The sequence below is a fragment of the Ranitomeya variabilis genome, chromosome 8, assembly GCF_051348905.1.
Source record: "Ranitomeya variabilis isolate aRanVar5 chromosome 8, aRanVar5.hap1, whole genome shotgun sequence".
NCBI lineage: Eukaryota > Metazoa > Chordata > Amphibia > Anura > Dendrobatidae > Ranitomeya > Ranitomeya variabilis.
Window position 1 is genome coordinate 145311603 of NC_135239.1, and position 288358 is coordinate 145599960.

The following is a 288358-nucleotide window of genomic DNA, read 5'->3' on the forward strand; positions in this document are numbered from 1 at the left end:
GAGGGGGACCTATTATAGTTTTACCGGTGACTGGGGCATGATCAGACATTGTTCTATCCCCGATTGAAACTTCTTTAATTTTGGTCAAGGAATAAATATCGGTAAGAATCAAGTCGATTCGCGAGGCTGTCTGGTGTGCATCTGAGAAGTGAGTGTACTCTCTGGAATTTGAATTTAGGCACCTGAAGGTGTCAAATACCTCATTCTTATCCAACCAAGCATTGAGGTAATCCGCATTAGGCCTAGTTTTTGAAGATGAATCCAATTTGTTGTCTGGGGTGATATTAAAATCACCCAGCAGAAACAAATACCCTCTCCTGACTTCCTCAATTTTCTTCATGACCTTATTCAAGAAAGGTATTTGACCTGTGTTCGGTGCGTAGATGTTGGCTAGTGTGCATTCCTGGTCATTAATTTTGCATGTCAGGATGTGAAAACGACCCTTATTATCCTTATATTCATCTAATGCTTCGAATGGGGTGGAGCTCTCTATTATTGTTAGTACCCCTGCTTTTTTCTTTGTATTGCATGCCTCAAAAATATGAGGGAATTTGTGGTGTGAGAAGTATGGATGATTACCTTCGAGAAATTTAGATTCCTGGATGCATATGATGTTAGCCTTGGACCTGATCAGCTCTTTCCAGAGGGCGTGTCTTTTCCTCGGATTGTTAAGACCCCTGACGTTATATGAAACTACGTTCAGCTCCATTATCTTATCTGTGAAATAACTGAAAAATAAGCAGTGGTAAAGTTGCTTAGATTAGTAGGTTAATAAAAACAGTTACAACTGTCCTGGTGCTCAGAATATAACGATATAATCTATATCCTGCAAAGAAAAAATAATTAGCAATGTATAGTAATATAAAACAGATGCTCAGGTAGACCCAAAGAGATACTACCACCTCTAAGCAAGGAGCTCCTGTGGAAGGAAAACAGAGACAACATCCAAATAGCTGAAAATCAAAGCCAGCATATCCCCATTTGTAGCGATATAAACAGCTTTTTCATTCTTTGGCTCTGGTGAAAGTTTCTTTAATCGAATGAATGAAGTCCATTCCATCACCTGGAGAATGGATTGGGATGGTCCGTCCTCTAAAGTTCACCAACAGTTTTAGGGGGAAGCCCCACTTGTAGGGTATCTTTTCTTCCCTGAGGATCGAGGTAACTCTATTGAATTCCTTTCGGCCCTCTAACGTATCTTTAGACAGGTCCGGGAAAACTTTTAAGTCCTTGTACGGTTCAGGGAAGAATTTATTTATTCTCAGGTAGTTAAGGATTTTCTCCTTAGTATGGTAAAAGTGGATTCTCAAGATGGTATCCCTTGGGACGTCCGATGCTATTCTAGGGGGTCGAGGAAGTCTGTGTGCCCTATCAATGATGAGGTCAGAAGGAGTCAGGTCCGGAATTGCAGTTTTGAAGATATCTTGGATATGGTTTGAAAGATCTTCCTGTGTTATTGTCTCCGGAAGCCCTCTGATCTTTATATTATTCCGGCGCCCCCTATCCTCGATGTCTGCCATTTTTATTCTCAATTTATGGACTTCTGCTGAAATATATTCTAAGTCAACTGATGATTCAGCAGCTCCTTTTTCTAATTTTTGAATCCTTTTTTCATGACTTTCCAATTGTTTATCGACTTTCTCACAAAACTTCACAAATTGTTCATTAATTTCTTGCTTCTGTATTTGAAATTTTTTATCTAACATTATACTGAACCTGTCGATGAGATCTGTTGGGGTGTCTTGGTTCTGCGGATTCGTAGCAGGCTGAGTTCTTACAGGGCTCTCTCTTCTGTCTCTATGTTTGTCTGGGCTCCTATTAGGGCTATAGTCGTTTGAGGAGTCCTCTGACTCACTAAGATCTTTTAGGTCCTCATATTTTTCACTAGTTGCTCCCGGCATGCTTCTTTTAGAAGAAAAGGATGAATCCATTTTATCTGATGAGAGGGGATTTCCGTCCATTTTAGTTTTCCTATTAATTTCTGGACGATGATTTAAGTCTCTTGGAGGAGACCTAGATTTAAGAGGACTGATAAGGTTTGCTTGGTCCCTGTGTGGCTTATAACTGCTATAGAGTTTATTCTGCTTAACAGTGTTTTGCGATTTTGGTGAGTATTGGGGTTGGGAACCTCCTTTTGCTTTAGAGGAACTCATAGTGATTGTCGTCGACAGTAGGTTTCTTCTTGTGTTATAGGAATGAGCTTAAGGGCAGTCCTGCCGCAGTTATTGTATTTTCTCTGCTACAAACGTTGTGAAATAACAAGTTGATACCGGATGACCCGGTGTGGGAGCCGCCGCTATTGCTGCAGTCTTGGCAGTTGTAATATGGCTCAATGACACTTATATGTGCCTATAGAGAGAGGGAAGGGAGACCTCCAATTGAACTGTAGTAGCATACTAAGTATAGCGCTGGAGTGGAGTAGTGCGCTGGTGCGTTTTAGGAAAATCGCTGGAGCGTCATGGATAAGTCGCTGATGCGTTGTAAAATAAGTCGCAGGAGCGTCGTAAAGCGCTGGAGCGTTGTAAATTGCTGGGGCGTCGTTAAGCGCTGGGGCGTCGTGGATGTTAGCTGCGGGCGCGACGCTGCAGCTATCTGTCTGAGGAGGGTGTATTAGCCGAGTGCCAGGACCGGGAGGAGGGGCTCTTACCTCCGGTTCCAAGGGCTCCGGTGATGTCTCTGCCTGGTTGCGGACCTCTTATGGTGGGTGTCTTCCGGTGAGTACCTTCGCCGATGTTTATACAGCCTCTGCACTTCAGCCACTTCACCGTGCTTAGGTACTGCATGTGCTGGTAGGCTCTTTGGTCCCCGCGCAGCTCCGCCGGTCACAGCGGGGGGAAGAGGAGACGCCGCTCTCTGCAGCTCCTGCTTCTAGCTCCAGCCGGCGCTCCAGTGTTGTGCTGCCTCGCTGTGCCTGGCCGCGGCAGCGAGGATCTGTGACCGCCACGCTGTCTGTCACAGCGAGTGGAGGGAAGGAGGAGGCGGCGTTCCCCGCAGCGGTTGTCTCCTTTTTGGGTCGGGGACTCTGGCGTGGCAGGGGTCCAGCAGGGCTTCTTGCTCCGGTCAGGAGGCTCAGCGCTCACTATGTCTAGCTGCGGCGCGGGCTGGGGGCCTTTGATCTCGCCGCTGCCAAGCGCTGTGAAGGAGGGAGGAAGACGCTTCTGCAGCGGCTGTCTCACCTCAGTCTCGGCGGTCCCGATGTCAGGGGGACCCGGTTAGGCCACTTGCTACGATGTACCTTCTCAGTACTAAAAGCGCCTCACTGTGTGTGAGGAGGCGTGGTTACACTACAGCCGGCAAGCTGGGGAAATCTAGGTCCCGGCCTCAGTGTTGCACCAGCGTTGTAGGCCTCAGCTTCTAAAGTCCTCAGATTTGGAAAATAAACGTCCAAAAAGGGGCTAGACTGTGTCCTGGACCATTCCCAAACACTTTTGGGGCTGGATGGCTTGATTAATGTCGCTTTTTTAGTCGGATTGGGATGATTGTCTCTGGAGCTCCTGAAACTACATCCTCATGCTTCAGGCTCAAGCCACGCCCCGTAATGTGAGATTTTGAGTGCAAACCTCCTTCCATCAGTAAGGGCATTGAAGATGAAACGTGGATGGGTCTTTCAGCATGATAATGATCCCAAGCACACAGCCAGGGCAATGAAGGAGTGGCTTCGTAAGAAGCATATGAAGGTCCTGGAGTGGCCTAGCCAGTCTCCAGATCTCAAACTCATAGAAAATCTTTTGAGGGAGATGAAAGTCCATGTTGCCCAGTGACAGGCCCAAAGCATCACTGCTCTTGAGGTCTGCATGGATGAATGGGCCAACATACCAAAAATAGTGTGTGCCAACCTTGTGAAGACTTACAGAAACCGTTTGACCTCTGTCATTGCCAACAAAGGATATATAACAAAATATTGAGATGAATTTTAGTTAATAATCAAATACTTATTTTCCACCATAATTTGCAAAATAAATCTTGCAAAATCAGACAAGGTGCTTTTCTGGTTCCAACACATTTTCAACATGGTAATTACCATACGAAAAAAGGAAGTGAGGAGAAAGTAGTAGTAAAAACAATATATTTATTAATGAAATTTGTTCTAAAAGGTATATAGACATAACATAGTGAACAATATTTTAAACAAAAAACGGGGAACGGAAAAACCTCCAAATACCAAGGAGGCTTACCCAGCACTATATCATATCTTATTTAAGCACAATAGTGTGCGGTGCGCCAGGAAGACTATCCCTATTGCAGTGTATATGTTATAGGGAGAAGGGCGCGGGAGGCCCTCACAGCACTAAGATCGGAGCGCACAGAACAAAGACTCACATTGCAGGTAATTGATTTTATGGTAACTTTGACTGCCATACTTTTTCCGGTATACATAGTGCCTTTGTCACTCTCCAGGGTTTAGGGCAAATTGCTGCCACCTCCCTGGATATATCCGGTCCGGCATTACAATATACATAGGAGATATACATACCTTCTCCCTATAACATATACACTGCAATAGGGATAGTCTTCTTGGCGCACCGCACACTATTGTGCTTAAATAAGATATGATATAGTGCTGGGTAAGCCTCCTTGGTATTTGGAGGTTTTTCCGTTCCCCGTTTTTTGTTTAAAATATTGTTCACTATGTTATGTCTATATACCTTTTAGAACAAATTTCATTAATAAATATATTGTTTTTACTACTACTTTCTCCTCACTTCCTTTTTTCGTATGGTAATTACCATGTTGAAAATGTGTTGGAATTCTATGATGAAGTGACCCCAGCCATACTATATATAGGACTATGGGATTAAGGTGCTTTTCTGGATTTGTTTTCTCATTTTGACTCTCATAGTTGTGGTCTACCTATGATGTCAATCACAGGCCTCTCTCATTTTTTTAAGTGGGAGAACTTGCACCCCCCACTTTTCCCCACTGTATATTTAAGCACCTTAAAGTGAACCTGTCAGCAGGATTGTGCACAGTAACCTACAGAGTCAGGTCGGCGCCGTTATACTGATTAAAATGATACCTCAACCATTTTAATTATAAACACAGTTCACATGCGATTATGCTGCAGCACAGGTGCCACGGCTGGCACCTGCCTGCAGAAGCGGTTTTCTTTTTTTTCAGTATGTGTATATATCATTTTTATTATGTTAACTAGAAGGCAGGTCACTGATGGACCAGTGACCTGTCAGCAGTCTGCTGTCATACCGCTGCGATGCAGTACAGCGCAACCTTCACCAGGGGGAGCTTTATCGGGAAGCGAGACTGCACACACTGAGCAGCTGAACAGATGCCACCAAGTGGCAAGAGAGTAGTCAGAAAAAGCCGAGTCAGAGCACAAGATAACACGTCAGTACAAAAAGGATTAAAACAGAAAGGATAGTCAAGACGCAGCAAGAGATCAGTAAACCGGGACGAGCAAAATACGGTACAAATCCAAACAGAGTCTATAGCCAAGCCAGGAGATCAGAATCAGGGAATCAAGCAGAACAGACAAACGCAGGGAAAGGGCAGACAGAGGGAGATAACAGACACAGGACAAGTCAGGGTTCACAGCAGGACAAACCAAGGGTTTCCAGAGTCAGGTTCACAAGCCGAAGACAGAACTATAGCTGACACTGCCAGCAAGATTCCTGGGAGCTAAATAGCCAACCTGAACCCAGAACGAGGCAGAGCAAAGTTAACCCTTGACATGATCCGTCCAAAAAGGGCAGACACTAATAAACCCTGGAACGGATCATGACATCTGCATTATGAATAGCTAATCAGACCACAGGCCGCTCCGCAGCACGAGCATATCATTAACTCAAAAATGAAAATAAAGATTAAACAACAACCATAAGACGGAATTTATCAACCAAGGTAACATTTAATCAGTATAATGGCGCTGACCTGACACTGTGTGTAGGTTACTGTACACAATCCTGCTGACAGGTTCCCTTTAAAGGCTGAGTCACACATAACGATATCGTTAACGATATCGTTGCAACGTCACGCTTTTGGTGACGTAAGCAACGATCCCGCTAACGATCTCGTTATGTGTGACAGCGACCAACGATCAGGCCCCTGCTGGGAGATCGTTGGTCGATGGGAATGATCAGGACCTTTTTTTGGTCGCTGATCACCCGCTGTCATCGCTGGATCGGCGTGTGTGACGCCGTTCCAGCGATGTGTTCACTTGTAACCAGGGTAAATATCGGGTTACTAAGCGCAGGGCCGCGCTTAGTAACCTGATATTTACCCTGGTTACCATTGTAAAAGTTAAAAAAAAAAACACTACATACTCACATTCTGATGTCTCTCACGTCCCCCGGCGTCCACAGGGTTGACTGTGTCAGCGCCGGCCGTAAAGCAGAGCACAGCGGTGACGTCACCGCTGTTACTGCCGGCGCTGACACATTCAGTGCAGGGAAGCTCTCGGCAGCAGCGCGTGCATTACCAGCGCTCCTGCCGAAAGCAGTTTTAACCCTGTGGACACCGGCAGGGGACGTGACAGACATCAGAATGTGAGTATGTACTGTTTTTTTTTTTAACTTTTACAATGGTAACCAGGGTAAATATCGGGTTACTAAGCGCGGCCCTGCACTTAGTAACCCGATGTTTACCCTGGTTACCCGGGTGCTGCAGGGGGACTTCGGCATCGTTGAAGACAGTTTCAACGATGCCAAAGTCGTTCCCCTGATCGTTGGTTGCTGGAGAGAGCTGTCTGTGTGACAGCTCCCCAGCGACCACACAACGACTTACCAATGATCACAGCCAGGTCATATCGTTAGTCGTGATCATTGGTAAGTCGGTTAGTGTAACGGTACCTTAAGGGCACACTAGATAAAACACTATATACACAATGGTTATACATAGACAATGATCAGATATGCAAATACAGATAGTGGTAGGACAAAAGATATAAGCAAATGGATCATGTCAATTACCGGGTTGATGTTCGACTATGTGTGCGCCATGCCGCAGGGGGCATGGGTCACCAGCTGGTTGCTAGGTCCTTCACAGAACATTAGTTGGAGTGACACCCTTTTGAAGTGGACCACATGCATAACAGAGAAAGGGACCACATGGCCTTACACTAGCCTTTATCCCCTTTGGGTCAATCCCTTCTGGCCTGAACCTAAATCCCCTCCCCTTGCCGGAGCAGCTAAAAACTCCCAAACCCAAGATGGGACTAACTCCTTAATAGACAGTCCTAGGGAGGCAAATTTGGCCTAGCCCCGTTACACGTTGAGATTAAACACATCTTTACTATCTGGTTCCTGCTAGCCATTCTATGTATCTCCCCAACCTGTGGTGCTAGAATGGATCAAGACCCTGGAAGGCGTTATGGTCTGTTCCTGAGATCTTGAAAATGTAACCAGTGTGTGGCCAGGATGCATAAGTTTATATTCTCCTTATGGAATTCTAGCTGTCGTAACAAAGAAGTTAGACCGCATGGTACCCACATGACAAGCAAGCCTTTTGTTCTGAGCTTTGCTGGCTCAAGGTGTGAGATTCTTCACTCACAGCCTTTTGCGGCATGACCCCCTGCTGTGATAAGTGTTTTCATATAGCTGCACACTGAAGCCAGTTTTATAATCCCACGCCAGATAGGATACAAATGATTGACATGAAATTATATCTCACATATTTTTCACACTGACCAAATACTCAGTGTGTGCACGCGGTTTGTATGGACATGCTCCTCCTTCAGCAACCATTGTATGGACAGGTCACATGCTCCTCCATCAGCAGCCATTGTTTGGACAGGTCACATGATCCTCCATCAGCAGCCATTGGATGGACAAGCTCCTCCATCAGCAGCCATTGTACGGGCAGGTCACATGCTCCCCCATCAGCAGCCGTTGTTTGGACAGGTCACATGACCCTCCTTCAGCAGCCATTGTATGGACATGTTCCTCCATCAGCAGCCACTGTTTGGACAGGTCACATGCTCCTCCATCATCAGCCATTGTTTGCACAGGTCACATGTTCCTCCATCAGCAGCCATTGTATGGACATGCTCCTCCATCAGCAGCCACTGTATGAACAGGTCACATGCTCCCCCATCAGCAGCCGTTGTTTGGACAGGTCACATGACCCTCCTTCAGCAGCCATTGTATAAACATGCTCCTCCATCAGCAGCCACTGTTTGGACAGGTCACATGCTCCTCCATCATCAGCCATTGTTTGCACAGGTCACATGTTCCTCCATCAGCAGCCATTGTATGGACATGCTCCTCCACCAGCAGCCATTGTATGGACAGGTCACATGCTCCTCCATCAGCAGCCGTTGTTTGCACAGGTCACATGACCCTCCTTCAGCAGCCATTGTATAAACATGCTCCTCCATCATCAGCAATTGTATGGACATGCTCCATCAGCAGCCATAGTATGGACAGGTCATATGCTCCTCTATCGGCAGCCGTTGTATGGACAAGCTCCTCCATCAGCAGCCATTGTATGGACATGCTCCTCCGTCAGCAGCCATTGTATGGACAGGTCACATTCTCCTTCATCAGCAGCCACTGTTTTGCCAGGTCACATGCTCCTTCATCAGCAGCCATTGTATGGACAGGTCACATGCACCTCCATCATCAGCCATTGTATGGACATGCTCATCCTTCAGCAGCCAATGTAGGGACAGGTCACATGCTTCTTCATCAGAAGCTATTGTATGGACAGGTCACATGCACCTCCATCATCATCAGCCATTGTATGAACATGCTCCTCCTTCAGCAGCCAATGTAGGGACAGGTCACATGCTTCTTCATCAGAAGCTATTGTATGGACAGGTCACATGCACCTCCATCATCACCAGCCATTGTATGGACATGCTTCTACTTTAGCAGCCATTGAATGGGCAAGCTCCACCTTCAGCAGCCATTGTATGGACATGCTGCCCCATTAGCAGCCACTAGATGGACAGGGTAACTGTGAAGTCTGTGAGGAAAGTTGCACTAACAAGTACCACAGGAGAAGAACTTGTGGCACTTATACAATAGTAAGTGCTGTAAAATCCTGTCCATATCATATCTGTTAAAATAAAGATGAAGTGACCATAAGAACATTGTTATTATTACATTCTGTTCAAGACTCATGCACCAACACCTTGAAAGTCACATTTTAATATTTATAGATAACTTATTGGTATCAAAAGCATAGTTATCAGCAGCTACACTGTACAAACTGAAAACTAAGCATGTAATTGGAAAAATAATTACAAGTTCAATGGAAAGCCGGTGACCACCATTGAGCAACATTTTACAGTTCACACATAAAACATTGACAACTTAAAGGGGAGTGATCAACAAAAAATGGTCTATTGCTTAAATCAGGTTTTGTGTGAATTGTTGTTCTTAACTATTTTTGACAATGATTTCTGTATCCCTGACATACCACCATCTAATTAGATAATACAGAAAGATGTTGTAGAAATTTAGCAATTTTCACATTGGTCCCTGGGGCTTTTATAGACTCTAATTTAGGGTTCGTTCACACTTGCACATAAATCAGTCCCCTTTTCATCCAGGAGGGTAGAACAATTGTTTTCTCGCTTGTTGTCCGCGCTGTCCGTATGCAGTCTGTTTTTTTACTCAGCAGCTATTAAACATTTACAGGACCATTTACGGTTTCCTATGATACAAAATTGCAATGTATCCATAAAAATCGGATGTCATACTGGTAGCCCAAATGGCATGCAATTTTTTTTGTTGCACTGTCTGATTTCGGAGTGTCACCGCAGCATTCTGCAATTTTTTTATAATGCCGAATACAGCTGAGAAAAAATACGCAGATCTGCACTGCCTCATTGAATAACATTGGTTGAAGGGAAATCTGATTTTTTAATTAAATGAACTTGTCTGATTTATACACATGTGTGAGCCAGCCCTTACTGTCGTTTCAGGGAAATAACACTTTTGTACTAAAGCATTTAATGAATATGTGGAAAGATGATTGTGAAGGGAGGAGAACAAGGTGAGCTGTGACATGGCCTATTGTGATGGGTGGATCCTGTGTTATCAGCTGTGTATGGAGGTGCTACCTGGCATTGGAAAACGGAGTCTGATCAGAGCCTGCTGAAAACTCTCTCCAAAAAGAAAGGAAGGAATTACGAGTTTAATAAAGCCTGACTGGCAAGCGTAAAAATTGCAAGATTACTAATGGTTTTTAATGGGTGCAGGGAAGGTTGACAAAAAAAATGTAAAAAAATAAATAAAATAAAAATACATGTAATGCAAAAACTTGATTTAGACAATAGGTCAGCTTCGAATGACAGCTTCCTTTTACAAGAACATTGGTACATATTTATCAAGCTAAATGCAGAATTCTGGCATTATTTCAGGCACCCCCATCTCTAATGGCTTGTAGCATATTTGTGAGATGTTTTACACAATTTTTACAATTTGTCCAGCTAGAGAGTGTGGCCCTGCTGAAAGGGGCGTGATTTACTGGGAAATGGGCATGGCTCATCATGCCACAAATTGCGCCAAAACCCAAAAACTTCTGGTGCACATTTATAACACAAAGTAAGCCAAATAATACGTGGTGGAAACTTGCATTAGCTAGTCATTAAATGAAACAGATTTATCAAACAGCATGAACCAGATCAAATGTGGCAATTGTATTAAAGACTAAGCTGAGGCTAAGCCTGCACTGTCTACGAATTGCACAGCTTTGATATAAATGACTCAATATTTCACATTACATGGAATGAGACGCGTAAGGTGGAAAATGACCATTGTGGATGCGGCCACCAACATGCAACTAACCTTACGTGAATCAGTGAGAAGATTCCTGTGTTACTTGGATTGTGCTGCACATTGCTGCTGATCTGTGGTGCGTTAGCTGTAGCTCAAATCCACAGAAAGCATGAGAACTTAGCCTTTCCCTCCCGTAGGATCAGAGTTTGGCTTTGGCTCAAAACCGCATATAAAAGGCATGTTACTGAGCTTTTAAAATCTGTGCATATCTGTACTATATAGTGACAAGTACATGACCATCTCTCCTAATGACTTAGCTGGAGCGTAACAGGCACAGCTATTGTAACAAAGTGAAGAAAATAATTCACTTAGCCACGTCATCCCCATAGGCAAACACTGGTATTCGTGCGGGTCATACTGATGAGCTCAGCGCGTATATCTACATCAATTTACGGTAAAACCGTTGAGAGATGAACATGTGCTTTACTGAGTAACTTGTGAGCATTACTTTTCTTCAGTGGGCACTCTTTGCACGACTGGAATGACCTCTGCTGTTCCCGGAGCCCCTATTCATGGCTGTAGGAGGTACAGAAACAGTGAATGGTTCCGGCTCTAGACTGCTTTTGTTTCCAGTACCACTCGGACATTTTTTATTTTATTTCCTCATTCCTTCGCTATCAGTATCACCATCTTCGGTCGTTTGCAGCGCCACTTGGGTCCTCTTCTGGATCATGTGATTTTCCCAGACAGCTCCCACAGCTTTTTAACTGTAGATTGAAAGTGTAAGGCTATGTGCACACGGAGGAAATCAGGTGCAGAATTTTCTGCACTAAATCTGCATCTGCAGATTTGATGCAGTTTCTGTGCAGTTTCTATGCAGTTTCTGCGCAGATTCTATGCAGTTTCTGTGCAGTTTCTATGCAGATTCTGTGCAGTTTCTGCGCAGTTTCTGTGCAGTTTCTGTGCAGTACAATGTAAATCAATGTGAAAAAAAAAGCTGTGCACATGGTGCAGAAAAATCTGCAGCAGAAACGCTGCAGAACTGCACAAAAGAAGCGACGTGCACTTCTTTGAAATCTGCAGCGTTTCTGCGCAGATTTTCCTGCACCATGTGCACAGCTTTTTTTTTTTCCCATTAATTTACATTGTACTGTAAATCACAGTGCAGTTCTGCAGCGTTTCTGCAGCAGAAAAATCTGCTGCAGTTCTGCACCAATTCTGCACTAAATCTGCATCGTGTGCACATACCCTAAGTGTATGAGACTCAGAATGATTCTCTCATAGACTTACATTAAGGGCATGCTCACACAAGCGATGCTTCTCTTTTCGGAGAGTATTGGATCCATTATGGCAATGACACTCGGCTCAACCTGTGATCAGATTCTGAGCCGAGGGCTAGTTTACTGTGATCTGATTCTCTCACATAAGAACTTAATTTCTTCATCTTCTCCACGAAAATTGGACTGCACTTGTATGATGAGTGCAGTCCGAGGTTTTACACACAACCATAGCCTTGAATGGGTGCGTGTGATCCAATTTTTGGAGCCACTCGCAGCATGGTTAATCAGCATCAGAAAAAAACGCTGATCAGCACCGCCCCATAGAATAACATTAGTACGATAACAGATCGGAGAGCACTTGGCCGAGTTACACGCTTATGTGAGCGAGCCCTAAGAAAGGACCTAGGATAAAAACAACAGGTTCTGTCTGCTAATGGCCACAGCGACAACATACACATTACATTTATACCAGTATGTGTCTCGGCTCATTTCTTTGATGTTGCTTACATTACAAAAAGGAAGTAACGATGTGAGCCGGCAACAAGGATGATGCAGAAGAGGAATCGGAGCAGCTGCCCACTTGGAGTTTCAATTTCTTACCTTTTAACAAAATGTTTACATTTACAGACAGCAAAGTGTCACATACCTAGTGCGGGAAATGCCAGAATCCACGATCGACAAGTCTTATAATGCAGACAATGAACATAAATTATTGAGAGCCAACAGATGAGGAGAAAACGCCGGAGTGGTAGCTTCAGTGGTCGGAGCCTGGATGGAGATACTTCCACACCAGCCATGAAAGGATGAGATAGGACCGGCTTAGTAACCTGACATAACATTTTACTACATCTAAGGTTTGGGTACATTTAAATGGCGTTCTGTCAGACTGGTACGCGATTTTCTTTGCCCCACTTCTTCATAATCCGGATGATGTATTCAACTTGTGTACTGCCAGTACTCCTCAGCAAATGAAGCACTTCTCTCAGCGTTTCTCTGTATTAGGAAAATAATCACTATATTAGATATAAACAGGTGGAATCCATTAGTACTCTAACTAATGGCATTGTGGTGTCATTTGCCAAGGACCCCTGACATACAAAGGTTTTCTTCTTCTATGGATAGAGGAAAATTATTTACAATGGACTGTGAACTGAAATAGGTTTAGCCTTATTTATTTTTGGTAATACATTGATAGATATGGGGGACACATCATAAGTTAATATTTTAATGAGTGATTAATAAAAGTTACATTTTATTGTAGAGATTTATTCATCTTTTTTAGAGGTTACAATTTGGATACAGTTATTAAGATAAACCATGTATGGTGGAAATAGCCATGTACTATATTTGATGCAAAATGTTGCGAAAAATTGTGACTTTTTATACATGTTATTGGTATATTTCCCAATGTTATAAAATATGCAACTTTTACGTAGAAAGGCAATCTTAAATATGTTGCATTTCATGCCAAAATTTCAACACCACTTTCCCCATTATTTTAAAGGGATTGTCCAGGGGGCATTGAGGACTAGAGTTCAGAAATACTGCTTTAGAGTCTAGAGCATGAAATAAAAATGAAAATGCTGGAAAATAAAACACAAAGAGGGAGATTTCTTAGAGTGACTTGTGCCCATGTCATCTGGTGCTGTGCTGGGTGTAGTTAGACATAGCGGCTTCCTCCGTGTGCCGGGATCACGTGGTCAGTTACATGACCATATTACAGATAGCGGCCATTCTGCAGTAAATTCTGCATCTGTCTTGTCTCCTGGGTGCTAAGCAGCGTCTGACAACTGAGCGCAGGACATGCAGCTGCCCAATCGCCGTGGCGGCTGGATTAAACCTGGGCCATTGACGCTTGTAAGTTCCAACACCCATAGCACACTTACTTGGGTTCACGTCCTGCCAAAATCATTTGAAAGATTCCAACACAGGCTCCACGCTTTCCTTCCCAGTATTCAGGACTTGGATCAAGTCTTTCTAACACATCAAATGCCTTGGCAGCATAGTAAAACTGACCCATCTATAAACGAATAGGTAGAGTTAAAACAAAAACAAAACACAAGCTTAGTAGACTTAAACTAAACATGAAAGACTTAAAGAGCACCTGTCACCTGTCTGCAGTAAGGTAGGCATGGCAGGATCCAACATACCTTTAAAAAGGCATTAGGGCTCTTATAAGCATGCTTAATAATGAGTGCTAATTAGAAAATCATCAGTATGAGGCTGCCCTCTGTTCTCTTACATATGAAGTACAGCCGCAGACTGGTATCAGCACTGTGTCCTTATGAGTATTACACAGAACTGACAATGGCCTATGTGTCTGGATGGATAAACAAGGCAATCAAAAAGCAAATTCACAACCTGTCACTATGGAAAAGCTTCTGTAACTACTGTACAGATCCGTTAGGAGAGACAGGAACTAATATGCAGGAGCGGACACACCACTGGTGCAACCCGTGCGGGTAGAAGAGCTGAACTGGCAGAAGTACATGTCAGGGCTGTCCCACACGTCCAGATAATTCCGGTACCGGAATAAATCGGTACCGGAGTTATCCGTGTCCGTGTGCCTGGGAACTCACGGAGGCCATACGTGCGGCACACGTGTGCCGCCCGTATGGCGAGTGGGTACCACACGGAGCGTGTGGTACCCACTCTGCATCATGCTGAAGCCGCGATTCATATCCTCTCTGCAGTAGCGTTTGCTGCAGAGAAAATATGAATAATAGTGTTTAAAATAAAGATCTATGTGTCCGCCGCCCTCCCACCCCCTGTGCGCCCCCCCGCTGGTCAGAAAATACTTACCCGGGTCCCCCGTCGGCTGTTGCTCCTTCCTGGTCTGGCCGCGGCTTCTCCTGCATGCGGTCACGTGGGGCCGATCATTTACAGTCATGAATATGTGGCTCCACCTCCCATAGGGGCGGAGCCGACTATTCATGATTGTAAATGATCGGCCCCACGTGACCGCATACAGTAGAAGCCGCGGCCAGACCAGGAAGGAGCGACAGCCGACGGGGGACCCGGGTAAGTATTTTCTGACCAGCGGGGGGGCGCACAGGGGGTGGGAGGGCGGCGGACACATAGATCTTTATTTTAAACACTATTATTCATATTTTCTCTGCAGCAAACGCTACTGCAGAGAGGATATGAATACCGGCTTCAGCACCATGTGGGGGGGACAGCGCTTACTGTAGCGCTGTCTCCTGCACGCACACGGACCCCAGACGGAGAATGTCCGTGTGAGGTCCGTGTTTTACGCGGACCCATTGACTCTATTGGGTCCGTGTAATACGTGCGCTCCCACGAACACTGACATGTCTCCGTGTTTGGCACACGGACACACGGTCCGCAAAAAATCAATGACATCTGAACAGATGCATTGATTTTTATGGGTCTACGTGTGTCAGTGTCTCCGGTACGGGAGGAAACTGTCACCTCACGTACCGGAGCCACTGACGTGTGAAACCGGCCTCAGCTGTAGGTGCTAGCACCGATCCTGACTGCTTAATCCACTAAGTGCTGAGGTTATTATTGACTGCGGCAACTAGATGGTTGACAAAGGGGGGGGCTCCATCTGTACCCCTATCGCTTCCCCGAGTACACATTAGTGGAAGGGGGACTGAATGTCTACCAAAGGCCTCTGGGCTTGCCCCATGTGCAGACATGCCAGTATCAAGGCCTAAGTGTGTGTCAGGGTTAAACCGACCAGTTTAACCAGGGAACTTTTCTTTTGGCACTGCAATTTTTTCCACTTCTTGTTCTAAGAGCCATAGCCACATTACGGCTTATTTTTGCATGACAAGTTGTGGCTTTGAATGACCCCATTTACTTTACCATAAATATATACATACAAGCTGGAAAACAGGGAAAAAAAATAAGTGCGGTGAAACTGCAAAGAAACTCAAAACCAAAACACCACAATTCTGACAGATGTCCGGGGTTTGTTTTTACAGCATTGTTTGTATGGTAAGAGTAACCCAACAACATGATCCTCCAGGTCAGTGATTGTGGCAGTCCCAAAGTGGTTTTTATTATTAATTTGTAAAAAATAAAATGTTTTGTGCTACCATTTTCTGAGACTTGTAACTTTTTTTTATTTTTCTGCCGATAGAGATGAGTGAGGTCTTGTTTTCTGCCCCTTAAGCTGATATTTTTAATTACACTATGGTGTACATATTGATCACTTTTTATTGCATTTTTTTTTGAGGGGGGGTGAAGCACTGATAAAATGTTTCTGAAAAAATCACGGATTTCTTTCTGAGCCTGCAGTAATGTACAACATCATGTAGGGTATTACTGTACTGTACAGAGGTTTAGGAGCATACACTTTGTAAGCAGTTGAGCACATGTTGAAGCCCACTTCACCCCACTATGTCTGACAGAGCACACAGTAATTCCGTCTGTGTCTTTACAGTCAATGGTCCTGGCAGTGGATTCGCCCGAATCCCATCTTCCAAGATGTAAGTCCTGACGTGAGGGTAAAACGCAAAGTGAAGGTAGCGTACGTCAGCTGGTGATACAGTTCCCGCACCCATACATCAGGATACGCAGCGTGGCAAGGCTTTTGTTGTGCCGAAATCCAAGACAAAACACTACGCGATGGAGAAGAGGGTCTTACTTTGTAACAGTCATTGGCAATCAGCTGCAGGAGGCTGAACGATTCTCCAGACGTTTCCATTTTCAAGTACAGCTCCCATGCCAGTTTTGGCTTCTTGTTCATGATATCTGAAAATGAAAAATAAATGATTTTAAAAATATTATTCTCCACCCAGCTGTCATGTTCTGGAACGGCCCATTTCATCAACGTGTTTTTGCCAGTTTCCTTGAGTATAAAACTGAAACGTTGCAAACTCTATGCGGACATTTTTTTGCGACTTTTTAAGACAGCACAGAGCACCTCTGCCAAAGCGAGCAGAGCTCAGTCAGGGCAGGGATGGAAGCCGTCCAGCAAACTCGGCAACATTTACACCAGAAATGTATCTGAGGTGTTAAATCTGGCAGCGGTGCCCATCAGTTGTCAGATGGCGGGCTCCCCTTACAGAAATAGGCTCGCTGCACTTCTGCGCTGCTTTCATTAAAGGCCACCATACTCATGAGACAATGGAACGATAAAACGGCTACACTATATATATATATACACACACTAACTATACACAAGTCCAATTACACTACGGTACAAATATCTTTCAGATAAAGCCATACAATATTGTACAGCGAACAATGTGCAATTCTAATCAGTGGGATTGGGTAAGGGTAAGTTCACACTAAGCATTTTTCAGCTTTTTTTTCATGTGTTTTTTTCATACAAATTTTCAGCTGCGTTTTACAGTACCAGCACAGTCTATGAGATTTCAGAAATCTCACGCACACAGCTTGGTAGTTTTGTCACTTTGTGGTTTGCTTGGTTTTTGCACAATAGAATATGTCACTTCTTTCAGTGTTTTTCACCCATTGAAAGTAATGGAAGATGAAAATACGCTGAAAATCTGCATTAAAACATGCAGGTATCGGGTTTTGCAGTGTTTTTTTGTGCCAAAACCTGATTCTATAGTATTAGATTTTTTTTGGCACTATACTTTATCAGTGTGCACAAGAGACACATTTTACATGACAAAAATGAAGGAAAAAAACACATGTAAAACCAAACAAATCCTGCTTTTTTTCTGCAGCTTCTTTCCTCTCAAGAGATCAGGCTTTGCTGCAGAAAAAAAAAACTCTGGAAAGCACCTAGTGTGAACTTACCCTAAGGGAAATAATAGGTTTCATTTTGTGAATGGTTAGCACATACACATTATGCCAGACTTTAGTCGTATGGAATTAACAGACAACTGCGGACATTGATGCCCCAAAGTCGCCCACTCGCCATGTAAAGCACCGAACAAAGAAACAGCAGTTTAGTGGAAATCGTCCATGTAGTCCAACTTTGGTCTCATGTGTATGGGGGCCTGCAGATTGGCATGCACTCCTGAGAACTACGTCATGACCTGAGTTGGAGATAAACTCTAGAGACTGCTGACAGTAGTTTATCTATGGGGAGAAAAGAGAACAGACAAGATGAATTCATTACTGAATCCAATTTATCCAGACATGTGTCCTTCATGGGCAGTGGGCAACAGTAATCTAATGTGTATGGTCCGCCGCAGTGCTAAGCGTGAGATACAACGGAGGCAATAATCAACTGGCCGACATGTTATTGTACCATTAAAGGGACGGTCAGAACTGAATGACTGCTCAGACCAAGTACAGGTGCATCATGGCGGGGCCAAACATTCAAGTGCACCTTCCCCCTACTTGTTTTCCATCTATCCGTCCTCTCTTCTTTGATTGACAGCTTTGGCTTTATACAGATAGAAAAGGGTGGAGACAGATGGAAAACAAGTAGGTGGGAAGGTGCACTTGAATGTTTGGCCCCGCCATGATGCACCGAGCTCCTGTGCTTGATTTGAGCAGTCATTTTGTGATAACAGTCTCTCTAAAGGCGTTTTCTAATGAATACAGCTTGTTTCGACATGGTCTGAGATTGCTGACCAAAATCACAGGTTTGCTTTGTTCTGAATAATAATAAAGTGAGTGTATTCTCTGGACACTGGAGTGTCAGGGTTTTCTGTGATTAATAAACATATACAGACGGTTTTGGGAAAGAAACCTTCCCCTATATCCGTGTACTTACAGCATCGGGCAAGCCAGCTCAGGTACACATAATCATTTTTTATCTTCTCACTCTGAATTAGTAAAAATACCTAAAATGAAAATGATCAGAATTAACATGAACAATACACTGAGGACATTATGGAGGTGCAGTACGTCTATGATACATTGCAATAATGGACAACATAGTGAATAACTTCTCTGGTGATCTCCAGGAGTGAGGTGGTGGCTGCACCTCCATGACGTGCACTGTGGATCAGTATTACTTTTGGGGATTGCTATAGGTCACGGTGTATAAAATATGCCATGGGGCACTGTACCATTACTGTAATGTCATTCCTTATTACTGTCTGAAGGGACCGGTCACCAGTTTTTCCCAATATCTTTAACGTCCCTGTTACAAAAGTCCAGCAACCTGTGTACAAGCCCCCAAGGTCTTCTGCAAATCCCAGAAATACCTTTCCATAATTGCACCATATTGGCACAGTCCGGTGTGATGGGCGCCACTGGTCTGGCTCGGCCTCCTCTATCCCCATGATCATGGTCCTCCTTCCTGGAGGTGGATGATGTGTCCTTCATCCTAACGCTGCTAGTCTTGCTCCGGGACAGTGGAAGCACCGGCGTGCCCTGCTGGGGACAGAGCACAGTCCTGTACAGTGCATGTGCTGCGACAGAAGCGATGACATACAGCCAGCGCCTGCGCATTATATACTTTGCTCTGTTCTCCGCAGGGCAGAATGACGCACACCTCTGCAGGTCTCTGCTTCACCTGCGCAGGAGACCGGTGGCGTTGTGGTGATGACGTAGGACACGTCATCCACATCAATCAAGGCAGCAGAATAGCAAATATGGGGATAGACGAGGCACCAAGCAAGACCAGCGATGCCCACTGAACCACACTGTGCCATATGGTGGGATTATACAAAGCTAGTTTTGGATTTACCTGGTGACAGGTGCCTTTAAAAAAAAAAAATCTGCCAGAAAGCTCCAACCCCCTGCCCAACACGGTCATGGTGCTCTCTGAAAAATAATGTCTTATGCAATCAGTTGCTCCCTGTGTGAAAAATCACTGTTTGAAAAGGAACCTCTCACCTCAAGAAACACTATTTACCTGCAGATACAAGAGTAACCTGCAGGGAAACAAAATGTAAAAAGAATCTGTCAGCAGGTTTGTGATATGAAATCTGACAGCAGCATGATGTAGGTGCAGAGACCCTGATTCCAGCGATGTGTCACTTAGTTTACTGGGTGCTTCAGTTTTGATAAAATCAGTTTTCTCTGCTGCAGATATAGCAGAGCTCTGAATGCTGACCCCTGTATAATCCTGCCCACACCGCTGATTGGCAGCTTTCTGTGCATACTGTATATTGACAGAAAGCTGCTAATCAATGGTGGGGCTGGGTTACACAGAGCAGTTGACTAGTAGACAGAGACACCTAGTCATGTAGTAATAATTTCATGCTGATAAAACACTAATTTTATTGAAACCACAAAACACAAGCCTAGTAAGTGACATCACTAGAATCAGGATTGCTTTCCCTAAATCATGGTGCTCTCAGATTAAATAGAAAAAAACTTTCTGACAGATTCTATTTAACCTCTGTATACATAAGGAGAAACAAGAGCTTTTAGGTATGCCATATAAAAAGCCATTTTTTATTGAAAGTTTACAAAAAATCTTTAAAGGTACAAATAGTCAAAGAAAACACAGATAAAATGAAGCATATGCAGGAAAGAACCGAGGGTACCAAGACAAACGCCAATTGCAACTGCCTGATTGTGCCAAAAAATCAGTCTCTAAAGTGCTTGTGCAGTAAAATCTAGCACTGACTGGCTTGCCTCCCTCATAGAGTATGTATAGTAAGGTAATTTCAGTCAGAGATTCAAGCACCATGTGGGAAAGCAAGCACTTACCACGGGCAGAGATTGGAGGGCCCTGGGCCGGGTGTTAGGAACCTTGTTACGACTTTTACTTCCTCTAGATAGTCAAGTTCGATCGTCTTCTCGGCTCTCCTCCAGGGTCTTGGCGGACCTCGGTGGGGCCGATCCAAGGACCTCACTAAACCATCCAATCGGTAGTAGCGACGGGCGGTGTGTACAAAGGACAGGGACTTAATCAACGCGAGCTTATGACCCGCACTTACTGGGAATTCCTCGTTCACGGGGAAGAATTGCAATCCCCGATCCCCATCACGAACAGGGTTCAGCGGGTTACCCGCACCTGTCGGCGAAGGGTAGACACACACTGGTCCGTTCAGTGTAGCGCGCGTGCAGCCCCAGACATCTAAGGGCAGTTGCAATTGGCTTTGTCTTGGTACCCTCGGTTCTTTCCTGCATATGCTTCATTTTATCTGTGTTTTCTTTGACTATTTGTACCTTTAAAGATTTTTTTGTAACCTTTCAATAAAAAATGGCTTTTTATATGGCATACCTAAAAGCTCTTGTTTCTCCTTATGTATATAAATTCTAGAGTGGGTAAATTCTTTTCTATGTATGGGCTGACTACAGCCCTGTTTGTGCTGACAACAATATGTTAGTGGGGTTTTTGTGGTTATTTAACCTCTGTGTAGTCTACATAGTAAGCATGGCTGTAATCACTCCCCAACTTGGCACTTTGATTGCCAGTCTGCTCTGCGAACACATGCTACATACATACACTGCAGAGCAGGCTGTCAATCAAAGTGCTGGGAAATTATTACAGCCGAGGTATAGTGAGCGGTAGCTGTTTCATGAAGTACCCCGATGACTGGAAGAGGTCGGCCGAATGTAGGATATAACTTCATTTTCTTGATGTACAGTTGTGCTCAAAAGTTTACATACATTCGCTTTCTTGGCATTTTTTCAGAGAATATGAATGATAACACCAAAACTTTTTCTCCACTCATGGTTAGTGGTTGGGTGAAGCCATTTATTGTCAAACTACTGTGTTTTCTCTTTTTAAATCATAATGACAACCCAAAACATCCAAATGACCCAGATAAAAAGTTTACATACTCTGGTGATTTTGGCCTGATAACATGCACAGAAATTGACACAAATGGGTTTGAATGACTACTAAAGATAACATCCTCACCTGTGACCTGTTTGCTTGTAATCAGTATGTGTGCATAAAAGCTGAGTAAGATTCTGGGATCCAGACAGACCCTTGCATCTTTCATCCAGCCACTGACGTTTTTGGATTGTAAGTTATGGGGAAAGCAAAAGAACTTTCAATGGATCTACGGGAAAAGGTAGTTGAACTGTATAAAACAAGGAATTGATAATGCCAGTCAGCAGCGTTCAAACTGTGATTAACAAATGGAAAATCAGGGGCTCTGTAAAAACAAAACCACCGTCAGATAGACCAACGCAAATGTCATCCACAACTGCCAGGAAAATTGTGCGGGATGCAAAGAAAAACCCACAAATAACATCAGCTAAAATGCATGACTCTCTGAAAACTAGCGGTGTGGCTGTTTCAAGATGCACAATATGGAGGCACTTGAAGAAAAATGGGCTGCATGGTCGAGTCTCCAGAAGAAAGACATTACTGTGCAAATGCCACAAAATATCTCACCTACAATACACAAAACAACACAGAGACAAGCCTCAAAAATTCTGGAACAAGGTAATTTGGAATGATGAGATAAAAATTGAACTTTTTGGCCATAACCATAAATGTTACATTTGAAGAGAGGTCAACAAGGCCTATAATGAAAGGAACACCATTTCTACTGTAAAGCATGGAGGTGGATCGCTGATGTTTTTGGGAAGTGTAAGCTACAAAGGCACAGTTGAAGAAAAGATGAATGCAGCACATTATCGGCAAAAACTGGAGGCAAATTTGCAATCATTAGCCTGGAAGCAGTGCATGGGACGTACTTGGACGCTCCTACATGACAACGATTCAAAAGACAATGCCAAGCTGACCTGTCATTGGCTACAGGAGAACAAAATGAAGGTTCTGGAGTGGCCATCTTAGTCTCCTGACCTCAATATCATTGATCCACTCTGGGGAGATCTCAAGTGAGCAGTTCATGCTAGACAGCCCAGGAATTTACAGGAACTGGAGGCTTTTTGTCAAGAAGAGTCTGCAGCTTTACCATCTGAGAAAATAAAGAACCTTATCCACAACTACCACAAAAGACTTCAAGCTGTCATTGATGTTAGAGGTGGCAATACACGGTATTAAGAAATGGGGTATGTAAACTTTTGATCAGGGTCATTTGGATGTTTTGGGTTGTAATTATGATTTAAAAAGAGAAAACTCAGTAGTTTGACAATAAATGGCTTCACCCAACCATTAACCATGATTGGAGAAAACGTTTTAGTGTTATCATTCATATTCTCTGAAAAAAGGTTAAGAAACCAAAAATTCAGCTGGGGTATGTAAACTTTTGAGCACAACTGTAGCTGATCCAGTAAAGCAGGTAAACAGGGTTTGAATGGCTTTTTCCTGCATAATTTCCCTAAATCTGCAGGAAAATAGTGTTTCTCAAGGTGATGGGTTACCTTTAATTTATATCTAAATTAGATTTAATTGTCAAGTCTCTGCCTCCCTGGTTGTATTCCCATCCAGCCCACCTTCCCCTGCTGGACTGACAATGCACTGATTTGTCTGCAGTCAGTGAGCTGTCAGGAAGAGGAAGGCGGCAGCAACAGATTGCGTCAGTAAAGGTGTGGATGGCATTATCTTTCAGAGAGCAGCAGGACCATATAAATTGATAAGGGGTGGGGGTTTGTACCGTTCTGACAGGTTATTTGTTAAATGACGCTTATTGTGATCTTTCCCCAATTATGCAGTCCAAAATTCTGTTTATTATTAATTATGTATATTGGGTGATCGGTGAGGACCCTCATGGATCTGACATTGATGGCCTATCCTAAAGAAAGCTATCAGGATTGTATTCACAGAAAAAATCTTTATCTTGTAGTTTAGGGTATGTGCACACGTTCAGGAATTTTCGCATTTTTTCCCACGTTTTTTTTTTTTCGTGATAAAAACGCTATAAAAACCCATAAAAACGCATACATATGCATCCTATCATTTAGAATGCATTCCACAATTTTTGTGCACATGATGCGCTTTTCCCGCGAAAAAAAACGCATCGCAGTAAAAAAACCAGCATCTTCATTAATTTTGCGGATTTTTCGCGTTTTTTCCGCTATTTAATGCATTGAGAAAAACCGCTAAAACACACGCAAAAAACGCGAAAAAACCGCATGCGGATTTCTGGCAGAAATGTCCGGTTTTTGTCAGGAAATTTCTGCAAGAAATCCTGACGTGTGCACATAGCCTTAATGTACTATTTCTCACCCTTACTAACGTACCTATTAAAAAATAATCAGGTGAATAATAATTATTCTACAGAGTCCCATAAAGGTCTATACTCGCCATACTGTACACAGTCCTCAGCTCACCTCCTCGGCCTCTTTGTAGTTTCCCGCTGCAGCCTTGGCTTGTGCGTAGTCAAAGTTAAAGGTATCATCATTGTAGAAGTAACTCTGAATGGAAGCACAACAGGCAGCAGTTAGCAGTCCCCTAGTGACTTCTAAGCACTCGAGAACAATTCCTGGAATAGAAGCTTTGTGTTCCTCTAGAATAACTGAAGAAGTGCGTTTTTGAGCCTTTAGGACCACTTTTTTTTCCTTCCTATCAATGTATTCTAAGAGCTATGGCTTTTTGATTTTTCTGTTGGTGTAGATGTACAAGTTTTTATTTGTCATTGTCACCATATTAGGGTACTTAAAATGTTTTGATTAATTATTAACACTTTCTAGGGAAGAATGAATAAAAATTCGCAGCTTAACTATTGATTTTGCTTTTTTTTTTTGCTGTGCACAGTGCAGGATGAAATGGGGCACATAACATTCATTACCTGGCTTATTAATTTTCATTGGGGGAATGCTAAAAAAACAACACTACGTTTGTGTGCTGCTTTTGCTTTTAAGTCATGCGTCATCTGAAATAACTGTACCAAATATAAACATACATGGCCGAATTAGCATATACAGTGTATTGCGGAAGTATTCGGCTCCCTGGAACTTTTCAACCTTATCATGCTTCAAACATAAAGATACCAATTGTAAATTTTTGGTGAAGAATCAACAACAAGTGGAGCACAATTGTGAAGTTGAACAACATTTATTGGCTATTTTAAATTTTTGTGGAAATTCAAAAACTGAAAAGTGGGGCGTGCAATAATATTCGGCCCCTTTACTTTCAGTGCAGCAAACTCAGTCCAGAACCATCCCAAGGAGCACTGTGCAAGCGATCATATTGAAATGGAAGGAGTATCATACCACTGCAAATCTACCAAGACCCGGCCGTCCCTCTAAACTTTCATCTCAAACAAGGAGAAGACTGATCAGAGAAGCAGCCAAGAGGCCCATGATCACTCTGGATGAACTGCAGAGATCTACAGCTGAAGTGGGACAGTTTGTCCATAGGACAACAATGGAAGAGTGGCAAGAAGAAAGCCATTTCTCAAAGATATGCATAAAAAGTGTTGTTTAAAGTTTGCAACAAGCCACCTGGGAGACACAGCAAACATGCGGAAGAAGGTGCTCTGGTCAGATGAAAATCAAACTTTTTGGCAACAATGCCAAACGATATGTTTGGCGTAAAGGCAACACAGCTCATCACCCTGAACACACCATCCCCATAGTCAAACATGGTGGTGGCAGCATCATGGTTTGGGCCTGCTTTTCTTCAGCAGGGACAGGGAAGATGGTTAAAATTGATGGGGAGATGGATGGAGCCAAATACAGGACTATTCTTGAAGAAAACCTGTTGGAGTCTGCAAAACACCTGAGACTGGGACGGAGATTTGTCTTCCAACAAGACAATGATTCCAAACATAAAACAAAATCTACAATGGAATGGTTCACAAATAAACGTATCCAGGTGTTAGAAAGGCCAAGTCAAAGTCCAGACCTCAATCCAATCGAGAATCTGTGGAAAGAGCAGCTGAAAACTGCTGTTCACAAACGATCTCCATCAAACCTCACTGAGCTCGAGCTGTTTGCCAAAGAAGAATGGGCAAGAATTTCAGTCTCTCGATGTACAAAACTGATAGAGACATACCCCAAGCGACTTGCAGCTGTAATCGCAGCAAAAGGTGGTGCGACAAAGTATTACGTTAAAGGGGCCGAATAATATTGCACGCCCCACTTTTCAGTTTTTGAATTTCCACAAAAATATAAAATAACCAATAAATTTCATTCAACTTCACAATTGTGTTCCACTTGTTGTTGATTCTTCACCAAAAATTAACATTTGGTATCTTTATGTTTGAAGCATGATATGTGGGAAAATGTTGAAAAGTTCCAGGGGGCTGAATACTTTCGCACGGCACTGTACCTTTGCTAGGTCTGTCTTCATCCAGCTTGGCAATGCATAGGTACCCCACTATCAGATCATGCAGGGATCCCTCACACTCTCATTGGTGGTATAACAGATAAAGAAGCTATCTATAGTGGGATTCCGTTAGATCTTCCTCAGCAGTGGCGGCTGCCAATCTATCAGTTGTCCTGCTATTGATAGAACAGGCACAGGGCACCAGTGTCCACACAATGAGGACCCTATTAGAATGGCACAGGTTCTCGGAGGACGCCTGTGTGCTCTGTACTTGTCTGTCCCCAAATGGTTATCATTACTATGGTGTGCTCCAGGCACATTCATCAGTAACATTTTATAGGAAGCCGTGAGTAAATACAACTGAACTGACCTTGATGGAGTTAAGGTAAATGAGGACATCATCAAACTGACGAAGTAGAAAAAAGCAAGACGCCATGCACTGCCTTCCTGGTATCGTATCTAGTTATGAAAGAATGTTATTGTAGTAGAGATATTTCCAAGTCACGTAATCAGTTCAGAAATGTAATATCTAAAACCCCTTCCTCTCAGCTCATTTACACAATGCAACAGATACCAAACCACAAAGAAAAGAGAAGGAAAGAGAACAGCACAAGGAGCATCACCATCTTCTAACGACAAACCAGGTGGGAATGTCGCTGTCAGATCACTCATAGTAAAGGTGTTTGTATGTGATCTGAGAGTAGCATGATGTAGGAGCAGAGACCCTTATTCCAGAGATGTATTACTTACCAGGCTGTGTTTCTGTATCAATAAATTCAGTGTTTAATCAGCAGGAGATTATCACTATGTGACTAGCTGCCTCGTGCCTCCTGGTCCAATCACGGCCCCTCAACTGATTAGCAGCTCTCTGTCAATACATACTGCAGAGAGAAAGCTGTCAATCACTGGTGTGGGGGTGGGGTTATACAGGGCTCAATGTTCCAGGCTCGGCTAAATCTGCAACTGAGAAACTGTGATTCTGTCACAACTGCTGCATCCAGTAAACTAAGTGATACATTGTTGGAATCAGGGTCTCAGCTCCTACATCATACTGCTGCCAGAGTACATAGCAAAATTCAGACAGATTCCCTTTAACTGCTCAGTGATGCCAGTAATTGTTACAGCCGCACAACCAAGCAAGATCAACAACAGCGACATTTATCAATGATCATCACATGGTCGCTGAGGATCATAGGACTGTATGTTAGGTTCACATCTGTGCTAGAGACTCCATTAAGCACCTTTGTCACAGATTCGGTCAGATAAGCCAGAAACAACAGAACAACATGCTACACTACATATTCTAGTAGTAGCCAATAGTGTCCATTAGGCACCAGTGAGATCTGTCATGTGATGGATCAGGCATTGTCATTATTGTCCTGGGTTCTTCTTATGATCTGCTTTAACTCTTAGAAACCAACTTCCACTTTCCAGGGCACTTTGTAGGAAAAGATATTTGTCAAACCACTTCCTAGCTAGTATAACACATGGTACATCTGGAAAACTCCCTTTAAAGTGAACCTGTCAGGCCAAAACCGCGGGCGACATAAATCACAGCTTGGCTGAACAACTGCAGCCAGACACACAATACTATGAAACACTAAGGAGATTCTGAGACCATATTCTTGGGAGAGAGCAGACTGGTCCAGCTCTGCCCCGGCCGGCTCATCCCAGCGCTGCCGCAGGTGATTGACAAGTCTGTCCCTAAGTACAGGAGGGAGCAGTGCCAAGGAAAGCCCGCCCGGCACCAGACCAGTCTGCTCTCTCCCAATGCTTCTTGAAGATCTATATTCTCTGAGCGCCGGAGTGTTTCAGAGACTAATGTCGCAGCCCTGCAGTTTGGGCAGCATGAATCACCTGGCAGGTTCCCTATTTAAAGGGCAGCTGGAGTCCATTTTTTATGAGGGGTAAATCTTTATAGATACAGAAATTCTCTCTTTTCTAGGAAACCGTTCCCAATAGTGTCACCTATGGGAGGTAGTGTCTGTATATCCAATAGGTGGCCCTCAGAGAGGAATTCCCTTATTTTTGGAGGAGATCTAATTTGCATTCTTTTTTGCAGGGCCTGTATGGACACCAGCTGGAAGACTCGCTGAGGAGAAACAGTACATCAGAGGCTGTCATTGTTCTAGAGATGCTGCCCCCGGTATGATACACTCCAGTATGTCCAATTACAGACAGCCTGCTTTTATTCCACATGTCCAGCAGCGACTATGTCATAGAAAACACAGGAGTGCTCGGCAGAGTGAGCACTCCAATGTACGGGCGAGAGAGCTGCTGTCCGAATGTGCAGCTCACAGCTATAGAAGGTGTATGGGGGATGAAGGAAGAGGACGAAGGGAAGGTGACAAACTTCAATCACAGAAGCATTGTTTATAATGCTATGTCTGCAGTGTTACAATCCTGAGACTGCCTGCATGGTGCTACTATGTGCTCACAAAAAGTATGTCAGTAATATTTACACAATACAGGGTGAAACGGTTTATATACTACCACGTTTCTCTGCAAATGAGACAGGGTCTCATTTTTTGCTCTGAAAGACGTCCTATGGCTTATTTTCAGGGGATGCCTTATTTTTTTCCGTGACCAAGAATCCACATTCATTCTTGATAAAAAAAAATCAACATTTATTCAAATACAATCATGTCATCAGATTCTGGAAAATCAGCATATCTCTACAAACCCTCAATTCCATCATGAATTTCTGGAGATTCTATTTCATTTTTCCATGTAGAACAGTCTACTCTTTACAAACGCTGACAAAGAACAATGGGTTAACACTGGACAATGTGCTATCGAGAACAATGCCCAATTCATGAAGACTAGCTTTGTGCAGGCCAGTCTTAAGGCCCCGTCTCACTTAGCGATTTACCAACGATCACGACCAGCGATATGACCTGGCCGTGATCGTTGGTAAGTCGTTGTGTGGTCGCTGGGGAGCTGTCACACAGACCGCTCTCCCCAGCGACCAACGATCAGGGGAACGAGTTCGGCATCGTTGAAACTGTCTTCAACGATGCCGAAGCCCCCCTGCAGCACCCGGGTAACCAGGGTAAACATCGGGTTACTAAGCGCAGGGCCGCGCTTAGTAACCCGATGTTTACCCTGGTTACCAAAAAAAACAAACAGTACATACTCGCCTTTCGGTGTCCAGGTCCCTTGCCGTCTGCTTCCTGCTCTGACTGACTGAGCCGCCGTACACTGAGAGCAGAGCGCAGCGGTGACGTCACTGCTGTGCTCTCACTTCTCACTGTACGGCCGGCAGACAGTGAGAGCAGGAAGCAGACGGCAAGGGACCTGACGGACATCAGAAGGCGAGTATGTATTGTTTGTTTTTTTTTACATTTACGCTGGTAACCAGGGTAAACATCGGGTTACTAAGCGCGGCCCTGCGCTTAGTAACCCGATGTTTACCCTGGTTACCAGTGAAGACATCGCTGGATCGGTGTCACACACACCGATTCAGCAATGTCAGCGGGGCCTCAACGACCAAAAAAAGGTCCAGGCCATTCCGACACGACCAGCGATCTCGCAGCAGGGGCCTGATCGCTGGTACGTGTCACACATAGCGAGATCGCTATGGAGGTCGCTGTTGCGTCACAAAACTTGTGACTCAGCAGCGATCTCGCTAGCGATCTCGCTATGTGAGACGGGGCCTTTAATGAAGAGAGAATTCATTAAAAGGCGCACACCACTTAATAAAGTACGAATTTTACAAGTGCCGTGTGTCTCTGGCAGAAATGTACATACACACGAAAACGAGTGGTCATCATTACTTTAAGAAATGAAGGTCAGTCAGTCCGAAAAATTGGGAAAACTCTGAAAGTGCCCCAAGTTCAGTGGCAAAAACCATCAAGAGCTACAAAGAAACTGGCTCACATGAGGACCGCCCCAGGAAAGGAAGACCATGAGTCACCTCTGCTTCTGAGGATAAGTTTATCCGAGTCACCAGCCTCAGAAATCGCAGGTTAACAACAGCTCAGCTTAGAGACCAGGTCAATGCCACACAGAGTTCTAGCAGCAAACACATCTATACAACAACTGTTAAGAGGAGAATTTGTGCAGCAGGCCTTCATGGTAAAATAGCTGCTAGGAAACCACTGCTAACGACAGGCAACAAGCAGAAGAGACTTGTTTGGGCTAAAGAACACAAGGAATGGACATTAGACCAGTGGATGGAAATCTGTGCTTTGGTCTGATGAGTCCAAATTCGAGATCTTTGGTTCCAACCACCGTGTCTTTGTGCGAGGCAGAAAAGGTGAACGGATTGACTCTACATGCCTGGTTCTCACCGTGAAGCATGGAAGAGGAGGTGTGATGGTGTGGGGGTGCTTTGCTGGTGACACTGTTGGGGATTTATTCAAAATTGAAGGCATACTGAACCAGCATGGCTACCACAGCATCTTGCAGTGGCATGCTATTCCATCCGGTTTGCGTTTAGTTGGACCATTATTTATTTTTCAACAGGACAATGACCCCAAACACACCTCCAGGCTGTGTAAGGGCTATTTGACCAAGAAGGAGAGTGATGGGGTGCTACGCCAGATGACCTGGCCTCCACAGTCACCAGACCTGAACCCAATCGAGATGGTTTGGGGTGAGCTGGACCGCAGAGTGAAGGCAAAAGGGCCAACAAGTGCTAAGCATCTCTGGGAACTCCTTCAAGATTGTTGGAAGACCATTCCCGGTGACTACCTCTTGAAGCTCATCAAGAGAATGCCAAGAGTGCGCAAAGCAGTCATCAAAGCAAAAGGTGGCTACTTTGAAGAACCTAGAATATAAGACATAATTTCACTTGTTTCACACTTTTTTGTTAAGTATATAATTCCACATGTGTTAATTCACAGTTTTGATGCCTTCAGTGTGAATGTACAATTTTTATAGTCATGAAAATACAGAAAAATCTTTAAATGAGAAGGTGTGTCCAAACTTTTGGTCTGTACTGTATATATATATATATATATATATATATATATATATATATAGATAGATAGATATATATATAGTATGTGACAGTATGTGTATATATAGTTGAAATTAGAAGTTTCCATACGCTATATAAAATGACACATATTCATGTTTTTCTCAATATTTGACATGAAATTAAAATAAACCTTTGCCGTTTAAGGTCAATTAGGATTACCATAATTATTAATATTTGCCAATTGCCAGAATAATGAAAGATAGAAATAATGTTTTAAGGCATTTTTATTACTTACTGCAAAGTCAAAGGTTTACTACATTTCATTAGTATTTGGTACCATTGCCCTTAAACTGAATAACGTCAAACGTTTGGGATATCCTTCCACAAGCTTCTGACAATAGTTGGTCAGCATTTGGTCTCATTCCTCCTGAAAAAAACGGTGTTACTGATCCAGGTTTGTAGGTCGCCTTGCTCGCACCTGACTTTTCAGCTTTGCCCATAGATTTTCAATAGGATTGAGATCAGTGCTTTGTGATGGCCACTCCAAAACATTGACTCTGTTGTCCTTAAGCCACTTTGTTACCATTTTGGTAGTATGCTTTGGGTCATTGTCCATTTGGAAGACCCATTTCCACCCAAGGTTTAACTTCCTGGCTTGAGATGTTGCTTCAGTATTGCCACATAATCTTCTTTTCTCATTATGCCATCAATTTTGTGAAGTGCACCAGTCCCTCCTGCAGCAAAACATCCCCACAACATGATGCCACCACAGTTGGGATGGTGTTCTTAGGCTTCCAAGCTTCTCCCTTTTTCCTCCAAACGTAATGATGGTCATTATGCCCAAAAAGTTAATTTTTAGTTTCATCAGACCACAGGACATGTCTCCAAAAATCAAGGTCTTTGTTCCTGTGCATTAGCAAACATTAATCTGGCTTTTTTATGTTTCTTTTGGAGTAATGGCTTCTTCCAGTCAGTCTTACCGGCTTGAGCCATCATCTTCACAAGATCTTTTGCTTTGGGTTGATATGCACATGTCGGAAACAAAGCATGTTCATCTCTGGAACACAGAACCCGTCTCCTTCCTGAGCAGTATGATGGCTGGACATTCCCATCTCGTTTGTACTTGCGTGTAATTATTTGTACAGATGAACAAGGCACCTTCAGGGATCTTGAAATTGTACCCAAGGATGAGCCAGACTCGTGCAAGTCCACAATTCTCTTCCTGATATCTTGGCTGATTTCTTGAGACTTTCCCATGATGCTACAGAAAGAAGCAGTGTGTTTCAGGTGAGCATTAAAATATATCCACAGGTGTGTCGCTAATTAACTCAGATGTTGCCAAACACATATCATCATCATATGGGCAGTCCAGAACTGTTAAAAAACATAGTAATCTTAGTGTATGTAAACTTTTGACTGTGCAGTAAGTTATAAAAATACCTGAAAACATTCTCTATATCTCATTATTCTGGCATTTGGCAAATATTTATAATTACGGTAATCCTTATTGACCTAAAACAGGAAAGGTTTATTCTGATTTCATGTCAGATATGGAGAAAAACATGCATATGTGTCTTTTTATATAGTGTATGTAAACTTTTGGAGATAGATTAGATAGATAGTTTAGATAGATTAGATAGATATGATAGACAGACAGACAGACAGACAGACAGACAGACAGATAGATAGATAGATAGATAGATTCACTAATTGGCTGGGGATGGGGGATGATGGGAATTTATCCCTATATATACGCTGTAATGAGGTTTGTGCACTGCTTGAGAAAGGCTCAGTTAGAGCCGAAACGTTGCATGAAGATGTGGGCACAATAAACACCTGCATATTTACCTAAAGACTATGGAGTGCTGCCTGTTTTTGCGAAGTAGATAGATAGATAGATTAGATATCGTAGTAGGGCCAAATTCAGTGAGTGGCAGAGAGGTGGATCTTACATTTAACAATACTCGCATTCTGTTTTACATTCTATGTTTTGATCTTGAATATAAGCTATCATTTACAACACTTACCACATTCACTGGCCGATCCACCAACAAGCTGAAAGAACTGCTGAGCAATTTTCAGGTGGTCTCTCTAGGTGTGAACAAGAAACAATCACATATTGTCAGTAATTTATACAAAACTGCTCCATACTCATGCTTGTGATTCATAAATCACTAAAATATTTTATCAGTAGGTCTAAACAGCATTCATTAATAAAATAATAACATTAAATAGGGTGTCTACTTTATTTTTCTTTTAATAATGTATTGAGGACATGATTTTGTGGGACCTACTATTCTGTAAGTATTAAAGGGAAACAGTCAGCAGGTTTTTGTTATGTAATCTGACAGCAGCATTAGGTAGGGGCCAAGACATTGATTTCAATATTGTGTCACTTATTAGACTGTGTGCAGTCTCAATACAGTAAGTGTTTTATTAGCAGGAGATTATCACTCCAGGCCACAGCCGCCAAGTGGTTTAACCCCACCCCCAGCACGGAATAGCATCAATATACAATGTACACAGAAATCTGTGGTGTGGACAGGGTTAGCTTTCTGAGCACTGCTACATTCTGAGAGTAGGAAAAGGGTTTTGGTGTGCACTCAGCCCAAAATGAGGCGAGGTGCTGGTGTAATGGACTAATGGCCCTGAATAATACCAAAATATCAAAATTCACCACACTCTCTATAGATTAGTTATGCAAAGTTTGGTGTCAATTTATTATATACAAACTGGGAGCGTAACAGAATATTACAGCATATGCGATCTTTATACAACGTTTCGGCTCAACCAGAGCCTTTGTCACGTAATCGCTTATTCCAGTTAAAAGGTAGTGTGCAGAGAGGGGAAAATCCCAGTGGTGAAATACAGGCTCTATTGCAATTTTAGAGTCTCTGCACACGCAGTACTGGAGCAAGGCGCGGGAGCGCCACTGTACATGCAGACACCACAGGTCCACATTACTGGACGGAAGTTTCCACAGGCAAACAGATAAAATTGCAATTCTGTTACGCTCCCAGTTTGTATATAATAAATTGACACCAAACTTTGCATAACTAATCTACATTCTGAGAGTAGGACAGTTGTGCATTCTGTGAGGAAGGAAGCACTAACAATATTTCTAAATTAAAAAGTATCACTTAATCCTGTCTCCAACACTAAATAATGATAAAGTGGCAAACCCCTTAAATCAGTGACTTCCTAACTTTCTAGTGGCGCTGTATAGGATAAAATAGCCCAAGGGTTTTACAACTATCACCGTAAGATTTATAATTACAAAGTCATTTATGGCACCTTCAAATTTCTAGCAGCCAGAAAAAACTGTAATGTGTACAAAAGCAAGACGGTCCATAGACTGAACTCACCGAGCCCAAGTCTTGACCTAGTGCGGCATTGACCACACCCTTGAGGATGTATTCCTGTATAATACAAACAGCAGGGTTACTAAAGCATCATTGTAAGAATGAAAGAGAAAAATAATCATGTTCCCCTGGTAAAATAATGCGAGCCACAGCAGACACTTTTTGAAAGTGGCACGAAGACGGCTTAAACCTTAGGAATGACCATGAAAGTTTAACTAGAGGAGCCTTGACAGCACACACCTTAAAGGGGTTGCGAGGCATAGGTATTTGATAACCCATCTGCAGGATAGGTCATCAGCAGCAGACTGGTGGGGGTCTGGCAGCTGCTGACCCAACTGATAAGCTGTTTTTTTTGCTCCAGCTGGATGCAAACACTTTGATCAAGCTGCTGAGCACAGCTCTGACCAAAATGAATGGCCGCTGCCAGCTGTTTCTGGCTATTGCAGTTCAGCTAGCTTCTACTCAGAAGAACATAAGCCGTGCTGCAGTAAATGGCAGTGGTCGCTTCAATTCGAATTATATCCGGCTGCTGCAAAAACAGCTTATCAATGGGGGCAGCAGCTGTCAGACCACATCAATCTGCTACTGATGACTTATGCTGTAGATAGGCTATCAGATACCTATACCCAGACACCCCCATCCTGTAGATAGGCTATCAGATACCTATACCCAGACACCCCCATCCTGTAGATAGGCTATCAGATACCTATACCCAGACACCCCCATCCTGTAGATAGGCTATCAGATACCTATACCCAGACACCCCCATCCTGTAGATGGGCTATCAGATACCTATACCCAGACACCCCATCCTGTAGAGATGTCATCAAATACCTATACCTGGACACCCCATCCTGTAGATAGGTCATCAAATACCTATACCTGGACACCCCCATCATGTAGATAGGTCATCAAATACCTAAACCTGGACACCCCCATCCTGTAGATAGGTCATCAAATACCAGTACCTGGACACCCCCATCATGTAGATAGCTCATCAAATACCTATACCTGGACACCCCCATCCTGTAGATAGGTCATCAAATACCTATACCTGGACACCCCATCCTGTAGATAGGTCATCAAATACCTATACTTGGACACCCCCATCCGGTAGAGAGGTCATCAAATACCTATACCTGGACACCCCATCCTGTAGATCATCAAATACCTATACCTGGACACCCCCATCCTGTAGAGAGGTCATCAAATACCTATACCTGGACACCCCCATCCTGTAGAGAGGTCATCAAATACCTATACCTGGACACCCCCATCCTGTAGAGAGGTCATCAAATACCTATACCTGGACACCCCCATCCTGATGACCTGATACCTCCATCCTGTAGACAGTTCATCAAATGCCTATGTCCGGACAACTCCTTATGGCTGTGCACACGTTGCGGATTGGGCTTAGGAATTTCTGGTGCGGATTCTGCATGTCTTGGCAGAAAACGCAGCTGCGGATTTGTCGCGTTTTTTGTGGGGATACAAAAACGCTGCAGATCCGCAAAAAAGAAGTGACGTGCTCCTTCTTTTAATCCGCAGCGTTTCCGCACGGAATTTTCCGCACCGTCAGCACAGCTTTTTTTTCACATTGATTTACATAGTACTGTAAATCACTTGCGGATCTGCAGCGTTTTTGCCCGGTAAAAAATGCTACGGATACGCAGGAAATCCGCAACGTGTGCACATACCCTAAGTCAGCACAAAAGGAGTAGTACATGACAGTGTGGCTGTGATGCTATTGTAGCTCAGTCACAAAGTAAAGGAGTGAGTGCAGCAGTGTGGATGAGCGTGTCAACCATTGTTAGATACCATGGTTAAAACTGGAAACCTCTTATAACAATTCAACCTTGTGATATTACATTCAGTGTGCTGGTAATTAGGAAATAACCTTTTTGATATCAGCAGGTCAGATGCAAAGTCAGTTGATAGGAAAAGAACAAGAGACTTTTTCAATCTACTCTTCAAAGAATCTTCCATTCACTTGCATATACCTGTGGGGTAGTTGGTTCCAGGTCTTTAATTAAATTAAAAGCTTCTTGGACATCATCTAAAAATGAAGAAAATGATGCAATTGAATGCCAGTTATCTACCTAGTTGTATAGATATTGGTGAGAAAAATGGTTCCTTCTTTACACAAGAGTCCACAAATCCTTACCCACCACACTTGTTGAAAAGGAATATGCTCAATCATGAGGCTCAAGCATACTCTTCTCTGAAACTGAACACTACACTTAAATATAAACCAGACTAAAATGAAAATAAACCCTACTATGTTTACACATTTTTACCTTGCTTGAGATAATAAATAACCAAGTTTAATCGTGCCTCTGGAATAACATCAACCAAGGGTGGAAGTACCTGTAGGGCGCCCTCTCCGGCACGAAACACCACCTGACAAAACATTGCTGGTTAGTTTTTTTGTTAAAATGATGTAATTAACAGAAAGACTCCACGTGAAAACTACTTACAAGGTTGTGTTTAATCAGCTCTTTGGCAAATTCAAAGGAAGATAATGTATTGTCCATTAAACTTTTTAATTCTGCCTGTAACAGAAAAAAGAAGGAAATATTCTCTGTGAAAAGGTGCACTATTTGACTATTTACAGTTTCCTTAGAGATTGTGTTGATATGTTAACCCCTACCTGATGTTTACTGTACATGTACAGCGCAAATCAGGAGTGGGTGTATGGAGCGGGCTCACAGCGTGACACCACCCCATACTTGGCAGATAATGGCTACGCGTCACAACCAGGATCTGTGTCTAACATTCGCGGGTGGAGCAGAGGTCTGTCCCTGACTTTCAAACTGATAAATGCCACTGTCAATCTCTGACAGCGGCACTAACAACACGCCGGTATGTGGGTATTCATTCTATGTGCCCTTCGGCTGCCCCTTGACATGCCCACGGGGCGCTGATGGGTTGCTATGACAGCCGAGGGTCTGTTGAAGACCTCCACACCTGCCATCACAGAATTCCACTGAAAAACAGCCTTTGTCTGGGCTTCAAAGTAGACCAGGATATTTACTAATTTTTCCTCCAATAAAAATAAAGATATAAAAAACACATGTTGTATTGCCATGTCCATAAAAGTAAGATCAAAATGTAAAACTAGTTAGCCCAATCAGAATACGCTGTAAACAGAAAAAATGAAAAACGTCAAAATTGCTTTTTTGTTTGCAATAACATGACGAAACTTGTAGTAAGAAGCGATGAATACATCATATCTACTTGAGCATTATATCAATAGAAGCGTTAGCTCGCTCTGCAAAAAACAAGCCCTCATACAGCTCCATATACTGAAAAATAAAAACACAGGTCTTAGAAAATGGCAACACAATCAAAAATTTAGTGTCATGACTCATTTTGTGGAAGTCGTGATAAAGCGGAACCACCAGAGCCTAATTTAAACATGGTTTTTCCTTTTGGGCCAGCAAGGGTTAATGTCAGTTTCCTTGCTGGCAGCTGGTGAGCTAATGTAGATGGAGACCACTCCCACTATCCTTTAAATAGTCACCTAACATATCAGCTGACTGTTGGTGATAATTTTTCTCTGGAGACCAGCCGAGGAGTTGGGAGATCTCTGGTGCCAGAGTGTATCAGCTGATTGAGGTCCTGATCCTCTGCTGTGTGAAGCTTGCAGCAGAAGCTTGAGCTAAACTTTCTTGATCCCTGTCTTTGTCTGCCTCGTGCTTGTGACTACCCCATGTTTACACCATCTGCAGTGGTGAGGCTAGAGTCCTTGCTGTCCAGGCACTAGCCAGGGTATAGTGAGGTGACAGCTAGGGACTAGGCACATGACGGCGGCAGGGGGAAGGACCTGCATAGGGTGTTAAGGGAGCTTAGGGATAGGCACAGGCTGTGTTAGGAAGTGCCCAATCCCTCATTCCCTACTGGTAAGGCCTTCCTCTCCCTTTTTCCATCCGCGTTGTTGGTTGCGCCGTCCGCTGGACTAACCCTAGTAGGTTATGACATTTAGGTTTTGCATCACTAAAATGATAAAAAACAAAACAAGTTTGGTATCTCTGTAAGGCTACTTTCACACTAGCGTTAACTGCATTACATCGCAAATCGTCTTTTTTCAGAAAAAACGCATCCTGCAAAAGTGTTTGCAGGATGCGTTTTTTCCCCATAGACTTGTATTGGCGACGTATTGCGACGGATTGGCATACGTCGTGTCCGTCGTACGACGTATGCGTAGAAATTTGGCGACACGTCATCGGCAAAAAACGTTGATTGTAACGTTTTTTGTCTCCGCCTAAAAAACGTGTCGCGACGCATCCTGCGGCATGCGTCGTTGGCTACAATGAAAGCCTATGAGCGACGGATGCGTTGGGACACGTCGTACGACGCAATGCAGCGCTGCAATACGTTTTTTTACACTGAGCATGCTCAGAAGCTGGATTTTGTTGCCAATTGGCCAGACACCCCCAAATCTATATAAACCTGGCCTGGGCCTTCAACCCCACATATGCCAGCAAGACCCAGAGAGAAGACTGCCAGCAAGACCCCAGCCAGCCACAAGACCCCAGCCGGCCACAAGACCCCAGCCGGCCACAAGACCCCAGCCGGCCACAAGACCCCAGCGTGCCAGAGGAGCCTGCCAGAGGAGCCTGCCACAGGAGCCTGCCACAGGAGCCAGCCACAAGACTCCAGCAAGCCTGCCACAAGACTCCAGCCACCATAGAGCCAGTGTGAGTATTGCAATTTTTGTGTGCATCTGTGTGCCTGTGCATTTGTGTGTGTATGAGGTACTGACTACAGCAAGAGCTTAAAACCTGAAGAGAACCAGAGGCCTGCCATCGCCCTGCAACAGCCAGTGCCATGCTAGAGTCCAGATCCACCCTGATGCCAGCCACTGTGAAGACATGCAGCTCCAGCCAAAGGATTGTCAGCCTTTTTTACGTGTGTGTATGTGTGTGCGTATGCGTCTTCTGATTGGGTCCACCTTTCTGCCTTTGTTGTACATATGTGTATTTGCATAAAGCTTATGTGCTTGTGTGTGTGTGTGTGTGTGTGTGTGTGTGTGTGTGTGTGTGTGTGTGTGTATTTTTGTACGGCTGTGTGCTTTTGTAAGTATGTCTTCATGTGCCTGCACCTTATTATGCCTTCACCAATCTTATGCCTGTTCATGTGGGAGGGTATGTGTCCACGTTCAGGATTGCATCAGGATTTGGTCAGGATTTTTCATTAGTATTTGTGTATGTTTCTATTATACTTTTCCTCTAATTGTTACACTCCTGGTTTTGGATTACAAATACTGATGGAAAATCCTGACCAAATCCTGATGCAATCCTGAACGTGGACACATACCAGGCATGTTTGTGCGCATCATGTTGATTGCATGTGCATTTGTCCATGCCTAATTGGTTAATTGCCTTTTTCGGATGGATTTACTAAGTATAGTGGTCTGTGCAGCATGTGGTTTAAATGTGTGTATTTTTTTTTTCTTATTTTTATTTTGTTTTATTTTTTTTTAAATCTGATGTATTTTTGCAAAGTGTAGTCTGCAGCTTGTGGTTTGAATGTGTGAGTGTTTTTTTTTTTTCTATTTCAAAGTGTTGATTTTCTGTTGAAACCATTTGCAGTTGATGTACCGTACTTGTATTTAAAATAAAGAGCATTTCAGCTCCCAATTGTGATGTGAAGAAAAAAAAAAAAAAAAAAAAAAGGATAATAAAATGTTTGTTAATAAAAATGTCCGTAGTATCATTTCAGAAAGGTAAATTTAAAACTGGTGTATGTACCAAAGGTTACACATGCAATAAAGAGTTGGCTGACATCTCATTTTTTAATAAAGGTTATACTTTAAAGGTTTTTTGGGGGAGGTGATTTTTGAAAATAAAATGTGGTAAATATATTTTTACATGGTGGGTTCACATTTAAAAATATTTTTTTGGGGACATGGAAATGAATGGTCTAACGTGCACCTGTTTTTGGGTTTTGGTGTTCACCATTAATGAACATTTCTCACATCAATTCAGCAGGGTGTTTATCTTAAACATTACCTAGTTCAGGGGGTGGTCTAACTATAAATCCATTATACTTATTACAGATACACCAGGGACCAGGACCACATCCGCCGCCGTCTGTCTTGCAAACCTGGAACAGCCAACCAGGACCTGCCCACCAGGACCACAGCCACCAATCTTTTAAAGTAAGTTTTGAAGACCCCAAATCTGCTACTTCAATGTGTAGAGCAGATTGCAAGTGTCTTTTAACTTACAGATACACCAGGACCACAGCCGCAGCAAGCCGCCGCCGCCTCTAGTCCCAACCAGGACCACAGCCACAGCAAGCTGCCGCCTCTAGTCCCAACCAGGACCACAGCCGCAGCAAGCCGCCGCCGCCTCTAGTCCCAACCAGGACCACAGCAGCAGCAAGCCGCCGCCTCTAGTCCCAACCAGGACCACAGCCGCAGCAAGCCGCCGCCTCTAGTCCCAACTAGGACCACAGTCACCAATCTTTTAAAGTAAGTTTTGAAGACCCCAAATCTGCTACTTCAATGTGTAGAGCAGATTGCAAGTGTCTTTTAACTTACAGATACACCAGGACCACAGCCGCAGCAAGCCGCCGCCGCCTGTAGTCCCAACCAAGACCACAGCCGCAGCAAGCCGCCGCCTCTAGTCCCAACCAGGACCACAGCCACCAATCATTTAAAGTAAGTTTTGAAGACCCCAAATCTGCTACTTCAATGTGTAGAGCAGATTGCAAGTGTCTTTTAACTTACAGAGACACCAGGACCACAGCCGCCGTCCTTGCGACCGCAACAATGTCCTCTTCTGACAGCCCTCCTCCACAGCAACAGCGTGTATCGGTAAGTTAACACAAAAAATGGTTTTTGTTTTTTTTGTTTGTTTTTTTAATTTACATTTTTGTTGATCACTACATGCATAAATTATGTTTAAACAGGAAGCTGAATCAGATGAGGAGCTGTCAGAAGGGGGCGAGACGGGTGGAGAGATGCAAGTGTAAGTAGTGGTGAAACAGTTGCTTCACACATCACACTGCACCATACACAAAACAGATTTTCATACATAACTAAACACCGAAAACATGCCTACATTACAGAGAATTTGTTTCCTTTTTATTTCAGTCTCCTGCTGCTGCTGCTGCTGACCAGTCAGCAAATCGTGAAGGTTCTCCCAGCCGCTCCCAGAGTCGGCGGAATTGTCACCGCGGTCGGCCATCAGTGAGTTTTTTTTTTGGAGGGTGATTCTATTGGTACTTAAGTGTTTCAGTGTACTAATTTGTTTGTTTTTCTTCTTCTTTTTTTTGCACAGGCTTCACAGCGTGCTCCCGCAGAGGAGTTTGATGATGACATAGACATCGACAGTCTCATCGAGGAGGTTCGCGAGCGGGAGCCGCTGTGGAACATGGCTGACCGCTGGCATGCCGATACCGGTGTCACCCGTCGGCTCTGGGACGAAGTGTGTCATAACATCTTTCCAAGGTGGGAGGACCTTCAGCCACAGCAGCAGAGCAAACTATGTAAGTATTCACTTTTCAGTGATGTTTTGAGCTGACTGTAATGTATTGCATTTACCAATTTTTTTTTTTTTTCTTTTTATTCTTGTCTTCACAGGTGGAAAGGTTAGGAAGCGGTGGCGGTCACTGAGGGATCGCTTTAAGAGGGAATTTAATGCGGAGATGCAGGCCCCGAGTGGCTCAGCAGGAAGGAAGAGGAGCAGATATAAATATGGCATGGCCCTCTCCTTCCTGAGGCGAACCATGCTGAGCAGAGTGTAAGTATTCTACAGCCCACTAATAACCATGTTAACCTGTCTAACTTAGTTTGGTTTCAGTCAGGGCTTTTTCATATCAATATATTAATTTCTTTTGTTTTTTCTTTCACAGCACCTTCTCCAGCCACCGGGCGCCTGCATCTTCCTCTGCACCCTCTGGAGCGATCCCTCCTGAGTCCGCCACTGAGGGCCACGTCGGTAGGCCCCACACCACTGACCCCTCCTCTGACCCCTCTGTTCCCTCCACTTCATCCGCCCCAAGCAGTGGAGCATTATTGCAGCCTTCATTGCTCGCATCTGATGCTGAACAGATAGCGTTCCCTTTACCCCACCCCTCTGATCCTGCCACCTCTAGACCACCATTAGGTTCGTGGCGGCAGCGACAGAGGGGTCAGGAAAGGAGCTATGCTCCTGAATTCTTACATCTGAATGCATCCTTCCAAAGCTCTTTCAAGATTTTGGGAGAGCAAGTGACTGCTGGTTTCAACATGGTGCAATCCCGCATCAGTGAAACAAGCCATGAAACCAGCAGTCGCTTGGATAGGCTGCATTCAGATGTAAGTCAGTCTCCGGCCAATCTTTTTTTTCAATCCATGCTCAGGAGCATGGAAAAGCTGTCTTTTGAGCAACAGATGCGGGTAATGAATACCTGCCATAATGCTCTACTGAAGGCCCTTAACGAACCACAATCTACCCACACATCCACTACAATTCCACCCCAGGCCCCATTTCCACACCATGCCCCACCCCAGGCCCCATTTCCACACCATGCCCCACCCCAGGCCCCATTTCCACACCATACCCCACATTACCAAACCCAGCCCCAATACCCACACCAGCCCCAATACCAAACCCAGCCCCAATCCCCACACCAGCCCCATTACCAAACCCAGCCCCAAACCCCACACCAGCCCCATTACCAAACCCAGCCCCAAACCCCACGCCAGCCCCATTACCAAACCCAGTCCCAATACCCACGCCAGTCCCAATACCCAACCCAGTCCCAATACCCAAACCAGTCCCCATACCCATCCCGGCCCCCAAACCAAATTTCTTCCCCAATGTTTTCTTCCTTGCCCAGCTTATCTTCCCCAGTAAGTATTCCCCCTACCCCAACACCACCCCCCTCTGGTCAGCCTCCTGGTTTTACTCCCCCTTCCACTGCACCCCAAACAAGTAGGGTTTCCCCACCTATCGACGTGGTCCAACCTTCCTGCCCCTCCTCCCCTCGTATCTCCACCCCACACTTTGAAGATTTGTAATGTTATGTAAATGTTATTAAAAAAAATTTGCAAAGTTTTAGAAAAAAAAAATTGAAAATAAAAAATATCTACTTTTTTTGCAAAGAAAATTTTTTTTTTTTTTTTTAAAAAAGTTAAAATAAAATTCTGATTTAAATTCTAGTCTTTGTGTGTGTGTGGATATATTAAGGTAATATGGCAACTAATAAAAAAGGTAAAATAAAAATAAACACCAGACGTGTGAAAGGTATAACATATTGGTTTTACTAGCAAGAAAACCACGCTTTTGGGCTTTTTTTTTTTTTTTTTGGGGAGAAACACATTTTTTACATAAACAAAACACATGGAAAACAGGTTACACAATCATGTCTTGCCATGGGATCCGCCCGACAGGTGACACAAAATAATCCGCAAACTGGTCCCTCATCCTTGTAACAGAACCTGTAGAGCGAACCGAGCTGCTGCGGTAGTCCCACAAGGTTGTCTCCAACTCTTCGTCATCCAAGGAAACGGGCTCCTTTGAAAGGACAAAGTTGTGGAGCACCACACAGGCTTTAACAACCTCGTCTATAGTTGTGGTTTTCAGTTTAATTGCCGTCAGCAGAACTCGCCACTTCGCCGTCAATATACCAAAAGAACACTCTACTACTCTTCGTGCTCTAGTAAGCCGGTAATTAAATACCCGCTTGGTACGGGTTAAGTTCCGGCTACTATACGGTTTCAGTAGGTGCGGCGACAGTTGAAAGGCTTCATCACCTACACAGACATATTCCATGGCTGGTTCACTTGTTCCTGGCAGTGGTCTGGCTGACAGGAAATCGTAGGTCTCTCCATAAAGGCAATGACCCATTGGAGAGTTTTTAAAAACTTGCGAATCGTTGGACCGTCCATATGCCCCTATGTCCACGGCAAGGAACTTGCAGTTGGCGTCTGCAATAGCCATAAGAACGATGGAGAAATACTTCTTGTAATTATAGTACTCCGATCCTGTTCCTGCCGGCTTCGCAATCCTTATGTGTTTCCCGCCAACTGCACCCACACAATTTGGGAAATTGCAAATTTGCTGAAACTGTTCTGCACTTCTCAACCAGATGTCCATGGATGGTTGGGGGATATACTCTGGCTGTAAAGTGGTCCAAATAGCCCGACATGTCTCCTTCACTATTCCTGAAATAGTGGAAATGCCCAGCCGGAATTGGTAATGGAGCGAAGTCATCGATTCACCAGTAGCTATGAAACTTAAAAAAAAAAAAAAAAATGTTAGAAAAAAATTGCACAGACCAAAAAGTTTCAATAAATGGCACTGTGAAATTTTTTTTTAGGACGGGACACACAATAAAACCTGCATGAAACCGGTGTAAAAAAGCAGTGGAATGGCCGCAAACAAAACAAAAATTACATGCTGCAGAAAATAGTGCGCAATATGTCAGCGCAGTATTGTCTGCAGCATGTAATATAACATTAAAAATGACAAATGACAGAAAAAAAAGCAGTTGCATGTCAACAAACCCCCCCCCCCCAAAAAAAAAAAAATCTGCAGAAAATGCAACGCAATATTTCAGCGCAGTATTTTCTGCAGTCTGTTATAGGACATTCAATATGAGCAATGACATTAAAAAAAAAGCAGTGGAATGGCCGCAAACAAAACAAAAATTACATGCTGCAGAAAATAGTGCGCAATATGTCTGTAGCATGTAATATAACATTCAATATGAGCAATGAAATGAAAAAAAGAGGCTTACCGCAGGGTCACCATCAGCCGCTCCGCCGGTGTGATGGCAAGCCTCATCCTTGTGTCCTGCCTTCGGATGACATCCTCCAGTTTTTCAAGCAAAAAGTCAAAATGTTCCATCCTCATCCGCACGTAATTGTAGAATTTGTGTGGATTGTGCCGCAACTCCATGTGGACTGGACACCCTGGGTCATCCGTAGTTCATTAATCGGATGAATCCACAGTCGTCTCCGTCTCCGTTGCTGCAGAAGCATCCTACGCCTTTCCGCTGCCGCCTCCTTCTCCCGCACTATGATATCCAGGCGATTTGTCTCAAAGATAACGTCGGTAACCAAACTAGCAATCCTCACAAGAACACCTTCCATCGCTGCCACAAAACTAAAACCCACAAAGATGGGCTGTAAAAACAGTAACTATATAGTTTTCCATATTTTCCAGTAGCCAATCAAATTTGGCAGCCTCCCATTTTAAAAACGGATCCGTCGTAAAAACGGATGCAACGGATGGTAAAAACGGATGCAACGTATGCAACGCATCCAGTATTTCGACGGAAACGTTTAGCGGATTTGCGACGGATCCGTCGAAATGCTGTATGCGTTGAATACGTTTTTCACTTTTTTGACGCATACGTTTTTTTTGCAAAAAAGACGATTTGCGACGTAATGCAGTTAACGCTAGTGTGAAAGTAGCCTTATTGTACTGACCTGGATAATCATGTTGTCAGGTCAATTTAACCACATAATGTACACCACAAAAATGATTCCCAAAAATGTCAGAATTACATATTTTGGGGGCAATTTAACCACACTTGTTTTTTTCTGTTTTGCAGTACATTATGTGTCAAAATGTATGAAAATACAATTTGTCCCGCAATAAAAAAATAAAAAAGGTATGGCTCTTGGAAGAAGGGGAGGAAAAAATGAAAACGCATAAATGGAAACTGGCTAAGTTGGGAAGGTCTTAAGATGAGCAAGCCCGCTACTCTGTCTCAGTTGTAATAATTAAATATAAAATTCTTAAGCAATTTGCTTCTGTGCGTAAAGAGGACCTTTCACCAAATTTTTCATGTTGAAGTGGATGCAGAATGTAATAATGGCTGCAAAGTGGAACAAAATGTTTTTGGTTTTTTTTTCGCACCGCCACTGCAGAGATATTAGCAATTAAAGTATTTGGCCTCTAATGAGTTAATTTTCTTTAAGTCTAAGTGGGTGTTATCAGACAGTTTTCACTGGGGCGTGTACTTCTCACTGTATGATGCTAAAAATCATAAGGAAGCAGCAACCCTCAGAAGAAAGAAGAGCAAACTCCCACCATAGCTTCGAGCAGGCTTTCTCACTGTAGATGTAATGATACAGCACTGGCCTCCTGGCTAACCTTGTGCATGATTAGAAAGCACAGATGACCACCACCTCGCAAAAAAAACAGCACTCATTCAGCTCAGTTGATAAAAAATAAGAAAATTATAGTTGTTAGTGTGTGTGATTGCAAAAACAAAATATTTGCTGTAAAAAACAGTTTTTAGAGTGCAAAAGTTGAAAAATGTAAACAATTGAATTGGTGACAACCGATTTGCAAGTTCCACTCCATCAGGCATTACAGTGGTCTGTGGCTGGTGGAATGGGAGCAGGAGTACAGCCTACTACCTGACGGCGGCCCTGGTCCTTTTGATTAGCTAGCCTAGTGCAACTTCATGTGTCTGTCACAATGTCGTCTTGCCAGTCCAGCTAATCAAAAGAAGAGCAGTGGTCTCCATCAGGTAAGGGGCGGCACTCCCTCTCCTATTTCAGTGGCCACAGACCTCTGTCGTGGTCGATGGAAATGATCGTGCAAACAAATTTGTACCAAATCTAATGAAAAACCTACAGAAATCTGGTAGTAACGTAATCAAATTGACCGAAAAACAAAGTTGTCTTATCACTTACACTACTGGTGTCACAAAAAAAATAGAAATAATAATTATTATTATATTCATTAATAATTGTATTATTAAAATAATAATTATTGTCTTCCAAAAATCAGAATCAAAAGCAATTTTAATGTTATGTACCCCAAATAAAACCAATAAAAGCTTCAAGTTATCACACAAAGGAAATAAGCCTCCAATCTAAATTGACATCTGTCAATAGAAAAATAGAAGATTTCCAGATTACTGGTATTTATCTTACTTTTACAGCACCAATAACTCCACAGCGCTTTACAGACACTATCGTCGCTACCCCCATAGGGGCTCACAATCTAGATTCCCCATCAGAATGTCTTTGGACTTTGGTCATACACCAAAGAATCTGGAGGAAACCCATGCAAACACGGGGAGAACATACACATTCCTTGCAGGTGTTGTACTTGGTGGGACCTGAACGAAGGCAGCACCCCAGCGATGCAAAGCTATGGTGCGCACCACTCAGCCACCATGCTGCTTTAATAACTCAAATATGCTAGAAAAGTGACATGGCTTCCAAAACACAATCCAGTAAAACTATGATCACAATGCTAAATGCTCCCCCCCACCACCACCTCTTTCTGTGCCCTGCAGATCGTGTCCAAGCCACAGCTAATGACAACTTATGGTATTGCTCCAGTGGGGAGAACCCACTTACAGTTGTGGCCAAAAGTATTGACACCCCTGCAATTCTGTCAGATAATACTCAGTTTCTTCCTGAAAATGATTGCAATCACAAATTCTTTGGTATTATTATCTTCATTTAATTTGTCTTAACCCCTTAATGACCACCAATACGTCTTTTAACTGACCTGAGATATAAGAGAATAGCCTCCCCATACAGATGACAATCCAGCAGCTGTTGGCTGTACACTATAGCTGACAACTTACTGCATCATCCACGATCAGTGTTGGCACCGTCCAAATCTGTTTAACCCCATAGATGCTGCTGTAAATAGTGACTACATCATTATAAATGGTTAACAGAGTGTGAGGGCTTCCTCTTTATCCAAATTGGTGCCCTCAGATCATGATTGTGTGGTCCTGATGTTTGCCATGGCACTTCACAACCAAATAGCAGCCTTACAGTCTGACTGCTGTAGTAATCTGTTCAGAAGAAGGGACTCTGTCACCCCCTCCAGTCGTTAGAAACTAAAAGAGCCACCTTGTGCAGTAGTAATGCTGCATTCTGACAAGGTGGCTCTTTTAGTTATTGGTGCAGTCAAAGCAGAAATAAAGCGTTTTATAATTTCGCAAAAATACCTGTCTTTAGTCCTGGAGGCAGATCTTAACCCCCCTGCTGCACACGCCACACTGCTGTCAATCAAGGCTTCTTCGGCGCCGGGCGCCGCCCCCTCCGCGCTGTTTTCAAATCAAATCCGGCGCCTGCGCTGTTTTGCTCTGTGTTATGCATTATGCAGTGTGTTATGCATTATACCAGACAAAACACACACACCAGCTAGCAGGAATTTGCAAGGTTCGTTCCCGGCGACTGCAAGGATGATCGATCAGCTGAAGATACACACGCTGTAAGGCGGGGGACCTGGGTGAGTGGCTGACACACGCAGTGCGCATGCCCAGGAATCCCAGCCCCGCACTGTGCATAATGCATAACACACTGTGGGGCTGGGATTCACAAGCTGGGTGGCCGCACAGGCGCAGTCTGCGAGACTGCATCTGAGGTCAGACGGGCAGCGCTCACTGCGCCTGCCCCAGGCAGAACAAAACAGCGCAGGCGCCGGATTTGATTTGAAAAGAGCGCGGAGGCGGCGGCGCCCGGCGCAGAAGAAGCCTTGATTGACAGCAGTGTGGCGTGTGCAGCAGGGGGGTTAAGATCTGCCTCCAGGACTAAAGACAGGTATTTTTGCGAAATTATAAAACGCTTTATTTCTACTTTGACTGCACCAATAACTAAAAGAGCCACCTTGTCAGAATGCAGCATTACTGCTGCACAAGGTGGCTCTTTTAGTTTCTAACGGCTGGAGGGGGTGACAGAGTCCCTTTAAATGAAAAAAACACAAAAGATAATGAAGCAAAAAGCAAAACATTGATCATTTCACACAAAACTCCAAAAATGGGCCAGACAAAAGTATTGGCACCCTCAGCCTAATACTTGGTTGCACAACCTTTAGCCAAGTTCTCCCAGAAAATTATTGCTATTACACATGTTTTGTTATACACGTTTATTTCCTTTGTGTGATTTGGAACACAAAAAATACCCAGAAAAACAGGCAAATTGGATATAATTTCACACAAAACCCCAAACATGGGCTGGACAAAATTGATGGCACTTTTACAAAATTGTGGGTAAACAACTTTGTTTCAAGCATGTGATACTCGTTCAAACTCGCCCGTGGCAAGTACCAGGTGTGGGCTATATGTAAGTCACACCCGAAACCAGACAAAAAGGGAGAAACTGACTCAATTTTTGCATTGTGTGTCTGCATGTGCCACAATAAGCATGGAGAACCAAAATTGTTGAACAATATCAACAATTTCAATGTTAACAGTCCACAGTCCATTTCCAGAGATCTTGATGTTCCTTTGTCCGTGGTGTACAACATAATCAAGAAGTTTACAACTCATGGCACTGTATCTAATCTAGCTGGACGTTGACAGCAATTAAAAATTGATGAAAGGTTGCAACCTGGGATAGTCCGTATAATAGATAAGAAGCCCCAATCAAATTCCAAAGAAATTCAAGTTGTCGGCATAAAAAAAACTAGATGGAAGTTTGCCAAAATGTAAGCGAGTAAGTCAAAATCCTCCTGGGAAAGCGTCTTCTAGACAGAGGAGACCAATGTACAGCTTTTTGGTAAAGCATTCCATTCTACTGTTTACTGAAAATGATGTCTACAAAGAAAATAACACAGTACCTACAATCAAACATGGTGAAGGTTCAAAGATGTTTTGGGCTGGTTTTGCTGCCTCTGGCACTGGGTGTCTTGACCGTGTGCAAGGCATCAAGAAATCTGAAGATCACCAAAGGATTTTGAGTTCTGATGTAGTGCTCAGTGTCAGAAAGCTGGGTTTGCATCTTGGGTCATGGGTCTCCCAGCACAACAATGACAACAAACATACTTCAATAAGGATCCAGACATGGGTGGAAACAAAGGGTTGGAGAGTTCTGAAGTGGACAGTAATGAATTAGATATAAATCCCATTGAACATCTGGAGAGATCTTAACCCATTCACGCCATAGCCAATTTCCGTTTTTTTGCGTTTCTAGGTTTTCCTCCCCTTCTTCCCAGAGCAATAAAGCTTTTACTTTTCTGTTGATATAGATTATATATATATATATGGGTTTATTTTTTGTGGGACCAGTGGTACTTTTGAACACCATTCATTTTACAAGAGAGAGAAAGTGGAGCGGAGACAAAGCACAAATAGGGTCTTATCTGGGTAACAATATATAAGGATATGCACGACTGTGCTCACTTGGTTATTGTTTGTCCTGATGAAGAAGTTATATACTTCAAAATGTGTTGATGAATAAAACCAACTAAAATTGGATTCGCACCCTTCATTTTTTGTCCATGGCAGCGCAGAATAACCCATTTGCTTCTCCAGTTCTTTCTAAACATTTTATCAGGTAGTGTAGTTGAAAACAGGCAAAAAATTCAAAGTACAGTGAAATTGTGAAAAAAACCCACAATTCTTACATTGTTTTTTTGCAAAAAAAATTTTACGGTGTACATTTTGTGTAAAAAATTATCATGAAATATGAGCCTCTTCAATACGATTACGGCGATACCAAACATCTCCAGTTGGTGAAAAAAAATCAGAAGTTTGCAAAAAAAAAGTTTTAGAGTTGTGTCGCCATTTTTCGATACCTGTAACATATTTATCTGTCGTTGATGGAGCTGTGTGATAACTAATTTTTTGCAGGGCGAGACATTGTTTTTATTAGTACTATTTTGGGATAGATGTGACTTTTTGATCGCTTGTTACAGCATTTTTTGTGGAAATGTGATTGTCGTTTTTTCTGTTTACAGGTTAATTGTTTTTATATTTTGATAGATAGGACTTTTCTGAACACGGCAATACCTCATAAGTATATTTTTAGATTTTTAATATCTTTATTTTCAATGTTGGAAAAGGGGGTGATTCAAACTTTTTTTTTTAAGTTTTTTTTTTTTAACCCCTTTACGACATCAGGTGTAATAGTACGCCAATGTCGGACACCCTCCCTTTGATGTGGGCTTCGGCGGTGAGCCCATATCTTTTCCGGCATATGTCAGCTGTTTTGAACAGCTGACACGTGCAGTTAACAGCCGTGGGAGGAATTGCGATCCACCCATGGCTGTTAACCCTTTAAAATGCTGTCAAACTCTGACAGCGGCATTTAACACATGCTCCCAGCAAGCATGGCCATGGGAAAACGATGGGTGGGTATGACAACCAGAGGTCTCCAGGAGACCTCTACTGTTGATCTGGTGGTCGGCGCTCATAACAAGTCAGCAATTCTGCTACATACAGGAGATCTCTCATCCCATGTATGTAGCAGAGCCGATCGGGTTATGGCAGCTTCTAGTCTCCCCATGGAGACTATTGAAGAATGCGAAAAAAATAAAAAAGTTTTTAAAAATATAAAAGTAATATAAAAAGTTCAAATCACCCCACTTTTGCTCCATTCAAAATAAAACAATTAAAAAAAAATCAAACATACACATATTTGATATCGCTGCGTTCAGAATTGCCCAATCTATCAATATAAAAAAATAATTAACCCAATCGCTAAGTGGCGTAACGAGAAAAAAGTCAAAACGACAGAATTATGATTTTTTTGGTCGCTGCAACATTGAATTAAAATGCAAGAATGGGCGATCAAAAGATCGTATCTGCACCAAAAAGGTATCTTTAAATACTTCAGCTCAGCATGCAAAAAATAAGCCCTCATTCAACCCGAGATCATGAAAAATGGAGACGCTACGAGTATTGGAAAATGGCGCTTTTTTTTTTTTTTTTAACAAATTTTGGAATTTTTTTCACCACTTAGATAAAAAAAGAACCAATACATGTTTGGTGTTTATGAACTCGTAATGACCTGGAGATACATAATGGCCGGTCAGTTTTAGCATTTAGTAAACATAGTTAAAAAGTAAAACAAAATACAATTGTGGAATTGCATTTATTTTTGCAATTTCACCGCACTTTGAATTTGTTTCCTGTTTTCCAGCACATGATATGTTAAAACTAATGGTGTCGTTCAAAAGTACAACTCGGCCAGCAAAAAACAAGCCTTCACATGGCCATATTGACGGAAAAATAAAAAAGTTATGGCTCTGGGAAGAAGGGGAGCAAAAAACGAAAATGCAAAAACGAAAATACCTCCGGTGATGAAGGGGTTATGAAGATGCGCTCATCAGATCACTTGTGCTATATGTAACGATGCCACAGCATTGCTGCATATAGCAGTAATCACAGTCTCCTTTAAAGCCCGGCAACAGGCAGGGTTTCAAAGGAGCTTTGTAATGACAAGCACAGGGGTCATCAGCTGACCCCTGGCTGTCATGGCAACCCAGAGATGAACCGTAATCACGTCACAGGGGCGACGATGGGCGGAGTTAATGACGCGCGCTCATGTCGGCGCATATTAAATGCTGCTTTCAGAGATTAACAGCGGCATTTAACAAGTTAACAATCATGGCCGGACAACACAGCTCCACCCACGATTGTCAGCAGCAGCAGTCAGATAAAACTAGTAGTGACCAGACCTAAGAGTCGTGCAGGCAGAACACAGCAGCCCCATACACTGATTAGTGGCCGAAGACGAGTACTGCGCATTATCTTCCCATGCAGTCAATGTACTGTAGCACTTGGCAGTGGCCACCAAGCAATGGGCGGAGATGCTGTGTTTGATTTTGTTCTAGTTGCTGTGTTGGATCCACACTGAGCAAATATGAGACGGGTCATCAACTGATAAGCTTTGGAAAACCTGTTTAACAATTTACAGTGTCGGTGGTTCCAGAGGTTGCAAAATGTCCTCACTTTTTTAGTCACTGGGGTAGGAGAAAGGATTCCTAAGTTATTACCACATAAGGCAACATGTCTGATGTGAAAAATGGGGCTCTGCCAGGAAGGTCAAAAACTGCAACTTAAAGGACTATTCCAATTCACTTTTTTATTGCACAAGTAAGGACTATCCAATTGTCGGGGGTGCCGGCTGCTACAGGGCTGTTACCAACAGACCAGGGCAGCAGCGGACATGCTCAGCCACACCATATTCCAACTCCTCCTTGATGCATTTGTAGACCGCCGGGGAGTGAGAGACCAGATTCTCCATTTCTAGGGATTGATGGGGTCCCCAGTGGTTGGACTTCTACTGAGCTAACATTACTCTTCTATCTAGCGGAATGTTATTGGCTTGAACAGCCCGCGGTAATTGTATACGTTAGTAGACTAAAATATTATTTAGCCTTACTTCAGCTGCTTTTCCGTTGTAGAGGCGGAAGTGGTTACATGCTTTCAGGTTGAGCGCGATAGTGCTGTCCGGAACCTGTTGTAAATATACTGCTAGGACTTCCTGCGACACATCATAGTAATCAAGCTTGTAGTAGCAAAGAGCTACATAGACATTCAATGCGAGGAAATCCCTGCAAATGAAAGAACAATTAAATGCTTAGCATATTACAGCAAGCAAATAAACTAGTTTTCAGATTTCCAGGAATATCCCATAGTTTTATGCTCCTCTAAGAACTACTGTTTGCCCTGATTGTCCCTGCCAGCGATTCTCCTGCTTCCCTTGACCTCATGTTGACAGCACAAGCCGGCTCACCGCTACCTAAGGGCTTATTCATGCATCAGTATTTGGATGCCAAAATCAGGAATGGAACGTATGGAGAAAAGCTACAAATTGAAAGATTGACACCTGTTCTGGTTTTCGGAGACGCCCTGGTTTTGGCATTGAGATACTGATCCAATAGTGATGTGTAAATAAAGCTGAGCTGTATATCTGTCAATCAGCGAGGTGTCAACAGAGCAGATGGGAAGGGAAAGAATTGCTCCCTTGATGTGAGGTCAAAGGAAGCAGATGAATCGCCGCCTCAGCCAGGAGATGGTCTCAGGGCAGAACAGGTGGGTAGATAGCAACTACCTGCAGATAAATTGTAGGTGAACATCCCCAAAGTCTGGGATAACCCCTTTAACTATGTTTAATAAGGATAATCGAGTCCTAGATGAATTCCAAGCGCACTATTTCAGCTATCTTGGAAGACCAACCTGCTTGTCACCCATTTGCAGGAAAATATACAGTACTGTGCAAAATTTTTAGTTTATTTTTGTCAAAATGCAAAATGAAAACCAAATAGAAAATCTAAATCCAAATCAGTTATTAGTGTGACCATAATTGGCTTCAAAATGGCATCAATTTTTCTAGGTACCCTTGTGCAAAGATAGGGATTTTGTATGATTATAGCCAGATGTACGATATGAATAACCAATTGCACTAAACAAGGGACAATGATCATCATTTCCATATGTAGATTGAATCACAGTCGTTACCTGAAACAGAAACAGCTCTGTTGGAGGCTTAATGGGAACCTGCCCAGCTCCTCCTAAACCCATAAAATACCTTTATGGAGCCCACAACTTGATCCTAAGAAGGTTCTATGAGTGCCATACCCTTTTTCTAAGTCTGAAAAAATCCAGTTATGAATCTGGCTTAATGGTCAAGACTAGTTCAGCTACTTTGCTATTTTTGATACACTCACCTGAACCCAAAGCCTGGTTCAGATGATCGTATTAAAAATCATCTAATTCTCATCACCCCCAAAATTCCCATTACATTGTCAACTGTATTCTATCAGTATGCCCGAATTTTCACATTTATATGCATCCAATTTTAGATATCATCATTAACCCCTTCCTGACCGGAGCTTTTTTCGATTTTGAGTTTTCGTTTTCCCCTGCTTCCCAGAGCCATAACTTTTTTATTTTTTGGTCAATATGGTCATGTGAGGGCCTGTTTTTTGCACGACGAGTTGTACTTTTGAACAACACCATTGGTTTTATCATATCGTGTACTGAAAAACAGGAAAAAAATAAATTCCAAGTGCGGTGAAATTGCAAAAAAGTGCAATCCAACACTTGTTTTTTGTTTGACTTTTTTTTACCATGTTCACTAAATGCTAAAACTGACCTGCCATTATGATTCTCCAGGTCAAGTTCATAGACACCAAACATGTCTAGGTTCTGTTTTATCTAAGTGGTGAAAAAAAAAATCCAAACTTTTGCTATAAAACAAAAAAAAAATTGCGCCATTTTCCGCTACCCGTAGCGTCTCCATTTTTCGTGACCTCAAATTGGGTGAGAGCATATTTCTTGCGCGCCGAGCTGATGTTTTTAATGATACCATTTTGGTGCAGATACGTTCTTTTGATCACCCGTTATTGCATTTTAATGCAATGTTGTGGCAACCAAAAAAATATAATTCTGGCGTTTTGACTTTTATTCTCATTACGCCATTTAGCAATCAAGTTAATCCTTTTTTATCTTGATAGATCGGGCGATTCTGAACGCGGCGATACCAAATATGTGTATGTTTGATTTTATTTTTATTGTATTATTTTGAATGGGGCAAAAGGGGGTGATTTGTACTCTTATATTTTTTTTATATTTTTTAAAAATTTATTTTTTACATTTGGCATGCTTCAATAGTCTCCATTGGAGACTAGAAGCTGCCATAACCGATCGCCTCTGCTACATGCAAGCAATGATCAGATCGCCTGTATGTAGCAGAATTACTCACTTGCTATGAGTGTCGCCCACCAGGCGGTGCTCATAGCAATCCCTCAGTGACAACTATAGAGGTCTGGGGGAGACCTCTGGTTGTTATGCCAACCCATTGGCGATCCGCGGTCATGTGATTTATTCTGACAGAATATAGGTTGAACTGGATGGACAATGTCTTTTTTTGGCCTTGTAACTATGTTACTATGTTGCTATGATACGGGCGCCAGTGGCCAGGAGACACTACGGGTATCGGAAAATGGCGTAATGCAATTTTTTAGTTTTTTTTTTTAACAAAGCTTGGAATTTTTTTCTCCACTTAGATATAAAAGAACCTAGACATGTTTGGTGTCAATGAACTCGTAATGGCCTGGAGAATCATAATGGCAGGTCAGTTTTAGAATTTATTAGATATAGTAAAAAAGCAAAATAAAAAACAACTGTGGGATTACAGTTGGGATTGCAAAAATGAAAATACCTAAGGCCAAAAAGGGGATAAGGACCTTAGGGGCCCTGCTAATGTGACTTGGTGCCCGCAATCTATTTCAGACAATTTGGCTGCATGTCCACGTTCAGGATGGCCGGCGGTATCGCCGGAGCGGCGAAGCTGCTCAGCGCTAAGCCCCGCCCCCTTTTTGGACGCGATGATGCCGGATGTGTTAACTGTACACATCCGGGATCATCGCCCCCCTCCCATAGGGCCCTGTGTAATGCCTTGCGGGGACGCTGCGTCCCCGCAAGGTGTACGGACATGCTGCGATCTGAAAAGACGCGCAGCATGTCCGGAGTCGCAGGCCCGCCGCGTGCGGGTTTCCACGCATAGTGGACACGGGATTTCAAAAAATCCCCTCCACTATGCTGGAACATCTGGACGCTGCGTGTTTGACGCTGCAGCTCTGCGCAGCGTCAAACAAGCAGAGTTTACTGACCGTGGACACACACCCTTTGTGTTCCAAAATTCAAATATTGCTCCTTCCGTTCCGATCCTGGCCGTTTGTCCAAACAGAACTTTTTGACTACATGTGGGGTTATCACTGCACTTGAAAGAAAGTGGGTAAAAATCTCTTGGAAAAGTGAAAAAGTTGGGGCTATAGCAACATTTTAGAGGTAAATTTTTTTATTTATTTTTTTCATTCCACTTTGCATTAAAGGGTTTGTCCACTACTAGGAAAACCCCTCCTTAAACTAAATGTTATGCTTAGATACCATAATAAAGCCTATACTCACCTCCCATGCCAGTGCTATTCCAGCAGCGTCGGCATTTGCGGTCCCAGGACTGTGATGCAGTGGCAGGACACGTGACGCCCAGCACCCAATCAGCACTGGTGTCAATGTACCCGCCTTCGGACAAACTGAACATGAAGAGAAAGTCCGGGCAGCAGCTGATCTTTGACTTCCTCTTCATATTCAGTTTGTCCGAAGGCGGAGACAGAGGCACCAGTGCTGATTGGGCGCTGAGCGTCACGTGTCATTCCACCACATCACAGCCCCGGGACTACGAGTGCTGACACCGCTGGAACGGCGCCGGCACACGAGGTGAGTATAGGCTTTATTATGTTATCGGGGCATAACATTTAGTTTAAGAATGGGTTGTCCTAGTAGTGGACAACCACCTTAATTCCTGCGTAGCATCTGAAGGGTTAAAAAATTTCCTGACAAAAGTTTTGAAGTATTTGAGGGGTGCGGTTTTTAAAATGGTATCGTTTTTGGGGAGTTTCCAATATATAGGCCCCTCAAGGTCCAGTGAAATATGAATAGGTTCCTAAAGACACAGGTTTTGTAAATTTGTTGAAAAAAGAAAAGAGAAATTGCTGCTAAACTTTTAACCCCTCTAACATCCTAACAAAATAAAATGACATTGGAAAAATGATGCAGATGTAAAGTAGAGACATGGGAAATGTTATTTATTAATCATTGTGTACAGCGTGACTGACTGGTTTAAGGGTATAAAGATTGAAAGCTTGAAACGCAAGTCATAACAAACAAATGTTACCACTACCACGAAGTACAATATGTTATAAAAAAAACAACCTCGGCATCAGTGGGATCCATTGAAGCATTCCAGGGTTATTACCACGTGAGGGGTCACTGGTCAGATTTCCAAAATGTGGCCTGGTCATTAAGGTCAAAATTGGGTTGGTCACTAAGGGGTTAAATTACGTTATATTTTGGTAGAGCCAACTATGGGTATTACTTGTATGTGTATGACATAAGTGTGCTCCAGTTGTTACCTGTTTTCTAATAATATTCTCTTGTAGATATCTATTGCTTCCTGGTAATGGGATCGCATGTAGTGTATGGATGCCAGGCTCAGCTGGTCCTCAATAATATCCTGCAGGTTCTGATGAAAGACCATCAGCCTCTTCTCATCGCTGAACTATTGTAAGAGACAAAATGTTTAGTTCAAAGACATGGAAACAACTTATAACAACTCTATCTTTATTTTGCAATACTGGAATAAAACATTGTGTTCAATGTACATAAGTGTGGAGCGACAGACACTTTCTATTGTGTAGAGCAACAGTTCATAAAAACAACATGGTGAAACAGATTGGGACTTGGGAACAGCTTGTTCAGGGCCCGTTCACACTAGTGTAGATTGTCAGATGGGAGAGAATCGGACTGATTATAGGAATGACACTCAGATCAAACTCTGCGAGTGTTTGATCCGAGTATCCTCTTAGGCTACGTTCACATTAGCGTCTTTGGGCGCAGCGTCGTAGACGGATACCGACGCCTGCGTCATGCGCCCCTATCTTTAACATGGGTATGCGTTGTCAAGCGTTGTACGACGCATGCGTCATTTGGGTGCACCAGACAGGGCGCGGCCGACGCTACATGTTGCATTTTTCCTGCGCCAAATTTCCCGTAAACAACGCATGCAACGCACTTGCGTCGTAAATGCGCCAAAAAAACACATTACTGTCTATGTAAAACGCATAGGGTGCAGGTGCCTGCGTTGACCCGTGTTGTTCGATGCATGCGCCTTTTGAGTAAAAAGGCGCATTTGACATGCGGCTATCGGTTTGACATGCGTTTTGGGTTGCGTCGACGACGCTGCGCCCAAAGACGCTAATGTGAATGTAGCCTTACTATGATCCGATTCTTTCGCATGAGAGAATCACAGCACATGTGCGGACAAGATGGAGAACTTCATTTCTCCATCTTTTCCATGGTCTCTGGAAGCACTCGCTGAATACCGTGATTGTTTTCACATGCCATAGTATAACATCGGGCTGAGTCCTATCCGATAAAACCTCTCATAGCACTTGGCCGTGTGTATACGCAAGTGTGAGACAGCCCAAACTCTGATAGTCTAGTGGTGTTAAGCCATAAACCTTACATCCTGACGCTGTGATGTGTAGCTAGTGGAAAGCTGCCAAAGATTTTATTCTGCACCGTGATCTATCTTGTTTTGTAATGTGCATCAGAGCATGCTCAGTTAAAAAAAAAGGAATCCATCGCCATAGGCTTCCATTCTAGCAAACGACAGACGGCGATGGATCCGTCACTGTCTGCTTTTTCAACATAGACAAAAAAGTTACTATGTCTGTCGTCTCCGGCCGCCGGGCAAACAATTTTCGACGGATCCGGCGAACGACGGATGAAACGTGAGGCTAATACAAGTCTATGAGAAAAAAACGGATCTGGCGGCATCAGTTGCCGGATCCGATTTTTTCAAAATTCTACAGATTGCGACTGATGGCAAAAAACTGATGTGTGAAAGGGGCCTAACTGCAAATGTTCTGGATGGGAATAAAATTTCTTTATGGGCCAGCCATCTGAGGCCAACAAAGATCTGAGGATGGCTCTGGGCACAAAAATTCTGAGATTAAAAGTTGTGAAATGCAGGATCAAGGTCCATAAAACAGAAGCCCTATAACTGACATGCCCACCCCAACCCACATGGTCTGACTTTCCTCTTAAGGGGGAACAATAGACCTTTTCCTACTGGGGAGTGCTGATTACTCGTACCCCGTCTAAATGATTATATTCTACCAATCGGAAATCTTTTATTACTTCCTACTACAAACTGGGACAAATACATTGGTGTAATTCCAACTTATCTTTTATGGAAGGGCAAAACCTTGCTAGCGTATGTGCACACAGGATATTTTTCAGCCGGATTCCGCACAAAATCCACCAGAAATAGTGCTACAAAAGAGCCCCATAAAATGAACAAAGTACACAGCAATATCAAAACCACATTGCTGTGCCCATATTCTGTCTTTTATCACTTTACTGCTTCAGGGTATGGAAACCACAAAGGAGGTAAAAGAAGCGACGTGCACATTCCCCTGGCATGCCACCCTCTCTCTATATTTATAGAGTGAAAGCCTCCAGCGCAAGAACAACGGCAAAGATGCCAAAGAAGCATCTTCAGGAAAATCTGCGCTGGCATCTAAAGGACACTGTGTGTACATAGCTTTAAGACAACATCCTATCTCTAATTTAACTGTTTCACCTCACCTGTTTCACTGTTACCCCTAAAACCAAAACCTAGGGATGAAAAAGATAAAAACATACTATTTTGCTCCTTCATTTGGAAGGGCAAGTAGGGTTCACAGCAACATAAAAGTGAATGGCGGCAGAAACTTTCCGGATAATTGTAAACCATACATCTGATGCCTATATCACCCAAGATTGGTTTAAAAAGTCCTCATAATTTACATCCACCCTATTAGGCTCGGTTCACATTAGCGTTTCTGTGCGCAGCATTTCATCTGCATGCACAAACGCATGCCAAAATGCATGCTTACGCTGCGGTTTTACTCCGCATCTTACGCATGACGCAAAAAAACCCCGCAGCGTGTGCATGCGTTTAAATGCGTTTTGGCATACAGTTGCGTTGTTTATGAGCATGGTTGAGGTGGTGAAATGGTGACATGCGCAGTCTGAAGTGGTGAATAATGAAACACTAGCGCACTACCTATACTAGAAAAATAAAGACAGAGGGGTGCAGCAAAGTGGACACAATTGAACTATAAAAAACCAAGAAAAGAAACCACTGAAGCATGCTGCACACCACAATATATATCAATAATATAAAAGGTAAACTTTATTGACACAAATAAAAACATTAAAAACACATAATACACCACAAGAACCCACAATGATCCATGATAATAATAATGATAATAATAATGGTAATGATCAACTACGGGCAAGTATCCTATGAACCATGTGAGTGTCTGTGAGATGAAGAGTCATATATCTCAACAATAACCACATGAAACAACATAGGAAAACAACCCATGGATGTGCTACTCATGAGATAAAGTATAGCCCAGATGAAATGCACATATGATGACTACCACAAGTGGCCCTGCTGCCTCTGGATGAGAATATAAAGCCAGAAAGCTGGACACAATAAATAACGGCTATGCTGAAATAGCCACATACCACAATGAAGAGGAAAATCCTGAATCCAGCCAAATGGGCAAAAAATAAAATGGTAACATCAAGGGTATGAGCGTACCAGAAAGCAGGTGCCCGGGATCAGAGTGGGTGCGGACCCCACGCGTATCGCCGTTACAAGGACGGCTTCGTCAGGGGAAGGGTGTCACACTGTGGTCAAACTCCGTTTAAATACCTTGTAATCACAGGCAAATGTGAGTGAGGACGCCGGAGACCGAAACCGGAAGTGGCGCACAAGGAGGGCGGAAGTATGAGAACGGTAAACGTCTTTGCCCATAGTCAGCAATGCGCATGCGCCGAGGATTAACAGCGCAGCGCATTGCGCAAGAAGAGAAGAAATCATTAGGGATATGCACCAGTATAAAAAATAATAATAAATAATATATATAAATATATCAAAGGGCGCAATATCCCCATTGTAACCACCTGCAGGAAAGCCTGATGTTATACAAATAGACAAACAGACACATACGGACACAAGAGGAATATGACAAGACAGGGAACACACATGTTAGAAGGAGATTATGACCATAAATAATGCTGGTAGCAAATGAGTCAATATGGCAAGTAAGGTATGGTGAACAAACGTGCCACATACCGTATTGATTGAGCATAGCTGAACAGTGAATTGAGCAGCTCCAAACATATGAATGTTTATCAAAAAAAGTGTAGGGCCATACGAAAATATACTGAAAAAGGGTAATATAATGGAGATTTAGGGAAGAAACTAAGTCTAATAATTAGAGGCAACTCATACCAGAAAAGTGTCACCATACAACGAGAGTGAGCATAGAATTAATGAAAATATAGTTCCTAATTTTTGACCCCCTATGATAAAATACATGTAAGGGTCAATCTAGGCCTCTATGCATCAGGTTGAGGCCTGAAAGCTGAGTCAGAAAATCCCAAGAATACCACTCCATACTCCAGACTAAAATAAAGGCATATTAGAGAACATCTTGAAGGACAACATAATATAGACTACGTGGTCCGATGGATTTATAGTTCACAACATGAGGATATAAAAATGTCATTCCAATGCTCAGACAGTCTTGATGATAATCAGTCATCTGCTGTTGCAGATTAAGTGCCGTATAGTGTCCATGTGTAGAAAAGGACAAAAAAGACATAATGATGACATACTGATGTTCAGACAGTCTTGATGATAATCAGTCCTCTGTTTAGATGCCATGGAATGTCCATAAATAGGGACCATATAGTGATAAATCGTGGTCCTATTAATCCATCCGACAAGAAATGTTGGTATATCAATGTTGTCCCCATAATTGGCATTTCATCTTCATGTCCAATGTTCGTCCATTCCGGCAGGTATGAGCGTTGGATCAGATGAGAAGAATTAAATCATGCTGATGTCCCAGTTGTTTAAACTGCCATGGAGTGTCCAGGAGGCATAATATCTCTGACAGAGATGACCAAATAATGCTGGCTTGGCCTAGGGGGGGACATGAGATAACACAAAAAGTCACAGTTAATCAACCCAAAAATCCTGAAAAAAGGAGATCTTCATTTATGCCTTGAGGTGCAGTAGAGTTTCTTAGACCTTAACATCATGTGTCGTAATGGCAATTTAACAACTTGCCTGTACCGTAAACCCACAGCCACTAACAGTTTGTTGGAATTTCGCAGCTTCCACCCTTCCCACACCAAGAAGGGTATACCCATTGGACAATTCCTGAGATCCAGGAGAAATTGTACACTCGATGTGGACTTTAAGAAGGAAGCACAAGATCTAACCAGGAGATTCCAAAAAAGAACCTACCCCAAAAAATATATCTCCCAAGCATACCAGAGAGCTAGAAGCCAGTCACAGATTTCCCTATTGGAGCCCAGGACAAAACCATCGGATAAATTTGTCCGTTTCATTACTGGATACAACACCCATTGGTCCAAGGTAAGAGAAATTTTGCAAAAACACTGGGACATTCTCACCACGGACCTAGCAACTTCACAAGTCGTCAGTGGCCGACCATTGATTACGGCAAGAAGGGCACCAAATCTGAGAGACATTCTCACGAGGAGCCATTATACCAGACCTACTGTGAGGTTAAATCATGGTATCACGTTGAGGGGCTCCTTCCCATGTGGCGACTGTAACATCTGCCAGTATATGCATCCAGTCAGAGATTGTTTTTGCAATCCTACTGATGGTAGTAAGCATGGACTCAAGTCATACATTAATTGCAAAACTACTAATGTAATTTACGCTATTATCTGCCCATGCCCACTCATTTATGTGGGACAAACATCTCAGGAATTGCGTCGTCGCATGCAGAAACATCTGTCTACCATTAGTACCGCGACGGCGGATGCCCGCAGGGAGAAGCCTCTTACTTCAGTGGCTTCCCATTTCTTGTCACATCATGCAGGCCGCTGTACTGGTAGCAGGTTTGTAGGTCTGGAGCACATCAAGACCTCGGGTAGAGGCGAGTCTCTTGAGCGCAAGCTTCTGCAAGTTGAGGCCCGCTGGATCTTCTCATTACATTCTACTGCACCTCAAGGCATAAATGAAGATCTCCTTTTTTCAGGATTTTTGGGTTGATTAACTGTGACTTTTTGTGTTATCTCATGTCCCCCCCTAGGCCAAGCCAGCATTATTTGGTCATCTCTGTCAGAGATATTATGCCTCCTGGACACTCCATGGCAGTTTAAACAACTGGGACATCAGCATGATTTAATTCTTCTCATCTGATCCAACGCTCATACCTGCCGGAATGGACGAACATTGGACATGAAGATGAAATGCCAATTATGGGGACAACATTGATATACCAACATTTCTTGTCGGATGGATTAATAGGACCACGATTTATCACTATATGGTCCCTATTTATGGACATTCCATGGCATCTAAACAGAGGACTGATTATCATCAAGACTGTCTGAACATCAGTATGTCATCATTATGTCTTTTTTGTCCTTTTCTACACATGGACACTATACGGCACTTAATCTGCAACAGCAGATGACTGATTATCATCAAGACTGTCTGAGCATTGGAATGACATTTTTATATCCTCATGTTGTGAACTATAAATCCATCGGACCACGTAGTCTATATTATGTTGTCCTTCAAGATGTTCTCTAATATGCCTTTATTTTAGTCTGGAGTATGGAGTGGTATTCTTGGGATTTTCTGACTCAGCTTTCAGGCCTCAACCTGATGCATAGAGGCCTAGATTGACCCTTACATGTATTTTATCATAGGGGGTCAAAAATTAGGAACTATATTTTCATTAATTCTATGCTCACTCTCGTTGTATGGTGACACTTTTCTGGTATGAGTTGCCTCTAATTATTAGACTTAGTTTCTTCCCTAAATCTCCATTATATTACCCTTTTTCAGTGTATTTTCGTATGGCCCTACACTTTTTTTGATAAACATTCATATGTTTGGAGCTGCTCAATTCACTGTTCAGCTATGCTCAATCAATACGGTATGTGGCACGTTTGTTCACCATACCTTACTTGCCATATTGACTCATTTGCTACCAGCATCATTTATGGTCATAATCTCCTTCTAACATGTGTGTTCCCTGTCTTGTCATATTCCTCTTGTGTCCGTATGTGTCTGTTTGTCTATTTGTATAACATCAGGCTTTCCTGCAGGTGGTTACAATGGGGATATTGCGCCCTTTGATATATTTATATATATTATTTATTATTATTTTTTATACTGGTGCATATCCCTAATGATTTCTTCTCTTCTTGCGCAATGCGCTGCGCTGTTAATCCTCGGCGCATGCGCATTGCTGACTATGGGCAAAGACGTTTACCGTTCTCATACTTCCGCCCTCCTTGTGCGCCACTTCCGGTTTCGGTCTCCGGCGTCCTCACTCACATTTGCCTGTGATTACAAGGTATTTAAACGGAGTTTGACCACAGTGTGACACCCTTCCCCTGACGAAGCCGTCCTTGTAACGGCGATACGCGTGGGGTCCGCACCCACTCTGATCCCGGGCACCTGCTTTCTGGTACGCTCATACCCTTGATGTTACCATTTTATTTTTTGCCCATTTGGCTGGATTCAGGATTTTCCTCTTCATTGTGGTATGTGGCTATTTCAGCATAGCCGTTATTTATTGTGTCCAGCTTTCTGGCTTTATATTCTCATCCAGAGGCAGCAGGGCCACTTGTGGTAGTCATCATATGTGCATTTCATCTGGGCTATACTTTATCTCATGAGTAGCACATCCATGGGTTGTTTTCCTATGTTGTTTCATGTGGTTATTGTTGAGATATATGACTCTTCATCTCACAGACACTCACATGGTTCATAGGATACTTGCCCGTAGTTGATCATTACCATTATTATTATCATTATTATTATCATGGATCATTGTGGGTTCTTGTGGTGTATTATGTGTTTTTAATGTTTTTATTTGTGTCAATAAAGTTTACCTTTTATATTATTGATATATATTGTGGTGTGCAGCATGCTTCAGTGGTTTCTTTTCTTGGTTTTTTATAGTTCAATTGTGTCCACTTTGCTGCACCCCTCTGTCTTTATTTTTCTAGTATAGGTAGTGCGCTAGTGTTTCATTATTCACCAGTTCTGCTTTTCAGGCATTCTGTCTTGTGCCTCTTTCTCAGCTAGCAGCACACAGCTTATTAGAGCTTTTTTTTCATTTTGATATTATTACTATTTCAGGTATTGTGTGAGGCACGCCTGGGCCCATGGATTGGGACGCACGGGAGACGGCATGGAGGGCTGCTTCCTCTCAGGCCTTTGTGGAGTCTAATATTGCTTCATGTGTGGACTCGGATTTTTCGGGTCTGACTACAGAGTTAATTGCCTCACAAAAACATGGCATCAGGCTACTCTGGAACATTCGGTGCTTGGAGGAATATTTGAAATTAAACATTGTGCCCAGGGGACTCAGAGTATCTATCTTCCCCGCTTGGGAACCATCTCCTACTTTTCGTATAGCTTGGGAGCAAGGTCTGTTACGTTGTTCAAGCATTCTAATCAATCTGTTGATCACACATGACAGAGACCTATTGACTACTGTCAAAGCGGATATTAAAAATCTAGAGTCTAAACTAAACAAATTTGACGAAGTGTCACAAGTACAGCCTTTTAAAGTGACACTTAAGGACATATTAGACAAATATGACAAAGAGATTATGGCCAAGAAACGTTCCAAATTTATGAGAGATAAAAGGGATTTTGAGGACAAAACTGCATTTTCCTGGACACATCAGGGTAATAGACGCCGAGGCTTGAGTCATAGAGTCCGAACCACTAATGCCGAGAGACCAACATCATCAGTAGAGACATATACATCGAGCGATTTTTTATCCTCAGCCGAAAGCGATATCGACCCAGGACCAGGCGGGGACGTAGGAAACGGATTCGCTCAGACCATCAGGAACTACAATCACAGACCGCCACGCCGCAATCCCCCACGGAGGCAACCCCGCAAATAATTCCATCCGGCATGAGAGGTAGTTGTGAGTATGATCATGAAGACACTCTGCAGATTGTCAATCTGTCAAACCATACGTTGACCACAGATGAGATATCTGTACTGTCTAGGGGTTTAACATTTTCACCAGTTCAGCAGGTGGATAAATTTATGCTCATTAAAGATTTATTTCTATTCTGCAGGAAAATCATTCTGCAAGTCCTGCATAATAAACCACAAGCTACGCCATTTTTGGATCAAACTGAGCAAAATGTATTTCAGGACTTGATGGATTTGCTGAATGAAGGACAGGATACCGCAGGTAGGTCGAAATTCCCGTATAGAAATAAGTCTTTGGTTTCACCACCATTTTCCATTATCCCTGCGGTCAGGATCTTTTTTGAAATGGCCAAAAGAGATATTGAGGCATTATCCACAAAAATCCCTGTGATTGAAAATCTGACACTCTCTGAGAAGCGTGCCTTATCAGACCTTAAACTTAACAATGAGTTCTTGATTCGTGAGGCTGATAAGGGGGGCAATATTGTCCTCTGGCCCCACAACCTCTATGTGGGAGAAGCACATAGACAATTGGACAACCCTAAATATTACCACAAACTGCCATCGGACCCCACGGGTGTCTACTCGGTCAAATTAAGATCATTACTGGATAGAGCCCTTGATTTGGGCATCATTAATAAAGGAGAACGGGATTTCATTTGGGTTAAACATCCCACCACTTCAACATTCTATATGTTGCCCAAATTGCATAAGAATATCAGTGTACCACCCGGACGTCCCATTGTCTCCAGTATAGGGAGTTTGTGTGAAAAGGCTTGCACCTATATTGACTTCTTCCTACAGCCTCTGGTTTTGGAGCTCCCCTCGTATATTAGGGACACGTCACACTTCATCACCTCAATACAGGGGATCACCATGGCACAAGATGAGATTATGGTCACATGTGACGTTGAATCTTTATACTCAAATATTGACCATAATCACGGCCTACAAGCTGTGCTGTTCTTTTTGGATCAACAACAACACTCAGACAGGTTACATGATTCGTTCATTGTAGATCTACTTGGCTTCATTCTTAAACACAACTTCTTTTTATTCGACAGGAATTTTTACCTTCAAGTCTCTGGTGTGGCAATGGGGGCCCGTTGCGCCCCGGCCCTAGCTAATCTTTTTCTAGGGTGGTGGGAGTTGACGAGGGTTTTTGTTTCCACGTGGTTTAAATCCAAGGTGCGTTGTTGGTTCAGATTCATTGACGACGTGTTTTTTATCTGGTCAGGCACCCAGGAGGAACTTCAGATCTTTATTGACTTCCTGAATGACAATGTGTTTAACATTTTTCTGACGTTCTCGTGCTCTTCCTCCTCGGTGAGTTTCTTAGACCTTAACATCATGTGTCGTAATGGCAATTTAACAACTTGCCTGTACCGTAAACCCACAGCCACTAACAGTTTGTTGGAATTTCGCAGCTTCCACCCTTCCCACACCAAGAAGGGTATACCCATTGGACAATTCCTGAGATCCAGGAGAAATTGTACACTCGATGTGGACTTTAAGAAGGAAGCACAAGATCTAACCAGGAGATTCCAAAAAAGAACCTACCCCAAAAAATATATCTCCCAAGCATACCAGAGAGCTAGAAGCCAGTCACAGATTTCCCTATTGGAGCCCAGGACAAAACCATCGGATAAATTTGTCCGTTTCATTACTGGATACAACACCCATTGGTCCAAGGTAAGAGAAATTTTGCAAAAACACTGGGACATTCTCACCACGGACCTAGCGACTTCACAAGTCGTCAGTGGCCGACCATTGATTACGGCAAGAAGGGCACCAAATCTGAGAGACATTCTCACGAGGAGCCATTATACCAGACCTACTGTGAGGTTAAATCATGGTATCACGTTGAGGGGCTCCTTCCCATGTGGCGACTGTAACATCTGCCAGTATATGCATCCAGTCAGAGATTGTTTTTGCAATCCTACTGATGGTAGTAAGCATGGACTCAAGTCATACATTAATTGCAAAACTACTAATGTAATTTACGCTATTATCTGCCCATGCCCACTCATTTATGTGGGACAAACATCTCAGGAATTGCGTCGTCGCATGCAGAAACATCTGTCTACCATTAGTACCGCGACGGCGGATGCCCGCAGGGAGAAGCCTCTTACTTCAGTGGCTTCCCATTTCTTGTCACATCATGCAGGCCGCTGTACTGGTAGCAGGTTTGTAGGTCTGGAGCACATCAAGACCTCGGGTAGAGGCGAGTCTCTTGAGCGCAAGCTTCTGCAAGTTGAGGCCCGCTGGATCTTCTCATTACATTCTACTGCACCTCAAGGCATAAATGAAGATCTCCTTTTTTCAGGATTTTTGGGTTGATTAACTGTGACTTTTTGTGTTATCTCATGTCCCCCCCTAGGCCAAGCCAGCATTATTTGGTCATCTCTGTCAGAGATATTATGCCTCCTGGACACTCCATGGCAGTTTAAACAACTGGGACATCAGCATGATTTAATTCTTCTCATCTGATCCAACGCTCATACCTGCCGGAATGGACGAACATTGGACATGAAGATGAAATGCCAATTATGGGGACAACATTGATATACCAACATTTCTTGTCGGATGGATTAATAGGACCACGATTTATCACTATATGGTCCCTATTTATGGACATTCCATGGCATCTAAACAGAGGACTGATTATCATCAAGACTGTCTGAACATCAGTATGTCATCATTATGTCTTTTTTGTCCTTTTCTACACATGGACACTATACGGCACTTAATCTGCAACAGCAGATGACTGATTATCATCAAGACTGTCTGAGCATTGGAATGACATTTTTATATCCTCATGTTGTGAACTATAAATCCATCGGACCACGTAGTCTATATTATGTTGTCCTTCAAGATGTTCTCTAATATGCCTTTATTTTAGTCTGGAGTATGGAGTGGTATTCTTGGGATTTTCTGACTCAGCTTTCAGGCCTCAACCTGATGCATAGAGGCCTAGATTGACCCTTACATGTATTTTATCATAGGGGGTCAAAAATTAGGAACTATATTTTCATTAATTCTATGCTCACTCTCGTTGTATGGTGACACTTTTCTGGTATGAGTTGCCTCTAATTATTAGACTTAGTTTCTTCCCTAAATCTCCATTATATTACCCTTTTTCAGTGTATTTTCGTATGGCCCTACACTTTTTTTGATAAACATTCATATGTTTGGAGCTGCTCAATTCACTGTTCAGCTATGCTCAATCAATACGGTATGTGGCACGTTTGTTCACCATACCTTACTTGCCATATTGACTCATTTGCTACCAGCATCATTTATGGTCATAATCTCCTTCTAACATGTGTGTTCCCTGTCTTGTCATATTCCTCTTGTGTCCGTATGTGTCTGTTTGTCTATTTGTATAACATCAGGCTTTCCTGCAGGTGGTTACAATGGGGATATTGCGCCCTTTGATATATTTATATATATTATTTATTATTATTTTTTATACTGGTGCATATCCCTAATGATTTCTTCTCTTCTTGCGCAATGCGCTGCGCTGTTAATCCTCGGCGCATGCGCATTGCTGACTATGGGCAAAGACGTTTACCGTTCTCATACTTCCGCCCTCCTTGTGCGCCACTTCCGGTTTCGGTCTCCGGCGTCCTCACTCACATTTGCCTGTGATTACAAGGTATTTAAACGGAGTTTGACCACAGTGTGACACCCTTCCCCTGACGAAGCCGTCCTTGTAACGGCGATACGCGTGGGGTCCGCACCCACTCTGATCCCGGGCACCTGCTTTCTGGTACGCTCATACCCTTGATGTTACCATTTTATTTTTTGCCCATTTGGCTGGATTCAGGATTTTCCTCTTCATTGTGGTATGTGGCTATTTCAGCATAGCCGTTATTTATTGTGTCCAGCTTTCTGGCTTTATATTCTCATCCAGAGGCAGCAGGGCCACTTGTGGTAGTCATCATATGTGCATTTCATCTGGGCTATACTTTATCTCATGAGTAGCACATCCATGGGTTGTTTTCCTATGTTGTTTCATGTGGTTATTGTTGAGATATATGACTCTTCATCTCACATACACTCACATGGTTCATAGGATACTTGCCCGTAGTTGATCATTACCATTATTATTATCATTATTATTATCATGGATCATTGTGGGTTCTTGTGGTGTATTATGTGTTTTTAATGTTTTTATTTGTGTCAATAAAGTTTACCTTTTATATTATTGATATATATTGTGGTGTGCAGCATGCTTCAGTGGTTTCTTTTCTTGGTTTTTTAATGCGCAGTCTGAAGTACACATGCGTATTGAACACATGCGCACACATGTCCTTGCGTACCAATGGGTTTCCATAAACAGTAATGCCTTGTTTTGACGCACTCATCCGCATGCGCATGAATGTGCAGTATTTGACGCCTCAAAAATGCAACATGTTGCATTCGAAGAACACCCGCGCACACCGCGAAACGACGCATGTGTAAGCATCCGCATGCGAACGCATGTCCCTGCATACACCATATCAAAGATATGTACGCATGACGCATGCGGATCTATGCGGATCATACGCTGTGCACAGATACGCTAATGTGAAACCAGCCTTAGAGAGGTTAATTTGCTCTCCTTACTGCAACATCAGCCACCATCAGTTAAAGAGAAACCTCTTTTCATGTCAACCTGTATTTGTGGATATTAATATAAAAAGAATGCTTTCTTATCCAGCATCCAGGGAGCTTTTCATGAAACATCCAGCTTTACTCAAACCACAATCAAATCCACATGGAGCCTGTGTATGTGGTCTAGCCATGTTTCGGACTGCATCAGTCCTTGCTCATGGCATACTTATAACATGATGCAAGAACTGATGCAGTCTGAAACATGTCAGCCAGACAACATACACGGGCTCCAAGTGGATTTCAATATGGTTTGAGAAAATCTGGAGGTTTCCATGAAAAGCTCCATGTTATGGTGGAAGAATTGTTTTTTCAGTATGTTCTCTCCCTGTTTCGAGGATTCTGAGCACAGGAATGATAGCTGTTATGTATTACAAAAACTTTCCAGTAGCAGCCTGTATCCTGTGCTTTGCCTCAGGCTCAAGGCCTTCTTGGGACATGTCATCATCCAGCAGGGATATGTACTCATCCAGCAGGGATATGTACTTATCCAGCAGGAATATGTGCTCATCCAGCAGGGATATGTACTTATCCAGCAGGAATATGTGCTCATCCAAGAGGGATATGTACTCATCCGACAGGGATATGTACTCATCCAGGAGGGATACGTACTCATCCGGCAGAGATATGTACTCATCCGACAGGGATATGTACTCATCCAGCAGGGATATGTACTTATCCAGCAGGAATATGTGCTCATCCAGCATGGATATGTGCTCATCCAAGAGGGATATGTACTCATCCAGGAGGGATATGTACACATCCGGCAGAGATATGTACTCATCCGGCAGGGATATGTACTCATCCAGCAGGGATATGTACTCATCCAGCAGGGATATGTACTCATCCAGCAGGGATATGTACTCATCCACAGGAATGATATGTATTACAAAACCTGTCCAGTAGCAGCCTGTATCCGGTGCCTTGCCTCAGGCTCAAGCCCTTCTTGGCACGCGTAATCATCCAGTAGGGATATGTACGCATCCAGCAGGGATATGTGCTCATCCAAGAGGGATATGTACTCATCCGGAAGGGACACGTACTTATCCGGAAGGGACACGTACTCACCCGGAAGGGACATGTACTCATCCAGCAGAGACATGTACTCATCCGGCAGAGACATGTACTCATCCGGCAAGGACATGTACTCATCCGGAAGGGACATGTACTCATCCGGAAGGCACATGTACTCATCCAGCAGAGACATGTACTCATCAGGCAGAGACATGTACTCATCCAGCAGAGACATGTACTCATCCAGCAAGGACATGTACTCATCCGGAAGGGACATGTACTCATCCGGAAGGGACATGTACTCATCCGGAAGGGACATGCACTCATCCGGAAGGGACATGCACTCATCCGGAAGGGACATGCACTCATCCGGAAGGGACATGCACTCATCCGGAAGGGACATGCACTCATCCGGAAGGGACATGCACTCATCCGGAAGGGACATGCACTCATCCGGAAGGGACATGCACTCATCCGGAAGGGACATGCACTCATCCGGAAGGGACATGCACTCATCCGGAAGGGACATGCACTCATCCGGAAGGGACATGCACTCATCCGGAAGGGACATGCACTCATGCAGAAGGGACATGTACTCATCCGGAAGGGACATGCACTCATCCGGAAGGGACATGCACTCATCCGGCAGGGATATGTGCTCATCCAGCAGGGATATGTACTCATCAGGCAGGGATAAGCACTCATCCGGCAGGGATTTGCACTCATCCAGCAGGGATATGTACTCATCCAGCAGGGATATGTACTCAGCCAGAAGGGATATGTAATCATCCAGCAGGGATATGTAATCATCCAGCAGGGATATGTAATCATCCAGCAGGGATATGTACTCATCCAGCAGGGATATGTGCTCATCCAAGAGGGATATGTACTCATCCGGAAGGGACATGTACTCATCCGGAAGGGACATGTACTCATCCGGAAGGGACATGTACTCATCCGGAAGGGACATGTAGTCACCCGGAAGTGATGTTATCATCCAGCAGTGATATGTACTCATTCAGAAGCGATATGTGCTCATCTAGTAGGGATATGTACTCATCTAGTAGGGATATGTACTCATGCAGCAGGGATATGCACTCATCCGGCAGGGATATGTGCTCATTCAGCAGGGATATGTGCTCATCTAGTACGGATATGTGCTTATTCAGCAGGGATATGCACTCATCTAGCAGGGATATGTACTCACCTAGTAAGGATATGTGCTCATCCAGCAGAGATATGTACTCATTCAGCAGGGATATCTACTCATCCAGCAGAGATATATATTCATCCGGCAGGGATATGTACTCATCTGGCAGGGATATGTACTCATCCGGCAGGGATATGTACTCATTTGGCAGGGATATGTACTCATCCGGCAGGGATATGTACTCATCCAGCAGGGATATGTACTCATCCAGCAGGGATATGTACTCATTCAGCATAGATATGTATTCATCCAGCAGGGATATGTACTAATCCAGCAGGGATATGTACTCATTCAGCATAGATATGTATTCATCCAGCAGCGATATGTACTCATCCAGCAGGGATATGTACTCATTCAGCATAGATATGTATTCATCCAGCAGGGATATGTACTAATCCAGCAGGGATATGTACTCATTCAGCATAGATATGTATTCATCCAGCAGGGATATGTACTAATCCAGCAGGGATATGTACTCATTCAGCATAGATATGTATTCATCCAGCAGGGATATGTACTAATCCAGCAGGGATATGTACTCATCCGGCAGGGATATGTACTCATCCGGCAGGGATATGTACTCATCTGGCAGGGATATGTACTCATCCGGCAGGGATATGTACTCATCCAGCAGGGATATGTACTCATCCAGCAGGGATATGTACTCATTCAGCATAGATATGTATTCATCCAGCAGGGATATGTACTAATCCAGCAGGGATATGTACTCATCCGGCAGGGATATGTACTCATCCGGCAGGGATATGTACTCATCTGGCAGGGATATGTACTCATCCGGCAGGGATATGTACTCATCCAGCAGGGATATGTACTCATCCAGCAGGGATATGTACTCATTCAGCATAGATATGTATTCATCCAGCAGGGATATGTACTAATCCAGCAGGGATATGTACTCATTCAGCATAGATATGTATTCATCCAGCAGCGATATGTACTCATCCAGCAGGGATATGTACTCATTCAGCATAGATATGTATTCATCCAGCAGGGATATGTACTAATCCAGCAGGGATATGTACTCATTCAGCATAGATATGTATTCATCCAGCAGGGATATGTACTAATCCAGCAGGGATATGTACTCATTCAGCATAGATATGTATTCATCCAGCAGGGATATGTACTAATCCAGCAGGGATATGTACTCATCCGGCAGGGATATGTACTCATCTGGCAGGGATATGTACTCATCCGGCAGAGATACAAACTCATCCAGCAGAGATATGTATTCATCCAGCAGGGATATGTACTCATTCAGCAGAGATACAGTATGTATTCATCCAGCAGGGATATGTACTGATGCAGTGAGAGGCAGAATCTTTAGTTCCCTTCTGCACATGAATCAGTCTCCATTTAAGTACCACAAGGTGACCTACCCGTGTGCACAAGGGAATTTAAGTCTCTGACCTGAACAAGCAGTTACTGATGCTGATACCCCGAGATGTCTGTAGATGAAGCAGGAGTTGTTATCCATTTCAATCAGGAGAGAACAAGCTGGGATATTGTTGGCATTTCAGGCTTTGTAAATTACACCTATATCTTACATGATAATTTCACTGCAACCAATTCAGCAATCAAGGCTGGTCATATAAAAAATGCAACCAGCAACACTGCATTCCTTTTTAGCATTAAAAGAATAGATAGCCAGTAATCCAAATTGATTGGTTGCTTCAGGCTTTAGATTAAAAGTTGCAAACATATATACTATAAAAAAGAGGATTACTGCTGCACTCCAGCAGATAAAAAATTACTTCTTTATTCCATCAAAAAACAGTAAACAGCTTGAGAAAGGCTCATAAAAAACTGAAGGTCTGAACTGGGAGACAGACTGGTGTGCACGCAGAATGTAAGCCCGCAGGGCAGGGTCCTCTCCCCTCTGTACCAGTCTGTCATTGTTAGTTTTGTTTACTGTAAGTGATATTTGTATTTTGATGTAACCCCGTCTACTGTACAGCACCATGGAATTAATGGTGCTATATAAATAAACAAATAATAATAATAACAAGCGCATGTTCACACTGGCCACTGAACAGAAAAAAAACAAAAAGAGGGATTTTTGGTACTTACCGTAAAATCTCTTTCTTGGAGCCTTCATTGGGGAACACAGGACAACCATGGGTGTATGCTGCTGCTGCTAGGAGGCTGACACTATGCAAAAAAGGAAAAGGCGTAGCTCCTCCCTGGCAGTATACACCCACCGACAGGCACCAAGCACCTCAGTTAGTGCAAAAGGCAGTAGGAGAAGCGACAGAACTCATAATAGTAAAGTACCAACTCAACTAGGGCCTCCAGGCCCCAAATACGGTACCAGAACAAACAAGTAGGGAGGGTGCTGTGTCCCCCAATGAAGGCTCCAAGAAAGAGATTTTACGGTAAGTACCAAAAATCCCTCTTTCTTTATCGCTTCATTGGGGGACACAGGACAACCATGGGACGTCCAAAAGCAGTCCCGGAGAAGGGGGGGTAAAAAGGAAAAGAGAAAAGGTCTTAGGTCGGCCGGTGTGCGACCGCCGCCTGCAGTACCTTCCTACCAAGACCTGCATCGGACGAGGCTTGGGTATGAACCCGATAGAACCTCTTAAACGTGTGCAAAGACGACCAGGTTGCGGCCTTGCAAACTTGCAAGGTGGAAGCCTGGTGGCGAACAGCCCAAGAAGCTCCGGCAGCTCTGGTGGAGTGAGCTCGCACCCCCAGAGGAGTACGTGCCTCATGAACACGGTACGATTTTGAAATTGCCGAGTGAATCTAGCGCGAAATAGTGGATTTAGACGCTTGAAAGCCCTTCCGACGACCCTCGGAAACGACAAGGAGACAATCGTATTGATGGAAGGGAGCGGTTCTAGAAAGATAGACCCGAATGGCTCTAACCACGTGGCAATGAGGAAGGCGACCTTCCAAGAGAGAAGGGAAAAAGGCACGTCATGAAGAGGCTCAAAGGGAGCAGCCTGAAGAGCACCAATGACCAGGTTAAGGTCCCAAGGTTCCAAAGGAGGACGGAAAGGAGGGGCGATATGCGCAACTCCCTGTAGAAAAGTCCGAACCTGGTGTATGGAGGAAAGGTCACTCTGGAAGAGGATCGACAGAGCGGACACTTGTCCCTTGAGTGTGCTGAGAAGCTCCAGAAGAGAAAAAGACATTGGAAAAACCTCATTAGTTTCACACCACCGGAAGAATGCTTTCCAGTACCTATGGTAGATACGGGAAGACGCCGGTTTTCTGGCTCTGATCATGGTCTGTATGACCTGGCAAGAGAGACCCGAGTTCTTCAAGACTGCGGCCTCAACAGCCATGCCATTAAACGCAGTGACTGAGAACTCTGGTGGTAGAGAGGTCCCTGCGAGAGGAGGTCTGGGCGATCCGGGATTCTCCAAGGAGTGTCCGCGAGCATGTTTACAAGCTCGGCGTACCACGGCCGCCTTGGCCAGTCCGGCGCTATCAGTATGACTGGAATCCCTTCCAACTTGATCTTCTTTACCACCCTTGGAATCAAGGGGAGGGGTGGGAACAGGTAGGGAAACTGAAACTGGGACCATGGAATTACCAGAGCGTCGTGGCCGACGGCAAGAGGGTCCCGGGACCTAGCGACAAACTGAGGGACCTTGTGGTTCATCCGGGACGCCATAAGGTCGACGTCTGGCGTACCCCAGCGGAGGCAAATTTGATCAAAGACTGCGGGGTGGAGAGACCACTCGCCCACTGCTAGGCCCTGGCGACTGAGAAAGTCGGCTGCCCAGTTTTCGACCCCGGGGATATGAACGGCTGATATGGCCGGAACGTGGCGTTCCGCCCACCGAAGAATCTTTGCCACTTCTGCTATTACTTGGCCGCTGCGAGTCCCGCCCTGGTGGTTTAAGTACGCAACGGCTGTGGCGTTGTCCGACTGGATGCGGATGGGAAGATTCATCAGGAGAGACTGCCAGTGGATTAACGCAAGGAAGATTGCCCTGATCTCCAGAAGGTTGATGAGAAGGAGAGCTTCCTGGGTGGTCCAACGGCCCTGAGCCGTGTGCTGTCGGAAGACTGCTCCCCACCCGAGAAGGCTGGCATCGGTGGTGATGACCTGCCACTGAAGGGGAAGAAATGATCTTCCTCTCAGGAGAGAGGAGGACAGCGTCCACCAGGTTAGGGACTGACGGACCTGGAGAGGAAGGTGGACGGGACGGTCCAGGGAGTCCAAGGACCTGTTCCAGGTGGATAGGAGGAATAGCTGGAGGGGGCGGAACTGGGCGAAAGGAACAGCCTCCATGGAAGCCACCATCTTTCCCAGGACTCCCATGCAGAAACGAAGTGACTGGGGAGCTGGGTGTTTGAGAAGGCGGACCGCCTTGAGGAGTACTGAGAACTTGTCCTCTGGGAGGAAGACCTTAGCTAAGTTCGTGTCGAACACCATGCCCAGGAAGGACAGTCGTTGGGACGGAATCAGAGACCCGTCCTTCTTTGGGACTACAAAAAGGTTCAAGTAGAATCCGGAAAAACGTTCTCCGGAAGGAACGGGAACTACGACCCCGGCGGCGACCAGAGACGTTACGGCTTGAAGCAAGCCGGGTAAATGGGACGGTTGCTTTGGGGAACGAGAGAGAAAGAAGCGATTTTCCGGGAGGGTAGAAAATTCGATTTTGTACCCGGAGGTAATAATCTCTCTGACCCAGGCGTCGCTGATCACTGACAGCCAGGTGTCTTTGAAGAGAAGAAGCCTGCCTCCCACCCTGGAAAGACTCCCAGGTGGGGGGCGACCTGTAACATGGAACGGTATCTATTGGAACGAGGTCCGGAAGACCTGGGAGGTGGAGCCCTGGATCTCCACATCGGAGCTGGCTAGTAAGAGGGTTTTCTACGTTCGCCCGTGGCAGCGGGTCGCTCTTGTTGCGATGAGGAATCTGAGGTTGCAAACGGACAAAAGGTGCGAAAAGTTCGAGGACCCCTTGGGTTAAAGAAGCGTTTTGGCTTGGACTGGGGGAGAGAGGTACTCTTGCCCCCAGTCGCGTCTGAGATAATTTGATCCAGACGAGCACCAAAAAGCCTGGAACCTTGAAATGCCAAGTTGGTGAGAGACTTTTTTGGAAGTAGCATCTGCATTCCATGCTTTGAGGCAAAGAATGCGTCGAATAGCGACAATGTTGCTGCTTGCCCTGGCCGAACAGGCTGCTGCATCTAGGGAGGCAGTGAGAATGTATTTCCCTGTGTGGTTAATCTGGTCTGCGAGGTCAGCCAGCTCGGAAGGAGAGGCCGAAGCCAAAATGCCCCGACGGAGAATCTTGGCCCAGGCCAAGATGGCCTTAGCCACCCAGTTGGAAGCGAAGCTGGGGCAGAGGGAAGCACCCGTTGCCTCGAAAGCTGATTTGGCCAGTGCCTCAATTTGTCTGTCCGATGCGTCCTTAAGCGACGCGCCATCCGGTAAGGTGAGAACCGTCTTGGAGGAAAGACAGGAGATCGGTGGATCGACCTTGGGAGATTCAGCCCACTTGGAGAGAAGATCGGCGCTAAAGGGATAGAGCACGCCCAGATGTTTTCTACCCAAAAAACGTTTTTCAGGATGTTCCCAGTGTTTAGACAGGGTAGACTCAAACTCCTCATGGGTAGGAAAGGAGCGAGAGGGACTAGTCACCCGCTTAAAAGAGACAGAGGAATCCTGGGGGGAAGCCTCGTCTTGTTTTAGTTTGAGGGTTTGCGAAATAGCCGAAATAAGACTATCTACGACAGCCTGCATGCTAGAAGCCTGGTCTGAATCGGAGTCAGAACCGGACTGGGAATCCACATCAGACCCAATGTCCTCCTCCGAAGAGGGGAACTGGGAGGAGGAGAGCAGTTTGAGCGCTGCGGAGGAACCCGGAGACCCAGACGAAGAGCCAGACAGAGTCCTCTTTCTGGAGCGGCTGGCTGATTTGTCTCCCTGTGGTTCAGGGTCAGGTGCGGCCGACTCACCACGGGAGACGGTCGGAGCACTGGTGGCTGAAGGAAGCTGTGGAAGACGTTCAAGAGCCTGGACCAGGGACTGAGATACCTTAGTCAAATCAGAGACCGACTGCGAGATAGCAACGGCCCACTCAGGGGGAGAGGGAGCGCCCCCATCCCGAGAGTCAGAAGCTTCCTGCGGGGCAGACATGGCAGGAGGACTGCAGGACTGGCAGAGAGGCGATGATTGGCCTACTGACCACTTTATCTTACAACGAGCACAGGCGTAGTGAGTTATGGTAGGTTTGGTAGGGAAGGCTCCAGAAGAGTTGGACATAAGGATATTCTGCTGCACTATACTACAGAAAAGACTAAAGGACCTACCTATGGATAATACCGAGGGGGGGGGCAATATAGCGTCGCAATCCTACCGCACTGCAGAGCAGAGTTGTCTGTGTCCCCCAACGCACAATTCTCCTGTGTACGGAGCTGCTGAGGCAGGAAGTGCCAGCGGTGAAGAAGGGGCGGTGCTGTGCTGTGAGGAATAAGCCAAGGCTCCTGATAGGGCCGCACCGAAAGGGAAGGGCGTGCTCGAGATGTAAGAGCCCTCCTGAGTGGAGGAAGAAAAGAGCGCCGAAAAAGCGCGCCCGAGGAGGGGGCGTGGCCCGCCGCAGCGGTGACAGTGAAAGTAAAACGGCCGGGACTCTGTGTGAGAGCGCTGCACATCTAGACAAGGGGGATGGCTGCTGAAGCGCTGTACCTGCATATTCCGTTGTAGAGGGAGAGAGGATCGTCCAGGGGCCCAATGAGAGAGGGGTCGCTGGAAACGGAATCCTTCGTCCAGAAGACGGCCTCGACCCCAAAGACAAGGGGGAGAGTCACCGCTGGTGACCACCGTCTTCCTCTCAGCCCTCTCCGAGGAGAGGGGTGAGGGGGACTGTTTGGCAAGGACCGCCACCATATAGACCCTGGAGCACCTGGGAGGGTGACAGGGGCTAATGTCCTGCCGGCGGTCTGAGAGCTGCGATGCGGACGACACCACACTGCTCGCTCAGCCGCCCTCCTGGGGAGGCAGGGTGGAAGATTACACCCTGAATCCCTGAATGCTGTGATCTGAAAAAGAAAGACAAAAGGTTAATAAAAACAACAAAACCTGTAAAGGAATCAAGATTAGCAGCGGATCTGAAGATCCAGGTCCGCCTCCTACAGACACTAAGCACAAACTGAGGTGCTTGGTGCCTGTCGGTGGGTGTATACTGCCAGGGAGGAGCTACGCCTTTTCCTTTTTTTGCATAGTGTCAGCCTCCTAGCAGCAGAAGCATACACCCATGGTTGTCCTGTGTCCCCCAATGAAGCAATAAAGAAATAGAAACAATTATTAAATACCCTGAAGTAAATAAATAAATAGCACAAAATACCGTTTGTAAGGTTATTAATATTAGCGTTAGGACTGACCCACTTATGGTTACCGTGAAGTGGTGGGATGTCTTTTGCATTTTTTTTTAAATAAAAAAACATGTTAACTAAGTGCTGTATATTATTTTCATGCACTATGCTATTTAATTATTTACTGCAGGGTATTTAATAATTACCATATGTTTCTGTCTTTGAGAAAGACTCATGTAGAGTCAAAACGTTGCCGCTTGTTACTTTAGCGATGCAATAAGAAAATTTTCATCCTTAGAGTGCTGTGGTAATCCTCTTTTCTACTAATCTAAACTGATTGTCATACCAAAAGTAAGTTATTAAAAATTGAATATATTTACGCTTCAGATAAATACTGTGTGTATTTTGTATATTGATAAACAAAGCTTTTTAATACGTTAATGATAAAAATAAAAGCACAGTACGTCCAGGAGCTTATATAACATCACCAGAAACCTTCCTCAAGATTTGTAAATCAGGCTTTGTGTACCCATTAGCATTTCCCACTGCAAAATAAGTAAAGCTTGTTTGGCCAAGGAGGATGCAATAAAAATACCCCCCCTCCCCGAGGAGCGCCGCTCCTCTGCTCTCACACCTCTGTCCCCCCCGCTGAACTGGCAGCATCAACATCTGGCTGAAGATTGACTCAGATGGACTGAGAAGGCCGATTTTCTGCAGCCGTCACATAATGCCCCCCACTGGATGCTGATGCCAGGTGAGTACAGTTTTGCTGTTTTTTTCATTTGATTTCACCCCCTGGGTAATCAAGCTTTAGTTAAAACATAATGGACACCCCCTTTAAAGCAAAACAATATTAGCTTGTTAATTTTGTACCTTATGAGCCAAGTGGAAAAGCAATCGATTCTGCAGGTGGCTTTTAGGAGCTGAAAAATCATTGAACACAAACATGAAAATGAAGACAATGAACAAATGATATGATTAAACATTGAAAGAAATGACAATAATACCTCATTCTTGATTGGATTTCTAATTAGTAAAAAAACAAACAAAACCAAGAATCTATGAATTAAATGGTGTATTATGTCATGTTCTACTGTAGGGCTTCTCAATCTATTTCTGCAAGCCAGACCAAGATGGCACCTGGGCTTCACCAACAGTGGAGGAAACAGATGCCAAAATAAAATATATGTTTGTTTGTTTTTTAGTTTTGTGAACTCTATGTAACATTAAAATCAGTAAAACAGTTAATAATATTGCTAGGCTACATATCTCTGCAGCCAACTACGGAGGCAGCATGTAGTAGAATTGCTGAAATGGGAACAGTTAATTACATATTCTTTAATGAAAAAGACTAAAGAGGTTTCCAAAAGCTTTTCAGCTATGGAGTCATAAAACAGGTTTAGACAATTACCACACACAACACAAATTTCTCATACAAGTAAATCTAATAAACGCAGACCTGAAAATAATGACTTAAAGAGGACCTTTCTCCAGTTTGAGCATGTTAAAGTTGACTACAACATGGAGTAGTAGCTGCAGAGCTGAGTAAAACGTATTTTGTATTCTTTCACCAAAGGTTTCAATGCTCTCTGCGATGACTCAGAACTGAGGCATTTCACTTGGTCCAGTGGACACCCCGCAGACACCAATATACGCACCTCGAGGCACACAAGTGTCCCACCCTACCACAAAACTGCCTTCTCACATCAAGTATGCTGATCTGCAAATCACGCTGCTTAATCACACCTAACTAGTCTGTGGAACGGACGATGCCTTGATTACCTTGCTCTTGCTATCACAATATGCAAATTATACCCCCTAGGCTATTTCGTCAGACTCTAAGGGTACTGTCACACAGTGCAATTTTGATCGCTACGACGGTACGATTCGTGACGTTCTAGCGATATCGTTACGATATCGCAGTGTCTGACACGCAGCAGCGATCAGGGACCCTGCTGAGAATCGTACGTCGTAGCAGATCGTTTGGAACTTTCTTTCGTCGCTTGATCACCCGCTGACATCGCTGGATCGTTGTGTGTGACACCGATCCAGCGATGTGTTCGCTTGTAACCAGGGTAAACATCGGGTAACTAAGTGCAGGGCCGCGCTTAGTAACCCGATGTTTACCCTGGTTACCAGCGTAAACGTAAAAAAAACAAACAGTACATACTCACATTCCGGTGTCTGTCCTCCGGCGTCTCAGCTTCTCTGCACTGTGAGCGCCTGCCGGCCGGAAAGCGAGCACAGCGGTGACGCGGTGACGTCACCGCTGTGCTTTCCGGCTATGGTGCTTACACAGTGGAGAGAAGCAGAACGCCGGGGGACAGACACCGGAATGTAAGTATGTACTGTTTTTTTTTTTACGTTTACGCTGGTAACCAGGGTAAACATCGGGTTACTAAGCGCGGCCCTGCGCTTAGTAACCCGATGTTTACCCTGGTTACCCGGGGACTTCGGCATCGCTCCAGCGCCGTGATTGCAACGTGTGACCGCAGTCTACGACGCTGGAGCGATAATCATACGACGCTGCGACGTCACGGATCGTGCCGTCGTAGCAATCAAAATTGCACTGTGACAGTACCCTAAGGGTACCGTCTCACAGTGGCACTTTGGTCGCTACGACGGCACGATCCGTGACGTCCCAGCGATATACTTACGATCTCGCTGTGTCTGACACGCTACTGCGATCAGGGACTCCGCTGAGAATCGTACGTCGTAGCAGATTGTTTGAAACTTTCTTTCGTCGCCAAGTGTCCCGCTGTGGCGGCATGATCGCATCGTGTAACAAAGGTGTGCACGATATTCTCCACCTCCTCTGCTGATTCTACATCGCAAATACGTCATGAAATTATCGCTCCAACGCCGTGCATTGCGAAGTGTGACCGCAGTCTACGACGCTGGAGCGATAATGGAGCGAAGCTGGAGCGTCACGGATCGTGTCGTCGTAACAACCAAAGTGCCACTGTGAGACGGTACCTTAAGTTTGAACCTCAAATCCCCAACTAGCCACACTCTGTCAGACTGGGTGAAACACATTCATCACCTCCTGACAAAAAATATTAAAGAACGAATCTCAGAGGTCAAATAGGGCTGGTGGTGAGCAGGGACATTCAACACATAACTTCTACAGTGGAAACGCTGTGGAGTGAGCACGATACTACAAGATCATATATCGTGGAGTTGAAAAATACAGTTGAGACTTAATCCTCTAACCTGTGAAAAATGCACTGTCAATCTCAATAACAGGGGCCAAAGGAATAACATAAGGTTAGAGATCTGCAGGAGGTCACCAAAGAGGACGTTCTTTTCATATTGGAAACTATCTTCAACCTCATCCTTGGGGAACCTCCGACCTACAAAATCAAGTTGAACAGAGCCTATAAAGCTAAGGGTGTTTCTAACTAATCTAGGTATGTAATTTTCTGCATCCACAACTACGCAACTAAAAGAGCATGTTCCCTCCAAGAGAAGTGACTTTGAATTCCAAGGACCACAAATACAACTGTTACTTGACCTCTCCTGGGTTATGCTCCAGAAGAGACTACACCTTTGTCAAACTCATGATCACTGGGTCTCCTACAGATGGTACCTTCCCGTTGCCCTCACAGCCCACAAGGATGGCCACTCTGCTGCGCTCTGAGCCCACCTTTACTTATGCCAGTTTTGCAAAAACCTGGACATGGTTTTCCCCAACATACTGGATTTGGTTCCCCTTCCTCCTCCATTGCTACAAGTATGGCAACAACTACATTTCAGAAAGAGATAGCTGCACAATTTGCCTTCCGGCTTTGTAGACACCAGATCAAACCCCATCTTGGCTAATCCTATACAGAATACTTGTCAAACTCTGGCCCGAGGAGATTACATTCGGCTGACCTGCCCCTATCAATCCACCCACCATCACAGCAGGGAAGATCTTTATAACACTTGCTGCTGAGACTGGAGAAGCAGGGAAATGAGGAGAGGTATTTACTTATTTTTTTAAATGTGGGGCCCATTATACTGTATGGGGGACTATGTGGGGCCATTACTCTGTATGGATGACTATGTGGTTTCACCTCCTTGCACCCCTTATGCCCAATCATGCCAAGGCATATTTTTGTGTTGCCATATCTATTTTAATAATGAAATAAATTATTTGACTTTATGGATTGAAGCTGCACTCACTTCCTTCACAAGCAATACCAAAATCTGGCAGAGACGAGATTCTTGGGCTTCTCCACACCAGAAACTTACCTGGTTTTCATCAAGGGTTAACTGAATTTTTGCTTTAGGACTATGTGGTGCCCATTACTCTGTATGGAGGACTATTTGGGGCCATTCTGTATAGAGGACAATGTGGAGGTCATTATAATATAAGGAACGCAATGCGCACGCCATTATTCTGTATGGAGGACTAAGTGGGGCCCATTATGCTGGACGGAACGCAATGTGGAGCCCATTATATTGTATGGAGGACTATGTGGGGCCATTATTCTTTCTGCAGGGCTACGTAGGGCCATTATTCTGTATGAAGGGCTACATGGGGCCCATTATACTGTATGAAAGGCAATGTTAACCTTATTTTGTATGGAGGACTATGTGAGGCCATTATTCTGCATGTAGGACTATGTGGGGCCAATATTCTGTATGGAGGATGATGTGGGGCCATTATTCTGTATGGAGGATGATGTGGGGCCGTTATTCTGTCTAGAGAACCATGTGGGGCATCATTCTGTATGGAGGACTATGTGGGCCATTATTCTGCATGGAGGCCTATGTGGGGCCCATTGTTCTGTATGGAGGACTATGTGAGGCCTATTATTCTGTATGGAGGAGTATGTGAGGCCTATTATTCTGTATGGAGGATGATGTGGGGCCCATTATTCCATATGGAAGACTATGTTGGATGCATTACACTGTATGGAGAACTATGTGGGGCATTCTTCTGTATGGAGGACTATGTGGGGCATTATTCTGTATGGAGGACTATGTGGGGCCATTATTCTGTGTGGAGGACTATGTGAGGCTCATTATTCTGTATGAGAACTATGCTTGGCACATTATACTGTATGAAGGACTATATGGGGCCATTATTTTGCATGGAGGATTTTGTAGGGCCATTAATATGTTTGGAGAGCTATGTGGGGGGCATTATTTTGCATGCAGGACTATGTGGGGCCATTATACTCTATGGAAGACTATGTGGGGCCAATTATACTGTATGGAAGGCAATGTGGAGCCCTTTATTCTGTCTGAAGAACTATGTAGGGCCATTATTATGTTTGGAGAACTACGTGGGGCCCATTATTGTGTATGGAGGACTATGTGGGGCCATTATTCTGTAAGGAGGTCTATGTGGGGCCCATTATACTATGTGGAGGGATGTGTGGGGATCACAGTTGGAGCATCATACTGTGTTAGGGTCACCATACTTTGTCGGGGTGGTTGAGGGGGGCACAGTAGGGTCATCAAACCCTCCATGCATGTGGAGGAATTCACTGTGGTGCTCTCACACTGAGTTTGTGGGGCACTTTTGTTGGCATCATACTTTTTTGGGGGGCAATGAAAAGGCAATATATGGGCCTTAGTAGGAGGAAAATGGAAAAATACTTTGTAAGGGCTGCAAAGCTGTGAGATATGCTCCTCTGTGACGCCACCAAATATTAAAGTGTTTTTATTGGGGGGGTGGTCCCATTAGAACTTCTGCTATGGGGCCCCATACACCCCTTGCCAGCGAGGAAATATTCTGGTCATGAGATCTGACTCTTAAGATCTATTACGGTAATTAAAATGTACTTTGCTCATGGGACAACCTCTTAAGTTTGTTTTCATATGAAAAAGGTGCATCATTACATTTGATGATATGGAAAAACTTCCCAGGTAGACATTTTTTTAAATAAATATCAAGGTTGGCCCATGACTTTGTACAAGCTTTTAATTTTGGCCCTCTGTTTGAGTTTGACATCCCTGCTCTATGGTAAGCTCTCCCCTTTCCCAACTTAAATAATTACTCCAGTGTTTTTTTTTTATTTCACTGCTTGAGTGGTGATTTAAATGTACATAGTTACATAGTTATTAAGGTTGAAGGAAGACTTTAAGTCCATCTAGTTCAACCCATAGCCTAACCTAACATGCCCTAACATGTTGATCCAGAGGAAGGCAAAAAAAAACCCATGTGGCAAAGAGTAAGCTCCACATTGGGGAAAAAAATTCCTTCCCGACTCCACATACGGCAGTCAGACTAGTTCCCATACCCTGTGACATTATACTTTTCCAGAAAGGTATCCAGTCCCCTCTTAAATTTAATTAATGAATCACTCATTACAACATCATACGGCAGAGAGTTCCATAGTCTCACTGCTCTTACTGTAAAGAATCCGCATCTATTGTTATGCTTAAACCTTTTTTCCTCCAGACGTAGAGGATGCCCCCTTGTCCCTGTCTCAGGTCTATGATTAAAAAGATCATCAGAAAGGTCTTTGTACTGTCCCCTCATATATTTATACATTAAAATAAGATCACCCCTTAGTCTTCGTTTTTCCAAACTAAACAGCCCCAAGTGTAATAACCTATCTTGGTATTGCAGACCCCCCATTCCTCTAATAACCTTGGTCGCTCTTCTCTGCACCTGCTCTAGTTCAGCTATGTCTTTCTTATACACCGGAGACCAGAACTGTGCACAGTATTCTAAGTGTGGTCGAACTAGTGACTTGTATAGAGGTAAAATTATGTTCTCCTCATGAGCATCTATGCCTCTATTAATACATCCCATTATTTTATTTGCCTTTGTAGCAGCTGCCTGACACTGGCCACTGAATATGAGTTTGTCATCCACCCATACACCCAGGTCTTTTTCATTGACGGTTTTGCCCAGAGTTTTAGAATTAAGCACATAGTTATACATCTTATTACTTCTACCCAAGTGCATGACCTTACATTTATCCCCATTAAAGCTCATTTGCCATTTATCAGCCCAAGCTTCTAGTTTACATAAATCATCCTGTAATATAAAATTGTCTTCCCCTGTATTGATTACCCTGCAGAGTTTAGTGTCATCTGCAAATATTGAAATTCTACTCTGAATGCCCCCAACAAGGTCATTAATAAATATGTTAAAAAGAAGAGGGAACAATACTGACCCTTGTGGTACCCCACTGCTAACCGCGACCCAGTCCGAGTGTGCTCCATTAATAACCACCCTTTGTTTCCTATCCCTGAGCCAGCTCTCAACCCACTTACACATATTTTCCCCTATCCCCATTATTCTCATTTTATGTATCAACCTTTTGTGTGGCACTGTATCAAAAGCTTTTGAAAAGTCCATATACACTACGTCCACTGGGTTCCCTTGGTCCAGTACGGAACTTACCTCTTCATAGAAGCTGATCAAATTAGGCTACTTTCACACTAGCATTTTTTTGCATACGTCGCAATGCGTCGTTTTGGCGAAAAAACGCATCCTGCAAAGTCGTCTGCAGGATGCGTTTTTTCCCCATAGACTAATATTAGCGACGCATTGCGACGTATTGACACACGTCGCAACCGTCGTGCGACGGTTGCGTCATGTTGTGGCGGACCGCCGGCAGCAAAAAACTTTACATGTAACGTTTTTTGGTGCCGACGGTCCACCATTTCCGACCATGCGCGTCCGGAACTCCGCCCCCACCTCCCCGCACCTCACAATGGGCAAAAACAGCATCCGCTGCCCCCGTTGTGCGGCGCTTGCACAGTATGCGTCGGTACGTCGGGCCGACGCAGCGCGACGGCCCCGTACCGACGCTAGTGTGAAAGCCTTAGTCTGACATGAACGGTCCCTAGTAAACCCGTGCTGATACTGGGTCATGAGGTTATTCCTCTTCAGATACTCCAGTATAGCATCCCTTAGAGTGCCCTCCAGGATTTTACCCAGAGTAAAGGTTAAGCTTACTGGCCTATAATTTCCGAGTTCAGTTTTTGTCCCCTTTTTGAATATTGGCACCACATTTGCTATACGCTAGTCCTGTGGTACAGACCCTGTTATTATGGAGTCTTTAAAGATTAAAAATAATGGTCTATCAATGACTGTACTTACCGTATATACTCGAGTATAAGCCGAGATTTTCAGCCCAAATTTTTGGGCTGAAAGTGCCCCTCTCGGCTTATACTTGAGTCAAGGTCGGCGGGTGAGGGGGAGAGGGCGCTGAGGCATACTTACCTGCTTCCGGGGCTCCTGGCGCTCCCCCTGCCCGTCCCACGGTCTCCGGGTGCCGCAGCTCTTCCCCTGTTCAGCGGTCACGTGGGACCGCTCATTAGAGAAATGAATATGGACTCCACTCCCATAGGGGCGGAGCCGCCTATTCATTTCTCTAATCAGCGGTAACGGTGACCGCTGACAGAGGAAGAGGCTGCGGCACCAAAGACCAGCTGTCCGGGGGAAGGAGCGGGACGCCGGGAGCAGGTAAGTATGTCATATTCACCTGTCCGCGTTCCACACGCCGAGCGCCGCTCTGTCTTCCCAGCGTCTCTCTCTCCGCACTGACTGTGCAGGTCAGAGGGCGCGATAACGCATATAGTGTGCGCGCCGCCCTCTGCCTGATCAGTCAGTGCAGAGAGACGCCGGGACGGGACGCTGAGGAGCTGCAAGCAAGAGAGGTGAGTATGTGTTTTATTATTTTTATTGCAGCAGCAATGGCACAGCTTTCTATGGCACAGCTATGGGGCAATTCTGAACGGTGCAGAGCACTATATGGCACAGCTATGGGGCAATAATGAACGGTGCAGAGCACTATATGGCACAGCCTATGGGGGCAATAATGAACGGTGCAGAGCACTATATGGCACAGCTTTCTATGGCACATCCTATGGGGCAATAATGAACGGTGCAGAGCACTATATGGCACAGCTATGGGGGCAATAATGAACGGTGCAGAGCACTATATGGCACAGCTATGGGGGCAATAATGAACGGTGCAGAGCACTATATGGCACAGCTATGGGGGCAATAATGAACGGTGCAGAGCACTATATGGCACAGCTTTCTATGGCACATCCTATGGGGCAATAATGAACGGTGCAGAGCACTATATGGCACAGCTATGGGGCAATTATGAACGGTGCAGAGCACTATATGGTACAGCTATCGGGCAATAATAAACGGTGCAGAGCACTATATGGCACAGCTATGGGGAAATAATGAACGGCGCAGAGCACTATATGGCACAGCTATGGGGAAATAATGAACGGCGCAGAGCACTATATGGCACAGCTATGGGGAAATAATGAATGGTGCAGAGCACTATATGGCACAGCTATGGGGCAATTATGAACGGTGCAGAGCACTATATGGCACAGCTATGGGGCAATAATGAACGGTGCAGAGCACTATATGGCACAGCTTTCTATGGTACAGCTATGGGGCAATAATGAATGGTGCAGAGCACTATATGGCACAGCTATGGGGCAATAATGAACGGTATGGAGCATCTATTTTTATTTTTGAAATTCACCGGTAGCTGCTGCATTTTCCACCCTAGGCTTATACTCGAGTCAATAAGTTTTCCCAGTTTTTTGTGGCAAAATTAGGGGGGGTCGGCTTATACTCGGGTCAGCTTATACTCGAGTATATACGGTAATTCCTGCAGTACTCTGAGGTGTATCCCATCCGGGCCCGGAGATTTATCAATTTTAGTGATTTTTAGACGCCGCCGTACTTCCTGCTGGTTTAAGCAGGTGACATTTAATTTTTGTTATCACTGATCAGATTGTCTGCCATGGGATTTTCTTGTGTAAATACTGATGAAAAAAAGTCATTTAACATATTGGCTTTTTCCTCATCCTCACCCATCATTTCACCCAGACTATTTTTAAGGGGGCCAACACTATCATTTTTTAGTTTCTTACTATTTATGTAGTTAAAGAATATTTTGGGATTATTTTTACTCTCTCTGGCAATGAGTCTCTCTGTCTCAATTTTTGCTGCCTTGATTTGCTTTTTACAGAATTTATTTAATTTTCTGTATTTATTTAATGCCTCATCACTACCTACTTCCTTTAATTCTCTAAATGCTTTCTTTTTGTCACTTATTGCGCCCCTTACAGCTTTATTTAGCCATATTGGTTTCCTCCTATTTCTAGTATGTTTATTCCCATACGGTATATACTATGCACTGGTCCTATCCAGGATGCTAATAAACGTCTCCCATTTTCTTTGTGTATTTTTATGTCTCAGGATATCGTCCAAGTTAATTGCACCAAGATCATCTCTCGTCCGTTGGAAATTTGCCCTCCTGAAGTTTAGTGTCCATGTAACCCCTCTACTACACATCTTATTAAAGGATACATGAAAACTTATTATTTTGTGATCTGATCACTATTCCCCAAGTGACCCCCAACCCTTATATTTGTTATGCGGTCTGGCCTGTTGGTTAATATTAGGTCTAGCAGTGCCCCCCTCCTTGTTGGGTCCTGAACCAGTTGTGAAAGGTAATTGTCTCTCATAGTTGTCAAAAACCGATTACCTTTACTGGAACTGCAGGTTTCTGTTCCCCAATCTATTTCAGGGTAGTTGAAGTCCCCCATAATAATGACTTCTCCTTGAGTCGCAGCTTCATCTATTTGCTTTACGAGGATATTCTCCATTGATTCCATTATTTTTGGAGATTTATAACAAACCCTTATCAGTAATTTATTATTTTTCCCCCTCCCCTTATCTCCACCCACAGGCACTCTACATTTTCATGTAATTCCCCGGCCCATCTCATACTCACCTGCATCCGCCTTAACCCTTTTCCAGCGTTGCTTCTGTTGGTCTCCAGCAAAAAGTGACCTGCTGGCAGCTGCAGTGTTTCTTGAAGCGCTGTGGAGGTCACTTTTCAATACAAGTTTATGAGAGCCTCGTTCTGGCCTTCATAGACTCGCACTGAGCTCTTGTCACTAATGTCTTTTAATGGTCTACAAAATGATGCACATTCCCCTCTTTCCAAAACACAGGGATGCCCCCATTTACCTCCCCCAATAAGGCGGTTTCCTAGGCTCTGGTCTTCAGTTCCCAACCCTTTTGTTCTTTTTCTGGTAGGACTGAAGTCCCAATGTCGCTGTTAACTTTCATTTTCTCCATTTTTTTCATTTATTTTATTTTCTACATTTGTCTTCTTTTGTTTGTCACTTCCCTTTCCCCTTCCTAGCCACACTCCTTCGCTGAAACGGACGTATGGACACTGGATCGCCCTCACTGACCTGACCTATACACTGTCTACCAATGGATCCTTCTCTCCTCTCAGCCTGGTATAGGTAAGCGTTACACTAGCACGCACACTTCCTTTTAGGCTAAAAATTATTACGTGTGTTACCCTTAATGTAAAAGGCTTTCAGTCTAAAGCTAGAAAGCAGATACAAAATCTCAGATACAGATACCATATTATCCAGAATAGTCCTATGCTAGTAAACCAGGACTAATATGGGCTATAACCCTATGGAGCTCCCAAACGACATTAGAACATAAGAACATGCAGCATATCCACCACAAAAAAGATGCGTAATTATTAAAAAAGTATATTTTCAATAATAATACAATAGATCATGACCAACAATACAGTACATACATTTCAAAACACTAATGATCAACAACAGAGTTATTCAAATCCAGTCAAAAGGTACACCAAAAAAATGGTGTCACCCCATAGGCATAAATATGGGAAAGAGTCCTATAAGTAAAACACATCATATAGCAGTGCAATTGATTGTACGCGTCGCAAAGTAATTTTAGGAGATAACATGCTCACAACCACCACACAGGAAGAAATAAAGTATCATTCATTTACTAAGGTCAGTGACCACACATGTCTAACAACCAAAGCAGTGGTGTAGCATGTGCTCCTATCATTGGTTCTTACCCGCGGTCATGAATATGGGTAAGAACTAGTGATGAGCGAGCATACTGGTTGTTCGGGTCTCCCTGAGCACACTCGGTTGACCTCCGAGTGTTTGGATGTGCTCTGAGAATTAGTTTTCATGGCCTCAGCTGCATGATTTATGGCTGCTAGACAGACTGAATACATGCGAGGAATGCCTGTTTGTTAGGGAATTCCCACATGTATTCAGGCTGGCCAGAAGCACGGTACCAAGATATATATCTTTCATGTATCTAAATCTCCGAGCACAGCCAAATACTCGGAGATCACCCGAGTGTGGAATTCAAATGACACCTTCTTACTCTACAATACTCTCGTAACTTCCCCCTTGAACAATGCTGCCTTCGAAAAATATAGATTTTTAAAACTTAACATGGACAAAACAGAATTCATCGTCTTTCCCCCATCTCACGCGACCCCCCCAATGAACCTATCCATTACAGTAAACGGCTGCCCACTCTCCCCAGTCCCACAAGCTCGCTGTCTCGGGGTAATCCTTGACACTGATCTCTCTTTCAAACCACATATCCAAACACTTTCCACTTCCTGCCACCTTCAACTCAAAAATATTTCATGGATCCGTACATTCCTAAACCAAGAATCTGTAAAAACCGTAGTCCATGCCCTCATCATCTCCCGCCTCGACTACTGTAACCTTCTGCTCTGTGGCCTCCCCTCTAACACTCTCGCACCCCTCCAATTTATTCTAAACTCAGCTGCCAGACTAGTCCACCTGTCCTCCCGCTATTCCCCGGCCTCTCCCCTCCGTCAATCCCTTCACTACCCAGAGACTCCAGTACAAACACCTAACCATGACATACAAAGCCATCCACACACAACCTGTCTCCTCCATACATCTGTGACCTCGTCTCCCGGTACTTACCTGAACGCAACCTCTGATCCTCACAAGATCTCCTTCTCTACTCTCCTCTTATCTCCTCTTCCCACAATCGCATACAAGATTTCTCTCACGCATCCTAGTCTGGAACTGTCTACCACAACATATCAGACTCTCACCTACCATCGAAACCTTCAAAAAGAACCTTAAGACCCACCTCTTCCGACAAGCCTACATCCTACAGTAACCACCGATCGACCAAACCGATGCACGACCAGCTCTATCCTCACCCATCCCTTGTAGATTGTGAGCCCTCGCGGCAGGGTCCTCTCTCCTCCTGTACCAGTTGTGACTTGTATTGTTCAAGATTGTTGTACTTGTTTTTATTATGTATACCCCTCCTCACATGTAAAACACCATGGAATAAATGGCGCTATAATAATAATTAATAATAATAATAGTATGGAAATCCTATCATATTTACCACTTAGGATGTAAAACTGCTGTTAAAAAGACTATGTTATCGAAATGACTTCACTACTTTGAGACCCTGCAGCTAAAATCCCTACAGACTAGCATCATACTTGATTTCATGTGGAATTCTAAACACAAAAGAAGTCCGAAATGAGTGATGGTCACTGGAAAGACAGAGGGCCCAGATTTACAAAAATGCTATTAGGCTGCTGTTTTTTTTCTGCATATGTGAAAAACTTAATAAAAAGTACAGTTTAAAAAAAATAAAAAGAGGAAAAGGCTAGTTAGATAAGTATGCGCCCTGCACTGATTACTACTTGGTAGAATCACAAGTCCACAAAAATGATCAACTATCCCCAGCACTGTGCTTAGCTATCACCGTCATGTCACTGGTCACTCCATTCAACTTCTTAAAGAAGCACTCCTCCCATCTAAGTTTTTATCCTCTTAATACATTGCAATCATCATATTATATATAAATTTGTACTTACAATTGCTCATGTAGTCCTTTCTAACCAGTTAATTCTTCTCTTTTCTTTGCGCTATGTAGAAACAGGAAGTCTCTTTCCCTCCATTTATCATTCCCCTCTTCAACTCCTGTCTCAGCTGCTCTGCTCCTACCCCTGCCAGGGACTTTTGCAGTGACTTATAACTCATGTAAAGGAAAAAGAGCCTTCCTATCTCTACATAGAGCTTAGAAGGATTAATCTAATCAGTTTTTAATCATATGATGTCATAGACCTAATGGAAAATAGGATTAGCTAGGTAGAAATGCAAAATTAGCAACAATAAGGTTGTGAAGGTCTTGAGACAGCTCACTGGTTTTACCCATCATGAGTTGTTTCTTGTGCAGCACCTTGGTAATGAGACACATTTTTGTAGGCCATCAATTGAACCAAAGCCCTTCTGTGTCACTCGGTGATCAGCTTCAATCTAGTTTTCTACAACAATACAGGGGATTGAACCAGCTGATATTATTTTTCACTAAGTGACAGGATTGCCTTCTAAATACTGATAGATTTCACCTGGTGTCATGACTTTCCATATTTATTGCACCTTTCTTACTTCTTGTGTTCCAAACTTTTTCCCTTTGTCATTTCTCATTGTTACATAACATTTAGTTTATGGACACCTAAGGTCTAATTTTTGCACCTGTGCGGATTGGATGGGTTGTGACTGACATATGCTGAGAATTTCATGTCAATATCACATTTAGAAATATATTTATTTAGAAAATTGGTGACGTGTTCGATAATTATTTCACCCGTTGTATTAACAGGATGAAAACTTTGCTGGGAGTGCTTTGTTAAAATGGTCTGAGCCAGGAGAGATTATTTATTTTACTATGGCAGAAAGATTAGAAAGTAACACTTAGTGATATTTTGATCATGTAGTAAAATCCATTCAATTTGGTAGCAGATTTTCATGATGATACGCAAACCACTAAACTTTCATATACAACCTAACCCAAGTATTGCCATACTGTTTTTGGGGATAGACTCCATCCCACTTGATTTTTGAATAACAGTATGCCATATGCTCACTTTCACAAGATATGAAGTAGCTAAGAAATGGAAGTCTCATGAATTCACTCCACTAGCAGACATTACTAACGGGATTAATTTCAACCTAACCTACAAGTATATGATAGCCATTCACAACAAGATCAGATCCTTTCACAAGGTCTGGCATAACAGCTCCTCTTCCTCATATACAACTGAAACATGATGCAACAGGACTATGAGTAACAGCGGATATCTTCTTACAGAATATGACCCAAAACCCTGATCAGGATAACTTCCATTTTCTAGGTTTGTCCTCTTTTCTTCTTTTTTACCAATGTTTATTTCAGGTAATTTAGTTTTTGCTAACCTAAATGTTGCATACACGGAGCATATACAAATTGCTTTTCATGTTTTTCAAGTTATTGCCTTGTTTATTTTTGTTAAAAAACCCTAACAATGAAATCTTTACCATGTACACATATAAAAAAAATTGAAATATGCAACGGTTTGTTTTATTTCACTACACATGTCATAAATCACCCGTAAGAATACACTATGTTCCAAATTATTATGCAAATTACATTTTTCTCGTATTTTCCTAAATGGTCGGTGCAAATGACAGTCAGTCTAATAAAAGTCATCACCCGTTAGAGTATACATCGAATTTTATTGAAGAAACCTCCCAATGATAACAGTATAATCTCCAAAATGAATAAAAACTCAAAATGCACTGTTCCAAATTATTAGGCACAGTAGTATTTCTAAACATTTGGTGTGTTTTAAAGAAATGAAAATGCTCATTTGTGGAATTTGCAGCATTAAGAGGTCACATTCACTGAACAAAAAAGCTATTTAACTTCAAAACATCCTAACAGGCCAAGTTACATGTTAACATAGGAACCCTTCATTGATATCACCTTCAGAATTCTTGCATCCATTGAACTTGTGAGTTTATGGAGAGTTTCTGTTTGTATTTCTTTGCATGAAGTCAGAACAGCCTCCCAGAGCTGCTGTTTTGATGTGAACTACCTCCCACCCTCATAGATCTTTTGTTTGATGATACTCCAAAGGTTCTCTATAGGGTTGAGGTCAGGGGAAGATGGTGGCCACACCATGAGTTTATCTCCTTTTATGCCCATAGCAGCCAATTACTCAGAGGTATTCATTGTCATGCATGTAGATGATTTTGTTCCTGAAGGCACGTTTCTGCTTTTTAGACCATGGAAGAAAGTTGTCAGTCAGAAACTCTATTTACTTTGCTGAGGTCATTTTCACACCTTCAGGAACCTTAAAGGGCCCTACCAGCTGGTTCCCCATGACTCCAGCCCAAAACATGACTTCTCCACATCCTTGCTGACGTCGCAGCCTTGTTGGGACATGGTGGCCATTCACCAACCATCCACTGCTCCATCCATCTGGACCGTCCAGAGTTGCTCGACACTCATCAGTAAACAAGACTATTTGAAAATTAGTCTTCATGTATGTCTGGGCCCACTGCAACCGTTTCTGCTTGTGAACACTGTTTAGTAGCGGCCGAATAGTAGGTTTATGCACCACAGCAAGCCTTTGAAGGATCCTACACCTTGAGGTTCGAGGGACTACAGACACACCAGCAGCTTCAAATAACTGTTTGCTGCTTTGTAATGGTATTTTGGCAGCTGCTCTCTTAATCCAATGAATTTGTCTGCCAGAAAACTTCCTCATTATGCCTTTATTTGCATGAACTCTGTCTGTGCTCTGTTTCAGTCACAAATCTCATCAGAGTATGATGATCACTCTTAAGTTTTCGTGAAATATCTAATTTTTTCATACCTTGTCCAAGGCATTGCACTATTTAACGCTCTTCAGCAGCAGAGAGATCCTTTTTATTTCCCATATTGCTTGAAACCTGTGACCTGCATAATAATGTGGAACATCATTTTTGAGTAGTTTTCCTTTAATTAGAATCACCTGGGAAACTAATTATCACATGTGTTTAAGATTGATTTCAGTGATTCATTGAGCCCCGAGACACAATACCATCCACGAGTTTATTTGAAAAACAAAACAATTAAATCTTTAAGACACTAAAATCCAATTTGCATAATAATGTGGAACACAGTGTATATACAGTGAGTACGGAAAGTATTCAGACCCCTTTAAATTTTTCACTCTTTGTTTCATTGCAGCCATTTGGTAAATTCAAAAAAAGTTCATTTTTTTGACATTAATGTTCACTCTGCACTCCATCTTGACTGGAAAAAAAACAGAAATGTAGAAAGCTTTGCAAATTTATAAAAAAATTGGTCATGGCTCCAATTCCTTTCAGACAAGATACATGATGAAAACAACATGATGTCCTTCTCTTTCAGAGATTTAAAGACATGGTCAGATATACTAGTGAAACAGGTCATGTACGTCAGGGGTGCACAACTTGAGACCCGGGGACTACAGGCGAGACGCGGTGCCATACTGTGGGGTCGCCAGCCATCTCTGACTTCTGAGTTCAGCACCTGTCATACACTATAGGGATAGCTGCCCTGTATGAGTTCTTTACCTGGAATGCTTAATAGAGGAGCAAAGGACCATCTATGTCTACAATAGTGCAAGCTAAAGAAAAGGAAACCCCACTTATCAGATTATGGCATATTTAGTACTGTCGAGATATATATATATATGTATGTATATATATATGTTCACACTTCGGATCATAATACCCCTTCAGATTTTTTATGCGACTTTTGAGAGCAGTGCAAACACAAAATTTGGCACTGGGAGCATTTCTTCATCTAAGGAAACTGAAAATACAGCTGTGAAAGGAAAGACTTTCACGTTCCTGCTTAGCACCCCCAAACCTCCTTACTCTGCACCCTATCAGGTAACTGATACTGTATAGCCTTCTACCAATATTCATGAGGAGCTTGGCAACCTTACCTTTATTAGCAGCCTCCTCAGCTTCTTTATACATTCCCAAAAAAAAGTATGTACAAGCCAAGTTCACCCAAACATCAGGATTACATCCTCCCTGTTCACTTGCATGCTTGAACACCTAATAAAGGACCAAATATCACTGTCAGTATTCTTCTCCACATTATTAAGTGATACAGGTTTATGCACTGTATTGAAGTAGTTTTTAGGTTTTTGCATATACTTACAGGTTTGTCACATTTATCCCTGATATGGAACTTTTAACCCCATTACAAAATGCCTGCCCACTGCCCCATTTATTCTCTAAAACGGGCAGGAAAACAAAAATTAAGCACGGCTGATAATCAGTAATGTGCATCATTAATCAGCTCTCAACGGCTGCAGGAAAAACACACGGAGGTGTTGGAAAAAAAACAATCAAGTAAAAGATGCTCTACTCCAAAAATTGAGCACAAATGGTGATAAGTGATTTGCGTCACTGATCAGCGCATGATGGCTGCAGGACGCACACCGAAGGAGGGGAACAGGACAGAGATTAAGAGATTGGGCTGAAGTCTGGGGATGCTACTGTAGTGATCACAACACTGAGGGGGAATAAAACATGGCAGTACAAGGTCCTTCACAGCCACACAGGGGAGCAGTGACAGAGAAGACGAGGGGCACTACAAGTTCCAGCAGAACATAGCACAGCATGGAGACTCTCACAACCACTATACACACTGACACTGAATGGAGGCGTGCAGAGCAGTAATCAATATTTTACTTTTCACTGTTTGTTTACAATTAGTTGATCTGCTTAGACTGACCAATCAAAGCGAAGGCTGGGCGATTGTTCCAGCTCACTAGGTTCTGTTCTAGAAAGACCCAATCAGCACTAACCACCAATATATGGTGCCATTTTTGGACTTTGCTTTTGATTGTACTATAGCAGCGATTGCCGATGCAGTGGGATGAAGGGTCGGACGAGCCCCTGGGTGATGAGGAAAGATGGCCCGCTGGTGATTAGACAAACAATATGTGTATTTTCAGTAACAAACTAGGATGTAAAAATACATCCGATGTATGGAAGGGGACAATAATTCAGATTTAACTGGACTCAACAGCAAAAGGGTTCTCTCAGATGATGACATGGAAATTTGAAAAAACAAATGGAAAACCTATTTAAAGAAGCACTTCCATTAATGTTTTTATCCTTTTACTACATTGCACTTATTATATAGCACTGTGTACTTACAATTGCTTATTTTGCCTTTCTATCCAATTAATTCCTCTATTTTCTCTGCTCTATGTAAAAACAGAAAGTCTCTTTTCCCTGCAGGAGTTATTTCCCTTTTCACATCCTGTCCCAGCTGCTCCCGCCTCGCCTGCCAGGGACTTTTGCAGTGACTCATGACTCATGCAGGGGAAATTGACCTCCTGTTTCTACATAGAGTTCAGAAGGATTCAGCTAATCTGTTATTAAATCATGTGATGTCATCTACCTAATGGAAAAGAGAACAACTAACTGGGTGGTAAGGCAAAATGCTAAATTGTAAGTACACAGTGCTGTATAATATGATGATTACAATATATTAAGAGGATAAAACATTTGATGGGTGGAGTGCTTCTTTAAAGGAGTACTCCCATCTCCAAGATCCTATCCCAATATGTAGTAGGTATAATAATAATATTAGCAAATACCTCCAATCAGAAATGTAGTATAGTTTTTCTGATTCACTATGTCACTTACCCAATGTGCAGGCATTTCAGGACTTTATGTATCCATGGTTAAGTCCACTGATATAGTGACAGCTAGTTGCTAGTGGTCGTAACCATGGATACCTAAGGTAATGCAATGCCTGCACACTGCGTAGTGACATAGTGAATCAGAAAAACTATACTACACTTCCAATAGGAGGTATTTGCTAATATTATTATTATTACACCTACTTCATATTGGGATAGGATCTTGGAGATGGGAAGACCCCTTTAACAAGAAAAAGTTGATATGTTTAGTAACTCATTTTCTAACCATTCAAAGTTTGGTTAAATCAGTTTGTCTATCAGCTGACTGACTGTACATGCATTACCTCCAGAGCTTTTTTGTAGTCACCAAGATGAAATGAACAATACCCGATCCATAAATCAGAGTCATCTTCACTCTCTCCAACTTGACGTTTAAACTATAAAGAAAAGTCCATAAAGTCATTTCAGAAATGTAGAGCAGGACAACAGTGACCAGCTATATAATAATTATATACAACATATTCAGGTATTATACATAATAATAATTTACTCACAGGAATACTATTTATGTCATAATACTAAGATGTCCAACAACAAGTGGCTCCAAATGTGGCCAGCCTTTGCATTTGTAACTCCTTTTTGCCAAGACCAGGTCACATTTTTCGATTCTGACCAGTGTAACTTTTTGTGATAACTCTGGAACACTTCTACATATCATAGAGATTCTCAAAATATTTTTATGACAACATTTTATATTAATCCCTTAAAGGGAACCTATCACCCCCCTCAGGCGTTTGTAACTAAAAGAGCCACCTTGTGCAGCACAAATGCTGCATTCTGACAAGGTGGCTCTTTTAGTTATGTTCCCTGCACACGCTGAAATAAACGCTTATAAAATGTGCCAGCACATACCGTGAAATAGTCCCGGGGGCGGGTCTTTCCCCCCTAATCAGACGCAGCACAGCCGTCACTCCGGGCCTCTGCGTGCCGGGCGCGGCCTCCTCTTGCTTCATTACGGTCCCCGGCGCCTGCGCTGTAAGTATTTTTTTCCGGGCATGCGCAGCTGCGCTGCTCTTCGAACTTACAGCACAGGCGCCAGAACGATAATGCAACAAGAGGAGGCAGCACCCGGCGCGCACAGCTCCGTAGTGACAGCTGTGCTGCGTCTGATTAGGGGGGAAAGAACCGCCTCCGGGACCATTTCAGGCTATGAGGGGGCACATTTTATAAGCGTTCATTTCAGCGTGTGCAGGCATCATAACTAAAAGAGCCACCTTGTCAGAATGCAGCATTTGTGCTGCACAAGGTGGCTCTTTTAGTTACAAACGCCTGAGGGGGTGACAGGTTCCCTTTAACCCCTTAGTAACAGAGCCAATTTGGTACTTAATGACCGAGCCAATTTTTACAATTCTGACCACTGTCACTTTATGAGGTTATAACTCTGGAACGCTTTAACGAATCCCGCTGATTTTCGCCATATTTCCATTTTTTCGTGACATATTGTACTTCATGTTAGTGGTAACATTTCTTTGATATTACTTGCGATTATTTATGAAAAAAAACGGAAATATGGTGAAAATTTTAAAAATTTAGCAATTTTCAAAATTTGTATTTTTATGCCCTTAAATCAGAGATATATGTCACGAAAAATAGTTAATAAATAACATTTCCCACATGTCTACTTTACATCAGCACAATTTTGGAAACAAAATTTTTTTTTGTTAGGGAGTTATAAGGGTTAAAAGTCGACCAGCAATTTCTCATTTTTACAACACCATTTTTTTTTAGGGACCACATCACATTTGAAGTCATTTTGAGGGGTCTATATGATAGAAAATACCCAAGTGTGACACCATTCTAAAAACTGCACCCCTCAAGGTGCTCAAAACCACAAGAAGTTTATTAACCCTTTACATGCTTCACAGGAACTGAAACAATGTGGAAGGAAAAAATTAACATTTAACTTTTTTTTGCAAACATTTTACTTCAGAACCATTTTTTTTATTTTCACAAGTGTAAAAACAGAAATTTAACCATAAATTTTGTTGTGCAATTTCTCCTGAATACGCCGATACCCTATATGTGGGGGTAAACCACTGTTTGGGTGCACCGCAGAGCTTGGAAGTGAAGGAGCGCCGTTTGACTTTTTCAATGCAGAATTGGCTGGAATTGAGATTGGATGACATGTCACATTTAGAGAGCCCCTGATGTGCCTAAACAGTGGAAACCCCCCACAAGTGATACCATTTTGGAAACTAGACCCCTTAAGGAACTTATCTAGATGTGTGGTGAGCACTTTGAACTCCCAAGTGGTTCACAGAAGTTTATAACGTAGAGCCGTGAAAATAAAAAATCGCATTTGTTTACACAAAAATGATCTTTTTGCCCACAAATTCTTATTTTCACAAGGGTAACAGGAGAAATTAGACCACAAAAGTTGTTGTCCAATTTCTCCTGAGTACGTCAATACCACATATGTGGGGGTAAACCACTGTTTGGGCGCACCGCAGAGCTTGGAAGAGAAGGAGTGCCGTTTTACTTTTTCAATGTAGAATTGGCTGGAATTGAGAACGGACGTCATGTCGCATTTGGAGAGCCCCTGATGTGCCTAAACAGTGGAAACCCCCCACAAGTGACACCATTTTGGAAACTAGACCCCTTAAGGAACTTATCTAGATGTGTGGTGAGCACTTTGAACCCCCAAGTGCTTCACAGAAGTTTATAACGTAGAGCCGTGAAAATAAAAAAATCACATTTTTTCTACAAAAATGATCTTTTTGTCCCCAAATTTTTATTTTCACAAGGGTAACAGGAGAAATTAGACCACAAAAGTTGTTGGGCAATTTCTCCTGAGTACGTCGATAACCCATATGTGGGGGTAAACCACTGTTTGGACGCACCGCAGAGCTTGGAAGAGAAGGAGCGCCGTTTTACTTTTTCAATGTAGAATTGGCTGGAATTGAGATCGGACGCCATGTCGCGTTTGGAGAGCCCCTGATGTGCCTAAACAGTAGAAACCCCCCACAAGTGACCCCATTTTGGAAACTAGACCCCCCAAGGAACTTATCTAGATGTGTAGTGAGAACTTTGAATGCCCAAGAGTTTCACAGAAGTTTATAATGCAGAGTCGTGAAAATAAAAAATATTTTTTTTTTTCCACAAAAAAGATTTTTTAGCCCCCGAGTTTTTATTTTCACAAGGGTAACAGGAGAAATTGGACCCCAAAAGTTGTTGTCCAATTTATCCCGAGTACGCTGATGCCCCATATGTGGGGGTAGACCACTGTTTGGGCGCACGGCAGAGCTCAGAAGGGAGGGAGCACCATTTGACTTTTTGAGCGCAAAATTGGCTGTCGTGTTTGGAGACCCCCTGATGTACCTAAACAGTGGAAACCCCCCAATTCTAACTCCAACCCTAAGCCCAACACACCCCTAACCCTAATCCCAACCCGATCCATAATCCTAATCACAACCCTAACGATAATCACAACCCTAACCCCAAAACAACCCTAATCTCAACCCTAACCATAACCCTAATCAAAACCCTAAATCCAACACACCCCTAATCCTAATCTCAACCCTAACCTCAAACCTAACCCTAATCCCAATACACCCCTAACCCTAATGCCAACCCTAACCTTAACCCTAATCCCAAACCTAACCCTAATCCCAAACCTAACCCTAATCCCAAATGTAACCCTAATGCCAACCCTAACCCTAATACCAATCCTAATCCAAACCCTAATCCCAACTCTAACCCTAACTTTAGCCCCAACCCTAACCCCAGCCCTAACTTTAGCCCCAACCCTAGCCCTAACTTTAGCCCCAGCCCTAACCCTAATTTTAGCCCCAACCCTAGCCCTAACCCTAACTTTAGCCCTAACCCTAAATTTAGCCCCAACCCTAACCCTAAATTTAACCCTAACCCTAGCTTTAGCCCCAACCCTAACCCTAAAGCTACTTTCACACTTGCGTCGTGTGGCATCCGTCACAATCCGTCGTTTTGGACAAAAAACGGATTCTGCAAATGTGCCCGCAGGATGCCTTTTTTGCCCATAGACTTGTATTGCCGATGGATGGCCACACGTCGCGTCCGTCGTGCACTGGATCCGTTGTGTTTTGGCGGACCGTCGTCACAAAAAAAAGTTCAATGTAACCTTTTTTTTGTACGTCGCGTATGCCATTTCCACTCATGCGTGGCCGTAACTCTGCCCCCTCATCCCCACGACATAGACTGGGCAGCGGATGCGTTGAAAAACTGCATCCGCTGCCCACGTAGTGCACAATTTTCACAACGTGCGTCGGTACGTCGGGCCGATGCATTGCGACGGCCCCGTACCGACGCAAGTGTGAAAGAAGCCTAACCCTAGCCCTAACTTTAGCCCCAACCTTAACCCTAAATTTAGCCCCAGCCCTAACCCTAATTTTAGCCCCAACTCCTCTCTCCTGCCGGCCGGTAGATGGCAGCAGAGAGCGGGCGCACTAAACCTGCCATTTTCTTTCCATAGGAAGAAGCCGGCGGGCAGGAGGGGATGCAGGAGGACCCAGGGACACCGGTAAGTATAGCAGGGTCCCCGAATCCCCCTATTTCTCTGTCCTCTGATGTGCGATCACATCAGAGGACAGAGAATGACCGATCGCTTTTTTTTTTTTTTCCGACCGCCGATAAACAGTTAATTACCGGCGATCGCAAAACAGGGGTCGGTAAGAACCGACCCCGATCATGTTCTTTGGGGTCTTGGCTACCCCCGGCAGCCGAGACCCCAAAGATCCTCCGGGTGCCGGCCGGCGGGAGAACTGCGCATGCGTCCGCCATTTTTTTGCCGGAAGAAGATGGCGGCGCCCATCGGGAGCCACGAGGAGCACCGGGGGAGACAGGTGAGTATCGGGGGGCTATCGAGGACCCCATTTCTCTGTCCTCTGATGTGCGATCACATCGGAGGACAGAGAAATTAAAAGGGAGATTGCGTTTTTTTTATTGTTTTTTTTTTCGATCGCCGGTAAACGGTTAATTACCGGCGATCGCAACTCGGGGGTCGGTAAAAAACCCCCGAATCATGTTCTCTGGGGTCTCGGCTACCCCCGGCAACCAAGACCCCAGAGAAAATCCGACTCTGGGGGGCGCTATTCACTTTTTCCACCCTTAACTGCCGCCGTTGAAAGGCGTATCAGCGGTCGTTGAGGGGTTAATGACCAAAGCTTTTTTCGGTTTTGCTTTTTCGCTCCCCTCCTTCCCAGACCAATAAGTTTTTTATTTTTCCATCAATATGGTCATGTGAGGGCTTATTTTTTGGGGGACAAATGGTACTTTTGAACGACACCATTGGTTTTACCATGTCGTGTACTATAAAATGGGGAAAAAAATCCAAGTGCGGTGAAATTGTTTTTGTTTGGCTTTTTTGCTAGGTGCACCAAATGCTAAAACTCAGTATCAACAAAAAAGCGTGTGCACAGCTCTATATGAAGGTGCCCAGGTAGGTTCCAAAACCTTAGTGATATAAAAAATAATAAAAAGTGGCACTCAACTTTTATAAAGGTGCTTTTATTCCAAGCGGAAGTGCAGTAACAGCAATGCAGTAACAGCAAAACGTTTCGGTCATAAACACATGACCTTCATCAGTTACTGTAAATTACAAATTATGAAAATAATATATAAATTGATGAGAAATAAAGTATATACAAAAAATCATGGCACTACATTGATGAATCATGGTATGGAGAAACATAGACACATCATGACACAATCACATGGAGAATCAAGAGAAATTAGCGAAAGTACATACCGTATGGTGATTGATGGTGAGATAAGTGTTTGCTCTGTTTTAATAAACTGTAATGCTTAATGCTGAAAAGATGGATAAGGGTGAGTGTGTTAGAAAATAGGGAATGGGGAACGTGATTTTGATGCAATGGGCTGGTGTGGAAAGAGAAATTCTGCATACCCCTTTAAGGCTATGTGCACACGTTCAGGATTTCTTGCAGAAAATTCTGGAGAATTCCGGACATTTTCTGCAAGAAATCCGCAAGAAAACCGCGTGCGTTTTTGCCGCGATTTTGCCGCGGTTTTGCCACGGTTCTGATTCGTTTTTGCCGCGGTTTTTTCCAGACACTTCCCAATGCATTTTAAGTGGGAAATCCGCAAAAAAAACGCAAAATTAATGAACATGCTGCGTTTTTTACCGCGATGCGTTTTTACCGCGGAAAAAAACGCATCATGTGTACAAAAAGTGCAGAATTCATTAAAAATGATAGGATGCATAATATAAGCAGATTATTTGCGGTTTTATAGCGTTTTTATAGGGAAAAAACGCGAAAAAACCGCGAATAATCTGCAACGTGTGAACACAGCCTAAAAGGAAGGCACTGATCAGAATGCTCAGGTATGGGCGCAGCCTGTAGTGAGGGAAAGCTATTGTTAGACTGTTAACCCGACGGGGAATGGTCAGGGTGGTGAAAGGAAAATAGATACAAAGTCCTACCCTGCTGTAACGCTGCAGACACGGTGTCCACCGCTTGTCTGAAGTGTGCCGTCCGAGTGCTGCATATTATGTGCATGAAGGGGGACGTGCAGACGTCCTGGACCGGAAGTGGGCGGGAGCCGGCGAGTGCTGCTGTATGCTGGGAGCGGATGTGACCTAACCAGAATGGAGGTGCGCTCCAGTGACGTGCTGTATGTGTTAATGTTAATGCTAAAACTGACCTGCCATTATGATTCTCCAGGTCATTGCGAGTTCATAGACACCAACCATGTCTAGGTTCTTTTTTATCTAAGTGGTGACAAAAAATTCCAAACTTTGGTAAGAAAAAAAAAATTTGTAGCGTCTCCATTTTTCGTGATCTCAGGTTTGGTGAGGACTTTTGTGTGCCGAGCTGATGTTTTTAATTATACCATTCTAGTGCAGATACGTACTTTTGATCGCCCATTATTGCATTTTAATGCAATGTCGCGGCGACCAAAAAAACGTAATTCTAGCGTTTAATTTTTTTATCGCTATGCCGTGTAGTGATCAGGTTAATCCTTTTTTTATTGATAGATCGGGCGATTCTGAAAGCGGCAATACCAAATATGTGTAAATTTGATTTTTTTAAATTGTTTTATTTTGAATGGGGTGAAAGGGGGGTGATTTGAACTTCTATATTTTTCTCATTTTTAAAAACATTTTTTTTTTTTTTTTTACTTTTTCCATGCTTCAATAGCCTCCATGGGTTTTCAAAAGCCTCCACAACTCGATTGCCTCTGCTACATAGAGGTGATGATCAGATCGCCTCTATGTAGGAGAATTACAGCATTGCTATGAGCGCCGACCACAGGGTGGCGCTCACAGCAATCTGGCATCAACAACCATAGAGTTGGTTGTTATGCCGATCCACCGACGACCCCCGATCATGTGACGGGGGTCACCGATGTGCGCATTTCCGGTCGGATGAGCTTGTTAAATGCCACTGTCAGAGTTTGACAGCGGCATTTAACTAGTTAATAGGTGTGGGTGGATCGCACTTGATGCGGGCTCACCGCCGAAGCCTGCATCAAAGTGGGAGTTCTGCCATTGGACGTACTATTCCGTCCGATGGCAGAAAAGGGTTAAAGAGGTTATCCAGTACTGGGGCAGCCCCCTTCTCAATCACCAGAATCCCCCTATACTCACCTCTGGCTCTCACCTGGCTTGTGTGATATTGTTATGTCACGCTATCCCTGTGGCCAACCAACATTCGCGCCAGTCTTCTCTGCTTCAGATGTAAGTGACATGTGGAGGAAAAGAGAGCGCAGCCACAGCTCTCGCTTCTTCCAGATATCTGAATTGTCCGAAGAAGGGGAGGGTGAAGCCAGCGCTGATTATGTCATGCAGTCCCTGAGACCAATGTCAAGCAAGCCTCGTGAGAGACAAGGAAACTGCACTGGCACTGAGTATAGACAGGTGTTATTATTTTTACTGGTTGGGAACATATGGACTGAGTAGGGGTTGTCCGAGTGGTGGACAACCCCTTTATTCATTTTATTTTTTTCCAATTATGATAAATACTGTGTTCCACATAAAGTCATAAAATACCTCTGGGAGAGCAGTCCAATATTTAATTACATTTTTATATTGCTTAAATTCCCTCTACCTAGGGCTGGCATATTAGCTTGATATTATTGCTTGATATTATTGCAAAGCTTGATCACTTAAGACCCAGCTCCCTCCAGGAACCTGTGATCACATGATCCGCAAAATGGGAGGAGGACACGATGTCAGTGCTTCCTAAACTGTATAATCATCGCTGTGCATACTGCGATCAAGAAGGCAGAGATGGTGAAAAACCATCCCTGCCTTCTCTATAGGAAGTCTGGCTGTGCCTGATGGCCGCTCCCTGTTCCTGCAGCTGTACAATCTCCCTGCAGCTACTTAAATAGCATTGATGTTGTAAACCATTATTGTAGAGTAATATGAAACAAATCACAGGCAATTCAGGTTGTTGGGCGTAATGCAAATAGTTGCCTAATTGGCCATACAATTTTGAAGGTAATTCCAGAATTAAATCATGTTAAAATATCCCTAGGATAAGAGAGTTAACGAAGTATAAGCGCCTACCTCCAACAGGGTTATTGATCCAGTGAAGTCCCTTTGGGAGAGTAACTCATCCAGTTTGGGAACTTTCTTTCCCTTTTTTTGGTTTTTATCCGCCTGTTGTACATTACTGCCTACAGCAGGCTTGGCTCTTGATAACATCTGAAAACAAAAAAATGACTGTATTTGGTCCTTGTACACAAGATAACATGTTGATGCAATGACATCTTGAACAATCACACAAATAGTATTCTCACAAAGACAATCCTCGTCCACAGAGAGCTTCTACCAAACTGAGTCCCACTGTGCCTGAGTGTGAGACCTCTCACTGATAGACGTTAACCATCCATGTAACGCAGGGCCCGTTTATCCCTGCAGTGGCATCTGACAGTAACTTCCCTCCTCAAAGTTTAACATTTGGAAAAATCGGTACAAGACAACTGCCATCCTTGTGTATGGGATAATGCAGGGCTACCAATCTGCCACAATGGGCATACAGGACCTGAGCAATGAAGCTTATAGCTCTGGGACTCAGCAGCTCCCGCTGGTGTTATGTAGACAGGACGACAGCCATGTACACTACATAGTGGCTTGCTCCCTGGGCTCCTGATAAGAATGCATCCTCAGCCCAAAGGGGTTATTCAGTTAGAAAACTAGATCTGTAGATGTGTTTAAAATAAAATTATATTCCACTTACTCATATACTTCCATTACGGTCAGCACTGGAACCGGCTGCTCAGCTTCAGCAGAGAGTTTCCTGTGCTGGAGCAATACTAGTATTGTGTGAAGGGGGCTGGCCGACTGCTTATTTTAATTGCTATGCCAGCCACCTTCTCAGAATAGAGAAAAAAAGGAACTGGCATGGCGACTGAAACAAGAAGTCAGGCCCATTCACACACATATCTGGTTATGTGCAAACATAGGCCTCTCTCTTCTGCCAAAGCTTTGGTAATGAAAGAAGATACGTTTATATATATTTTTACACATCTGCCTGCACAACTCTTTTAATGACAGCAATACATGACACTGAAGTTGGTCAAATTTAGGGGTTATTGGACAAACTATCTTATATGAATGTGGCAGCAATATTCCCTTTGGTCCCTGGGAGATAATTGTCTGGCCTGAGCTTACACAGTGACGTATGCATGTATATGGGCATGCTAAACACTGGGCTATCCGGTATGTACATACTCTCAGCCCCCTATGTGAAAATCAAAGTGCAACAGTCTGGTTATATTAGCTCTGATCATCGTTTTTGTTCTCAGGCCCCTCCACATCACATTCCCTACATCCACTTTCCTGTATGTCCTTTTTGATAGAAAGGGAATTTGGACACCTGGGAGAGGGACAACATTTCTGCTCCTTTCTCCTTTGTACAGGGACCTGATCATCCATTTAAGGCTACTTTCACACTAGCGTCATAAGACGCACGACGAATTGCGTTGTTGCGACGTACCGACGCTAGCAGTGAATGCGCCGCACAACGGGGGCAGCAGATGCTGTTTTTCAACGCATCCGCTGCCCCATTGCGAGGTGCGGGGAGGAGGGGGCGGAGTTCCGGCCGTGCATGCGCGGTCGGAAATGCTGGACACGACGCACCAAAAAACGTTACATGCAACATTTTTTGGTGGCGACGGTCCAACGCAACACGACGCAACCGTCGCACGACGGTTGCAACGTGTGGCAATGCGTCGATAATGCTAGTCTATGGAGAAAAAACGCATCCTGCAAGCACTTTTGCAGGATGCGTTTTTTCTACAAAACGACGCATAGCGACGTGCAGTGCACGACGCTAGTGTGAAAGTAGCCTAAAGTGAACTTCTCAGCAGGATTTTGCAGAGTAAAATACAGACACCACCAGGTTGGCACTGTTACACTGATTAAAATGATACAAGGGGTGATGAAATCCATCTTGTGGTTCTTGTGTAATCAGTGAAGAAGTTTTCAGTTAATGATATACTCGTGCTCTTGTCCGGGACTGTAAGCAGGGTCTTATCTTCCTGCTCTAAGCCAGAGAAACCAAGAAAAGAGCTGCCCACAGGCCGCCCCAAAACATAAACATGTTCCTCATCATAGAGACAGACTGTTTGTGCTTCGGGACGGCCTATGAGTAGGGCTTTCCTTGGTTTCTCTGGCTTAGAGCAGGAAGATAAGACCCTGCTTACAGTCCAGCCCCAGAGCATCTCATTAACTGAAAACTTCTAACACTGATAACAAGAACCACAAGATGGATTTCTTCACCCAGGTATCATTTTAATCAGTGTTTAATTATAGTCTTGTTAGCAGTCAGGTCTTTACATTATGACATATCAATTTAGCAACAAGACACTTTCTTTCCTGCCAATCCTTATCAGCTACCCATAGGGAATTTTAGGGATAGCCGACGTGGAGTGGGGGCGCCAGTTCCGCTGAACAGTAGGGTGCCAACCCTCGCGGCAAGGCAGGCTTTGTCATTATAGGGAGCAGTCTAGGAAGGACTTTCTGTTCACTACAGCACTTTAGTTTTGCACTGTTTTGCACTTTGTATGTTTGTGTCTCTCACCCTGTCATAGCAATTCTTTGCCCAATATTCTTGTGGGCCATATCGGCTGTTAATCTATCTTTACCCAATTATTTCCTGTTGTATTATTGGGGGCCCGAATGTGACACATATAACAGGGCATTAACAGGAGAATCAGGGCTAGCTGACGTTGATTGGGGGCGCCAATCTCGATTGTGTATAGGTTAGGTCTGCTGTTAAACAGTAGGCATCCAGGGCGCCTTGATCGGGTATAAACATAGAGAGCACGGTTGTTTGTAGTGTTATGTCTGTGGTTGTGTTTTATGGATTCATTTAATTAATAAAATAGGTATTGTTATATATATATATGTTTTATGAGTATAGGTTAATAGTGATACAATATTAATTCTTGGACCTATAACTAGTATAGTTTTTGGTTTAATCAGTGTAACAGCAGCAAATTGATGCTTGCAGTTTACTTTGCAAAATGCTGCTGACAGATACACTTTATTGAAAAAGAATGTAAGAAAGATTGGATCTTAAGAATATGATATGAAAATGGACTAACTACTGATCTGCCTGCCATACTAAGGTGAATCTGAAACATTTGTGTTTGGATGTGACGGTCAGTTTTTTGAAGTTTGTATTCATTAGCCTTCTGACTGAGCACTCCGTCTTTTAGCCACAGGTGTTTTTAATCACAGTAAGACCATTACCCCTCCATAGAGATATAGGTTTTAGTTAAAACAGAGGATTTATGTTCCCATACAGATGAAGACTTTATTCTAAATGAGAAAAGGCATTGCTAGGTCCTGGAAACGAGAAATGCCTTATTGTGGCTTCCAGGTACAGATGAATTGGCCAATTTATGCGCTAACCTTTCTCAATTTTTCATATTTAATATTTCTAATGCAGTAATGCAATTCTATTTTCATATTTCATATTTACATGCTATGGCGCTACAGTGTACTGATCCCTCACTGACCTGCCCCCTATTTCACATAATGAATATTATATAAATATTAGGGGAAAAAAATCACCAAAATAGCAGGCAGGCAGGCACCAGCGCTACAGCATGATCGCATCAACCAAGGTATCATTGTAATCAGCATAACGGCGCCAACCTGACACTGTCTGTAGGTTACTGTGCACAATCCTGCCAACAGGTTCCCTTTAAGGGCCATCCAATAGTCTTCTTGGAATTTAAATATGCAAAGTAGCCTTTTCAGAGAGGAAGAGAACGCAACCTCTATTGCCACCTATTTCAATGCTAAAAGTCAATACTGACTGTGTAAAAGGAACCTGTCACCATGAAAATGCCAAATCTGCAGGCCCCATGTAACAGAGCAGGGACAGCGGAGCAGGCGGATGTATAGATTGTGGGTGAGGACTTGGGGTAACCTGTGTTACACCTAAACCTCTGCTCTGAGGTTTTGGGTCTGGTGGGCGGGGCTATCAGTGACTGACAGCTTTCTATGTACTCTTGCACACAGAGCTGTCAGTCACTGATAGCACCGCCCACTGGACCCACAATCTCAGAGCAGAGGTTTATAGGTAACACAGGTTACCCCGAGTCCACAAACTAGACATCCGCCTGCTCCGCTGCCCCTGCTCTGTTACATGGGCCTGCAGATTTGGCGCTTTCATGGTGCCAGGTCCCCTGTAGTCTCCTTACGCCGAGTGCGGCTCTCCCCCTCAGGCTGCCGTCACACTAGCAGTATTTGGTCAGTATTTTACATCAGTATTTGTAAGCCAAAACCAGGAGTGGGTGATAAATGCAGAAGTGGTGCATATGTTTCTGTTATACTTTTCCTCTAATTGCTCCACTCCTGGTTTTGGCTTACAGATACTGAGGTAAAATACTGACCAAATACTGCTAGTGTGACGGCAGCCTTAGAAGTCCTTACAATGACCGAGACCTGGGTAGTCACAGTGCTGCAGTAAGAGCTCCACTGCCGGGGAGGGCCGTGCCCAGTACACACTGGGAGGTGCTGGCGGCATTACACGCCTGGAGCAAACCCTCCAATGTCACCAGGCTCCGGGAGAGCGGGGAGACTGCGCCCCAGAACAGCATGTCTGATCCCCACAGGTTACACTGCATGCTGGTCGCACCATGGCCACCGCCAGTCCTCACCATCTTCGCCGCTCCCGGAGAACTGGCCGCTGCTTGTGTTTCAGACAACGCGTCGGACACCAGAAACGACTCCGTTGCCCTGGCAACAGTCACCGACCAACAGCGCATGCGCCGGGTGTGTTCATTGCTCTTGACGGGCGCCTAAGGAAACGGCTTACAGCATTAACACTGAGATGATTGGTGGGGGGGGGGTTAAATTCCGTTGTAACCAGACCTCCAATAATATAAATGTCGATATTACTAATGGAAAACCTTCCCCCAGTGACTATAGCAAAATACCACTTCCGGTTTTCTTGAGTACTTCCGGTTCGGCTTTATAGCGAGGCTTGGCACGCACAGATGCCGGAAGTTGTGTTTGCGTGGAGTGTTTGGAAGTTCTGCACTGCAGGAAACATGTGCGATAGAGGTGTCATTCACGTCTTTATCGGGGCTCCCATCATAATACCGCCACCTGTGCCCTATGCTCCGCCCAGAGCAGGCTCAGAATGGCGCACAGCCGTGTGGGAACACAGCCGGGCTCCTTCTACTACACAGGCTGCATCATTACAAGGTGGTGGAAACGATCGGATACCTGCGAGTGAGGGACTGGATGGCAAGACAAAGCCTGGAGAATCCGTATGTGATGGGGACCGAGGAGCTTGTGAGCAGGGCGATGGTTCTGGGCAGATGATGGCCTCTCAGGAAGATGGTTTGAGGCAGATGATGGCCTCACAGGAAGATGGTTCTGGGCAGATGATGGCCTCTCAGAAAGATTGTTCTGGGCAGATGATGACCTCTCAGGAAGATGGTTTGGGGCAGATGATGGACTTCCAGGGAGACAATTCACGGCAGAATATGGCCTCTTATACCATGGGAGTTGTTTCTGGATCGGCACTGGATCTCCAGAGACCCCCAGTCAAGGAGTTGAATGGCCATAGTGACCACACCAGAGAAGTCCTTGGAAGTGATGACTGCTCTATGATCTCCGCTGAGACAGAGTTCCTTACTGTTCTGGCATGTAGTCAGCTGGCAGTAAAAAGTCCAGAAAATGCCGACGTCGTCATTCATCATGCAGCTGAAGAATCCGAATTCACAATACAGGATATTCTAGCTGAAAACCTCACGGCCCGATCTGCCTCCCAGCAGGGCGTCACTTGTTCTTCTGAGCTTTTCACAGACACATCTGATGAAGAGCTTGAAGAAAAGTCAGTAAATTCCCCCCAAAGTGAAAATGATTTCTCAGATATCAAAGGGGAATCATCTGCAGAACTAATTCATGTGGATTATTTTAGTAATGCAAGCAGCAAAAGGAAGCAAGTGTTGTGTGCTTCCTCCCCGTCTTCTGAGCAATGTAAAAAATCTAAGCCATCCGTATCCCCAGTACAGCATACTATAAAGCCCCATCAGCAAATACCTGTGAAGACATTGACTCTCCTGAAGCATTGCTCAGACAAAAACACAGAGTATAATATTATGGTAGTTGTGTTACAACCCTGTCATATCAAAGAAATAAAGGTGAAAAGTGGGCCAAGTATTGGGTCAGCTCTTCCCTTAGCGACTATTGTTGTTATGGACCAATCAAGGGTTAAACATAACGTGCTGATGTGGAGGACAGCTGCATTTTGGAGTCTAGCTTTACTTCCTGGTGAAATAATTGTGCTGACACACTTGTCCATTTGTGAGGATCGGTGGAGGGAAGACATTTTGCTTCAGTCCAGCTTTAGAAGTAAACTTGTTAATATTGGTAGCTGTTCTACTCTCCTATCTGGTACAAGATCTCCAATGGTAGGGAATGCTGCTCTAAAGGAGTTACTGGACTACATTCGGAAAAATCATTATTATTTAAGGGAACTTTCGCCACGACAGCCCCAGCTGCTAGACCACATCCAGTACGTAACCCTTGCCGAGCTCCGACCAGAATTATTGGTGCATTCATTTCTGAAGGTGACTACCATTGCCGTTCTTAAGGAATCCACATACCATTTTAAGGGATTGAAGCAAAATAAAATCATTCTGGCAGTTGAACAAATGAAAGGACAAACAAGAACATTAGTGTTGTGGGGAACCTGTGTTTCATGGTGTGATCAGATCCGACGTAAAAGAGACCATGTCTGGGTCTTTAAATACTTATTTTGTAAGAAGAACATCTTGTCAGAAGACCTGGAGTTACACACTACTCCATGGTCATCCTGTGAATGCTTATTTGATGATGACCAAAGGGCTGTAGATTTTCAGAGAAGATATAATGTATCTTTAACAAAGCAGATGAGTCTATTGGCCTTGTTTGAAGATAGGTATTCAGGTGAAATCCAAGTTAAAGGTAGTATATCGCAGATAAGGTTTCATATTCCAGGCAAGAGCAAAATATTCATAGGCCATGAAACTTCAATTTCTGAAATTCTAAAGTTTCTACCTGATATTGTTTACCCAGGTTGTGGAAAATGCAAACGAGAGCTAACAATTGATGACAACAATGTGTATGAGCAATGTTATGTGTGTCTACCCTTTAATCAAGTAAGAATATTTTATAGGTCAGCGGAAATGAATATTATAAGTGACAACTGTTGTGTCTGCGTCCAGGTGCCTCCGGATATTCTTGAGGTTGTGTTTTTGAATATTACTCCCGACCTATTACCCAAATGTTTTCCCAGCAGTTCAGATGTAACATATGCTGTGATTGTGGCAGATCTGCTCCAATCCCTGGTTGCACAGATGGGAGAATCTTTTGTGTTCACCATAAGAAGCCAGTTTACGCTTGACGAAAATAGCATACCAATGGAAAAGGACTTTCACCTTTTAGATTTTCATCTTAACTTTGAGATGTAAACTGTATTAGATTATATATGCGTTTTATGTACAAATACTATGGAAATATGATATTTTTACAATTATCAGCAATAAGTGTATTACAAATAATTGTCCTCCATACAACAGTTCATGCAATGCTTTTAAGGTACAGAATTCTGTACTATTTACAACAGACAATGCACTTAAGAATTTTTAAGTGGTCCCTTGAATTTCAGTTTGATTTTATTTAATAGATAATGCTCTGAATATGCAATCTGCAAGTCACTTTTGTATAAATTATGTTGTCCTGTCCAGAAAAATCATTCCAAGGTGCTATCCTTAAGTATCTCCTTTGTGTCTACCTGTTGTCAAGTGTAATCCATCTATAGCAACAAAGGCGCTGAGATGGGTACAGAAAGTGAGGATTAGTCCTTGCTCTAATGGCCTGGGTGGTAGAACCACTGTGCCATGATCCGAGGAGAGATTAGAAGGGCGTGACTAGGTGGCTAACCAAGTCCGACCTCAGGTGCTCGGCTGCTGATTCCGTGATACAAGGAAGTATTAGGGAGGCGGGACAAGGTGCTACACCAGGATGGCAGCTGACTCCCAGGATGACAGGAAGAGGAGGCAGGAACTGCCAGTTATGATGGTCTCTGCAAGTACAGGCTGATATAGTACCTAGCATAACAGACACAGGCAGGTGCAGGAGGGCACGGCTGGTATTTTGGCATACAGATTTAGGCAGGCACGGTTGTTATCTTGGCAGGCAGGTAGGCATGGCTGATACACAGGCAGGCACAGCTGAAGTTTAGGACAGTTAGAATCATAGAATGTTAGTTGGAAAGGACCTAAGGGGTCATCGTCTCCAACCCCATGCTCAATGCATAAGTCACTAAACTATCTCGGACAGATGTCTTTCCAGCCTCTGTTTGAAGACTTCCATTGAAGGAGAACTCGCCGCCTTTTTGTGGCAGCCTGGTCCACTGTTGTACTGCGATATGAGCATTGGGACCTGAGAACTATCAAGCTTCTTTTAGAAACAACGTTGCACAGGCATCTCCCATCAGGTGGAGATTACTTAAATACTTAATGTCTCCCAGCCATTGGCTGGGGACACTTTATGACTGTCCCTGTTTAGAAGGTGGGACCGTGTGCATGCCCTAAGCACAATGCCCGGGGATCTGCGAGCTGTGTACAGACTCTGGGCAGCAGGAGGAGGGAGTGCGGAGCTGCAGCAGTAAGTCGGCATTCCTGTGGGAGTAAGGGGGGCAGCATGCAGAGACTCCGCCGTTATATGCTCATGCCTGTAAAACGACATTCCGACATATAAGAGAGTCATAGTAAATATAGAAAAACTGACTGAACAGCAATCTAGTCTGAACTGGTGCATAACCAAAAAAGTCTTACATAGCAAATAGATAATGGCTGCACTCAATTTTACTGTGCTAAAGCAAGGCAGACAGGTTATTTACCCATTCGATCTGAGATTACCTTGATGTTTGGTGGATGGGCTCACAATTTTTGGCCAAATCTTGTGCTAAGCATCTCATGTGTTTTTTCATAGATTTCACAAGCCAGTATGCTATTCACATTTCATGTATCACACATTTCCTTGCTTTAGCACAGTAAAATTGAGTGCAGCCATTATGTATTTGCTATATAAGAGAGTCAGACTTTCAGTTCTGGGTCTGTAAGCCTCTGGACAATGATAGGAGCATTCATATTGTGAAATGAAAGTAAGGAAGTTCCAGTTTATATAGTGCTGTCAGAATCCTGAATAAGATGAACTACCTACGCAAAGTGTATGATGCTATAGCTTATGAGAAATGTGACAGTTCCTGGATATATTAAACTTGCACATGCGCCAACAGCAATTTTAACTTTTGTCCGGTAAGAGCAGCAAAAACACGCTTTTATATAGGATCTTTATAAAGGATAGGCATACTGTTTCTGCATGAAAACCTTTTTTGTATGTGACTATGTATGCAAACCATGGACAGCATGAATCAGATCTGTGCTGAATGATTTCAGGCAGGTATATGTCATGATTCCGCCACTCAGTGTGTCTTGGACACAGTGAGTGACAGCTCAGTCGTCCAATCTAATGCAGGGATGTGCTGAACTGTTGGTATTTTGATAGAAAGCTCATCCGTCCAATCTGAGTGGGAGGTGCTGAGCTACCGTCAGGTGTTCTCTGTTCTAAGTGATTACCCAGCTGCTTAGCTAAGCTGTCAGCCACAGATCTCTGCCAGTTGTAGCATTTGCTCTGTGGTGCCAGTTTGCCTTGTATTCCTGTGCTCTGTTAGATCTATTGCTGCCTGACATTAGACCTCACTCTGACCATCCATTGGCCCAACCCCTTTCCTCTGATCCGCTGTCTTCCTGGTATTCTGACTTCGGACAGTGACCCGATTTTGCCTTTCCCTTGTACTTCACGATGTGCTCTCTTAGTGTCTGTTCCCGGAACATTTGATTATCCTGCTTCACGGCTAGTGTCTCACAGTATGTTTCTTGGAAACACTTTGGTAATTTAGAGAAAGCATAGTTTGAAGAATCTGTTCAGCTCCAGATGATTGACAGGTCTCTTCATGTGAACATATATGGAAGAGACCTGTCAATCAACTAAAGGGGAAAGAGGAGAGTGGGAGCAAAAAAAAAAACCCAAAACAAGCCGCAATCATGCAGTCAGGCTCTGATTTATGCTGCACATGGTTTGGGCATTGCCTGCCAGGTTCTTCTTAATCAGCAATTCCATATGCCACAGTCGCAACACATAGGCGTTTAACTCAATACAGATGCTTTTACTCACATTCAATGAAATAAACCCTGTTTCTTGAACCCCTTTTCCCACCAAGATGGTTTTCTCCTTCCTGACCAGGCCAAATTTTACAATTCTGACCAGTGTCACTTTGTGGTAATAACTCTGGAAGGCTTCAATGGATCCCACTGATTCTGAGACAGGTTTTTTTTGTGACATATTGTACTTCATGATAGTAGTAACATTTGTTCGATAGGAATTTTTTGCAATTTTCACATTTTTATACCCTTAAACCAGAGAGTTATGTCACACAAAATAGATAATAAATATCATTTCCCACATGTCTACTTTACATCAGCTCAATTTTGAAAACATATTTTTTTTGTTAGAAGGGTTAAAATTTGATCAGCGATTTCTCATTTTTCCAACAAAATGTATGTTTTGTAGGGACCAAATCACATTTGATGTGACTGATGGGCCTATATGACAGAAAATACCAAAAAGTGACACCATTCTAAAAACTGCACCCCTCAAATTCCTCGAAATTACATTCGAGAAGTTTATTAACACTTCAGGTACTTTGCATGAATTAATGCACTACGGAAGGAAAAAGTTATTTTGGGGTTTTTTCACCCAAAAATTACTTTAGTCCTAGATTTTTTATTTTCACAACAAATAAGTAACAAAAGAAAATGGACCCTAAAATTTGTTGTGCAATTTGTTGTGAGTACGCCAATACCCCGTATGTGGGGGGAAAACTATTGTATGAACTCATGGCAGGGCTCGGAAGGAAAAGGAACACCCAGAGGCGTAGCTAGGGTTTCAACTTAGGGGGGGCGAAACATCTGAGTGGGCCCCTAACCAGCTAACCCTGATTACAGCTACGGTTGCGCACTCTAATTGTGAATATAGGGGAACCTCAGAATATGACCGCACTGTTATTGAAAATAAATCTACATACAAAAACTAACGTTGACTTTACCGCCATATTGTGACCATATGCAACTTTGATGGTCACAATACTCTGAGTGCCCCTATAACAACAATGCTTAAGTGCCCACTTAACATTTAATAATGTCCCCTAAGTTCCCCCATGTACTCCTCCATTATACACAGTATGGTGAGCTTAAAGCTTCCCTATACACAGTATAAGGCCCCCACAGCTCCCCTATACACCGTATGATGTTCTCACTGCTCCCCTTTACAAAGTATGATGTTCCCACTGCTCCCCTCTAAACAGTATGAGCCCAATGCTCCCCTATACACAGTATAATGCTGACAGAACTCCACTATAGAAAGTATAATGCCCCCCAGAGCTCCCCTATATACAGTGTAATGGGCCAACAGCTCCCATATGCACAATATACCTTCACAGTTCCTTATACACAGTATGATGGGCCCGCAGCTCCCTTATACACAGTATGATTGGAACGCAGCTCCCTTATACACAGTATGATGAGCCCGCAGCTCCCTTATACACAGTATGTTGGGCCCGCAGCTCCCTTATACACAGTATGATGTGTGCACAGCTCCCTTATACACAGTGTGATTGGCCCGCAGCTCCCTTATACACAGTATGATGGGCCCGCAGCTCCCTTATACACAGTATGATGGGCCCGCAGCTCCCTTATACACAGTAAGATGAGCCCGCAGCTCCCTTATACACAGTATGATGGGCCCACAGCTCCCTTATACACAGTATGATATGTGCACAGCTCCCTTATACACAGTATGATGAGCCCGCAGCTCCCTTATACACAGTATGATAGGCCCGCAGCTCCCTTATACACAGTATGATAGGCCCACAGCTCCCTTATACACAGTATGATGTGTGCACAGCTCCCTTATACACAGTGTGATTGTCTTGCAGCTCCCTTATACACAGTATGATGGGCCCACAGCTCCCTTATACACAGTGTGATAGGCCCGCAGATCCCTTATACACTGATGGACCCGCAGCTCCCTTATACACAGTATGATGGGCTTGCAGCTCACTTATATATGATTGGCCCGCATCTCCCTTATACACAGTATGATGGGCCCGCAGCTCCCTTATACACAGTATCATGGGCTTGCAGCTCCCTTATACTCAGTATGATGGGCCCGCAGCTCCCTTATACACAGTATGATGGGCCTGCAGCTCCCTTATACACAGTATGATGGGCTTGCAGCTCCCGTATACACAGTATGATTGGCCCGCAGCTCCCTTATACACAGTATGATGGGCCCGCAGCTCCCTTATACACAGTATGATGGGTGTTGTGAATTCTGCTTTTGGGCTCCCTCCGGTGGTTGTAGGTGGTAATGCAGTTCTCCCTGAGTTGCAGTCCTGGTCAGGTGTATCTGCTGATTGCAGTTCTGACTGGGGTATTTAGGCGTGCAGGATTCATTAGTCCTTGCCAGTTGTCCATGTGTTGTGAATTAGACTTTTTTGGCTCCCTCTTGTGGTCACTAGTGATATGACTCTGGGATTGTCTTTCCTCAGTTTGGCACCCACCTGGGTCGTTAGTCCAGGGGTGTTGCTATATAAACTTCCTGGTTTCTCAGTCCAGTGCCTGGCATCGTTGTAATCAGTTCCTTTCTGTTTGCTCCTGTCTGCTGGTCTTGGATCTTGCAAAATTAAGCTAAGTCCTGCTTCCTTGTTTTTTGGTTATTTGCTTTGCTCTTATTTTTTGTCCAGCTTGTACTAAATGTGATTCCTGATTTTGCTGGAAGCTCTAGGGGGCTGGTGTTCTCCCCCCGGGCCGTTAGACGGTTCGGGGGTTCTTGAATATCCAGCGTGGAAATTTTGATAGGGTTTTTGCTGACCATATAAGTCATCTTACTATATTCTGCTATTAGTCAGTGGGCCTCTCTTTGCTAAATATCTAGTTCATTCTTACGTTTGTCTTTTCTCCTTACCTCACCGTTATTATTTGTTGGGGGCTTGTATCCAACTTTTGGGGTCTTTCCTCTGGAGGCAAGAAAGGTCTATCTTTTCCCTTCTAGGGTTAGTTAGTTCTCCGGCTGGCGCGAGACGTCTAGAACCAACGTAGGCACGTTCCCCGGCTGCTGCTATTTGTGGTGCTAGGATTAGATATATGGTCAGCCCAGTTACCACTGCCCTATGAGCTGTTTTTTTTGTGTTTGCAGACTTGGTATGTACTTTTGAGACCCTCTGCCATTGGGGTCATAACAGTATGCCAGGCCAAGGTTGAATGTTTAATGCATTGCAGAAGTGGGATTACAAGAAAGGAAAGTCTGAGTTGTTTTTTTTTTTTTCTTTCCTCTCTTTTTTCCTCCCCTTTACCTCTGAGTGGCTTGTGCTTGCTGCAGACATGAATGTCCAGACTTTGATTACAAGTGTGGATCAGCTTGCTGCTCGTGTGCAGGGCATACAAGATTTTGTTACCAGTAGTCCAATGTCTGAAATACCTATTCCTGAACTGTTCTCTGGAGACCGATTTAAGTTTAGGAATTTCAGGAATAATTGTAAATTGTTTCTATCTCTGAGACCCCGTTCATCTGGAGACTCAGCTCAGCAAGTAAAAATTGTTATCTCTTTCTTACGGGGCGACCCTCAGGATTGGGCCTTCTCGCTAGCGCCAGGAGATCCGGCATTGGCAAATATTGATGCGTTTTTCCTGGCGCTCGGATTGCTTTACGAGGAACCCAATCTTGAAATTCAGGCAGAAAAAGCCTTGCTGGCTATTTCTCAGGGTCAGGATGAAGCTGAAGTGTATTGCCAAAAATTTCGGAAATGGTCTGTGCTTACTCAGTGGAATGAGTGTGCTCTGGCCGCAAATTTCAGAAATGGCCTTTCTGAAGCCATTAAGAATGTGATGGTGGGTTTCTCCATTCCTACAGGTCTGAATGATTCCATGGCGCTGGCTATTCAAATTGACCGGCGTTTGCGGGAGCGCAAAGCCGCAAATCCTCTGGTGGTGTTGTCTGAACAAACACCTGATTTAATGCAATGTGGTAGAATTCAGACTAGAAATGAACGGAAAAATCATAGACGTCAGAATGGGTTGTGTTTTTACTGTGGTGATTCTACACATGTTATATCAGCATGCTCTAAACGCCTAACTAGGGTTGTTAGTCCTGTCGCCATTGGTAATTTGCAACCTAAATTTATTTTGTCTGTGACTTTAATTTGCTCATTGTCCTCCTACCCTGTTATGGCGTTTGTGGATTCAGGTGCTGCCCTGAGTCTTATGGATCTGTCGTTTGCCAAGCGCTGTGGTTTTGTTCTTGAGCCGTTGGTAAATCCTATCCCTCTTAGAGGTATTGATGCTACGCCATTGGCGGAAAATAAACCGCAGTTTTGGACACAGGTAACCATGTGCATGACTCCTGAACACCGGGAGGTGATTCGTTTTCTTGTTCTGCATAAAATGCATGATTTGGTCGTTTTGGGTCTGCCATGGTTACAGACCCATAATCCAGTCTTGGATTGGAAGGCAATGTCTGTGTCAAGTTGGGGCTGTCGGGGAATTCATGGTGATTCCCCGCCGGTGTCTATTGCTTCCTCTACTCCTTCGGAAGTTCCTGAGTATTTGTCTGATTACCAGGATGTATTCAGCGAGTCCAGGTCCAGTGCTCTTCCTCCTCATAGGGACTGTGACTGCGCTATAGATTTGATTCCAGGTAGTAAATTTCCTAAGGGAAGATTATTTAATCTGTCTGTACCTCAGCATACCGCAATGCGTTCGTATATCAAGGAATCTCTGGAGAAGGGGCATATCCGTCCATCCTCTTCCCCTCTTGGTGCGGGATTCTTTTTTGTGGCCAAGAAGGACGGATCTTTGAGACCTTGTATTGACTATTGGTTTCTGAATAAAATCACTGTTAAATTTCAGTATCCTTTGCCTCTGTTGTCGGACTTGTTTGCCCGGATTAAAGGTGCCAAGTGGTTCACCAAGATAGATCTTCGTGGTGCGTACAACCTTGTGCGCATTAAGCAAGGAGATGAATGGAAAACTGCATTTAATACGCCCGAAGGTCATTTTGAGTACTTGGTGATGCCTTTCGGGCTATCTAATGCTCCTTCAGTGTTTCAGTCCTTTATGCATGATATTTTCCGGAAGTATCTGGATAAATTTATGATTGTTTATCTGGATGATATTCTGTTTTTTTCTGATGATTGGGACTCGCATGTAGAGCAGGTCAGGATGGTGTTTCAGGTTTTGCGTGAGAATGCTTTGTTTGTTAAGGGCTCAAAGTGTCTCTTTGGAGTACAGAAGGTTCCCTTTTTGGGTTTTATTTTTTCCCCTTCTGCGGTGGAGATGGACCCAGTCAAGGTCCGAGCTATTCATGATTGGACTCAACCCACGTCAGTTAAGAGTCTTCAGAAGTTCTTGGGTTTTGCTAACTTCTACCGTCGTTTTATCGCTAATTTTTCTAGCGTTGTTAAACCTTTGACGGATATGACCAAGAAAGGTTCTGATGTTGCTAACTGGGCTCCTGCAGCCGTGGAAGCCTTTCAAGAGTTGAAGCGTCGGTTTACTTCGGCGCCTGTTTTGTGCCAGCCTGATGTCTCACTTCCCTTTCAGGTTGAAATGGATGCTTCTGAGATTGGGGCAGGGGCCGTTTTGTCGCAGAGAGGCCCTGGTTGCTCTGTAATGAGACCATGTGCTTTTTTCTCTAGGAAGTTTTCGCCTGCTGAGCGGAATTATGATGTTGGCAATCGGGAGTTGTTAGCCATGAAGTGGGCATTTGAGGAGTGGCGTCATTGGCTCGAGGGTGCTAAGCATCGTGTGGTGGTCTTGACTGATCACAAAAAATCTGATGTAACTCGAGTCTGCTAAACGCCTGAATCCTAGACAGGCCCGCTGGTCATTGTTTTTCTCCCGTTTTGACTTTGTGGTCTCGTATTTATCAGGTTCAAAGAATGTGAAGGCTGATGCTCTTTCAAGGAGCTTTGTGCCTGACTCTCCTGGAGTCGCAGAACCAGTTGGTATTCTCAAAGAGGGAGTTATCCTGTCAGCCATTTCTCCGGATTTGCGACGTGTGTTGCAGAGATTTCAGGCTGGTAGACCTGACTCTTGTCCACCTGACAGATTGTTTGTTCCTGATAAGTGGACCAGCAGAGTCATTTCCGAGGTTCATTCCTCGGTGTTGGCAGGGCATCCGGGAATTTTTGGCACCAGAGATCTGGTGGCTAGGTCCTTTTGGTGGCCTTCCTTGTCACGGGATGTGTGGTCATTTGTGCAGTCCTGTGGGACTTGTGCTCGAGCTAAGCCTTGCTGTTCTCGTGCCAGCGGGTTGCTCTTGCCCTTGCCTGTCCCGAAGAGGCCTTGGACACACATTTCCATGGATTTCATTTCAGATCTTCCGGTGTCTCAGGGCATGTCTGTCATCTGGGTGGTGTGTGATCGCTTTTCCAAGATGGTCCATTTGGTATCTTTGCCTAAGCTGCCTTCCTCTTCCGATCTGGTTCCTTTGTTCTTTCAGAATGTGGTTCGTTTACACGGCATTCCTGAGAATATTGTGTCTGACAGAGGATCCCAGTTTGTTTCCAGGTTCTGGCGATCCTTTTGTGCTAAGATGGGCATTGATTTGTCGTTTTCGTCTGCCTTTCATCCTCAGACTAATGGACAAACGGAGCGAACTAATCAGACTCTGGAGGCTTATTTGAGGTGTTTTGTTTCTGCAGATCAGGATGATTGGGTGACCTTCTTGCCGTTGGCTGAGTTTGCCCTTAATAATCGGGCTAGTTCCGCTACTTTGGTTTTGCCATTTTTTTGCAACTCTGGTTTCCATCCTCGTTTTTCCTCGGGACATGTGGAGCCTTCTGACTGTCCTGGGGTAGATTCCGTGGTGGATAGGTTGCAGCGGATCTGGAATCATGTGGTGGACAACTTGAAGTTGTCACAGGAGAAGGCTCAGCGTTTTGCCAACCGCCGCCGCGGTGTGGGTCCCCGACTTCGTGTTGGGGATTTGGTATGGCTGTCTTCTCGATTTGTTCCTATGAAGGTCTCCTCTCCTAAATTTAAGCCTCGCTTCATCGGTCCTTACAAGATATTGGAAATCCTTAATCCTGTGTCCTTTCGCTTGGATCTTCCGGTGTCGTTTGCCATTCACAACGTGTTCCATAGGTCTTTGTTGCGGCGGTACGTTGTACCTGTGGTCCCTTCTGTTGAGCCTCCTGCTCCGGTGTTGGTTGAGGGCGAGTTGGAGTACGTGGTGGAGAAGATCTTGGATTCTCGTCTCTCCAGGCGGAGGCTTCAGTATCTGGTCAAGTGGAAGGGCTATGGTCAGGAGGATAATTCCTGGGTGGTTGCCTCTGATGTGCATGCGGCCGATTTAGTTCGTGCCTTTCACGCTGCTCATCCTGATCGCCCTGGTGGTCTTGGTGAGGGTTCGGTGACCCCTCCTTAAAGGGGGGGTACTGTTGTGAATTAGACTTTTTTGGCTCCCTCTTGTGGTCACTAGTGATATGACTCTGGGATTGTCTTTCCTCAGTTTGGCACCCACCTGGGTTGTTAGTCCAGGGGTGTTGCTATATAAACTTCCTGGTTTCTCAGTCCAGTGCCTGGCATCGTTGTAATCAGTTCCTTTCTGTTTGCTCCTGTCTGCTGGTCTTGGATCTTGCAAAATTAAGCTAAGTCCTGCTTCCTTGTTTTTTGGTTATTTGCTTTGCTCTTATTTTTTGTCCAGCTTGTACTAAATGTGATTCCTGATTTTGCTGGAAGCTCTAGGGGGCTGGTGTTCTCCCCCCGGGCCGTTAGACGGTTCGGGGGTTCTTGAATATCCAGCGTGGAAATTTTGATAGGGTTTTTGCTGACCATATAAGTCATCTTACTATATTCTGCTATTAGTCAGTGGGCCTCTCTTTGCTAAATATCTAGTTCATTCTTACGTTTGTCTTTTCTCCTTACCTCACCGTTATTATTTGTTGGGGGCTTGTATCCAACTTTTGGGGTCTTTCCTCTGGAGGCAAGAAAGGTCTATCTTTTCCCTTCTAGGGTTAGTTAGTTCTCCGGCTGGCGCGAGACGTCTAGAACCAACGTAGGCACGTTCCCCGGCTGCTGCTATTTGTGGTGCTAGGATTAGATATATGGTCAGCCCAGTTACCACTGCCCTATGAGCTGTTTTTTTGTGTTTGCAGACTTGGTATGTACTTTTGAGACCCTCTGCCATTGGGGTCATAACATCCATGGTTGTTGGGAGGTTTTGGTCCTGGTTTGGTTCCTTCTGCCTTCTGCCAAATCAGCAAAGATAAGTGTCTGGTTTTGGTTTCTGTGGCACACATGATGTGTGCTTAATAATTCTGTGCTATTCAGTGTTTTTTTTGTCCAGCTTAGATTGTGTCAGTATTTTCTCAGTCTTGTTGGATTCTCTGGAGTGGCAGATATACATTCCATGTCTTTAGTTAGATTGTGGAACTTTTTGTATTATCTGCTGTGGATATTTTTGGAAGGGTTTTAATACTGACCGCTTAGTATTCCGTCCTATCTTTCCCTATTTAGCTAGAGTGGCCTCTTTTGCTGAATCCTGTTTTCTGCCTGCGTGTGTCTTTCCTCTCCTACACAGTCAATATTCGTGGGGGGCTGCCTATCCTTTGGGGTTCTGCTCTGAGGCAAGGTAGTATTCCTATTTCCATCTATAGGGGTATTTAGTCCTCCGGCTGTGTCGAGGTGTCTAGGGTTTGTTAGGCACACCCCACGGCTACTTCTAGTTGCGGTGTTAGTTCAGGTTTTGCGGTCAGTACAGTTTCCACCTACTCCAGAGAAAGTTCATGCGGCTCCAAAGTCACCGGATCATAACAGTACAACTGGCCCACTATGAGTTAAATGCATCTCAGAAGAAGGGAAGAAAGGTGTTGAGTCATTTTTTTTTCTGCAGTTTTCTTTGCCTTTTCTTCCCTCTTATTCTCTGGGTGGCTAAGGAGTCTTGTGTTAGCATGGATGTTCAGGAATTAGCTTCTCGTGTAGACCAGCTTGCTGCTAGGGTACAGGGAATTTCTGATTATATTGTTCAGACTCCTGTTTTAGAGCCGTAGATTCCTACTCCTGATTTGTTTTTTGGTGACAGGTCCAAATTTTTGAGTTTTAAAAACAACTGTAAACTGTTTTTTGCTTTGAGACCTCGATCCTCTGGGGATTCTATTCAGCAGGTTAAAATCGTCATTTCCCTGCTGCGTGGTGATCCACAGGATTGGGCATTTTCCCTGGAATCTGGGAATCCGGCTTTGCTTAATGTAGATTCCTTTTTTCAGGCTTTAGGACTATTATATGATGAACCTAATTCTGTGGATCAAGCGGAGAAGACCTTGTTGGCCCTATCTCAGGGTCAAGAGGCGGCAGAATTGTATTGTCAGAAATTTAGAAAATGGTCTGTGTTGACTAAATGGAATGATGATGCTTTGGCTGCAATTTTCAGAAAGGGTCTTTCTGAATCTGTTAAAGATGTTATGGTGGGGTTTCCCACGCCCGTCGGTCTGAGTGATTCTATGTCTTTGGCCATTCAGATTGATCGGCGCTTGCAGGAGCGCAGAACTGTGCGCGCTGTGGCGTTGTCCTCAGAGCAGAGTCCTGAGCCAATGCAGTGTGATAGGATTCTGTCTAGGACAGAACGACAAGGACTCAGACGTCAGAATAGGTTGTGTTATTATTGTGGCGACGCTTCTCATGTCATTTCAGTCTGCCCTAAACGGACAAAGAGGATCGCTAGTTCATTTACCATCAGTACTGTACAACCTAAATTTCTGTTATCGGTGTCCCTGATATCTGCTCATTGTCATCATTGAATGAAAAAAGGAGAAAACTAGGAGTATATGGATATTTAGGTAATAGAAAAATGCTTTATTTAAATAACATAATTAACAAGCTTAATAGCAAAGTACAGGAAAGCACAAAAGGTACATAGCAAGTATATTTAGACAAGGATGATAAAAAGGAGTGGATGACCCCCAGTGTGCACCCACAAGAATACCATAACACAGGGCTACATATTGTGAAAATAGCTGCTCCAAAGCATCTCTATTGTTAGAGTAGCACCAGACACACCATGTGGTGTGTCATAAATAGTTAAAAATTTGTAATTAGAAAGAGAGCAGCGCTTACCCTGAGAGGCACACAGTGGGGCACACCAGTTGGGGTCCACCGAACGCGACCCCCGACGCGCGTTTCGCCTACCAAGACGGCTTTATCAAGGGAAGGTGACATGAGATGTGTCCGATATCCTTAAATAGCGCCAATAGTTAGTCCCATGACCGGGCACCTGGTCACAATCAGCGGGTGAAAGCGGCGCATGCGTGCGCAGAGAGCCGAGCCCGGCGTCACAGACCGCGTCACACAAGGCGGGCGCCCCTGGGATGGAACCCAGTGCGCACGCGCCAAGTGACCAGACGCCGCTGGGACGGAGGGCAGGGCAAAGTGCGCGACGCAGGCGCACTGCCGCCGGCCAGGTAAATGTCAGCCCGGAGTTGCGGGGTGAATGGGCGCGTGCGCACACCCCGAGCCACACCAGACATCACCGCCGCGTCATGCATTGCGAGCGCGCAAGCGCACAAGCAAGGCAAGGGGTGACGCTGCTGGGATGAATGGCAGGGCAAGGCATGTCACGCACGCGCTCCACCGCAAAAGTACTGACCTGATGAAACATCTGCCCGTTGTAAGTGGGAAGATGTTAAGGCACTAAACCACCAAAGTGTACCATGACATCTATCAAATGTCACACTAGATAGGGAGCAACACTCAGCATATGTAAGACGGACACAATATATGAAACAGTACATCTAAGGCATACAACATAATTTCCAAATGATTAATTAATCCGTCAAACGCTGGCTGTGGCTGCAGAGTGACAACTTGTTAGTGGTAAATTCAACTCGGGCAGGAGAAAGTTGCGCCAAAAATAAGGACATCAGCATCTCAAGCGTCGTGATGTAACTAAAAACATATAAAGGAAGACAAGCATAAAATTTAAAAAGATATAAAAAACATACAAAAGGGCCCCAAGTGGGTTATCCACTCGAGGGGGAGATGTCATTGTCATCATTTTCTGTCTTGGCGTTTGTGGATTCAGGCGCCGCTTTGAATTTAATGGATCTTGAGTTTGCCAGGCGTTGTGGTTTCCCCTTGCAGCCCTTGCAGAACCTTATTCCTTTAAGGGGCATTGATGCTACACCTTTGGCTAAAAATAAGCCCCAGTTTTGGACACAGGTGACCATGCGCATGGCGCCAGCCCATCAGGAAGATTGTCGATTTCTGGTATTGCATAATTTACATGATGCTATCGTGTTGGGTTTTCCGTGGTTGCAGGTAAATAATCCTGTGTTGGATTGGAAGTCTATGTCTGTGACTAGTTGGGGTTGTCAGGGGGTTCATAATGATGTTCCTTTAATGTCCATCTCCTCTTCTTCCTCTTCCGAAATTCCAGAGTTTTTGTCTGATTTTCAGGATGTATTCGATGAGCCCAAGTCCAGTTCTCTTCCACCACACAGGGACTGTGATTGTGCTATTTATTTGATTCTAGGCTGTAAGTTTCCTAAGGGCCGACTCTTCAACCTGTCTGTGCCGGAACATACCGCTATGCGGAGTTATGTTAAGGAGTCTTTGGAGAAAGGGCATATTCAGCTCCCATATACACAGTATGATTGGCCCGCAGCTCCCTTATACACAGTAAGATGGGCCCGCAGCTCCCTTATACACAGTATGATGGGCTTGCAGCTCCCTTATACACAGTATGATTGGCCCGCAGCTCCCGTATACACAGTATGATGGACTTACAGCTCCCTTATACACTGTGTTCCAAATTATTATGCAAATTGGATTTAAGTGTCTTAAAGATTTAATTGTTTTGTTTTTCAAATAAACTCGTGGATGGTATTGTGTCTCAGGGCTCAATGAATCACTGAAATCAATCTTAAACACATGTGATAATTAGTTTTCCAGGTGATTCTAATTAAAGGAAAACTACTCAAAAATGATGTTCCACATTATTATGCTGGTCACAGGTTTCAAGCAATATGGGAAATAAAAAAGATCTCTCTGCTGCTGAAAAGCCTTAAATAGTGCAATGCCTTGGACAAGGTATGAAAAAATTAGATATTTCACGAAAACTTAAGAGTGATCATCATACTCTGATGAGATTTGTGACTGAAACAGAGCACAGACAGAGTTCATGCAAATAAAGGCATAAGGAGGAAGTTTTCTGGCAGACAAATTCATTGGATTAAGAGAGCAGCTGCCAAAATACCATTACAAAGCAGCAAACAGTTATTTGAAGCTGCTGGTGCGTCTGGAGTCCCTCGAACCTCAAGGTGTAGGATCCTTCAAAGGCTTGCTGTGGTGCATAAGCCTACTATTCGGCCACTCCAAAACAGTGTTCACAAGCAGAAACGGCTGCAGTGGGCCCAGACATACATGAAGACTAATTTTCAAACAGTCTTGTTTACTGATGAGTGTCGAGCAACTCTGGACGGTCCAGATGGATGGAGTAGTGGATGGTTGGTGGATGGCCACCATGTCCCAACAAGGCTGCGACGTCAGCAAGGAGGTGGAGGAGTCATGTTTTGGGCTGGAATCATGGGGAACCAGCTGGTAGGGCCCTTTAAGGTTCCTGAAGGTGTGAAAATGACCTCAGCAAAGTAAATAGAGTTTCTGACTGACAACTTTCTTCCATGGTCTAAAAAGCAGAAACGTGCCTTCAGGAACAAAATCATCTTCATGCATGACAATGAATACCTCTGAGTCATTGGCTGCTATGGGCATAAAAGGAGATAAACTCATGGTGTGGCCACCATCTTCCCCTGACCTCAACCCTATAGAGAACCTTTGGAGTATCATCAAACAAAAGATATATGAGGGTGGGAGGCAGTTCACATCAAAACAGCAGCTCTGGGAGGCTATTCTGACTTAATGAAAAGAAATACAAGCAGAAACTCTCCATAAACTCACAAGTTCAATGGATGCAAGAATTGTGAAGGTGTTATCAATGAAGGGCTCCTATGTTAACATGTAACTTGGCCTGTTAGGATGTTTTGGAGTTAAATAGCTTTTTTGTTCAGTGAATGTGACCTCCTAATGCTGCAAATTCCACAAATGAGCATTTTCAGTTCTTTAAAACATATCAAATGTTTAGAAATTCTACTGTGCCTAATAATTTGGAACAGTGCATTTTGAGTTTTTGTTCATTTTGGAGATTATACTGTTATCATTCGATGTATACTCTAACGGGTGATGACTTTTATTAGACTGTTATTTGCACCGACCATTTAGGAAAATCCGAGAAAAATGTCATTTGCATAGTAATTTGGAACATAGTGTACACAGTATGATTGTCCCACAGCTCCCTTATACACAGTATGATTGGCCCGCAGCTCCCTTATACACAGTATGATTGGCCCGCAGCTCCCTTATACACAGTATGATGGGCTTGCAGCTCCCTTATACACAGTATGATGGGCCCGCAGCTCCCTTATACACAGTATGATGGGCCAGCATCTCCCTTATACACAGTGTGATTGGCCCGCAGCTCCCTTATACACAGTGTGATGGGCCCGCAGATCCCTTATACACAGTGTGATGGGCCTGCAGCTCCCGTACAAACAGTATGATGGACTTACAGCTCCCGTATACACTGATGGACCCGCAGCTCCCGTATACACAGTATGATGGACTTACAGCTCCCGTATACACAGTATGATGGACCTGCAGCTCCCTTATACATAGTATGATTGGCCCGCAGCTACCTTATACACAGTATGGTGGACTCACAGCTCCCTGTCATGATTTGGATGCCCCGGTCATTTACTCATCCTCCGGCGTAATCACTATTTTGTGGCACTGCTGCAGTGCCGCGGCTCAAACTTGAGCGCAGCTTCTGACTGGCCAGAAGTTAGAAGCTATGTCACAGGCGCTCAATGTAAGACTATGTGCACTTGTTGCGGATTCGTGTGCGGATTTACCGTGGATTTCCTGTGTTTTTTGTGCAGATTTCACCTGCGGAATCCTATACAGGAGCAGGTGTAAAACGCTGCAGAATCTTCAAAAAGAATTTACATGCTACGGAAAATACAATGCAGCGTTTCCGCGCAGTATTTTCCGCACCATGGGCACTGCGGATTTCGTTTTCCATAGGTTTACATGGCACTGTAAACCAGATGGAAAACTGCTGCAAATCCGCAGCGGCCAATACACAACGTGTGCACATAGCCTGAGAGTGAGAAAGAGGCCAGAACGAGGCTCCCACAGACTCACATTGATTAGTGACCTCTGCGCTGCTCCATGAAACACTGGAGCCTCGGACAGGCCACAAACTGCAGGAGACGGAGCCGAGCGGAGACTAAAACAAATGAAAAAGCCAGAAGGTGAGTATCAGACGGGGCAGGGGACGGGGATTTTCAGCACCGCTCCAGCAATGAAATAAAAAATAATGCTGGAGTGGTGCTGTAAATGTGATGCAGCTCGGTTACTGTATGCTGGCTTCGTATTCTAATACTCATAAAAGACCCAGGTGGTACGTATCAAAAGCCCCCTAACCCCCCCCATCTCCAGCCTCCCCAGACAGCAAATATTACATGTGATGGAGTACATATAATATAAGAAAACATAATATTCAGCCCCCAGTGACCTGTCCCTCCTCCCCCCACTTCAGCCCCAATACCCCCATCAGCTCACATCCACCCCCTCAGTACCCTGACCCACCTTCTGCCCTCACAACCCCCAAATGGTCTCACATCCACCCCCCAGTACCCTGTCCCCCCTCACCCACTTTCAGCCCCCTAATACCCCCACGGTCTCACAGTGACGTACCTGAATTTAATAAACATAATAAGTTCCATCCCCACTTACTGATAAAGTTTGCACTGCAGGCAGGACCAGGAAGTGAAATACACGGTGTGGGCACTAGGACTCAGCGTGCCTGAGCCAATCCCAGCATGCACAGAGTGAGGAAAACTGCAACCAGGAAAAGCTTCATCATCAGGTCAGAGTCCGGGCAGCACCATTCACTGCAGGAGGGAGACTGCAGCCGCCACTGTGCTAATAGCGTGCAGAGTCGCCATCAGACGGGAGCAGACATTATACTGCTCTGCTCCTATGCGGTGTTCTGCCTCACAGTAGTGGCCCTGGTTCCCAGTGGGCCCCTTCAGGTGACAGGGCCCGGGGCAACGGCCCCCTCTGCCCCCCCCCAGTAGCTACGCTACTGGGAACACCGTTTGGCTTTTTCAAAGTAAAAATGGCTGAAATAAATAATGGACGCCATGTCTTGCTTGGAGAGCCCCTGATGTGTTTAAACAGTGAAAAAAAAACACATGTGATTCCATTTTTGAAACTAGACCCCTCAAGGAATGTACTTAGATGTGTGGTGAGCACCTTGAACCCCTAGGTGCTTCACAGAAGTTTATAACATTGAGCTATGAAAATTTAAAAAATTGCCGCAAAAATGTTTTTTGCCTGACATTTTTCATTTTCTCAAGGCTTACAGGAGCAAAATGGACTATACAATTTGTTGCACAATTTTTCATGAGCACACAGATACCCCATAAGTAGTTGAAAAATACTTTTGAGGCACAGTGCAAAGCTCGATAGGGAAGAAGACCCATATTGGAGTTCAGATTTTGCTGGGATAGTTTGAGGGTGCCATGTCACACTGGTGGAGCCCCTGAGGTGCCAGAACGGGAAATCCACCATAAGTGAGGTCTTTTTACAAGCTACACCTCTCAATTCGTTTAGGAGTGCAATGATTATGTCGACACCACATGTGCCTCGCAGAAATTTATACCATTGGGCGATGAAGAAAGAATAATTACATTTTTACTGCTACAATTTTGTTTTACCCCTAAATTTTTAATTTTTCTATGGGCTAATAGTAAATAATGGACCTCTTGGTTTGTTGTGCATTTTCTCCTGTGTATGCCAATACCCTACATGTAATTGGCGACTTGGAAGGGAAGGAGTGCCATAATTTAGTGCAGATTTTACTGTTCTGGATTGTTGATGCCATGAGCCACTGAGAGAGCCCCTGAAGTGCCAGAAAAGAAGAAGCCCCCCCTTTAAGTGAACCAATATTACAAACTACACCTCTCAATGAATTAATCTATGGGTGCTGTGATCATATTGACACCACAGGTGTGTCACAGAAATTCATGCCATTGGGCAGTGAAGAAAAAATGATTAAATTTTTTTCCCACATTTTTTTTTTACAATTTCACAAGGGGAAATGGGTAAAAATTGAACCAAAATTTGTCACAATTTTGCTGAATTTGGAAATACCCCATATGAGGCTCTACAGTACTGCTTAGCCAAACAGCGAAACTCAGGAGGGACCGAGAGCTACAAGTGCTTCTCGCTAAATTAGAATATCATCTAAAAGTTAATTTATTTTAGTTCTTCAATACAAAAAGTGAAGCTCATATATTAGTCATTACAAACAGATCGATCTATTTCAAGTGTTTATTTCTGTTAATGTTGATGATTATGGCTTACAGCCAATGAAAACCCAAAAGTCATTATCTCAGTAAATTAGTATACTTTATAACACCAGCTTGAAAAATGATTTTAAAATCAGAAATGTTGGCCTATGGAAATGTATGCTCAGTAAATGCACTCAATACTTGGCCGGGGCTCCTTTTGCATCAATTACTGCAACAATGTAGCATGGCATGGAGGCGATCAGCCTGTGGCACTGTGTTCTGGAAGCCCAGGTTGCTTTGATAGCAGCCTTTAGCTCATCTGCATTGTTGGGTTTGGTGTCTCTCATCTTCCTCTTGATACAATACATCATAGATTCTCTATGGGGCTAAGATCAGACAAGTTTGATGGCCAATCAAGCACAGTGATACTGTTGTTTTTAAACCAGGTATTGGTAGTTTCGGCAGTGTGGACAGGTGCCAAGTCCTGCTGAAGAATGAAACTTCCATCTTCAAAAAGTTTGTGGGCAGAGAGAAGCATGAACTGCTCTAAAATTTCCTGGTAGATGGCTGCACTGACTTTGGTCTTGATATAACCTGTACCAGCAGATGACATGGATCCCCAAACCATCACTGATTGTGGAAGCTTCACACTAGACCTCAAGCAGCTTGGATTGTGGCCTTTCCACTCTTCCTCCAGACTCTGGGATGTTGATTTCCAAATGAAATGCAAAATTTACTTTCATCTGAAAACACCTTGGACCACTGAGCAAGATGTACAGCACCATGGAATCAATGGTGCTATATAATTAAAAAATAACAGTCCAGTTCTTTTTCTCCTTGGCCCAAGTCAGACTTTTTTGGCTTTGTCTATTGGTCATGAGTGGCTTTACACCAGGAATGCGACACTTGTAGCCCCTGTCCTGGATACGTCTGTGTGTGGTGGCTCTTAAAGCAATGACCCCAGCACCAGTCCACTCTTTGTGAATCTCCCCCATATTTTTGAATGGCCTTTTCTTAACAATCCTTTCAAGGCTGCAGTTATCCCGGTTGCTTGTTCACCTTTTTCTACCACACTTTTTCCTTCCACTCAACTTTCCATTAATATGCTTGGATACAGCACTCTGCCAAAAGCCAGCTTCTTTAGCAATGACCTTTTGTGGCTTACCCTCCTTGTGGAGTGTGTCAATGACTGCCTTCTGGACATCTGTCAAGTCAGCAGTCTTCCCCATGATTGTGGAGTCTACTGAAAGAGACTTAGGGTACTGTCACACTAAACGATTTACCAACGATCACGACCAGCGATACGACCTGGCCGTGATCATTGGTAAGTGGTTGTGTGGTCGCTGGGGAGCTGTCACACAGACAGCTCTCCAGCGACCAACGATGCCGAAGGCCCCGGGTAACAAGGGGTAAACATCGGGTTACTAAGCGCAGGGCCGCGCTTAGTAACCCGATGTTTACCGTGGTTACCAGCGTAAAAGTAAAAAAAAACAAACAGTACATACTCACATTCCGGTGTCTGTCCCCCGGCGTTCTGCTTCTCTCCACTGTGTCTGTGCCAGCCGGAAAGCACAGCGGTGACGTCACCGCTGTGCTCGCTTTCCGGCCGGCCGGCGCTCACAGTGCAGAGAAGCAGAACGCCGGGGGACAGACACCGGAATGTAAGTATGTACTGTTTGGTTTTTTTTACTTTTACGCTGGTAACCACGGTAAACATCGGGTTACTAAGCGCGGCCCTGCGCTTAGTAACCCGATGTTTACCCTGGTTACAAGCGAACGCATCGCTGGATCGCTGTCACACACAACAATCCAGCGATGACAGCGGGAGATCCAGCGACGAAAGAAAGTTCCAAACGATCTGCTACGACGTACGATTCTCAGCAGGGTCCCTGATCGCTGCTGCGTGTCAGACACTGCGATATCGTATGGATATCGCTGGAACGTCACGGATCGTACCGTCGTAGCGACAAAAGTGCCACTGTGTGACAGTACCCTAAGGGACCTTTTTAATCCCTTAGGAAGCCTTTGCATGTACTTTTTGTGAATTATTCTAATTTACTGAGATAAAGACTTTTCGGTTTTCATTGGCTGTAAGACATAATGATCAACATTAACAGAAATAAACACTTGAAATAGATCACTCTCTAATGACTCTATATAATGAGTTTCACTTTTTGTATTGAAGAACTGAAATAAATTAACTTTTTGATATTCTAATTTAGTGAGAAGCACTTGTATAACCCTGTCTATTCCATATATTTACTTTACCGATAATTGCATACTCCCCACTATGATTGATATCAATTGCAGCACTTAGGGGGTTAAACTGCTGTGAACGATGTGGGTGCTGAAACCCTGCTATGTGTAGCAGAAATGCTCATATGCTATGGACACCGGCCACGGGGCAACGCTCGCAGCAGATTAGCAATGACAGGCACGGGGATCTTCTTCAGAACCTTGGTTGTCATGCCAACCCATCGGTGGCCTACTATCATGTGACTGGCTCCGATTGGTTGGATTAGTGACCCTCTTCCATTGCGCATGTTAAATGTGATTCCAACTGTGACTGTTAAGGGCACAGCTCATTAAATCAACTACCACGTGGCTGAGGAGATGAGGGCTCAGCAGTGGAACCCACATTAAATGCTGAGACAAACTATGGCATATATATACCTCATAAGTCATGAAGTGGTTAAATGCTCTGTGTGCTGTACGTGTTTTTCACTGAGCAAATGACTTGTATTGGCACTTTTCATCTATGCTGCTGGAAGAAACAGATATGTCTGATTTTTGCACAGATACACAGTCTTTTAAAAAACACGGACACGCAAAAATCCCAATAGACTGTAATGGGCTTGAGTTGTATCTATGAAAAACATGGATCACGTATGTGTGACACAGACATCTGCATGAGGCTTGATTCACATTTTGCCATATGTTCTGTGTACTGACTGATAAAGGTATCACAAGGAAGGTTTCTTGTCAATGCTGTACGAATCCTGGGCCTGGGATTCTATAGAAATCTAGCAGGTCTGGGAGATACTGTCTTTTTTATCTGTGGGGATGACAGGGTGTAAAAAGCGAACAAAGAACCACACTACCCCTATCATTGCATAGTGGCCATGTCCGGGTACTGCAGTTCTGCTTCTAATGTAGTGAGAAGGAGCTGAGCTGCAGTATCCAGAAACAGCCATTAATGCTAGGTGATGCTTGTCAGATTTGTTTTTTTTTCTTCTGTATATGCCTCTAAATTGCTTCATCTCTCTGATGAGTCTCAGGCTGTTTATAAAGGGAATCTGTCAGCATGTTATTTTATGTAATTCGAGATCAACATGATGTAGAGGCTGTTTCCAGCGATGTGTCACTTCTTGGACTGCTTGGTGGAGTTGTGATGGGATCCCTGTTTTTTCTGCTGTAGATGTAGCAGTGATGAGCCCTATATAACCCCTCCCTCCACCCCTGATTGGCAGATTCCTGTGTACACCGTATGTTTTCAGCAGGCTACCAATCAGTGGTGGGGGCGGGGTTACACAGATTAGCCTGACTGGCCAGCTAGGTAACTCCTAGTCCCCTAATGATGATCTACTGCTGATAAAACACTGAGTGTGTTGAAACGAAAGCAATAAATAGTAAGTGAATGGAATAACGTCTTCTGCCCCTTAATGATGCTTTTCTCAGTTAAGAAAAAATACCTGCTGACATATTCATTTTAATTCGAGCTGGATCCTACCTGCCCTTTTAATTTGAAGGCCTGGTAATGCCCCTTGATGTAAAATCAGCTCTGGAGGCAGAGTTATCTCTAGGCGGTGTCCACCCAATAGCCTGGAAGAGGTCATTTATAGAAAGTGATAAGACTATCAGCAACAAGACATCTGATAGGAGACACACAGGGATCACTCTCCTCAGCAGTCTATATCCTGTAAGTTTATATAGGGCAAATATGGTGACAGATTCCATTTAATTCAGATAGCTACACCACACAAAATAGTTAATAAATAGCATTCAACACATGTCGGCTTTACAGCACCACCAGCTATGAAACATTCTTTTAGGTTGTTATTTGTTAGGAGGATGTTAAAAGTTTTAAAAATGTAGCAGTAATTTTTCATTTTTTCAAGAAAATGTACAAAACTTATTTTTTATAGGGACCTATTGAATTTTAAAGTGACTTTGGGGAAATCCCCAAAAGTGAGACCATTTTAAAAACAGCACCCCTCAACATATTCTAAGCTGCTGTCCGGTAGTTTATTAACCCTTCATGTACTTTTCAGGAATTGATGCAAAGTGGCATGAGAGGAAAATATTGTTTTTACCACCTAAATGTTGCTAACTTCTGAACAGGTCACTATATCTGGCAGATTCTAAGGCCGTTATTTGGCTATGAATTGCCATGGCAAACATCAGGACCTCACAATCATGATCTCATGGTTCTGATATGGTTAAAGAGGAAGCCCCTACACTTTGTTGATCATCTAGATGCTGTAGTCACTATTCACAGCAGCATTGAAGGGGTTAAACAGCCACCAATCATAACTGATGACGCAGTGTGTCAGCTATAGTGTACAGCTGACATCCGCTGCATTTTCACCTATCGGGGGGGGGGCGGATGTTCAATTATGTCTCAGGTTCGTTTTAAACAAAACTGTGAAAGTTTTATCACATTATGTAGTAAAAGGTATCAGACGATGGCATGGGGAAATGATCTCCAAAGTTCAATAAAATTCAATCAAAACATATCTGTCCGGAAATGTTATCAATAAACAAGCCCAAGTGTCTCGGAAATTGGTGACAAAAACTACATTTTTTTTTACAAATTTCAAAACATTTTTCCATCACTAAATTAATTTAAACAAAAACAACTTAAAATTTACCGCACAATAAAAATGATAAAAATAAAACTCCAGAAACCATGTAAAATTTGCATATTTTTCAAAATTATCATGGCACTTGGAATTTTTTCCCCATTTTCCAGTACATTGTATGGTAAAAAGAATGATGCCAGTCAAAATTAAAACTAGTCTTGCAAATAAATAATCCCTTATAGGACTAAATCAATAAAAAAAAAAAAAAATTTGGTTCTTGGAAGATGAAGGGGCCATCTTCCAAAATGGTGTCACTTGGGGATTTCCACTGTTTAGTCACATCAGTGGTTTTCCAAACACGACATGGCGTCTGATAATTGTTCCAGCAAACTGTCCATTCAATAAGTCAAATGGCGCTCCTTCACTTCCGAGCACTGCCGTGCGCCCAAACAGTGGTTTTCCCCCACATATGAGGTATCGGCGTACTCAGGAGAAATTGCACAAGTTTTAGGATCCACTTTTTCCTGTTACCCATGTGAAAATAAAAAAAAGTTTGAATGTAAAGTACAATTTTTGTGAAAAAAAATTAAATGTTTTTTTTTTCCACATTCCAAAAATTCCTGTGAAGCACCTGAAGGGTTAATAACCTTTAATGTGGTTTTGAGAACCTTGAGGGGTGCAGTTTTAAGAATGATGTCACTTTTGGGTATTTCTATCATATACACTCACCGGCCACTTTATTAGGTACACCATGCTAGTAACAGGTTGGACCCCTTTTGCCTTCAGAACTGCCTCAATTCTTCGTGGCATAGATTCAACAAGGTGCTGGAAGCATTCCTCAGAGATTTTGGTCCATATTGACATGATGGCATCACACAGTTGCCGCAGATTTGTCGGCTGCACATCCCAAAGATGCTCCATACAAGGCAGGATGGATCCATGCTTTCATGTTGTTTACGCCAAATTCTGACCCTACCATCCGAATGTCGCAGCAGAAATCGAGACTCATCAGACCAAGCAACGTTTTTCCAATCTTCTACTGTCCAATTTCGATGAGCTTGTACAAATTGTAGCCTCAGTTTCCTGTTCTTAGCTGAAAGGAGTGGTACCCGGTGTGGTCTTCTGCTGCTGTAGCCCATCTGCCTCAAAGTTCGACGCACTGTGCGTTCAGAGATGCTCTTAGGCCTACCTTGGTTGTAACGGGTGGCGATTTGAGTCACTGTTGCCTTTCTATCAGCTCGAACCAGTCTGCCCATTCTCCTCTGACCTCTGGCATCAACAAGGCATTTCCGCCCACAGAACTGCCGCTCACTGGATTTTTTTTCTTTTTCGGACCATTCTCTGTAAACCCTAGAGATGGTTGTGCGTGAAAATCCCAGTAGATCAGCAGTTTCTGAAATACTCAGACCAGCCCTTCTGGCACCAACAACCATGCCACGTTCAAAGGCACTCAAATCACCTTTCTTCCCCATACTGATGCTCGGTTTGAACTGCAGGAGATTGTCTTGACCATGTCTACATGCCTAAATGCACTGAGTTGCCGCCATGTGATTGGCTGATTAGAAATTAAGTGTTAACAAGAAGTTGGACAGGTGTACCTAATAAAGTGGCCAGTGAGTGTAGACCCCTCAAGGACACATCAGATGTGAGGTGGTCCCTAAAAAAATGGTGTTGTAAAAATGAGAAATCGTTGGTCAAGTTTTAACCCTTAAAATGTCCTAACAAAAAAAAAAGTTTCAAAAATTGTGCTGATGTAAAGTAGACATGTGAGAAATGTTATTTATTCACTATTTTGTGTGACACCACTCTCTGATTTAGTGGCATAAGAATTCAAAGTTTGGAAATTGCTAACTTTTTCAAATTATCACCAAATTTCCAATTTTATTCACAAATAAATGCAAGTCATATCGAAGAAATGTTACCCCTGTCATGAACTACAGCATGTCACTAAAAAACATCAGAATCACCGAGATCCTTTGAAGCATTCCAGAGTTATTACCTCATAAAGGGACAGTGGTCAGAATTGTAAAAATTGGCCCAGTCATTAATGTGCAAATCACCTTGGGGAGTAAAGGGATTAAGATCACCTTAACACTGGCAATGTGTAATCTTTCTTTTAGAGGTCACACAGAAGTATTAGGCCAAGGAAGCAGTGGAGTTTTTTGTCCATGATTTAGTTGCTAGCAAAGTATATGCATCAATTATTGGAAATGCCAAGAGGTTCTGTTCGTTATCTGAGCCAAAGAATACAGGATGAGATAATTGCTTTATTGTCAACGAAGATAGAGCAAGAAGTTGTTAATGAGATCAAGAGCACTATATTTTTTTTCAATGATCATAGATACAACACAAGACATCTTTAAAAGTGACCAAGTCAGATTTTTCATTCTGTAACCATAGAAATCAATGAACATAATACTGTTAGTGTATTAAAGGTAAATTAAGTTTTCCTGGGATTTTATGCCATAGCAGATCAAATAGCTGCAAACCTTGAGAACGAAATTGTTCTAAGTATTGAAAATAAGGGTCTTGACATAAGTAGATGTCGTGGACAAGGGTATGATGGGGCAGCAAGCATGAGCGGTATATATACACGAGTTCAAGCAGGAATCTTAAAAAGACCTTGCTGTAAACGATTCTGAAATTTTATCACATTATTGAAAAATTGTACCAGTTTTTTGGCAACAGTATCAAACAATTGGCTTTATTATCAGAGATATCAGCAGAGTCTAAAACTGATAACAATACTCTGAAGAGATTGTCTCCAACTAGATGGTCTTCCAGGAATGAGTCCATCATGGCACTGAGGTATCGCTACACTGATGTGCTGAAGGCACTGACAGAAGTTATCCTGAAGTCAGAAAAAAATTCCAGTGACAGCATTGACGCCTCTAGCTGAAAGAAAAACATCAGCATCTTTAAGTTTGTGATGACAGTTATCAGGCAGTCTAGAATTCTAGATATTGTTGGACCAGTTTCAAAATGTCTGCAAGCTAAAGACATAAATCTTGAAAAAGCTACCCTATTACTTCAAAATGATGTTGAAGATCTTCAAGAGTTCAGAAAAGACTATTGGGAGCAAAAAGCAGTGCCATACAAGTGTCAGAGAAGTGGGGAATAGACGTTGCATTTGAAATAAAAATAAATAAACAAGTAAAAAGACAGTATGATGAATTGAGTGAAGATGAACGGCTCTAAAATACTGAGAAGTACTTCCAGGTAAACATCTTTAACTACTGCTTGGACACAATTATCATGCAATTATAACAAAGATTTCACATTCTTTATGACACAGTGAATAAATTCAAAGCTCATAAGGATGGAGAGAGCACTATTGACATAGTAACATAGTTAGTAAGGCCGAAAAAAGACATTTGTCCATCCAGTTTAGCCTATATTCCATCATAATAAATCCCCAGATCTACGTCCTTCTACAGAACCTAATAATTGTATGATACAATATTGTTCTGCTCCAGGAAGACATCCAGGCCTCTCTTGAACCCCTCGACTGAGTTCGCCATCACCACCTCCTCAGGCAAGCAATTCCAGATTCTCACTGCCCTAACAGTAAACAATCCTCTTTTATGTTGGTGGAAAAACCTTCTCTCCTCCAGACGCAAAGAATGCCCCCTTGTGCCCGTCACCTTTCTTGGTATAAACAGATCCTCAGCGAGATATTTGTATTGTCCCCTTATATACTTATACATGGTTATTTGATCGCCCCTCAGTCGTCTTTTTTCTAGACTAAATAATCCTAATTTCGCTAATCTATCTGGGTATTGTAGTTTTCCCATCCCCTTTATTAATTTTGTTGCCCTCCTTTGTACTCTCTCTAGTTCCATTATTTCCTTCCTGAGCACCGGTGCCCAAAACTGGACACAGTACTCCATGTGCTGTCTAACTAGGGATTTGTACAGAGGCAGTATAATGCTCTCATCATGTGTATCCAGACCTCTTTTAATGCACCCCATGATCCTGTTTGCCTTGGCAGCTGCTGCCTGGCACTGGCTGCTCCAGGTAAGTTTATCATTAACTAGGATCCCCAAGTCCTTCTCCATGTCAGATTTACCCAGTGGTTTCCCATTCAGTGTGTAATGGTGATATTGATTCCTTCTTCCCATGTGTATAACCTTACATTTATCATTGTTAAACCTCATCTGCCACCTTTCAGCCCAAGTTTCCAACTTATCCAGATCCATCTGTAGCAGAATACTATCTTTTCTTGTATTAACTGCTTTACATAGTTTTGTATCATCTGCAAATATCAATATTTTACTGTGTAAACCTTCTACCAGATCATTAATGAATATGTTGAAGAGAACATTTCCCAATACCGACCCCTGCGGTACCCCACTGGTCACAGCGACCCAGTTAGAGACTATACCATTTATAACCACCCTCTGCTTTCTATCACTAAGCCAGTTACTAACCCATTTACACACATTTTCCCCCAGACCAAGCATTCTCATTTTGTGTACCAACCTCTTGTGCGGCACGGTATCAAACGCTTTGGAAAAATCGAGATATACCACGTCCAATGACTCACCGTGGTCCAGCCTATAGGTTACATCATCATAAAAACTGATTAGATTGGTTTGACAGGAGCGATTTCTCATAAACCCATGCTGATATGGAGTTAAACAGTTATTCTCATTGAGATAATCCAGAATAACATCCTTCAGAAACCCTTCAAATATTTTACCAACAGTAGAGGTTAGACTTACTGGCCTATAATTTCCAGGTTCACTTTTAGAGCGCTTTTTGAATATTGGCACCACATTTGCTTTGCGCCAGTCCTGCGGAACAGACCCCGTCGCTATAGAGTCCCTAAAAATAAGAAATAATGGTTTATCTATTACATTACTTAGTTCTCTTAGTACTTGTGGGTGTATGCCATCCGGACCCGGAGATTTATCTATTTTAATCTTATTTAGCCGGTTTCGCACCTCTTCTTGGGTTAGATTGGTGACCCTTAACCCCATAATCCCGTATGACGTACTATCCCGTCAAGGTGACCTGGGACTTAATTCCGGGTGACGTCATAGTACGTCATACGCGATCGGCCGCTCTCACGGGGGGAGCGCGGCCGATTGCGGCCGGGTGTCAGCTGCCTATCGCAGCTGACATCCGGCACTATGTGCCAGGAGCGGTCACGGACCGCCCCCGGCACATTAACCCCCGGCACACCGCGATCAAAAATGATCGCAGTGTACCGGCGGTATAGGGAAGCATCGCGCAGGGAGTGGGCTCCCTGCGGGCTTCCCTGAGACCCCCGGAGCAACGCGATGTGATCGCGTTGCTCCGAGGGTCTCCTACCTCCTTCCTCCCTGCAGGTCCCGGATCCAAGATGGCCGCGGCATCCGGGTCCTGCAGGGAGAAAGGTGGCTTACAGAGCGCCTGCTCAGAGCAGACGCTGGTTAGCCTGCACCGATGTGAGATCGGTGATCTGACAGAGTGCTGTGCACACTATCAGATCATCGATCTGTGATGTCCCCCCCGGGACAAAGTAAAAAAGTAAAAAAAAAAATTTTCCACATGTGTAAAAAAAAAAAAAAAAAATTTCCTAAATAAATAATAAAAAAAAAATATATATATTATTCCCATAAATACATTTCTTTATCTAAATAAAAAAAACAAAACAATAAAAGTACACATATTTAGTATCGCCGCGTCCGTAACGACCCAACCTATAAAACTGCCCCACTAGTTAACCCCTTCAGTAAACATCGTAAAAAAAAAAAAAAAAAAACACGAGGCAAAAAACAACGCTTTATTACCATACCGCCGAACAAAAAGTGGAATAACACGCGATCAAAAAGACTGATATAAATAATCATGGTACCGCTGAAAACGTCATCTTGTCCCGCAAAAAAAAAAAAGCCGCCATACAGCATTATCAGCAAAAAAATAAAAAAGTTATAGTCCTGAGAATAAAGCGATACTAAAATAATTATTTTTTCTATAAAATAGTTTTTATTGTATAAAAGCGCCAAAACATAAAAAAAATGATATAAATGAGATATCGCTGTAATCGTACTGACCCGTCGAATAAAACTGCTTCATCAATTTTACCAAACACGGAACGGTATAAACGCCTCTCCCAAAAGAAATTCATGAATTGCAGGTTTTTGGTCATTCTGCCTCACAAAAATCGGAATAAAAAGTGATCAAAAATGGTCACGTGTCCGAAAATGTTACCAATAAAAACGTCAACTCGTCCCACAAAAAACAAGACCTCACATGACTCTGTGAAGCAAAATGTGGAAAAATTATAGGTCTCAAAATGCGGAGATGCAAAAACTTTTTTGCTATAAAAAGCGTCTTTTAGTGTGTGACAGCTGCCAATCATAAAAATCCGATATAAAAAACGCTATAAAAGTAAATCAAACCCCCCTTCATCACCCCCTTAGTTAGGGAAAAATAATAAAATTTAAAAAATGTATTTATTTCCATTTTCCCATTAGGACTAGGGTTAGGGTTAGAGTTAGGGCTAGAGTTAGGGTTAGGGCTAGGGTTCGGGTTGGGGCTAAAGTTAGGGTTAGGGCTAGGGTTAAGGTTAGGGCTAGGGTTGGAGGTAAAGTTAGGGTTAGGGTTGGGGCTAAAGTTAGGGTTAGGGCTGGGGCTAAAGTTAGGGTTAGGGTTTGAATTACATTTACGGTTTGGATTAGGGTTGGGATTAGAATTATGGGTGTGTCAGGGCTAGGGGTGTGGTAAGGGTTACCTGTCATGATCTCCATGGCCAGAGAACTAGCATAAGCCTCAATAGGAACAAGCTCTTGGAAGATGTAACTGTACTGACCATGAACTAAACCTACCGCATCATCTAGAAGTAGCCAGGTAGCATGTCCTACTTTTTATCCCTATATGCCCAGCGCCGGCCGGAGAACTAAATAATGCTAGCAGAGGGAAATATAAGACCTGACTCACCTCTAGAGAAATGCCCAGAAAGGAGACAGAAGCCCCCCACATATATTGGCGGTGATATGAGATGAAACAACAAACGCAGCAGGAAAATAGTTTTAGCAAATTTGAGGTCCGCTTTCTAGATAGCAGAAGACAGAAAGCATACTTTCATGGTCAGTAGAAAACCCTAACAAAACACATCCAGAAATTACTTTAGGACTCTGGCATTAACTCATAATACCAGAGTGGCAATTCCTGATCAACAAGAGCTTTCCAGACACAGTAACGAAACTGCAGCTGTGAACTGGAACCAAAATACAAAAACAAAACATGGACGAATGTCCAACTTATCTAGTAGATGTCTGGGAGCAGGAACAAGCACAGAGAGGCTTCTGATAACATTGTTGACCGGCAAGCATCTAACAAAGAAGCCAGGTTATATAGCGACACCCAGATCTAATCAGAACAGGTGAACAGGGAAGATGATGTCACAAGTTCAATTCCACCAGTAGCCACCGGGGGAGCCCAGAATCCAAATTCACAACAGTACCCCCCCCTCAAGGAGGGGGCACCGAACCCTCACCAGAACCACCAGGGCGATCAGGATGGGCCCTATGAAAGGCACGAACCAGATCAGAGGCATGAACATCAGATGCAGTGACCCAAGAATTATCCTCCTGGCCGTATCCCTTCCACTTGACCAGATACTGGAGTCTCCGTCTGGAAACACGGGAGTCTAGGATTTTTTCCACAACGTACTCCAACTCACCCTCAACCAACACCGGAGCAGGAGGCTCAACGGAAGGCACAACCGGTGCCTCATACCTGCGCAATAACGACCGATGAAAAACGTTATGAATAGAAAAGGATGCAGGGAGGTCCAAACGGAAGGAAACAGGGTTAAGAATCTCCAATATTTTATACGGACCGATGAACCGAGGCTTAAACTTAGGAGATGAGACCCTCATAGGGACAAAACGAGAAGACAACCACACCAAATCTCCAACACAAAGCCGAGGACCAACACGACGGTGACGGTTGGCAAAAAGCTGAGTCTTCTCCTGGGACAACTTTAAATTGTCCATCACCTGCCCCCAGATATGATGCAATCTCTCCACCACCGCATCCACTCCAGGACAATCCGAGGATTCCATCTGACCGGAGGAAAATCGAGGGTGGAACCCCGAATTACAGAAAAACGGGGACACCAAAGAGGCAGAGCTGGCTGTCATGATCTCCATGGCCAGAGAACTAGCATAAGCCTCTATAGGAACAAGCTCTTGGAAGATGTAACTATACTGACCATGAACTAAACCTACCGCATAATCTAGAAGTAGCCAGGTAGCATGTCCTACTTTTTATCCCTATATGCCCAGCGCCGGCCGGAGAACTAAATAATGCTAGCAGAGGGAAATATAAGACCTGACTCACCTCTAGAGAAATGCCCAAAAAAAAAGGAGACAGAAGCCCCCCACATATATTGGCGGTGATATGAGATGAAACAACAAACGCAGCAGGAAAATAGTTTTAGCAAATTTGAGGTCCGCTTTCTAGATAGCAGAAGACAGAAAGCATACTTTCATGGTCAGTAGAAAACCCTAACAAAACACATCCAGAAATTACTTTAGGACTCTGGCATTAACTCATAATACCAGAGTGGCAATTCCTGATCAACAAGAGCTTTCCAGACACAGTAACGAAACTGCAGCTGTGAACTGGAACCAAAATACAAAAACAAAACATGGACGAATGTCCAACTTATCTAGTAGATGTCTGGGAGCAGGAACAAGCACAGAGAGGCTTCTGATAACATTGTTGACCGGCAAGCATCTAACAGAGAAGCCAGGTTATATAGCGACACCCAGATCTAATCAGAACAGGTGAACAGGGAAGATGATGTCACAAGTTCAATTCCACCAGTAGCCACCGGGGGAGCCCAGAATCCAAATTCACAACAGTACCCCCCCCTCAAGGAGGGGGCACCGAACCCTCACCAGAACCACCAGGGCGATCAGGATGGGCCCTATGAAAGGCACGAACCAGATCAGAGGCATGAACATCAGATGCAGTGACCCAAGAATTATCCTCCTGGCCATATCCCTTCCACTTGACCAGATACTGGAGTCTCCGTCTGGAAACACGGGAGTCTAGGATTTTTTCCACAACGTACTCCAACTCACCCTCAACCAACACCGGAGCAGGAGGCTCAACGGAAGGCACAACCGGTGCCTCATACCTGCGCAATAACGACCGATGAAAAACGTTATGAATAGAAAAGGATGCAGGGAGGTCCAAACGGAAGGAAACAGGGTTAAGAATCTCCAATATTTTATACGGACCGATGAACCGAGGCTTAAACTTAGGAGATGAGACCCTCATAGGGACAAAACGAGAAGACAACCACACCAAATCTCCAACACAAAGCCGAGGACCAACACGACGGTGACGGTTGGCAAAAAGCTGAGTCTTCTCCTGGGACAACTTTAAATTGTCCATCACCTGCCCCCAGATATGATGCAATCTCTCCACCACCGCATCCACTCCAGGACAATCCGAGGATTCCATCTGACCGGAGGAAAATCGAGGATGGAACCCCGAATTACAGAAAAACGGGGAAACCAAGGTGGCAGAGCTGGCCCGATTATTGAGGGCGAACTCCGCCAATGGCAAAAAAGCAACCCAATCATCCTGGTCAGCAGACACAAAACACCTCAGATATGTCTCCAGGGTCTGATTAGTCCGCTCGGTCTGGCCATTAGTCTGAGGGTGAAAAGCAGACGAAAAAGACAAATCTATGCCCATCCTAGCACAAAATGCCCGCCAAAATCTAGACACAAATTGGGTTCCTCTGTCAGAAACGATATTCTCAGGAATACCATGCAAACGAACAACATTTTGAAAAAACAGGGGCACCAACTCGGAAGAAGAAGGCAATTTGGGCAGGGGAACCAAATGAACCATCTTAGAAAAACGGTCACACACCACCCAGATGACAGACATCTTCTGAGAAACAGGCAGATCTGAAATAAAATCCATCGAGATGTGCGTCCAAGGCCTCTTAGGAATAGGCAAGGGCAACAATAATCCACTAGCCCGAGAACAACAAGGCTTGGCCCGAGCACAAACGTCACAAGACTGCACAAAGCCTCGCACATCTCGTGACAGGGAAGGCCACCAGAAGGATCTTGCCACCAAATCCCTGGTACCAAAAATTCCAGGATGACCTGCCAACGCAGAAGAATGCACCTCAGAGATGACTTTACTGGTCCAATCATCAGGAACAAACAGCCTATCAGGCGGACAACGATCCGGTCTATCCGCCTGAAACTCCTGCAAGGCCCGCCGCAGGTCTGGAGAAACGGCTGACAAGATAACTCCCTCCTTAAGAATACCTGTGGGGTCAGAGTTGCCAGGTGAATCAGGCTCAAAACTCCTAGAAAGGGCATCCGCCTTAACATTCTTAGAACCTGGTAGGTACGATACCACAAAATTAAACCGAGAAAAAAATAATGACCAGCGCGCCTGTCTAGGATTCAGGCGCCTGGCGGTCTCAAGATAAATCAAATTTTTGTGGTCAGTCAATACCACCACCTGATGTCTGGCCCCCTCGAGCCAATGGCGCCACTCCTCAAACGCCCACTTCATGGCCAAAAGCTCCCGATTCCCAACATCATAATTCCGCTCAGCGGGCGAAAATTTACGGGAAAAGAAGGCACAAGGCCTCATCACGGCGCAGTCAGAACTTTTCTGCGACAACACTGCCCCAGCTCCGATCTCAGAAGCGTCGACCTCAACCTGAAAAGGAAGAGTCACATCAGGCTGACGCAACACAGGGGCAGAAGAAAAACAGCGCTTAAGCTCCTGAAAGGCCTCCACAGCATCAGGGGACCAATTAGCAACATCAGCACCCTGTCTAGTCAAATCGGTCAATGGCTTAACGACATCCGAAAAACCAGAAATAAATCGACGATAAAAGTTGGCAAAGCCCAAAAATTTCTGAAGACTTTTAAGAGAAGAGGGCTGCGTCCAATCACAAATAGCTTGAACCTTGACAGGATCCATCTCAATGGAAGAGGGAGAAAAAATATATCCCAAAAAGGAAATTCTCTGAACCCCAAAAACGCACTTAGAACCCTTGACACACAGAGAATTAGACCGCAAAACCTGAAAAACCCTCTTAACTTGCCGGACATGAGAGTCCCAGTCATCCGAAAAAATCAGAATATCATCCAGATACACTATCATAAATTTATCCAAAAAATCGCGGAAAATATCATGCATAAAGGACTGGAAGACTGAAGGGGCATTAGAAAGACCAAAAGGCATCACCAAATACTCAAAGTGGCCCTCGGGCGTATTAAATGCGGTTTTCCACTCATCCCCCTGCCTGATCCGCACCAAATTATACGCCCCACGGAGATCAATCTTAGAGAACCACTTGGCCCCCTTTATGCGAGCAAACAAATCAGTCAGCAACGGCAATGGGTATTGATATTTAACCGTGATTTTATTCAAAAGCCGATAATCAATACATGGTCTCAAAGAGCCGTCTTTTTTTGACACAAAGAAAAAACCGGCTCCTAAGGGAGATGACGATGGACGAATATGTCCCTTTTCCAAGGACTCCCTTACATATTCTCGCATAGCAGTATGTTCAGGCACAGACAGATTAAATAAACGACCCTTTGGGTATTTACTACCCGGAATTAAATCTATAGCACAATCGCACTCACGGTGCGGAGGTAGTGAACCAAGCTTGGGTTCTTCAAAGACGTCACGATAGTCAGACAGGAACTCAGGGATTTCAGAGGGGATAGATGATGAAATGGACACCAAAGGTACGTCCCCATGAGTCCCCTTACATCCCCAGCTCAACACAGACATAGCTCTCCAGTCAAGGACTGGGTTGTGAGACTGCAGCCATGGCAATCCCAGCACCAAATCCTCATGTAGATTATACAGCACTAGAAAACGAATAGTCTCCTGGTGATCCGGATTAATACACATAGTCACTTGTGTCCAGTATTGTGGTTTATTATTAGCCAATGGGGTGGAGTCAATCCCCTTCAGAGGAAAAAGAGTTTCCAAAGGCTCTAAATCATACCCACAACGATTGGCAAAGGACCAATCCATAAGACTCAAAGCGGCGCCAGAGTCGATATAGGCGTCAGTAGTAATAGATGACAAAGAGCAAATCAGGGTCACAGACAAAATAAATTTAGACTGTAAAGTGCCAATGGAAACGGATTTATCAAGCTTTTTAGTACGCTTAGAGCATGCTGATATAACATGAGTAGAATCCCCACAATAGAAACACAACCCATTTTTCCGTCTAAAATTCTGCCGCTCGCTTCTGGACAGAATTCTATCACACTGCATGCTTTCTGGCGTCTCCTCAGTGGACACCGCCAGATGGTGCACTGGTTTGCGCTCCCGCAGACGCCTATCGATCTGAATGGCCATTGTCATGGACTCATTCAGACCCGCAGGCACAGGGAACCCCACCATAACATCCTTAATGGCATCAGAGAGACCCTCTCTGAAAGTAGCCGCCAAGGCACACTCATTCCACTGAGTAAGCACAGACCATTTACGGAATCTTTGGCAGTAAATTTCAGCTTCATCTTGCCCCTGCGATAGGGACATCAAAGTTTTTTCTGCCTGAAGTTCCAAATGAGGTTCCTCATACAGCAAGCCCAAGGCCAAAAAAAACGCATCCACATTGCGCAACGCAGGATCCCCTGGTGCCAATGCAAAAGCCCAGTCTTGAGGGTCGCCGCGGAGCAAGGAAATCACAATCCCAACCTGCTGTGCAGGGTCTCCAGCAGAACGAGATTTCAGGGACAAAAATAGCTTACAATTATTTCTAAAATTCTGAAAGCTAGATCTATTCCCTGAGAAGAATTCCGGCAAAGGAATTCTCGGCTCAGATACCGGAGCATGAATAATAAAATCTTGCAAATTTTGTACTTTCGTGGTGAGATTATTCAAACCTGCAGTTACACTCTGAAGATCCATTATTAACAGGTGAACACAAAGCCATTCAAAGATTATAAGGAGAGAGAAAAAAAAGAAAGACTGCAGCATAGACAGACTGGCAAGTGATCCAATTAAGAGCACAGAGAAAAAAAAAAAAAAAACTCTCAGCAGACTTCTTATTTCTCTCCTTTCTCAGCCAAGGATTTTAACCCTTTAGTGGGCCGGTCAAACTGTCATGATCTCCATGGCCAGAGAACTAGCATAAGCCTCTATAGGAACAAGCTCTTGGAAGATGTAACTATACTGACCATGAACTAAACCTACCGCATAATCTAGAAGTAGCCAGGTAGCATGTCCTACTTTTTATCCCTATATGCCCAGCGCCGGCCGGAGAACTAAATAATGCTAGCAGAGGGAAATATAAGACCTGACTCACCTCTAGAGAAATGCCCAAAAAAAAAGGAGACAGAAGCCCCCCACATATATTGGCGGTGATATGAGATGAAACAACAAACGCAGCAGGAAAATAGTTTTAGCAAATTTGAGGTCCGCTTTCTAGATAGCAGAAGACAGAAAGCATACTTTCATGGTCAGTAGAAAACCCTAACAAAACACATCCAGAAATTACTTTAGGACTCTGGCATTAACTCATAATACCAGAGTGGCAATTCCTGATCAACAAGAGCTTTCCAGACACAGTAACGAAACTGCAGCTGTGAACTGGAACCAAAATACAAAAACAAAACATGGACGAATGTCCAACTTATCTAGTAGATGTCTGGGAGCAGGAACAAGCACAGAGAGGCTTCTGATAACATTGTTGACCGGCAAGCATCTAACAGAGAAGCCAGGTTATATAGCGACACCCAGATCTAATCAGAACAGGTGAACAGGGAAGATGATGTCACAAGTTCAATTCCACCAGTAGCCACCGGGGGAGCCCAGAATCCAAATTCACAACAGCTGGCCCGATTATTGAGGGCGAACTCCGCCAATGGCAAAAAAGCAACCCAATCATCCTGGTCAGCAGACACAAAACACCTCAGATATGTCTCCAGGGTCTGATTAGTCCGCTCGGTCTGGCCATTAGTCTGAGGGTGAAAAGCAGACGAAAAAGACAAATCTATGCCCATCCTAGCACAGAATGCCCGCCAAAATCTAGACACAAATTGGGTTCCTCTGTCAGAAACGATATTCTCAGGAATACCATGCAAACGAACAACATTTTGAAAAAACAGGGGCACCAACTCGGAAGAAGAAGGCAATTTGGGCAGGGGAACCAAATGGACCATCTTAGAAAAACGGTCACACACCACCCAGATGACAGACATCTTCTGAGAAACAGGCAGATCTGAAATAAAATCCATCGAGATGTGTGTCCAAGGCCTCTTAGGAATAGGCAAGGGCAACAATAATCCACTAGCCCGAGAACAACAAGGCTTGGCCCGAGCACAAACGTCACAAGACTGCACAAAGCCTCGCACATCTCGTGACAGGGAAGGCCACCAGAAGGATCTTGCCACCAAATCCCTGGTACCAAAAATTCCAGGATGACCTGCCAATGCCGAAGAATGTACCTCAGAGATGACTCTACTGGTCCAATCATCAGGAACAAACAACCTATCAGGCGGACAACGATCCGGTCTATCCGCCTGAAACTCCTGCAAGGCCCGCCGCAGGTCTGGAGAAACGGCTGACAAGATAACTCCCTCCTTAAGAATACCTGTGGGGTCAGAATTGCCGGGTGAATCAGGCTCAAAACTCCTAGAAAGGGCATCCGCCTTAACATTCTTAGAACCCGGTAGGTACGATACCACAAAATTAAACCGAGAGAAAAATAATGACCAGCGCGCCTGTCTAGGATTCAGGCGCCTGGCGGTCTCAAGATAGATCAAATTTTTGTGGTCAGTCAATACCACCACCTGATGTCTGGCCCCCTCGAGCCAATGGCGCCACTCCTCAAACGCCCACTTCATGGCCAAAAGCTCCCGATTCCCAACATCATAATTCCGCTCAGCGGGCGAAAATTTACGGGAAAATAAGGCACAAGGCCTCATCACGGCGCAGTCAGAACTTTTCTGCGACAACACTGCCCCAGCCCCGATCTCAGAAGCGTCGACCTCAACCTGAAAAGGAAGAGTCACATCAGGCTGACGCAACACAGGGGCAGAAGAAAAACGGCGCTTAAGCTCCTGAAAGGCCTCCACAGCATCAGGGGACCAATTAGCAACATCAGCACCCTGTCTAGTCAAATCGGTCAATGGCTTAACGACATCCGAAAAACCAGAAATAAATCGACGATAAAAGTTGGCAAAGCCCAAAAATTTCTGAAGACTTTTAAGAGAAGAGGGCTGCGTCCAATCACAAATAGCTTGAACCTTGACAGGATCCATCTCAATGGAAGAGGGAGAAAAAATATATCCCAAAAAGGAAATTCTCTGAACCCCAAAAACGCACTTAGAACCCTTGACACACAGAGAATTAGACCGCAAAACCTGAAAAACCCTCTTAACTTGCCGGACATGAGAGTCCCAATCATCCGAAAAAATCAGAATATCATCCAGATACACTATCATAAATTTATCCAAAAAATCGCGGAAAATATCATGCATAAAGGACTGGAAGACTGAAGGGGCATTAGAAAGACCAAAAGGCATCACCAAATACTCAAAGTGGCCCTCGGGCGCATTAAATGCGGTTTTCCACTCATCCCCCTGCCTGATCCGCACCAAATTATACGCCCCACGGAGATCAATCTTAGAGAACCACTTGGCCCCCTTTATGCGAGCAAACAAATCAGTCAGCAACGGCAATGGGTATTGATATTTAACCGTGATTTTATTCAAAAGCCGATAATCAATACATGGTCTCAAAGAGCCGTCTTTTTTTGACACAAAGAAAAAACCGGCTCCTAAGGGAGATGACGATGGACGAATATGTCCCTTTTCCAAGGACTCCTTTACATATTCTCGCATAGCAGTATGTTCAGGCACAGACAGATTAAAGGGAACCTGTCACCACGTTTTTGGAAGATGGGATAAAAATAGCGTTAAATAGGGGCAGAGGTGGGCGTTACATTAGTGTGTGTGTTATGCGTTTATTACCCACCTAAGTTGCCGAAATAACTTTGCAAAGTCTCCGTTTTCGCCTGTCAATCAGGCTGGTCAGGTCACATGGGCGTGGTGTCTTCACCCAGATTTGGCGTAGTTTTCCGTTGGTGGCGTAGTGGTGTGCGCATGCCCAAAGTCCGGAATCCTCTTCCAGGGGATTTAAAATAGCGCGGTGTTCGTTATTGCATTGGTGATCGGTGGGCGCGGCCATCTTCCTTTGGCCGCGCGTGCGCAGAAGCGGCGCTCTGCTGGCCGCGGCTTCAGGAAAATGGCCGCGGGATGCCGCGCGTGCGCAGATGGATATCGCGGCGGCCATTTTCCTGAAGCCGCGGCCAGCAGAGCGCCGCTTCTGCGCACGCGCGGCCAAAGGAAGATGGCCGCGCCCACCGATCACCAATGCAATAACGAACACCGCGCTATTTTAAATCCCCTGGAAGAGGATTCCGGACTTTGGGCATGCGCACACCACTACGCCACCAACGGAAAACTACGCCAAATCTGGGGGAAGACAACGCCCATGCGACCTGACCAGCCTGATTGACAGGCGAAAACGGAGACTTTGCAAAGTTATTTCGGCAACTTAGGTGGGTAATAAACGCATAACACACACACTAATGTAACGCCCACCTCTGCCCCTATTTAACGCTATTTTTATCCCATCTTCCAAAAACGTGGTGACAGGTTCCCTTTAAATAAACGACCCTTTGGGTATTTACTACCCGGAATTAAATCTATAGCACAATCGCACTCACGGTGCGGAGGTAGTGAACCCAGCTTGGGTTCTTCAAAGACGTCACGATAATCAGACAGGAACTCAGGGATTTCAGAGGGAATAGATGATGAAATGGACACCAAAGGTACGTCCCCATGAGTCCCCTTACATCCCCAGCTCAACACAGACATAGCTCTCCAGTCAAGGACTGGGTTGTGAGACTGCAGCCATGGCAATCCCAGCACCAAATCATCATGTAGATTATACAGCACCAGAAAACGAATAGTCTCCTGGTGATCCGGATTAATACACATAGTCACTTGTGTCCAGTATTGTGGTTTATTATTAGCCAATGGGGTGGAGTCAATCCCCTTCAGAGGAATAAGAGTCTCCAAAGGCTCTAAATCATACCCACAACGATTGGCAAAGGACCAATCCATAAGACTCAAAGCGGCGCCAGAGTCGATATAGGCGTCCGTAGTAATAGATGACAAAGAGCAAATCAGGGTCACAGACAAAATAAATTTAGACTGTAAAGTGCCAATGGGAACGGATTTATCAAGCTTTTTAGTACGCTTAAAGCATGCTGATATAACATGAGTAGAATCCCCACAATAGAAACACAACCCATTTTTCCGTCTAAAATTCTGCCGCTCGCTTCTGGACAGAATTCTATCACACTGCATGTTTTCTGGCGTCTTCTCAGTGGACACCGCCAGATGGTGCACTGGTTTGCGCTCCCGCAGACGCCTATCGATCTGAATGGCCATTGTCATGGACTCATTCAGACTTGCAGGCACGGGGAACCCCACCATAACATCCTTAATGGCATCAGAAAGACCCTCTCTGAAAGTAGCCGCCAAGGCACACTCATTCCACTGAGTAAGCACAGACCATTTACGGAATTTTTGGCAGTAAATTTCAGCTTCATCTTGCCCCTGCGATAGGGACATCAAAGTTTTTTCTGCCTGAAGTTCCAAATGAGGTTCCTCATACAGCAAGCCCAAGGCCAGAAAAAACGCATCCACATTGCGCAACGCAGGATCCCCTGGTGCCAATGCAAAAGCCCAATCTTGAGGGTCGCCGCGGAGCAAGGAAATCACAATCCCAACCTGCTGTGCAGGGTCTCCAGCAGAACGAGATTTCAGGGACAAAAATAACTTACAATTATTTCTAAAATTCTGAAAGCTAGATCTATTCCCTGAGAAGAATTCCGGCAAAGGAATTCTCGGCTCTGATACCGGAGCATGAACAACAAAATCTTGCAAACTTTGTACTTTCGTGGCGAGATTATTCAAACCTGCAGTTACACTCTGTAGATCCATTATAGACAGGTGAACATAGAGCCATTCAAAGATTAGAAGGAGAGAGAAAAAAAAAGAAAGACTGCAGAATAGACAAACTGGCAAGTGATCCAATTAAGAGCACACTAACTACTAGAGAAAAAAAAAAAAAAAAAAAAAAAAAATTTTCAGCAGACTTCTTATTTCTCTCCTTTCTCAGCCAAGGATTTTAACCCTTTAGTGGGCCGGTCAAACTGTCATGATCTCCATGGCCAGAGAACTAGCATAAGCCTCAATAGGAACAAGCTCTTGGAAGATGTAACTGTACTGACCATGAACTAAACCTACCGCATCATCTAGAAGTAGCCAGGTAGCATGTCCTACTTTTTATCCCTATATGCCCAGCGCCGGCCGGAGAACTAAATAATGCTAGCAGAGGGAAATATAAGACCTGACTCACCTCTAGAGAAATGCCCAGAAAGGAGACAGAAGCCCCCCACATATATTGGCGGTGATATGAGATGAAACAACAAACGCAGCAGGAAAATAGTTTTAGCAAATTTGAGGTCCGCTTTCTAGATAGCAGAAGACAGAAAGCATACTTTCATGGTCAGTAGAAAACCCTAACAAAACACATCCAGAAATTACTTTAGGACTCTGGCATTAACTCATAATACCAGAGTGGCAATTCCTGATCAACAAGAGCTTTCCAGACACAGTAACGAAACTGCAGCTGTGAACTGGAACCAAAATACAAAAACAAAACATGGACGAATGTCCAACTTATCTAGTAGATGTCTGGGAGCAGGAACAAGCACAGAGAGGCTTCTGATAACATTGTTGACCGGCAAGCATCTAACAAAGAAGCCAGGTTATATAGCGACACCCAGATCTAATCAGAACAGGTGAACAGGGAAGATGATGTCACAAGTTCAATTCCACCAGTAGCCACCGGGGGAGCCCAGAATCCAAATTCACAACAGTTACCGTTGGGATTAGGGTTAGGGGTGTGTTTGGGTTAGGGTTTCAGGTAGAATTGGGGAGTTTCCACTGTCCAGGCACATCAGGGGCTCTCCAAACGCGACATGGCGTCCAATCTCAATTCCAGCCAATTCTGCGTTGAAAAAGTAAAACAGTGCTCCTTCCCTTCCGAGCTCTCCCGTGTGCCCACACAGGGGTTTACCCCAACATATGGGTTATCAGCGTACTCGGGACAAATTGAACAACAACTTCTGGGGTCCAAGTTCTCTTGTTATCCTTGGGAAAATTAAAAATTTGGGGGGCTAAAAATCGTTTTTGTGAGAAAAAAAAGATGTTTTATTTTCATGGCTCTGCGTTATAAACTGTAGTGAAACACTTGGGGGTTCAAAGTTCTCACAACACATCTAGATAAGTTCCTTGGGAGGTCTAGTTTCCAATATGGGGTCACTTGTGGGGGGTTTGTACTGTTTAGGCACATCAGGGGCTCTCCAAACGCAGCATGGCGTCCCATCTCAATTCCAGTCAATTTTGCATTGAAAAGTCAAATGGCGCTCCTTTCCTTCCGAGCTCTGCCATGCGCCCAAACAGTGGTTTACCCCCACATATGGGGTATCAGCGTACTCAGGACAAATTGGACAACAACTTTTGGGGTCTAATTTATCCTTTTACCCTTGTGAAAATACAAAACTGTGGGCTAAAAAATCATTTTTGTGAAAAAAAAAAGAATTTTTATTTTCACGGCTTTGCGCTATAAACTTTTGTGAAACATTTGGGGGTTCAAAGTTCTCACAACACATCTAGATAAGTTCCTTTGGAGGTCTAGTTTCCAATATGGGGTCACTTGTGGGGGGTTTGTACTGTTTGGGTACATCAGGGGCTCTGCAAATGCAACGTGACGGCTGCTGACCAATCCATTTAAGTCTGCATTCCAAATGGCGCTCCTTCCCTTCTGAGCTCTGTCATGCGCCCAAACAGTGGTTCCCCCCCACATATGGGGTATCAGCGTACTCAGGACAAATTGGACAACAACTTTTGGGGTCTAATTTATCCTGCTACCCTTGTGAAAATACAAAACTGGGGGCTAAAAAATCATTTTTGTGAAAAAAAAAGAATTTTTATTTTCACGGCTTTGCGCTATAAATTTTTGTGAAACACTTGGGGGTTCAAAGTTCTCACAACACATCTAGATAAGTTCCTTTGGAGGTCTAGTTTCCAATATGGGGTCACTTGTGGGGGGTTTGTACTGTTTGGGTACATCAGGGGCTCTGCAAATGCAACGTGACGGCTGCTGACCAATCCATTTAAGTCTGCATTCCAAATGGCACTCCTTCCCTTCTGAGCTCTGTCATGCACCCAAACAGTGGTTCCCCCCACATATGGGGTATCAGCGTACTCAGGACAAATAGGACAACAACTTTTGGGGTCTAATTTATCCTGTTACCCTTGTGAAAATACAAAACTGGGGGCTAAAAAATCATTTTTGTGAAAAAAAAAAAAGAATTTTTATTTTCACGGCTTTGCGTTATAAAGTGTAGTGAAACACTTGGGGGTTCAAAGTTCTCACAACACATCTAGATAAGTTCCTTGGGAGGTCTAGTTTCCAATATGGGGTCACCTGTGGGGGGTTTGTACTGTTTGGGTACATCAGGGGCTCTGCAAATGCAACATGACGCCTGCAGACCAATCCATTTAAGTCTGCATTCCAAATGGCGCTCCTTCCCTTCCGAGCTCTGTCATGCGCCCAAACAGTGGTTCCCCCCACATATGGGGTATCAGCATACTCAGGACAAATTGGACAACAACCTTTGGGGTCTAATTTATCCTGTTACCCTTGTGAAAATACAAAACTGGGGGCTAAAAAATCATTTTTGTGAAAAAAATATATATATATATTTTCACGGCTCTGCGTTATAATCTGTAGTGAAACAATTGGGGGTTCAAAGCTCTCAAAACACATCTAGATAAGTTCCTTAGGGGGTCTACTTTCCAAAATGGTGTCACTTGTGGGGGGTTTCAATGTTTAGGCACATCAGGGGCTCTCCAAACGCAACATGGCGTCCCATCTCAATTCCAGTCAATTTTGCATTGAAAAGTCAAATGGCGCTCCTTCCCCTTCCCTTCCAAGCTCTGCCATGCGCCCAAACAATGGTTTACACCCACATATGGGGTATCAGCATACACAGGACAAATTGGACAACAACTCTTGGGGTCTAATTTATCCTGTTACCCTTGTGAAAATACAAAACTGGGGGCTAAAAAATCATTTTTGTGAAAAAAAAAAAGGAATTTTTATTTTCACGGCTTTGCGCTATAAACTTTTGTGAAACACTTGGGGGTTCAAAGTTCTCACAACACATCTAGATAAGTTCCTTTGGAGGTCTAGTTTCCAATATGGGGTCACTTGTGGGGGGTTTGTACTGTTTGGGTACATCAGGGGCTCTGCAAATGCAACGTGACGGCTGCTGACCAATCCATTTAAGTCTGCATTCCAAATGGCACTCCTTCCCTTCTGAGCTCTGTCATGCGCCCAAACAGTGGTTCCCCCCACATATGGGGTATCAGCGTACTCAGGACAAATTGGACAACAACTTTTGGGGTCTAATTTATCCTGTTACCCTTGTGAAAATACAAAACTGGGGGCTAAAAAATCATTTTTGTGAAAAAAAAAAAAAGAATTTTTATTTTCACAGCTTTGCGTTATAAAGTGTAGTGAAACACTTGGGGGTTCAAAGTTCTCACAACACATCTAGATAAGTTCCTTGGGAGGTCTAGTTTCCAATATGGGGTCACCTGTGGGGGGTTTGTACTGTTTGGGTACATCAGAGGCTCTGCAAATGCAACATGACGCCTGCAGACCAATCCATTTAAGTCTGCATTCCAAATGGCGCTCCTTCCCTTCCGAGCTCTGTCATGCACCCAAACAGTGGTTCCCCCCCACATATGGGGTATCAGCATACTCAGGACAAATTGGACAACAACCTTTGGGGTCTAATTTATCCTGTTACCCTTGTGAAAATACAAAACTGGGGGCTAAAAAATCATTTTTGTGAAAAAAAATATATATATATTTTCACGGCTCTGCGTTATAATCTGTAGTGAAACACTTGGGGGTTCAAAGCTCTCAAAACACATCTAGATAAGTTCCTTAGGAGGTCTACTTTCCAAAATGGTGTCACTTGTGGGGGGTTTCAATGTTTAGGCACATCAGGGGCTCTCCAAACGCAACATGGCGTCCCATCTCAATTCCAGTCAATTTTGCATTGAAAAGTTAAATGGCGCTCCTTCCCTTCCAAGCTCTGCCATGCGCCCAAACAATGGGGTATCAGCGTACTCAGGACAAATTGCACAACATTTTTGGGGGTCCAATTTCTTCTCTTACTCTTGGGAAAATAAAAAATTTGGGGCGAAAAGATAATTTTTGTGAAAAAATATGATTTTTTATTTTTACGTCTCTGCATTATAAACTTCTGTGAAGCACTTGGTGGGTCAAAGTGCTCACCACAAATCTAGATAAGTTCCTTAGGGGGTCTACTTTCTAAAATGGTGTCACTTGTAGGGGGTTTCAGTGTTTAGGCACATCAGGGGCTCTCCAAACGCAACATGGCGTCTCATCTCAATTCCAGTCAATTTTGCATTGAAAAGTCAAATGGCGCTCCTTCCCTTCCAAGCTCTGCTATGCGCCCAAACAATGGTTTACACCCACATATGGGGTATCAGCATACTCAGGACAAATTGCACAACATTTTTGGGGTCCAATTTCTTCTCTTACCCTTGGGAAAATAAAAAATTGGGGGCGAAAAGATAATTTTTGTGAAAAAATATGATTTTTTATTTTTACGACTCTGCATTATAAACTTCTGTGAAGCACTTGGTGTGTCAAAGTGCTCACCAGACATCTAGATAAGTTCCTTAGGGGGTCTACTTTCCAAAATGGTGTCACTTGTAGGGGGTTTCAATGTTTAGGCACATCAGGGGCTCTCCAAACGCGACATGGCGTCCCATCTCAATTCCAGTCAATTTTGCATTGAAAAGTCAAATGGCGCTCCTTTCCTTCCGAGCTCTGCCATGCGCCCAAACAGTGGTTTACCCCCACATATGGGGTATCAGCGTACTCAGGACAAATTGTACAACAACTTTTGTGGTCCATTTTCTCCTGTTACCCTTGGTAAAATAAAACAAATTGGAGCTGAAATAAATTTTGTGTGAAAAAAAGTTAAATGTTCATTTTTATTTAAACATTCCAAAAATTCCCGTGAAACACCTGAAGGGTTAATAAACTTCTTGAATGTGGTTTTGAGCACCTTGAGGGGTGCAGTTTTTAGAATGGTGTCACACTTGGGTATTTTCTATCATATAGACCCCTCAAAATGACTTCAAATGAGATGTGGTCCCTAAAAAAAAATGGTGTTGTAAAAATGAGAAATTGCTGGTCAACTTTTAACCCTTATAACTCCGTCACAAAAAAAAATTTTGGTTCCAAAATTGTGCTGATGTAAAGTAGACATGTGGGAAATGTTACTTATTAAGTATTTTGCGTGACATATGTCTGTGATTTAAGGGCATAAAAATTCAAAGTTGGAAAATTGCGAAATTTTCAAAATTTTCGCCAAATTTCCATTTTTTTCACAAATAAACGCAAGTTATATCGAATAAATTTTACCACTAACATGAAGTACAATATGTCTTGAGAAATCAATGTCAGAATCACCAAGATCCGTCAAAGCATTCCAGAGTTATAGCCTCATAAAGGGACAGTGGTCAGAATTGTAAAAATTGGCCCGGTCATTAACGTGCAAACCACCCTCGGGGCTTAAGGGGTTAATATAGGGTTTTCATTGTTTCTTGGGATTTCACCTAGCATTTTATTTTCCACCGTGAATACCGTGGAGAAGAAGGTGTTTAATATGTTAGCCTTTTCCTCGTCATCTACAACCATTCTTTCCTCACTATTTTTAAGGGGCCTACATTTTCAGTTTTTATTCTTTTACTATTGATATAGTTGAAGAACAGTTTGGGATTAGTTTTACTCTCCTTAGCAATGTGCTTCTCTGTTTCCTTTTTGGCAGCTTTAATTAGTTTTTTAGATAAAGTATTTTTCTCCCTATAGTTTTTTAGAGCTTCAATGGTGCCATCCTGCTTTAGTAGTGCAAGTGCTTTCTTTTTTACTTTTTGCCTGTCTTGCTTCAGTGCAAGTGCTTTCTTTTTTACTTTTTGCCTGTCTTGCTTCTTTGTTTAGCCACATTGGGTTTTTCCTATTTCCTTTTATTCCCACAAGGTATAAACCGCTTACAGTGCCTATTTAGGATGTTCTTAAACATTTTCCATTTATTATCTGTATTCTTATTTCTGAGGATATTGTCCCAGTCTACCAGATTAAGGGCATCTCTAAGCTGGTCAAACTTTGCCTTCCTAAAGTTCAGTGTTTTTGTGACTCCCTGACAAGTCCCCCTAGTGAAAGACAGGTGAAACTGTACAATATTGTGGTCGCTATTTCCTAGATGCCCGACCACCTGCAGATTTGTTATTCTGTCTGGTCTATTAGATAGTATTAGGTCTAAAAGTGCTGCTCCTCTGGTTGGATTCTGCACCAATTGTGAAAGATAATTTTTCTTGGTTATTAGCAGAAACCTGTTGCCTTTATGGGTTTCACAGGTTTCTGTTTCCCAGCTAATATCCGGGTAGTTAAAGTCCCCCATAACCAGGACCTCATTATGGGTTGCAGCTTCATCCATCTGCTTTAGAAGTAGACTTTCCATGATTTCTGTTATATTTGGGGGTTTGTAACAGACCCCAATGAGAATTTTGTTACCATTTTCCCCTCCATGAATTTCGTCCCATATGGACTCGACATCCTCATTCCCTTCGCTAATATCCTCCCTTAAAGAGGACTTTAGACAAGACTTTACATAGAGACAAACCCCTCCTCCTCTCCGATTTTTATGATACTTTCTAAACAGACTGTAACCCTGTAAGTTAACTGCCCAGTCATAGCTTTCATCTAACCATGTCTCGGTGAAGTAGCATGAAGTAGCAGGATCGATGGCAGGAGCAGTCGGTGACCACTCTATGCCACCACAGAACAGGTAGGTAGTTCTGGACCACCTCTAAGTTTTGAAGAAAAAAAATCCAATTCTCCTCACTACAGAATTATTTCCTCCAATTTATAAAGTAATAACAGTCTGTGCTGTTTCTGTTATTAAATATGGAACTTAAATTTATTGTTTAGATTTGATAGTTGTGTTCTAAACTGTTAATAAAGATTACAACCTATATATTTACATAACTTTGTTGCGGTATGAGGGAGGGCCCGGAAAGATTTCTTGCACAGGGGCCCTCTGCAGTCTTTGTCCACCCCTGCCTCAGACCCACCACAACTTTACTATTCACTGACAACATACAGTTCCTGTAGGGGTCAGAAGAGCGGTACTTCCCAAAATCCCTCTAAAAAAACTTGAAAATGTATACCTATCATACTGGCATCCACTCCCTCCATGCTTTCTGCAAGGACGTGAAATCTGTCAACTTGGTCTCCTGCAAAAACAAAAGGTCGATATGAACACGACTGCTAAAATTAAAATCCATATATTTATAACCATATGAGACTTTATGCTGGCAACATTAATGATTACCAGCGTCAACGAGATGAGTGCCGCCATCATGGGTGATCAACAGCAAGCTATTTCCCACCTCACTGCACAACATGCTCACCCTCAGGCAGACATCACATTCAAATGCACAGACATATCCACACACTCTTTACTTTTACCCTTATCAGGCATATTTTTGCCCATGTCAGATGACCCTGAGGTGTTCCCCCCAACAGAGTGTGCCTTTTCAACTCCCAGTGTATGAAGCCCGGTGTCCCCTAGAGACCCGGTCACCTTGTTCACGACAAACGTCTCCACATCCTCCGCCTCTTCCTTCCCCGCTAAAGAAATGGGAGAACCTCCCAGGACATGGTACTAATTAGTGAGGTCCACTGGAGACAGGGTAGATGACCCTTTAATGTGTGGCCCAGGACAGGCACCTCCAAGGGGTCGCACTCCAGGGACTGACCCCAGGGCTCCTTCACTATCCCCGTTTTTGTTTCTGTTACTCTTTTCACTTATTTTTTCTGTTATTTTCTGTTTGTTCTAGCCAATTTTTCTTCTCATCCAGACCTTCACTGGATGAGGACTGGAAAGCAGTGGCATCTTTCTCTCTGACCAAACACCTGATCTCTTTATCTCATACACCATCTGGGACATAACTCACCTCTCCTTTTCCCTCTCCCTCTGGTGTTTTTCTTGCCTTTTCCCCTTGAAAGCAACCCCTTGCTCTTCACTGGTCCCTTACTACCCTTGCCTCTGCTAGTCCCTTAACAGGCTAGATTGGTCTCCTATCCCGACATTAATCCTCCAGATTCAGGAATGCATTGGTGTAGGAGCGCAGTCAGCGACTAAACGAGTGACCTAGATCCACACATTGGTTACTCCGAATATTATCACAAGATGCAGCAAGATGACCCAGACCCCACACATGGGGCACTTCACCACCACCTTACACCCTGCTCTGAAGTGTAATGGGCTGCTGCACTTGTGGCAAAGCTTCGGCAGTGGAACCAGTACCCCTCTCACTACCCTCATCATTCATGCTTTTCCTGGTACCACATCGCTTACACCAAGACCCACATTCCCCAGTTCAACAGCACAGGTATCTATAATGCTGGTATTACCACTAGGATCCTTACCTTCACCATTCATGACCTCCATGCACCCCCACCCACACATTCCTAATCTATACCCCCACCCCCTTAGTTCACACATGCCAGAACCTTTTTCATCTCTACATGATTTACATCATTATTTACATTAATGGTCCCAGCGTAATCAGGAAAAAGTTTTGGGGCAGTTGCCACAGGACCATCCTCCTGTAAAGCACTGCCCTTACTCCCCGCATCCCCCTCCACCGTACTTGACCCCACTTTATTACCAGTAGCCCCAGCCTTAGCCTCAGTGCTTGGTTTTGTGTAGATGGGCCCTACAAGCACTATGGTTGACAGCCCATCAGCCTGTCCGCCCCTGACTCCTTTACTCCCAGCACTCTGCCTCTCCGCTTTATTTTTGGTTGACACCAGAGACAATTCTTGTTTTTAATCACATTCACGGGTCCCTCACCACCGTAGGTATTCTACCCCCCTTGCTGTCACTTCATGTTTAGTATGTTCAGTCACTTTAGAACCAATATCAGCAATGCCAGAGGATGAGACGCTCTGCCCCCACGCCCTCGCCACTAGGTGCCCTGGCTTCCACCGGCGACGCTGAGGACTATGACAGGGACAGGAAGTCCTCTTCACTGAAGAGGTCCAGAGTTACTGCCGGTGCCACAGTTGGCGATCCCTGCTGTTTACTCTTCCTACCAGACAAGCATGCCGGACCTATTTCAAGGTCCAGAGATCCCTTAATATAGGTCACACAAGAGGTGGCAGTACCTTCAGACATGGTATATTGAAAACTTACCACTTCCTGTACCGCTTTAGTTTTCTTCGGTCTCCTCCTCGTCTGTACATCCTCCTCTGATACTGGCTGTTCATCCCCAAAAGAAAAACGCAGGAAGTCCACAGGGAACTCTCAGCTATCGGATGGCAGCCAAGATATCCCTGGTCCTGATGGATTCTTTATTTATCCTCCTCCCAGGAGGACAGCTCTGAGGAGAAACCACCAAGCAGGGTTGTTTGCTGTGCCTGTAGCCTGATGCTCTCCCAGCTGTCCCACAGGCTGCTCTCCATTCCATTTATTATTATAATCAGACAGGTACTGCACTTACGGCTTTCCCCACAAGGCCACTCACTGTACGCGAGGCTGCGCACAGTCTCCTCCCCTCTGTCCGGGTCTCTGGGCTTCCTCTCCAGATTCAACACTTAATTCACTGTACTCCAAGGACATCAGCATGTAAAGAAGCCCGTATGGCGGGGGCGGGTTTGTTCGGAAGGGAGATCGACTCTCTGTGCGAGCAGGTCTAGAAGTGGCAGGCGGAAAGAAAACATGAAGTAAGAAAAAACAAAATCCAGCTCACCATGTCGACATTCCCGGAGGCTCGGAGCACGGAACCGCTGTGTCAGGGCGCAGGCAAACATAAAAGGAGAAGAATCCAGCTCAACGATGCAGTGAAGAATCCGTAACTTTATTTCACTTCAAAATAGCGTGTAAGGACAAGACATCAGCATGATAAAACCAAGATCGACGCGTTTCCGGTGACTAGGCACCCTTAATCATGATACCTGGTGTGTGTCATGTCTCATGCTTATATACAGATATCCGGTCGTCACACCGGTATTGTGATTAGTTTGAAAAAATCAGTTCAGTAAAGTAGATACACATGGACATGACACAGCAAGCACTATTTAAAAGTCACCGGAAACGCGTCGATCTTGGTTTTATCATGCTGATGTCTTGTCCTTACACGCTATTTTGAAGTGAAATAAAGTTACGGATTCTTCACTGCATCGTTGAGCTGGATTCTTCTCCTTTTAGGAAAGAAAACATGCCTTGTACGCCGAGGGTGAAGATGAATGGCCTCCAGAGGGGACAATGGCTGCCCTGCCTCGTCAACTAATGCAATGCACCCCAAAGCAATGCACGGGGTTGCTTAAGGGAGGAGAGAGGGCTGGGAGTCTATGTCGTGCCACTGTCAGGCATTATATGCATTCCTTTACCGGTTCATAGTTTTATGGCGATCTGTAGCCAGAAATTCCAAAAATGTAATCCAAATTGACTGATTTAATGACCATTTGCAGTTTCACTGTACCATCCATGTGTATGCGGCCATCCTGGTACAGGGCCTCATCTTCAAAAAATATTTTAATCCAATCCACGTCACAAACTTTTTTAATCTGTCCCAAAGTTTATCCAAATATTTTTTGGGATTCTATGTTATTTTGTGTTATTTTAAGTAATTTCCCTATCCAGATTTGTTTGCAGGGCACTTGTCTTGCTTTTACCCCTATTTAGCTTTGTTTTGCAGCCCCCTAGCCCTTGCTTGTGACCATTTTACAGGCATTGTAAAGATCCAAAATTTGGTTCGCTATTGACTTTTATGGGTTTCAGGGTCAAGTTCAGGGTCACATTAGGATGCCGAACCAAACTTTGAACTCTAGTTCGGCCTAAGCCAAGGAACACGGACGTCCACAGGTCCACTCTTTCCTACATCATTACCAATGAAAGGTGATCCTGAATATTTGTGATATGTGATTGATGTTTATAACAAAATTTATTTCTAACCATTAACATTGCTACTGGGGAGGTACAGAGGGGGTCATTGCCCTGGGCCCCGTCACATGAAGGGGCCCACTGGTAGCCAAGGCCACTTCTGTCATGAGGCATTTTTTTGGAGCGGTAACCCTTTGTTAATAACCAGTAAAGGCTAAGTAGACAGCTGTGAGCTGATATTAATAACTTTGGAAGTTCCATGTTTATTACTCCCTTCCCAGACTATAAACATCAGCCCCCCAGCGGTCGGCTTTCCCTCAGCTTGTTAAGAAAATTAACCAGGACCCCATGACATTTTTTTCTTTTATTCTTCCTCTATATCTATTCTATTATGATGCTTCATGCTGTAAATTTACTGTATTCAGCAGATGAAATGTCAGGTTTCCTATAAGATGGGTCTGTGTGTCATGCAATTTTTTTTTCTCTCACCCATTGACTTGCCTTGGCGATTGCGATCCAAAATTTGCATCCACTTGCAGCATGCTGCGATTTTTTTTATCAGTCCGATCTCAATCCGAGCCAAGCCGATAAAAAAATCGCAGATGATCACTGAATAACTGAATAACATTGGTCGAAATGGAGTGCAAATTTTTATCGGAATGTACTCCTCCAATTTTTTGGCTCGTGTGAGTCAGTCTCATTCAGAGCATCAGAGCAGAGATGTTGATAGAAGGAGTGGAGATCAGAAGAGCGTGCTGGCCATCCCTGCAATACTGACCCGATGGGCAGAATGTGGCAGAATATGTGGCTGGATGCAGGGTTGCATTATGGAAGAGGCAGGACAGCCGACGATGCACAAATGATGAATGATACAGCCCCAACGGGCATGAAAGGTCATGTGGCTGCAGTTAAAATCATCAGCTGACTGGAGACATGTGGCCACGATGCGGCTGTGATGGGCGGAGCGTAAGTAATCACATGGATGGATGATGACGCTGCGGAATAGTATTGACAGCAAAAGACAGCAGCCAATAAGTGTGCAAATCTCCTTGATAACCAAGCCACAAAGGGCAGAGCATAGAGGGACGGGCTGCTAATTCTGGAATTTCTAACATGGTGGATGCGTTCCATAGTAGCGCTATCTGGAGGGATGGCACGCATGCCATGCATACCGTCAAAGTAATATGGTCTAACCAGACAAATGTGCCCTCACAAGTTGAATCAGGTGATTTGTGACCCTGTTCTGGATGCAGATATGTAAGACTGTGATCTATACAACCCTGTGCCATTAGTATTTGCACAGTCACTGATGGACTGGGAAATATAAGCCCATATAGGTTCATCATAGCATGTAAGTGTTCTCCCCTGAAGAGCCAATTAAAGGCACATAAGGCTTTTTAAGACATTTTTCCACTAGGTAGATCTGTGGACTGCCTGTAATAATTATAGGGGATAACTCAGTAGACTCTTTGCGTGGAACAAGACAACTACAGGACACAGTTTTATAAGTGGTAAAGTCTATATAATCACACGGTGATTCAAACACGTGCAGAGAGAAACTCAAGTCCACAACACTTGGTGTAAATATTAAACGCAGCTTAGCAGTCTATAGGAAACTTCAGAGGAAAATGCAATCAAGCAGAAAGTCTATGAAGCACAGTTATTCTTGAGGATACTTGACACGAATAAATCCTTGTCTTAGTCCAAACACAGATAGATAAGCTTATAAGGCAGTTCAAATCATATCTTAGCTCAACCAGGGAGGCCTGGTTAATAGTCTCAGGTTTTTGCAAAGCAGAAACAGCTTACATGTCCAGCAAATGAGATGGAAGTAAACACAAGCAGCAGATGAAGGAGGATTACTGGAAACTGGTGTATGCAGCAGGAACTCAGAGCAGAGTAGCAGGATCACCACACAGGTTCACAGGAGCAGGTATATAGCCAGGAAGTAATCAGAGGTCAGGAGCTGTATGCAAGGCAGAATACTCTAGCACAGACGGAAGGATGGGGAGGAGTTTTAAAGCAGGAAGACACAGTGCACATGAGACCAAAGACGCCATCTTGGAAAAGGGCAGTACTGCACAAAAGGTAAAAAATGTTCAGAGTCCTGACATTACTCCCTCCTTAGAAGCGGCCTCAGAACGATCCTGGACCTGGTTTCTCAGGGAATCTTTGATGAAAACGAGAAATCTTCTGTTGGGCATTGATGTTTTCCACAGGTTCCCAAGAGTCTTCCTCAGGGGGATATCCCTGTCATCTTATCAGATATTGGAGCCAATTCCTGCAAATCCTGGAATCAATAATTTCCTTCACGACAAATTGTTCTTGCCCATCAATCACCACAGGCTGCGGAGGTGGCACAACACATCCCTGGAAGGTATTAGGAGATACAGGCTTTAGTAAAGATACATGAAAAACTGGGTGTACCTTCATAGTCCTAGGCAGCTTCACAGCAGGCCACAGAGCTCACAATACCGTTGATCTTGAAAGGGCCAATGAATTTCTGTCCAAGTTTTTGTGAAGGAACGTTTAACTTCAGATTCTTAGTTGCTAACCACATGGAATCTCCTACCTTGAACATGGGTGCAGGTCTATGGAATCTATCAGCCGATCTCTTATAATGTTCTTGAGCTGTGGTCAGGGATTCCTTCAGAACCTCCAGATTTTGTCTCATCGCAGTCAGCCTTTCCTCCACTGCCGGAACCGGAGAACTAATTGGAGACCTAGGTAAAATACATGGATGATAACCCAGATTGGCAAAGAAAGGTGTAAATTTAGTGGAGGTGCTCTGAGAATTATATGAAAATTCGGCTAACGGCAGCAACTCCAACCAATCATCCTGGAGATGGCTGACATAGCATCTTAGATATTGTTCCAGCGTCTGGTTGGTACGCTCAATCTGACCGTTTGTCTGGGGATGGTAAGCGGAAGAGAGACAGACAGTAATATTGAGTGCAGAGCAAAACCCCTTCCAGAATCTTGAAGTGAACTGTACTCCACGGTCAGAGATGATCTCATCGGAACCCCATACAACCGAAAGACATTCTGTATAACCAAGTTCACTGTATCTTTAGCTGAGGGGAGGCCGGTGCATGGAACAAAATGAGCAGCTTTAGTCAGGCGATCCACTACCACCATGATTGTATTCATGCCCCCCGATGTAGGCAGCTCCACAATAAAGTCCATTGATATAGACCCCCAAGGGTGGGACGGAACACGTAATGGTTGTAGAAGACCCGTAGGTGCCACATGAGGAATTTTGTAATGGGCACATACCTCGCAAGAGAGAACATAGTCCTTGGTATCCTACAGGCAAGTTGGCCACCAGAAGAATCGGCTCAGGAACTCTTGTGTCTTCTGTACCCCCCTGTGACCAGCCAACTTGGAGTCATGTACCAACTTGAGGATCTGCAGACGGACGACCTCAGGGACTTAGATACGTCAATCTCTGAACCACATTCCACCCTTAAAGACAAGATTAATATCCACAGGTGGGTTGGCCAGAAATACATCACTGTCATAGGCCTCCCTGCACTCCTTCCCCAAGTCCTGATCGTGGATAACTCCGATGAAATTGGCATCAGATAGAATGGTCTTGGATGGGGCTCCAGGTACGGAATCCGCAGCATGGATTCGGGATAAAGCATCAGCCTTTCCATTACAAGAACCTGGACGGTACGAGATAACAAAGTTAAATTGATTTAAAAATAAGTTCCAATGAGCCTGACGAGGAGAAAGACATCTAGCGGATCTAAGGAACTCTAAATTGCGATGGTCAGTTAGCACTATGATCTGTTGTGCAGCTCCTTGCAGATGATGCCTCCATTCTTTGAAAGCCGCAATAATAGCCAGCAATTCCTTGTCTCCCATGTCGTAATTCTTCTCTGCTGAGGTTAGTCTACGGGAAAAGAAAGTACAAGGATGTAGCAGACCCTTCTCTCCAGTTCTTTGGGAGAGAATAGCCCCCAAAGCATTATCAGAAGCATCCACCTGCACAATGAATGAAAGTGTTGGATCTTGGTGTATCAACAGCGGTGCTGATGTGAAACAGATCTTAAGCTGATCAAAAGCTTCTTGAGCCTGTGATGACCACTTAAAGGGCTTTTCCTTCTTTGTCAAGGAAGTAATGGGACGGACAATATCAGAAAAATTTCGAATGAAGCGTCTGTAGAAATTTGCAAAACCAATAAAACGTTGGACCTCCTTAACGTTCTTGGGTACCGGCCAGTCAAGGATAGCCTGAATCTTACCAGATTCCATGTTCAGCCCCTGGGGAGAGATGATATAACCTAAGAACTCTATTTCAGAACGATGGAACTCGCATTTTTCCGGCTTGATATACAGATTGTTCTCTTTCAGACATCTTAAAACAGCTTTGACATGTTCTTCATGTTCCTGTAGAGAGTCAGAAAAGATTAGAATATCGTCCAAATAGATCACCACAAACTGGTCCAACAAATCTCTGAAAATGTCATTAGCAAGGTGTTGAAACGTTGCAGGGGCATTACAAAGCCCGAAGGGCATCACGAGATATTCAAAGTGTCCATACCGGCATCGGAATGCTGTCTTCCACTCATCCCCTGGGCGAATACGCACCAAATTATAAGCCCCACGAAGATCCAGTTTAGAGAACACCTTAGCATGGCGGACTCTTTCCAGTAATTCGGGAATCAGAGGCAAAGGGTAACGGTTTCGTACGGTTACCTTATTGAGTTCCCGATAGTCAACACAGGGTCTCAGGGTCCCATCCTTCTTTACAAAAAAGATAGGTGCCCCTGCTGGTGAGGAAGAAGGACGAATGAAGCCTTTGGCCAGATTTTCATCAATATACTCCTTTAAGGCTTGAAGCTCAGCTGCCGCCAAAGGGTATACGTTACCAAAACGAATAGCTGCCCCAGGAAGCAGCTCATTGGGACAGTCATAATGCCTGTGTGGAGGAAGCTGATCTGCATTCTTCTTGTCACAGATGTCAGAGAAATCTTTATATGCTGAAGGTAAAGTAAATACCTGTACATGTGGTTCCGTAGCCGTGGACTCAGGGACAGCTTCTGTTAACGCTGAGTTGCTCCTTGTTGGAAAGATAATCTCCTTGGTCTCCCAGTTGATAATTGGGTTCTGAGAACGCAACCAAGGAATGCCTAAAATCACAGGAAAATGAGGAGAAGAAATTAGCAAGAAAGAAAGTTGCTCCTGATAATTAGGCTCCAACAAAATTTCAAGGGGTACGGTCTCCTGATCCACAGGCCCAAAGATTAAAGGTGACCCATCCACTGTTTCCATGGTAATTGGAGAGGCTCTTTGCTGAATTTCAATACCATGTTCTTTGGCAAATGCGATATCCATGAAATTGCCACCTGCACCTGAGTCAATCATAGCTGCACTGGAAATCCACTGTCCTGAACACAGGATCTTAATAGGGAGAGAACAGTGAGAGTTCTTCTCTTTCATCTCCTTGGGGGGGGTGAAGTAATAGAAAGTGAATGGAATACAGCGTTTAAAGGCAGGCTACATTCAGAGATGTTAGATTCATCATCACAGTTGTCATACTCCCCTACTGCTGCTAGCACCTTGTTAGGCCGTCTAGGACACTTAGGACAATTGATCAAAAAGTGGTCAGACTGGCCGCAGTAGAAACATAGACTTTCACGAATGCGATGCTCCCGGCACTCATTGATCTCGCGCCTCTGAACGGGATCAATTTGCATGGGCACCTCCTCCACCTCCCGAGAGGTTTTACCTGCAGGCTCTTTGGAAGGAAGGGAAAAGTTAGAAATGCGGTTATATGCAGCAAATTTCTCCTGCCTACGCTCAGTAAGGTGAATGTCTATGCGCACACAATGCTGTATAAATGTCTCTAGCTCTTGTGGTGACTCAGAGCGAGCTAGTTCATCTTTTATAATACTAGACAGACCCCTTTTAAAATTAGGCAATTGTTGCATAACTGTCCCAATTGGTATCTACTGCTAATCTCCTGAATTCAGTGGCATACTCAATAACAGAACGTTTAGCCTGGCCTAAAGAGAACAAAGCAGATTCAGCGGTTGCACGGCGATTAGGGTCATCAAACATTAATGCCATAGCGGCCAAGAAATCATCCAAGTTATTTAACCGTGGGTCACGAGACTCAATCATCGGATTCGCCCAGGCGAGCGCTCGTGAAGTCAGTAGCATTATTACACACAATACTTTGGATCTATCAGTAGGAAAATGGTCAGCATGCACATCAAAATATAGCATACATTGATTCACAAAGCCACAAAATTTGTCGCGATCACCATTAAATCTGAATGGGGGCAACTTAGGTGGGCTAGCTGGTGGCGGTTGCCTAGAGGGTAAAGTCACTTGTGCAGCTATTTGCGTGCTTATGTCCTGAAAAGCCCGTCCATACTGGGACTCTATGCCAGCAAGTTTGTTTTCCTGGGCTGCCATGCGGTTACTTAAGTCCTGCAAAGTTTGTCCAAACACTTGTTGATCGTGTTCAAAGCTTCCAAACTTCTTTTGCAGACCTTCCACGTCTTTCTGCAGTGATCTAATTATGGAAAACACCTGCTCTAATCTGCTCTCTGCAGTCATTGTTCCAGCAGTCTCCTTTTTTATGGCTAGAGTATCCTGTAATAATTATAGGGGATAACTCAGGAGACTCTTTGCGTGGAACAAGACAACTACAGGACACAGTTTTATAAGTGGTAAAGTCTATATTATCACACGGTGATTCAAACAGGTGCAGAGAGAAACTCAAGTCCACAACACTTGGCGTAAATATTAAACGCAACTTAGCAGTCTATAGGAAACTTCAGAGGAAAATGCAATCAAGCAGAAAGTCTATGAAGCACAGTTATTCTTGAGGATACTTGACACGAATAAATCCTTGTCTTAGTCCAAACACAGATAGATAAGCTTATAAGGCAGTTCAAATCATATCTTAGCTCAACCAGGGAGGCCTGGTTAATAGTCTCAGGTTTTTGCAGAGCAGAAACAGCTTACATGTCCAGCAAATGAGATGGAAGTAAACACGAGCAGCAGATGAAGGAGGATTACTGGAAACTGGTGTATGCAGCCGGAACTCAGAGCAGAGTAGCAGGATCACCACACAGGTTCACAGGAGCAGGTATATAGCCAGGGAGTAATCAGAGGTCAGGAGCTGTATGCAAGGCAGAATACTCTAGCACAGACTGAAGGCTGGGGTGGAGTTTTATAGCAGGAAAACACAGTGCACATGAGACCAAAGACGCCATCTTGGAAAAGGGCAGTAATGCACAAAAGGTAAAAAATGTTCAGAGTCCTGACACTGCCCTTGTAAGGGTGGGAGTTTTGGGGCCCTTGGTTTGTGTGAGGTAACAGGTAACACAGGATGCAGTGACAAGCAGGAGTCAGAGCAAGAGTTAAAGGAATTTATTACAGGGGTTACTCCACGCAGGGAGAGAAAGGGGAGAGTTAAACTAAATATTACGTAAAGGTAAGAACAAGTGCTTATGCAACAGGTAAACTAATCAGTATGATGGGTTCCGGCCCGTCGAAGCTTGAAATCCCACGTTGGCGCCGTAAGCGACACGTGTAGTCTCTGGCCTGATCCTGAAGGAAGTTGACACACTACCTCCTGATGGCTGTGGCGAATCCTGGCTCTCCGAGGTGAGGTCCTGGAATACCAGGAAGACGTCCGTGCTGGGAAGTCATCTATGGTACTGCCGGACTGGAACTCAGTTCACAGGCAGAGGCGGGGATGACGCTACCCGGCTCTGGATGACTCAGCGAGTCTGGCTCAGGTTGCGAGCCTGCGGCACAAGGTGGAACGGTGCGGGGAGGATTCCCCGCGACTGGGGTAAGTGGGCATGCAGTAATACGTTCCTCACAGTCGGTCTGTTCAAGGGCGTAGCTCCCTGGAGAGTGAGTGAACGTTCTCCTGCTGCATGCCCTGTCTTCCCACCAACTGCCTCGCTTCCCCGAGCACCGTCCCTTTTATCCCTGACATACCCCCTACAGTCGGGCGCAAAGGTCTGTCCGGGTCAGAAAGCTCTCCCCCCGGCAACAATGGTGACAGCCCTGATAGTTCCGGAACTAACACGAGGGAGGTATTACTGGCATGGTCCATCTTCCTTCAGTTTTATTATTATTTATTTATATAGCACCGTTAATTTCATGGTGCTGTACATGAGAAAAGCGGTTACATACAGGGTTATAGATATCGTTAACAGTAAACAAATTTACAATGACAGACTGGTACAGAGGGGAGAGGACCCTGTCCTTGCAGACTTACATTCTTCAGTTGAATAGCACTGAATAGAGCACAACAGGGACAGACCCGAACCCCCCCTCCTTCCTATCCGTACCAGAAAGCGGGTGTTAGGGTTAGCGGAATGCACCAAATAATTAGAAACATGGTATAAGGTGCGTTCGCAGCCCGGGGTCCACAGTGCAGAGATGGAACCTGCTGCTGAGTAATGACGGACTATATGGCGGTATAATGTGGATACACTAATCCCCGGGCTGAGATGATATAACCCAGGAAAGTCAAGGACTCCTGCTCAAACAGACACTTCTCCAACTTGGCATTGAGGGAGTTTGCCCGTAGGAGGTCGAAGACTCTGCAAACATCTCTCCAGTGGGAATCTATATCTGGAGAGTAGATGAGAATATCATCCAGATAGACTACAACTGAGGTGGAGAGCATATCCCAGAAGATGTCATTCACAAAGTCTTGGAAGATAGCTGGGGCATTACAGAGCCCAAAGGGCATCACCAGATACTCATAGTGCCCATCCCTGGTATTAAAAGCCATCTTCCATTCGTCCCCCTCACGGATGCGAATCAGGTTGTAAGCACCCCGCAGATCTAACTTAGTAAATACCCTCGCCCCTCGTAGTCCATCAAAGAGCTCAGATATCAAAGGCAGAGGGTACCTATTCTTAACGGTGATGACGTTAAGACCCTGGTAGTCAATACATGGACACAATTCTCCGTTTTTCTTTTGCACAAAGAAGAACCCTGCCCCCGCAGGTGACACTGACTTCCTAATGAATCCTCTTGCCAGATTTTCCTGGATGTATAGGGACATTGCCTCCATCTCCGGGAGAGACAGGGGATAGACTCGTCCCCGGGGAGGCTCTGACCCAGGCAAGAGATCAATAGGACAGTCATAGGGGTGGTGAGGCGGAAGAGTCTCTGCAGCTCTCTTGGAGAATACATCCGCATAAGACCAATAGTGTTTGGGGAGAGAGGTAAGATCTGCATGTACCTCTGTTGTGGCAACCTGAACTCACTCCTTCAGACATCTGCCCTCACAAGATTTACTCCATCCCAGAGGACCACTCTATATGTGGAGAGTGGTAACGCAACCAAGGTATCCCTAGCGGAATCTTGTCTATTCCCTCAGGAATGACAAGAAGGGAAATGATCTCCTGATGGGATGGAGACATGGATAATGTAAACGGGATAGTCTAGTGTGTAATTTGTGAGGGCAGTGTTGACCCATTCGACCATTCTTACGGTCACAGGTTTGGCTAGCATAACCAGGGGTATTGCGTGCTGTTGGGCGAAGACTGAGGACATGAAATTTCCCTCCGCCCTGGAATCCACACAAAGCTCGACTGTAAAAGTGGAAGGGCCAAAGGTCATTGTCCCCTTGAAGGACAATTTGGAGGAAAACGCCGCTGTGTCTAGTGAACCTCCTCCTACAGTTACTAGACGAGGTCGTTTCCCCTGCCACTGTGGATATTTCTTGGTATAATGTCCTGACTGCTGGCAGACATTACAAACCATGGGTATTCGAGCTGCCCGAGACTTCGGACCCGCTTGAGAAACCTCCATGGCCTCATAGGGCTTGGACGCCTGAACAGGGGACTCCAGTGGCTTGGTGAATGTAGGTGCCAGCCGAAACCTCTGCCTACACTGGGCTCGCTCCAACCCCCGCTCATGAAAATGGAGGTCAATGCGAGTGGATATGGCTATCAGCTCTTTCAGTGTGACGGGAATCTCCCTAGTGGCCAAGGCGTCCTTCACATGGTCAACCAGTCCTCTCCAGAACACAGGGATAAGGACTTTATCCGGCCACTCCAGCTCAGATGCCAAAGTCCGGAAGTGAACAGAAAAATGACTGACCATGGATGAACCCTGTGTCAAAGCCAGCAGTTGGAGCGCCGAATCATGGGTGACACGAGGTCCCAAAAAGACCTGTCTTAGAGAGTCCAGAAACCTTGGAGCACTCTGCACCACATGATCGTCACGCTCCTACAGCAGCGTTGCCCACTCTAACGCCCTGCCTGACAACAGGGATACAATAAATCCCACCTTCGCCCACTCTGTGGAAAAACGTGCAGCCAGGAGCTCAAGGTGTATGGCACACTGACTCACGAATCCCCAACACAGCTTACTGTCACATGTAAACTTATCAGGTAGCGGGAGATAGGATAAAGTCGGAGCAGGGGTGGCAGTGGACAAACTGGCTGCAGCTACGCTAGCAGCCTGAACAGCAACCGCGGTAACATGCACAGTCAAGAGCCGCCAATCTACCCTCCAGCTGCTGGATGTACCATTGTAATCACTGTTCATCCGCCATTACTAGCCAGACCCTGGCACTAGTGTAATGTTAGGGCTAGCGGAACGCACCAAATAATTAGAAAGATGGTAAAAGTTGCGTTCGCAGCCCAGGGTCCACCGTGCAGAGATGGAACCTGCTGCTGAGTAATGACGGACTATATGGCGGTATAATGTGGATACCCACACGAGTTAGCTTCACCCGGTATGAAGGAAGCGAACCCTGTTGTGTCACAGGGCCGAGGTACCGCACAAAGAGCGCAAGCAAGGAGTCTCAGAACTCTGTCCCAAGACTCAGGGAAAGAGTTCTTCTAGACCTCTTGCGCTCGACACCGCTACTGGGGTGTCAGAGTTTAACAGAAATCATAATTTAATTCCCATGAGTGCATGCAGTGCCGCTCTGGCAGACGCCACTAACCACCCAGACTTGGGCCAGGAAAGTGCTCTATTAGCTCACGGCGCCACACTAGTGGTCACTGCAATCAGACGCTGTATCGTGTGCTAGGTGTGCAGGTAGCACTGTCGGGCGCTATATAGCATCCACCATTCGCGAGCAGTCAACAACACTAGGAAAGGGATGATTAAGGAGCGACAGTCACACACCTACACACACATTATCAAGTATACACTAGCGCATGGTCGAGCGGCCATGCAAACCTTTTATAGCAGCAGTGCTCCGGGACCTTCCAGATGGTCCAATAGGAGCCGCAACAGGACCCGAGCATGTAACCCCCGACCTCCATTGGGAGGTCGTCCCGTGGGCATGCTCAGTATGGGAAAAGCAGGACTTAGTCCCAGAAAGACCTGCTCACTGCTGATCAGTGCTGGCTTCAAACCGCACAAAGTCGCACAGTATCAGCTTGAGCCAGAACCCTGGGACTGACATCTCCGCTGAGCAGGCTCCACTGGGGCTGGAGAAGAATGGGAGACCGCAGTGGTGATGGTTCGAGATTCCCCCTGTGCAGATGTGGGAACTTGACACCTAACAGTGGGTTGCCGGTTGGATATCTGACTGAAGGAATTTGCCTCAAACAAGATTTGGTGAGACTGTTCCAACTTTATCTGTTTATCATGGTTATAGCCAGCAACTATACACAGAGGCATTCCGGCGGTAGTTTTGACTATTGAGATATTAAAATGCGTAAAAGTTGATGATCACTGTAATAATAGCCAGCTGGGTATGTGAACACGATTCTTATTTGTTTCTTTATTTTTCCACCACTGTGGTTTGGACAAAAAAAAAAACTGTACATAGGAACTTTTTTTGGTGTCTTTTAGAATATATGTGTGTTGGTTATTTGGTTTTAAATGATCATAACTAAACGTTATGTATTAATATTGGTACTTACCATGCAGTTAAATAATCTGATTCCGTGAGTATTGTGGAAATTTGTACTATATCTTTTGGAGCTGATTCCCCCTTTCTGATTATCTAGTGTATTTTGCTGATAAATAATGAGCTGTGGGATCATCAGACTGTGTATAGGGGAGGTGTGAGGGCATTATACTCTGTATAGGGGAGCTGTGGGCCCAAGATACTGTGTATAGGGGATGTGTGAGGGCATTATACTTTGCATAGGGGAGCTGTGGGCCCACCATACTGTGTATAGGGGATCTGTACATGGGGGAACTCAGGAGACATTATTAAACGTTAAGTGGGCACTTAATCATTATTGGTATAGGGGCACTAAGAGTATTGTGATCATCAAAGTTGCTCATGGAGTATTATTACTCTCTAGGAACAAAATGTGGCGGGTACATGCACAGGATATTAATATTTTCTGAGGGCCAATTTTACCATCTAGAGGGCACAAAGGAGGCATTATTACTATGTAAGGGGCACAGTGGTGCAATTATTACTATATAATGGGCACAGTGATGGGCATTATTATATGGGGCAGTAAAAGGAGCAGATGGAGTAATAGGGACACATATGGCAACAGCTTTGGGGTATCAGCAGGGTGAGGAGTTTGTGTAGATTCTGAATAGATGTGGATGGTGCTGGAATTGTAAAAAGTCAAATATGTCTTTGTTGTAATCTCTGCATCCGAGTCGTTGCTGGAGAAGTCGTCATGTTGGTCTGGGCCACAGGGAAACGACAGGAAAAGTGAACAATTCCATCAGAAAGAACATCAGCTGTAAGTCACCATCTATAACTGTACTGTAATATATGTTCTGCAGCACTGGTATCTACCACTATATGTCACCATATGGCGATAATTTCAGTGTTGATCTTTGTATAGAGATTTATTTTCTGTAACAGTGTGGTCATCTGCTGAGGTTCCATTAGGACCACTGTAGTAGTAATCAGGATTACCTTGTTAGGGACCCACTCAGATGTTTTGCCCCCTCAGCTGAACCCCTAGCTGCGCCTCTGTTTCTAACATAAGGTATTTAGCAGAACAAAATATATTAATAAATCATTTCAGATAATATAACAGTTTATAATATCTCACATATCTGCCATGACCAGTGATGTGTGTTTGCTCAGAGGTTCTCCCACAGTGATAGGAAAAGAGAGGAACTTCATTATCAGATAATTGAGGAAGTGAAGACAGGCCATGGGAAAAACAACTCAGCGTTACCTAGCTGTACACAGGACATTTGGTCCATAAAATGTACTTATGAATGTGTAATTACTTTTCATTTGGCATATTAAAAATTCTCATATGTTGATAGTTAAAATGACAGCTCATTTTAGCTACTATGCAGCTTATTAATCTACTTTGTTTATTAACCTTCTTCATTTAATTGACCATATACAACGCAAAAAATAGAAACGTATTAAAGGTTAGTTCCTAGAACAACATAGGAACCAAACGGTATGAACATTAGAACTGATTTAATGTACATTTATTACGTTTTTGAGAAATAAAGTCCAATATATGCATCTAAAAAACTGATGACCTGTCCATTTCACATCCTATCAGTTCATTAATTAAACAATGCTCAGCGCAGGAGAACTATGCCATACTATGAATAAGAACACATCGTTCCAAACCCATCAGTTGAGCATCCCTCTGATAAGCGTTTTTTTAAAACAATTTTTTTTAAAGAATTTCTTCAATACACGTTGTTTTTAGGAAAATTTTTCCTTTGGTTCTGTGCTGGGTATCCCTTTCCAGTTTCTATTCAGCATTGCCGCCAGCACAGTATTCATTGATCTAAAGTATGAGCATTGGTAATAGGCTGTAAACCGGATGCTCTGTATTACCTCTGCATACAGATTGGACGTATTTTTTTTTGTGTGCACTAGTTTACTAAACAATCACCCCCTCCATGGGTTGGTAGGTTGAGAGTGATTGCTATATATCACGACCAGCTCTACCCTCTCCTAGTGTATCCTCACCCATCCCCTGCAGACTGTGAGCCTTCGCGGGCAGGGTCCTCGCTCCTTCTGTACCTGTGTGCCTTGTTTTTTCCTCATGCTTATTGTATTTGTCTACATTTGCACCCTTTTCACATATAAAGCACCATGGAATAAATGGCGCTATAAAAATATATAATAATAATAATAATAATAATAATAATGGTATTGCTGCACCTGTGTTGTTGCCATAATTATTTGGGTCCACTGCACCCTGATAGTGCATTTGTTTTGAGCCCTAGGCAGGTAAGCACAAGCCATCAGTCCCTGCACTGCGGGGGATATTAGCGTAACTAATGGGTGAGCTGGATATTGAATTCCTTTCTTTCTGTTATATACTAAATGTTGGCCAATTATCTGTGCTCACTGGTATATAAGTACAGTGGGTACGGAAAGTATTCAGACCCCTTTACATTTTTCATTCTTTGTTTCTTTGCAGCCATTTGGTAAATTCAAAAAAGTTCATTTTTTTTCTCATTAATGTACACACTGCACCCCATCTTGACTGATAAAACAGAAATGTAGTAATTTTTGCAAATTTATTAAAAAAGAAAAACTGAAATATCACATGGTCAAAAGTATTCAGACCCTTTGCTCAGTAGTGAGTAGAAGCACCTTTTGAGCTAATACAGCCCTGAGTCTTCTTGGGAATGATGCAACAAGTTTTTTCACACCTGGTTTGGGGATCCTCTGCTGTTCTTCCTTGCAGATCCTCTCCAGTTTCATCAGGTTGAATGGTGAACATTGGTGGACAGCCATTTTCAGGTCTGGGAGTCCTTAATGTGTTTTTTAGCAAACTCTGGCTTTCATATGTCTTGCACTCTGAGGAGAGGTTTCTGTCAGGCCACTCTGCCATAAAGGCCCAACTGGTGGAGGACTGCAGTGTTAGTTGACTTTGTGGAACTTTCTCCCATCTCCCTACTGCTTCTCTGGAGCTCAGCCACAGTGATCTTGGGGTTCTTCTTTACCTCTCTCACCAAGGCTCTTCTCCCATGATTGCTCAGTTTGGTTAGACGGCCAGGTCTAAGAAGACTTCTGGTGATCCCAAACTTCTTCCATTTAAGGATTATGGAGGTCACTGTGCTCTTAGGAACCTTGAGTACTGCAAAAATTGTGTTGTAACCTTGGCCAGATCTGTGCCTTGCTACAATTCTATCTCTGAGCTCCTTGGCTAGTTCCTTTGACCTCATGATTCTCATTTGGTCTGACATGCACTGTGAGCTGTTAGGTCTTATATAGACAGGTGTGTGCCTTTCCAAATCAAGTCCTATCAGTTTAATTAAACACAGCTGGACTCCAATGAAGGAGTAGAACCATCTCAAGGGGGATCACAAGGAAATGGACAGCATGTGACTTAAATATGAGTGTCTGAGCAAAGGGTCTGAATACTTATGAGCATGTGATAATTCAGTTTTTCTTTTTTAATAAATATGCAAAAATGTCTACATTTCTTTTTTTTTCAGTCAAGATGGGGTGCAGAGTGTAAATTACTTTTTTGAATTTACCAAATGGCTGCAAGGAAGCAAATGGAGCGCCCCCACTGTCGCAGGGCCGAGGGGTACCCGGTACCGGGCCTCTCTGTCTCGGTTCTGGGATTGTCACGGTGGCTAGACCCAGTCCGTGACCCTGCTGAGGGGCGTCCAGTAAAAGTTGAGAGTGGTGATGTGTGGTGCAGGGTGTGAGGAATAACGAGGACACAGGGTTGCAGTCTCTTTACCTCTTTACTGAAGGCTTCGGGATCCTCAATCCAGAGTACGGTTAACAGGGCTGTCTGAGACCGGCCGGTCCGATGGCACCTCCAGAGAACCCTTTGCAGGTGGAAATCTGTGCCTTCCTTCTAGCGCTTGTGTGTTGTAGTCCTTCCCTGCTGAGCACCACGGGATAGTCCTCACAACTGTTGTGTCTGTTTCTGATGTTCCCTCACAACTGATTCTGATGTTCTTCTCCGTCTCCCAGATGATATGGCTAGGACGTATGACGGGTAGGCCTGGAGTTCTTCCGGGACCCTAGAGTCGCCCCTCTCCCACTGTTGCCCCATATGTCTGCTTAGTTGATTTAGGTGAGACAGCCTGCATATAACTGACTGTCCTGCTGTTGGTTTGAAGTAAGGCTTGGAGCTCTATACTTCCTCGGCGTTTCTGGCCACCGGCTACGCGCCTCAGTAGGATGTTGCCTCGATCTTACAGCACGACTCCTACTGGTGTTTTCTCCTTGTTGCGTTGATCTCGTTTCTCACTCTTCACAATAAACCTCGCTTCTAGTCCTTTCTTGGGGTACCGCCGCAATGAAGTGCAGGCACGGTCCCGTAATGTTCTTTCTGATCGCTAGGCCTCTGTCAGGATCCCACCTGAATCTTCCCCTGCAACACCCTCTGCTACAGGATGTTGCCTGCTTCCAACCCAGTCAGCTTTCTGTCTAACTTCCTATCTAACCCCCAGTTTTACCAGATTGTGAGGAGTGGCCTAATACATAGCACCCTTAGCTCCCCCTGGAGGCCAGACTATGAAGTGTATTGGTGTCTGTGATACCTGGTCAGGTGAACTCCTTCAGTGCCATCAGACGTACCAACACTCCCCTTAGCGGCAGAGCATCAGTACTGCAACGACCTGGACTCTGGGGCGCTGCACAGTGAAAAATTTAATGGGGTCTGAATACTTTCCGTACCCACTGTATGTGTATATATATTACACACACGTACATACAGTATATATATAGATATATCCATCTCAATTGAAAAATATAAATAAATATTTTTAGAGGTGTGGGGGCCCAGATAGAACTTTGCTATTGGGGCCCTGTGATTGCCATGTACGCCCCTGCTTGAAGGGCAGTAATAATGAGGGCGATCTGGCTTGTTTCTCAGATCCCAAGGCTCCAGGGGGTCCCATTGTCAGATTGTCCTCATCATAAGTAGCGTATCCGGTAGGGAGGGAGTGGCCAGACACGTTTCTTGCACAGGGTCCCAAGCTGTCAGTGTCCATCCCTGGCCCCTGAGGTGCCAGAACAAAAGAAACCCCCTATATATGAACTCATTTTACAAACTACACTCCCAAATGAATTCATCTAGGGGCGCAGTGATTATATTGACACCACATGTGCCTCACAGAGTTTTATACCATTCGGCAGTGAAGAAAGAATAAATTACATTTTACCAGTAAAATGTTATTTTAGCTCCAAGTTTTTAATTTTTTTAAGGGCTAATAGGATTTTTTTTTACAACAAACTGAGGTCCATTTTTTCCTGAGTGCGCCAATACCCTAACATGTATTCGGGAAATATTCTTCAGGCACAGTGCAAAGCTCAGAAGGCAAGGAGCGTCAGATTTTACTGTTATGGTTTGCAGGTGCCATGACTCACTGGGAGAGCCCATGAGTTGCCAGAACAACAGAACCCCCCATAAATGAACCCAATTTACAAACTGCACCTCTCAATTAATTCATCTAGGGGAGCAGTGATCATATTGACACCATGGGTGTGTCACAGAATGTTAGACCATTGGGCAGTGAAGAAAAAATACATTTTTACCACCAAAATTTTATTTTAACCCCTTCCCAGGCTATAAACATCGGCCCCTAGTCGCTGGCTTTCCCTCTCTGGCACAGAAAATTGTGGGAGCCCACGCCATTTTTTTTTTTTTACAGTGCCAGGTATTGAGGTGCGAGGCACGTGCAAGTTTCTCGCAAGTGTGACCCCGACCTAGGGCAGATTTTGTGTGTGTGTCTTTATTTAACTCTTTATGTACCATTTTATTATGTTTATTACTAAACATTGGGCTTTTTATTATCTCTCTATCTATAGCTATATCTATAGATAGATGGATAGATCTATAGATAGATGGATAGATCTATAGATAGATGGATAGATCTATAGATAGATGGATAGATCTATAGATAGATGGATAGATCTATAGATAGATGGATAGATCTATAGATAGATGGATAGATCTATAGATAGATGGATAGATCTATAGATAGATGGATAGATCTATAGATAGATGGATAGATCTATAGATAGATGGATAGATCTATAGATAGATGGATAGATCTATAGATAGATGGATAGATCTATAGATAGATGGATAGATCTATAGATAGATAGGTAATAGATAGATCTATCTATCTATTATCTACCTATTACACTGGTCAACAGCATTTTTGGTGCCAAAGATATTTCATCGAATTTAGGGTATTTTGGGGGTGCTGATTCTGAATATGTCATCAGTTTTGCCAGATTGGCTCAAGTTTTTGAGATTTTTGGTATCTTATTTATAGCACTTGTTGGTAAATGCGACGCATCATCTCATTAATTTCTTTGGATTAGTACTTGAACTGAGCAGTTCTCAATATAGTTTTGTGTTAATTAGTGTTCTAAAAGTTTGTTCATAGCTTGATTTTTGCACTAACTTTATGTTGTTGTCTGTTTTCCAGTGAAAAGCATGAACTCATCAAGAAGAAGTTGTCTTAACGATCCAGACTCATTCTGTTACATTTGTGGTGAATACACACTGCCAAAACATAGAAGAAACATAACAGACTTCGTAAAAAAAGTGTATTTTGCCTGTTTTGGGGTTATGCTTGGGGACCAAGACAAGTTTTGGGCACCACACATAGTGTGCAAAGCATGTATCGAATTATTACGAAAATGGAGCAAAGGACAAAGAAAAAGCTTCAAATTTGGTGTTCCAAAGGTGTGGAGAGAGCCAAAAAATCATCATGATGACTGTTATTTATGGTAAACACAGGTACAGGCACATCTTCACAATGAGGGACAGGCCTTCTTGCAGATTCCATGTTACTCCCATTTTCGTTTCTTATGCTTATTGAATCCTTTCACTTGCACTGCACAGAAATAACAGTCATCATGATGATTTTTTGGCTCTCTCCACACCATTGGAACACCAAATTTGAAGCTTTTTCTTTGTCCTTTGCTCAATTTTCGTAATAATTCGATACATGCTTTGCACACTATGTGTGGTGCCCAAAACTTGTCTTGGTCCCCAAGCATAACCCCAAAATAGGCAAAATACACTTTTTTTACGAAGTCTGTTATGTTTCTTCTATGTTTTGGCAGTGTGTATTCACCACAAATGTAACAGAATGAGTCTGGATCGTTAAGACAACTTCTTCTTGATGAGTTCATGCTTTTCACTGGAAAACAGACAACAACATAAAGTTAGTGCAAAAATCAAGCTATGAACAAACTTTTAGAACACTAATTAACACAAAACTATATTGAGAACTGCTCAGTTCAAGTACTAATCCAAAGAAATTAATGAGATGATGCGTCGCATTTACCAACAAGTGCTATAAATAAGATACCAAAAATCTCAAAAACTTGAGCCAATCTGGCAAAACTGATAGCATATTCAGAATCAGCACCCCAAAAATACCCCAAATTCATTAAAATATTTTGGACACCAGAAAAAAAAAATTTTTTTGTTGACCTGTGTTATCTATCTATCTATCTATCATCAATCTATCTTTCTATATTTCTGTGTGTGTAAATATTATTTCTTCAATGGAGTATGTAAATGAAGAGGTTGGACAAGAAATTTCATCACAATTCTTTTTTTTTGTTCAATAATAGATCTTTATTTAGCTTTCAAAAACGCATAAAAATCCGCATGAAAAAAATGCATGAAAATCCACATCAAAAACGCATCAAATCCGCATGGATTTTTACCTGTGCTTTCTGCCAAGAGATGCAGATTATGCTCAGAAAATTCCACAGGCAAATCTGCAAAGTGTGCACATACCCTCACTGTGATCTTTGGGAGGCAGAATAAAAAATCAACAGCAGGTGAAGGATTAGTTTCATTTATTTTTTACGTAGTTCCTCGTGCGGTATAAGTGGTTAGGCGACTTCATTCTTCAGTTCAGTGCGATAACAGCGATACCATATTTATATTGGATTTTTATGTTTGGCTGCTATCACACTACTATCACAGATACTTTGTATTGCAAAAAATAGTTTTTGCATCATCACATTTTGAGAGGTATAATTTTTCTATATTTTGGCTCACAGAGTCATGTGAGGGCTTGTGCTAGGCACCGGGATTCTCCCACTGCACAGAGTAGACCCCAAGCCGTGTCTGCCTCTGTGGTCTCCTATTCTACTTCAGCCACAGTGGGAGCTGCTCAGCAAAGAAATCGGTCTCAGCATTTTGCCCAGACTCATGCTATTTGCTTGGTTACTGCTGGCTTTCCAGCCAAAGCTATAGTAACTAGCAATAGGCAGCGGTGAACAGGTGTTCCAGAGGCTAAGTCCCGAAATCACCATACTGAGCATGCTCATAAGGTGGCGACCTCTCATTGGTGGTCGGTCGTCAGCTACTCGGGTGATGTGGGAGTTTCGGATTGGTCCACGAGCAAGGTCCTGTCTGACTGGACTTGAACAGGAACTTATAAAATGTTTCCTGGAGCGCGCATTGGCGCTCTAAGATCATTTATTAATGGAGAACCGTGTGCACTATTAAGGAAGGTGCCTTAGTAGGATCCCACACCATGAAGCAATAAAAATAAACTAGGCACTCAACTTAAAGATGAATTTTTTTACTTTTAAATGTAGTCAAGGCAAAACATTTCGGCCTCATTTGGCCTTTATCAATTACAAACTATACAGGAGTGTCAGGGATTCATGGAAATTCTGTGGATTTTTAGTGAGGCATGTCTCGGTATGGTCACTTTCACATGAGTATGGGGCGTTTAAAGAGGAAAAACCCCAATGGTAAACAAGCCAGGGGACCTGAATGTGATGTGTGCACGTGCCTGGAGAAAGACGCAACGTTGGAGCTGACAAGCAGCGGACAGTGCACACATTTAGGTCTCCTGGTTTGTTTACCATTGGGATTTTTCCTCTTTAAACGCCCCATACCCTTATGAAAGTGACCATACCGAGACGTGCCTCACTAAAAATCCACAGGATTCCCACGAATCCCTGACACTCCTGTACAGTTTGTAATTGATAAAGGCCAAATGCGGCCAAAACATTTTGCGTCGACTACATTAAAAGTAAAAAAATTCATCTTTAAGTTGAGTGCCTAGTTTATTTTTATTGCTAAGATCATTTATGTCATGTATGTTGGTGGATACGTTACCACTCTGTGTGTGCATGTGTACCGCTTCTAGCATGGCGATTGCGTGTCTAGGCAGGCAGTGTAGGGTGGGAACTCCCGCTTGGCTTAGCATCTGACTCCAGGCGGCTCAAGTCATGTGTGCGGTTAGCACAGCCGAGTATCAAAGCGAGCACAACCACCAGCCTAGACTTCCCTGGGGGGGTAACTATAGGGACCCCAACTAGAGTCATTAATGCTTTACTCCTGTGTTGTCTAACAGGGTAAAGCTTTGAGTGCTTTCTTTCTTCATACCGCTCTGTGGTGTAGCAGAGCCAGGTACTTTGCACTCTGTTCACACTGAGTGACCCTTAACTCAGTGTGTTTATAGTGCTAGCTTGCAGCTTCGCTCTGCCATTGTTCACTAACTGTGGTTTTCCATTACTGCACGGTGGACCCCGGGTTGCGATCGCACTTTATCATAATTAATATTTCATGCGATCCGTGAACCCTAACAGCTTGTTTTTGCAGGATGAGTTGATGTTTTTATTGGTACCATTTTCGGGCACATGCTATTTTTTTGATTACGTTCTAGTTCGATTTTTGAGAGTCAGAATGAATAAAGAACAGCAATTCAGGATTTTTTTTTTTTTTTTTTTTTTTGGGGGGGGGGGGGGGTTATGCCATTTCGGCTGTGGGAAAATTGATAAGGCAGTTTTGTTCTTCAGTACGATTACAGCGATACCTCAGTTATATTTTTTTTTATGTTTTGGCAATTTTACACAATAAAAACTTTTTTATAGAAAAAATTATTATTTTTGCATTGCTTTATTCTGAGAGCTATAACTTTTTTATTTTTCTGCTGATGAAGCTGTATGGAAGCTTGTTTTTTTTAAGAACAAGATGATGTTTTCCATGGTACCATGTAAATTTATATCCGTCTTTATGATCGCGTTTTATTCCACTTTTTGTTCGGAGGTGTGATGATAAAGCCTTATTTTTTGCCTTGTTATTTTTTCTAATGGTATTCACTAAAGGGATTAACTAGTGGGACAGTTTTATAGGTAGGAATGTTGCAGACGCGGCAATACCAAATATGTGTACTTTTATTGTTTATATACATATTTTTTTCATATAAATATTTATTTACAGATACAATATCTTTGTCATGATCCGTTCCAGGGTTTAATCCTGTCTGCCCTTTTTCCGGGCAGATCATGTCTAGGGTTAACTTTGCTCTGCCTCGTTCTGGGTTCAGGTTTGCTATTTAGCTCCTATGCATCTTGCTGGCGGTGTCAGCTATAGTTCTGCCTTCGACGTGTGAACCTGACTCTGGTAGCTCTTGATTTGTCCTGCTGTGATCCCTGACTTGCCCCATGTCTGTTGACTCCCCCCGTCTGCCCTTTTCCTAGCGTTTCCCTGTTTGTCGGTTTTGATTCTCTGGTTTCTGACTTGGCTTGTATTCGGACTAATTTCTGCCTTCTGACTTTTGTCTTATCCACTTCTGACCATTGCTGAACCTCCTGGCTTGTTCCTGACCACGTGTACTGCTGATCCCTTTTGGTATTTCTGCCTCTGATTGTATTTTGATGACATCGGGCCACCATGGCATCGATTGGGACCCTGTGTCATGCCGCAGGGTCTCTGATCCAAACACAGAGGGGCTGTAAGCATTCTGCGGGCTACCGGAATGCTGCAATTGCAGCATTTAGGGGGTTTAAGTGCCGGGAGCGGTACTTAACTGTTCCTGGCACTTAGCGCTGGGTGAGAGCTATCAGAATCAGCCAAAACCCGGCAGCGATCGCCCCCGCACCACCGATGTGTCAAAATAACGTAATAATCCGTCCCTGGTCAGATAGGCCCAGGGCACAGGGATGCATTATTACAACAAATATCATAAAGGAGTTAATCCAGATGGTCTAAATGAGTGTGTATATATATATATATATATATATATATATATATATATATATATATATATATAGATAGATAGATAGATAGATAGATAGATAGATAGATAGATAGATAGATAGATAGATAGATAGAGAGATAATACTGTATAATTAGGGACCTTAGAATAAGAACTTTTCTGTTTTTTTCATATTTTTTTATTTTCTATTTGTATTATTTTATTTTTAGTTCTATTTTTATTTTGAGAGTAATGATCTGCCATGTATTTAAGCATATAGACTGCTGAAAAAATATGAAGGGAACACTTACACAACACAATGTAACTGCAAGTCAATCACACTTCTGTGAAATCAACCTGTCCAGTTATGAAGCAACAATGATTGTGAATCAATTTTTCCTGCTGTTGTGAAAATGAAACAGACAACAGGTTGAAATTATAGGCAATTAGCAATACAACCAATATAAAAGGAGTGGTTCTGCAGGTGGTGACCACAGACCATTTCTCTGTTCTAATCCTTTTTGGCCATTGTTTTGGTCACTTTTCCATTTCATCATTGCTCTCTCTTGCGAACGTACAGTAGCAACCCACAGACATTGTTCAAGTAATGCAGCTCATCCAGGATGACACATCAATGCAAGCTGTGGCTAGAAGGGTAGCTGTGTCTGTCAGCACAGTTTCCAGTTCATGGGGCAGATACCAGGAAACAGGCCAGTACACCAAGAGATGTGGAGAGGGCCATAGGAGGGCAACAAGCCAGCAGCAGGATCGCTACCTTCTCCTTTGTGCAAAGTGAAACAGGAGGAACAGTGTCAGAGCCCTGTAAAATAACCTCTACCAGGCCACTAACATCCATGTTATCTGCTTAAACTTTCAGAAACAGACTCCATGAGTCTGCTTACATCCCAACACAGTGCAGGGACAATTGGCATTTGCTAGAGAACACAAAGATTGGCAGATTCAACATTGGCGCCATGTGCTTTTCACGGATGAGAGCTAGTTCACACTGAGCATGTGACAGACGTGACAGAGTCTGGAGATGTCGTGGAGAACATTCGACTGCCTTCAACATCCTCCAGCATGACCGGTTTGGCAGTGGGTCAGTAATGATGTGGGGAGGTATTTCTTTAGAGAACCACACAGCCCTTCATATGCTAGCCAGAGATACCCTGACTGCCATTAGGTACTGGGATGAGGTCCTCGCACCCAATATGAGACAATATGCAGGTGCACTGGGCCCTGGGTTCCATCTGATGCATGGCAGTGCTAGGCCTCATGTGGCTGAAGTGTGTCAGCAGTTCCTGCATGATGAAGGTATTGATGCTATGGACTGGCCTGCTCCTTCCCCAGACCTGAAACCAATCGAGCACATTTGGGACTTCATGTTTTGTTCCATCTCCCATCGTCACTTTGCATCACAGACTGTCCATGACTATACTGATGCTTCAATCCAGAACTGGGAGGAGATCCCTCAGGAGAACATTTTCCACCTCATCAGGACCATGTCCAGGCATTGTAGGGAGGTCAAACAGGCACGTGGAGGCCACACACATACTAATAAGCATCATTTACTTATCTTGAGGCATTTCCACTGAAATTGGATCAGTCTGTAATTTAATTTTCCACTTTGATTTTGACTATCGTTCCAAATCCAGACCTCCATGGGATATTAATTTTGATTTACGTTATCATTTTTATCTTTTATTGTTCTCAACGCATTCCACTATGCAATGAATGAAGATTTGCAGTGGGAATATTTCCCTCAGTGATATCTAGGATGTGTTATTTTAGTGTTCCCTTTATTTTTTGAGCAGTGTGTGTATATATATATATATATATATATATATATATATATATATATATATATATATACACTCACCGGCCACTTTATTAGGTACACCTGTCCAACTTCTTGTTAACACTTAATTTCTAATCAGCCAATCACATGGCGGCAACTCAGTGCATTTAGGCATGTAGACATGGTCAAGACAATCTCCTGCAGTTCAAACCGAGCATCAGTATGGGGAAGAAAGGTGATTTGAGTGCCTTTGAACGTGGCATGGTTGTTGGTGCCAGAAGGGCTGGTCTGAGTATTTCAGAAACTGCTGATCTACTGGGATTTTCACGCACAACCATCTCTAGGGTTTACAGAGAATGGTCCGAAAAAGAAAAAAAATCCAGTGAACGGCAATTCTGTGGGCGGAAATGCCTTGTTGATGCCAGAGGCCAGAGGAGAATGGGCAGACTGGTTCGAGCTGATAGAAAGGCAACAGTGACTCAAATCGCCACCCGTTACAACCAAGGTAGGCCTAAGAGCATCTCTGAACGCACAGTGCGTCGAACTTTGAGGCAGATGGGCTACAGCAGCAGAAGACCACACCGGGTACCACTCCTTTCAGCTAAGAACAGGAAACTGAGGCTACAATTTGTACAAGCTCATCGAAATTGGACAGTAGAAGATTGGAAAAACGTTGCTTGGTCTGATGAGTCTCGATTTCTGCTGCGACATTCGGATGGTAGGGTCAGAATTTGGCGTAAACAACATGAAAGCATGGATCCATCCTGCCTTGTATGGAGCATCTTTGGGATGTGCAGCCGACAAATCTGCGGCAACTGTGTGATGCCATCATGTCAATATGGACCAAAATCTCTGAGGAATGCTTCCAGCACCTTGTTGAATCTATGCCACGAAGAATTGAGGCAGTTCTGAAGGCAAAAGGGGGTCCAACCCGTTACTAGCATGGTGTACCTAATAAAGTGGCCGGTGAGTGTATATACATATACACTAGCTATTGAACCCATTCTACGCCCGGGTGGTGAGCATTTATATTGGTATATGCTCTCCATCCTGGTATATGCTGCTTCCATCTTGCACCCTATTCTTGTCATGTGCTGCTACCATCTTGCGCACCCCATAGGCAGACCCTGTAGTATAAGACAGAACCCCATAGGCAGATCCTGTAGTATATGGCAGCACCTTATAGGCAGACCCTGTAGTATAAGATAGCACCCCATAGGCAGACCCTGTAGTATAAGATAGCACCCCATAGGCAGAATTTGTAGTATAAGACAGCACCCCATAGGCAGACCCTGTAGTATACGGCAGCACCTTATAGGCAGACCCTGTAGTATAAGATAGCACCTCATAGGCAGACTCTGTAGTATAAGACAGCACCCCATAGGCAGACCCTGTAGTATAAGGCAGCACCCCACAGGCAGACTCTGTAGTATAAGGCAGCACCCCCTAGAGGCAGACTCTGTAGCATTAGGCAGCAACCCCCGATGCAAACACTGTAGTATAAGACAGCACCCCATAGGCAGACCCTGTAGTATAAAAGACAGCACCCCATAGGCAGACCCTGTAGTATAAGGCAGCACCCCACAGGCAGACTCTGTAGTATAAGGCAGCACCCCCTAGAGGCAGACTCTGTAGTATTAGGCAGCAACCCCCGATGCAAACACTGTAGTATAAGACAGCACCCCATAGGCAGACCCTGTAGTATAAGACAGCACCCCATAGGCAGACCCTGTAGTATAAGACAGCACCCCATAGGCAGACCCTGTAGTATAAGTCAGTACCAAATAGGCAGACCCTCTAGTATAAGGCAGCCCCCCATAGGCAGACCCTGTAGTATAAGATAGCACTCCATAGGCAGACTCTGTAGTATAAGACAGCACCACATAGGCAGACCCTCTAGTATAAGGCAGCCCCCGATAGGCAGACCCTGTAGTATAAGATAGCACCCCATAGGCAGACTCTGTAGTATAAGACAGCACCCCATAGGCAGACCCTGTAGTATAAAGCAGCACCCCACAGGCAGACTCTGTAGTATAAGGCAGCACCCCCCACGGGCAGACTCTGTAGTATAAGACAGCACTCCCCCACAGGCAGACTCTGTAGTATAAGGCAGCACCCCCCCCACAGCCAGACTCTGTAGTATAAGGCAGCACCCCCCACAGGCAGACTCTGTAGTATAAGGCAGCACCCCCCACAGGTAGACTCCGTAGTATAAGGCAGCACCCTGCCACAGGCAGACTCTGTAGAACGACGGAAGGTATGGGATATTGTTGATTTTTTATTTTTCCTTTTTTACAGAACGAGGGTCTTCAGGTGGATTAAGAGAATAATAAAATATTACAACACCCTTTTTTCATTAAAGTACTTTGTAATAATGTGTGTGTGTTTTATTAACCATTTCGTAGTATTGGATTAATAATGGATAGGTGTCATAATTGATGCCTCTCCATTATTAATCTGGCTTAATGTCACCTTACAATAGCAAGGTGACATTAACCCTTCATTACCCCATATCCCAACGCTACACGGGAGTGGGAAGAGAGTGGCCAAGTGCCAGAATAGGCGCATCTTTAAGATGTGCCTTTTCTGGGGTGGCTGGGGGCAGATGTTTTTAGCCAGGGGGGGGCAATAACCATGGACCCTCTCTAGGCTATTAATATCTGCCCTCAGTCACTGGCTTTATCACTCTGGCGGAGAAAATTGGCGGGAGCCCACGCCAATTTTTTCCGCGATTTAACCCTTTATTTTTCAAGCTACAGCACCCAAATTTTGCACATACACACTACTAACATTAGTAGTGCGGAATATGCAAAAAAAAAGGGATATGAGATGGTTTACTGTATGTAAACCATGTCTCATATCCTGTCGGTTTTGTGAAGGAGATAGCAAAAGCCGGCAATTGAATTACCGGCTTTTGTGCTACCTCGTGCTGAATTAAATATAAATACAGTATATATATATATATATATATATATATATATATATATATATATATATACACTCACCGGCCACTTTATTAGGTACACCATGCTAGTAACGGGTTGGACCCCCTTTTGCCTTCAGAACTGCCTCAATTCTTCGTGGCATAGATTCAACAAGGTGCTGGAAGCATTCCTCAGAGATTTTGGTCCATATTGACATGATGGCATCACACAGTTGCCGCAGATTTGTCGGCTGCACATCCCAAAGATGCTCCATACAAGGCAGGATGGATCCATGCTTTCATGTTGTTTACGCCAAATTCTGACCCTACCATCCGAATGTCGCAGCAGAAATCGAGACTCATCAGACCAAGCAACGTTTTTCCAATCTTCTACTGTCCAATTTCGATGAGCTTGTACAAATTGTAGCCTCAGTTTCCTGTTCTTAGCTGAAAGGAGTGGTACCCGGTGTGGTCTTCTGCTGCTGTAGCCCATCTGCCTCAAAGTTCGACGCACTGTGCGTTCAGAGATGCTCTTAGGCCTACCTTGGTTGTAACGGGTGGCGATTTGAGTCACTGTTGCCTTTCTATCAGCTCGAACCAGTCTGCCCTTTCTCCTCTGACCTCTGGCATCAACAAGGCATTTCCGCCCACAGAACTGCCGCTCACTGGATTTTTTTTCTTTTTCGGACCATTCTCTGTAAACCCTAGAGATGGTTGTGCGTGAAAATCCCAGTAGATCAGAAGTTTCTGAAATACTCAGACCAGCCCTTCTGGCACCAACAACCATGCCACGTTCAAAGGCACTCAAATCACCTTTCTTCCCCATACTGATGCTCGGTTTGAACTGCAGGAGATTGTCTTGACCATGTCTACATGCCTAAATGCACTGAGTTGCCGCCATGTGATTGGTTGATTAGAAATTAAGTGTTAACAAGAAGTTGGACAGGTGTACCTAATAAAGTGGCCGGTGAGTGTATATATATATATATATATATATATATATATATATATATACCGTATATATATTGTAGGGATTTCACTCGCTCAGGTGCGACGGCTGACACTTAGGAGGCAGGTTCCAACAAAAGTTCAAAGGTTTATTGCTTCATAAACCAGTTTAGCATAAACAGGAAAAACAAATAGCCTTTAACTCAGGCAAAAGGGAAAAAACAAGTGTCCATTCCTTCAGGCTCAGTGCTAGAGCCTTAACACACTGGAGGCTAGCCCCTCCACACATATCCACTGTGTTAAGCATTTGCCTGTCTTATATAGAGCTAACCACACCCAGTAACCCATCACATGATTAGCCATGTGGTCTGACATCACCACAGGTCCTGGAGCACACACATATACATGGTAATATACAACAAAGAAATACTCCAGGCTACATTACAGCAACAAGGCACTCATGTGGCACATACCTCCCGTCGACTACACACCCTTTAGCCATGCTACAATATGTTTTAACGAACATTTGAGCCCATAAATCGATTAGATGTCGGTTTTGCAAGCCTGCGAGAAAATATCGCAGTACGGATGCCATATGGATTACATACGGAGGATGCCATGCGCAAAATACGCTGACACACCCTGCCTACGGATGACATACGGATCACTATTTTGGGAACATTTCTGCGTATAACGGCCGTAAAAAATGGACCGTATTTTCATACGCTGAGTGTGACGCCGGCCTAAAACTGATTTTTTTTTTATACGTTGTGTGTGTGACTCCTACCTAAAGGAGGTTCCCCAACATTAAACATAATGGTATTTTACTTACTGATCAGAAGGGGTCTGATTGTCAGGACCTTGCAAAAGAACAGAGGCAGCAGCATTTTTTCCCCCTCCACAGCAGCACTGCCATCTATCTGCAGTGTAGGGAAGTGCAACACAGCCCTATGTATGTGAACAGAGCAGCTCCCTGTACAGCAGTGCCGCTTTGACAGTAAAAATGCTAAAGGAGATTTGACCCCATAACTGAGCGTATTTACACCATTGTATAATGATTGGGAATATCCGTTTAAAAATAAAAAAATAAGAAGAAGTAATATCTGCAGATTATTTTACCTTTTTTTCCCCTACGATTGGATTTTTTTTTTCAATTTTTGCAAGGTTGTTTCCACCTATCTCTCCCATCGGGAAACAATGTACGGTCTGAGTTATGTCAACGCTGCACTTTTTTTACTTGGAACCAGAAGTGACTCCAGGTCACCAATAAGCTGCAACCTTAGAAGGAAGATAGACTTTTCAATGACTGTCCAATAATACGGAAAATCTGATGGGTCAGAACCTGTCCGGTCCCTTTTAGGCTGCATTCATTTATATCTTCAGTTTTAAAGCTGAAGTCTTAAACAGGTAAAGTTTTACTTTTATTCTACTTCCACATATGTTGCAAATAATTTATATGTACCTGCCTGAAATCGGCTGGGCAAGGAGTTCGGCAAGCTGGAAATCCCTCAAGGCAAATATTAGGATTTGTTTCAGCTTTGTGGTATTGTGCTTTGGGGTAGTGTGGTGCCACCTGCAGGTCATTTCTCCTTACTGCAGTTTTATGAAAATTAATGTTTGAAATGTATTTTGTGATCACATCGTGGATGTGTGGTTTATTTGGCTATTTTATTGCTGAAGAGGCAAGTTTCCTTTTCAAATGGTGTATCATTTGTGTGTGTGGGTGCAGTATGAACAGAGATACAAAGGAATCACTGAAAAAGAGTGTTTTGAAATAATATAAAAGGATTAATGTTTTATAGTAAATATGCACCACAGGTGAAATTTTAATTAATCAGCTCACCTGTTTGTGGATGCTATGTTGGGTGGTTTATAACTAGCACAATGTACAGTATGTTTTATATGAAGGAGCTAGGTCAGCTGTGAAACGCATAGCATTAATAATAACAATCTCTTATATGATCATCTTTACCAGATTTCCCCCATCACTCACAACTGGTGGCAGTGCTATCCAGAGCCCTCGCATTTCCTCCTCTCTTTTTTCCATAATATTTTTTCTATGAAATGCCGTATTTTGCAGACTATAAGAGGCACCCCAAATTGGTAAAATGGGGATTTTTTTTTTAAATAAAATTGTGCTACGTCTTATAGTTCATTTTGATGGTAGCTTACAGGGCTGCAGTAGTGGAGCGAGGTCACAGGAGGCAGGGTCCCTGCTTCAGGAGGCCGCCGGCAGCAGGAGTGGGGTGATGCTACAGGCCCTGAGCTCTAAAAAGAGGTCAGTGTCTATGAGCAGTCCCCTTTCTGTTACACCCGGTTCGATTTCTGTACCTTTGCGGGGTCCCATCGGGACTCCCGCTCTGTACCGGCTCCACGCTGTCAGGATGCAGCCTCTGCCTCTCCTGCTTCCTGGCGTGCTGCCAGCAGGTTCTCGGGCAGTGTGCTTAGGTCACGTGTGCGCTTGCTCCCGGTCTCTTAAAGAGACTGCGTGCATTAAAAAAAAAAATGCTTCTGGCCAATGGCGTGTTGTTCATTGCTATTTCTAGCTCCTCCACCATAGGGAGGGCCCCGGAGCAACAAGTATCCACTGTTGCTTCTTCCGGTTCCTGTCAGCATGTGCTTCTGTTTCTGAAGTTCTCTGTCAGCGCTTTGCTTATACTCTCTGTCTCTACAGATCATCAGCTACCGTCTCGTCCTGCCAATCTGCCATCCTCATCTCCGGACAACGCCAGTACCACTGGAACCAGCTTCTACCCGTACACCTGGTATCACCTGGTTAGCTCCACATCCCTCGCTAACCCTGCTTGTCCGTTTGTCCTGCTGGGACAGCTGCTACAAGTTCGGGGTCTAACTGGAGATAGCACCAGTGTCCCTCAGGCATTCCATTCTGACCCTGTTTGAGGGGGACTTACCACGGGTGTCTGGGGCTCACGTAGTCACGCCCCCTTCGGAGCCCCCCCAGACCGTGGTCCTGAGGTTCCACATTAAAACTTAATAAAAACTAATGTGAACTTCAACTTCTGTGCCTTCGTTTCCATTCGTTACACTTTCCCAATGATTTCCCTGTGGTGGGCTTCGGGAAAATGGCTGACTTCAGCTGTGCATGCGCAGATTGAGATCTGGCAAGATCTCATCTCCCGAGGTCTCAATATGCTTATGCACCACTGTAGGCAGCCATTTTCTCGAAGCCTGCTGCAGGAAAATTAGAGGGAAAGGGGACTCCACTTAATGGCGCTGACATCTTATGAGAGCCCAGGACTCGCAGCATCTCCCCACTAATACCCTCGCTGGCCTTCTAAAGCAGTGACCCTGTTTCCTGTGACGCCGCTCCACAGCAGCCATCCCTTGGTAAGATCCCTTCAGATTATAAGACTCACCCCCATTTTCATCCCAAATTTGGAAGAAAAAAAGTGCGCTTTATAATCTGAAAAATATGGTATTTTTTATGTAGAAGTGTCAAAACCTTAAAAAGAGACATAAATGTGGTATCGCTGTAATCATACTGACCAGAAAAATAATGCTGCCTTATCACTTTTACCACACAGTAAACGGCATAATAAAAATCCCCAAAAAACAGTTCCTAATTCAGAACAGGAAGCGATCAAAAAATGTTATGTGCCCGAAAATGGTACCAATAAAAACATCAACTCTTCCAACAAAAAACAAGCCTTCATATGACTGTCAGCAAAAATGTAAAAAAATGATAGCTCTCAAAAATGGTGATGAGAACTTTTTTTTAGGTTGTGATAGTAGTCAAACATTAAAAAAACTGATATAAATCTAGTATTGCTGTAAACGCACCGACCCGAAGAAAAAAGTCATCCAGTGACTTATATCCCTCAGAGAATGGTGTAAAATATAAATAAAAGTAATACTTGACCTGCCGGTTATTTGTTTCTTCTGCCTCCCAAAGATCACAGTAAAGCTCGGCTCTCATTTATCTTGTGCTCTACATTGAGCACTTAGTGTCATGATGTGCCATATTCTGCTATGACCTGTGGTACATATGAGTTTAGAAGATCGTGGCGATTAGCTGAACACAGGTCCTCTTTTAAATTCTCATAGTCATTCATGAGCGCTAGCAGGTTTCTTGTAGCATGGAAAGGGTTTAGAGTTCCTCATAGTCTGTTGGCTGTGCTCGTTATTGGAGCCACACCTTTCCATTATATAAACCTGTGCCTGGCTTCTCTCCATGCGTGCAGTATAATCTTCCATCTGTTCTAGGCTGCATTGAAGAAGGTGTTTCTGAAGTGTTGCTCTTGTTTAGATATTGTTGCATGCGGTTTGTTGCGAATACCTCTTCCTTCCCCTTGCTGGCGGTCCTTCGTGTTGTTTTTCTGCCCCGTTACTGTGCACCCATCTTCTCTTTGTATTTTTTCCTGTGTGCCGGTTGTTTGATTGTGCTTCGGTTTTCCCCTGTCTGTCCAGTCGATGTACCCCTTCCCTCACTATTGTAGCAGCACAGAGAGGTACAGGAACCAGGAATCTCCACCTTCAGGAGTAACCTTGAGGTTAGAGATTGGCTAGGGCTTCCTAGATTAGGGATACACTTCCCTGGCATTCCTACTGTTACATTGTGATACACCGGAGTTTTCGTGTAAATCTCTGAAATAAGTAATTCATACGAAACCTCCAGCAGAAGATTCCTTATAATGAGGCAAATGGAGACACTGTGTACGCCATTTGGTGTATGATCCTGCCATGCGATCAGCTATAGTTTTGTGCACCTCTTAAAAGCTGGATACCAATGAACAGAAGCCACACAACTCCAAAGTAACCCTGCTGCCTCATTATTGAATGGATCCCTCCGGGGTTTCATCCGAATCATGTATTTTGTAGATTTAGATGGAAACCCCAATTCAAGTGCCCAGCATAGAGCACAGGCAGGACGAATGTGAACTGATCCAAATTCTCCTGCACCCCATAATGCCACCAATAAAATCCTCTACTCAACCCACAAAAAACAAGTCTCTACTCAGGTCCATCATCTATTAACAGAAATATAGATGTGTCCACATGGTAGCATAAAAGCTCTAGAAAAGTGTCGCATCTCCCAGCAAAAGAAATCCAGTGAAATCTGTTATCCCAAATTCAAATGTTATCTCCACCGGAGCCCCAGTGTTCCTAAGCTGCTGTAAGCATCCACATATTTGGTTTTAACATAGTGAGAAGAGCCCACTTAGTTTACAGGGTGCAAATCTCCAGAAGAACAAACGGGGCCCAATATATGGGCACTATAATATACCTGTACTACAATGGCAGATTTGCATTTTCACTCAGCAACATCCATTACTGCTTGTTTCTGAAAAACACTCAGTCAAAATCGTCACTACATCTGTAGATAAATTCCCAGAAGGGTGCAATTTCCAAATTTGAGTCAATTGAGGCAGGTTTTTGCTCTTCTGGCACTTAGGGGCTCTGTAATATGGAGTCCGCAAACTATTCTATGAAAATTTGTTCTCCAAGAGTCAAATAGCGTTCCTCTAGACACATTGTGCAAAATTTGGTTCACAATTTCTCCTAACTCCTTCCCATCTGAGCTTTGCACTGTGCCTAAGAAGTAGTTTTGACCACATACGGGGTATTGCCTTACTCAGGAGACATTGAAAAACAAATGTCGTGGTTGATTTTCGACTATTAGCCCTTTTGAAAATTAAAAACTTGGAGTTAAAATAATATTTTAGTGGAAAAAAGGTAACTTTTCATTTTCACAGCCCGATGTTATACAATTCTGTGTACTCAAATACCTGTGACTGTAAAATGCTCACTTCACCCCTAAAAGAATTGTTCAAGAGGTGTGTTAGGGCTAGCGGAACGCACCGAGTATAGGTAGGGAGCAACAAGGTGCGTTCGCAGCCTGGGGTCCACCGTGCAGATATATCTGCTGCAAAGTAATGGCGGATAAACTCAGAGCTCACATGTGGGTTAAGCTTCACCCCGTGTGAACTGAAAGTGATCTCTGTTGCTGCACAGCGCTGTACACAAAAACTATTGCCCTAACTAGGGTTGTGATTGCAAGGAAGCCAACGGCTAATTGCCTCCACTTACGCTAACTGCCTGCCTGAGTGTACAGTCCCACTATATATATATATATATATATATATATATATATATATATATATATATATATACACACATGTGGTAAAGTATCCACTGGCATAAGCCAAATACATTTGATACTAGTGCATGGCCATGCGAACCTTTTATAGTTGCAGCTCTTTCAGGACCTTCCTGGAGGACCAATAGGAGCTGCTACAGGGCCTGAGTGTGTGACCCCCGACCTCCAATGAGAGGTCCTCCCGTGGGCATGCTCAGTGTGTGCAAAGCAGGACTTAGTCCCAGAAAAGCCTGCTCGTCGCTGACCAGTGCTGGCTACAAAGTGTAAGATTGCACTTACTTACGGGTTGGGGAATACTCGCTTGGCAGCGATATAACACACAGCAAGACGTTTTTCTTCAAAAGTTCAACTGGGTTTATTACTCCATAAACCCCAGTAGCACAAAACACAAATTAACAGCCTTCATAGCATGGCAAAACAAAGTAACAATGTTCACAGCGTGGCTCTGTTCCATGAGGACTGTCAAGTTAAACTCTTGGTCAAGTCTAATATTCAGGCTCGCTCTGGAGCCAAACACACACAGTCTGGTATTACCTGCTTGTCAGCGTTGCAGGTTTTCACTGGCAGTACCGCACGGGTCCTGTTCTCTGGAGAAGCTGCCTACGGGGATCACCAACTTGCCTTGCCGGCACACACTAGTCAGTTCCAGACCCACCGAAGGACTGTAGCTTCCCCACACAGTAGCTGTAACTGGCTCTGCAGATCCCTGCCCTCACCTCATGCTGTTCAGGGATGCAGTCCTACTCCCAAGACCTCCCAACACCCAGGTTACTTGGGATCACACAGATGGCTTGTCCGGGTACTATTCAGGACGTCCATCCCTGGCTGGGACCGTCCAATACCCAGGCCACCAGTAGCAAAGTCCCACCATGTGCTCTTCAGGGCTAGCACACCCAACACTGAGGTTTCTACCAGGACCTTGCACATGGACCATTCAGGTCCCCTCACTCAGACCATGTGACCCACACCCTGGTCACATTACATACCTGTAACCACTCCCCTGGGTGGGAGTGTGGGTATGTGCTAGTTTGACCCACCCATCTCTCATAACTAGGCTTGCCAGCCTCCCTTAAGAACTACACAATTACTTGTGTGACTACAGGTCCCAGAACACAACATCGCTTCAGGCTGACAACGCAGAGTTCCTTCCTCTGCGACACACATACCGATCATTCACCACAATGCCGGACACTGTCTTACTATCCCCATTACGCCTCCATGCGTGTCCTGGGAGCACATACAGCGCCCCCTAGCTGTAACAGGGGTCACTGCATCACACAAGGGAGAGCCTGGAAAGGCAGCAGTATCCTTTTGCACAGTATCAGACTGAGCCAGATGCTGGGACTGATGTCTCTGCTAAGCAGGCTCTACTGTGGCCGATGTAGAATGGGAGACCACAGTGGACATGGTTCGAGATTCCCCCTGTGCAGTGGTGGGAACTCGACACCTAACAAGGTATAGATTCCAAAATGGGGTCACTTGTGGGGGTTTCTGCTGTTTTGGAACCTGGCCGGTCCCCCAAATGTGACACGACATTCACAATCTATCAGAGATAATTTTGCCCTCCAAAAATCAAATAGCGGGCCTTCCCTTCAAAGCCCTGTCGTGTGCCCAAAGAAGAGTTTCTGGCAATATAAGGGGTATCCCAGCACTTAGGAGAAATTGTAGAACAAATTATGTGGTCCATTTTTTCCTGTTACCTTTGTGAAAATGAAGAATGTGGACTAAAAGAATATTTTTTGGGAAAAAGTAAAATTTTAATTTTCACTGTTTAAGCCGGAGTCACACTAGACCGTAATACGGCCGAGTGCAATGCGATAAAAAATCGCATAGCACTCGGCTCAATGTTAATCTATGGGGCAGCTCTCGGCCGTCTTCAGGATCCGATTGAAATCGCAGCATGCTGCGATTGTCAGCGTATCTCAGCCGAGAATCGCCAATGAAAGTCTATGGGGGTGAGAAAAAAATCGGATTACACACGGTCCATCAGTGTGACTTGCGAGAAATACGCACTGGTGTTCTATAGAAAAGCCGGCAATTCAGCGCAGTGTACAGTAAAATCGACAGGTTAGAATAGGACAAATAAAATTAATGTCTACACATAGTATAGGTAGATATATATATATATATGTCAGTGAGACATATATACATATATTTATATTTCATACAGCGCTAGATAACAGAAAAGCCGGTAATTCAATTGCCGGCTTTTGCTATCTCCTTCCCAAACCCGACATGATATGAGACATGGTTTACAGACAGTAAACCATTTCATATCCCTTATTTTTTACATATTCCTCACCACTAATGTTAGAAGTGTATGTATGCAAAATTTGGGGACTCTAGCTGTTAAAATAAAGGGTTAAATCGCAGAAAAAACTGGCGTGGGCTCCCGTGCAATTTTCTCCGCCAGAGTGGAAAAGCCAGTAACTGAGGGCAGATATTAATAGCCTAGAGAGGGACCATGGTTATAGGACCCCCCTGGCTAAAAACATCTGCCCCCAGCCACCCCACAAAAGGCATATCTGTAAGATGCGCCTATTCTGGCACTTGGCCACTCTCTTCCCACTCCCGTGTAGCGGTGGGATATGGGGTAATAAAGAGTTAATGTCACCTTGCTATTGTAAGGTGACATTAAGCCAGGTTAATAATGGAGAGGCGTCAATAAGACACCTATCCATTACACTGGTCAACAGCATTTTTGGTGCCAAAGATATTTCATCGAATTTAGGGTATTTTTGGGGTGCTGATTCTGAATATGTCATCAGTTTTGCCAGCTTGGCTCAAGTTTTTGAGATTTTTGGTATCTTATTTATAGCACTTGTTGGTAAATGCGACGCATCATCTCATTAATTTCTTTGGATTAGTACTTGAACTGAGCAGTTCTCAATATAGTTTTGTGTTAATTAGTGTTCTAAAAGTTTGTTCATAGCTTGATTTTTGCACTAACTTTATGTTGTTGTCTGTTTTCCAGTGAAAAGCATGAACTCATCAAGAAGAAGTTGTCTTAACGATCCATTACGATTATTACGAAAATGGAGCAAAGGACAAAGAAAAAGCTTCAAATTTGGTGTTCCAATGGTGTGGAGAGAGCCAAAAAATCATCATGATGACTGTTATTTATGGTAAACACAGGTACAGGCACATCTTCACAATGAGGGACAGGCCTTCTTGCAGATTCCATGTTACTCCCATTTTCGTTTCTTATGCTTATTGAATCCTTGCACTTGCACTGCACAGAAATAACAGTCATCATGATGATTTTTTGGCTCTCTCCACACCATTGGAACACCAAATTTGAAGCTTTTTCTTTGTCCTTTGCTCCATTTTCGTAATAATTCGATACATGCTTTGCACACTATGTGTGGTGCCCAAAACTTGTCTTGGTCCCCAAGCATAACCCCAAAATAGGCAAAATACACTTTTTTTACGAAGTCTGTTATGTTTCTTCTATGTTTTGGCAGTGTGTATTCACCACAAATGTAACAGAATGAGTCTGGATCGTTAAGACAACTTCTTCTTGATGAGTTCATGCTTTTCACTGGAAAACAGACAACAACATAAAGTTAGTGCAAAAATCAAGCTATGAACAAACTTTTAGAACACTAATTAACACAAAACTATATTGAGAACTGCTCAGTTCAAGTACTAATCCAAAGAAATTAATGAGATGATGCGTCGCATTTACCAACAAGTGCTATAAATAAGATACCAAAAATGTCAAAAACTTGAGCCAATCTGGCAAAACTGATAGCATATTCAGAATCAGCACCCCAAAAATACCCCAAATTCATTAAAATATTTTGGACACCAGAAAAAAAATTTTTTTTTGTTGACCTGTGTTATTAATCCAATAGTAGTAAATGGTTAATAAAACACACACATTAGGGATAAATTATTTTAATGAAATAAAGACACAGGGTGTTGTAATAGTTTATTATACTCTCAATCCAATTGAAGACCCTTGTCACCTGAAACACAGTTAAAATAAAAAAACAACAATATCCCATACCTTCCATCGTTCAGTCATGTCCCACGATGTAAATCCATCTGAAGGGCTTAAATATTTTTACAGCCAGGAGCTCTGCTAATGCAGCTGTGCTCCTGCATGTAAAATGTTGGGGAATGAATGGAAGCAGTAGAACGTAGCTACCTAGATTTGCGGTGCTGCGCCCCCTGCTGGCATAAACTCATATGAAGTCAAGCGTGGGAATTTTTCTGAATATTTTCTCACGCTCGAGTTCATATGAGGTTATACCAGCAGGGGGGCGCAGCATCGCAAGTCTATGTAGCTACGTCCCCAAATTTTGCACACATACACTTCTTACATTAGTGGTGAGGAATATGTAAAAAAAGAAGGGATATGAAATGGTTACTGTATGTAAACCATGTCTCATATCCTGTCGGGTTTGTGAAGGAGATAGCAAAAGCCGGCAATTGAATTACCGGCTTTTCTGCTATCTAGCGCTATATGAAATATAAATATATGTATATATATTTCTCTCACTGACATGTAATATATATATATATATATATATATATATATATATTTAGACTGTATATATGTTTTTACTAATATTTGAGGCCATGGATCCATTTTATGTCCGTTTTGCAAGCCGGCGAGAAAATATCGCCGTACGGATGCCATACGGATGCCATACGGATGACACACGGATAATTTGATGCGAGGAAATCGCATCCTCGCACTGCACATGGATCACGGTTTTGGAAACATATGTGCGATTCTCGTCCGTGTAAAACGGACCGTATTTTTATACGTTGTGTGTGTCCCCAGCCTTATTGTTTTAAAATTCCGAGAAGTACCTGTGGGTTCAAGCTGCTCACCATACCTCTAGATACATTTCTTGAGGGGTGTAGTTTCCAAAATGGGGTCACCTGTGTGGGTTTACTCACATCAGGGGCTCTGAAAACACCCAAACAATAGTTTTTTACTACATATGGGGTCGTGTACTCAGGACAAATTGTACAACAAATTGTATGGAGCATTTTTTCCCGTTTCCCTTGTGAAAATTTGAGGCTAGAGCAACATTTTTGTTCAAAAAAGTAACATTTCTCTTTTTTTCTTCCACATTGTATTAATTCCTGTGATGCCCGTAAAACATTAATATACTTCTTGAATGTGGTTTTCAGCATCTTGTGGGGTGCAGTTTTTAAAACTCTTTCACTTTTAGCAATTTTTTGTTATATAGACCACAAAAAAAATTGGAAAAATTTTACATTTCAAATAAGCTTTTAACCTTTCTAACGTCCTAACAATTTTTTTTTAAAAATTATGCTACTGCAAAGTAGACATATGGGAACTATGTATTAATCATTTTGTGTAGTATACCTATCTGACTTAATGGCATAAAATTTCAAAGTTTAAAAATTGCAAAATGTTCTAATTTTTTGTGCAAATTGCCTCTTCAGAGAGAAAGAGGACTTGAACTTTATATAGCGCCACCTGTTGGAAGTAGTGATCCTACAAGTCACAATCAACCCTTTAGGGTATGTGCACACGTAGATGGAACCTCTGCAGATTTTTCCGCACCTGTTTTGAGAAATCCGCAGGTAAAAAGCACTGCGTTTTACCTGTGGATTTACTGTGGATTTTCTGCGTTTTTTGTGCGGATTCCACCTGCGGTTTTACACCTGCGGATTCCTATTATGGAGCAGGTGTAAACCGCTGTGGAATCCGCACAAAGAATTGACATGCTGCGGAATAAACAACGCTATGTTTCCGCTCGTTTTTTTCCACAGCATGTGCACTGCGGATTTTGTTTTCCATAGGTTTACATGGTACTGTAAACTCAGGGAAAACAGCTGTGAATCCGCAGCGTCAAAACCGCTGGAAATCCGCAGCAAAATCCGCATCGTGTGCACATACCCTTCATGAGTCTTGCAGTATGACAGGATAAAAACCAAATCAGAATCTCAAATTACAGACATGGTGTTTTGGGCTATTGGCCTTCGTCAGTGCAAAGTATGAGATCTGATTTGGCTAGGTGAGAGGCTCTGGACTGGTATCTAAGGGGTAAAGCTTTTCCTTGTGGAGAGTGACATACCGGCTCTAGCTTGTCAAGGTAAGGAGGCCTATTCGCCGTGCAATGCTCCTCTGGGAAATGGGAAAGATGAATTTCTTCACCCCAGATATCATTTTAATCAGTTTAACACTTCCAACCTGACAATGCGTGTAGATTACTTAGCAAAATGCTGCTGGTAGGTTCACTTTAAAGGGGTAGTTTGGTCAAGACATTTTGATGACCTGACCTATCCTCAGGATAATATGTTCTCAGTGGGTGTCCTCCATCGCTACAGCTCAGCAGTTAAAAGCTCTTGTGGCAGAAAGGTGTAGATACATTTAATGAAGCTTCACTCAATGTGTAGTGGCCACTGTTGACTACTTCAAATCAGCTTCTATTTAAGTGAATAGGCACTTATAACTACGATCGATGGGGGTGTTACGAGTCGGACCCCTATAGATCCGATATCGATTCTCTATTGTAAGGATAGGTCATGAATATATTGTGAGCAGACAACTCATATAAAGACCAAGCCAATTTTTGCCTTAATGAGAATAGGACTTTTTCGTTTTTTGCTTCACATCATTTTATGAATCATATACATTAGTAGTATTAGCTTTTATGGTCTTTATTATAGTGGACATCTTCTGCAGCTCAAAATAGACCTGAATCAAGCACATGGGCGTGGAGCTAAGCATGGAAAATTAAGAGGATCCATGCTCTAGCCAGGGATAGGTTTCTCCTTAGTGCAGAGAGCACAAGAAAATATATTTGAAGTTACCTCCTTCAATCCTACTGAGTAATGTTTGCTACCCTTGAGTTTTGGACATGTTTCCTTTAACCCCTTTCTGAATTTGGGTGCAATAATACCCCCATGTCGGACTCCCTCCCTTTGATGTGGGCTCTGGCGCTGAGCCCACATCTTTCCCAGCACATGTCAGCTGTTTTGAACAGTTGACATGTACCTCTAACAGCCGTGGGTGGAATCGTGATCCAACCGCAGCTGTTAACAAGTTAAATACTGCTGTTGATCTCTGACAGCGGCAGTTAACTCACGCTTCCAGGAAGCACGCTGGAAATCCCGCCCAAGGGTGACCCTGTCATGTGATCGCGGGTCACCGATGAGATGGCATGACAACCAGAGGTTTCCAGCAGACCTCTTTGGCTGTCATAGCCAGATTGCTATGAGCGCCACCCAGTGGTCGGTGCTCATAGCAAGTGAGCATTGCTGCTACATACAGGCGATCTGATCATTGCCTGTATGTAGCAGAGCCGATCGGACAGCTGCAGCTTCTAGTCTACCATGGAGACTTTTGAAGCATGCAAAAAGTAAAAAAAAAATTTTTAAAAATATTTGACAAATAATAAAGTTCAAATCACCCCCCTTTCGCACCATTCAAAATAAAACAATAACAAAAAATAAACAAATAAACATACACATATTTGGTATTGCCGAGTTCAGAATCGCTCGATCTATCAATAAAAAAAAAGACTTAACCTGATCACTAAACGGCGTAACGAGATAAAAGTCAGAACGCAGAATTAAATTTTTTTGGTCACCGCTACATTGCAATAAAAAATGGGCGATCAAAAGATCGTATGTACACAAAAATGGTATGAATAAAAACATCAGCCTGGCTGCCAAAAAATAAGCCCTCACCCAACCCGAGATCACGAAAAATAGAGACGCTACAGTTCTCGGAAAATGGAACATTTTTTTTTTTTTTACCAAAGGTTAGATTATTTTTCACCACTTAAATAAAAAAGAACCTAGAGAAGAACCTGGAACCAGGAAAAGAACCTGGAGAGTCATAATGGCAGGTCAGTTTTAGCATTTAGTGAACATGGTAAAAAAACCAAAACACTGTGCAATTGCACTTTTCTTTGCAATTTCACCGAACTTGGAATTTTCTTTACTGTTTTCCAGTACATGATATGTTAAAACCAATGATGTCGTTCAAAAGTACAACTCGTCCTGCAAAAAATAAGCCCTCACATGGCCATATTGACGGAAAAATAAAAAAGTTATGGCTCTGGGAAGAAGGGGAGCGAAAAAACGAAAATGCAAAAACGGAAAATGGCCCTGGGGTTAAGGGGTTAAACTCCTTGTTGTGCCATCTTAACCACTTCCCAACCACCCACGGTAGATAACCGTCGGCGCTTGCTGGGCTCTGTGCAGTGCCAATCTTTATAAATGGTGGGTGGTCTCGCAGCGCTCAGGTTCCCCAGGGTCCTGCAAGAGCTGCGATTCCTGTGCAGAGCGGTAGCTCTGACAGGTGATACCATAGGGACCTGATTAGATCAGTTTCTAATGATGTCTAAATGCTATTGCAGCATTTAGAAGATAGCAGAGGGAGACCACAGCTATATTCACCTCTCCGACGAACCCCCTACCCGTGATGAGGTCTGATCATATCACGGGAGATCCTACGTTGTCCCGGCAGCTGGAGGTCACGTGATGACTTCCAGGTCTGCCAGTTACAGTGGCTTGTAAGGGTACGTGTCCACGTTCAGGAAACGCTGCGTGTTTGACGCTGCGTGGGGCCGCAGCGTCAAACACGCAGCGTCCAGATGTTCCAGCATAGTGGAGGGGATTTTTTGAAATCCCGTGTCCACTATGCGTGGAAACACGCATCCGTCGGCCCTGCGACTCCAGACATGCTGCGCATCTTTTAAGATCGCAGCATGTCCGTGTTCACACACAGGGCCCTATGCGAGGGGTGCGATGATCCCGGATGTGTACAATGAACACATCCGGCATCATCGCATCCCAGAAGGGGGCGGGGCTTAGCGCCGAGCGGGTTTGCCGCTCCGGCGATACCGCCGGCCATCCTGATCGTGGACACGTACTATAAGGGTATGTGTTCACGTTCAGGAAACGCTGCGTTTTTGAGCAGCGCTGAGCAGCAGCATCAAAAACGCAGCGTCCAGATGTTACAGCATAGTGGAGGGGATTTAATAAAATCCCGTCTCCACTGTGCATTAAAAAACACATGCGTTTTTCCCGCAAAAACACACATGCGGTGCGTTTTCTCAGAACGCAGCATGTTGCTACAATGAGCAAAACACGCAGGAACACTGCAGGTGACCTGCCAGTGACCTCAGGTGCATTTTTGGTCAGGATTTTACCTGCATAAAATCCTGACCAAAGCCTGAAGCAAACCTGAACGTGGACACATATCCTTAGGGCTCATTTCCACTGGCGAGGAAAACGGACGAGTGCAATCCGATAAAAAGTCGGATTGCACTCGGACTAATGTTATTCAATAGGTGTCTTTTCATTTGCGATTTTTTTCTCAGCCGAAATCGGACTGAGAAAAAAATCGCAGCATGCTGCGATTTGCTGCGAGTCTCGGACGAGACTCGCCAATGCAAGTCAATGGGCGCGAGAAAAAAATCGCACAGCACTCGCACCATGCGAGTTCTGTCCGATTTTTACGCACCGGTGTCCTTTGAAAAGCCGTCAATTCAGCGCGGTGTACAGTAAAATCACACTGACAGGTTAGAATAGAGTAGATATATACACATAGAATAGGTATATATACAGGTCCTTCTCAAAAAATTAGCATATAGTGTTAAATTTCATTATTTACCATAATGTAATGATTACAATTAAACTTTCATATATTATAGATTCATTATCCACCAACTGAAATTTGTCAGGTCTTTTATTGTTTTAATACTGATGATTTTGGCATACAACTCCTGATAACCCAAAAAACCTGTCTCAATAAATTAGCATATTTCACCCGTCCAATCAAATAGGGCATGTTAGGTTAGGCTATGGGTTGAACTAGATGGACTTAAAGTCTTCCTTCAACCTCAATAACTATGTAACTATGTAAAAAGTGTTTTTTAATAACAAACAAAAAAACCATCAATTAATAATGTTCAGTTATGCACTCAATACTTGGTCAGGAATCCTTTGGCAGAAATGACTGCTTCAATGCGGCGTGGCATGGAGGCAATCAGCCTGTGACACTGCTGAGATGTTATGGAGGCCCAGGATGCTTCAATAGCGGCCTTAAGCTCATCCAGAGTGTTGGGTCTTGCGTCTCTCAACTTTCTCTTCACAATATCCCACAGATTCCCTATGGGGTTCAGGTCAGGAGAGTTGGCAGGCCAATTGAGCCCAGTAATACCATGGTCAGTAAACCATTTACCAGTGGTTTTGGCACTGTGAGCAGGTGCCAGGTCGTGCTGAAAAATGAAATCTTCATCTCCATAAAGCATTTCAGCCGATGGAAGCATGAAGTGCTCCAAAATCTCCTGATAGCTAGCTGCATTGACCCTGCCCTTGATGAAACACAGTGGACCAACACCAGCAGCTGACATGGCACCCCACACCATCACTGACTGTGGGTACTTGACACTGGACTTCAGGCATTTTGGCATTTCCTTCTCCCCAGTCTTCCTCCAGACTCTGGCACCTTGATTTCCGAATGACATGCAAAATTTGCTTTCATCAGAAAAAAGTACTTGGGACCACTTAGCAACAGTCCAGTGCTGCTTTTAAGTGGCTTTACCTGGGGAATGCGGCACCTGTAGCCCATTTCCTGCCCACGCCTGTGCACGGTGGCTCTGGATGTTTCCACATCAGACAGTCCACTGCTTCCTCAGGTTCCCCAAGGTCTGGAATCGGTCCTTCTCCACAATCTTCCTCAGGGTCCGGTCACCTCTTCTCGTTGTACAGCGTTTTCTGCCACATTGTTTCCTTCCAACAGACTTACCATTGAGGTGCCTTGATACAGCACTCTGGGAACAGCCTATTTGTTGAGAAATTTCTTTCTGGGTCTTACCCTCTTGCTTGAGGGTGTCAGTGATGGCCTTCTTGACATCTGTCAGGTCGCTAGTCTTACCCATGATGGGGGTTTTGAGTAATGAACCAGGCAGGGAGTTTTTAAAAGCCTCAGGTATCTTTTGCATGTGTTTAGAGTTAATTAGTTGATTCAGAAGATTAGGGTAATAGGTCGTTTAGAGAACCTTTTCTTGATATGCTAATTTATTGAGACAGGTTTTTTGTGTTATCAGGAGTTGTAGGCCAAAATCATCAGTATTAAAACAATAAAAGACCTGACAAATTTCAGTTGGTGGATAATGAATCTATAATATATGAAAGTTTAATTGTAATCATTACATTATGGTAAATAATGAAATTTAACACTATATGCTAATTTTTTGAGAAGGACCTGTACATATATATATGTCAGTGAGACACCTACAGGTCCTTCTCAAAAAATTAGCATATAGTGTTAAATGTCATTATTTACCATAATGTAATGATTACAATTAAACTTTCATATATTATAGATTCATTATCCACCAACTGAAATTTGTCAGGTCTTTTATTGTTTTAATACTGATGATTTTGGCATACAACTCCTGATAACCCAAAAAACCTGTCTCAATAAATTAGCATATTTCACCCGACCAATCAAATAAAAGTGTTTTTTAATACCAAACAAAAAAACCATCAAATAATAATGTTCAGTTATGCACTCAATACTTGGTCGGGAATCCTTTGGCAGAAATGACTGCTTCAATGCGGCGTGGCATGGAGGCAATCAGCCTGTGACACTGCTGAGATGTTATGGAGGCCCAGGATGCTTCAATAGCGGCCTTAAGCTCATCCAGAGTGTTGGGTCTTGCGTCTCTCAACCTTCTCTTCACAATATCCCACAGATTCTCTATGGGGTTCAGGTCAGGAGAGTTGGCAGGCCAATTGAGCACAGTAATACCATGGTCAGTAAACCATTTACCAGTGGTTTTGGCACTGTGAGCAGGTGCCAGGTCGTGCTGAAAAATGAAATCTTCATCTCCATAAAGCATTTCAGCCGATGGAAGCATGAAGTGCTCCAAAATCTCCTGATAGCTAGCTGCATTGACCCTGCCCTTGATGAAACGCAGTGGACCAACACCAGCAGCTGACATGGCACCCCACACCATCACTGACTGTGGGTACTTGACACTGGACTTCAGGCATTTTGGCATTTCCTTCTCCCCAGTCTTCCTCCAGACTCTGGCACCTTGATTTCCGAATGACATGCAAAATTTGCTTTCATCAGAAAAAAGTACTTGGGACCACTTAGCAACAGTCCAGTGCTGCTTCTCTGTAGCCCAGGTCAGGCGCTTCTGCCGCTGTTTATGGTTCAAAAGTGGCTTTACCTGGGGAATGCGGCACCTGTAGCCCATTTCCTGCACACGCCTGTGCACGGTGGCTCTGGATGTTTCCACACCAGACTCAGTCCACTGCTTCCTCAGGTTCCCCAAGGTCTGGAATCGGTCCTTCTCCACAATCTTCCTCAGGGTCCGGTCACCTCTTCTCGTTGTACAGCGTTTTCTGCCACATTGTTTCCTTCCAACAGACTTACCATTGAGGTGCCTTGATACAGCACTCTGGGAACAGCCTATTTGTTGAGAAATTTCTTTCTGGGTCTTACCCTCTTGCTTGAGGGTGTCAATGATGGCCTTCTTGACATCTGTCAGGTCGCTAGTCTTACCCATGATGGGGGTTTTGAGTAATGAACCAGGCAGGGAGTTTTTAAAAGCCTCAGGTATCTTTTGCATGTGTTTAGAGTTAATTAGTTGATTCAGAAGATTAGGGTAATAGGTCATTTAGAGAACCTTTTCTTGATATGCTAATTTATTGAGACAGGTTTTTTGGGTTATCAGGAGTTGTAGGCCAAAATCATCAGTATTAAAACAATAAAAGACCTGACAAATTTCAGTTGGTGGATAATGAATCTATAATATATGAAAGCTTAATTGTAATCATTACATTATGGTAAATAATGACATTTAACACTATATGCTAATTTTTTGAGAAGGACCTGTATATATGTATATTTATATTTAATGCAGCGCTAGATAGCATAAAAGCCACTGATTCAATTACCGGCTTTTGCTCTCTCCTTCACAAACCCGACAGGATATGAGACATGGTTTACATACAGTAAACCATCTCCTATCCCCTTTTTTTTTGCATATTCCACACTACTAATGTTAGTAGTGTGTATGTGCAAAATTTGGCAGCTGTAGCTGCTAAAATAAAGGGTTAAATGGCGGAAAAAATTGGCGTGGGCTCCCGCGCAATTTTCTCTGCCAGAGTAGTAAAGCCAGTGACTGAGGGCAGATATTAATATCTGCGCCCCCTGGTGGATGTCCTCATATGACCTGGAGCGTGGGAAAAAGTTCCCTTCCCAGGCTGCAGTTCATGAGGACATCCCGTAGAGGGCGCATCACCGCGACTGAAGGTAACTATAGGTCATTGACCTACATTTCCTTCATTCCCCGGGGCTTACAAGCACGAGCACAGCTGCATTATAGCAGAGCTCCTGCTTGTAAAATAATTAACCCCTTCAGATGGATTACTTCGTGGGACGTGACGGTTCATCTGAGGGTATGTATCTTGTGCGTTTATTATTTTGCCAAGCGAGGGTTTGCAAATGGATTGAGAGAGCAATAAAATATTAAAACAACCTGTGTGTTTATTTAATTAAAATACTTTTTAATCATGTGTGTGGGTGTTTTATTAACCATTTCGTACTATTGGATTAATAATGGATAGGTGACCTAATTGACGCCTCTCCATTATTAATCTGGCTTAATGCCACCTTACAATAGCAAGGTGACATTAACCCTTCATTACCCCATATCCCACCTCTACAGGGAGTGGGAAGAGAGTGGCCAAGTGCCAGAATAGGCGCATCTTCCAGATGTGCCTTTTCTGGGGTGGCTGGGGGCAGATGTTTTTAGCCACGGGGGGGCCAATAACCATGGACCCTCTCCTGGCTATTAATATCTGCCCTCAGTCACTGGCTTTACTACTCTGGCAGAGAAAATTGCGCGGGAGCCCACGCCAATTTTTTCCACCATTTAACCCTTTATTTTAGCAGCTACAGCGGCCAAATTTTACACATACACACTACTAACATTAGTAGTGTGGAATATGCAAAAAAAAAGGGGGATGGTTTACTGTATGTAAACCATGTCTCATATCCTGTCGGGTTTGGGAAGGAGAAATGAAAAGCCGGTAATTGAATTAGCGGCTTTAATGCTATCTTGCGCTGCATTAAATATAAATATACATATATAGGTGTCTCACTGACATATATATATGTATATATACCTAGTCTATGTGTATATATCTACTCTATTCTAACCTGTCAGTGTGATTTTACTGTACACAGCACTGATTTGCCGGCTTTTCAAAGGACACCGGTGCGTACAAATCGGACAGTAATAGGATGTCATACGGATGATGCGATTAAAAATCGCATTGCACTCGCATGACACTCGCATGACAATCGCATACGTTACATCCGTTTTTTCGGTCCAGATTACGGACCGATTTGTCTCTCGCCAGTGGAAATGAGCCCTTAGGCCATGTTCACACGATCCTTTTTTTGATCCTTTTTTTTTCAGGTCCTGATTTGGAAAACCCGCAGTGCAAAACTGCACTGCTGATTTTCCTGCAGTTTCTTCTGCAGATTCCTCTGCAGGTTTTCAACAGCACTTTCCTATTGGTGCCTGTTGAAAACAGGAGCTGAATCCGCAGAAAGAAGTGACATGGTACTTCTTTTTTTCTGCAGGCAAATCCGCGCGGATTTGCCGGAAAAAAAAAGGATAGTGGGCACAGCGGTTTTTGTTTTCCATAGGGTAACATTGTACTGTACCCTGCATGGAAAAAGGATGCGGATCCGCAGCCTGAAAAGCGCTGCGGAACAGCAGCAAAAAAAGGATCGTGTGAACATAGCCTTAGACTTAGCCTGCAGCTGAATCTAACAAGCAATCTGAGAGTATAAAATTGTCAGGTCTTATATACTGCAATCATGTATATTGAATTGTATGAGACCAGTGAACAGACAAATAAAACATGCAGGGACTAAGTAAACAGAGTAAAAAAAAAGTAAGAAAATGTTTTAAAACTATTAAGAAAAAAAATCACTAAATAAAAAAAGAGAGAAATAAAAATAAACCAATAAATACATATATTTATGTAAAAACAAAAAAGTACACATATTTGGTATTGCCGCATCCAGAACGAGCCAACCTATAAAACAGTCACAATTGTTAGCTCCTTCAGTGCACACCGTAAGAAACAAAAAAAAAAGAACGGAGCAAAAACCTTTGCTTTTTCATCATGCCGCCAAACAAAAAGAATAAAACGCGATCAAAAAGTCAAATAAAAATGGTAGCGATTAAAACATCATCTTGTCCTACAAAAAACAAACTGCCATACAGCTCCAACAGCGGGAAAATAAAAAAGTTATAGCTCTCAGAATAAGGGCTGTCCCACACGTCCAGATAATTCCGGTACCGGAAACAATCGGTACCGGAATTATCCGTGTCCGTGTGCCCCTACATTTCTGGTGTACATCAGTGTGGCACACTTGCGGCACACGTGTGCCGCCCGTGTGCCCACTGGGTACCACACGCACCATGCTGGGTACCACACGTACCAGCATCTGGTGCTGAATCCGCGATTCATATCTTCTGTGCAGCAGCGTTTGCTGCATAGAAGATATGAATAATAGTGTTTAAAAGAAAGATCTATGTGTCCCCCACCCTCCCACCCCCTGTGCGCCCCCCCCGCTGTTCTGAAAATACTCACCCGCTTCCCTCATTGGCTGTCGCTGCTTCCTGGTCTGGCCGCTCCTTCTACTGTATGCGGTCACGTGGGGCCGCTCATTTACAGTCATGAATAGGCGGCTCCACCCCTATGGCAGGTGGAGCCACATATTCATGACTCTAATCGGCGGCCCCACGTGACCGCATACAGTAGCAGGAAGCAGCGACAGCCAACGAGGGAAGCGGGTGAGTATTTTCAGAACAGCGGGGGGCGCACAGGGGGTGGGAGGGCGGCGGACAGATAGATCTTTATTTTAAACACTATTATTCATATCTTCTATGCAGCAAACGCTGCTGCACAGAAGATATGAATCGCGGCTTCAGCACCATGTGGGGGGGACAGCGCTTACTGTAGCGCTGTCTCCTGCACGCCACAGGGACTGCACATGGAGAACGTCCGTGTGTGGTCCGTGTTTTACACGGACCCATTGACTTTAATGGGTCCGTGTAATACGTGCGCTCCCACGAACACTGACATGTCTCCGTGTTTGGCACACGGAGACACGGTCCGCAAAAAATCAATGACATCTGCACAGATGCATTGATTTTAATGGGTCTACGTGTGTCAGTGTCTCCGGTACGTGAGGAAACTGTCACCTCACGTACCGGAGCCACTGACGTGTGAAACCGGCCTAAAGCAATGCAAACACAATTATTTTTTCTTTAAAATAGTTTTTATTGTGAAAAAGCTGCAAAACATAAAAAAAAATAAATGTGATATCACTGTAATCGTACTGACCCGAAGAATAAAGCTGCCTTATTAATTTTACTACACACAGAACGGTATTAAAAAAAAACAAACAATTCCTGAATTCCTGGTGTTTGATCATTCTGTCTCCCAAAAATCAGAATAGAAAGCGATCAAAAAATGTCATGTGCCTGAAAATGTTACCAGTAAAAATGTCAGCTCGACCCACAAAAAACAAGCCCTCATATGACTCTGTCAGCCGAAATATGGAAAAATTATAGCTCTCAAAATAAAGTGATGCTTTTTGCAATAAAAAGCATTTTTTAGTGTGTGGCTGCAACCAAACATTTAAACCAGATATAAATCTGGTATCACTGTAATCGCATCGGCCCGAAAAATAAAGTCGCCTAATCACTTATACTGCATGTGGAACGGCATAAGAAATAAATAAAACCAATTCTTCACGTGCTGTTGATTTTTTCATTCTGCCTCCCAAAGATCTCAGTAAGGCTCGGCACACATTTATCCTCCGCGCTGCGCTGAACGCTTGCATCAGGGATTCCGTGTAAATCTCTGAAATACATGATTCAGACGGAATCCCCGACAGAAGATTTCCCATAATGAGGCAGATGGAGGCACTGTGGACACCATAAGACCTGTGATCGGGCCGTGTCCGTCTTTTTAGTCATACATAAAAGCGCAGTCAGCCTGTTTTGTGCACCTCTAAAAAGAAGGACACCGCTGCATAGAGGCTAGACAGAGTCCAGAGTAACTCTGCTGCCGCATTATAGTGAATGGATCCCTTGGGGACTGGGCCGGCTCCAGGTTTTCGTGGACCCCGGGTGAAAGTCTCAGTCGGCCCCTTTAACACATACCACAATTCATAATGCACTGTTACAGCAGAGAAATATAGGTATAGGACATTGCCAAAGATTTCATTTCTTACATTACATGAGTGATATCTATTGTAAATTCTTCAATAGGTCAGAAACCAGAAAGTATAGTCCTCCATACAGTATTATGGGCCCCATATATTGCTCCATACATAATGGGTCCCATATAATGTTCCATACAGTATATGATGGGCTCTGTTGTGAATTCCGCTCTTGGGCTCCCTCCGGTGGTTGTAAGTGGCACTTTTGTGAGTTCTGCTCTTGGGCTCCCTCTGGTGGATTTAAGTGGAACTGCTGCTCCTTGGATTTAGCAGTCAGCAGCTGCTTCCACTGATCGTTTATTCTGGCTCGGCTATTTATCCTGGCTCTATCCTTCAGCCAGTGCCAGTTGTCAATGGTTCCTGGTTGGATTCACATCTCTGCTTGGATTTCCCTGATATTCTGACCAGTTCAGCAAAGATAAGTCCTTGCTTTGTTCTTTGCAGTCCACTTGTTGTGGACTTAATCTTTTTGCACTTTCTATGTTTTTTCTAGTCCAGCTTGTCTCTATGGATTTATTCAGTTAAGCTGGAAGCTCTGGGAAGCAGATTTACCCTCCACACCTTTAGTCAGGTGTGGAGATTTTGTAAACTCTGTGGTGGATTTTTCTAGTTTTTAATACTGACTGCACAGTATTCTGTCCTGTTCTATCTATCTAGCTAGACTGGCCTCCTTTGCTACACCCTGTTTTCATTCTGCGTATGTCATTTCCCTCTCCACTCACAGTCAATATTTGTGGGGGGCTGTCCTATCCTTTGGGGATTTTCTCTGAGGCAAGATAGCTTTCCTGTTTCTATCTTTAGGGGTAGTTAGTCCTCCGGCTGTGACGAGATGTCTAGGGAGTGACAGGAACATCCCATGGCTACTTCTAGTGTTGTGTTAAGCTCAGGAACTGCGGTCAGTACAGGTACCACCTCCTCCAGAGCACCTCCCATGTTGCTACTAAACCACCAGTTCATAACAGGGCTCCATATAATGCTCCAGTATATGATGGGCCCCATATATTGCTCCATATATAGTGGGCCTCATATAATGCTCCATACAGTACAGGATGGGCCCCATAGAGTATAATGAGCCCCATATATTGGTCCATGCAGTACAATGAGCCCCAAATAATGGTCCATACAGTATAATAAGCCCCACATAATGCTCCATACAGTATATGATGGACCCATATAATGCTCCACATATAATAATTCCCATATAATGCTCCATATATAATGGGCTCCATATATAAAGCTCCAGTGTATGATGTGCCCATATCATGCTCCATATATAATTGGCCCCATATATGATGCTTCAGAGTATGATGGGCCCATATATGATGCTCCAGTGTATAATGGGCTCCATATATGATGCTCCAGTTTATAATGAGCCCCATACATGATGGGCACCATATATGATACTCCAGTGTATGATGATCACCATATATAATGCTCCAAACATAAAAAAATTTAAATACCTCTCATCGCTGGCTGCTGCTCTGCTCCGGACTCCTCAGCATCGTCATCTTCCAGCTCTCTCAACTGTGACTGCTCAGGTAGAGGGCGCACAGACGTGTCATCATCACGCCCTCTAACCTGGACGTCACAGTCATCAAATGCCGCAACGGTGGAGCTGGGAGAGGTAAGTATCACAAGTGCCAGGACCCTGATCAAGCGGTGGGGCCCACTCGCGGGTATCTGCACTAGCACAGACACCGGGCCCCCATATTGCGCAGGTGTCCCCAACGGTCAGTGGGCCCCTCCGCCTGCTCAGGGCCCTGGCACTTGCCCTGGTACGCTGGGTGCTGACCCCGGCCCTGCTTGGGGGTTTCGTCTGAATCACGTCACTCAGAGATTTAGATGGAAACCTCAAAGTAAGTGGTCAGCGTAGAGCGCCAGATAAATGTGATCCCTAACATTATGTAAAATGCTCCCAATAAAAGCTTCTACTCTATCCACAAAAAAGCAAGTCCTCACTCATGTCTGTCATCTGATAACGGAAATATAGGGGCTTCCACATTACTGCTAGTACAAAGGCTCTGGAAAAGCGTTAGGGCTCCTCACCCCCTAAAAGAAATTCTGCACTCCCAAATTCAAATGCCCTTCTGAGCCCCACAGTGTATCTCAACCACATATATCATCCATATGTTTGGCATTTCTGTAGTGATGAGAGCCCGCCTAATTTAGGGGTGCATGTATCCAGAAGCACGGGCTGGGCATAACGTACTGGTGACTGCAGCATAGCGGTCACTACAATGGCAGTTTGCAATTTTCATTCAGCAATGTCTACTGCTGCCTGTTTCTGGAAAACACTTATGGAGTCAAAATCATCACTACACTTGTAGTTATATTCCCAAAGGGGTGTAACTTCCAAACTGGGGTCACTTGAGGGGGGATTCTGCTTTTCTGGCATTTAGGGGCTCTTTTAATAGAGTCCGGAAACTATTCTATAATAATTTGTTCTCCAAGAGTCAAACAGCGCTCTGTCCCTCCAGAGTCTTGCTGAGTGGCTAAGTAGTATTGTACAGCCACATATGGGGTATGAGATAACACATTTTGGCACCATTTTTACCCATTTCCCAGTGTGAAAATGTAAAATCTGTCACTAAAACTTTTTTTTTGTGGTAAAAATGTAATTATTTTTTCTTCACTGCCCAATGGCATAAAATTCTCTGACACTCTTGTGGTGCACCCCTAGATAAATTAATTGAATTTTAAAATGGGGTCACTTACGGGGTTTTCTGCTGTTCTGGCTCCTCAGGAGCTCTGCCAATGTGACATGGTACCCTCAAACCAATGCAGCAAAACCTGCACTGTAATATGGCCCTCCTTCCCTTTTGAGCTTTGCACTGTTCCTCAAAAGTAGTTTTCGACCACTTATGGGGTATTGATGTACTTAGGAGAAAATGAACAGTACAATTTGTTATGCAATTTTTCCTATTATCCTTTTGAAAATTGCAAACTTGGGGTCAAAGCGACATTTTAGTAGAAAAAAATTTAGTTTACTCAGCCCAATTCTATACACGTTTGTGAAATGCCTGAGGATTGAACATACTCACTAGTCCCCTAGATGAATTCCTTGACAGGTACTGTATAGTTTACAAAATGGGATCACCTGTGGGGGTTTCTGCTGTTTTGGCATGTCAGGGGTACATCAAATGTGACATGTATCTGCAACCTATTGCAGCGAAAATAGCACTCATTCTCTTTCCAGCCCTACCATACGCCCAAGCAGTGTTTTTTCAATAAATATGGGGTACATACCTGCTTTGGAAAAATTTCACAACAAAGTTTGGCATCCCATTTCTCCTGTTACCATTGTGAAAATAAAAAAAAAATGGGGCTGTAACAACATTTTTGTTGGGAAAATGTGTTTTTTTATTTTCACAGCTCAACGTTATAAAATTCTGTGAAGCCCCTGAGGTTTCAAGGTGCTTACCACACATCTAGATAAAGTCCTTGAGAGGTCTAGCTTCCAAATTGGGGTAATTTGTGTGGGGTTTCTACTGTTTAGGCACCTCAGGGCCTCTCCAAACATGACATGGCTTCAGCTATTGATTCAAGCCGATTTTTCTATTCCAAAAGTCAAATGGCTCCTTCCCTTTCAAGCCCTGCTGTGCGCCTAAACAATAGTTTTCCTCCACCTATGTGGTTTTGGCATACTCAGGAGAAATCGCACAACAAATTTAGGGGACCATTTTTTCTTGCTACCCTTGTGAAAATAAAAAAAAAGACGTTAAAATAATATTTTTGTGGAAAATATGTGTTTTTATCATTTTCACGGCTCAACATTATAAAATTTTGTGAAACCCCTGAGGTTTCAAGGTGCTCACCTTCCTCCACATATGTGGTATCTGTGTACTCAGAAGAAATCGCACAACAAATTTTATGGTGCATTTTCTTCTGTTACTCTTGTGAAAATGGAAAATATGGCTATAAAGAAACATTTTTGTGGGAAAATGTGAAATGTTAATTTTTTACTTCCACATTCCATTGATTCTTGTGAAGCACCTGAAGGGTTAATAAACTTCTTGAATGTGGTTTTGAGCACCTTGATGGGTGCCATTTTTTGAATGGTGGAAAAGGGTGAAACTCGGTCAAAGGAGCGCCTAAAGGAAATTCTGACACCAGAATGGGGTTTAAGCCACAACGCATTTCAACGGAAGTACAGTCTTCATCAGGTGGACATTTGTCACCATTCTGGTGTCAGAGTTTCCTTTCGGCGCTCCTTTGACCGAGTTTCACTCTTTTCCTGTTTCTGTCCTCCTTCGGAGGTGTTCAGCTGGAGCTTTGGGGGGCTGTGCGCCCTCCCCTTACTAGGGCTACCTATCCAGCGCTCCTAAAGAATCCGCCTTTTACTGAATTTGTTTTTAGAATGGTGTCACTTTTGGGTATTTTATGTCACATGGGTGTTAGGGCTAGCGGAACGCACCAAATACTTAGAGAAAAGGAATAAGGTGTGTTCGCAGCCCGGGGTCCACCATGCAGAGATGGAACCTGCTGCTAAGCAATGACGGACTATATGGCGGTACAATGAGGATACACACGAGTTAGCTTCACCCTGTGTGAAATAGGTGAACCCCGTTGCGTCACAGGGCCGCAGTACCGCACGTAACAAAACTAATAATTTAATAGCATGAGAGTGCATGCGATGCCGCACTGGCGGACGCCACTAACCACCCAGACTTGGGTTTGGAAAGCCCGGTGATAGCGCACGGCGCGGCACTGGCGGTCACAGCAATAGACGCTGTTTGTGTACCAGTGTTGGTTACAAGTTGGGCGCTAGATTACAATCATCCTCCTTACGCGAGCATTCAAACACAAGGGAGGGGATGATTAATGAGCGACTTTCACTCACAACACACACACATAAACAAGAGTATACTAGCGCATGGCCGTGCGGCCATGGAAACCTTTTATAGCTGCAGCGTGTACAGGACCTTCCCAGAAGGACCAATGGGAGGCTGCCACAGAAGTTGAGCACCTTCAGGACCTTCCTGGAGGACCAATGGGATCTGCTGCAGTATCTGAGCATGTGACCCTCGATCTGCAACGGGAAATCTTGCTCTGGGCATGCTCAGAAGGGGAAAAGCAGGACTTAGTCCCAAAAGCGCTGCCCAGCACTGGCTTCAATGGCAGAAGCTGGAAAAGCAGCAGTAACCCTTTGCACAGAGTGAGACTGAGTAAGACTCTGGGACCGACGTCTCCGCTGAGCAGGCTCCACTGCGGCTAATGCAGAATGAGAGACCGCAGCAGACATGGTTCGAGATTCCCCCTGTGCAGCAGTGGGAATTCGACTCCCAACATGGCCCCCGCCCCCCTGGGCCCCGCCACGCTCAAAGGCTGCAATGAGCAGCGGAGCCCAAATGTGCTCTACAGGTTCCCAGGTTCTGTCCTCAGGGCCGTGGCCCTTCCAGTCCACCAGATAGTATTTTTTGCCACGTACTACCTTGCACCCCATGATAGCATTCACCTCGTACTCATCCGTGGATGAACCCGATGTCCCAGCAGATGACTCAGAAAACAGGGACATATAGACGGGCTTTAAGAGGGAAACGTGGAAGGTGTCGGTGATACCAAGGTGCGGAGGAATAGCCAAACGGTAGACCACAGGGTTAACCTGTTCCAGAACCTTGAAAGGACCAATGTAGCGAGGCGCACACTTAGTGGACTCAACTCGCAGCCTGATGTTAGGGGCGGAGAGCCACACTAATTCGGCAGGAGCGAAGGTCGGAGCGGAGCGCCGGTGAGCATCGGCAGAAACCCTCATTCTCTCCTTGGAAGCCCGAATGGCATCCTGTGTGCGGTCCCAAATGTCACGTGCCTCCACTGCCCAGTCTGCCAACCTGGAATCAGTGGATGACGCGGGCATGGGCACAGGGACACGCGGATGCTGGCCGTAATTAAGGAGAAAAGAGTCTGCCCAGTGGAATCGGCTACGGCGTTGTTCAGAGCAAATTCTGCCCAAGGTAGCAAAGATGCCCAGTCTTCCTGCCTAGCAGAGACAAAATGTCGCAAATATGTCACCAGAGTCTGGTTGGCCCTCTCTACCAACCCATTCGTCTCGGGATGATATGCAGAGGAGAGATTTAGTTCTATGCTGAGTAAACGACAGAGCTCTCTCCAAAACCGAGACGCGAACTGGGGACCCCGGTCACTGACAATTTTATCAGGCATGCCATGTAAATGGAAAATATGTTTAATGAACAACGCCGCCAAGGCCCGTGCAGAAGGTAACCGTGGAAGCGGCACCAAGTGCACCATCTTAGAGAAATGATCGGTGACAACCCATATACTGGTGCAGTTACGAGACTTGGGTAAGCCCACCACGAAGTCCATCCCGACCATCTCCCAGGGCCTGTCTGCCACCGGCAGGGGGTAAAGTTGCCCAGCAGGCCGTTGCCGAGGAGACCGATTCTTGGCGCAGGAGACACACGCCCGAATATAGTCCCCAACGTCACGGGCCATATGCAGCCACCAGTACGTCCTCGCCAAAAGCTCAGATGTCCTCTTAGTTCCAAAATGTCCACCCACCCTGGACGAGTGAGCCCAAGAGAGAACCTCCGGTCGCAAATTAGATGGAACGAAAGTCTTGCCTGGGGGCACAGATTCTAGCGAAACCGGAGCCACAGTTCTCAGGCTCTCAGAAGGGACAATAAGCCGAGGCTCCTTCTCTTCAGATGACACTACGGAGCGAGAGAGAGCGTCGGCATGAATGTTCTTCTCCCTGGAGAGAAAATGGAGAGTAAAATGGAACCGGGAGAAGAACAGGGACCATCTAGCCTGGCGAGAAATCAGCCGCTGGGCCGTCTGTAAGTACACCAAGTTCTTGTGGTCTGTGAACACTTGGAAGGGAAAGCGAGCTCCCTCCAAGAGGTGTCTCCACTCTGAGAAAGCCAACTTCATGGCTAGCAACTCTCTGTCCCCGATGGAATAATTCCTCTCCACCGGTGAAAAGGTCTTGGAGAAGAAGAAGCAAGGATACTTCCGACCTTGAGCATCCTTTTGGAAGAGGACTGCTCCAGCACCAACGGATGAGGCATCCACCTCCATAATAAATGGCTTATCTACATCGGGGCGATGTAGGATGGGAGCGCTAGCGAAGTGTGACTTAATCAATAGAAAGGCCTTGGAGACCTCCTCCGACCACAACTTGGGATTTGCTCCCTTCTTGGTGAGGGCAACCAAGGGAGCTACCAAAGTTGAGAAGTGTGGGATGAACTGGCGATAGTAATTAATGAACCCCATAAAGTGCTGCACCGTTTTAAGAGAATGGGGTTCTTGCCAGTCCATCACAGCCTGTAGCTTGGCAGTATCCATAGCCAATCCTTGGGCAGAGATGATATAGCCAAGGAAAGGCAAGGACTCCTGCTCAAACACACACTTCTCCAACTTGGCGTAGAGGGAGTTTGCCCGTAAGAGGTCAAAAACTTTGCGAACATCTCTCCGATGGGATTCAATATCTGGAGAGTTGATGAGAATATCATCCAGATAGACTACGTAGGTGGTGAGCATCTCCCGGAAGATGTCGTTCACAAAGTCTTGGAAAATGGCTGGGGCATTACCGAGCCTGAAGGGCATCACCAGATATTCATAGTGCCCATCCCTGGTGTTAAAAGCCGTCGTTCCCCTCACGGATGCGAATCAGGTTGTAAGCACCCCCTCTGACATCTACCCTCACATGATTTACTCCATCCCAAAATTCTCCCTGAGGACCACTCTACACTGTGTTCCAAATTATTATGCAAATTGCATTTAAGTGTCATAAAGATTTAATTGTTTTGTTTTTCGAATAAACTCGTGTATTGTATTGTGTCTCAGGGCTCAATGGATCACTGAAATCAATCTTAAACACATGTGATAATTGGTTTTCCAGGTGATTCTAATTAAAGGAAAACTACTTAAAAATGATGTTCCACATTATTAAGCAGGTCACAGTTTTCAAGTAACATGGGAAAGAAAAAGGATCTCTCTGCTGCTGAAAAGCATCAAATAGTGCAATGCCTTGATGAAGGGATGAAAGCATTAGAAATTTTCCAAAAACATAAGCGTGATCATTGTACTGTTAAGAGATTTGTGGCTGTATCTGAGCACAAATGTGTTTGTGCTGATAAAGGCATAATGAGGAAGATTTCTGCCAGGCAAGTTCATCGGATTAAGAGAGCAGCTGCTAAAAAGCCATTACAAAGCAGCAAACAGATATTTGAAGCTGCTGGTACCTCTGGAGTCCCTCGAACCTCAAGGTGTAGGCTCCTTCAAAGGCTTGCTGTGGTGCATAAACCTACTATTCGGCCACCCTTAAACAGTGTTCACAAGCAGAAATGGTTGTATTGGGCCCACACATACATGAAGACTAATTTCCAAACAGTCTTGTTTACTGATAAGTGTTGAGCAACCCTGGATGGTCCTGATGGATGGAGTAGTGGATGGTTGGTGGATGGCCACCATGTCCCAACAAGGCTGCAACGTCAGCGAGGAGGTGGAGGAGTCATGTTTTGGGCCAGAATCATGGGAAACAGCTGGTAAGGCCCTTTAAGGTTCCTGAAGGTGTGAAAATGACCTCTGCAAAGTATATAGAGTTTCTGACTGACAACTTTCTTCTATGGTCTAAAATGCAGAAACGTGCCTTCAGGAGCAAAATCATCTTCATGCTGACAATGCCCCATCTCATGCTGCAAAGAATACCTCTGAGTCATTGGCTGCTATGGGCATAAAAGGAGATAAACTCATGGTGTGGCCACCATCTTCCCTGTCATGAATCCCCAATGGCTAGGGATAGCACAGGATAAGCAAAGTATAATAAATATCGGACGAGCTCTAGGGTGATGGAACCTGGGCTGACCGCTGCCCTACGCCTGACAAACGCAACTAGAGATAGCCAGGGAGCGTGCCTACGTTGGTTCTAGACGCCACGCACCAGCCTAAGAGCTAACTAGTACTGCAGAGAAAACAAAGACCTCACTTGCCTCCAGAGGAATTAACCCCAAAGATATAGTTGCCCCCCACATGTATTGACGGTGAAATGAGAGGAAGGCACACACATAGAGATGATGTATATAGCTTTAGCAAATAGAGGCCCGCTGAAAACTAGAAAGCAGAATGACACAAAAGGGGACTGAGCGGTCAGCAAAAAACCCTAATCAAAAAAACCATCCTGAGATTACAAGAACCCATGCGCCAACTCATGGCACATGGGGAGAACCTCAGTCCACTAGAGCAACCAGCTAACAAAGAGACATTCTAAGCAAGCTGGACAAAAAACCAAACAACTGAAAATCAGCACTTAGCTTATCCTGAAAGATCTGGGAGCAGGTAGGCAGGAACCAAACAGAGCACATCTGAACACATTGATAGCCGGCAAGGGAAATGACAGAGAGGCCAGGTAAAATAGGAAACACCCAGCCTCTGATGGACAGATGGAAACCAAAGGCCGCAACCCACCAAGGTCACCCAGTACCAGCAGTAACCACCAGAGGGAGCCCACAAACAGAATCCACAACAGTACCCCCCCCTTGAGGAGGGGTCACCGAACCCTCACGAGAACCCCCAGGGCGATCAGGGTGAGCTCTATGGAAGGCGCGGACCAAATCAGTCGCATGAACATCGGAGGCGACCACCCAGGAATTGTCCTCCTGACCATAACCCTTCCACTTAACCAAATACTGGAGTTTGCGTCTGGAAACACGAGAATCCAAGATCTTTTCAACAACATACTCCAATTCTCCCTCCACCAGCACCGGAGCAGGAGGCTCGACCGAAGGAACAACAGGCACCTCATACCTCCGCAACAACGACCGATGGAACACATTATGAATAGCGAACGATGCTGGGAGATCCAAACGGAAAGATACAGGGTTAAGAATCTCCGAGATCCTATAAGGACCGATGAACCGAGGCTTGAACTTAGGAGAAGAGACCTTCATAGGGACAAAACGAGAAGACAACCACACCAAGTCCCCAACAAGAAGTCGGGGACCCACGCGGCGACGGCGATTAGCAAACTGCTGAGTCTTCTCCTGAGATAACTTCAAATTGTCCACCACCTGATTCCAAATGTGATGTAGCCTGTCCACCACCACGTCCACTCCAGGACAATCCGAAGACTCCACCTGACCAGAGGAAAAACGAGGATGAAACCCCGAATTACAAAAAAAAGGAGAGACCAACGTGGCCGAACTAGCCCGATTATTAAGAGCAAATTCGGCCAGTGGCAAAAAAGCAACCCAGTCATCCTGATCAGCAGAAACAAAACACCTCAAATAAGTTTCCAAGGTCTGATTAGTTCGCTCCGTCTGGCCATTCGTCTGAGGATGGAATGCAGACGAGAAAGACAAATCAATGCCCATCTTGGCACAAAACGTCCGCCAAAATCTAGACACAAACTGGGATCCCCTGTCAGAAACGATATTCTCCGGAATCCCATGCAAACGAACCACGTTCTGAAAAAACAAAGGAACCAACTCAGAGGAGGAGGGCAACTTAGGCAAGGGCACCAAATGAACCATCTTAGAAAAGCGGTCACACACAACCCAGATAACGGACATTTTCTGTGAAACCGGGAGATCAGAAATAAAATCCATGGAAATGTGCGTCCAAGGCCTCTTCGGGATGGGCAAGGATAACAACAACCCACTAGCCCGTGAACAGCAAGGCTTAGCTCGAGCACACACTTCACAAGACTGCACAAAGGTACGCACATCCCTAGACAAGGAAGGCCACCAAAAAGACCTGGCCACCAAGTCTCTTGTACCAAATATTCCAGGATGACCAGCCAACACAGAAGAATGGACCTCGGAGATGACTCTACTGGTCCAATCATCCGGAACAAACAGTCTTTCTGGTGGACATCGATCCGGTTTATCCACCTGAAACTCCTGCAATGCGCGTCGCAAGTCTGGGGATACGGCGGACAATATTACCCCATCCCTAAGGATACCAGCAGGCCCAGTGTCTCCAGGAGAGTCAGGCACAAAACTCCTGGAAAGAGCATCTGCCTTCACATTCTTTGAACCTGGCAGGTATGAAACCACGAAATTTAAACGAGAAAAAAATAACGACCAACGAGCCTGTCTAGGATTCAAACGCCTGGCAGACTCAAGGTAAATGAGATTCTTGTGATCAGTCAAGACCACCACGCGATGTTTAGCACCCTCAAGCCAATGACGCCACTCCTCAAATGCCCACTTCATGGCCAAAAGCTCCCGATTACCCACATCATAATTGCGCTCGGCGGGCGAGAATTTTCTAGAGAAGAAAGCACATGGCTTCATCACCGAGCCATTAGAACTTCTCTGTGACAAAACCGCCCCCGCTCCAATCTCGGAAGCATCAACCTCCACCTGGAAAGGAAGTGAAACATCTGGTTGACACAACACAGGAGCAGAAGAAAACCGGCGCTTAAGTTCCCGAAAGGCCTCCACGGCCGCAGGAGACCAATCAGCAACATCAGCACCCTTTTTAGTCAAATCAGTCAAAGGTTTAACAATACTGGAAAAATTAGCAATGAACCGACGATAAAAATTAGCAAACCCCAAGAACTTCTGAAGGCTCTTAACAGATGTAGGTTGTGTCCAGTCACAAATAGCCTGAACCTTAACGGGATCCATCTCAATAGTAGAAGGAGAAAAAATGTACCCCAAAAAAGAAATCTTCTGGACTCCGAAGAGACACTTTGAGCCCTTCACAAACAGAGAATTGGCCCGCAAAACTTGAAACACCTTCCTGACCTGTAGAACATGAGACTCCCAGTCATCAGAAAACACCAAAATATCATCCAAATACACAATCATAAACTTATCCAGATATTCACGGAAAATATTGTGCATAAAGGACTGAAAGACTGACGGAGCATTGGAGAGTCCAAAAGGCATTACCAAATACTCAAAATGGCCCTCAGGCGTATTAAATGCGGTTTTCCACTCATCACCCTGTTTTATCCGCACCAGATTATACGCACCACGAAGATCTATTTTAGTGAACCACCTAGCCCCCTTAATGCGAGCAAACAAATCAGTAAATAATGGCAATGGATACTGGTATTTGACTGTAATCTTATTCAGAAGGCGATAATCTATACAAGGCCTCAGGGAACCATCTTTTTTTGCCACGAAAAAAAAACCTGCTCCCAGAGGGGACGAAGATGGACGAATACAGGGCCGGACTGGGACTAAAATTCAGCCCTGGCATTTGAAGTTACACAGGCCCACTTGTCACATGGTGACTGTATAATATCTTTGTACACTTGTAGGCAGGGCCGGTTTTAGGCAAAGTGGGGCCCTAGGCAAAGTTTAAAATGGGTCCCCAAATGCTAACATATTGCACATCACACAGAAGCCTTTCTGTTGTATTTACGTGCGCTGAGTTCAGGCCGCTAAACGAGTTTGATCGACAATACTGAAGTTGTTCAACGCTTGTTTCCCGGCCTCTTTCCACCAGCTGAGGAATAATGATGAGACAGAACGATCACTAATAGATCACCATACAGTATCATGTTTTCAGCAGCACATCTACAGTTTACACTGGCAATGTGCTGCTGACAACAAGGCTTTTTGTTCCAGCAAAAACAATCCGAATATGCAGCATTTTACTTGTTTAGTAAAATACACCCCATAGTCCTCCATATATTATAATGTGCTCCATAGTCCTCCATATAGTATAATACACTCCCTATAGTCCTCCATATATTAAAATACACTGCTCAGTCCTCCACATAGTATAATACACTCCTCATAGTCCTCCATATAGCATAATACAATCCTCATAGTCCTCCATATAGCATAATACAATCCTCATAGTGCTCCATATAGTATAATGCACCGCCACAGTCATCCATGTAGTACAATTCACTTCCCATAGTATAATGCACCCCATAGTTCTTCATATAGTATAACGTATTCCCTAGTCCTCGATACAGTATAATGCAGCCCACATATAGTATAATGCAGCCACCCCAGAGTATAATGCAGCCACCCCAGAGTATAATGCAGCCACCCCAGAGTATAATGCAGCCACCCCACAGAGTATAATGCAGCCACCCCAGAGTATGTAACCCCCATAGAATATAATACAGCCCACCTCCCCATAATATATAATGTAGCCCCCCATAGAATATAATGCAGCCCCCCATAGTATATAACGCAGCCTCCCCCATAGAATATAATATACCCCCACAATAGTATATAACACAGCCACATAGTACATAACATGGCCTCCCCCATAGAATATAATATACTCCCCATAGTATATAGCAAAGCCCGCATATTATATAGCACAAACCGCATAGTATACAGCACAGCCTGCATACTATAGCACAGCTCGCGTAGTAGATAACACAGCCCACACAGCAGTATTCAGCACAGACCACACAGTAGTATACAGCACAGAGCACAGCCCACAGAGAACTATATACAGCCCACAGCAGTATACAGCACAGCCCACAGAGAACTATATACAGCCCACAGCAGTATACAGCACAGAGCACAGCCCACAGAGAACTATATATAGCACAGAGCACACAGTAGTATACAGCACAGAGCACAGCCCACAGAGAGCTATATACAGCCCACAGCAGTATACAGCACAGAGCACAGCCCACAGAGAACTATATACAGCCCACAGTAGTATACAGCACAGAGCACAGCCCACAGAGAACTATATACAGCCCACAGCAGTATACAGCACAGAGCACAGCCCACAGAGAACTATATACAGCCCACAGTAGTATACAGCACAGAGCACAGCCCACAGAGAACTATATACAGCCCACAGCAGTATACAGCACAGAGCACAGCCCACAGAGAACTATATATAGCACAGAGCACACAGTAGTATACAGCACAGAGCACAGCCCACAGAGAGCTATATACAGCCCACAGCAGTATACAGCACAGAGCACAGCCCACAGAGAACTATATACAGCCCACAGTAGTATACAGCACAGAGCACAGCCCACAGAGAACTATATACAGCCCACAGCAGTATACAGCACAGAGCACAGCCCACAGAGAACTATATACAGCCCACAGCAGTATACAGCACAGAGCACAGCCCACAGAGAACTATATATAGCACAGAGCACACAGTAGTATACAGCACAGAGCACAGCCCACAGAGAGCTATATACAGCCCACAGCAGTATACAGCACAGAGCACAGCCCACAGAGAGCTATATACAGCCCACAGCAGTATACAGCACAGAGCACAGCCCACAGAGAACTATATACAGCCCACAGTAGTATACAGCACAGAGCACAGCCCACAGAGAACTATATACAGCCCACAGCAGTATACAGCACAGAGCACAGCCCACAGAGAACTATATACAGCCCACAGCAGTATACAGCACAGAGCACAGCCCACAGAGAGCTATATACAGCCCACAGCAGTATACAGCACAGAGCACAGCCCACAGAGAACTATATACAGCCCACAGTAGTATACAGCACAGAGCACAGCCCACAGAGAACTATATACAGCCCACAGCAGTATACAGCACAGAGCACAGCCCACAGAGAACTATATACAGCCCACAGCAGTATACAGCACAGAGCACAGCCCACAGAGAACTATATACAGCCCACAGCAGTATACAGCACAGAGCACAGCCCACAGAGAACTATATACAGCCCACATCTCTTCTCTTCCTCCCCTCACCTCCTCCGAGAATGGCCCCACAGTCCAGAAAAAAAAAAAACTCTCCTCACCTCTCCTCGTGCCCAGCGTTGCTTCCTGGTTCCTGCTCCTGTCTCAGCAGCTGCAGTCTGCCCGGGACACAGCAGGTGCGCGATGATATGACATCATCGCGCACCCGCAGTGTCAGAGGCAGAGCGGGGAATGATGGGAGAGGAGCGTCTGTAGACGCTCTCTCCTCCATCATTGCATTCAACTGTACCGGCGTCTATACGCCGGTATAGTTGAATGCGACGGCGGGGGCGGCGGATTGAGCGGCCCACCACTGGCACCGGCCCTTCTGGCATTTGCCAGAAGTGCCCTATGGCCAGTCCGGCCCTGGACGAATATGTCCCTTTTCCAAGGACTCCTTAATATAATTCCGCATAGCAGTATGCTCTGGCAGTGACAGATTAAATAAACGACCCTTAGGGAACTTACTGCCAGGAATCAATTCTATAGCACAGTCACACTCTCTATGGGGAGGGAGCGAATTGAGCTTAGGCTCCTCAAAAACATCCCTATAATCCGACAAAAACGCAGGGATCTCCGAAGGAGTAGATGAAGCTATAGAAATCGGAGGTGCATCATCATGAACCCCGTGACATCCCCAGCTTAGCACAGACATTGTTTTCCAGTCCAGGACAGGATTATGAGTTTGTAACCATGGCAGACCAAGCACTAGTACATCATGTAAATTATACAGTACAAGGAAGCGAATCACCTCCTGATGAACGGGAGTCATGCGCATGGTCACTTGTGTCCAATACTGCGGTTTATTCATAGCCAATGGTGTAGAATCAATTCCTTTCAGAGGAATAGGAACTTCCAGAGGCTCTAGACTAAAACCGCAGCGTTTAGCAAATGACCAATCCATAAGACTCAGGGCAGCGCCTGAATCCACATAGGCATCGACGGAAATGGAAGACAGTGAAAAAATCAGAGTCACAGACAAAATGAACTTAGACTGCAGAGTATCAATGGCAAAAGATTTATCAACCCTTTTTGTGCGTTTAGAGCATGCTGATATAACATGAGCTGAATCACCACAATAAAAACACAAACCATTTTTCCGCCTATAATTTTGCCGTTCACTTCTGGACTGAATTCTATCACATTGCATAGTCTCAGGTGCCTGTTCAGAAGACACCGCCAACTGGTGCACGGGTTTGCGCTCCCGTAAACGCCGATCAATCTGAATGGCCATAGCCATAGACTCATTCAGACCTGTAGGCGCAGGGAACCCCACCATAATATCCTTAATGGCCTCAGAAAGACCATTTCTGAAGTTTGCAGCCAGGGCGCACTCATTCCACTGAGTAAGCACCGACCATTTCCGAAATTTCTGACAATATATTTCCGCTTCATCCTGCCCCTGAGAGAGGGCTAATAAAGCCTTTTCAGCCTGAATCTCTAGGTTCAGACATGGGAGTGTGAACAACGAAATCCTGTATGTTTTGAACCTTTGCCGCGAGATTACTCAGGCTGGAAGCCAAACTCTGGACATCCATGATAAACAGCTAAGATCAGAGTCATTCAAGGGTTAAGAGGAGGTAAGAAGCAGCTAGACAGCAATTAAGGGCTAGGCAGCAAAACTGAAGGAAAAAAAAAAAATAAAATTTTCCTTGAACACTTCTTTTTCTCCTGCTTCAGCCCAAACAATTAACACTTTGTGGGCCGGCTATACTGTCATGAATCCCCAATGGCTAGGGATAGCACAGGATAAGCAAAGTATAATAAATATCGGACGAGCTCTAGGGTGATGGAACCTGGGCTGACCGCTGCCCTACGCCTGACAAACGCAACTAGAGATAGCCAGGGAGCGTGCCTACGTTGGTTCTAGACGCCACGCACCAGCCTAAGAGCTAACTAGTACTGCAGAGAAAACAAAGACCTCACTTGCCTCCAGAGGAATTAACCCCAAAGATATAGTTGCCCCCCACATGTATTGACGGTGAAATGAGAGGAAGGCACACACATAGAGATGATGTATATAGCTTTAGCAAATAGAGGCCCGCTGAAAACTAGAAAGCAGAATGACACAAAAGGGGACTGAGCGGTCAGCAAAAAACCCTAATCAAAAAAACCATCCTGAGATTACAAGAACCCATGCGCCAACTCATGGCACATGGGGAGAACCTCAGTCCACTAGAGCAACCAGCTAACAAATAGACATTCTAAGCAAGCTGGACAAAAAACCAAACAACTGAAAATCAGCACTTAGCTTATCCTGAAAGATCTGGGAGCAGGTAGGCAGGAACCAAACAGAGCACATCTGAACACATTGATAGCCGGCAAGGGAAATGACAGAGAGGCCAGGTAAAATAGGAAACACCCAGCCTCTGATGGACAGATGGAAACCAAAGGCCGCAACCCACCAAGGTCACCCAGTACCAGCAGTAACCACCAGAGGGAGCCCACAAACAGAATCCACAACACTTCCCCTGACCTCAACCCTATAGAGAACCTTTAGAGGATCATCAAGCAAAAGATCTATGAGGGTGGGAGGCAGTTCACATCCAAACAGCATCTCTGGGAGGCTATAACAACTTCATGCAAAGAAATACAAGCAGAAACTCTCCAAAAACTCACAAGTTCAATGGATGCAAGAATTGTGAAGGTGACATCAAAGAATGGTCCTATGTTAACATGTAACTTGGCCTGTTGGGATGTTTAGGCGTTAAATAGCTTTTATGTTCAGTGAATGCGACCTCCTAGTGCTGCAAATTCCACAAATGAGCATTTTCAGTTCTTTAAAACATATAAAATGTTTAGAAATTCTACTGTGCATAATAATTTGGAACAGTGCATTTTGAGTTTTTATTCATTTTGGAGATCATACTGTTATCATTGGGAGGTTTCTTCAATAAAATTCGATGTATACTATAACGGGTGATGACTTTTATTAGACTGACTGTCATTTGCACCGACCATTTAGGAAAATCTGATAAAAATGTAATTTGCATAATAATTTGGAACATAGTGTATATGAGGAGAATGATAGCAAAGCCATGGTATCCCCAACAGGACCTCATCAATTCCCTCAGGAATGACTAATAGGGAGATAATCTCCTGATGCGATGGAGACATAGAAAGAGTGAATGGAATAGTCTGATGTGTAATCTGTGAGGGTAGTGTCGACCCATTTACCACTCGAACGGTCACAGGTTTGGCGAGCATCACCAGGGGTATTGCGTGATGCTGGGCGAAAGCAGATGACATGAAATTGCCTTCCGCCCCAGAGTCCAGGCAAAGCTCTACCGTAAGAGTGGATGGGCCTATGGTTATTGTCCCCTTGAAGGACATTTTAGAGGAAAACGTCTCCGTGTCTAGTGTACCTCCTCCAACTACCACTAGACGCTGACGTTCCCCCGACGGCTGAGAACACTTGGAGGCAAGATGTCCTAACCACCCAGACTTGGGTTTGGAAAGCGCGGTGATAGCGCACGGCGCCGCACTGGCGGTCACAGCAATAGACGCTGTTTGTGTACCAGTGTTGGTTACAAGTCGGGCGCTAGATTACAATCATCCTCCTTACGCGAGCATTCAAACACAAGGAAGGGGATTATTAATGAGCGACTTTCACTCACAACACACACACATAAACAAGAGTATACTAGCGCATGGCCGTGCGGCCATGCAAACCTTTTATAGCTACAGCATGTACAGGACCTTCCCAGAAGGACCAATGGGAGGCTGCCACAGAAGTTGAGCACCTTCAGGACCTTCCTGGAGGACCAATGGGATCTGCTGCAGTATCTGAGCATGTGACCCTCGATCTCCAACGGGAGATCTTGCCCTGGTCATGCTCAGAAGGGGAAAAGCAGAACTTAGTCCCAAAAGCGTCTGCTCGCCGCTGCCCAGCACTGGCTTCAATGGTAGAAGCTGGAAAAGCAGCAGTAACCCTTTGCACAGAGTGAGACTGAGCAAGACGCTGGGACCGACGTCTCCGCTGAGCAGGCTCCGCTGCGGCTGATGCAGAATGAGAGACCGCAGCAGACATGGTTCGAGATTCCCCCTGTGCAGCAGTGGGAACTCGACTCCTAACAATGGGCCCCTCAAAGTTACTTCAAATGTGATGTGGTCCCTAAAAAAATGGTTTTGTAAATTTTATGGAAAAATGAGAAATTGCTGATCAACTTGTAACCCTTATAACTTCAAAACAAAAAAACATTATGTTTCAAAAATTGTGCTGTGATGTAATGTAGACATGTGGGAAATGTTATTTATTAACTATGTTGTGTGACATTCAGTTAGGTCCATATATATTTGGACAAAGACAAAATTTTTCTAATTTTGGTTACAGACATTACCACAATGAATTTTAAACAAAACAATTCAGATGCAGTTGATGTTAGGGGTCGAGTTCCCGCCTCTGCACCGCCGTGTTTTACAGATGATGTGGTATACTTTGGATCATGAGCTGTACCACGCCTTCGCCATACTTTTCTCTTTCCATCATTCTGGTAGAGGTTGATCTTGGTTTCATCTGTCCAAAGAATGTTCTTCCAGAACTGTGCTGGCTTTTTTTTATGTATTTTAGCAAAGTCCAGTCTAGCCTTTTTATTCCTGATGCTTATGAGTGGCTTGCACCGTGCAGTGAACCCTCTGTATTTACTTTCATGCAGTCTTCTCTTTATGGTAGATTTGGATATTGATACGCCGACCTCCTGGAGAGTGTTGTTCACTTGGTTGGCTGTTGTAAAGGGGTTTCTCTTCACCTTGGAGATTATTCTGCGATCATCCACCACTGTTGTCTTCCGTGGGCACCCAGGTCTTTTTGCATTGATGAGTTCACCAGTGCTTTCTTTCTTTCTCAGGATGTACCAAACTGTAGATTTTGCCACTCCTAATATTGTAGCAATTTCTCGGATGGGTTTTTTCTGTTTTTGCAGCTTAAGGATGGCTTGTTTTACCTGCATGGAGAGCTCCTTTGACTGCATGTTTACTTCACAGCAAAACCTTCCAAATACAAGCACCACGCCTCAAATCAACTCCAGGCCTTTTATCTGCTTAATTGAGAATGACATAACGAAGGGATTGCCCACACCTGTCCATGAAATAGCCTTGAAGTCAATTGTCCAATTACTTTTGGTCCCTTTAAAAACAGGGTGGCACATGTTAAGGAGCTGAAAATCCTAAACCCTTCATCCAATTTTAATGTGGATACCCTCAAATGAAAGCTGAACGTCTGAACTTTAACTGCATCTGAATTGTTTTGTTGTAAATTCATTGTGTTAATGTCTATAACCAAAATTAGAAAAATGTCTCTGTCCAAATATATGTGGACCTAACTGTAACTCTCTGGTTAGAATGCATAAAGATTAAAAATTTGAAAATTGTGACATTTTCAAAACTTTTGCCAAATTTCCGATATCTTCAGAAATAAACACAAATCATTGAACAAATTTTACCACTATCATCAAGTACAATATGTCTGATTCTAGAAAAAACTGTCTCAGAATCAGTGGGATACGTTGAAGTGTTGCAGAGTTATAATCTCATACGGTTACCGTGGTCAGAATTGTAAAAATTGACCTGGTCAGTAAGGCAAAAACAGGCTGTGGCGCGAAAGGGTTAAAGCACATAGAATTCTGACTGGGACCCTCTGGTATGAAATTGAAAACCTGTTTACAACGAGCAGGTCTTGCTCTCGTGGAGCTGGATATTCTAGGGGCCGATTTATAAAGTCTGACATTGCCAACGTGACTTAATGAATTAGGCGCATCTGTTATCTGGCACATGCTGCTGTGAGAAGTATATTCCATCAGAAACTAGAGGACTCTACTTTAAGATATTTCAAAACTTTTATTGAATAAGAAAATAAATAAATAAAATTAAGGCTATGAAGTGATGCAATTAAAAAAAATGTTATGTAGCATGGCTGAAAATACAGCTCTAGCAAAAATTAAGAGACCACTGCAAAATGTTCAGTTTCTGTGATTTTTCTCTTTATAGGTATATTTTTGAGTAAAATGTAAATTTTTCTTTAATTCTATAAACTTCTGACAACATGTCTCCGAATTTCCAAGTAATAAATTTTGTATTTTTTTTCTGAAAAGGAGAAATGGTAAAAATAAAAAAAACAACCCAGTGCTTTCAGACCTCATATAATGCAAAGAAAACAAGATCATAATCATTTAGAAACAACAATACTAATATTTTAACTCCGGTTAATGCTTTCATGCGTCTTGGCATGCTTTCCACCAGTCTTTCACACTGCTTCTGGCGCAAAAATGTAAGCAGTTCTTCTTTGTTTGATGGCTTGTGACTATCCATCATCTTCTTGATTACATTCCATAGGTTTTCAATGGGGTTACGGTCAGGAGATTGGGCTGCCCATGACAGGGTTTTGATGTGGTGGTCTCTTAATTTTTACCAGCGATGTAGATGTAACCAAGCATCAATATAAAACAATTTGCATGATATATTTTTACATAAAATTTATCTTAGAGAAAATATTTTCTAGTAAATCAGTATAGGGTCCAAATACAGCTTCACAGAAAATATATCATGATTTTTTAATCAGAGTAAGTTATTTACAATAAAGTGCATAGTGCTACATCCAATCTGACATATTCACATGTGAAGGTTGAGATTGACAGCGACATTTAACAGGCTAACAGCCGTGAATGGATTGCAATTCCACCTGCGGTTGTTAGGGGCACATGTCAGCTGTTGAAATCAGCTGACATGTGCCAGAAAAGATGTGAGCTCAGCGCCGGAGCCCACATGAAATGGGGAGACCCAACATGCGCCGTACATGTCGTGAAGGGGTTAAATGATTGAACATGCTCTAAGCATTTTACATTGACCTACATTTCTAGTATTAATATAAACTATACAGTGCAGCCCTAGTAATATTTTTTTTAATTTTGGAGACACTTATATATAACATTTTCCATTTTCTATGTATTATTGAATCCATGCTATGCATTTTACATGAGGGTCTAAAAGCTAATAGAGATCCTGTAATCTACATAAACCCCTATGTATATTAAAGGTTATCCTACTAGGTACCAATATTTACCTACTTTTTCTGTCATTGTTTCAAGGAGTTATACTTGGGGTTTTGCCTTCACATGTGAATATATCAGATTGGATGTAGCACTATGCACTGTATTGTAAATACTGTAACTTATTCTGATTAAAAAATTATGATATATTTTCTGTGAAGTTGTATTTGGATTCATTTATCAGAAAAATATTTTCTCTAACATAAATTTATTGTAAAAATGTATCATGGTAATTGTTATATATTGATGCTCTGTTACATTGATTTTCAGCCATGCTGCATGACATGTTTCTGAATTGCATCATTTCATAGCCTTCATTTTATTTTTGTATTGTTGCTTTTTGATTAAATAAAAGTTTTGAAATATTTTAGAGTCCCTTAGTTTCTGATAGGATTGTATTATTGTAATTTTATGGGGAGACTACAAATTTCTGGTGCACACTCCTAAATGAATCTGGGTCGAAATACTTCATGGTTGGCCGTTCGCTTGCTGCATGCATAATGCCCTGGGTATTGCAATAGTTGGAACGCTTGCATTCAGCTGATCGCTTTCCTTTCCAAAAAGGAGGTCTCTCGGATTAAAATTCAAGTTACAGGTAAATTCTAAAATGCTTTTTTTTAAATTAAGGTTGATATATTTTATATTCCAATTCTGTTTTGTCTGTTTAACTAATCAAATGATCAGAAATTAATATATTTTTATCTCATCCTGTTTTAGTATGTAATTTGCTTTAACTGCCAGGTTGTTTGATTTGCTTCCACACATCTGATATCTATGCTGGAACCATATAATTGACTCATGCTTTAGCAAAGTAAATATGTTGCAGTAAATCTCCCTAATTGCCTACAAGACTAAACACCAGTAAATTAAAGGGAACCAACCACTCAATTCATGCAGCTTCAGTGTTTCAGAAAAAAACCAAGTTTTATTTCCCGATCCTGGGGTTATAAAATGGGTATATGCTTCAAATGTGGTGCCCCCAAGCAGATATTAATCCCAATACATACAGATGTGACAAAGGCTCTAAAAAATCTCCTACATTTAGTATCAGAAGCTGTAAAAATAGCAATACTCCAAACTTGGGTTCCTCTCAGGCTCCATCCCACAAACTATTTCTAGAAAAATGAACCGTTCTATTTTTTATAGATTGCATGGAAGTATCGATCCATAAAGAACATAGAGGAAAAGGGTTTTTAATACACTTCAAAGTTTAATTGCTATCCTGCCCTCTAACACCCAGAATAAAATCAGGACACACTTCTGGAACACAGCTTGGTACCCAGAAAGGAGCTACTTGAAGACGTGCCCATATAACCGATCTCGCCTTGAAATTCTGGAGCATGCGACCCCCCCCCCCCCCACTCTTTTTTCCTCCATCTCTTCATTTTCTTCTTGTTAGTTGTTCGGTTACTTATCTGTTACTTTCAGAAAGGCCATTTACAGCAGTTTGATATTGTCTATGTACATCTAGTACTTATTGTACAACTGTTTTATGTAATTCTGTTTAACATTTTAACCCTGAGTTACAAGGTTGTTTTGTTTACTTGATAATAATCTAAGGCTTCAATGAAAACAATTAGAAAAAAAAGTTTAATGAGCTGGCTAGGATTATAGGGAATTTGGTTTCTCCCAGTCCCTCTCCAAGTAATCTACAATTCTATTCTCATGTACACACAGAGGTCCATTATTCACCATGAAGTCTCCCAGTCCTTTGTAGACTGCCTTCCAGAAACTCTAAAAATATTGTCCATGGTCATAGAGTTACATCTGTTGTCGTCTGCTCCCTGTCCTACTGTTCTTTGACTTGTAGGCAAAAGACTTCTGTAGGTCTGCAGCCTACAACATGTCAAAGCCCCAGCAAACAGGGGGACCAATGACATCACAACATTGGACATCTACATCGACCCACTCCTGCATTCAGGGCTGAAGATCACTCTATGGATGTGGCTTTCTGGGATTGAAATGAGTATCAGATCTAATTTTTTTGTGACTGCTGCTCAATGGGGATATTACCCAAAGGGGCACGTAAAGGGAATCTGTCACCATATTATTGCTATGTCGTCTGAGAGCCCCATAATGTAAGAGCAGAATCTGTGATTCTAGTGATGTCACTTACTGGGCTGTGTTTTGCTGTTTTAACACAATTAGAGTTTTATCAGCAGAAGATTATCACTACAGGTCTACTGGCCTTGTGCCTGATATTCCAACCCCGACACAGCACTGATTAGTAGCTCTGTCACTACACAATGTACATAGAAAGCTGTGGTGTTGGTGGGGATATACACAGCCCAACATCTCAGCTCTTCTAGATCTGCAGCAGAAAAAACTGTGACGCTGAGTGACCACTCATGGACAAGCAGTGAGACAGGGTAGCCAAGAACTCAGATGCCAAGAGAGCTCATCATAAACAGAGGGGTGAGACAAATCCGTAGTCAGGTCACAGTCCGATGTCAGAATTTCAAGAAGGTAGCAAATCAAGATAAAGGTGCTACAGCAAATGGAATGTCAAAATCAAGGTGCAAGGTCAGGCAACAAAAATAAGAAAACAGGAACTTAGAGCACAGAGCAAACGCACACCACTTGAGCTAAGCTACAACTGGCAAGGTCTGATAACAGCTAGTAATCTAAGTAGCAATACAATCATCCAGAATAGGTGACACCTGTAAGACCCTGCAGGCTTGGCCAGATTGATAGTCCAGCTGCTCAATCACTTTATCGACAGCCCAACACACCCTTGCCTCAGATTGGGCAATTGGGCTGTCACTCCCAATAATGTCAGCACAGAACTCCCCTATCCAAAAGAGCGGCTGAGCTGTAACTCCCAGCGTAGTGGAATCATGACAGTTACTATCATAAGTTCTGCACTCAGTAAACTAAGTCATACATCCCTGGACTCAGTGTCTCTCTCTTTCTCCTGCTGCTATTAGATTGCTTATTCCCTTTAAAGCATTTTTACTTTAAGGGTGCCCTCAAGACATGAATACTTTATGGGGGAACATTCAGGGATCATTTTTACTTGAAAGGTCACTAAGAGAACATTATTAATTTAAGGGGCACTCGGTCGGTATTATTACTTGAAAGAGACACACAGTCAGCATTAGTACTTGAATGGAGCTTTCAAGTGACATTATTACTTTAAAGGGGTCATTATTAGTTGAAAGTACACTTAAGGGGCAAGGTTACTTGATTGGAGCATTCAGTGTGCCTTCATTACTTAATACCACTCTCAAGGGGGCATTTTTACTTAAAGAGGGCACTCAGAAAGCATTATTACTAGGTATCACAGTGGGGTATTATTTCTTTCTACGGGGCACAGAGAGAACATTACTATCTAGAAGGGACATAATGGGCACTATTACTGTGTAGAAGCAGAAAGGGATATTGTTACTGTGAATGACACAAATGGGTGAGTGAAGCAAAGGTACTGTTACTGTGTGGGGCACTGTTAATTTTTAGAGCTGAGAATGTCACTATTATTATGTGGGGCACAAAAATGACATTTTACTGAGTAGTCAACTATTACTCTGAGTTTGGCAATATTTATCTGACTGTCACGGGTTTACCACAACAGAGAGGAGCTAAAAGACCGCAGCGTCTAATTTTTCCTACTCTTGCACTGTTTAGAAGCATGTCACCTCCATAATAAATGGTTCAGGTTTCTTCAGGTTTCAGTTGAGAGCTATTGGAAGCTTTCCTGCATTATTAAGGCTCTCAGCTGTTCACCGTTAGCCACTCCCATCCCCTATACTATATAGGCCTTGGCTAGCACTCATTGGCAGAGCTAGCTTATGCTGCATGGTTAGGTGGCGCCTCCCGATGAAGAGTTAGCAAAACGTGCGTTTGGGCGATGGGAACACTGCAGACAACTGGTGACATTTATATGTTAGTTTAAATATGGCTCTTGGAATTTTTACCCTCCTGCTGGTTCTATACATTGGAAATCTTAACCATTTAACTTCCTCATCTGAGGAAGGTAGCAGTCCGCTGCCGAAACGCACAGTGGTTTAATAAAAGGTTTGTTTACCACCAATCTATTGCAGTGTGCTCTATGGAGATAGCGCTCCTTAAATTGACCACATACATATTTTTTCCAAAGAAATATTTATCTCCAGCACCTTTAGGGGGCCATGATATACTTATACTACACTATGCATGTCTCTTTTCACCTCCTGCATATGCCTATGTTCCCCTTCATGTGTATCTAGCAGCATCTAATTTTTTTTATTTATTTTTCCTTTTTCTATGTAAGTTCTATATTTACAATAATAAAAATCTTTTTACTGGGCAAATATACTCTGTAGGTTTTCCTACTCTCCTTGTATCATTAATGGTTAGGAGATAGTGGTTTGTGGTTGTTGTTTGAGAAAGCGTTTAGAGGATTTATCTGAACCTGTTGCTAGGTTTTAGGTGTGTGCTAATTCCCCTCCTTCTCCTACTTTGGTTTTACCCCTTCATTCACTCCCCAGTGTTTACCTATCTTGTTTGTGTGAGTATATTTGTAAGATTGGTATTTTCCTTTATTCCTGTTTGTATTGCCTTGTTAGCCTTGTTAGTATATTACTGTCCACTACTACTTCTCTCTTCCCTGGGGGGTGGAAGGGTACAGACTGAGAGAGGACTCAGGAGCTAAGGCAAGGTACGTGGCCCTGGCATCTTCACCATCAGAAGTAATCCAGGGAAGAGGGCGCCCCTAGCGTCAGGGAAAGGAAAGGAGCCCCTGGTCCCGGGACACCCAACAACAGAGGCGTGACACTGGCACTGTTATTTTTAGGGATACTCTCTGTTTGCTTTTTTGCTGGTAATTATAGTAATGACATAATTTCTGAAGTATTGCACACATTGCGGATTTTGATGCGGATCCACAACGTTTTTGGATGCGCAGAATTGCATCAAATCCACAGTGTAGTGCACAAGCAATGTTAGTCAGTGGGAAATTGACAATTGGTGTGCACATGCTGTGGAAAAAAAATGCTCGGATTTGCAGCATTTTATTTTCTGTAGCATTTCAATTCTTTTTGCAGATCTGCAGCATTTGTGCACCCATTGACTTCCATTGTGTCAGGCAAATCCGCAGCAAAACTGCAGATTTAAAAAAGATCTGCAGATTTGTTGCAGAGTTGCTTGCAAAAAACGCTGTAGATCGAGAGGAGGAAGAGTGTGTGGGCGGAGTGTGGGCGGAGGCAGTGTGTGTGTGTGCGGAGAAGATGTACATTTCTGTGGGCGGGTGTTTGTGTGTGTTTGCGGGGGTCTGCGGGGCTGTGTGTGTGTGCGGGGTTGTGTATGTCTGTGTGTGTGCGGGAGTCTGCAGGGCTGTGTGTGTGTGCGGGTCTACGGGTGTCTGCGGGTGTCTGCGAGGCTGTGTGTGTGCCGGGCTGTATATGTGTGTGTGCCGGGCTGTGTGTAGGCAGGCATAGTCCAATGGGACTTCTAGTCCCATCTGGCTATGCTTGCCACATTGACAGCTAGCCGGATGATGGGACGGTAGTAGTCCCATCATCCAGCTACTAGTGTTGAGCATTCCGATACCGCAAGTATTGGGTATCGGCCAATACTTGCGGTATCGGAATTCCGATACCGAGTTCCGATACTTTTGTGATATCGGAAATCGGAATCGGAAGTGTGCGGTGCGTATGGTTCCCAGGGTCTGGAGGAGAGGAAACTCTCCTTCAGGCCCTGGGATCCATATTCATGTATAAAATAAATAATAAAAATAAAAAATATTGATATACTCACCCGTCCGGCGGCCCCTGCTCTTAGCGGTGCCTCCGTTCCTAAGAATGCAGGGGTGAAAGACCTTCGATGACGTCGCGGCTTGTGATTGGTCGCGTGAGCGGTCACATGAGCGCTCACGCGACCAATCACAAGCCGCGACGTCATCGAAGGTCCTTCAGGCGCTCATTCTTAGGAACGGAGGCTGCCAGTTACAGCGGTTACTACCAAGGCGCGTCAGAGGGTGAGTATATCCCTATTTTTTATTTTTATTCTTTATTTTACACATGAATATGGATCCCAGGGCCTAAAGGAGAGTTTCCTCTCCTTCAGACCCTGGGAACCATCCAGGATACCTTCCGATACTTGTGTCCCATTGACTTGTATTGGTATCGGGTATCGGTATCGGCGATATCCGATATTTTTCGGATATCGGCCAATACTATCCGATACCGATACTTTCAAGTATCGGAAGGTATCGCTCAACACTACCAGCTACTGTATTCAAGTGTAAAAAAACAACTAAAACACATACACACATATAGACATAAAGTACATACAACATACAGTATATACTCACCAATCACCTAGTCCCCGAAGCCCTCGATCACCTGTAAAAAAATTAAAATAATAAACCAACAGTATACTCCCTGATCCGATGTAATCCATTTAATAATGAGCGTCCCACGACTATCTCCCGAGGAGAGCTGTCACATCGGCAGATGCAATAGCTCTCTAGGGGCTCCGGTAATACAGTAACAGGAGGTAATCCTCCGCACTGTATCCCTCCGCCACTGTGAGTGCAGAGTTCATACTGTCACTTGCGGCACCACTGCGTGGGAAGATTCTCACACAGCAGTGCCGTAAAGTGAGAGCCCATTGAACCCTCAGTGATATTACTGCAGGAGCCATTGACTCCTGTCAGTGTGTCACTGGAGGCCCTGTACAGCGGTCACATCTCCTGTTGTGACAGCTCTCATTATTAAATGGACTGCGTCGGACCAGGGAGTATTTGTGTTGGTTTATTATTTTTCTTTTTTTGCAGGAGATCAAGGGCGTCGCATGGATTGGCAGAACAATAAAGACGGCAAAACTGTGCTGTGTTTTATTTCATTAAAATACTTTATTCTGGCTGTGTCTTTATTTAACCCTTTCACAACTATAGGATTAGTAATGGATAGGTGTCTTATTGATGCCTCTCAATTAAAAAGCAGGCTTGATGTCACCTTACAATTCAAAGGTGGCATCAACCCCCAACTATTACCCCATATGCCACCACTACAGGGCAGTGGGAAGAGAGAGGCTAAGTACCGGAATTGGTGCATCTTAGAGATGCACCATTTTTGGGGCAGCTGTGAGCTGGTGTTTGTAGCCTGGGGGCCAATATCCATGGCCCCTTCCTAGGCTATTAATTTCAGCCCACAGCTGTCTGTACAGCCTTTTCTGGCTATTAACTATAGGGGGACCCCACATTGTTTTTTTGGGGGGTTCCCCCTATTTTAATAGCCAGTAAAGGCTAAATATACAGCTGCGGGCTGATATTCATAGCCTGGGAAAATCCATAGGTATTAACCCCTTCTCAAGCTATAAACATCGGCCTCCAGTCGCTAGCTTTCCCTCTCTGGCTCAGGAAATTGCGCGGGGGCCCACGCCATTTTTTTTCAAAATTTTTTAAAAATTAATCAGATATTGCATTTAAGGCCAGGGTCACACTTGCAAGAAAGTCACAGGAGTCTCGCACCTCAATACCCAGCACTGATGTCGGCACTCCGGACCGGAGTCTGGGGCTACATGTCTTTCCGAGTGTCAGCAGCTGGGTATTGAGGTGTGAGACTCATGCAACTTTCTCGCAAGTGTGACCCCGGCTTAACACAGATTTTGTGTATGTGTGTTTTTATTTACCTCTTTATGTACCATTTTATTATGTTTATTACTAAACATCGGGATTGGTATTATCTATCTATCTATCTACCTATCTATAGATAGATCTATAGATAGATAGATAATAGTTAGATAGATAGATAGATAGATATGGGATAGATGGATGATAGATCTATAGATACATATGCAGCACCCCAGAGTCCTGGTCGTTGCAGTATTGTCACTCTTCCACCAGGGGGAGTGATGGTACGTCTGATGGCACTATAGGAGTTCACCTGACCAGGTATCACAGTCACACACTACACTTCACACTCCAACCACCAGGGGGGAGCAAAGGGTTCTATCTATTAGGCCACTCCTCACACTCGGGTAAAACTGGGGGTTGTGTTATGACCCCAGTGGACAGGGTCTCAGAGGAACGTGTAAGTCTGCAAGATACAAAAATCCAGCTCATAGGGCTGTGGTAACTGGGTTGACCAAATAGCTACTCCTAACGCCAACACTAGAAGTAGCCGGGGATCATGCCTACGGTGATCGCTAGATGACTCGCGCCAGCCGGAGAATCTAACTACCCCTAGGAGAAGAAAACAAAGACCTCTCTTGCCTCCAGAGAAAGGGACCCCAAAGCAAGATACAAGCCCCCCACAAATAATAACGGTGAGGTAAGAGGAAATGACAAACACAGAAATGAACCAGGTTCAGCAAAGAGAGGCCAGCTTACTAATAGCAGAATATAGCAAGATAACTTATCTGGTCAACAAAAACCCTATAAAAATCCACGCTGGAGATTCAAGAACCCCCGAACCGTCTAACGGTCCGGGGGGAGAACACCAGCCCCCTAGAGCTTCCAGCAAAGGTCAGGATACAGATAGGAACAAGCTGGACAAAAATACCAAACAAAACAAAAGCAAAAAGCAAAGAAGCAGACTAAGCTTGAAAAACAGGAACCAGGATCAGAGGACAAGAGCACAACAGATTAGCTCTGATTTCAACGATGCCAGGCATTGAACTGAAGGTCCAGGGAGCTTATATAGCAACGCCCCTGAACTAACGGCCCAGGTGAGGATATAGGAAAAGACAGACGCTCCAGAGTCAAATCACTAATGACCACTAGAGGGAGCAAAAAGCAAAATCACAACAGGGTTGGATAGGAAGTTAGTCGGAGAAAGCTGCTGGGTGAGACCCAGGAAAGACCTGTCAGGCAGACAGGGAGAGAAGGAGGAACATCTGAGCTGCAGACAGAGGTCCCTGTCAGGGGTGGGATCCTGGCAGAGACTTAGCAAGAGATAGAACGCTACGGAGCTGCGCCTGCACCCCATTGCGGCAGCATCATAAGAAAGGACAAGAAGCGGAGTATATTGTGGAGAAGTGAGAAACGAGATCACAGCACATGGAGATAATACCGGGAGGAGTTCTGCCTTAAGATCGGCAACATCCTTCTGAGGTGCGTAGCCGGTGGCCGGAACACCGAGGGAGTAATAGGCTCTACGCATTACTTCAAACTACGGCAGGACAGTTAATTCCAAGTTGGCTGCCCAACCTTTAACCAAATGAAGACAACGGAGGCAAATTGTGGGAGAGGGGCGTCTCTAGGGTCCCTATAAAATAGCTCCAGGCCTACCCCGTCATGCGGGTCGTCCTATCAATACCATCTGGGGGACAGAGAGAGAGAATATCAGAAACATACACGACAGTTGTGAGGACTATCCCGTGGTGCTCAGCAGGGAGGTACTACAACACACAGGCGCAAGTAGGAAGGCTACTGATTTCCACCTGCAAAGGGAACTCTGGATGTGCCTTCGGACTGGCCGGATTCAGCCAGCCCTGATAGCAGTGCTCTGGATTGTGGATGCTGAAGTCTTCAGTAAAAGGTAAGAGGACTGCAACCCTGTGTCCTCATTATTTACTGCGACCTACACCATCATCATCTACCTTACTGGGAAGCCCTGGGGACATACTTCACCTGTGGGAAGGTATACCATCTAGTTGCCATTCCATCACCCAAGTGGACCCCTAGCAGCGTCGGTCAACCTGACCGAATACCACAGGTGGCGTCATGAACACCATACAAACAACTAACTACACCTTTAATTGGGTGCCCCTTAGCAGGGCCATGGACTGGGTCGGGCCACCGTGACATCCCCAGAACCGAGACAGAAGGGACCCGGTACCGAGTACCCCACTGCCCTGCGCCTGGGGGCGCTCCAACTTTAGCATCACGAACAGGATCTACTTAAGCCTGAAAATCAGGTCATGTGTGCTTAAGAACTGTGTCAGAACTGTATTGGAACTGTGATTTATTGCCAAGACTGTGTATTTCCATTTGCCGCCAAAAATTCCCACCAAAATCGCCGCCATTACAGCGCCACGAGGAGCGCAGGAGAAGACGAAGGGCGTGCCATGGGAGGAGACTGCCAAAGTGGCGCCAAAAGTGATGACCACCCTCTCGGACTACTGCTGCAAGAAGGCGACGTGCCCCGAAGCACAGGAGGACCGCCCCCTGATTTGCAACGGCGGGAACCAGGACAAGAAGGAGGACGGCTCCCTGATAATGGCGGAGCCATGTGTATGTGAGATCACCAACCTCGAGACAACGAGGGCGACTAGCGAGTACCTGAACGACGATTAAGCGATTCAGGACTGTCCTCGCCGTCCGGAGGCGGATCCGAACCCACCGCCGCTGGAGGATCCGAACCTCTTGGAGCCGCAGGCAGAAGAGCCGAGTCAACCTATCCCGAACGTGGAGCCAGCAGATGTGAAGCAATGAAAGTTGGAGCTGTGCCAGAGGGTCGCATTGGAAGACCCGTGGTCCGAGCCGCAGCCGATTCCAGTGTCCCCATCAATGGAACAGATCTGCATCGATGGAACCACATCAGACACAGGTATGGGAAGCGCCCCTGCTCTACCGACCGATCCTGCTCCCGTGACCGCTCCCCGTCCCAGCAGTGACCGATTTCCCGCCGCTGAGCTCGTCGTGGTAGCCCTTGACACCGTGGAGAAGACAGTGCCTCCGTTACCAACAGCTATGGGAGAACCACTAGACGTGAGCTCCGAGGGGGTAATCTTCCAATGGGACGCACCAAAGATTAGACCGGACAGGTCCCGAGAAGAAGGGATCTATATTGCTGCCCTCACTTGGGAGCAGTACAAACAATGCCTAATTTCACACTGGAAAAACCGAAAAGAGACAGAACAAGACCCGACGAGAGTACAGAAACCAAAGACCGAACGCGGTATTAAGAACTTGGTAAAACAGGGAACTGTACTAGCCTTTCACCTGAAACGGGATTGGGGCTTTATACAGGAACCGGGACTACCGACCGAAGTCTTTGTTACCAGCTATGACGTGGAGGTCCAATACCGCGATGGGTATCGGAACTGTTATGACCTGGTGGTTAAGAGGCCACACTGATATGACCTGGTGGCTAAATTGCAACATGGGACGAGCTCTGAGGAGGTGGTATCTCTACTGACCGCAGTCCCTAATCCTAACAACAACACTAGTAATAGCCGTGGGATGTTCCTGACTCTCCCTAGACACCTCTTCACAGCCTAAGAACTAACTACCCCAAAGAAGGAAATAGAAAGCTATCTTGCCTCAGAGAAAACCCCAAAAGGAAAGATAGCCCCCCACAAATATTGACTGTGAGTGGAGAGGGAAATGATGTACACAGAAATGAAATCAGATTTCAGCAAAGGAGGCCAATACTAAACTTGATAGACAGAGAGAAAAGGATACTGTGCGGTCAGTATTAAAAACTACAAAATCCACGCAGAGTTTACAAAAATGAACTCCACACCGACTCACGGTGTGGAGGGGCAAATCTGCTTCCTCAGAGCATCCAGCTAGCCTGAATAAAAGATAGTAACAAGTTGGACAAAAAGAGACATATTTGCAGAGCAATAGAGTCCAAAGCAAATGGACAAACAAAACTAGCAAAAACTTATCTTTTGCTGACAAGGACAGGCCATATGAGAATTCCAAGGAGAGAACCAAATCCAACCAAGAACATTGACAGCTGGCATGAACTAAAGCCCAGAGCAGGTTTAAATAACAAACCCAGGCAAGGCGATTAGTGAAGGCAGCTGCTACAGCTACCTACAGGAGCAGCAGTTCCACTCGAAACCACCAGAGGGAGCCCAAGGGCAGAACTCACAAAAATACCATTAGCAACCACAGGAGGGAGCTCCAGAACGCAATTCACAACACGGAACCGAATCTTACACAGAGGGGACCAGGTGACCTACACTCGCCATCGAAGTGCGCACGGCTGGTGCGCTCGGAATGTTAAGCGATGTGAGCCTGCGGTAGCGCCACCCGCTTTCCTAACTACGACCAACTCTGAATTGACAAATCCTAATACTACTACCACTGTGTGCATTATTGCCGCTACTGAACTGGCTACCAAAACTGACATTCGAATCCAGACCCCTGGTGACTTGACTGCACCTGAGGAACGAACCAATGACACTGACACCGCATCAGACAAGAACACGGAACCGAAGCTTCCCCAGTCAGGAAGTGTTCCCTACCAACTGATGCCTTGCAACCTATTATGAGGATGAACCTCGGAGCCACGAGTATGTAAATAGTTAACTGTTTGTTTTTCCAGTTTTGCTGCTAAACCCGTTTAGGGTTACTCTTCATAAAGGGATCCCTTTGTTGACCCGGGAACCCTATTGTTTCAAGTTTGCACAAGTTGTTTATTACCAAAGAACTGTGGAATCATGGACGGTGAATGATTCACAAACTGTTGCTGTATATAGTTTGCACCTTCTTAAAGGTGCCCTCTACTGGTTTTACAAAAAGAAGAGCTTTTTGAAGAGACTGTTCCTGATTACAGCACAAAAGTTTTTGCTTTAAACAGACTTGCAGATTGATGGTTTGCACTACCTCAAAAGAGACTTGGTTTTCCCTTAAGGGGGATGTTCAATTGTTGCACTTAGCTTAAAATATGATAATGTTGCCTTAAATAGATAGATAAGTAATAATGTTCTTACATAGTAGTAGTATGTAGTTAGGGTACCGTTACACTAAACGATTTACCAATGATCACGACCAGCGATACGACCTGGCCGTGATCGTTGGTAAGTCATTGTGTGGTCGCCAGCGACCAACGATGCCGAAGTCCTCGGGTAACCAGGGTAAACATCGGGTTACTAAGCGCAGGGCCACGCTTAGTAACCTGATGTTTACCCTGGTTACCATTGTAAATGTAAAAAAACCAAAAACATTACATACTCACATTCCGGTGACTGTCACGTCCCTCGCAGTCAGCTTCCCGCACTGACTGTGTCAGTGCCGGCTGTAAAGCACAGCACAGCGGTGACGTCACCGCTGTGCTCTGCTTTTACTTTACAGCCGGCGCTCACAGTCAGTGCGGGAAGCTGACGGCGAGGGACGTGACAGTCACCGGATTGTGAGTATGTAGTGTTTTTGTTTTTTTACATTTACAATGGTAACCAGGGTAAACATCGGGTTACTAAGCGCGGCCCTGCGCTTAGTAACCCGATGTTTACCCTGGTTACAAGCGAACACATTGCTGGATCGATGTCACACACACCGATCCAGCGATGACAGCGGGTGATCCAGCGACTAAATAAAGTTTCAAACGATCTGCTACAACGTATGATTCTCAGCGGGGTCCCTGATCGCAGTAGCATGTCAGACACAGCGAGATCATATGTATATCGCTGGAACGTCACGGATCATGCCGTCGTAGCGACCAAAATGCCACTGTGAGACGGTACCCTTAGAAAGATAGTGATAAGGAATAGAAATGTTGATAATGTTCTTTGAATAAAACTGAAGATGAGTAATTACTAGGATTTTATGAGAGGAAAGCTGAAGAAAGATGCAGTAGGCCATAGGGGTAGACAGATAGTCCTGCATAAGTGAAAGTAAAAGAGAAAAATAAAGAAAATGTTAATTTGCACTTGTGAGTTTTATAGCATGCCTTTAGTGCGTATACGCCCTTAAAGGAGAGATAGCGTTTTGTATTTGCACTTAGTAGATAGTATGCCCGGCTGGGTAATAACAGCTATTTATAGTTAGTTAATTAATAAGTGTTATTTAAAATCTTAAGCACAATGTAAATATGTTTTTGTTTGCAACGTTCAAGTGTCCTCACCTCCCATAAAGGGAAGCACTGTTAAATTTATTTGTTTACAGCATTTCAAAAATTTTGTATGTCTTTTGCTAACATGTATTGTTGTTCTTCTTTTCCCAGTCCGGGAGTACTGGATTTAACGGGGGAGGAGTGCAGCGCCCCAGAGTCCTGGTCGTTGCAGTATTGTCACTCTTCCACCAGGGGGAGTGATGGTACGTCTGATGGTACTAAAGGAGTTCACCTGACCAGGTATCACAGTCACACACTACACTTCACACTCCAACCACCAGGGGGGAGCAAAGGGTTCTATCTATTAGGCCACTCCTCACACTCGGGTAAAACTGGGGGTTGGATAGGAAGTTAGTCGGAGAAAGCTGCTGAGTGAGACCCAGGAAAGACCTGTCAGGCAGACAGGGAGAGAGGGAGGAACATCTGAGCTGCAGACAGAGGTCCCTGTCAGGGGTGGGATCCTGGCAGAGACTAAGCAAGAGATAGAACGTTATGGAGCTGCGCCTGCACCCCATTGAAGAAAGGACAAGAAGCGGAGTATATTGTGGAGAAGTGAGAAACGAGATCACAGCACAAGGAGATAATACCGGGAGGAGTTCTGCCTTAAATCGGCAACATCCTTCTGAGGTGCGTAGCCGGTGGCCGGAACACCGAGGGAGTAATAGGCTCTACGCATTACTTCAAACTACGGCAGGACAGTTAATTCCAAGTTGGCTGCCCAACCTTTAACCTAATGAAGACAACGGAGGCAAATTGTGGGAGAGGGGTGTCACTAGGGTCCCTATAAAATAGCTCCAGGCCTACCCCGTCATACGGGTCGTCCTACCCATACCATCTGGGGGACGGAGAGAGAGAATATCAGAAACATACACGACAGTTGTGAGGACTATCCCGTGGTGCTCAGCAGGGAGGTACTACAACACACAGGCGCAAGTAGGAAGGCTACTGATTTCCACCTGCAAAGGGAACTCTGGATGTGCCTTCGGACCGGCCGGATTCAGCCAGCCCTGTTAGCAGTGCTCTGGATTGTGGATGCTGAAGTCTTCAGTAAAAGGTAAGAGGACTGCAACCCTGTGTCCTCATTATTTACTGCGACCTACACCATCATCATCTACCTTACTGGGAAGCCCTGGGGACATACTTCACCTGTGGGAAGGTATACCATCTAGCTGCCATTCCATCACCCCAGTGGACCCCTAGCAGCATCGGTCATCCTGAGTCTGACCGAATACCACAGGTGGCATCATGAACACCGTACAAACAACTAACTACACCTTTAATTGGGCGCCCCTCAGCAGGGCCACGGACCGGGTCGGGCCACCGTGACATCCCCAGAACCGAGACAGAAGGGACCCGGTATCGAGTACCCCACTGCCCTGCGCCTGGGGGTGCTCCACATAGATGATAGATCTATAGATAGATAGATAGATAGATAGATAGATCTATCCTAGGACCCGTGGAAGCGCAGCAGCGCAAAACAGCCATCGTCCGTTACCATTCACATTCTCCCCTGCTGAAAATTATTTCGTTTCAATAAAGGACTGTTTTTAGGACGGTGAGTGCTCTCAGTTTTCTTTCCTCATCGGAATTTTTTGCATGCTTTCTTCAGATTGAGCACCCGATCCTTTTGGGGTGTCTATGGCACGCGGCTGTGTGGAGTGCGAGGTGCAGTGACCCTTTCTTTTGCAGTGGTGCGGATTCTTTACTCTTTTTTTATTGTCATCATTAAACTTTGTGCAGCATTATATGGGCATAATCTATGGAGCATCTTATGGGGCCATCAACCTTTGTGCAGCATTATATGGGGCATAATCTATGGAGCATCTTATGGGGCCATCAACCTTTGTGCAGCATTATATGGGGAATAATCTATGGAGCATCTTATGGGTCCATCATAAACCTTTTGTGCAGCATTATATGGGGCATATTTTAATATGGAGCATCTTATGAGGCCCATCATGAACTTTATGGAGGATTATATGGGGCGTATTTTGTATGGAGCATCTTATGGGGCCCATCATGAACTGTATGGAGCATTATATGGGGCACCTGATTCACTATGGATATTCAAAAACACTTAACCTACTGATGTCTCAATCAATTTTACTTTTATTGGTATCTATTATTATTTTTGAAATTTACCGGTAGCTGCTGCATTTCCCACTCTAGGCTTATACTTGAGTCAATAATTTTTCCCAGTTTTTTTGTGGCAAAATTAGGGGTCTTGGCTTATACTCGGGTCGGCTTATACTCGAGTATATACGGTAGGTAGATTTTGTTCTATTTTTTACTAAACAGTTTAGAAGCGCATTTCAGTCACTATGTAATGGTAGGTGTATGGTGGTATAATTAGTAACATTGTTTTTTGTACAGTGTTTTGTACTCTAAAAGGAAGGCAATATTTTAGCAATCTACAGTAGGGTTGAGCGACTTTTACTTTTTCAGGATCGAGTCGGGTTTCGCGAAACCCGACATTGTAAAAAGTCGGGTCTGGTGAAATCGGCCTATTATTTCGAAAAGTCGGGGATCCGACCGAAACACGAAACCCAATGCAAGTCAATGGAGAATCAAATTCGGCAGTGAGTGGAGGACAGAAAAACACCAACAGAGCCCATTTTAATGCCAAAAACATCAATTCTTGTTACTTAAGCTTGTCAATCTTAATTTACCTTATAATAATAGTTAGCCATTGAAAATTTGGGGGTCATTTGGCAACAGTTGTGGGGGGAGTAGGGCTGGCTCAAGTTTTTCGTGGGCCCAGGAAACGCGGACTACGTCACGGCGGTGGAACAGGGAGAGGTAAGTATTTCAACTTTGCAAGTGCTGTGATCATGAGCAAGCAGGGGGGGCACACTCGTTCGCATTGCCACTGGCACAGGGTCCCTCAAAGTACGGCGTTGTGATTGACGGCGGGGGCGCCTCCCACCGGCAGAGACACTTTTGCGTACTATGAGGGGCCCTGTGCCAGTGACGTCGCCAATGAGTATGCCCCCCCCACCTGTTGAAGGAACCTGCACTTTCATCTGCACCTTCCTCTTTGTCCCCATGTAAGGTGGTATAGTATGCGGGAAGGGGAACCTGAGTTTCAGCAGGGTCAGATTCAGGCTGTGTAGAGTGGAAGGGGAATGTAGTGGTCTGTGTCAATGTACCAGCAGACTCATCTAGCAGTGGCTGGGCAATGGGCAGGAATGAGGAGGAAACACAGATATAGGCCCAAAATTAAAAAAAGCAGGCTAAAAGCTGTTAAAAATTGGTAACACAGGAGTAAACAGGCGGCATTGGTTTGTTCAGTGGAGGAGAACAACAATCAGCGGCAGACACCGTTAGTAGGCCCAACCAAACAAGTAGGCCAAATGCAGTTTCATATTCTAAATATAGGCCGAAAGCCTGAAGATTGAAGCTCAGCTTTGTTTAGTAGAGGAAAACAAGAGGCAGCAGCAGACGTTACTAGGCCCAAACCAAGAACTAGGCCAAATGTAATTTCATATTGTTGTTACAGGCCGAAAGCCTGAAGCTTCAAGCTCAGCTTTGTTTAGTAGAGGAAAACAAGAGGCGGCAGCAGACAATGTTACTAGGCCCAACCCAACAAGTAGGCCAAATGCAGTTTAATATAAAAAATATTTAAACGAAAGCCTGAAGATTGAAGCGCAAGAAAAATAAACCAGGAGAACACCAAGGAGCGGCAGACACCGTTAGTAGGCCCCAACCCAACAAGTAGGCCAAATTCAGTTTAATATTTGAAATGGGACAACAGTTGAAGTTCAGCTTTGTTCAGTGAAGGAAAAAAAGAAGCAGCCGTAGACACCGTTATTACGCCCAAATAATAAAGACAGTGGTAGTAGGCGCAAAGTATTAAATGGAGGCCAGGGCCCCTGTATATTTTAACTATCATCTATCATTTCAAATAATTCGTATTGGCAGTGCCATTTAAGGTTTTAACCGCACAGACTACACAGTGGTGGAGCTGTGAGAGGTAGTATTGCAAGTGGTAGAGCACTGTTCAAGCTGGGGGGGGGAACACTCTCTCGTGGGCGTTGGTACTGGCACAGGGCCCCTCATATTACGACGGTGTAATATGAGTTGTGGTTCAGTGTCTCCCCCCAAAAAATGAGGAAGTCTGGTGGAAGAGGCCGTGGGCGGGGGTTGCCAGCTGGTACTGATGGTGCTGGTGGTGCTGCATCTCGTGGTAGTGGCAAAAGCACAGTAGCACCTAAGGCTGGAGGTGTTCAGCCTGCGTCATCGTCTGGCTACACAAGGCCTCGAAGGCTCCCTTACCTGGGAGTAGGAAAACAGCTTTTAAAGCCGGAGAAGCAGGAAAAAGTGTTGTCTTTCCTTGCTGATTCACCCTCTAGCTCTTTCGCCTCCTCTTCCCAAAGTTCTAAATGTAAGAGCAGCCAGTCATCAGTGGATGCTCCCGGTCAGGAAAAAGACGTTTCCTTGTGTCCTTCTCCCAAACCAAAAGTGAAGGATGCATCAGGCGACACTACAGGTTACTCCATGGAGCTCTTTACACATACCGTGCCTGGGTTAGAAAGGGAAATTGTACACTGCAAATTACAAGAAGAATCGGACATGGAGTGCACTGATGCACAGCCACAGCTAGATTGTGATGATGTTCCATTGACTTTGATCACTACATTGCCCTCGCAGTTTACTGAGCCAGAATGTGACCCTGATGAGACTATGGTGCCCTGTCCCGAACGCTATAGCACCTTACACGGTGACACTGAGGAAGGTGCACATGACATTGAGGAGGAGGTGATAGATGACCCAGTTGTTGATCCAGATTGGCAGCCATTGGGGGAAGAGGGTGCCGCTGCCACTAGCTCAGAAGCGGAGGAGGATGATCCGCAGCAGCCATCTACATTGCAACAGCTGTCATCTGGCAGGCCCGTATCAGGCCAAAAATGTTTGCGAAAAACAAAAACAGTTTTAGGAGAGCGTGGCCATTCGGTGAAAGTAGCACAGCGCACAATGCCTGAAAAGGTTTTCGATAGTAGGAAGAGTGTAGTGTAGCAATTTTTTAACCAAGATCAGAATGATCAGTCAAAAGTTATCTGTAAGAAATGCTCAAAGACCTTTAGCAGAGAGAAGAATCTTCAAAATTTAAATACAACATGAATGCTTAGACATTTAACCAGCATGCACTTGCAAGCCTGGACTAACTACCAAACGTCCCGTACCGTTGGTGCACCTGCTCGGAATGAAGGTAGTCAGCAATGCTACATTGCTTCCCTCACTGTAAGCCCACCGGTTAGGACACCACCAGCAGCAAATGTGGAGGTATCGTCGTAAGGCCAAAGTAGTCAGGGAATCACAATGTTATTGGTAGGAAACACTGTATGTAGGCCAACAACAAGAATACCATAACAAACTCTCTCTCAATCCGCCATGTCCACCACCACCACCGCTAGTTCCACCATATGCAGCTCTCCAGTCCAGCTCACCCTACAAGAGACTCTCGTTAGGAAAAGAAAGTACTCATCCTCTCATCCGCGTACACAGGATTTGACCGCCCACATTGCTATACTAATCTCATTACAGATGATGCCCTACCGTTTGGTTGAAAGCGAAGCTTTCAAAGACCTGATGGCCCACGCAGTACCACGCTATGACCTACCCAGTCGACACTTCTTTGAGAGAAAAGCCATCCCAGCCCTCCACCAGCATGTCAAAGACCGCATTGTCCATGCCTTGAGGCAATCAGTCAGTGGAAAGGTGCACCTCACAACAGATGCATGGACCAGTAGGCATGGCCGGGACATTACGTGTCCATCACGGTGCACTGGGTTAATGTGTAGGATGCAGGGTCCACAGGGGGCAGCCATAGTGGGACAGTTCAGCCTACAGCCTATCCCACAGTCTAAGGAAACAATTGGCATAAGGCGTTCGCCACTCCTCCTCCTCCTCCTCTAGAAGCGAAAGCTCGTGCACAGAGCGCAGTCGCCCTACCGCTCCATCCGCAGCTGCCAGTGTTGCACACAAGGTGTCCCATTATCGAACAGCTAGTGGTAAGCGTCAGCAGGCTGTGTTTCAAATGAAGTGTTTGGGCGACAACAGACACATTGCGGAAGTACTGGTGGAGTACTTGCAGCAACAAACTCAGTCATGGCTGGGCAGTGTACATCTTGAGGCAGGCAAGGTATTCAGTGATAACGGAAGGAATTTTATGGCTGCCATAGCCCTTTCAGAACTGAAACACATACCTTGCCTTGCTCACACCTTTAACCTGGTGGTGCAGGGCTTCCTCAAAAATTATCCAAAGTTACCAGCCCTGCTCCTGAAGGTGCGAAGACTTTGCTCGCACATCCGCCGGATGCCCATACATTCCAGCCGTATGCTGAACCATCAGCGATCGCTGAATCTTCCCCAGCACCGCCTAATAATCGACGTTGCAACAAGGTGGAACTCCACACTGCACATGATTCAGAGGCTGTGCGAACAGAGGCGTGCTGTAATTAATTTGTGGGAGGATACACGGGCAGGCACTTGGATGGCAGACATGGAGTTGTCTGGTGTGCAGTGTTCGACGCTGTAGCAATATGTTATATGTTCATGTGGCCTCTAGGGGTCTCACTACTTTTATGTGTGTTCTATAGGGTTGAGCGAAACGGGTCGATCATTTTCAAAAGTCGCCGACTTTTGGCTAAGTCGGCGTCTCATGAAACCCGATCCGACGCCTGTGCTTGTCGGCCATGCGGTACGCGACTTTCGCGCCAAAGTCGCGTTTCAATGACGCGAAAAGCGCCATTTCTCAGCCAATGAAGGTGAACGCAGAGTGTGGGCAGCGTGATGACATAGATCCTGGTCCCCACCATCTTAGAGAAGGGCATTGCAGTGATTGGCTTGCTGTCTGCGGCGTCACAGGGGCTATAAAGGGGCGTTCCCGCCGACCGCCATCTTACTGCTGCTGATCTGAGCTTAGGGACAGGTTGCTGCCGCTTCGTCAGAAGCAGGGAGAGCGTTAGGCAGGGTCCACTAACCACCAAACCGCTTGTGCTGCAGCGATTTCCACTGTCCAACACCACCTTCGGTGTGCAGGGACTGTGGAAGCTATTTTTTTTTTTTTTTCCCCTCAGCGCTGTAGCTCATTGGGCTGCCCTAGAAGGCTCCGTGATAGCTGTATTGCTGTGTGTACGCCACTGTGGAAACCAACTGCTTTTTTCAAAGCACATATCCTCTTGTTCCTTCCTTTCTGCACAGCTATCTTTTTTGTTTGTCCACACTTTTTATTTAATTTGTGCATCAGTCCACTCCTATTGCTGCCTGCCATACCTGGCTTAGATTACTGCAGGGAGATAGTAATTGTAGGACAGTCCCTGTTTTTTTTTTGTTTTTTTTGTGGGAGATTAAGATTGGCATTTCTGCTACAGTGCCATCCCTGTGTGTGCCATCTCTCACTGAGTGGGCCATAGAAAGCCTATTTATTTTTTCCGTGATTTGTGTTCTAAATTCTACCTCAACACAAAAACACTACATCAATCAGTGGTAGAAAAATATTGGCCTCAGTCAGGGCTTGTGTGCCACTGCTGTGTGTGCTATCTCTCATTCAGTGGGCTATAGAAAGCCTATTTTTTTTTTTTTTATTTTTTTTAATATTATTTGGTTTCTAAAGTCTCCCTGAAAAAACCTCTCTCCCTCTCATTCAGTGGGCCATAGAAAGCCTATTTATTTTTTTTTTTTAAATATTATTGGGTTTCTAAAGTCTCCCTTAAAAAACAAAAAATACATAAAAAAACAGTGGGAGAGTAATATTGCCCTTTCAGCTTGTGTGCCAGTCTTGACTCCTGGGTGTGCCACCTCTCTCTCATTCAGTGGGCCATAGAAAGCATTTTTTTTTTTTTCCTTGATTTGTGTTCTAAAATCTACCTCAACACAAAAACACTACATCAATCAGTGGGAGAAAAATATTGGCCTCAGTCAGGGCTTGTGTGCCACTGCTGTGTGTGCTATCTCTCATTCAGTGGGCTATAGAAAGCCTATTTATTTATTTATTTTTTTTCTTATTATTTGGTTTCTAAAGTCTCCCTGAAAAAAAAAAAAAAACATAAAAAAACAGTGGGAGAGTAATATTGCCCTTTCAGCTTGTGTGCCAGTCTTGACTCCTGGGTGTGCCACCTCTCTCCCTCTCATTCAGTGGGCCATAGAAAGCCTATTTATTTTTTTTTTTAAATATTATTGGGTTTCTAAAGTCTCCCTTAAAAAACAAAAAATACATAAAAAAACAGTGGGAGAGTAATATTGCCCTTTCAGCTTGTGTGCCAGTCTTGACTCCTGGGTGTGCCACCTCTCTCTCTCATTCAGTGGGCCATAGAAAGGCTATTTTTTTTTTTGGTTTTTTTAATATTATTTGGTTTCTAAAGTCTCCCTGAAAAAAAAAAAAAAAACATAAAAAAACAGTGGGAGAGTAATATTGCCCTTTCAGCTTGTGTGCCAGTCTTGACTCCTGGGTGTGCCACCTCTCTCCCTCTCATTCAGTGGGCCATAGAAAGCCTATTTTTTTTTTTTAAATATTATTGGGTTTCTAAAGTCTCCCTTAAAAAACAAAAAATACATAAAAAAACAGTGGGAGAGTAATATTGCCCTTTCAGCTTGTGTGCCAGTCTTGACTCCTGGGTGTGCCACCTCTCTCTCATTCAGTGGGCCATAGAAAGCATTTTTTTTTTTTTTTCCTTGATTTGTGTTCTAAAATCTACCTCAACACAAAAACACTACATCAATCAGTGGGAGAAAAATATTGGCCTCAGTCAGGGCTTGTGTGCCACTGCTGTGTGTGCTATCTCTCATTCAGTGGGCTATAGAAAGCCTATTTATTTATTTTTTTTTTTCCTTATTATTTGGTTTCTAAAGTCTCCCTGAAAAAAAAAAAAAAACATAAAAAAACAGTGGGAGAGTAATATTGCCCTTTCAGCTTGTGTGCCAGTCTTGACTCCTGGGTGTGCCACCTCTCTCCCTCTCATTCAGTGGGCCATAGAAAGCCTATTTATTTATTTTTTTAAATATTATTGGGTTTCTAAAGTCTCCCTTAAAAAACAAAAAATACATAAAAAAACAGTGGGAGAGTAATATTGCCCTTTCAGCTTGTGTGCCAGTCTTGACTCCTGGGTGTGCCACCTCTCTCCCTCTCATTCAGTGGGCCATAGAAAGCCTATTTATTTTTTTTTTTAAATATTATTGGGTTTCTAAAGTCTCCCTTAAAAAACAAAAAATACATAAAAAAACAGTGGGAGAGTAATATTGCCCTTTCAGCTTGTGCGCCAGTCTTGACTCCTGGGTGTGCCACCTCTCTCTCTCTAATTGTGGGCCATAGAAAGCCTTTTTTTTTTTTTTTTTAATATTATTTGGTTTCTAAAGTCTCCTTGAGAAAAAAAAAAAAAAAATTAGGTGGGAGATTAATATTGACATTAGTGCTTGAGTGACAGTCCTGCGTGTGTGTCATCTCTGTGATTTTGTGCCACAGAAAACAGAGTGTGTTACATTGTGCCTGATTTTCCTTGTGGTCTCACCAACCTGTTAAGGGATATTGAAATCATACTGAAGTTATAGCTCACCGTGTAAGTTGTTTGACAGCAACAAATAAAGTTACTTTGGTTAAGATTTTAAAACAATGAGGAAGTCTGGTGCAAGAGGTCGTCGTGGGCGTTCATTGTCAGCTGGTAATGATGGTAGTGGTAGTGGAGCATCAGGTGGTCGTGGGGATAAAAATATTCCACCTAAGTCTGGAGCTGTGGAGCCAGTTTCGTCGTCAGGCTACACAAGGCCTCGAACGCTCTCTTTTCTGGGAGTAGGAAAACCGCTTTTAAAGGCGGAGCAGCAACAGCAAGTTTTGGCTTACATTGCAGACTCAGCCTCTAGCTCTTTTGCCTCCTCTTCCGAAACTGGTAAATGTAAAAGCAGCGCGTCGCTTGTGGATGTTCACGGTCAGGGACAAGTCGCTTCCTTGTCCTCCTCAGCAAAAACTACAACAAGAGAGAAGGATGCAGCAGGCGACACAACGGGTCACTCCATGGAGCTCTTTACACATACCGTCCCTGGCTTAGAAAGTGAAACATTTAACAGGCCATGCCCATTACAAGTATATTCTGACATGGAGTGCACTGATGCACAGCCACAGCCAGAGTACTATGCTGCTCCTTTGACTCAGACCACCACATTGCCCTCTCAGGGTACAGATCCACAATCAGACCCTGATGAGACTATGTTGCCCCGGCACGAACGCTATACCACCGACGGACACAGTGACACAGACGAAGTTGCACACGAGCTCGAAGAGGAGGTAATAGATGACCCAGTTATTGACCCCGATTGGCAGCCATTGGGGGAACAGGGTGCAGGCGGCAGTAGTTCAGAAGCGGAGGTGGAGGAGGGGCCGCAGCAGGCATCAACATCGCAACAGGTTCCATCTGCCGGGCCCGTATCTGGCCCAAAACGCGTGTCAAAGCCAAAACCTGTTGGAGGACAGCGTGGCCATCCGGTTAAAGCTCAGTCTGCAATCCCTGAAAAGGGATCCGAGTCTAGGAAGAGTGCAGTCTGGCATTTTTTTAAACAACATCCAACTGATCAGCGCAAAGTCATCTGTCAAAAATGTTCAACTAGCTTAAGCAGAGGTCAGAATCTGAAAAGTCTAAATACTAGTTGCATGCATAGACACTTAACCACCATGCATTTTCAAGCCTGGACTAACTACCAAACGTCCCTTAAGGTTGTAGCACCCTCGGCCAATGAAGCTAGTCAGCAACGCAACATCCCTTCCGTCACTGTAAGGCCACCATTTTCCGCACCACCGGCAGTATCTGTGCAGGTTTCTTTGCCAGCCAAAAGCAGTCAGGGTCAGGGAACCACCAGTTTTGTAGGAGGAAATATTGCATCTAGGGCACCGGCGGAAACAATACCGTCTCCAACCGTCTCTCAGTCTGCCATGTACACCGGCACACCCGAAAGTTCCACGATCTCCAGCTCTCCAGTCCAGCTCACCCTACATGAGACTCTGGTTAGAAAAAGGAAGTACTTATCCTCGCATCCGCGTACACAGGGTTTTAACGCCCACATAGCTAGACTAATCTCGTTAGAGATGATGCCCTACCGGTTAGTTGAAAGCGAAGCTTTCAAAGCCCTGATGGAGTACGCTGAACCACGATACGAGCTACCCAGTCGACACTTTTTTTCAGAAAAGCCATCCCAGCCCTGCACCAGCATGTTAAACAGCGCATCGTCCATGCACTCAGGCAATCTGTGAGTACAAAGGTGCACCTGACTACAGATGCATGGACCAGTAGGCATGGCCAGGGACGTTATGTGTCCATCACGGCACACTGGGTGAATGTGGTGGATGCAGGGTCCACAGGCGACATCAATTTAGGGACAGTTGTGCCTAGCCCACGGTCTAGGAAACAGTTGGCTGTAGGCGTTCGCACCCCCTCCTCCTCCTCCTCCTCGTCCTCCTGCAGAAGCTACAGCTCTTCCACAGAACGCAGTCTGCCAACCACTCCATCGGCAGATGACACTGTTGCACACCAGTTGTCCCATTATGGGCCAGCTACTGCCAAGCGTCAGCAGGCTGTATTGGCTATGAAGTGTTTGGGCGACAACAGACACACCGCGGAAGTTTTATCCGAGTTCTTGCAACAAGAAACGCAGTCGTGGCTGGGCACAGTAGATCTTGAGGCAGGCAAGGTAGTGAGTGATAACGGAAGGAATTTCATGGCTGCCATCTCCCTTTCCCAACTGAAACACATTCCTTGCCTGGCTCACACCTTAAACCTGGTGGTGCAGTGCTTATTGAAAACTTATCCTGGGTTCTCCGACCTGCTCCTCAAAGTGCGTGCACTTTGCTCACATATCCGACGTTCGCCTGTACACGCCAGCCGTATGCAGACCTATCAGCGGTCTTTGAACCTTCCCCAGCATCGCCTAATCATAGACGTTGCAACAAGGTGGAACTCAACACTGCACATGCTTCAGAGACTGTGCGAACAGAGGCGTGCTGTTATTTATTTGTGGGAGGATACACGGGCAGGCAGTAGGATGGCAGACATGGAGTTGTCAGGTGTGCAGTGGTCTAAGATACAAGACATGTGTCAAGTCCTTCAGTGTTTTGAGGAATGCACACGGCTGGTTAGTGCAGACAACGCCGTAATAAGCATGAGCATCCCCCTAATGCGTCTGCTGATGCAAAGTTTGACGCACATAAAGGAGCAGGCGTCTGCACCAGAGGAAGAGGAAAGCCTTGATGACAGTCAGCCATTGTCTGGTCAGGGCAGTGTACAGGACGAGGTAGCGGGCGAAGAGGAGGTGGAGGACGAGGAGGATGATGGGGATGAGTATATTTTTAATGCCGAACCTTTCCCGGGGGCACAGGAAATTGGTTGCGTGTCACGCCCGGGTTCTGGTTTTTTGAGGGACACAAGTGACGTAGATTTGCCTGCAACTGCCCCTCAACCAATCACAACCGGAGATTTGACAACTGGAACTTTGGCCCACATGGCGGATTATGCCTTACGTATCCTAAAAAGGGACACACGCATTACGAAAATGATGAACGATGACGATTACTGGTTGGCCTGCCTCCTTGATCCACGCTATAAAGGCAAATTGCAAAATATTATGCCACATGAGAACTTGGAACTAATATTAGCAACCAAACAATCAACTCTTGTTGACCGTTTGCTTCAGGCATTCCCAGCACACAGCGCACGTGATCGTTCTCACACGAGCTCCAGGGGGCAGCAGACTAGGAGTGTTAGGGGTGCACACATCAGAAGTGGCGTTGGACAGAGGGGTTTTCTGACCAGGTTGTGGAGTGATTTTGCTATGACCGCAGACAGGACAGGTACTGCTGCATCAATTAAAAGTGACAGGAGACAACATTTGTCCAGTATGGTTACTAACTATTTTTCATCCCTTATCGATGTTCTCCCTCAACCGTCATTCCCATTTGATTACTGGGCCTCCAAATTAGACACCTGGCCAGAATTGGCAGAATATGCATTGCAGGAGCTTGCTTGCCCGGCAGCAAGTGTCCTATCAGAAAGAGTATTCAGTGCTGCAGGTTCAATATTAACCGAAAAAAGGACTCGTCTGGCTACCCAAAATGTTGACGATCTAACATTCATTAAAATGAACCACAACTGGATTTCGAAATCTTTTGCCCCACCTTGCCCGGCCGACACCTAGCTTTCCTATGAAAAGCTCTTGCCTGTGAATTACTTTTCTAATGTCTAATTTGCTGCAGCTGATTGTACAGCATATGACATGTTTACACCTCCCTAAATGGCAAAACTCCCCACACGGGGCCGTGGTATCGCGACTTGGCGCAAGCACCCGTGAGACTGCTGTTTGTCTGAAGAGGTGGGTGTGCTCGCTTTTGGTTGACGGCATTGCTACTGGGTCCCTCATAGTACAATGTAGTGTCTCTGGCGGTGGTGGTGCGCACCCAACGCCAGACACACCGTTGTAACATGAGGGGCCCTGGGGCGGTCCCGCCGGCCTCAAGAGAGTTCCCCCCTACCCCAGCTCAAAATGTGCTCTACCACGTGCAAAATTATGTCGCACAGCTCCACCAATCTTTAGTCTATTCGCTGACATCATTCAATGTCTGGCACTGACAATACAAATTTGTAGACATCTATGATGCAACTTAAAGTAGTCTGTGTCTGTGTCCTATATTGGCACCATTAAATAGTTACTGCCAAATTACTATGTCAGAAACTCAGCAGATGAGCCCACCCCTGTACCTAAGTATGCCACCTTTTTTTTTGTTTTGGTTGTTTTGTGAGACATTAACATCTATTTATATTTTGGGAGTACTGGGACAGACACTCCTTGCACTACTCCTCCACTCACCACCAAGCTGCCCGTGTATCCATGTAACCGCTGTAAAACTGCCATGAGCCTATTGTTTGTTATTTTAGGCCTTTGAAGCCTGTCTGCGGTCCCTCCTTCCACTAGTCCTCCACTGACCAGACCACTGCTGCCCGTGTACCCCTGGAACCAATTATAAAGTGCCTACAGCCAGCCCATTTTTTTATGTTAGGCCTTTGAAGCCTGTCTGCGGTCCCTCCTTCCACTAGTCCTCCACTGACCAGACCACTGCTGCCCGTGTACCCCTGGAACCAATTATAAAGTGCCTACAGCCAGCCCATTTTTTTATGTTAGGCCTTTGAAGCCTGTCTGCGGTCCCTCCTTCCACTAGTCCTCCACTGACCAGACCACTGCTGCCCGTGTACCCCTGGAACCAATTATAAAGTGCCTACAGCCAGCCCATTTTTTTATGTTAGGCCTTTGAAGCCTGTCTGCGGTCCCTCCTTCCACTAGTCCTCCACTGACCAGACCACTGCTGCCCGTGTACCCCTGGAACCAATTATAAAGTGCCTACAGCCAGCCCATTTTTTTATGTTAGGCCTTTGAAGCCTGTCTGCGGTCCCTCCTTCCACTAGTCCTCCACTGACCAGACCACTGCTGCCCGTGTACCCCTGGAACCAATTATAAAGTGCCTACAGCCAGCCCATTTTTTTATGTTAGGCCTTTGAAGCCTGTCTGCGGTCCCTCCTTCCACTAGTCCTCCACTGGCCAGACCACTGCTGCCCGTGTACCCCTGGAACCAATTATAAAGTGCCTACAGCCAGCCCATTTTTTTATGTTAGGCCTTTGAAGCCTGTCTGCGGTCCCTCCTTCCACTAGTCCTCCACTGACCAGACCACTGCTGCCCGTGTACCCCTGGAACCAATTATAAAGTGCCTACAGCCAGCCCATTTTTTTATGTTAGGCCTTTGAAGCCTGTCTGCGGTCCCTCCTTCCACTAGTCCTCCACTGGCCAGACCACTGCTGCCCGTGTACCCCTGGAACCAATTATAAAGTGCCTACAGCCAGCCCATTTTCTTATGTTAGGCCTTTGAAGCCTGTCTGCGGTCCCTACTTTAAATACTCCTCCACTGACCACCAAGCTGCCTGCCCGTGTATCCATGTAACCGCTGTAAAACTGCCATGAGCCTATTGTTTGTTATGTTAGGCCTTTGATAGCCTGTCTGCGGTCCCTACTTTAAATATTCCTCCACTCACCACCAAGCTGCCTGCCCGTCTATCCATGTAACCGCTGTAAAACTGCCATGAGCCTATTGTTTGTTATGTTAGGCCTTTGATAGCCTGTCTGCGGTCCCTACTTTAAATACTCCTCCACTCACCACCAAGCTGCCTGCCCGTCTATCCATGTAACCGCTGTAAAACTGCCATGAGCCTATTGTTTGTTATGTTAGGCCTTTGATAGCCTGTCTGCGGTCCTTACTTTAAATACTCCTCCACTCACCACCTAGCTGCCTGTGTATCCATGTAACCGCTGTAAAACTGCAATGAGCCTATTGTTTGTTATTTTAGGCCTTTGATAGCCTGTCTGCGGCCCCTACTTGCAATACTCCTCCACTGACCACAATGCTGCCTGGAGTGCCTGCCTGTGTATCCATGTAACCGATGTAAAACTGCCATGACTGCCTACTGTTTGTTATTTTAGGCCTTTGATAGCCTGTCTGCGGCCCCTACTTGCAATACTCCTCCACTGACCACAATGCTGCCTGGAGTGCCTGCCTGTGTATCCATGTAACCGATGTAAAACTGCCATGACTGCCTACTGTTTGTTATTTTAGGCCTTTGATAGCCTGTCTGCGGCCCCTACTTGCAATACTCCTCCACTGACCACAATGCTGCCTGGAGTGCCTGCCTGTGTATCCATGTAACCGATGTAAAACTGCCATGACTGCCTACTGTTTGTTATTTTAGGCCTTTGATAGCCTGTCTGCGGCCCCTACTTGCAATACTCCTCCACTGACCACACCAATGCTGCCCGTGTACCCCTGGAACCTATTTAAAAGTTCATAGAGCCTAGTTATATATTTTATTTACTATTAATAAGGCCATGATGGACTACGCTGTACCACGCTACAAGCTAACCAGTCGACACTTCTTTTGCGAGAAAAGCCATCCCAACCCTCCACCAGCATGTAGAAGACCGCATTGTCCATGCACTCTGGCAATCTGTGAGTACAAAGGTGCACCTGACAACAGACGCATGGACCTGTAGGCATGGCCACGGAAGATTACGTGTCCATTACGGCGCAATGGGTTAATGTGGTGGATGCATGGTCCACAGGGGACAGCCTACTAAGTCTGTCTGCAGTCCCTAATTCAAATTGTCCTCCACTGTCTAAATCGGAGCTTCCACCTTCTGGCTTTCGGCCTATAGTATCAGAAATTAAACTGCATTTGGCCTTCAACTTTGGTTAGGGCCTACTAACGGCTTCTGCCCCTCCCTGGTGTTGCCCTCAACTAAATAAAGCTGAGCTTCAACCTTCTGCTCCAAATTACCATTTTAAAAAATGCAATAGGCTTTTCCGGCCTACTAAAGGTGTCTGTCTGTGTGCCCCTGCCTGGTGTTGTCCTCAACTAAATAAAGCTGAGCTTCAACCTTCCGGCTCTCATTAAGTGGTTTTTAAAAAAAAAAATGGTGGTTAGGGCCTACTAACGGCTTCTGCCCCTCCCTGGTGTTGCCCTCAACTAAATAAAGCTGAGCTTCAACCTTCTGCTCCAAATTACCATTTTAAAAAATGCAATAGGCTTTTCCGGCCTACTAAAGGTGTCTGTCTGTGTGCCCCTGCCTGGTGTTGTCCTCAACTAAATAAAGCTGAGCTTCAACCTTCCGGCTCTCATTAAGTGGTTTTAAAAAAAAAAAATGGTGGTTAGGGCCTACTAACGGCTTCTGCCCCTCCCTGGTGTTGCCCTCAACTAAATAAAGCTGAGCTTCAACCTTCTGCTCCAAATTACCATTTTAAAAAATGCAATAGGCTTTTCCGGCCTACTAAAGGTGTCTGTCTGTGTGCCCCTGCCTGGTGTTGTCCTCAACTAAATAAAGCTGAGCTTCAACCTTCTGCTCCAAATTACCATTTTAAAAAATGCAATAGGCTTTTCCGGCCTACTAAAGGTGTCTGTCTGTGTGCCCCTGCCTGGTGTTGTCCTCAACTAAATAAAGCTGAGCTTCAACCTTCTGCTCCAAATTACCATTTTAAAAAATGCAATAGGCTTTTCCGGCCTACTAAAGGTGTCTGTCTGTGTGCCCCTGCCTGGTGTTGTCCTCAACTAAATAAAGCTGAGCTTCAACCTTCCGGCTCTCATTAAGTGGTTTTTTTTTAAAAAAATGGTGGTTAGGGCCTACTAACGGCTTCTGCCCCTCCCTGGTGTTGCCCTCAACTAAATAAAGCTGAGCTTCAACCTTCTGCTCCAAATTACCATTTTAAAAAATGCAATAGGCTTTTCCGGCCTACTAAAGGTGTCTGTCTGTGTGCCCCTGCCTGGTGTTGTCCTCAACTAAATAAAGCTGAGCTTCAACCTTCCGGCTCTCATTAAGTGGTTTTTAAAAAAAAAAATGGTGGTTAGGGCCTACTAACGGCTTCTGCCCCTCCCTGGTGTTGCCCTCAACTAAATAAAGCTGAGCTTCAACCTTCTGCTCCAAATTACCATTTTAAAAAATGCAATAGGCTTTTCCGGCCTACTAAAGGTGTCTGTCTGTGTGCCCCTGCCTGGTGTTGTCCTCAACTAAATAAAGCTGAGCTTCAACCTTCTGCTCCAAATTACCATTTTAAAAAATGCAATAGGCTTTTCCGGCCTACTAAAGGTGTCTGTCTGTGTGCCCCTGCCTGGTGTTGTCCTCAACTAAATAAAGCTGAGCTTCAACCTTCTGCTCCAAATTACCATTTTAAAAAATGCAATAGGCTTTTCCGGCCTACTAAAGGTGTCTGTCTGTGTGCCCCTGCCTGGTGTTGTCCTCAACTAAATAAAGCTGAGCTTCAACCTTCTGCTCCAAATTACCATTTTAAAAAATGCAATAGGCTTTTCCGGCCTACTAAAGGTGTCTGTCTGTGTGCCCCTGCCTGGTGTTGTCCTCAACTAAATAAAGCTGAGCTTCAACCTTCTGCTCCAAATTACCATTTTAAAAAATGCAATAGGCTTTTCCGGCCTACTAAAGGTGTCTGTCTGTGTGCCCCTGCCTGGTGTTGTCCTCAACTAAATAAAGCTGAGCTTCAACCTTCTGCTCCAAATTACCATTTTAAAAAATGCAATAGGCTTTTCCGGCCTACTAAAGGTGTCTGTCTGTGTGCCCCTGCCTGGTGTTGTCCTCAACTAAATAAAGCTGAGCTTCAACCTTCTGCTCCAAATTACCATTTTAAAAAATGCAATAGGCTTTTCCGGCCTACTAAAGGTGTCTGTCTGTGTGCCCCTGCCTGGTGTTGTCCTCAACTAAATAAAGCTGAGCTTCAACCTTCTGCTCCAAATTACCATTTTAAAAAATGCAATAGGCTTTTCCGGCCTACTAAAGGTGTCTGTCTGTGTGCCCCTGCCTGGTGTTGTCCTCAACTAAATAAAGCTGAGCTTCAACCTTCTGCTCCAAATTACCATTTTAAAAAATGCAATAGGCTTTTCCGGCCTACTAAAGGTGTCTGTCTGTGTGCCCCTGCCTGGTGTTGTCCTCAACTAAATAAAGCTGAGCTTCAACCTTCTGCTCCAAATTACCATTTTAAAAAATGCAATAGGCTTTTCCGGCCTACTAAAGGTGTCTGTCTGTGTGCCCCTGCCTGGTGTTGTCCTCAACTAAATAAAGCTGAGCTTCAACCTTCCGGCTCTCATTAAGTGGTTTTTAAAAAAAAAAATGGTGGTTAGGGCCTACTAACGGCTTCTGCCCCTCCCTGGTGTTGCCCTCAACTAAATAAAGCTGAGCTTCAACCTTCTGCTCCAAATTACCATTTTAAAAAATGCAATAGGCTTTTCCGGCCTACTAAAGGTGTCTGTCTGTGTGCCCCTGCCTGGTGTTGTCCTTAACTAAATAAAGCTGAGCTTCAACCTTCCGGCTCTCATTAAGTGGTTTTTAAAAAAAAAAATGGTGGTTAGGGCCTACTAACGGCTTCTGCCCCTCCCTGGTGTTGCCCTCAACTAAATAAAGCTGAGCTTCAACCTTCTGCTCCAAATTACCATTTTAAAAAATGCAATAGGCTTTTCCGGCCTACTAAAGGTGTCTGTCTGTGTGCCCCTGCCTGGTGTTGTCCTCAACTAAATAAAGCTGAGCTTCAACCTTCTGCTCCAAATTACCATTTTAAAAAATGCAATAGGCTTTTCCGGCCTACTAAAGGTGTCTGTCTGTGTGCCCCTGCCTGGTGTTGTCCTCAACTAAATAAAGCTGAGCTTCAACCTTCTGCTCCAAATTACCATTTTAAAAAATGCAATAGGCTTTTCCGGCCTACTAAAGGTGTCTGTCTGTGTGCCCCTGCCTGGTGTTGTCCTCAACTAAATAAAGCTGAGCTTCAACCTTCTGCTCCAAATTACCATTTTAAAAAATGCAATAGGCTTTTCCGGCCTACTAAAGGTGTCTGTCTGTGTGCCCCTGCCTGGTGTTGTCCTCAACTAAATAAAGCTGAGCTTCAACCTTCTGCTCCAAATTACCATTTTAAAAAATGCAATAGGCTTTTCCGGCCTACTAAAGGTGTCTGTCTGTGTGCCCCTGCCTGGTGTTGTCCTCAACTAAATAAAGCTGAGCTTCAACCTTCTGCTCCAAATTACCATTTTAAAAAATGCAATAGGCTTTTCCGGCCTACTAAAGGTGTCTGTCTGTGTGCCCCTGCCTGGTGTTGTCCTCAACTAAATAAAGCTGAGCTTCAACCTTCTGCTCCAAATTACCATTTTAAAAAATGCAATAGGCTTTTCCGGCCTACTAAAGGTGTCTGTCTGTGTGCCCCTGCCTGGTGTTGTCCTCAACTAAATAAAGCTGAGCTTCAACCTTCTGCTCCAAATTACCATTTTAAAAAATGCAATAGGCTTTTCCGGCCTACTAAAGGTGTCTGTCTGTGTGCCCCTGCCTGGTGTTGTCCTCAACTAAATAAAGCTGAGCTTCAACCTTCTGCTCCAAATTACCATTTTAAAAAATGCAATAGGCTTTTCCGGCCTACTAAAGGTGTCTGTCTGTGTGCCCCTGCCTGGTGTTGTCCTCAACTAAATAAAGCTGAGCTTCAACCTTCTGCTCCAAATTACCATTTTAAAAAATGCAATAGGCTTTTCCGGCCTACTAAAGGTGTCTGTCTGTGTGCCCCGCCTGGTGTTGTCCTCAACTAAATAAAGCTGAGCTTCAACCTTCTGCTCCAAATTACCATTTTAAAAAATGCAATAGGCTTTTCCGGCCTACTAAAGGTGTCTGTCTGTGTGCCCCTGCCTGGTGTTGTCCTCAACTAAATAAAGCTGAGCTTCAACCTTCTGCTCCAAATTACCATTTTAAAAAATGCAATAGGCTTTTCCGGCCTACTAAAGGTGTCTGTCTGTGTGCCCCTGCCTGGTGTTGTCCTCAACTAAATAAAGCTGAGCTTCAACCTTCTGCTCCAAATTACCATTTTAAAAAATGCAATAGGCTTTTCCGGCCTACTAAAGGTGTCTGTCTGTGTGCCCCTGCCTGGTGTTGTCCTCAACTAAATAAAGCTGAGCTTCAACCTTCCGGCTCTCATTAAGTGGTTTTTAAAAAAAAAAATGGTGGTTAGGGCCTACTAACGGCTTCTGCCCCTCCCTGGTGTTGCCCTCAACTAAATAAAGCTGAGCTTCAACCTTCTGCTCCAAATTACCATTTTAAAAAATGCAATAGGCTTTTCCGGCCTACTAAAGGTGTCTGTCTGTGTGCCCCTGCCTGGTGTTGTCCTCAACTAAATAAAGCTGAGCTTCAACCTTCCGGCTCTCATTAAGTGGTTTTTAAAAAAAAAAATGGTGGTTAGGGCCTACTAACGGCTTCTGCCCCTCCCTGGTGTTGCCCTCAACTAAATAAAGCTGAGCTTCAACCTTCTGCTCCAAATTACCATTTTAAAAAATGCAATAGGCTTTTCCGGCCTACTAAAGGTGTCTGTCTGTGTGCCCCTGCCTGGTGTTGTCCTCAACTAAATAAAGCTGAGCTTCAACCTTCTGCTCCAAATTACCATTTTAAAAAATGCAATAGGCTTTTCCGGCCTACTAAAGGTGTCTGTCTGTGTGCCCCTGCCTGGTGTTGTCCTCAACTAAATAAAGCTGAGCTTCAACCTTCTGCTCCAAATTACCATTTTAAAAAATGCAATAGGCTTTTCCGGCCTACTAAAGGTGTCTGTCTGTGTGCCCCTGCCTGGTGTTGTCCTCAACTAAATAAAGCTGAGCTTCAACCTTCTGCTCCAAATTACCATTTTAAAAAATGCAATAGGCTTTTCCGGCCTACTAAAGGTGTCTGTCTGTGTGCCCCTGCCTGGTGTTGTCCTCAACTAAATAAAGCTGAGCTTCAACCTTCTGCTCCAAATTACCATTTTAAAAAATGCAATAGGCTTTTCCGGCCTACTAAAGGTGTCTGTCTGTGTGCCCCTGCCTGGTGTTGTCCTCAACTAAATAAAGCTGAGCTTCAACCTTCTGCTCCAAATTACCATTTTAAAAAATGCAATAGGCTTTTCCGGCCTACTAAAGGTGTCTGTCTGTGTGCCCCTGCCTGGTGTTGTCCTCAACTAAATAAAGCTGAGCTTCAACCTTCTGCTCCAAATTACCATTTTAAAAAATGCAATAGGCTTTTCCGGCCTACTAAAGGTGTCTGTCTGTGTGCCCCTGCCTGGTGTTGTCCTCAACTAAATAAAGCTGAGCTTCAACCTTCTGCTCCAAATTACCATTTTAAAAAATGCAATAGGCTTTTCCGGCCTACTAAAGGTGTCTGTCTGTGTGCCCCTGCCTGGTGTTGTCCTCAACTAAATAAAGCTGAGCTTCAACCTTCTGCTCCAAATTACCATTTTAAAAAATGCAATAGGCTTTTCCGGCCTACTAAAGGTGTCTGTCTGTGTGCCCCTGCCTGGTGTTGTCCTCAACTAAATAAAGCTGAGCTTCAACCTTCTGCTCCAAATTACCATTTTAAAAAATGCAATAGGCTTTTCCGGCCTACTAAAGGTGTCTGTCTGTGTGCCCCTGCCTGGTGTTGTCCTCAACTAAATAAAGCTGAGCTTCAACCTTCTGCTCCAAATTACCATTTTAAAAAATGCAATAGGCTTTTCCGGCCTACTAAAGGTGTCTGTCTGTGTGCCCCTGCCTGGTGTTGTCCTCAACTAAATAAAGCTGAGCTTCAACCTTCTGCTCCAAATTACCATTTTAAAAAATGCAATAGGCTTTTCCGGCCTACTAAAGGTGTCTGTCTGTGTGCCCCTGCCTGGTGTTGTCCTCAACTAAATAAAGCTGAGCTTCAACCTTCTGCTCCAAATTACCATTTTAAAAAATGCAATAGGCTTTTCCGGCCTACTAAAGGTGTCTGTCTGTGTGCCCCTGCCTGGTGTTGTCCTCAACTAAATAAAGCTGAGCTTCAACCTTCTGCTCCAAATTACCATTTTAAAAAATGCAATAGGCTTTTCCGGCCTACTAAAGGTGTCTGTCTGTGTGCCCCTGCCTGGTGTTGTCCTCAACTAAATAAAGCTGAGCTTCAACCTTCTGCTCCAAATTACCATTTTAAAAAATGCAATAGGCTTTTCCGGCCTACTAAAGGTGTCTGTCTGTGTGCCCCTGCCTGGTGTTGTCCTCAACTAAATAAAGCTGAGCTTCAACCTTCTGCTCCAAATTACCATTTTAAAAAATGCAATAGGCTTTTCCGGCCTACTAAAGGTGTCTGTCTGTGTGCCCCTGCCTGGTGTTGTCCTCAACTGAATAAAGCTGAGCTTCAACCTTCCGGCTCTCATTAAGTGGCTTTTAAAAAACAAAATGGTGGTTAGGGCCTACTAACGGCTTCTGCCCCTCCCTGGTGTTGCCCTCAACTAAATAAAGCTGAGCTTCAACCTTCTGCTCCAAATTACCATTTTAAAAAATGCAATAGGCTTTTCCGGCCTACTAAAGGTGTCTGCCCCTCCCTGGTGTTGTCCTCAACTGAACAAAGCTGAGCTTCCACATTCTGGCTTTCGCCCTATACTATCAGATATTAAACTGCATTTGGCCTACTAGTGTGGTTAGGCCCTTGAAACAGTGTCTGCTGCTCTTGGGTTTGCTACTCCACTGAACAAAGCAATGCCGCCTGTTTAGTCCTGTTACCAATTTTGAACTGCATTTAGCCTACTTTATTCTTTGGCCCTATATCTGTTTCCTCCTCATCCTGCCCATTGCCCAGCCACTGCTAAATGAGTCTGCTGGTACATTGACCTAGACCACTACATTCCCCTTGTACTCTACACAGCCAGAATCTGACCCTGCTGAAAGTAAGGTTCCCCTTCCCGCATGTTATACCACCTTACACAGGGACAAAGAGGAAGGTGCAGATGAAAGTGCAGGTTCCTTCATCAGGTGGGGGGGCATACTCGTTGGCGACGTCACTGGCACAGGGCCCCTCAGAGTACGCAAAAGTGTCGCTGCTGGTGGGAGGCGCCCCCGCCATGCAAACACACCGCCGTACTTTGAGGGGCCCTGTGCCAGTGCCAATGCGAACGAGTGGGCCCCCCCCTGCTTGCTCAGGATCACAGCACTTGCAACGTTTAAATACTTACCTTTCCCTGCAACACCGCCGTGACGTAGTCCGCATTTCCTGGGCCCACGAAAAACTTGAGCCAGCCCTACTCCCCCCACAACTTTCCCCCAATTCCCTATGCCCAACTATTATTATACAGTTAATTAAGATTGGCAAGCTTCAGAAACAAGAATGGATGTTTTTGGCATTAAAATGGGCACTGTAGGTGTTTTCCTGGCCTCCACTCACTGCCGACTATGCTTCCCCATTGACTTGCATTGGGTTTCGTGTTTCGGTCGATCCCCGACTTTTAGCGATAATCGGCCGACTGCACTCGACTCGACTCTGGACAAAATCGGGTTTCCCAAAACCCTACTCGATCTTAAAAAAATGAAAGTCGCTCAACCCTAGTGTTCTATATTCTCTGTTTGCAACTTGTTGGATGTTGTTGTTCACTTGATTCATGTAATGGAGGTTGAGGCATGATGTGAATAAAGAGCCTGGAGATACTCACAGAGTGTGATTCATGACAGAATTCATCAAACAGAACATGGTTGCAGCCGGGCACAGAACCTACAAATTCTCAGAGCTTATATGAGGCTGGAACTGCACAGATCACTGCAACTGTAAGTACAGATTCCCTGACAGTACAGCAAAATGGAGACTGGTCTGAAGCCCCCTCAGAGACTGGATGTCACTTCATGTAATCTGTCCCAGACCTGGAGACATTGGAAGGAAGAGTTTACACTGTATGTGGATCTGACCGTGGGCCCCACTGACGACAAACGGAAAGTAAAGCTGTTTTATTACCTAATTGGGGAAAATGGCAGAGAATTAGCCCACACCTTGCTCCCAGACACAGACAACCTCCTCCTAGCAGACATTGTGCAGGCATTTGATAAACACTGTGACCCAAAGAAGAATGAGACAGTGGAAAGATATGTTTTTCACAAGACATCAGGAGGATGGTGAAAATGTGGACAGATATCTGACAGAGCTGAGGAGACTTGCAGAAACATGTGGCTTTGGAGAGATCAGGGACAGTCTAATCAAGGACAGAATGGTATGTGGCATAAAGGACAGTCATCTCAAAGAAAGATTACTGAGAGAGGAAGGCATGACTTTAGAGAAATGTATGCAAATCTGCAGGGCTGCGGAGCTCACACAGCACAGCCTGAAGATGATGGCAGGCACCAGTGAGAATGATGATGACAAGGTACATGCAGTATCTATGAAAGGAAAGACAGGACCAGACTACCCTATAAACACTGTCCACTGCAAGTATTGTGGGAAAAGACATGAGAGAGACAAAACCAAGTGTCCAGCATATGGGGAAACCTGCAGGTCATGTGGCAAGAAGAATCATTACACTGCTGTCTGCAGGCAGGGAAGAGGCAAACAGTACAGACAGCTCCACACTGTGACACCAGACACGGACAGTGCAGAGGACATTACATGGCTACAAATGCAGTCTACAACAGAGAAAGTCAATGTAGTCGGGCAGGCAGTAGTGAAGGATGCCAAGCAGCTTTATGCAACATTCTTGTTGGATGAGAAGCCCATTAGATTTCAGCTGGATTGTGGAGCAAGCTGCAATGTAATTTCATTTGATCTGCTAAACAAACAGGTTTCTATTGAGCCAACTGACAAGGTACTGGTGATGTACAACAAAAGTGTTCTGAAACCAATTGGGACATGTAAGCTAAAAATACGAAACCCATGTAACAGAAAGAGTTATAGAGTTGAATTTACCGTGTTACGGGGTGGTAACCATGTACCATTACTGGGAGTAAAAGCAGTTCAGGCAATGGACTTAATAAAAGTACAGTCTCAGAACATTATGTCTGTTGAAGTTGCCCAGGATATACAAAATCCAAAACTAAATGCAGAGCACAACTTGGACATGCAGAAAATAAAAGCAGAGTATGCTGATGTATTTGAAGGTGATGGGTGCTTTGAAGGTAAATATAGGCTAGAAATTGACAACACAGTGCAGCCCACCAGATTACCCACAAGAAGAGTGCCTGTAGCTTTAATGCAACCGCTGAAAGTAGAACTGCAAGATCTACAGAGAAGAGGCATGATAGCACCAGTCCATAAGAGCACAGATTGGATCAGCAGTTTGGTCATAGTGCAGAAACCATCGGGCAAGTTAAGAATATGTATTGATCCTAAGCCACTCAACAAGGCGCTGAAACGAAACCATTACCCAATGCCAACATTCAGGGGCGTAACTACCGCGGTCGCAGGGGTCGCAATTGCGACGGGGCCCGCAGTGCTTAGGGGCCCACCCAGTCCAGCAGACTGGGCGGGCTCCTAAGAACTCTAAGCTACAAAATGGGCCGCCGGCCCTTTAAATAATTCTTCCTTACAGGCCCTGCTGCGCGTGCACTCGCGATCACGGGTGGGACTGCACTTGACCCGCAGCAGAGCCCCTCCACCGCAGAGAGCCGCACACCACTACAATAGCTGCCACTGCTCTGTGCGCACAGGACCTGTGATGAGGTCACAGGAGGGGAGGAGTTGGAGTCACATGATCAAGGGCTTCCGTGTAGTGCAGGACAGTAGTGCAGTGTTGGTTGTCATCATGCTGGAGGAGGGTAAGCTTTTGTGTGAGGTCAGGAGGGGTTTGTGTGGATGTAGCAGAGCAGTGTGTGTATGAGGTGTGCAGAGCGGAGCCGTGTGTGTATGAGGTGTACGGAGCGGAGCCGGGTGTGTATGAGGTGTACGGAGCGGAGCCGGGTGTGTATGAGGTGTACGGAGCAGAGCTGGGTGTGCATGAGGTGTACGGAGCAGAGCTGGGTGTGTATGAGGTGTACGGAGCGAAGCTGGGTGTGCATGAGGTGTACGGAGCAGAGCTGGGTGTGTATGAGGTGTACGGAGTGGAGCCGGGTGTGTATGAGGTGTACGGAGCGGAGCCGGGTGTGCATGAGGTGTACGGAGCAGAGCTGGGTGTGCATGAGGTGTACGGAGCGGAGCCGGGTGTGTACGAGGTGTACGGAGCGGAGCCGTGTGTGTACGAGGTGTACGGAGCGGAGCCGTGTGTGTACGAGGTGTACGGAGCGGAGCCGTGTGTGTACGAGGTGTACGGAGCGGAGCCGTGTGTGTACGAGGTGTACGGAGCGGAGCCGTGTGTGTACGAGGTGTACGGAGCGGAGCCGTGTGTGTACGAGGTGTACGGAGCGGAGCCGTGTGTGTACGAGGTGTACGGAGCGGAGCCGTGTGTGTACGAGGTGTACGGAGCGGAGTCGGGGGTGTACGGAGCGGAGTCGGGTGTGTACGAGGTGTCGCATCTCTGCTTCAGGAAAATGGCCGCCGCGATCTCCATCTGGGCACGCGCGGCATCCTGCGGCCATTTTCCTGAAGCCGCGGCCAGCAGAGCGCCGCTTCTGCGCACGCGCGGCCAAAGGAAGATGGCCGCCCCACCGATCACCAATGAAATGTCGCACATCACGCTATTTTCACTCCCCTGTGCAGTGGATTCGGGACCTTGGGCATGCGCACACCACTACGCCACCAACGGAAAACTAAGCAAGATCTGGGGGAAGACACCACGCCCATCTGACCAGACCAGCCTGATTGACAGGCGAAAACGACTACTTTGGTAACGTATTTCGGCAGCATAGGTGGGGAATCGGGGTCCACAAAATACACTATTGCAATGCACAGCTCAGGCCCTATTTAACAGTATTTTTATCTCATACGGAAAAAACGGGGTGACAGGTTCCCTTTAAGAGAAAGCCAAAATAACCCCGGGACAGAAGGCGAGAGCAGGGGGGAGGTGCGGGACAGAGCCGCTTTAGGCTAGTTTCACACTAGCGTTAACTGCAATATGTCGCAAATGCGTCGTTTTGCCGAAAATACGCATCCAGCAAAAGTTCTTGCTGGATACGTTTTTTCGTCATAGACTAACATTAGCGACGCATTTGCGACGCATTGCCAAACGTTGCGTCCGTTTTGCGACGCTTGGGCGTGTGGTAGCGGACCGTCGGGAGAAAAAAACCTTACATGTAACGTTTTTTTGCTCCCGACGGTCCACTTTTTCCGACCGCGCATGCGCGGCCGGAACTCCGCCCCCACCTCCCCGCACTTCCCCGCACCTCACAATGGGGCAGCGGATGCGTGGGAAAAATGCATCCGCTGCCCCCGTTGTGCGGCGGAGACCACACTAGCGTCGGGAACGTCGGCCCGACGCACAGCGACGGGTTGTTCCCGACGCTAGTGTGAAACTAGCCTTAGTCAGGAGAAGCTGAGGAGCTGCAGCCGGTTTACATCAGCCACCCCTGTACCAGAGAGGAGATTGTGAGTTGTGTATATGAGCTGGTATCTCTGGTGTGTGTGTGTGTGTGTGTGTGTGTGTGTGTGTGTGTGTGTGGTATCTGTAGTGTGTGTGTGATAACTGTAGTATGTGTGTGATATCTGTAGTATGATGTGTGTGTGTGTGATATCTGTAGTGTGTGTATGTGTGTGTGTGTGATATCTGTAGTGTGTGTATGTGTGTGTGTGTGTGTGTGTGTGTGTGTGTGTGTGTGATATCTGTAGTGTGTGTGTGTTATCTGTAGTGTGTGTGTGTGTGTGATATCTGTAGTATGATGTGTGTGTGTGTGTGTGATATCTGTAGTATGTCTGTGTGTGTGTGTGATATCTGTAGTGTGTGTGTGTGATAACTGTAGTATGTGTGTGATATCTGTAATATGATGTGTGTGTGATATCTGTAGTGTGTGTAATAACTGATGTGTGTGTGTGTGTGTGTGTGTGTGTGTGTGTGTGTGTGTGTGTGATATCTGTAGTATGATGTGTGTGTGTGTGATATCTGTAGTGTGTGTGTGATATCTGTAGTATGTGTGTGTGAGGCAGCGGCGTAACTACTACGGTCGCAGCTGCAAGCGGCTCTGGCAGGTCAGGGGGCCGTGAGTCCCCTTGAGCCTGTCTCCCTTATGCTTGTGTCCCCATGTGCCAGTCTCCCTTGCCCATTAGTCCCTGTGTGTCCCCATGTGCCTGTCTCCCTTGTCCCCTTATGCTTGTGTCCCTTGTCCCCGTGTGCCAGTCTCCCTTGCCCATTAGTCCCTGTGTGTCCCCTTGAGCCTGTCTCCCTTATGCTTGTGTCCCCGTGTGCCAGTCTCCCTTGCCCATTAGTCCCTGTGTGTCCCCATGTGCCTGTCTCCTATGTCCCCTTGTGCTTGTGTCAGTCTCCTTTGTCCCCTTGTGCTTGTCAGTCTCCTTTGCCCACTAGTCCCTGTGTGTCAGTCTCCCTTTCCCACTTGTCCCTGTGTGTCCCCTTGTGCTTGTATCCCTTGTCCCCTTGTGTCAGTCTCTTGCTCACTAGTCCCTATGTGTCCCCTTGTGCCTGTCTCCCTTGTCCCCTTGTGCTTGTCCCTTGTCCCCGTGTGTCAGTCTCCATTGCCCACTAGTCCCCTTGTATCAGTCTCCCTTGCCCACTATTCCCCGTGTCAGTCTCCCTTGCCCACTAGTCCGTGTCCCCGTGTGCCAGTCTCCCTTGCCCATTAGTCCCTGTGTGTCCCCTTGAGCCTGTCTCCCTTATGCTTGTGTCCCCGTGTGCCAGTCTCCCTTGCCCATTAGTCCCTGTGTGTCCCCATGTGCCTGTCTCCTATGTCCCCTTGTGCTTGTGTCAGTCTCCTTTGTCCCCTTGTGCTTGTCGGTCTCCTTTGCCCACTAGTCCCTGTGTGTCAGTCTCCCTTTCCCACTTGTCCCTGTGTGTCCCCTTGTGCTTGTATCCCTTGTCCCCTTGTGTCAGTCTCTTGCTCACTAGTCCCTATGTGTCCCCTTGTGCCTGTCTCCCTTGTCCCCTTGTGCTTGTCCCTTGTCCCCGTGTGTCAGTCTCCATTGCCCACTAGTCCCCTTGTATCAGTCTCCCTTGCCCACTATTCCCCGTGTGTCAGTCTCCCTTGCCCACTAGTCCGTGTCCCCGTGTGCCAGTCTCTCTTGTCCACTAGTCCCCGTGTGCCCTTTGTGTCAGTCTCCCTTGCCCACTTGTGTCAGTCTCCCTTGCCCACTAGACCCCTTGTATCCTTCTCCCCTGCCTCCTAGCCCCCATGTGTCCCCTAGTGCCTGTCTTCCTTGCCCCTTTGTTCCCTCTCCTCTGCCCCCTCGTCACCATTTGCTCGTGTCTTTGTCACTGCCCCTGTATGGAGGGGCTGCATTATACTATGAGGGGGGCTGCATTGTATTCTATGGGGCTTACATTGAATTTTATGGCGGGGGGGGGCCCCATTTGGAAGTTCGCACCGGGGCCCATAACTTTGTAGTTACGCCACTGCCAACATTAGATGATGTCCTACCAGATTTATCAAAGGCTAAAATATTTTCTGTATGTGATGTAAAAAATGGATTCTGGCATGTGGCCCTGACTGAAGATTCAAGTTTATTGACAACATTTTCTTCACCATTTGGACGCTTTAAATGGCTGAAAATGCCCATGGGACTAAAACCTGCTCCAGAGATATTCCAGCAGAAATTGATGCAGGCTTTGGAAGGACTTACTGGAGTGAAGACAATAGCGGATGATATCCTGATAGTGAGAGAAGGTGAAAATATGGAATCTGCAGTCAAGGATCACGATCAGAAGATGATACAATTTTTGGTCAGATGCAGAGAAAAAAACATAAAGCTGAATTTGGACAAATTCAAATTGAAAATGACAGAAGTGGCCTATATTGGTCATCGACTGACTTCAACTGGGGTCAGAGTGGATCCTGAAAAGGTGAGAGCAATACAAGATTTGCCTACCCCTACTGATGTTTCTGGAGTACAACGATTTTTGGGCATGGTGAATTATCTCTCAAAATTTTGCAGACATCTGTCAGACATGTGTGAGCCACTGAGACAGCTAACCCACAAAGATGTGCGCTGGGAATGGACATGAAGCCAGGAGACTGCTTTCCGAGCAGTAAAGAATGCCATTGCAGATACAGCAACCCTAAAGTATTTCGATCCAGATCGAGAAGTGGTGGTACAATGTGATGCTTCGGAAAAAGGCCTTGGAGCCACATTAATGCAGAACAAACAGCCAATTACATTTGCAAGCAGAGCCCTTACAACAACAGAGCAGGGATATGCGCAGATTGAGAAGGAACTACTGGCTGTGGTATTTGGGATGGAGAAGTTTCACCAGTACACCTATGGTCGACGGGTAACAGTGCAGTCGGATCACAAACCATTGGAGAGCATTACAAAGAAACCATTACTAAATGCCCCAAAGAGACTACAGCGCATGCTGTTGCGACTTCAGAAATATGATGTTGACATCGGGTACTGTCCAGGAAGAGACTTGATTGCAGATACGCTAAGCAGAGCTTACCTTCCTAGCACAAAGGATGAGGAGGAAGACATTGAAACCATCAACATGTGTAACTACCTTGCAGTGTCAAAAGAAAAGGTCAAGCAAATCCAGATTTTTACAGAAAAGGATAAAAGTCTCCAGAGTTTAAAAACTGTCATCTTGCAGGGCTGGCCAAAATACAAGCAGCATGCTCCGAGGGAAGTCTCACCATTCTTCCACATAAGAGATGAATTGTCAGTGCAGCAAGGAATCATCTTTAAAGGAGACAGGGCTGTTATACCTGAAGTTCTCAGAAGAGACATATTGAAAACATTGCACTCTTCTCACTTAGGCATGGAAGGATGCCTACGTCGTGCACGAGAATCAGTTTATTGGCCAGGAATGAATGACCACATAAAAAAATTACATAGCACAATGTGAAATATGTGCATCCTGCAATGATAAGCAACCAAAGGAGACATTGCAACCTCATGAAATTCCACATAGGCCTTGGTCAAAAATAGGAACAGACTTGTTCACATGGAATGACAAAGAATACCTGATTACAGTGGACTATTTCTCTAACTTCTGGGAGGTTGATTTGGTGCAGGACACAAGGGCGAGAACAGTGATTAAAAAACTCAAGGCCCATTTTGCCAGGTATGGCATTCCAGATATCGTTTTCTCTGACAATGCAGCACAGTTTACGTCGGAAGAATTCAAAACTTTCAGTAAGAAGTGGGAATTTGAACACCAGACGTCTTCTCCGAGATATCCTCAGAGTAATGGGAAAGCAGAGTCAGCAGTAAAAACGGCCAAAAGACTCATGCAGAAAGCAAACCAGGCGGGTGCTGATGTATATCTGTCTATACTGGATCATAGAAACACACCCACCCAAGGCCTAGACAGCAGTCCGGCACAGAGGCTCATGAGTAGGCGTACAAAGACACTTGTACCAACTGCGTGTCATCTGTTAGAGCCAAAGCTGATGGGAAACATCGAAGCTAAATTACAGAAGAATCAAGCGAGGCAAGCTTTCTATTACAATAAATCGGCAAAGGATCTGCCTGAGCTCCAGAGAAATGACAACATTCGGCTGCAGCCAAGCAGCACATTTGACAAACACTGGCAAAAGGCAAAGGTTGTCCAGAAACTGGGACCTCGGTCCTACGAAATTCTAACAGACGACGGAAGAAGACTAAGGAGGAATCGGAGACATTTGAGGAAAACACGAGAAAGAGATGATTCATGGCCTTTTGAACA

General features: G+C 44.4%; 3 protein-coding genes across 5 annotated transcripts; 2 read left to right on the forward strand and 1 right to left on the reverse strand.

The window, feature by feature from the left end:
- Nucleotides 1-11933: 11933 nt before the first annotated feature.
- On the reverse strand, nucleotides 11934-113452 carry IFT56 (intraflagellar transport 56). 3 transcript variants are annotated; one of them, XM_077277320.1, is made up of 18 exons: nucleotides 113207-113452; nucleotides 108597-108734; nucleotides 100372-100464; nucleotides 98309-98423; nucleotides 81582-81631; nucleotides 57854-57999; nucleotides 53317-53488; nucleotides 36707-36781; nucleotides 36527-36629; nucleotides 36230-36285; nucleotides 34233-34286; nucleotides 32895-32958; nucleotides 26314-26402; nucleotides 24005-24088; nucleotides 18627-18696; nucleotides 16575-16681; nucleotides 13846-13979; nucleotides 11934-12952 (listed from the first exon to the last, which is right to left on the reverse strand). In XM_077277320.1, the coding sequence occupies exons 1-18, from the start codon at nucleotides 113312-113314 to the stop codon at nucleotides 12841-12843; spliced, it is 1770 nt and encodes a 589-aa protein (XP_077133435.1). In that variant the 5' UTR covers nucleotides 113315-113452; the 3' UTR covers nucleotides 11934-12840. The 3 variants fall into 3 exon arrangements, with proteins under 3 accessions (XP_077133435.1, XP_077133436.1, XP_077133437.1); XM_077277321.1 differs by having other exon boundaries at nucleotides 12696-12952; nucleotides 113185-113297; XM_077277322.1 differs by lacking the exons at nucleotides 11934-12952; nucleotides 13846-13979 and adding an exon at nucleotides 19063-19234.
- On the forward strand, nucleotides 66262-68876 carry LOC143788791 (uncharacterized). The gene is made up of 2 exons (XM_077278685.1): nucleotides 66262-66506; nucleotides 66670-68876. The coding sequence occupies exon 2, from the start codon at nucleotides 66755-66757 to the stop codon at nucleotides 68864-68866; it is 2112 nt and encodes a 703-aa protein (XP_077134800.1). The 5' UTR covers nucleotides 66262-66506; nucleotides 66670-66754; the 3' UTR covers nucleotides 68867-68876.
- Nucleotides 113453-113459: 7 nt separating the features above from the next.
- Nucleotides 113460-116321, forward strand: SHLD2 (shieldin complex subunit 2). The gene has a single exon (XM_077277319.1). It carries the CDS (start codon nucleotides 113546-113548, stop codon nucleotides 116009-116011), a length of 2466 nt encoding a protein of 821 aa, XP_077133434.1. The 5' UTR covers nucleotides 113460-113545; the 3' UTR covers nucleotides 116012-116321.
- The last annotated feature ends 172037 nt before the right edge of the window (nucleotides 116322-288358 follow it).

Bases quoted from the DNA above. Each gene is read 5' to 3' on its own strand.
- IFT56 (XM_077277320.1), bottom strand. From the start codon at position 113,314: ATGCGCTGTTGGTCGGTGACTGTTGCCAGGGCAACGGAGTCGTTTCTG. The intron at 36,782-53,316 runs GTAAGGCTAAAT...TTTCTGTTACAG, and splicing joins ACAACGGAAAAGCAGCTGAA to GCAGAATTAAAAAGTTTAAT. The intron at 34,287-36,229 runs GTATATGCAAGT...TGTATTATACAG, and splicing joins TGGAACCAACTACCCCACAG to GAATACATCCTCAAGGGTGT.
- LOC143788791 (XM_077278685.1), top strand. From the start codon at position 66,755: ATGGATTTGCTGAATGAAGGACAGGATACCGCAGGTAGGTCGAAATTC.
- SHLD2 (XM_077277319.1), top strand. From the start codon at position 113,546: ATGCCGGAAGTTGTGTTTGCGTGGAGTGTTTGGAAGTTCTGCACTGCA.